General features: G+C 49.4%; 12 protein-coding genes and 2 long non-coding RNA genes across 28 annotated transcripts; 5 read left to right on the top strand and 9 right to left on the bottom strand.

The window, feature by feature from the left end:
• Positions 1–37,560: 37,560 nt before the first annotated feature.
• Positions 37,561–45,943, top strand: SP7 (Sp7 transcription factor). Of its 2 annotated transcripts, XM_027543004.1 has the most exons (3): positions 37,561–37,809; positions 38,247–38,314; positions 43,017–45,943. In XM_027543004.1, exons 2-3 carry the CDS (start codon positions 38,294–38,296, stop codon positions 44,289–44,291), a joined length of 1,296 nt encoding a protein of 431 aa, XP_027398805.1. In that variant the 5' UTR covers positions 37,561–37,809; positions 38,247–38,293; the 3' UTR covers positions 44,292–45,943. The 2 variants fall into 2 exon arrangements, with proteins under 2 accessions (XP_027398805.1, XP_027398807.1); XM_027543006.1 differs by lacking the exon at positions 37,561–37,809 and having other exon boundaries at positions 38,232–38,314.
• Positions 45,944–52,085: 6,142 nt separating this feature from the next.
• AAAS (aladin WD repeat nucleoporin) lies at positions 52,086–68,181 on the top strand. Its single transcript, XM_027543002.1, has 16 exons — positions 52,086–52,356; positions 52,988–53,115; positions 60,169–60,224; positions 60,536–60,627; positions 60,814–60,860; positions 61,115–61,213; positions 61,536–61,679; positions 65,896–66,016; positions 66,322–66,446; positions 66,629–66,689; positions 66,832–66,922; positions 67,134–67,227; positions 67,320–67,387; positions 67,536–67,617; positions 67,717–67,801; positions 67,924–68,181. The coding sequence occupies exons 1-16, from the start codon at positions 52,234–52,236 to the stop codon at positions 68,149–68,151; spliced, it is 1,644 nt and encodes a 547-aa protein (XP_027398803.1). The 5' UTR covers positions 52,086–52,233; the 3' UTR covers positions 68,152–68,181.
• Positions 68,182–68,254: 73 nt separating this feature from the next.
• Positions 68,255–75,943, bottom strand: C5H12orf10 (chromosome 5 C12orf10 homolog). The gene is made up of 7 exons (XM_027543003.1): positions 75,696–75,943; positions 75,403–75,515; positions 72,722–72,881; positions 69,372–69,524; positions 69,127–69,249; positions 68,828–69,009; positions 68,255–68,676 (listed from the first exon to the last, which is right to left on the bottom strand). Exons 1-7 carry the CDS (start codon positions 75,909–75,911, stop codon positions 68,478–68,480), a joined length of 1,146 nt encoding a protein of 381 aa, XP_027398804.1. The 5' UTR covers positions 75,912–75,943; the 3' UTR covers positions 68,255–68,477.
• Positions 75,944–76,547: 604 nt separating this feature from the next.
• Positions 76,548–80,343, bottom strand: PFDN5 (prefoldin subunit 5). Its single transcript, XM_027543001.1, has 6 exons — positions 80,232–80,343; positions 79,923–80,025; positions 79,595–79,626; positions 78,406–78,480; positions 78,212–78,317; positions 76,548–76,752 (listed from the first exon to the last, which is right to left on the bottom strand). Exons 1-6 carry the CDS (start codon positions 80,301–80,303, stop codon positions 76,676–76,678), a joined length of 465 nt encoding a protein of 154 aa, XP_027398802.1. The 5' UTR covers positions 80,304–80,343; the 3' UTR covers positions 76,548–76,675.
• Positions 80,344–81,822: 1,479 nt separating this feature from the next.
• ESPL1 (extra spindle pole bodies like 1, separase) lies at positions 81,823–103,628 on the bottom strand. Its single transcript, XM_027543000.1, has 31 exons — positions 103,532–103,628; positions 103,047–103,139; positions 101,828–102,871; positions 101,443–101,547; positions 101,163–101,283; positions 98,676–98,812; positions 97,484–97,677; positions 96,963–97,202; positions 96,597–96,741; positions 96,136–96,274; positions 95,799–95,938; positions 94,431–94,565; positions 93,136–93,255; positions 92,463–92,634; positions 91,965–92,093; positions 91,678–91,834; positions 90,954–91,063; positions 88,937–89,934; positions 88,160–88,484; positions 87,808–87,963; positions 87,212–87,425; positions 86,920–87,110; positions 86,205–86,332; positions 85,959–86,081; positions 83,949–84,104; positions 83,668–83,838; positions 83,438–83,542; positions 83,151–83,266; positions 82,791–82,874; positions 82,458–82,622; positions 81,823–82,186 (listed from the first exon to the last, which is right to left on the bottom strand). Exons 1-31 carry the CDS (start codon positions 103,544–103,546, stop codon positions 81,985–81,987), a joined length of 6,330 nt encoding a protein of 2,109 aa, XP_027398801.1. The 5' UTR covers positions 103,547–103,628; the 3' UTR covers positions 81,823–81,984.
• A 2,524-nt stretch (positions 103,629–106,152) lies between these two features.
• On the bottom strand, positions 106,153–111,911 carry MFSD5 (major facilitator superfamily domain containing 5). Its single transcript, XM_027542999.1, has 2 exons — positions 111,732–111,911; positions 106,153–111,158 (listed from the first exon to the last, which is right to left on the bottom strand). Exon 2 carries the CDS (start codon positions 111,138–111,140, stop codon positions 109,788–109,790), a length of 1,353 nt encoding a protein of 450 aa, XP_027398800.1. The 5' UTR covers positions 111,141–111,158; positions 111,732–111,911; the 3' UTR covers positions 106,153–109,787.
• A 2,769-nt stretch (positions 111,912–114,680) lies between these two features.
• Positions 114,681–117,604, bottom strand: LOC113893201. Its single transcript, XR_003511244.1, has 3 exons — positions 117,315–117,604; positions 117,134–117,233; positions 114,681–115,534 (listed from the first exon to the last, which is right to left on the bottom strand). It is a non-coding gene; the product is annotated as an uncharacterized LOC113893201 (long non-coding RNA).
• Positions 117,605–125,835: 8,231 nt separating this feature from the next.
• Positions 125,836–146,472, top strand: RARG (retinoic acid receptor gamma). Of its 3 annotated transcripts, XM_027542995.1 has the most exons (10): positions 125,836–126,058; positions 126,823–126,889; positions 130,046–130,377; positions 141,497–141,645; positions 141,856–141,997; positions 142,639–142,799; positions 142,990–143,166; positions 143,552–143,756; positions 144,376–144,534; positions 145,187–145,890. In XM_027542995.1, exons 3-10 carry the CDS (start codon positions 130,194–130,196, stop codon positions 145,384–145,386), a joined length of 1,377 nt encoding a protein of 458 aa, XP_027398796.1. In that variant the 5' UTR covers positions 125,836–126,058; positions 126,823–126,889; positions 130,046–130,193; the 3' UTR covers positions 145,387–145,890. The 3 variants fall into 3 exon arrangements, with proteins under 3 accessions (XP_027398796.1, XP_027398794.1, XP_027398797.1); XM_027542993.1 differs by lacking the exon at positions 126,823–126,889 and having other exon boundaries at positions 145,187–146,472; XM_027542996.1 differs by lacking the exons at positions 125,836–126,058; positions 126,823–126,889; positions 130,046–130,377 and adding an exon at positions 136,881–137,153 and having other exon boundaries at positions 145,187–146,471.
• LOC113893202 lies at positions 146,218–148,395 on the bottom strand. Its single transcript, XR_003511245.1, has 2 exons — positions 147,196–148,395; positions 146,218–146,825 (listed from the first exon to the last, which is right to left on the bottom strand). It is a non-coding gene; the product is annotated as an uncharacterized LOC113893202 (long non-coding RNA).
• Positions 148,396–148,485: 90 nt separating this feature from the next.
• ITGB7 (integrin subunit beta 7) lies at positions 148,486–163,846 on the top strand. Of its 2 annotated transcripts, XM_027542986.1 has the most exons (16): positions 148,516–148,607; positions 148,989–149,112; positions 154,533–154,736; positions 156,481–156,682; positions 156,767–156,937; positions 158,041–158,282; positions 158,648–158,806; positions 159,054–159,149; positions 159,327–159,416; positions 160,413–160,565; positions 160,861–161,054; positions 161,384–161,607; positions 161,850–162,069; positions 162,195–162,403; positions 162,727–162,887; positions 163,163–163,846. In XM_027542986.1, exons 3-16 carry the CDS (start codon positions 154,536–154,538, stop codon positions 163,241–163,243), a joined length of 2,403 nt encoding a protein of 800 aa, XP_027398787.1. In that variant the 5' UTR covers positions 148,516–148,607; positions 148,989–149,112; positions 154,533–154,535; the 3' UTR covers positions 163,244–163,846. The 2 variants fall into 2 exon arrangements, with proteins under 2 accessions (XP_027398786.1, XP_027398787.1); XM_027542985.1 differs by lacking the exon at positions 148,989–149,112 and having other exon boundaries at positions 148,486–148,607.
• A 40-nt stretch (positions 163,847–163,886) lies between these two features.
• Positions 163,887–173,427, bottom strand: ZNF740 (zinc finger protein 740). 2 transcript variants are annotated; one of them, XM_027542997.1, is made up of 7 exons: positions 173,287–173,427; positions 172,152–172,464; positions 169,637–169,786; positions 169,211–169,300; positions 168,503–168,626; positions 168,092–168,210; positions 163,887–167,161 (listed from the first exon to the last, which is right to left on the bottom strand). In XM_027542997.1, exons 2-7 carry the CDS (start codon positions 172,158–172,160, stop codon positions 167,072–167,074), a joined length of 582 nt encoding a protein of 193 aa, XP_027398798.1. In that variant the 5' UTR covers positions 172,161–172,464; positions 173,287–173,427; the 3' UTR covers positions 163,887–167,071. The 2 variants fall into 2 exon arrangements, with proteins under 2 accessions (XP_027398798.1, XP_027398799.1); XM_027542998.1 differs by having other exon boundaries at positions 171,952–172,464; positions 173,287–173,373.
• CSAD (cysteine sulfinic acid decarboxylase) lies at positions 172,602–200,366 on the top strand. 6 transcript variants are annotated; one of them, XM_027542988.1, is made up of 15 exons: positions 172,602–172,903; positions 189,112–189,248; positions 189,536–189,662; positions 189,740–189,830; positions 190,162–190,268; positions 190,699–190,814; positions 191,500–191,579; positions 191,892–191,946; positions 196,651–196,767; positions 196,843–196,907; positions 197,194–197,275; positions 197,674–197,873; positions 198,007–198,058; positions 198,208–198,297; positions 199,380–200,366. In XM_027542988.1, exons 2-15 carry the CDS (start codon positions 189,123–189,125, stop codon positions 199,551–199,553), a joined length of 1,482 nt encoding a protein of 493 aa, XP_027398789.1. In that variant the 5' UTR covers positions 172,602–172,903; positions 189,112–189,122; the 3' UTR covers positions 199,554–200,366. The 6 variants fall into 6 exon arrangements, with proteins under 6 accessions (XP_027398789.1, XP_027398791.1, XP_027398792.1 ...); XM_027542990.1 differs by lacking the exon at positions 172,602–172,903 and adding an exon at positions 172,998–173,055; XM_027542991.1 differs by lacking the exon at positions 172,602–172,903 and adding an exon at positions 173,299–173,392.
• A 19,066-nt stretch (positions 200,367–219,432) lies between these two features.
• On the bottom strand, positions 219,433–229,830 carry SOAT2 (sterol O-acyltransferase 2). 4 transcript variants are annotated; one of them, XR_003511243.1, is made up of 15 exons: positions 229,600–229,830; positions 229,119–229,174; positions 228,177–228,313; positions 227,780–227,839; positions 227,324–227,431; positions 225,343–225,619; positions 224,853–224,922; positions 224,185–224,269; positions 223,631–223,676; positions 223,322–223,420; positions 222,579–222,676; positions 221,391–221,489; positions 220,739–220,874; positions 220,071–220,216; positions 219,433–219,884 (listed from the first exon to the last, which is right to left on the bottom strand). XR_003511243.1 is itself a non-coding variant. In XM_027542980.1 (15 exons), exons 1-15 carry the CDS (start codon positions 229,718–229,720, stop codon positions 219,834–219,836), a joined length of 1,620 nt encoding a protein of 539 aa, XP_027398781.1. In that variant the 5' UTR covers positions 229,721–229,828; the 3' UTR covers positions 219,433–219,833. The 4 variants fall into 4 exon arrangements, 3 of the variants coding, with proteins under 3 accessions (XP_027398781.1, XP_027398782.1, XP_027398783.1); XM_027542980.1 differs by having other exon boundaries at positions 223,291–223,420; positions 229,600–229,828; XM_027542981.1 differs by having other exon boundaries at positions 223,291–223,420; positions 229,612–229,828.
• A 1,142-nt stretch (positions 229,831–230,972) lies between these two features.
• Positions 230,973–235,038, bottom strand: IGFBP6 (insulin like growth factor binding protein 6). Of its 2 annotated transcripts, none has more exons than XM_027542978.1 (4): positions 234,451–235,038; positions 232,336–232,475; positions 232,058–232,251; positions 230,973–231,290 (listed from the first exon to the last, which is right to left on the bottom strand). In XM_027542978.1, exons 1-4 carry the CDS (start codon positions 234,776–234,778, stop codon positions 231,089–231,091), a joined length of 864 nt encoding a protein of 287 aa, XP_027398779.1. In that variant the 5' UTR covers positions 234,779–235,038; the 3' UTR covers positions 230,973–231,088. The 2 variants fall into 2 exon arrangements, with proteins under 2 accessions (XP_027398779.1, XP_027398780.1); XM_027542979.1 differs by having other exon boundaries at positions 232,058–232,177.
• Positions 235,039–240,922: the final 5,884 nt, after the last annotated feature.

Genomic DNA, 240,922 nt, shown 5'->3' with positions numbered 1-240,922 from the left:
TGTCCATGGAATTCTCCTGGCCAGAATACTGGAGAGGGTAGCCTTCCCTTCTCCAAGGGATCTTCCCCACCCAGAGATCAAACCCTGGTCTCCTGCATTGCAGGCGGATTCTTTACCACATGAGCCACCAGGGAAGTCTCTTTCTTACTGATTGGGAAATAAATTTAGGACTTAAGAAGTGTGTCCAACCAAGGTCTCAAGACAGAGTGAGGTGGGACTCCCTGATGCAAATTTTTCTCTAGCATTTCTTTCCCAAAGTGTGGTGGCAGTGAACATTTTTGTATGTTTTCTTTTAATAAATTTTTAGAAATAAATTTAACTACCTATGAAGCCTATCATTTCACAGGTGTTATTGTTTAAGATGAAGAAAAAATAAGTGGTATACTGTGGAACAAGAGTGAAGAAGGCAATGGCAACCCACTCCAGTACTCTTGCCTGGAAAATCCCATGGGTGGAGGAGCCTGGTAGGCTGCAGTCCATGGGGTCTCGAAGAGTCCGACACGACTGAGCGACTTCACCTTCACTTTTCCCTTTCATGCATTGGAGAAGGAAATGGCAACCCAGTCCAGTGTTCTTGCCTGGAGAATCCCAGGGACGGGGGAGCCTGGTGGACTGCCGTCTATGGGGTCACACAGAGTTGGACACAACTGAAGCGACTTAGCAGCAGCAGCGTGGAACAAGGGGAACCTGATCATGGTAAAGATAAGAAGGTGGCATGTGATGGATGGACCTAGAGATTATTACATTAAGTGAAATAAGCCAGACGGAGAAAAACAAATATCATATCACTTGTATGTGGGATCTAAAAATATGGTACAAATGAACATGTTTACAAAACAGAAATAGACTCAAAGACATAGAAAAAAAAAAATTACGGTTACCAGAGGGGATAGTGGTGGGGGCCGGGGTGGGGAAGGATAAATTAGAATTTTGGATTAACATATACTCACTGCTGCTGCTGCTGCTGCTAAGTCAATCCTGTCTGACTGTGCGACCCCAGAGACGGCAGCCCACCAGGCTCCACCGTCCCTGGGATTCTCCAGGCAAGAACACTGGAGTGGGTATATACTCACTACTATATATAAAATAGATGAACAACAAGGACCTGCTATATAGCACAGAGAACTATACTCATCTTGTAATAACCCATAATGGAAAAGAATCTGGAAAAGAATATATGTATATAAAACAGTCATTTTGCTGTACACTTGAAACTAACAAAATACTGTAAATTAACTAGACTTCAATAAAAATTTTTAAAAAAAGAAGAAAGTAGAATGTGAATGTCGACTGGAGAATTACATGGTAACAATCCTGCTCTCACTGTCTTACTGCAGCTGTTTTTAAGAAGGGAGAATGAGGATACTTGAGTGAGGGGCTAGTCCAGATGATCCACAAGGGTTCTTCCAGCCCTGACATTCTAAACTTTAAAATCAGTCAAAACATATTTAAAGCAGAAACTGCACGTTAGAAGATAAGAAAACCTGAGCTAACAGAGGCAGGAATTTTCTGAGCCACACCACCACCGCCGCCGCTGCCACCAAATATTCCAGAGTAGAAGAGGAAGCTTCCTGCTCTCCACAGTGGAGAGTGCAGGACACAGTGAACAGGTCTTGAAATGGTTTATCTCTCCTCAGTCCTGGGGAATTTTGCCTGGTTAGTCTCCTCATTTCTGCAAGGTGCACACAGCAGGGCTGAAAGGAAGAACTGCCAGTGTGGTATCCCTGTCCCAGAGGACTGGGCCAGTCCAGGCTGCCAGCATCAAGCTGATGATCCTGAGTGGCTCATCCCTGACTTCAACCCACACTGTGTTGCTAAGGGCAGCAACCACGGAGACTGCGGTCCAGTGGGAGCTCAGCCTCCAGATCCATAGATGGTTAACTGCCTGTATCCCCTCAGGCTTAGCTTCCCCCCAGCTAGCTTCAAAAACACAGAACCCCAGACCACCAGCCACGAGCTTTATGTGGCCCTGATGTAAGGCAATAAGAAAAACACTGCTTCACCTAACAAATATTCTTCCCTGAATCTAAGGAATTCTTTAGATCTAATTTCCAGTTTGCAGAAAATGTGGGGGCTGGAGGAACAAGGTAAGTGAAAACACAAAGAAACTAATTAGAAAAATTCCAAAGGCAATTTGGGGTGACTGTTTCTTCAACAAGTCAATGGCATGGAAAAGGAGGAAGAGCTGCTCTTACTTAAAAGAGACTTAAGAGGCAAAACAGTCACAAGCAACATGATCTTACTTTGAACAAAACTACAACAGTAAAAAGATCTTTTGGGGATAGTTGGGAAATTTTGAATATGGACTATTAGGTCATATTAGAGAATGATTAATGGGAAAGACTGAAGGCAGGAGGAGAAGGGGACAACAGAGGATGAGATGGTTGGATGGCATCACTGACTGGATGGATATGAGTTTGAGCAAGCTCTGGGAGTTGGTGATGGACAGGGAAGCCTGGCGTGATGCAGTCCATGGGGTCACAAAGAGTTGGACACAACTGAGCAACTGAACTGAACTGAAGGAATGATTGTTAATTTGGGGGGAAACATAAGAGCATTGGGATTATATGAGAACAAGTTTTTATTAGCAATGCATATTAAAATATTTCAGAATTTAACTCAAAATGTCTGTAAATTATATTAAAATACTTAAAATAATAACTGAGGGAATTCACTAGTAGTTTAGTGGTTATGACTTTGAGTTTCCACTATAGGGGCCAGGATTTGATCCCTGGTCAAGGGAACTAGGATCCCTCAAGCTGCATGGTGAGGCCACACACAAAAATAATAAGTAAATAAATACTAACTGACCTAAATGTGGCAAATATTAACATAATTACTTTTTTGACCCCACTTCCTGAATAGTAATCATTGTTAAGTCCAGATGATAGTTATATCAAATTCATTTTCTTCACCATTCTGATTTAAATGCTTTTTTAGCAATACAAATAGTTTTTAAACTAATTAAATAATAATAAAATTCCCAATTTTAAATGTTTATTTTTATTATTTGGTTGTGTCAGATATTAGTTGTGGCACACAGGATCTTTTAGTTTCAGTATGTGGGATCTGGTTCCCTGATTAGTGATTGAACCTGGGCCCCCTGCTATGGTTTTTCAAGTAGTCACATATGGATGTGAGAGTTGGACCATAAAGTAGGCTGAGCGCTGAAGAATTGATGCTTTTGAACTGTGGTTGTTGGAGAAGACTCTTGGGAGTCCCTTGGACTGCAAGGAGAGCAAACCAGTCAATCCTAAAGGAAATCAACCCCAAATATTAATTGGAAGGACTGATGCTGAAGCTCCAATACTTTGGCCACCTGATGCAAAGAGCCGATTCATTGGAAAAGCCCCTGATGCTGGGAAAGATAGAAGGCAGGAGGAACAGGAGACGACAGAGGACAAGATAGTTGGATGGCATCAGCAACTTGATGGACATGAATTTGAGGAAGCTCTGGGAGATGGTGAAGGATAGGGAGGCCTGGCGTGCTGCAGTCCATGGGGTTGCAAAGAGTCGGACATACTGAGCGACTGAACAACAACAACCCCTGCATTGGGAGCATATACACTGACCACCAGGGAAATCCTCACTTCTCCTTTTATGGCTGAAGTCTCAGGCCCATGATCTCCTTTCCTTACTGCAGGAGTTCACACTTCTTTGGTTATTCTCTTTTGCCCCTGCTTTATCAGCCTATGGCATAGTACCAAAGATGTGCCACCTCTGGCCATGTCTCTCTTGTATTTGTTGACTTAGAAGAAGGGAGTAGAAATCTGAGGCTCCTCCCGTGGCACCTTTTTAGAATCCTTTTCTGGGTGGTGGTAGTAGAATTTGAGGAAGATACTCTTCCCTGCACAGCAGCCACCCATGTGTGAGCCAGTCAGCATCACAGCATCTATCACACACTGTGGCTAACCCAGAAAAGTAAAGGACTCAGGGGAAAAAATGGAGTGATTTCCCGAGGGGCAGGCTTCTGACCAAGGCTGAAGAGGGAGGCACTAAGCTGAAGAACTTCCTGCCTCCCAGTTTGTGTGATTATCCCCCACCAAGGAATTTCTTGGTGGTCCACTGGTTAAGATGTATCTGTTTTCACTGCCAGGGTCCCAGGTTTGATCCTTGGTCTGGGAACTGAGATCTCACAAGCCACACAGCCAAAAATAAAAAATAATTGTATCCCCCACCATTCCTTGCTCCCCAAACGAACGCTAGTCTCTCTGCTGTGCACTTTTATTCAGAGTTGAACGTTTCTATACAAGATAGAGCTGTAGACACTGGGGAAGATGAAACAAAGGAGACATGGTCCTCCCTTAAGGAAATCATGGCTTAGTAGAGGAGGCTGACTCATACTCAGCTAATTATAACATCCTGTCTCAAAGGCGTGCTTGCGTGCATGAATGCTTAGTCCCTCAGTCATGTCTGACTCTTTGAGACCCCATGAACTGTAGTCCTCCAGGCTCCCCTGTCCATGGAGTTCTCCAGGCAAGAATACTGGAGTGAGTTGCCATTTCCTCCTCCAGGGGATTATATCCTATCTTACAGGCAATGAAAAAGATATGTACACAAAGGATCCTTTTTTGGGGGCCTACCTGTGCAACTTGTGGGATCTTAGTTCCCCTACCGGTGATTGAACCTGGGCCCTCTGCAGTTAGAGTAAGTGAAGTCACTCAGTCGTGTCTGACTCTTTGCAACCCCATGGACTGTAGCCTACCAGACTTCTCTGTCCATGAGATTCTCCAGGCAAGAATCCTGAAGTGCTTTGCCATTTCCTGCTCCAGGTGATATTCCCGGCCCAGGGATCGAACCCGGGTCTCCCGCATTGCGGGCAGACACTTTAACCTCTGAGCCACCAAGGAAGCTCTCTGCAGTTAGAGTGCAGAGTCCTAACCATTGGACCACCAGGGAATTCAGAAAAGGATTCCATTTTGAGGCACCTTGTGCTCAGTTTTCTCCCCAACAAACTTGTACTCTCTTCAGACCTCTACCATCCTCAGTCATTGAGTCTCATCTTCTGTCATCAGTCACTGAGTCCCATCAATCTTATTCCACAAATATCTCAATTTCATCCCTTCCTCCCTCTCCATATCCTTAGCCACTATCTTAGGTGAACCCAACATTGTTTACTTGTTACTACAGACAATGGATTCCTTATCTCCAAGTTGACCCTCTTCAAGATAAGCCCCAGGGAGTCTTATATTGATAAGAAATAGCTCATCATCAGTTCAGTTCAGTTCAGTCACTTAGTCTTGTCCCACTCTTTGTGACCTCATGGACTGTAGCACGCCAGGCTTCCCTGTTCATCACTAACTCCCAGAGTTTACTCAAACTCATGTCCTTCAAGTCAGGGATACAATCCAACTTTCTCATCCTCTGTTGTCCCCTTCTCCTCCTGCCTTCAGTCTTTCTCAGCATCAGGGTCTTTTCCAATTAATTGGCTCTTCACATCAGGTGGCCAAAGTATTGGAGCTTCAGCTTCAGCATCAGTCCTTCCAGTGAATATTCAGGACTGATTTCCTTCAGGATTGACTGGTTTGATCTCCTTGGAGTCCAAGGGACTCTCAAAGGTCTTCTCCAACACAACAGTTCAAAAGCATCAATTATTCAGCACTCAACCTTCTTTATGGTTCAACTCTGACATCCATACACGACTACTGAAAAACCATGGCTTTGACTAGACGGACCTTTGTCAGCAAAGTAATCTCTCTGCTTTTTAATATGCTCTCTAGTAGGTTGGTCATAGCTTTTCTTCCAAGGGGCAAGCTGCAGTCACCATCTGCAGTGATTTTGGAGCCCAAAAAAATAAAGTCTGTCACTGTTTCCATTTTTTCCCCATCTATTTGCCAGGAAGTGATGGGACCGGATGTCATGATCTTATTTTTTTGAATGTTGGGTTTTAAGCCAGCTTTTTCACTCTCCTCTTTCACTTTCATCAAGAGGCCCTTTAGTTCCTCTTCTCTTTCTACCATGAGGGTGGCGTCATCTGCATGTCTGAAGTTATTGATATTTCTTCCGGCAATCTTCCAGCTTGTGCTTCATTATCAGTACAAGTCAATCAAATCTTTTCAGGATTAACCTTTCACCTAGAGAGCAAAGCTCTCCCACTCAACTATCATTCATAAAATATGTCAAATGGTTTGCTCCATGCCATCGTATTTACACACATACAGATGTGTGCCTGGAGTGGCCTTCCTTGTACTAGTAGTTCAAGAACTCAATTTCTGGGAATTCTCTGGTGGTCCAGTGGTTAAGACTCTGGACTCTCACTGCCAAAGGCCCAGTGGAGAGAAGTGAATTGGGTCTTGGAGCCACAGATCAAAGTTCATATCCAGGCTTAGAAGGTATGTAACTTGAGGCAAGTAACTTTTTGGAGCCTTAATTGCTCATCTATAAAATGAGAATATTATTACTTATCTGGAAGAGTTGTAGAGAAATTAAGTGGAAATGTAGACAATCTTTTTTGCTTTCGTTGTGGGGTTGGTTTCTTTCTTTCTTTCAATCTGCTTGATTTTTGTTTTTACTACTCAAGTAATACATGACATCAGGTCTTTGTATAAGATTTGAGACAGTCAGTTTGCTCCCATCATTAACCTACCCTGCCCCCCCCCCCACATAATAGATAGTAAATATCTGGCTTTTTAACTTTTTATTTTATACTGGAGTATAGTTGATTAAGGTAACTCAGATGGTAAAGAATCTTCTGCAATGCAGGAGACCTGATTTCAATTCTTGGTCAGAAAGATCCCCTGGAGAAGGGCTAGGCTACCCATTCCAGTATTCCTGGGCTTCCCTGGTGGCTCAGTTGGTAAAGAATCTGCCTCCAAAGCAGGTTTCTATCTGGGTTTGATCCCTGGGTTGGGAAAATCCCCTTGAGGAAGAAATGGCAACCCACTTCAGTATTCTTGCTTGGAGAAACCTCATGGACAGAAGAACCGGGCAGGCTACAGATCCCTGGGTTGGGAAAATCCCCTTGAGGAAGAAATGGCAACCCACTTCAGTATTCTTGCTTGGAGAAACCTCATGGACAGAAGAGCCGGGCAGGCTACAGTCCATGGAGTCTCAAAGAGTTGGACACAACTGATCAACTAAGCACAGCACATGGCATTTAGGACAGTGGAGAGCTGTACAGCATAATGGTTCAGAGTACAGATTCTGGAGACGGGTGCGAATCCTGGCTCTGTAGCTATTATGACCTTGGGCAAGTCACTTAACCTCCTTTTCTTCCTTATCTATAAAATGAGGAAACAAGAGTATTTAGTGGGTGGAATGGTTGAAGTATGGTAGGAATCCCAGCACACAGTTAAGTACATGTCAGTATTATCAGTATGAAAGTAAGTGAAAGTGTTGGTAGCTCAGTCTTGTCCCAACTCTTTGCAGCCTCATAGACTGTAGCCTGCCAGGTCCCTCTGTCCATGGAGTTCTCCAGGAAAGAATTGCAGAGTCAAGACATATTTAAAATTTTGATACACTGCCAAATTATCTAACAAAAATATTTCCAGTTGCACTCATATCAACACTGTGAAAGTGATAATTTCCCTGAATGCTCAAACAATTTTTAAAATTGCTGTTGGGACTTCCCTGGAGGTTCAGTGGTTAAGACTCTGCACTTCCACTGCAGAGGCCAGGGGTTCCATCCCTGGTTGGGGAATTAAGATCCCTAATGCCTTTAGGCTAAAACATTACAAACAAAAAAAAAAAGAAAACTGTCAATCTAACAATTCCATTATTGAAATTTGTTTTTTCCTGATTAATTGAGATTTACAAGAACAGGTGTCTTCTGTTATTGTGCATTTGTATTTTGTCCTCTGTGAGTTGTCCTTTATGTACCTTGTCCATTTTTCTATTGAATCCTTTGACTTAAGCTCTTATGTATATGCCATATTCTTTGTTAACAATATGTCAAATATTTTCTCCCTGTCAGTTGTCATGTTTTTGTTTGCTTGCTTTTGAGATAGAAGACAATCAACTTCAGTGAGGTATAATTTTTATACAATAAAATGCATTCATTTTAAATGTGCATCTTGATGAGTTTAGACAAAGGTATATATCCATGTAACCATCACAACAATCAAGATACGGAACATTACCCTAAATAGTTTCCCATGCCCCTTCCCTTTGAACAATCCATGCCAACTCCCCTCTCGCCTCAGTCCGTGGGCAGCCACTGACTTGCTTTCTGACTTCTAGAATTGATTCTAGAAAAAATTATATTTATCTTGTCTAGGGTTTCCCCAGAATATAATTGTACACTATGTACTTTCTTTTTTGCCCTAGCTTCTTTCTTCAACATAATGGTTTCAAAATTCTTCTACATTGTTGGGTGTATCAGTAGCTTATTTGCTATTATTACTTAGTAGTATTATGGTGGAGAAGGCAATGGCAGCCAACTCCAGTACTCTTGCCTGGAAAATCCCATGGATAGAGGAGCCTGTTAGGCTGCAGTCCATGGGTCGTGAAGAGTTAGACATGACTGAGCGACTTCACTTTCACTTTTCACTTTCATGCATTGGAGAAGGACATGGCAACCCACTCCAGTGTTCTTGCCTGGAGAATCCCAGGGACGGGGGAGCCTGATGGGCTGCCATCTCTGGGGTCACACAGAGTCGGACACGACTGAATCGACTTAGCAGCAGCAGCAACAGTATTATGGTAAAGATATGTTTGACTTTATAGATCAGATCAGTCGCTCAGTCATGTCCAACTCTTTGCAACCCCATGAATCGAAGCACACCAGGCCTCCCTGTCCATCACCAACTCCCGGAGTTCACTCAGATTCATGTCCATCGAGTCAGTGATGCCATCCAGCCATCTCATCCTCTGTCGGCCCCTTCTCCTCCTGCCCCCAATCCCTCCCAGCATCAGAGTCTTTTCCAATGAGTCAACTCTTCGCATGAGGTGGCCGAAGTACTGGAGTTTCAGCTTTAGCATCATTCCTTCCAAAGAAATCCCAGGGCTGATCTCCTTCAGAATGGACTGGTTGGACCTCCTTGCAGTCCAAGGGACTCTCAAGAGTCTTCTCAAGCACCACAATTCAAAAGCATCCATTTCGGTGCTCAGCCTTCACAGTCCAACTCTCACATCCATACATGACCACAGGAAAAACCATAGCCTTGACTAGACAAACCTTTGTTGGCAAACTAATGTCTCTGCTTTTGAATAAGCTATCTAGGTTGGTCATAACTTTCCTTCCAAGGAGTAAGCGTCTTTTAATTTCATGGCTGCAGTCACCATCTGTAGTGATTTTGGAGCCCAAAAAAATAAAGTCTGACACTGTTTCCACTGTTTCCCCATCTATTTCCCATGAAGTGGTGGGACCGGATGCCATGATCTTCGTTTTCTGAATGTTGAGCTTTAAGCCAACTTTTTCACTCTCCTCTTTCACTTTCATCAAGATGCTTTTGAGTTCCTCTTCACTTTCTGCCATAAGGGTGGTGTCATCTACATATCTGAGGTTATTGATATTTCTCCCAGAAATCTTGATTCCAGTTTGTGTTTCTTCCAGCCCAGCGTTTCTCATGATGTACTCTGCATATAAGTTAAATAAGCAGGGTGACAATATACAGCCTTGACGAACTCCTTTTCCTATTTGGAACCAGTCTGTTGTTCCATGTCCAGTTCTAACTGTTGCTTCCTGACCTGCGTACAGATTTCTCAAGAGGCAGGTCAGGTGGTCTGGTATTCCCATCTCTTTCAGAATTTTCCACAGTTTATTGTGATCCACACAGTCAAAGGCTTTGGCATAGTCAATAAAGCAGAAATAGATGTTTTTCTGGAACTCTCTTGCTTTTTCCATGACCAGCAGATGTTGGCAATTTGATCTCTGGTTCCTCTGCCTTTTCTAAAACCAGCTTGAACATCAGGAAGTTCATGGTTCACATATTGCTGAAGCCTGGCTTGGAGAATTTTGAGCATTACTTTACTAGCATGTGAGATGAGTGCAATTGTGTGGTAGTTTGAACATTCTTTGGCATTGCCTTTCTTTGGGATTGGAATGAAAACTGACCTTTTCCAGTCCTGTGGCCACTGCTAAGTTTTCCAAATTTGCTGGCATATTGAGTGCAACACTTTCACAGCATCATCTTTCAGGATTTGGAATAGCTCAACTGGAATTCCATCACCTCCACTAGCTTTGTTTGTAGTGATGCTTTCTAAGCCCCACTTGACTTCACATTCCAGGATGTCTGGCTCTAGGTCAGTGATCACACCATCGTGATTATCTGGGTCATGAAGATCTTTTTTGTACAGTTCTTCTGTGTATTCTTGCCATCTCTTCTTAATATCTTCTGCTTCTGTTAGGTCCATACCATTTCTGTCCTTTATCGAGCTCATCTTTGCATGAAATGTTCCTTTGGTATCTCTGATTTTCTTGAAGAGATCTCTAGTCTTTCCCATTCTGTTGTTTTCCTCTATTTCTTTGCATTGATCGCTGAGGAAGGCTTTCTTATCTCTATTTGCTATTCTTTGGAAATCTGCATTCAGATGTTTATATCTTTCCTTTTCTCCTTTGCTTTTCGCTTCTTTTCTTTTCACAGCTATTTGTAAGGCCTCCCCAGACAGCCATTTTGCTTTTTTGCATTTCTTTTCTATGAGAATGGTCTTGATCCCTGTCTCCTGTACAATGTCATGAACCTCATTCCGTAGTTCATCAGGCACTCTATCTATCAGATCTAGGCCCTTAAATCTCTTTCTCACTTCCACTGTATAATCATAAGGGATTTGATTTAAGTCATACCTGAATGGTCTAGTGGTTTTCCCTACTTTCTTCAATTTAAGTCTGAATTTGGCAATAAGGAGTTCATGGTCTGAGCCACAGTCAGCTCCTGGTCTTGTTTTTGCTGACTCTATAGAGCTTCTCCATCTTTGGCTGCAAAGAATATAATCAATCTGATTTCGGTGTTGACTTTATAAGAAACTGCCAAATTGTTTTCTAAAATTGCTGTCTTTTATTTTGTTTTAATTTTATTTATTTATTTATATTTATTTTTGGCTACAATGGGTCCGCGTTGCTACACTGGGGCTTTTTCTGGTTCCTGTGAGTGGCGGCTACTCTCTAGTTGCAGTGCGTGGGTTTTCTTTGCTGTGGCTTCTGTTGTTGTAGAGCACAGGTTCTAGAGCATGGGATTCAGTGGTTGTGGTACACAGGCTTAGTATGCCCCTTGGCATGTGGAATCTTCCTAGACCAGGGATCGAACTCATGTCCCCTGCATTGGCAGGTGGATTCTTAATCACTGGACCACTGGGGAAGTTCTATTTTACATTTTTAAACATACATAAATACTAGATACTAACCCTTTTAAAAAAGTATTAGACATATTTTCTTCTATCAGTTGCCTTTTAATTTTGTTATTGTTTTTTTTTTAATTTTGTTATTGTTATCTAGGCAATAGGACCTATTTTTTAACAGATCAAATCCATCTTTCTTTTTGTACTTTGTGTGTGTGTATTCAATCACTCAGTCATGTCCAGCTCTTTTCTACCTTATGAACTATAGCCCGCCAGGCTCCTCTGTCCATGGGATTTTACAGGCAAAATAGTGGAGTGGGTTGCCATTTCCTACACCAGGGGATGTTCCCAATCCAAGAATAGAACCCACATCTCTTATGTGTCCTGCATTGACAGGTGAATTCTAAAGGTCCATCTAGTCAAAGCTATGGTTTTTACAGTGGTCATGTATGGATGTGAGAGTTGGACCATAAAGAAAGCTGAGCACTGAAGAATTGATGCTTTTGAACTGTGGTGTTGGAGAAGACTCTTGAGAATCCCATGGACAGAAAGGAGATCAAACCAGTCCATCCTAAAGGAAATCAGCCCTGATTATTCATTGGAAGGACTGATGCTGAAGCTGAAACTCCAATATTTTGGCCACCTGATGTGAAGAACTGACTCATTTGGAAAGACCCTGATGCTGGGAAAGATTGAGGGCAGGAGAAGGGGACGACAGAGGATGAGATGGTTGGATGGCATCACCAACTCAATGGGCATAAGTTTGAGTAAACTCCAGGAGTTGGTGTTGGACAGGGAGGCCTGGCATGCTGTAGTCCATGGGGTCACAAAGAGTCAGACACAACTGAGCAACTGAACTGAACCTGGGAAATCTTTGGGTCGTATTTACCAAGTATCAGCAGCACTTGGACGTGCTGGCACAAAATAGACTCTCAGTTAGTGTTTACTGGATGACCCAACAACAGTGAGTAGTTACACTGCCATTCTGCAGGAGTTAGTAAATACAGTTCAATTCCAATCCTTTAGCTAAAGCAAACTAGTCACAGAGGATGGATTTAACCATCAGTAAAAGACTCCAAGAGGAAGATCCCCTGAAGTAGGGAAGGGCAACCCACTCCAGTGTTCTTGCCTGGAAAATTCCATGGACAGAGCAGCCTGGTGGGCTACAGTCCATGGGGTGGAAAAGAGTCCAACAGGACTGAGCACACAAGACCTTGCCAGTTGTTGCCCTGCTGCAGATCATCAGTGTGAAAAGACTCCAGGATATCATCTGCAAAGGAGAGGCTGATAAGATTTGGGAACACCCAAATCTAATCTTGGCTCCACTGTATATCCACTTAGAGTATTTTTTTAAAAGTTTATCTGATTATACTACACTCCCCTGCTTAAACCTTTTCTAGGCTTTCCGGCACCCTTGGGATAAAGTCTCCCAACTTTAACTTGTCTAAGTTGGGAGACTCTAAGTCTGTGAGTCAACTAGGCTTCAAGTTTGGTCTCCATTTCCCTCTTCCCGTCCATACATGTTTTCAGTTCTTCCCACATACCATGATCTTCCCCCAGCCATTGTCCTACTTCCGCTACTCCTTCTGCCTGGAGCACTCCTCTCTCCCTCCGCCCCCAACTAACTTCTAGTGTTCTTTCTGCACTCAGTTTAACTCTTAACTCCAGGGGAAACCTTCCTTCTCCAACTCCTGAAACAGGAGTTTCTATAACCCTGTAATTATTTGTTCAACTTTTGTCTTCCTCCCAAATTGTAAGCTCCACCAGAGAGAAGATTGTGCTGCTCTTACTTGCTTCTTTGTCTCCACTGTCTTCTAGAGTGCCGGACTCATAATAGACACTTGATGAAGGTTGAATGGATAAATGCATTAAAGGTGAGCTGGGAGTAGGAGGAATTGTAGGATTCATTAAGAAGTCTGGATTTTATCTTGGGGGTAATGGAAGTCATTAAAAGATTTGAAGCAGAAGAGTAAAACATAAAAGGCTCAATCAGTCCCACTAGGCTGAGATGAAATATTCAGATAACTGAACAATAGAAATTGCACAGTGATAGAGTAAACACATAGAAAATGTTAGTCACTCAGTGTTAAAGTGTTAGTCCAATTCTTTATGACCCCATGGACTATAGCCTGCCAGACTCCTCTGTCCATGGACTTCTTCAAGCAAGAATACTTGAGTGGATAGCCATTCCTTTCTCCAGGGGATCTTCCTGACCCAAGGATCTAACTCAGGTTCCCTGTAGTGCAGGCAGATTGTTTACTGAACCACTTTTCACTTTCTTTTTCTTTTCTTTCAGATAATTGGACAATAGAAATTTCACAGAGATTAACACATAAGGGGACCCTAATCTAGCCTGGATACCCTGAACTGAGTTGGAGTTCATGATTCTTAACTTACCTGTGGATCTTTTAAAAACCACTCATACATGACCCCACTCCATTCCAATAAAATCAATTGGAATGATTGATTGGGGTTGGTTGAGGCTGAGATATCTATACCTTTTTTTTCAAAGTTATTATAAAATATTGATTATATTCCCTGTGCTGTGTGTTACAATCCTGTGACTTATTTCTTTTATAACTGAATTTGTACCTCTAGGTATCCTTCGCCTCTGCTAACCACTAGTTTTTCCTCTGTACCTGTGAGCCTCTTTCTGTTTTATTTACTTGTTTTGTTTTTTTAGATTCCACGTATAAGTGAAAACATACAGTATTGGTCTTTCTCTGTGTCTATACATTTTTAAGGCTTGTAAAGTCATTTCAATGTGAAGCCAGAGTTGGAAACCAGTTATAAGGATATTTCAGACAGAGCAAAGGCAAAATAGCTAAGTAACACTTAAGTTCTAGACATAGACTTGGACTTTATCTTCTAGATTATGGAGAATTTTGAAGTATTTTAAATGGGAAAATGAGAGTCCAGAACCTATAATTATTAATTTTGTCAATCTAGGTGCAAAGAGTCAATAAGTTAATCATATTTTTTGGTTCATAGTGAAATAGGAGGGAAGACGATAGGGCACAATCTTTAAAAGAATGATATATTATGGCTATGAGGTTAGAGATATGTTGTAGGAAGGGGGACCCCTTCCAGGGCCCCAAGAGTGGGCTCTTGCCTAATACTCGGAAAAGAATTGTCCAAGGAGACATGCTTGCTGACAAAGCAAGAGACTTTATTGGAAAGGGCCCCCTGGGTGGAGAGCAGTAGGGTAAGGGAGCCCAGGAGAACTGCTCTGCCTCGTGGCTCGCAGTCTCGGGTTTTATGGCTTTGGGATTGGTTTCTGGATTGTCTTTGGCCAATCATTCTGACGCAGAGTCCTTCCAGGTCGTGCAGTCATTGCTCAGCCAAGATGGATGTCTGCGAGAAGGATCGCAGGAGGTGATCCGACACGTGATGTCTTCTTTTGACCTTTCCCCAATTCTCCCGATTGGTGGTGGCTTGTCAGTTCCATGTTCCTTACCAGGACCACCTGTCATAAAATAACTCACACAAATGGTTACTATGGTGCCTGGCCAGGTTTGGCGGTTTCAGTGTGCTTTCCCTAACAGCTAGATGGGCCCCTGGCTGGCCAGCTGATGTTTGTTAAGTGAAGTAAAATTGAAGCTTTGTTCTCACCCAGACACTTCAAGGACAAAGCTAGTGGCAGAAGCTGAGCTCTGCTGGAATGAATAGATAAGATGAGCACTCCTGAGATCAAGGAAAACTTCCCTGTCTACACATACTCAGGAAGGCTCCTTGAGGGATCAGAAAGGGAGGCAGTGCAACCCCATAATAAGTGTGGACATACCCACAGGGCTCTGCAGTGGGATCCATTTTAACAAAAAGTTGCAAATGTATACTGGGGAGAAATCCTAGAACAGATTAGGTGTGAAAAAAGAAAGAAGATAATTGACCAAAGGTAAACAAATACCTGGAAAGACGATCTTATATAAATGACTTTTTAAAATATTTTTATTTATTTATTTGACTGCATCAGGTCTGTTTCAGCAGGCCAGATCCTTTAGCGGTGGCATGTGGAACCCTGTTCCCTGACCAGCGACTGAACACGGGAACACTTCATTGGGAGTGCAGAGTCCTAGCCATTGGACCACTCAGGTAAGTCCCTATAAAAGAGATTTAAATCACCTCTTGAGCTTTCCTGATGGTCCAGTGGCTAAGACTCTGCACTCCCAACGCAGGGGGCCCATATTCAATCCCTGGTCAGGGAACTAGGTCTGGCATACCACAACTAAGTTTCCACACGCCGCAACTGAAGATGGAAGATCTCACGTGCCGTAACTAAGACTCAGTGCAGCCAAATAAATAACAAATTTTTAAAAATAAATCACCTCTGTATTACTGCACTCCACCTCATCAGAGAGGATGCCCATACATTTCTCTCTGGATATGTATTTCTGCCTTGCTTTTTACTTAAATAAAACAATCTTCTCAATGTGTTCTCACACTTGTAATGTGTCTCTGATGATGAAGGTTTTACAATTTCTGCCTCCTTGAAACATTTTTGCTTTCAAACAGGAGAAAGAGCCAGGGCCACTTTGCTTCTAGCCTCTAGCCCTTGGTGGTTTAGTAGCTAGGATTCCTGATTTCCACTGAGGCTACCCTTAGTTCCTGGGCAGGGAACTAAGATCTCTCTTCAGGACTGCTCACTGTAGTTTCTTTAAGATCAGTTAGAACCAAAGAGGTTCAAGATAACAGAAGATTTAACATCCAGTAGACCTTAGGCCTCATTATATGCTCATTGTAATACATTTGCTGTTGTCGTCGTTCAGTCGTGTTGGACTCTTTGCAGTCCCATGAACTGCAGCATGCCAGGCTTCCTGGTCCTTCACTATCTCCTGGAGTTTGCTCAGACTCATGTCCATTGAGTCAGTGATACCATCCAACCATCTCACCTTCTGTTGCCCCCTTCTCCTCCTGCCCTCAATTTTTGCCAGCATCAGGGGTTTTTCCATATGCAATACCTTTTTGCATATGCTAAATAACACACCCACCAGTGGCATGACAGCTCTGAGGCCAACCATAAAAGGCCAAAAGTGGGTGGTGGCCCAGTTCCTAGAAATCTCCGCCCCTTCTCTGAACTAACTGGAATAATCCTCCCACTCAGCCTGTGTTCTGGCTGGGTTTGAGTTCTGGCCCCTGGGTTCAAGTCCCATTTGAGGTGCATGGTTTTTCAGTAGTACACTATCATGACAGTTAATAAAGAGAAACCTCATTCAAAATGGAGTCTGGAAGTGAGAAGAGGGAGCTCTCACACCCTATCACTTACTATTACCAGCAGGAGGAAGAGTTTCTCCTTGCCCAGCAACAGCTCAGCCAATGACAAGCCACAGCACTCAACTCCCAGGGTCCCTCAATAGACTCTTTGTAACAGGCGCTCTATATAAAGTAGGGGTCCTCTCCTTCTCTGTGCTTACCTGTGGGTCACCATAGATTGCAGGCCACCGTAGACTGCTTGTCCTGAATTGCAATTCTTTGCTGTTTCAGAACAAACCTATTTTGATGGTAAAATAACTATTTTATTGTTTTAGGTTAACACTGTCATCATTTGAGTTCATACAAGACCCCTCTCCATTTTATTTTTTTCCTGTCTTCATTCCTAAGCCCTCTCCCTCCTCCTTATAAGCATCATTCTAATGTATTTCTTTGTCCCTGAATATATATACATGTTTGTTTTGTGGATTTGTTTAATTTGCACGTAGAATTTAATTGTGCTATAATGTTTTATCACACAACACTTTAAGATTTATCCATGTTACAATAGATATGTCTAGTTCATCACTTCTGTTGAACAGGCTTCTCTTAGGGATAGAGAAAACAGCTTCCCAATACCAAAAGGTTTTCATGAATATCCTCACACATGTTCCCTTTTGTTCCTGGCAATATTTTCTCATGGTGATAGTTTTAAAATAAAAATGTGGTTGAAACTTCCATGGAGGTCCAGTGGTTAAGATTCTGCACATCCACGGCCCGAGGCACAGTTCAATACCTGTTAAGAGAACTAAGATCCTTGATTGTGGTGTCACAGAAAAAGGAGAAAGGTATGTATGGGGAGGGAAGAAACAGAACAATACTTACCTAATTGATAAGGTATTTGTAAATATCAAATGAGTTGCTGCAGGGGAAGTGCCACTACAGCTTGGAAAGAACTGTGAAAACAATTTTATTGATAGACTGTCTTTTAAGGTTTTTTTTTTTTTTCTCCTCACAGCAAGCGTTACATTTATTTTAGCTAGACTTGAGAAAGTGAAAGTGAAGTCACTCAGTAGTGTCAGACTCCTTGTGACCCCATGGACTGTAGCCTGCCAGGCTCCTCCATCCATAGGATTCTCCAGGCAAGAATACTGGAGTGGGTTGCCATTTCCTTCTCCAGGGGATCTTCCCAGCACAGGGATCAGGGATCGAACCAGGGTCTCTCACACTGCAGGGAGACTGTTTACTGCCTGAGACTTGAGAGGAGTGGTGTAAAAATGTGGGTGTTAGGGACTTCCCCAACGGCCCAGTGGTTAAGACTCCATACTTCCACTGCAGGGAGTGCAGGTTCCCTCCCTGGTGGGCGAACTAACATCCCACATGCCTCATGGTATGGGAAGCAAAAAAAAAATGTGTGCAGTAAGGAGCGGGCAGTCCACCACAGATGGACTTGGTGTTGATTGGATATCCTGAATGAGAAGGCCAGAGGTAAGGAGGGTCAGACTAGCAAGGTTTAGAGCAGGAAGTATGGGGCCCTGCCCTTTTATCTTCTCAACCTCTGTAGGCTTCATGAGATAAGAGGTCAGGCCTTTATTTATTTATTTTTCATTTATCTTTGTTATCTCTTACAGTGCTTGAAATGTTTGGGGACAACAGAGGATGAGATGGTTGGATGGCATCACCATCTCAATGGACATGAGTTTGAGCAAACTCTGGGAATTGGTGGACAGGGAAGCCTGGCGTGCTGCCATCCATGGGGTCGCAAAGAGTTGGACACAACTGAGCGACTGAACTGAACTGAGCTGAACAATGTTTGAAAGAAGCTCAGAGTTCAGTTCAGTTCAGTTCATTTCAGTCGCTCAGTCGTGTCTGACTCTTTTCGACCCCATGAATCACAGCACGCCAGGCCTCCCTGTCCATCACCAACTCCCAGAGTTCACTCAGACTCACGTCCATTGAGTCAGTGATGCCATCCAGCCATCTCATCCTCTGTCATCCCCTTCACCTCCTGCCCGTAATCCCTCCCAGCATCAGAGTCTTTTCCAATGAGTCAACTCTTCGCAGGAGGTGGCCAAAGTACTGGAGTTTCAGCTTTAGCATCATTCCTTCCAAAGACCTCCCAGGACTGATCTCCTTCAGAATGGAATGGTTGGATCTCCTTGCAGTCCAAGGGACTCTCAAGAGTAGGTACTCACTAAATGCATGTTGATTCCTGGAGATAATCCAGATTACATCAGCCTGAACTCCAGACAGTAACCCTTTTCCATGTCCCAGTTGCTGGTAAACTAGAGTGTGCATTCATCCTCCCAATTTGTCCATCTACTCCTTCTCTGGGAATCTCCCTCTAGCACCACCCAATGTTACCTCTTCTCCCCCCTTACTCTCTAAATCTTCCACTTATCTGCTGGATCAAAGAAAAAGCAAGAGAGTTCCAGAAAAACATCTATTTCTGCTTTATTGACTATGCCAAAGCCTTTGACTGTGTGGATCACAATAAACTGTGGAAAATTCTGAATGAGATGGGAATACCAGACCACCTTATCTGCCTCTTGAGAAATTTGTATGCAGGTCAGGAAGCAACAGTTAGAACTGGACATGGAACAACAGACTGGTTCCAAATAGGAAAAGGAGTTCGTCAAGGCTGTATATTGTCACCTTGCTTTTTTAACTTATATGCAGAGTACATCATGAGAAACGCTGGGCTGGAAGAAACACAAGCTGGAATCAAGATTTCCGGGAGAAATATCAATAACCTCAGATATGCAGATGACACCACCCTTATGGCAGAAAGTGAAGAGGAACTCAAAAGCCTCTTGATGAAAGTGAAAGAGGAGAGTGAAAAAGTTGGCTTAAAGCTCAACATTCAGAAAACGAAGATCATGGCATCCGGTCCCACCACTTCATGGGAAATGGATGGGGAAACAGTGGAAACAGTGTCAGACTTTATTTTGGGGGGCTCCAAAATCACTGCAGATGGTGACTGCAGCCACGAAATTAAAAGACGCTTACTCCTTGGAAGGAAAGTTATGACCAACCTAGATAGCATATTCAAAAGCAGAGACATTACTTTGCCAACAAAGGTTCGTCTAGTCAAGGCTATGGTTTTTCCTGTGGTCATGTATGGATGTGAGAGTTGGACTGTGAAGAAAGCTGAGCACCGAAGAATTGATGCTTTTGAACTGTGGTGTTGGAGAAGACTCTTGAGAGTCCCTTGGCCTGCAAGGAGATCCAACCAGTCCATTCTAAAGGAGATCAGCCCTGGGATTTCTTTGGAAGGAATGATGCTAAAGCTGAAACTCCAGTACTTTGGCCACCTCATGCGAAGAGTTGACTCATTGGCAAAGACTCTGATGCTGGGAGGGATTGGGGGCAGGAGGAGAAGGGGCCGACAGAGGATGAGATGGCTGGATGGCATCACTGACTTGATGGATGTGAGTCTGAGTGAACTCCGGGAGTTGGTGATGGACAGGGAGGCCTGGCGTGCTGTGATTCATGGGGTCTCAAAGAGTCGGACATGACTGAGCGACTGATCTGATCTGATCTGATCCTTCAACTTTCTACCTAGAGGTCACCTTCTCTGGGTGGTGACCTCTGGGTAGAAAGTCTCCTCAAGAGTAAGCTGGGTACTGTTTCCCTAGTGTTTAGCACTGATAATAACAGTTATGTGAGTAGTGAGTGCTTAGTCATGTCCGATTCTTTGTGACCCCGTGGACTGTAGCCCACCAGGCTCCTCTGGTCCATGGGATTTCCCAGGCAAGAATGCTGGAGTGGGTTGCCATTTCCTTCTCAAGGGGATCTGCCCGACCCAGGGATCGAACCCATGTCTCTTGGGTCTCCTGTCTTGGCAGCCAGATTCTTTACCACTAGCCCCACTGGGAAAGCCCCATCAGCTATGTGGCAGACAGTGAATTTTATTTCTTTTATTTAAAAAAATTTAGGCGGTGAATTTTCATGTAACATCTTTTGGGTCTTCTATGAGAGTCATTTACTCCCATTTTACAGACAGGCAGACTGAGGCTCACAGAATTTGCACAGCTACCAAGTGGTGGAACTTGAATTCACACCTAAGTCTGTCTGACTTTTAAGACGGCCACTTTTACTACCCCGGACTGCCGCCGTATCGTAGGAGCATGGATGTTTACCAGGTTTCCTTCTATAGATTGCACATTTCCTGTAAAATGCTATTGTGGACACTTCTAGCACGTGTCTGGCACATAGTAGATGCTCAGGGAATGTCTGTGAAAGGCTGGTAGGCTGGTGGGTAGGGCAAAAAATAGACCCCTGCTTGCTGAATTGTGGCCTAGGAATCTGGACACTTTTAAACCTTTGACAAGAGTCTTGCCTTCTCTGAGTCAAGACTGGGGGGAGAAGATGCACAACCAGTACCATAACCCTCTGAGGACTCTTCTCACCCCAGCCCTTCCTTACCTTGGCACTGGCGACTCTGCTGTTGTCACCTGCAAAAAGTGCCAATGCTCTGGCGGTGTGAACAAGCCCTGGAGAGTGGGGCTAGATCGAGTCATTGGGCAGCTCACTCCTGCCACCTGGTGGTACTGAGCAAACTTGATCCCTCTTCTTTTAGACCTTAGGATCTAGAAGTCTTGTCTGAAAAAGTCTAGAAGCTATTTCCACACTGCCCTTACCACCAAAGGTCTTTCTTTCTCTGGAATCCCTTCCCATTTGCAGAACACGCTGAGCTGAGTTGGACGGAGTTAAGACTTTAATTACGGTACAGTGTACATCTCTAGCAAAATGGCTTCAAGATACAAGAAAATACTAAGTACAAGTAAGGATGTGACACAAAATTCTGACTTCTCTTTTGATGACTACCTTAATGCTTTTATTTTATTTATTTTTTTTTAAAGGCTTAAAATGTATTTTAATAAGTTCATGTTGCATTATTCATTTCTCAGAAAACTTCAAAGGTATTAGGGACAAATCAAACATGGTACACCAATAAAAAATGCACAGCATAACTACCTAAGATAGGCAAAGCTAAGAGCTACCGTCTGACATTCAGCATACAGCAACCCTGTTCTCAAGATTGTACTAGGCCTATCAAGAAAGCTGTGAATGGCAACATCACAGACACAAAAGGCCCATTTCTGGGTTGTCCTTACCCAAGAAAAAGATGGAGGCAAGTTTAACACAAGATTTTTTTAAAGATACACTAAATGAAAATCTCTAAGAGAAAATGTCTTCCTTGGGACATGAAAGGGTAATATATGGGACATAACAGAACCGTATGTATGTTGTCTGTGACCTCTGTGGACATGTGCCTGAATTCCCACCTGGGAGTGATTGGAACAGTGGGGCCAAGGTCATTGGGGGATGTTTGGTTTTTGTGGTATATGTGGCAGGATCTCTGGGGTGAGACAGTGCACTAAGTCGTGTCCGACTCTTGCGACCCCATGGACTGTAGCCTGCCAGGCTCCTCTGTCTATGGGATTCTCCAGGTAAGAATACTGGAGTGGGTTGCCATTTCCTTCTCCATAATGCTTTTATTTTAAAAATGACAAATTATCTCAAATTTTCCATTTATTTTAGTGTCCCTGCTTTGCTGCCCTGTGTACTAAGCACTACTGGGTACTGCTAGGTACTAAGGTAGCACACCACAGACCCTGCTTCAGAAAAGAGAATCTTCCTAAAAGGTAGCACACCATGGACTCCTCTTTGGAAAAGAGAATCTTCCTAATTTAAGCCTGTGAGCTACTCGAGGGTGAGGGGTTTTGTATTTTATACATATTTGTCTTTCCTGGGACCCCACAGTCCCTGGGAGGTGATAAGTCTGTGCGCTCAGTTGCTCAGTCATGTCTGACTCTTTGTGACCCCATGAACTGTATGTAGCCCACCAGGATCCTCTGTCCATGGAATTTTCCTGGCAAGAATATTGGAGCAGGTTCCCATTTCCTAGTCTGAGGAGTCTTCTGGACCCAGGGATCGAACCCGAATCTCTTGTGTCTCCTACACTGGCAGGCAGATTCTCTACCACGCCACCCGGGAAGCCCCAGGATATAATAAAAGATACTAACTAATGATTTTTTTTGTTATCTTTAACTGAAATGCAACCTTGGCTGGCCTGTTGTCAGGACACTTGGGAGACCATCTCTACTTGGTCACAGTCTGTCTGGGTGTTTAATACCTACCTGCCTATCTCTCTGCATCTTTAGTTTTTCTCTTTGCAAGTCAGAACCCTCCCTCCCCACTTCCAAGAAACCTAATCTCAGTTCCAAGAAAGGATTTCAAAACCCTAGAACTTTAGAGCTAGAAGGACCCAAGATATTAATAATCCCCACCATTTGTTGAATACGATTTTTTTCAAGTGGATTTTATTAAGAACAGTCATTTTTCAGGGACTTCCCTGGTGGTCCAGTGGTTAAGAATCCACCTTGCAATGCAGGGGACACTGGTTCGATCCCTGGCCTGGGAAGACTCCATGTGCCAATGCACAACTAAGCCTGGGTACCTCAACTACTGACCCGGAGCGTTCCGGAGGCAGTGTGCCACAACCAGAGAGTCTAAGGGCTGCAGCTCACACCCAGTGCAGCCAGATAAAGTTTTTTTTAGAAAAAGAATAGGCATGGGGTGAGGACAGAAAAAAAAAGAAAGAATAGTCATTTGGGGGGACTTTTCCTGGTGGTTCAGTGGTTCCGGCTCCGAATTTTCCAGTGCAAGGGGTGCAGGTTTGATCCCTGGTCAGGGACCTAAGATCCCACATTCTGCACAGTGCGGCCAAAAAGTTTTTTTTTTAACTGTCATTTTGCTTTTTAAAAAAAAATTGGGGAGAGAAATTTTATTTTTTCTTAAAAAAATGTTTTTAACAATAGCCATTTTTAATTTTGTCAAATGTCTTCTTTAGTTCAGTTCAGTTCAGTTCAGTTCAGTCGTTCAGTCGTGTCCGACTCTTTGCGACCCCATGAATCGCAGCACACCAGGCCTCCCTGTCCATCACCAACTCCCGGAGTTCACCCAGACACATGTGCTTCGAGTCGGTGATGCCATCCAGCCATCTTATCCTCTGTCAGCCCCTTCTCCTCCTGCCCCCAATTCCTCCCAGCATCAGTCTTTTCCAATGAGTCAACTCTTCGCATGAGGTGGCCAAAGTATTGGAGTTTCAGCCTCAGCATCAGTCCTTCCAATGAACACCCAGGACTGGTCTCCTTTAGGATGGACTGGTTGGATCTCCTTGCAGTCCAAGGGACTCCCAAGAGTCTTCTCCAGCACCACAGTTCAAAAGCATCAATTCTCCGGCACTCAGCTTTCTTTATAGTCCAACTCTCACATCCATACATGACCACTGGAAAAATCATAGCCTTGACTAGATGGACTTTTGTTAGCAAAGTAATGTCTCTGCTTTTGAACATGCTATCTAGGTTGGTCATAACTTTCCTTCCAAGGAGTAAGCATCTTTTAATTTCATGGCTACAATCACCATCTGCAGTGATTTTGGAGCCCAAAAAAATAAAGTCTGACACTGTTTCCACTGTTTCCCCATCCATTTCCCATGAAGTGGTGGGACCAGATGCCATGATCTTAGTTTTCTGAATGTTGAGCTTTAAGCCAACTTCTTCACTCTCATCTTTCACTTTCATCAAGAGGCTTTTGAGTTCCTCTTCACTTTCTGCCATAAAGGTGGTGTCATCTGCATATCTGAGGTTATTGATATTTCTCCCAGCAATCTTGATTCCAGCTTGCGGAGAAGGGAATGGCAAACCACTTCAGTATTCTTTCCTTGAGAACCCCATGAACAGTATGAAAAGGCAAAATGATAGCATACTGAAAGAGGAACTCCCCAGGTTGGTAGGTGCCCAATATGCTACAGGAGATCAGTGGAAAAATAACTCCAGAAAGAATGAAGGGACAGAGCCAAAGCAAAAGCAATACCCAGTTGTGGATGTGACTGGTGATAGAAGCAAGGTCCAATGCTGTAAAGAGCAATATTGCATAGGAACCTGGAATGTTAGGTTCATTGAATCAAGGCAAATTGGAAGTGGTCAAACAGGAGATGGGAAGAGTGAACGTCAACATTCTAGGAATCAGCAAACTAAAATGGACTGGAATGGGTGAATTTAACTCAGATGACCATTATATCTACTACTGTGGGCAGGAATCCCTTAGAAGAAATGGAGTAGCCATCATGGTCAACAGAAGAGTCTGAAATGCAGTACTTGGATGCAATCTCAAATACAACAGAATGTTCTCTGTTCGTTTCTAAGGCAAACCATTCAATATCATGGTGATCCAAGCCTATGTCCCAACCAGTAACGCTGAAGAAGCTGAAGTTGAATGGTTCTATGAAGACCTCCAAGACCTTATAGAACTAGCACCCAAAAAAGATGTCCTTTTCATTATAGGGTACTGGAATGCAAAAGTGGGAAGTCAAGAAACACCTGGAGTAACAGGCACATTTGGCCCTGGAATATGGAATGAATCAGGGCAAAGGCTAATAGAGTTTTGCGAAGGGAACACACTGGTCATAGCAAACACCCTCTTCCAACAACACAAGAGAAGGCTCTACACATGGACATCACCAGATGGTCAACACCGAAATCAGATTGATTATATTTTTTGCAGCCAAAGATGGAGAAGTTCTATACAGTCAGCAGAAACAAGACTGGGAGCTGACTGTGGCTCAGATCATGAACTCCTTATTGCCAAATTCAGACTTAAATTGAAGAAAGTAGGGAAAACCACTAGACCATTCAGGTATGACTTAAATCAAATCCCTTATGATTATACAGTGGATGTGAGAAATAGATTTAAGGGAGTAGATCTGATAGAGTACCTAATGAACTATGGACGGAGGTTCGTGACATTGTACAGGAGACAGGGATCAAGACCATCCCCATGGAAAAGAAATGCAAGAAGCAAAATGGCTGTCTGAGGAGGCCTTACAAATAGCTGTGAAAAGAAAAGAAGCGAAAAGCAAAGGAGAAAAGGAAAGATATAAACATCTGAATGCAGATTTCCAAAGAATAGCAAGGAGAGATAAGAAAGCCTTCTTCAGCGATCAATGCAAAGAAATAGAGGAAAACAACAGAATGGGAAAGACTAGAGATCTCTTCAAGAAAATTAGAGATACCAAGGGAACATTTCATGTAGAGATGGGCTCGATAAAGGACAGAAACTGGTATGGCCCTAACAGAAGCAGAGGATATTAAGAAGAGATGGCAAGAATACACAGAAGAACTGTACAAAAAAGATCTTCACGACCCAGACAATCACAATGGTGTGATCACTGACCTAGAGCCAGACATCCTGGAATGTGAAGTCAAGTGGGCCTTAGAAAGCATCACTACGAACAAAGCTAGTGGAGGTGACGGAATTCCAGTGAAGCTATTTTAAATCCTAAAAGATGATGCTGTGAAAGTGCTGCACTCAATATGCCAGCAAATTTGGAAAACTCAGCAGTGGCCACAGGACTGGAAAAGGTCAGTTTTCATTCCAATCCCAAAGAAAGGCAATGCCAAAGAATGCTCAAACAACCGCACAATTGCACTCATCCCACACTTTACATTACTTTACTTTGAGTAAAGTAATGCTCAAAATTCTCCAAGCCAGGCTTCAGCAATACATGAACCGTGAACTTCCTGATGTTCAAGCTGGTTTTAGAAAAGGCAGAGGAACCAGAGATCAAATTGCCAACATCCGCTGGATCGTGGAAAAAGCAAGAGAGTTCCAGAAAAACATCTATTTCTGCTTTATTGACCATGCCAAAGCCTTTGACTGTGTGGATCACAATAAACTGTGGAAAATTCTGAAAGAAATGGGAATACCAGACCACCTGGCCTGCCTCTTGAGAAATCTGTATGCAGATCAGGAAGCAACAGTTAGAACTGGACATGGAACAACAGACTGGTTCCAAATAGGAAAAGGAGTTCGTCAAGGCTGTATATTGTCACCCTGCTTATTTAACTTACATGCAGAGTACATCATGAGAAATGCTGGGCTGGAAGAAACACAAACTGGAATCAAGATTGCCGGGAAAAATATTGATGTCTTCTTAGCATCTATTAAATTGATGATATGACTTTTCTTAGTCAACATATTAACATGCTTTTTATTAATGACTTTTAAAATTTTTATTTATTTATTTGAATTGGAGGATAATTAGTTTACAATATTGTGATGGCTTTTTGCCGTACATCAACATAAATTGGCCATAGGTATACATGTGTCCCCCCCATCCTGAACTCCCCTCTCTATTAATGCCTTGTATTATTAAAGGCCTTTTCTAACAGTTCCGAGATGAATCAGAAAGGAAACTTAGTGCTCACTGAAGTCAAATTTGTTTGTTTTCAAATGAGGAAAATGAGGAAAGTGGGTCATCTATGCTTTCAAACATGGTCCCATGTTTTTTTCACCTTTTTTTCATTTTTTTCTTCTTTTGCCCTACCTCGGTTGTTAAGATCCTAAAGTGCAAGCACTAAGGGTTCTATGTAGCACTTTCTCTATAATATTTCACCCAAGGGTCCACTCAATAAATCCTACTGACTACTAAATTGATTAGTAGGCTTTTATTGCTGGAGCTAGAGCAAGAGGATGGAATGGTTCGATAGTGTCACTGACTCAATGAACATGAATTCGATCAAACTCTGGGAGACAGTGAAAGACAGAGGGGCCTGGTGTGTTGCGGTCCATGGGGTCACAAAGAATTGGACACAACTTAGCCACTGAACCTGAACCAAGAAGTTGCAGGTTAAATAGGTAGATGGAAGATAGTAGCTATACCAAATAGAGGCCTTTAGATAGTCTAGAGGTAAACCATTAAACAAGTGGATAAAGATGGCTTGAAGCATACCCTCCTCAGGTGAGCCTGCGGATATGCCTTCTAACTAGGCCACAAGACTGAGGAAAGAACTTAATGAGTTTTGGCCAGGCTGATGAGCTTTGATTCTTCCTACAATTATCACATTCCCTCATCTTCTTCCATGGTACTCTAGAGTTTCTGGAATTTTGTAGCTTCAGATATTTTCCTTAAACCAATGAGATGTTCCAGAAACAGCAGACAATGTATCTCCATCCTCAACTTTTCCAATGCTCTGTCCAATATTGTATCCATGCCCAAATCTGTACCCTTCTTAGCAAATGACAAACACAGAGGATATAACAATTAGGCTCTTGAACCTGAAAGGCAGTCGTTAGAAGAGGGAAAGGCTAAAGAATGGGCTGAGTTGAATATAACAAAAAGAAACAGACTTACAGATACAGAGAACAAACTAGTGGATACCAGTGGGGAGGCGGAAGCAGGGAGTGGTGATACAGGGGTAGGGGATTAAGAAGTACAAACTAGTATGTAGTTTGTGCCTGTGTGCTAAGTTGCTTCAGATGTGTCGACTCTGTGCAATCCTATGGACTGCAGCCCGCCAGGCTCCTTTGTCCATGGGATTCTCCAGGAAAGAATAATGAAGTGGGTTGCCGTGCCCTCCTCCAGGGGATCTTCCCAACCCAGGGATCGAACCCATGTCCCTTATGTCTAATCTGCATTGGCAGGCGGGTTCTTTACCACTAGCACCACCTGGGAAGTCCATTAGATAGTTTACTTACTTACGAAGTAAGCTACAAGGATATATTGGGAATATAGCCAATATGTTATAATGAGTGTAGTATAACCGTTAAAAACTGTGAATCACTATACTGTACGCACAATCAGTTAGCACATTTGGCTATTAACTGAAAGACTGGCGGTTTGTGCCCATGCAGGGATGCATCTCAACCTGGGGCTTCCCTGGTGGCTCAGATGGTAAAGAATCTGCCTGCAATGCAAGATCCCTGGGTGGGGAAGGTCCCCTGGAGAAGGGAATGGCTCCCCTTCTCCAGCCACAGGTGCCCAGGTCCCCAGGCTCCTGAAGCTCCTGGAGCTGCACCTTCTCGCCCTCTCTTTATCTCTTGGCTGCCATGACTGAGTCCACTGGATATCATATGCTTCTTCTGCAAGGATTTGGAAGTACCTAGAAGATGCTTGGCGGAGAAGGCAATGGCACCCCACTCTAGTACTCTTGCCTGGAAAATCCCATGGACAGAGGAGCCTGGTGGGCTGCAGTCCATGGGGTCACTAGAGTCCGACACGACAGTGACTTCACTTTCCCTTTTCACTTTCATGCATTGGAGAAGGAAATGGCAACCCACTCCAGTGTTCTTGCCTGAAGAATCCCAGGGACGGGGCAGCCTGGTGGGCTGCCGTCTATGGAGTCGCACAGAGTCGGACAAGACTGAAGTGACTTAGCATAGCATAGCATAGAAGATGCTTGGAGGGTAGCACTGAGGGGGAGCATTGCAGTCTTCCTCTACCCCAGTTCTCGAGACCCTGGGAAGAGGGGTCAAACCTGAGAACCATCCAGAAATGGAATGAGGTGGTGGGTGCTGTCTAGTAGGGTTGGATGTCTCAGTTTGTGCCCTAACCTCTGTTAAGTAAGGCCTGCCTGCTCTCCTATCCAGTATTCTTGGATTCCTAAGTTCTCTTAGATGGCAGGGAAGGCCCAGGGCCAAGGAGACTTCAGAGGAGTAAGGGAGTGGAAGGAGAGAGGGAGTGTGTGTGATCATCCATGTGTGTGTTGAATGTACTTATTTGACTTCTATGTACGTCTCCTTCTAAGACCTGGCCCTTGTGGTTGTCAATGTTGCCGTGAATGCCCATGGGTGTGTGATGGTGGCATGCGGTGTGTGCCTTTGTGTGTCGGGGCAAGGGCTCCCTGTGGTGTGCATGTACGTTGGGAGGGGGTGATGGTGAGAGCCTGGCTCCCTCTCCTCCTCCCCCATCCTTGCTCCCATCTGGCCTTGATCAGTGGGTCCCTGGGGAGGGAGCCGCGGTTTCGGATACAGGAAAATGTTCCAGGAAGCGGCCACTGTGCTGGGCCCTGCTCGGCTCCCCCAGCGGAAATTGTTCCAGGAGGGAGGGGGAGAGTGTTGAGATAGGATTAAGGGAGGAGGGGGTGGCTCTTGGCTTCCCTCTCCATTGGGTAAAGCAGGATAAATTGATGGGAAACTCGGGTCAGCCAGGAACCTGGATGCTGCCACCTAAATGTGTAAGAAAACTGAGAGTCCGCGAGAAGGTTCCTTTCTCTCTTTATAGTGAAGTTTAAGGATTGAGATCTGGTTGGTGCCTGGAAGATGGAGACCCCTTTTCGGGCCCTGCTAGCCTGTACCCAAAGCTGGGGACCAGAACACCTGGGTCTTGTCTGAAAGTGGTGTAGCTTGATGGGATGGGGGTCGGGGGGGCGTAAGCTTTAGCCCCTTCTCCTCACTGAAGGGGCTTTGAAGCTTGGATCCAGGACTGGGAGGGCTGCCTAATTGGGATAATGGAGGTTAATGGGGCGCCTGGAGGGGGTGGCCACGCTCCTAGATCAAAGAGGCCAGCTCTTCCCAACCACCACAGCTGGAGGTCACAGCTGGAGGGGGAGGGGCAGGGGCTTCGGGCCAGCCAGCAGGGGGTGCTCTGGCCCCTGAATGTGGGTCCTTTCGAGTCTCTGACCCATTCTTCTCTTGAAACTACTTTTGCCTAGAGAGTGCTTGTGGGAAGCCGGGAAGGGTTGGGGCGGGGGTGGGGGGGCGAGGTTGTAGAAGTCTTGAGATTCAGACTCCTCTTTGTGTGGGTGGATGGGGAAGAGAAAGGGCACGAGAGGCTGGCAGCCTGGGGTCAACGGGATGTTAGCGCCTTCAGGATCTCGGCCCTGCAGGGTCCACAGGAGGACGCCTGGGTTGGGAAGGCAGGACTCCGGTCCCAGGTTCAGGCCACGGAGAGAGGTCTGGGCGGGGCAGCTGGGGGCGCTGGCTGGGGCGGAGGGGAAAGGGGCACACAGAGCTCCCCGCCGCCGCCTCCTCCCCCATTCCCCCGGGTTGGCGCTCCCTCTCGGGCTCTAATCGGCGCGGCGGCCGCAGCGGGCAGAGTCAGCGCCGCCAGTCTCCGGGACGCGACTCCCAGCAATTGTGGTCGGGACCGCAGATATGCAGCTGCCTCCTGCCCGGGCGCCCGGCCCGGCCGGCCCCGCCCGCGCCCCGCCCCTCGCCCCCCGGCGGGCCCGCCCCTCCGTCTCCCAGCCGCGCGCGAGGACACTGAGGCACGGCCCGGAGGCCTCAGGCCTCGCGATCTGCCGGTCCACCCATCCGCGCAACAGCTGGAGATGGGGCTGAGACCACCAGACTTGCCTCGGCTATACCGCTCGCCCGTCTTCAAACCTCCCCGCCGAGAAAGTCAAGCGGTGCTTGCCTGGGGATCCAGCGGGGGGCGTCCGACTGAGGGTGCATGGGGAGGAATGCCTGAGCCTCAAGGACTCTCATTAACCCGGGCAGTGGAGAAACGAAGGATGGAGAAGGGTGGCCTGTGCAGACTCTAAACTTACAGAGAGTTCCTTCGTAGGAGAGGAGAAGGGCGGTGGGTGCGGGTTGGGGGGCCGCCGGGGACAGGGATGGGTGAAAAGGAAAATAAAGAGAGGCTAGGGCTAAGTGTGTGTTGGGGACCCTCCTGGGAGGCTGGAAGCAGGTCCTCTGATGCAGCATGGCCCTTCACTCTGTGGACCAGGCACAGCGGCTGGCTATCAAGGGCCACCCTCAGAATTGAATAGGTACCTGTCACATGCTCACATGTCCTGTGTGCACGTGCCCACACCAACACACTTAGCAAGAGAAGTCATCCTCGACTGCTTGGTCTCGATCTCGTTCTCATAGCTGATCATTCACCTTGTTCTCTCTATACCAGCTCCTTAAATATCACCTTTCCATTGACTTTTCCTCATTCCCTCTGCCCGTGCGGGCCACACCTTCTCCCCTCTTGCCTGGACTGCTGTGGTCAACTGGTCTTGCCTCTGATTTTGCTCTTCTCCAAACTCTGACAATACTATTAGGCCCCATTTATGGAACAGCTACTAAGTGCCAAGCCCTGTGGTAAGAGTTCCACACGTATTATTCCTAATCCTTATAACAACCCTGGGAGGTTGCTGTATTAAGTTTCCCCATTCTAAAGAAGAAGAATCCAAGGCATCAAAGGTTAAACAGTGTGCCCAACCTTACACCATAGTAAGCGGTTGATCTGCCCAGAACTGCCTGGCTCTAAGTCCCTATTCCATTCTCTCCTCTGCAGCCAGGATCATCTTTTGAAAATAGAAATATTCCCATATGTTGCCCTGAGCATCTGGTTCAGATCCCTTGCACAGTTGATGAGACCTTTTCCATCAGCCCCTACTCTTCATACTCTAGTTGCACTCAACTTTCAGCTCCTCAAAATGTCATTAATCCCTCAGACTTCTGGGCCTTTGCATACACTCTTCCCCTTGCATATAACACTTTTCCTCTCTTCACTTGATTGACTCCTTTTCACCCTTCAGTTTCTTCTTTTTTCCTTTAGTTTCTTTACCTGTGCATCCCTGCTTCCAGGAAACCTTCCTTGATTCTCCCAATACTGGCTTAGATTCCTTTTTTTTTTTGTTCTCCAATAACATCCAGTCCTTACTCTCTTAAGATTCTTCCCACTCTTTAGCTTGGTTGTAGGTTTGTGTGGCAAAAGACTGGGTCTGTCTGATTTGTGATTGCAAGCCTAAGTCTAGTCCTGCTATGCCTGGCACAAAGTAGGTGCTTGCTGAGCATTTGTTGAATGAACAAATGTTTCTGGATCTAGTCTGTATTAAAAAAAAAAACTGTTCTCCCAAGAAGAATTTAAGCAGGTCAGAGAAGTAAGGGGGAGTGGGGTGGAGTATGTCTAAGATTTTGAAGAACCGTTGCCTTGAGTTGTTCAGCTTCATCACTAAGGATAGAAAATGTGATTAGGACTCTATAACCTCAAGTTCTCTTTGTTTAAAGACAGTAATATATGGGACTTCCCTGGTGGTCCAGTGGCTAAGACTTGGTGCTCCCAATTCAGGGGGCCTGGGTTCGATCCCTGGTCAGGGAACTAGATCCCACATGCCTCAACTATGATTTTGCACGCCACAACTAAAGATATCTTGCATGCCACAACGGAGATCAAAGATTCCATGTGCACCAACTGAGGCCTGGCACAGCCAAATAAATATTTTTTTAAAAGACAGTAATATACTTTGTGTATCAGATTCCCGGGTATCATTCTTACACAGAAGCACTTGCTGGTGATAACCAGAGTCTTCTTAAATTTTTAAAAATATTTATTTGACTGCATCAGATCTTTGCTGCGGCCTGCGGAGTCTTTCATTGCAGCATGCAGGATCTTAATTTCCTAACCAAGGATCGAACTCATGTACCCTGCATTGGAAAGCAGATTCTTAACCACTGGACCACCAAGGACGTCCCTAGCCAGCCTCTTAATTTCACCCTGAGCCTTTCAAAATGCCTACCTAGTGCAGGTTCCTCTATTTCCGGATCAGGCCTCTCGGTGTTACCCTTCCCTCTTTGTCTCCTCTCATCCTTGCTCCTTCCTAGCCTTACCAGCGCATTTCTTCTGATTCTAGATCTGCCTCCCCTGGAACTGCTGTATTATCTCCTATCCTGGGGCTCAAATGTCAACTAAAGAGATTGAGGCTCAGAGCAGAGAGGAACCAGAGCCAGCAAGAGGAGTCCTGCCTTGTAACCCAGGCACTGGAAGAGGGATCCAGTGGAGAGGGAGGGAACTGAGATAACACAGATGTGTAAATATGCTTATGTGAACCTTAGGGTGGGGAGCTCCTTTTTCAAGCAACCTTCTATAGAGAGGTTGGGGATTCCCAGGTGGTTCAGTGGCAAAGAATCCACCTGCCAATGGAGGAGCCCCAGAAGATGTGGGTTCAATCCCTGGGTTGGGAAGATGCCCTGGAGGAGGGCATGGCAACCCACTAGTATTCTTGCCTGGAAAATCCCATGGACAGAGGAGCCTGGCAGGCTGTGGTCCATGGGGTCATAAAGAGCCAGACACAACTGAGCAGCTGAGCACTCACGCACACACATACAGAGGTTGCTGGCTTCCTAAGAGTTTCCCTTCTTCCTTGTATCCTCAGCTTTGCCTCCCACAATGGGATTCTCTTGTCCAAGCTTCCTGAGCCTAAGCTCAGAATGTCAAGGCACTGGGCAGTGTCCACATCCCAAAGTCATGAGTGGACATTCCCCCCACCCAAGGAGCACATTTCCTGGGTCATCAGCCCTGTTACTTTTGGAGGACCCTCTCAGATTAGCAGCTGTCATCCTTCAAGGTCTCTGATCTGTATCCATACCATCTCTGTTCTTCCTCTTTGCCTTGGTCTTTCTGTTTTCCTGACTCTGGGTGCCTTCTTTCCTGTCCCTTCTGTGTTCTCTGTCACTAGTATATTCACTGGAGACAAGGGTTGGGCCTGGGTGCACGGGGGTGGGTAGTGGCCAGACTAGGGGCCCGGGACGTGAGCGCAACTTTCCAAGCTTGTCTTCCAGGCCCCTGTGGTTGGGGAGCTCCAGAGAGGGAGAGATGAGTCAGCGGGCCGCAGAGCAGGGGGGGGTCTGGGTGGGGGTGGGGATGCCGGGGTTCCCCAGGGCCAGGGAGTTTACCGGGACCATGTGGGTCTCTGACTTCTGGTGGATATGGAGGATAAAGGATCAGCAAGTCCCCAAAGTTACCCGCGAGTTTCCTACACTAGTCGGAATTGCAGGCAACAATTTGTAGGACTGGCAGAGCCTGCCACATCACCCTTATGTCCAGATTCTTACACGAAGAAGAGTTCCTAAGTCCCCTAGATTTCTAGAGCTGCAAAGTTGTGATGATAGACCTGTGTGTGTACATATATGTGATATTTGCCACATATGTAAAAACGTGTGTTGAGAGTCTGTGTGAGTCTCTGTAGGTGACTGTGGGTCTATAGGCATGTATAGGTGCTAGTGTGTGCATTTTTGTGATTGGAAGTTAGGGCCAGTGTCATGGTGTGACCATCATCTGTACAATGTATGTATATATATATCAGTGTGTGTCAGTGAGGATGCCTGCAGACTGTATGTATGTTCATAATTCATCACGTGTGCAACAGCATATCTGAAAGTGATACAGACTCATTAAGTCTGTATCAGAAAACATGTTCATCTGCATCTCAGGACTTTGTTCCCTATTTGCTGGTGACTCTCTCTAGGGTAGCCAAACCCATGACAACAACAAAGGAAGAATTAGGAGTCCCTTTGGATTGGGGCTCTCAGAGGAAGCCCAGGGTGGGCAGAAAGTAGTGGGGTGGGAGGAAGCACTTCCCTGAGAAGGGAGATATAAGTCTCCCACTGTCCCAAGGGTTCACTCTCCCCACCCCCACCGACCTTTCCAAAAAAGAGCTAAAGAAAACTGAGGCAGGTTCCAGATTCAACCCCTCTAACCTAGAAATCCCACCCTGCTTCTTCTAGGGAAGGGAGGCAGGGAGGGAAGGGAGCGTCCCTGTGGTTCAGCTCGATCCTGGGGTTGAAAGATCAGAAAGGCACCATCCCACCCCTTCCTTCAGGGGCGTCCATCTCTGGAGCTCAGTGTCTGGGTGGCCATGGGCGGAGGCTGAGGGGCCCCCAGGGTGGTGGGGGGTGGTGGATAGAAACCAGATGCCTAGGGGGTTTATACTGGAAGGACCAGAGCCGCAGCCTCTACCCGCCCCTGCCACATGGCGCCTCTGCCTGGGCTGCCCCACCCCCTGGGAGGCCGGGCTGAGGGAGGCCTGAGAGAGTGGAGGCAGGTCCTTGGTCAGGGCTCCCAGTTGCTGACCCCAGCCCCTGGGGGAGCTGGGAAGGGCGTGTGTGTCTGCGCCCAGGAATAGCAGGGTCTGGACTGCAGGACTATCTTAAACAGGGTGTGGAAGAAGTCAGAGCCCAGGGTCCTGAGGGAGGGAGCTGGGAGCTTCAGGCAGCCCCTCTGCACTGGTTTCAGCACAGACGTTTGGGAGGGGGCTCTGTGTCCAGGCACTGTCCTACTGGGGTTGACATGTCAGGGGCCCTGGCTCACATCTTCCAGGGATCCTGCTCCTTGCCCTTCCCTAGCACTCCTGCTCCCCACCTCCCCCATAGGATTAGGGATCCAGATCCCTAAAGAAGTGGAGACGGCTGGCCATACCTGTCTCCCCTTACCCTCCTCAACCCCACACCTCCTCTCCTCCTGCCTCCGTTTCCTTTTCCGTTGCCTCCTTTCCTCCCCAATCTAGTTGGAGCTCCAACCCCTTACTCACCTACCATCTCTTCTCTGGAGTCTAGACTTTGCTCCTCTGCCTCAGTTGCCTGCCTGGTCTAAAAGTGGGATGGCTTTCTGCTGGTGATGCAGTAACTTGCCCAAAGCTTCCCCTTTTCCTCACCAACTTCTGAGCTGGGTTTGGGGAGGGGGGCCCAGAAATCCATCTGGCACCTCAGGCTCAGAAACACCCCCCCACCAGGGGGAGACTTCGAGGTCATGGGACACCCCACCACGGGCACTTCCTCTTGGGCAGACGGGTGGGGTGGCCCATGTAATCATCGGACACAATTATGGACTATTTATACTTCATCCCCGCCCCCCACCTGCCTGGCCGCTTTAACCCTCTGCCTCCGCTGGACCTGGCCAAACCTCCTGCAGTTCTCCCTGTCCTGTTCTTCTGAAGCCATTGACTCCTCATCTTTGTTTCTCTGGGCCTATTTCTTTTCCTTTTTTCTGCTGTGTGTGTGTGTGTTTTAAGCCACATGCTGGTCTTGTGTTTTCCTCTGTTCTCTCCCTATTATTTCGCTAGTTTCTCTTCTGATCTTATTGGATTGTTTCATTTGCTCTGTATGCCTCTCAGTCTTTCTGTGTTTCTTCTTTTGCTTCTTTTCCTTTGTCTGCCAGTCACCTTGCTTCCCTAACCCTCTCCTCAAAAGTTGAGTCTACAGGGTTCTGTTAGAGAAGTCAAATCCTGGGGCTGGAAACCCTAACTCCCCCACCATCCATCCCTGAACATTGACCCTGCCTGCTGGTTAAACTGCAGGTAACTCTCCCAGGATTTCCAGCTGCTCCTGCCCCCTCCTCAACTTTGCCTTGAGAAGCTGAGCTGGGAGAGTATGAGGAGCCTCAAGGTGGGCACCCAGGAAGAGCAAGTGAGGGGACTGACTGGGGAATAAGGAGAGCGGGGAAGGACCAGGCTCCATTCCTCTGATGGGCAGGGCTGGCCCGGGGAGAGGGGTGTGTTGGGGAATAACTTGCAAAACAACCTCGGCTGGCTGGGCCCCTCAGTGGGAGATGCTGGTTCTTCCACTTGGCTCCCCAGTCCTCTCTCTCCTATAAACTTACCTCAGGGTCCAGGTTTCAATTCATAGACTTTTTTGCATTCCCCTCTTCCAACTGGGTGAGTTTCTTTTCTTCCCCATTTTGATGAGAAGTCAAAGTTTGGAAGTCCTGCCTAAGCTCTAACTTCAATTCTTCCTGCTGCAGGGGGAATGAATGCACGACAGTGAGAAAGGGAACCAGACCCACTCCCAGGAGAGCATGAGCGCTCATGAGAACGATCCATCAGAGGTTGGAGACTGGATGTGTGTGTGGCCAAGAAGGGCCTAGGGCTGGTAACTGGCAAGAAATGATGGCATCTGGGGTCTGTATTAGGGGGAAAGGAAGTTGATCCAAAGAGGCCAGGCTCGGGCATGGATGTGACCCAGTGACTTCCTACCCCCTACCCTCACTCCTGCCTGCCTTAAATTTCCTCAGATATGCAAGATCTAGCTTCTGCCCCACTAAGGGAGGTAGGCCTAGGTTTCACTTCTCAAGACTGAAACTGAGGTACTGGGAGGAAGACTGGGGAGCCCCAAGCCTGTGCCAAGCCCTCCCCACCCTGTCCCTCCCTCCAGGCCTTGCTCTGGAACCTACCTCCGTGACCCTCAAATGCTTGGGCAGCAGAAAGCCTCAACCCCAGAACACACACTCCCTCCTGACTTTCACAACACACGGTCCACACGGCTCTCCTGCTCTCGAGGTGGGTGACTGGGGAAGCAGGCATCTCTGTGGTCAGCTCGGATGTGTGTGTGGGGCGTGTGCGCCTCCAGCCATGTCACTGCGATCATCTGTGTGTGAGTTTGTCTCTGTTCATTCATGACAGTGGCCGTGCCCCAGTGGGGAGGCTGCGCGCGTGGACGTGCACATGTATCGTCCTGTGTTTGTCCATGAGTGTGTATGTCAGTGTGTTCCAGTCTCTCTGTGTGAGTGTCGTCCCCAATCCCCCATCCCCCCCCTGGATCTCTAATTAGTGGTTTGGGGTTTGTTCCTTTTCCCTCCTGTTCCTTCCCTCAGCGGCAGCAGCGGCGGCGGCAGGAGCAGCAGCAACAGCAGCAGCAGGAGCAGCAGCCGCCGCCGCCACCCGCGGACCCACAGCCAGGACTCCGGAGTCAGAGTAGGATTCTAGGATCAGAGCCTGAGTGGGAACAGGAGTGCAGCTGGCCTAGGAGAGGAGCGGAGCCCTCCTCGGACCCTCAGGCGACCCCTTGCCAGCACTCCCAGTGCCAGACCTCCAGAGAGCAGAGACTCAAGACACCCAGCCCCTTATCCCCCAGGTACAGGACACTCGGGAGCTCTGTCTGGGAGGGGTTCCCATAGCCGCCTATGGGATGGCTGGGGGCAGGGTGTGGGGCACCTGGGCCCACCCTGCATCCGCCCAGACCCTCAGCGCCCCCGGCATGCCCTGACAACTTGCCCTGTCCCTACCCCCTCCTGCTTCCCTGGGAGCCCCGTTTCTCCTCTCCCGCCCAGATCCCTTCTTTGGGGGAGCTCAGCAAATGGAGCAGGAAATTTGGACCCTCTGCCTCCCTCTCTCGCCCTGCTCATTGGATCCGGAGCCTTCTCCGCTGGGAAAGCTGTAATTAGAGGGTGGATCCCTACAGACAGAGAGCAGCCCCCCCCACCCCCACCCCCTAGTCCCTTCTAACTTTAGATCTCTTCTCTCCCATTCTCCCATTCTCCCTCCCTCTCCCTCTCCCTCTCTCCGGCTCAGCTCTCTCCATCTGCCTGGCTCCCTGGGACCCGTTCCCCAGCCTCAGGATGGCGTCCTCCCTGCTTGAGGTAACTGCCCCCTCCTTCCCCCAGGACACCAGCCTCGATCTTAATGGTCCTAATCCCTGTCCACTCCCACCTTCTAACTCACACAGACTGTTGCTCTGGTGCTTGTCACTTCCAGGGGTCAGAGGAGGGGTGGGGGGCAGGAGAAAGGGGAGGAGAGAGAGCAGGGCAAGGGGTCACGGAGCAGTCAGATCAGGACTGAGGGGATTAGGTTAGAAGAAGGCATGGACCCCTGAGGTCCGCCAAGCACACCAGCTCTGAGGAGTGGAAGAGGGATTGAGGGATCGAGAAAGGAAGGGGAGGGGAGTGAAGAGAGAGGAGTGGGAGAGAGATAAACTGGTAGGGGACAGGGGGAGAGAAATAGGCTAGAGGGCTGGCTGAGTGGGCACTGGGCAACAGTGAGTACATGGTTCTTTGGGGGTCCTGGCTCTGGGGACTCACCCTAAGCAGTGTCTTGTCTGGTTTGTAGGTGGGGAGGGGGCTGGGCTTCTGGGCTGGTAGCAGAGGAGGTGGGCAATGAGAGAAAGGAGAGGGCAGTCCATGTATGTGGGGGGGCTGACCAGAGGAACTGGGCCCAGGTCTGAGAGGCAACCAAGGAGGAGGGCCAGGGTCTGAGGCCGCCTGCCCGGCTCACAAATATTTAGCTTTCAGCCAAAGACAAACTCAGCTCTATTTTGGGAGTGGGAGGCTCCAGGGCGGACCGGGCCACTTCCCCTCCAGGCTGGGACCCCAGCATCCCTTGCCTCTGGCACTGAGAATGGAGGGAACCAGGGTACCACGGGGGTCAGGGCTTGGGGGCTTGAGAAACTGCTGACTCTGCCAGGGCTTCTGAGGGACTCATGGCACATCACAGTTGGAAAGGCGGACTCACAGTCACTCAGAGGCTGTCTGAATGTCCCGAGTTCTCCTTGCTTCTGGATCTCTGACTCTGTGTCTCTGTTACCACTTCTGCTTTCTGGCTCCCTCCATAGGAATTTGGGACCAGAGAGCCCTTCCCAAAGATCAACTCCCATCAGTGGCCTTGACCTTCTGTATTCTTGGGCCCCTCTGAAGGCCCCACATCTGCTCCCAGTACACTAGCTCATGTCCAAGCTGACTCATTCAGCCCTACAGGAGAGGTGTGTGTGAGATGGACCAGGAGTCTCTTAACACCTGTGTTCACTGGCCTGCATGTGAGTGTCAGAATGTAGAGCAGCACACCTGCACGTGTGGCTGGTTTTGTGGGAGCACAGGTGTGTGTGCAGGCTGGGTCACCCAAGTATCTGTTAGTCCAAGTGGGGAATGGTGTGTGTAAGGCTGGTGGATAGGGAACCTGTGACTGAGTTTGAGGGAATGGCATGTGAGGCAGTGGGGCGGACACCATGACCTAGTTGGGGGTCCTCAGGGGCTTTGTCTACCCTCTACTGCAAGGAGGCAGATTGCTCACCCCAGCATCTCCCCAAGAGACTCTTGATTGAGCCATCATTGAAATGCTGTGCTTGGTCTTGAGGAAGCTGGAGGACTAAGGTGCATGGAAATCCTGGGTCCACCCAAGGCAGGGGCCGTGTCAATGGGCGTGGGCTTCATGCCAGAGTTGCCAGCGTGGCACTGGTGCCGGCGGGAGTGGCTGGGCCAGAGGTCTGCTGGAAAGACATGGGATTGGGGTAGCATTTGGCAAGAGGAGCGTGTCCTGGAAACTGGACTTTCTTATCCCTCATTCCCTGTAATCTGGAGATGCCCCTGATACCAAGGCTTCCAGCCTCTGTCTCTTTCATCTATTTTGAGGGGCACCTGGGCCCTCAAGCTTCTTCTTATACCCCCATCAGGAAGTCCTCTTGGACAGTGGGAAGAACTTGGGGGTTCAGAGAGGGAAGCGTGACAGGAGGCTCACCTGGGCTGAGTGAGATGCAGAGGATCAGGGAGGAGGGAGAAATGGGGATGGGGGCTAATGGGGATGGAGACTTGGGAGCTGGAAGAACTAAATAATTTGGGAGGAGGCTGAAAGTGGAGAACTGGAAACTGGGACCTCAGGTGGCCAGTCAGCACTCAAATGTCCAAGTGAGCCTTCCAGTGAGAGGTCAGGGGAAAGAGGGCGGGGTCCCCTCCCCATGTGAGAGTGAGAGCTGGGACAGCTCCTTATCTTGTTCCTTCTCCAGAGATTCCCCCTTCAGTACTTAAAAGCCTGTTTTGGTGTGGTTGGCATTGTTTTCAATGGATGTGGGTGGAAGCAGGAGGAAAAACAACTCGAAGGTGGGCTCCAGCCCCCGGGTCCCCCATATGGGGACACAGGCACACATATTTAGAATCCTTAACCAGGACCCTCTCCCTAGTTCTCGGGAGAGCCCAAGCAGCAGGACAAGGAAACTGAGGCTGCGATGAACCTTAGCCAAGTACCCAGCTCTTGGCCTCCAGAACCTTCTGAGCTGTCCGGTGCCCGGCTCCCCCTTCTCTGTCCCCCGGGCCCTGGGGCCCTCTGTTCCCCAGGGCGGGGGTCTCCTGTTGGCCTGGGGCTGCTTGCCTTCTCTCACCCCTCCTTCCCGCCCCATGGCTGGGTGGGGTCCTTGGGCTTGGCTGAGGCCCCTGTGGCCACAGTGTGAGGGCCGGGCGGGGGGGACGGCGTCGGCGTTTTTAAAAATAAACCGACCGCAGGGAAACCAACGGAGCCGGGCCAGGCAGGCAGAGGGGGAGGGGGTGGTCAGGGGGAGAGGGAGGGAGGAGTGGCCTGGTCTGGGGGTTTTCTGAAGCCCAGCACCGGTGGGGTTTTCTCTTAGGTAGGAAATTGGCCCTCCCACCTCCCCCCTTTCTTCCTTCCCCCTCCTTTCTTTGCTCTGCTTTCCTGTGCCTTCCTTGCCCAATCTCTTTCCATCACCTCTCTTTGTTTATTCTGCGTTCCTCTCTCTCCCTCCTTTTGTCGCTTTTTCCTTCTCTTCTCTTTTGCGTCCCTGCCCATTTCTGCCCCTGTGGGCCAGCTCCCACTGTTTTCACTCCCCCCCCACCCCCTACCACCAGGGACTTTAAGGTCAGGTTCTCACCCTGCGGGCTCCTCTGCTCTGTGGGTCTATGGGTTCTGCTCTATGGTTCTATGGGTCTCTGCCCCTCTCCTTTGCACAATATATTTTGACCTTTCCTTTCCACTAGGATTTGCCTCCTGCCCCAGCAGCTGCCCTGCCTTACCCACCTCCGCTTGGGAGGTGAGAGGCTCCAGGGACACCCTGGCTGGGAAGGATGCAGGGCTTCTGCCATGGCCAGATTTGAGGATGCTTTTGATGGTTCAAATTTGGGAGTCCATGGTGTCATCAGGACCTCAGAAAGAGGTCACTGGGCAGGGGGAACAGCAGGTTTCCCTTTGGGAGCAGGGCAAGGCAGGCGATTGCACACGCAGCCCTCACTGCAAGCCTTTAAACTTCAGATTTACCCCTAGGATTGGTGTCACAGGTGCAGACTACGTGCTCGGAGATAGCAGGCTGGCCTGGGAACCCTGGATTTTTGGGTTCTTTTTCAGTTTTACTGAGAAGGTACAAGGTACATTTTTGCTGCTGTCGTTGAGGGCCCCTGTCAAGGGACTATACAGGGTCAGCTTCTGACTTGTTTTTGGTGGGATTCTCAGTAATGGATGCCTATGCGTGCCAGCCAGAGATCCAGGAGGGCACCATTTCCTTATGGGATGTCCCAGAGCTGACTCAGGGAGGGGTACCGTGAGGGATGGTGATCTCAGGGAGCCTTGGCCTGGTAGCAACAGCACAATGGGCATTTGGTATTCCTAAAAGATCCCTGTGCCTTGCATCTACACACATTTCCCTCATTCACTGTGCTGGAGGGGTCTCTACGTGTTAGGGGACACTGAGGCATGGAGGGAGGGGTGTGGCTGTGAGCCACTATCATAGCCAATCCAATTCCCTGCCCTGGAGGGGTGTGAGGATTTCAGCTCTCCAGGCCCTCCCAAAGGGGTACCAGCTGGCTCCACAAAGCAGGAGGTGCCTAATGCCCGCTTGAAAGACATTCTTGCCTCAGCCACAGCCCTGGCTTGGCGGCAACCCTGTTCCCTCTCAATGTCCCAGTGTCTCCGCCGTCGCTTCCTCTTGCTCCCTGGCCCAGGGTCCCTGCCAAGAGAAAGAGATTCCTTACCAGGGACATGAGGACACTGCTTTAGGGTGACTAGGCCACTGCCTTAGTCAGGAGATGAAGTAGAGACAGGAAGTGAATAAGGGGTCAAGCTGGGAAAACCTGGAACGGGGGCAACTACGGTCCCCTAAGACTTTGGCTTTTCCCCACGCTGCTCTTTCAGCCTCGTCTTTCCTTTCCAAGTCCCCCACCATGGCCTCTGCTCCCAACCCACTTCCAGGGGTCAGGATCCCTAATACTCACCGCATCCGGGTGCTGCCTTGATCCCTGGCTCTTCTTTCTCATGGCTTTTTAAGAAGCATCTCCTGTTCCTCGGAGGCCCTTGCACATCCCCAGCATCACAGGGAGCTCTGCTTCCTGCCTGCTAGGTTGGGTGTCACCGTCCCTGTCTTGGTCCTCTGCTCTTTTTCCAGACTCTATCTGAGCTCTTCCCTGGGTCCCAGTCCTCACTGCCCATCCCTCTCCCTGACCTTACCTCTGAATCCCCATCCTCTTCACCTCTTCCTCACCACCTTTGTTCTTCTGTTCTCCAGGTCTCCAGGCTGTGCAGTCCTTCTGCACATCTCCTTTTCTCCACCTAACCAATGCTTCTCTCTCCCCACAGGAGGAAGCTCACTATGGCTCCAGCCCCCTGGCCATGCTGACAGCGGCGTGCAGTAAATTTGGCAGCTCCAGCCCTCTGCGGGACTCCACGACACTGGGCAAAGCAGGCACAAAGAAGCCATACTCTGTGACCAGTGACCTTTCGGCCTCCAAAACCATGGGGGATGCTTACCCAGCCCCCTTCTCCAGCACCAATGGGCTCCTCTCCCCACCAGGAAGCCCTCCAGCACCCACCTCGGGCTATGCCAATGACTACCCTCCCTTTTCCCACTCGTTCCCAGGGCCCACGGGCACCCAGGACCCTGGGCTCCTAGTGCCCAAGGGGCACAGCTCTTCTGACTGCCTGCCCAGCGTCTACACCTCTCTGGACATGGCACATCCCTATGGCTCCTGGTACAAGGCAGGCATCCATGCAGGCATCTCACCGGGCCCAGGCAATGCTCCTACCCCTTGGTGGGACATGCATCCTGGGGGCAACTGGCTCGGTGGCGGGCAGGGCCAGGGTGATGGGCTGCAAGGGACACTGCCTGCAGGCCCTGCTCAGCCTCCACTGAACCCTCAGCTGCCCACCTACCCGTCCGACTTTGCCCCCCTTAATCCAGCCCCCTATCCAGCTCCCCATCTCCTGCAGCCAGGGCCCCAGCATGTCTTGCCCCAGGATGTCTATAAACCCAAGGCGGTGGGCAACAGTGGGCAGCTGGAGGGGAGCGGTGGAGCCAAACCCCCCCGGGGTGCAGGCACAGGGGGCAGTGCTGGCTACGGGAGCAGTGGAGCAGGGCGCTCCTCCTGCGACTGCCCCAACTGCCAGGAGCTGGAGCGCCTGGGTGCTGCCGCAGCCGGGCTGCGAAAGAAGCCGATCCACAGTTGCCACATCCCGGGCTGTGGCAAGGTGTACGGCAAGGCCTCCCATCTGAAGGCCCACTTGCGCTGGCACACGGGCGAGAGGCCTTTCGTCTGCAACTGGCTCTTCTGCGGCAAGAGGTTCACCCGTTCGGACGAGCTGGAGCGCCACGTGCGCACTCACACCCGGGAGAAGAAGTTCACCTGCCTACTCTGCTCCAAGCGCTTTACCCGAAGCGACCACCTGAGCAAACATCAACGCACCCACGGTGAGCCAGGTCCAGGACCCCCACCCAGCGGCCCCAAGGAGCTGGGGGAGGGCCGCAGCACTGGCGAAGAGGAGGCCAGTCAGACGCCCAGACCTTCTGCCTCACCGGCACCCCCAGAAAAAGCCCCTGAAGGCAGCCCGGAGCAGAGCAACCTGCTGGAGATCTGAGCCGGGTGGAGGTCTCTAGCCCCCTGAGTCTGCCTTTCCAGCCTCTCCTGGCTCTGTGGACCACTGCTTGCCCCTCACCCCCTTTGACCCATGCATGTTGCCCTTTGCAACTCTATCCATCTTTCCCTCTTCCCACCCATTCTGGGCCTGGGTATCACCCTGCATGCTTCCTCAGCTTACTTCCTCCCCTTGCCATGAGACCCTTCTGCAAACTCTCATCTCAGGCCGTCACCTGGTGCCTGATCTCTGCACTCAGGGCTTCAGAAGCTCTTTCCTCGCTACTGCTCAGTTTCTCTCTCTGCTCTTACCAAACCAACTCACTTCCCCTCCATCTGGGCTCCCAACACTTCATTTCTCCATCTCACCGACTCCTTTATGTGCATCTTTTCTGCCTCCCAAGCTTATTTACCACTATTCCTTAGCTTTCAGGCTCCAATCTTCTCAACTTTGTAGTCCACTGCCTTCTATGCTCCAGAGCGTTTTTTTTACAAACACAGTCATGATGATGATAATGATAATTTATTGCCCCCTGGTGGCCTCTTCATTAGGGACCAGAGTTCAGGGGATTGGGGTAAGTGACCTGGCAGGGAGCAGGGTGCCAAGAGGGGGCAGACTGGTGGGGATCTGATCCCAAAGATGGGGTGACCCCAGGGTCAGGGAGGCTGCCCCCAGGCATGTATATTTAACCCCTATGTTCCAAGAGAAATGAATAGTAATAATAATAATTCTATTTATCTAAGTTATGATGACAGGTCAGGTAGAGTGAGCTGGGGAGGGAAGGGGGTCCATTTCTGCTATGGAAATTTTAGCCAAATGCATCTCTGTCTAGAAAAAGTGATAGTGGAGATCTTGTTAATAGAACTTCTATCATCAGGGTCTCAGTTAATGGTGTTTCTCTTAACAGAATCTCTGCTAATAGAGTGAATTAGCTAGATCTCTGTTAATGAGTTGATGGGGTATCTCACAACTAGGGGATCCCTAATATTTCCAGCCCTAGCCAGAAGCTGTGAAAACTCAAGCCCTATGGAGGGGAGAACTGGAATGTACTCCAGATTCCTTGACCCCAGAGCAGGTTCTTCCACTGCCCCTCCTGACACCATGACCCCATTAGGCTAATCCCTTGTTGCCACCTTTAACAGAGCTTGCAGCTGCCATCTTAGACATGCTCTTTGGGGAAGCCCATCTAACCCAAGGAGGACATTAGTTTGGAGGTGTCTCTCCTGGAAAAAAGGCGGGGAAGGCTTCCTCTGGGATCAGATCAAGAAAATCGAGTATTTATTGAGTGCCTACTCTGTGCAAGGCACTGTGATAGGCTGGTGCCCAGAAGTCATGAGAAAGAAGAATTTATAGACCTAGGAGGACAGAGGTCCCCAAGCTGCCTTGGGGTTGCATCCACAGGCCGGCAACCTGGGACTTCCGATGCTCCCAACTCCACCTCCAGTGACTTTTAAAGCCGCTTCGTGCCTTTGAATGCCTTTCCTGTGACTTTGGATCCTCCTTTTCTATTTCTTGCTCCCTCAAGGCCCCAAGTTAAAGGGTTAAAGCCGCCGGAGCTTGGGGAGAGGGTAATATTGTGGAAGGGAAGGGATCAAGCCCTCATGGAGTCTTTTTTTTTTTTTTTTTAATTTAATAAATAAAAGTTTGATTTTAAATTTTGTCATGCTGAGAAAAGAGGAAGAAGAGGGCAAATAGGCGAGCCACAGGATTTCTCCTTGGCAACCCGGGGAGTCACCAGGGGCATTGTGTCCTGCCTGTTTGCACGTTACGCCCAGGGTAGAATACTTCGGCTGTCCCGCCTTGCGGTGGAGGTGTTTTTAACGGCCCAGAGCTCTCTGCGGAGTTGGGAAGGCAAAGAGGTTTCTTCCCCGGCTCTTCCTCGGGCTCGGCACCAGCGGACCTGGCCCGGCATTAGCCGGGACGCGCGCCGGCCCCGTGAGGAGTACCGCGGGGCCAGAGCCCGGCGCGGTGCGGCTCCCGCGGGCGGACCCGCCTGGCACGTAACCCGCCCCCGGCCCGGGGCCTGCAATCAGTCGTGCCCGCCACGGAGTTAGAGGCGGAACAAAAGGCACTCTGTGGCGGCCAGCCCCCAGCCACAATAGGGCTTTGTGCGGCCCCCGCCCCCTAGGGCTCCCCCGCCAGGCAGAGGGGCTCACCCGCAGCTCCCCCGGCTTGGGCCCGACTGCGGGCGGCGCCCCAGTCTGCCGGTACCGCTCGGGGCATCGGGAGAGGCCCGCCGCGCTGCAGCGGGGAGGGGTCGGCGGGTCCCAGGCGGCGATCCGGCCGAACTCGAGCTACCGGCCCCCTTCCCACCCCGCCCCCGTCCAGGTGCGAAATCTCCTGCCCTCGGGCGGGGAGCGAAGCTTCAAAGGCTCTTTGAAGAGGATCGGAGTTCCGAGGACTCTCCCGCGGGCCGGGGGCCGCGGCGGAAGAGAGACTGAAAAGGGGCGGGAGACGCCCAGGCTCGCGGCGGCAGCCCGAAGTGGACCCCCGGGCTCGGCTCCTCGGGACCCCCCAGGGCCTGGCTTTCTCGCCTGCCGGTCTCCGCCTGTCCGGTGCCAGCTCCCGCCCGCCGCAGCCTCGCGGTCGTCCCCTCCCCGGCCCCTCGGCCCCTTTCATCTTCCCTAGACTCCGCTTGGGGTTTTGCTGGTTTCTGGGAGATAAAAACCGCCTCAAATAGCGGCGGCGCGCTGCCAGGACAAACAGGGCCGGGCGGGCCATGTGCGCCTGGTTACCGGCCCCGGGCCGGGGCGCCGGGCTTCGGCGGGCCCGGGGAAGGGGCGGCGGGACGAGGTCCAGGCACCCAGGCTCCCGTGATGCCTCCCGCCTCTCAAAGTAGGGGGCCCATTTTAGAAGTTTCGGGCAGCGGCAGGGGCGCTGCCTCGGTTTCCCGCCCAGGTCGTAGGGAGTGGCCGGGGTGGAGAGACCGCCTGCTGAGAGCTCTGCGCCCCCGGGACTGTGGGTCTCAGTCACTGTGACGCCGGGGCCACCGCGCCCCCTGGTGAATTTAGTGGAGAGTGCGCTAGGCCCGGACTACTCTCCCAAGACTCTGCAAATTGTGAAAAATCATTCAACAAACATTAAATAAGCTGTATGGGCTTCCGGTAAAGAATCCGCCTGTAATGCGGGAGACCTGGGTTCGACCCCTGGATTGGGAAAGGTCCCCTCCAGTATTCTTGCCAGGAGAATCCCCGTGGACAGAGGAGCCTGCGGGCTACAGTCTATGGGGTCACAAAGAGTCGGACACGACTGAACAACTAAGCACACACATGGGAGATGGTGACTGTGTGTGAATACACAGAGCACCGTTTCCTTCTCTCCAGGTCACATTACTGGTAAGAGGCAGGTACCTAACTGATAATTATAACGCAATCTGTTGGGGAAAATCAGGCTTCATTGAAGGGAGGGTGGAAGTTGCAGGCCCAGGCTGTAGTGAGTTGTGGGGGTTGGATGGTGCCAAGGTTAAGATACAATGAAACTGTTTGGGGGTGGGACCTCCCTGGTGGTCCAGTGGTTAAGAATCACCTGCCAGTGCAGGGGACACTGTTCCATCCCTGGTGCAGGAAGATGCCACATGAGGTAGAGCAACTACAGCACAACTCTAGGCCAGTGCTCTAGAGCCTGTGTTCCCCAACAGGAGAAGCAATGGCAATGAGAGTCCCAAACACAAGGAGAGAGATAAAGCCCTCACACAGCAAGAAAGACCTGGTGCAGGCGAAAATAAATACATTAATTAAAAAAAAAGTTTGTGAGTGGCATTTCACTGCTCTCCACAGGTCTGTCAGTCACAGACTCCCACTTTTCCTTCAATCCTATGTTGCTTTCCTGTCTCAGGAAGTGCTTTCTCAGCCAATTTCTCCAAACTTGCCGGTTTGTATATTCTGCTCTTTTACGCCTTCTGTGACTTCCCAGACAACAGTCAGCTAAGGGCCAGACGGGGTACTCATGGTGTTGTCCACGCTGTACCACCTGGGGACTTTTTGGAGCTACAGCTTCAGAGCTCCATCCCAGAATTTGTATTTTAACAAGATTTTCAGATGAGTCCTATGTTTATTAACCTTCTGGAACCCCTGGTTTTCTGACTCGGGGTATAATGCTCGAGGGGAACTTTTCATGTAGAAAGAAGGGGCAGACACAGACAAAAATATTAAAGCAGAATGTCTCTCCATTGAGGCTGGTTGCTCTTGGGAGTGGGGACTATGCTTTATACAGTTCTGTGTGCCCAGAGCCTGATCCTTGGAATTGCTGAGTGTGTGTGTGTGTGTGTGTGTGTGTGTGTGCACGCGTGCACGCATGCGTGTTCAGTCGTGTTCAACTCTTTTCAACACCATTGGCTGTAGCCCACCAGGCTCCCCTGTCCATGGAATTTTCTAGGCAATAATACTGGAGTAGGGTGCCATTTTCTTTTTCAGGTGATCTTTGCCACCCAGGGATAAAACTCTTATCTCCTGCATCTCCTGCAGGGGGTTCTTTATCACTGTGCCACCTGGGAAGCCCTGGAATTGCTTATTAATATTTGTTAAATGAATGAACCAATGTCCAGGGTCACCTAGTTTGTGGCAGAGTTAGAGCTGTTTATCTCCTGAATCTGCTTAGTGCTTTACAATTTCTTAAATGGCTTTGTTTCCATTTTTATGTATGGGAAACAACCATGCGTTACTACCCTCTGCAAATGAGGGAGATCAGATCAGATCAGATCAGTCGCTCAGTCGTGTCCACTCTTTGCGACCCCATGAATCGCAGCACGCCAGGCCTCTCTGTCCATCACCAACTCCCGGAGTTCACTCAGACTCACATCCATCGAGTCAGTGATGCCATCCAGCCATCTCATCCTCTGTCGGCCCCTTCTCCTCCTGCCCCCAATCCCTCCCAGCATCAGAGTCTTTTCCAATGAGTCAACTCTTCGCATGAGGTGGCCAAAGTACTGGAGTTTCAGCTTTAGCATCATTCCTTCCAAAGAAATCCCAGGGCTGATCTCCTTCAGAATGGACTGGTTGGATCTCCTTGCAGTCCAAGGGACTCTCAAGAGTCTTCTCCAGCACCACAATTCAAAAGCATCAATTCTTCGGTGCTCAGCTTTCTTCACAGTCCAACTCTCACATCCACACATGACCACAGGAAAAACCATAGCCTTGACTAGACGAACCTTGGTTGGCAAAGGAATGTTTCTGCTTTTGAATATGCTATCTAGGTTGGTCATAACTTTCCTTCCAAGGAGTAAGCATCTTTTAATTTCATGGCTGCAGTCACCATCTGTAGTGATTTTGGAGCCCAGAAAAATAAAGTCTGACACTGTTTCCACTGTTTCCCCATCTATTTCCCATGAAGTGATGGGACCGGATGCCATGATCTTCGTTTTCTGAATGTTGAGCTTTAAGCCAACTTTTTCACTCTCCACTTTCACTTTCATCAAGAGGCTTTTGAGTTCCTCTTCACTTTCTGCCATAAGGGTGGTGTCATCTGCATATCTGAGGTTATTGATATTTCTCCCGGAAATCTTGATTCCAGCTTGTGTTTTTTCCAGTCCAGCGTTTCTCATGATGTACTCTGCATATAAGTTAAATAAACAGGGTGACAATATACAGCCTTGACGTATTCCTTTTCCTATTTGGAACCAGTCTATTGTTCCATGTCCAGTTCTAACTGTTGCTTCTTGACCTGCATACAAATTTCTCAAGAGGCAGGTCAGGTGGTCTGGTATTCCCATCTCTTGAAGAATTTTCCACAGTTTATTGTGATCCACACAGTCAAAGGCTTTGGCATAGTCAATAAAGCAGAAATAGATGTTTTTTTCTGGAACTCTCTTGCTTTTTCCATGATCCAGCGGATGTTGGCAATTTGATCTCTGGTTCCTCTGCCTTTTCGAAAACCAGCTTGAACATCAGGAAGTTCACGGTTCATGTATTGCTGAAGCCTGGCTTGGAGAATTTTGAGCATTACTTTACTAGCGTGTGAGATGAGTGCAATTGTGCGGTAGTTTGAGCATTCTTTGGCATTGCCTTTCTTTGGGATTGGAATGAAAACTGACCTTTTCCAGTCCTGTGGCCACTGCTGAGTTTTCCAAATTTGCTGGCATATTGAGTGCAACACTTTCACAGCATCATCTTTCAGGATTTGGAATAGCTCAACTGGAATTCCATCACCTCCACTAGCTTTGTTCGTAGTGATGCTTTCTAAGGCCCTGACTTCACATTCCAGGATGTCTGGCTCTAGGTCAGTGATCACACCATCGTGATTATTTGGGTCGTGAAGATCTTTTTTGTACAGTTCTTCTGTGTATTCTTGCCATCTCTTCTTAATATCTTCTGCTTCTGTTAGGTCCATACCATTTCTGTTCTTTATCGAGCTCATCTTTGCATGAAATGTTCCTTTGGTATCTCTGATTTTTCTTGAAGAGATCTCTAGTCTTTCCCATTCTGTTATTTTCCTCTATTTCTTTGCATTGATCGCTGAAGAAGGCTTTCTTATCTCTTCTCCCTATTCTTTGGAACTCTGCATTCAGATGTTTATATCTTTCCTTTGGGAACTGAAGCTCAAAGAGTTCAGTGATTTTCCAAAGTTACACAGCTGTAAGAAGAGGAGCCTGCAATTGCATTAGACTCCAATTCTATTAATAACTCCATTGTTATGAATTAGAGTAAGATAAATATCGCTTAAAAATTGCAGCATAGTTGATATACAACATTGTATCAGTTTTAAGTGTACAATTTAGTGATTTGATACTTTTATAGATTATACTCCATACAGAGTTATTATAAAGTATTGACTACTTTCCCTGTGCTATATTGGCTACAATGTTTCAAGTGTACAACACAATGATTTGTTATTTCTTTAGATTATACTCCACACAAAATTATTATAAAACATTGGCTATATTCCTTGAGTACTGCTGTTGTTGTTCAGTTGCTAAGTCGTGTCCCGACTCTTTGCGACCCGACGGACTGTAGCCCTCCAGGCTCCTGTCCATGGGATTTCCCAGGCAAGAATACTGGAATGGGTTGCCATTTCCCTCTCAAGGGGATCTTCCCTGACCAAGGACTGAACCACAGGTTCTTGCTTCTCCTGCTTGGCAGTCGGATTCTTCACCTGGGGAAGCCCGTGTTGACATTACATCCTTGTATTTTTTACTTTGTAGCTTGTACCTCTTAATCCCCTTCACCTATTTTTGCCCCTCTCCTCTCCATCTCACTTTTATTCTGAAGGCAGAATTCCCGGTTTTGGTATTTTTAAGGTCCGATCTCCCTCGTGCCTCACTTTCCTTTTGGTAGTATAACAGTACCCATCTCATGGAGTTGTAAAGATTAGTCAAGCACTTATCATAATAAATGCTCAGGAAATATCAGTTTCCCAACTGTTCCCACTTTTCCTTCCAGGAAGCCTAACCCTGTGGCCTTTAGGTTCTGGCGGGCGCAGTACTCTCCCTCCCAAGGTCTCCCGCCTGACTTTCCTCCTCCGGGTGAGCGTCCCTCAACTTTCCAGCCAGCTGCCCGTGATAAGAGTCGGTATTTTCCTCTGGGCGATTCACAGTTCTGGAAGGGTTTAATTAGGTACTTCCCTGAACGTGGCTTATTTTGAGCTTTTCGAGTGCTGAGAGTGAGTGGGAGACTATGCTGGGGAATTCGGAACTGGGAAAACAGCAGTCTCACAGGAAACAAAACAAAAAAAAACCCGCTGTGACTCTTAACTAGGGGTCAGCGCTGCGGACGTGTCGGCGCCGCTCTTTCTCCCGCCGCTAGGCGGCGCGCCAGGACGCCGGAAGTCGATCCCAGAACTGCGCATGCGTCCTTCTTCTGCGTTGCTCTTCCGTTTACTTTCTTTGAGCTTTGTATTGCCGTTTGTCCCATGCGGCAACCCGTAGGCATCCGAATCTAGCCCGGGAACTAAGAGTCAGAGGAGCGGGGCTCTGGGAGTCTGCTGATTCCGGGACGTCCTCGGGACCGGCAAGATGTGCTCCCTGGGGTTGTTCCCTCCTCCGCCGCCTAGAGGACAAATCACCTTATACGAGCACAATAACGAACTGGTGACAGGCAGTAGCTGTGAGAGTCCGCCTCCCGACTTCCGGGGCCAGGTGGTCAGGGCGAGGAGGGAGGGACCTTTAGGCATGGGGGGCGGTGTTGGAGGGTATGTGGAAGCAGAGGCAGCGTGGCGGGGGTCGGGGGGGGGGTGGGGCGCGTCGCGGTCCCCAGACTGGAGGATTGGAAACAATCTCTCCCAGGTGGAGAAGAATAGAAGAGATGGAATGTGTTTTAGAGCTGGGATTGGAGGATGAGTGATGCTGAGGAGCTGTGGGGCGGGCCTAGCGGGGATGGAGAGAGTGGGGGCGAATCTAGGGGATGTGACTATGCAGGAGGACTTCTGATAAGTTGGAGACAGTATCTGGGACAACTGGGAAGGCCCAACCTGGGGAGTTGGTTCCCCCGAGGTTTTCCTGGCAAGGAAAAGGAAGAGAAATGGACGTTTATTGAACGTTTGTGTGGAAGAAAGAGGCTCTGAGTCAGGTGTTCTCCACAAATGTTTTAAAAATGTGATTTAATAATCACAGCACTCCTATGAAATATTATTCTGGTTTTACCGATAAGGGAGATAAGATTTGTTTCCCCAGTTCCACAAGTGTTTCTTTTGTGGAAATGGGAAACGGGGGTTCAGTAGGGATCTGGAAAGAACTCACTCACTGTCATACCTCTCATTTCTGGCTATAGTGGATTAATCTTCCTGTCCTAAACCTGACTAAGGATCCCTTGAAGACCCCTGGAAGGCTGGACCATGGCACAAGAACTGCCTTCATTCACCACCGGGAGCAAGTGTGGAAGAGATGCATCAACATTTGGTGAGACGTGGCAAAGGGTCTCCTGGGCCATTGGTCTACAGATCCTGGATGCAGTGGGGTCACCATCTCTCTACCCTGGGCTTCCTGGCGCTCTCTAGCTCAGAGCTGTCTGTCATTCAACACATCAAATTATCAGTCCTTTCTGTGGAACTCAAGGCTGTGCAATGGTAGTTCAGTTTCATCTCCAATGACTTGGTTTCCTTTCTGGTTTAATTATGTACAGGGTTCTAGTGATGATTAAATCAGAGAAGGCAATGGCACCCCACTCCAGTACTCTTGCCTGGAAAATCCCATGGATAGAGGAGCCTGGTAGGCTGCAGTCCATGGGGTCGCTTAGAGTTGGACATGACTGAGCGACTTCACTTTCACTTTTCACTTTCATGCATTGGAGAAGGAAATGGCAACCCACTCCAGTGTTCTTGCCTGGAGAATCCCAGGGACGGGGGAGCCTGGTGGGCTGCTGTCTATGCGGTCGCACAGAGTTGGACACAACTGAAGCAACTTAGCAGCAGTGATGATTAAATGAGTAAGTTCAGTTCAGTCACTCAGTCGTGTCCGACTCTTTTCGACCCCATGAATCGCAGCACACCAGGCCTCCCTGTCCATCACCAACTCCCGGAGTTCATCCAGACTCACGTCCATCAAGTCAGCGATGCCATCCAGCCATCTCATCCTCTGTCATCCCCTTCTCCTCCTACCCCCAATCCCTCCCAGCATCAGAGTCTTTTCCAATGAGTCAACTCTTTGCGTGAGGTGGCCAAAGTACTGGAGTTTCAGCTTTAGCATCATTCCTTCCAAAGAAATCCCAGGACTGATCTCCTTCAGAATGGACTGATTGGATCTCCTTGCAGTCCAAGGGACTCTCAAGAGTCTTCTCCAACACCACAGTACAAAAGCCTCAATTCTTCGGCACTCAGCCTTCTTCACAGTCCAACTCTCACATCCATACATGACCACAGGAAAAACCATAGCCTTGACTAGACGAACCTTTGTTGGCAAAGGAATGTCTCTGCTTTTGAATATGCTATCTAGGTTGGTCATAACTTTCCTTCCAAGGAGTAAGCATCTTTTAATTTCATGGCTGCAGTCACCATCTGTAGTGATTTTGGAGCCCAGAAAAATAAAATCTGACACTGTTTCCACTGTTTCCCCATCTATTTCCCATGAAGTGATGGGACCGGATGCCATGATCTTCATTTTCTGAATGTTGAGCTTTAAGCCAACTTTTTCACTCTCCACTTTCACTTTCATCAAGAGGCTTTTGAGTTCCTCTTCACTTTCTGCCATAAGGGTGGTGTCATCTGCATATCTGAGGTTATTGATATTTCTCCCGGAAATCTTGATTCCAGCTTGTGTTTTTTCCAGTCCAGCGTTTCTCATGATGTACTCTGCATATAAGTTAAATAAACAGGGTGACAATATACAGCCTTGACGTATTCCTTTTCCTATTTGGAACCAGTCTATTGTTCCATGTCCAGTTCTAACTGTTGCTTCTTGACCTGCATACAAATTTCTCAAGAGGCAGGTCAGGTGGTCTGGTATTCCCATCTCTTGAAAAATTTTCCACAGTTTATTGTGATCCACACAGTCAAAGGCTTTGGCATAGTCAATAAAGCAGAAATAGATGTTTTTTCTGGAACTCTCTTGCTTTTTCCATGATCCAGCAGATGTTGGCAATTTGATCTCTGGTTCCTCTGCCTTTTCGAAAACCAGCTTGAACATCAGGAAGTTCACGGTTCATGTATTGCTGAAGCCTGGCTTGGAGAATTTTGAGCATTACTTTACTAGCGTGTGAGATGAGTGCAATTGTGCGGTAGTTTGAGCATTCTTTGGCATTGCCTTTCTTTGGGATTGGAATGAAAACTGACCTTTTCCAGTCCTGTGGCCACTGCTGAGTTTTCCAAATTTGCTGGCATATTGAGTGCACCACTTTCACAGCATCATCTTTTAGGATTTGAAATAGCTCCACTGGAATTCCATCACCTCCACTAGCTTTATTCGTAGTGATGCTTTCTAAGGCCCACTTGACTTCGCATTCCAGGATGTCTGGCTCTAGGTCAGTGATCACACCATCGTGATTATTTGGGTCGTGAAGATCTTTTTTGTACAGTTCTTCTGTGTATTCTTACCACCTCTTCTTAATATCTTCTGCTTCTGTTAGGTCCATACCATTTCTGTCCTTTATCGAGCCCATCTTTGCATGAAATGTTCTGTTGGTATCTCTAATTTTCTTGAAGAGATCTCTAGTCTTTCCCGTTCTGTTGTTTTCCTCTATTTCTTTGCATTGATCGCTGAGGAAGGCTTTCTTATCTCTTCTTGCTATTCTTTGAAACTCTGGATTCAGATGCTTATATCTTTCCTTTTCTCCTTTGCTTTTTGCTTCTCTTCTTTTCACAGCTATTTGTAAGGCCTCCCTAGACAGCCATTTTGCTTTTTTGCATTTCTTTTCCATGGGGATGGTCTTGATCCCTGTCTCCTGTACAATGTCATGAACCTCATTCCATAGTTCATCAGGCACTGTATCAGATCTAGGCCCTTAAATGAGTAAAACCCATGTTAATTCAAGAGTTAGTCATGATTAGTATTATCCTCATCATTGTATGTAGGGGTTCAAAGGGCATGTTCATTTGTAGTTTCATGGGCTGCTGCCATACAGGGCTCTAAGTTGTACATATTTATAGACCCACCAGCAGTGAGATAACTATGCTCCAATAAAAACCTAAAAATGAAACAAAGCCAAAAAAAAAAAAGAAACAAAGCCAAAAAAGTGTATGAGAGTGCCTGTTTTCTGACACTTGTCTTTTCAAACTTTGATATTTGATTTTGCATAACCGTTTCATTTGCATGTCTCCTTGAGTGAAGCTAAACTTCAGGTTGTGGTCTGAAAACCCATTCAGTCTTGGATTCTTTCTCTATTTCTGCCTCCATCGAGCTGCTGCTTCTCTTCTGCTGTCTTTTTTTTTAAATAATTATTTGGCTGCTCTGGGTTCTAGTTGTGCAGGATCTTACATCTTCGTTGTGGCATTCGAGATCCTTAGTTGTGCTGCAGGATCTAGTTTCCTGACCAGGGACTGAACTCCGGCCCCCTGCATTGGGAGTATGGGGTCTTAGCCGCTGGATCACCAGGGAAGTTGCTTCCTGCTGTCTTTTATATGCATAGCTTTTTTTTTTTTTAAAGTTCTGTTTATATATTTTATTTTTGGCTGCGCTGAGTCTTCAGCTGCTGTGCGGGAGCTACCTCTAGTTGTGGTAGGCAGGGGTTACTTTTTGTTGTGGGGTGCTAGGGCTTCTCACTGCAGTGGTTTCTCTTTTTGCAGAGCATTGGGCCAGGCATTCAGACTTCAGTAGTTGTGGTGCATGGGCTTAGTTGCTCTGCGGCATGTGGGGTCTTCCCAGTGCAGGGGTCAGACCTGTGCCCCCGCATTGGCAGGTGGATTCTTAACACTAGACCACGAGGGAAGTAATGTCTGTGCTTTTCAATATGCTTTGTAAGTTTGTCATAGCTTTTCTTCCAAGGAGCAAGCGTCTTTTAATTTCATAGCTTCAGTCACCACCTGCAGTGATTTTTGGAGCCCAAAAAAATAAAGTCTGTTACTGTTTCCATTGTTTCCCCATCTATTTGCCATGGGGTGATGGGACTGGATGCCCTGATCTTAGTTTTTTAAATGTTGAGTTTTAAGCCAGCTTTTTCACTCTCCTCTTTCACTTTCATCAAGAGGCTCTTTAGTTCTTCGCTTTCTGCCATAAGGGTGGTGTCATCTGCATATCTGAGGTTATTGATATTTTTCCCGGCAGTCTTGATTCCAGCTTGTGCTTCATCCAGCCCTGCATTTCGCGTGATGTATTCTGCATATAAGTTAAATAAACAGGGTGACAATATACACCCTTATCATACTCCTTTCCCAATTTGGAACTAGTCTGTTGTTCCATATCCGGTTCTAACTGCTGCTTCTTGTCCTGCATACAGATTTCTCAGGAGGCAGGTAAGGTGGTCTGGCATTCCCATCTCTTGAAGAATTTTCCACAGTTTGTAATGATCCACACAATCAAAGGTTTTGGCATAATCATTAAAGCAGAAGTAGATGTTTTTCTGGAACTCTTGCTTTTTCTATGATCCAATGGATGTTGGCAATTTGATCTCTGGTTTTCTCTGCCTTTTCTAAATCCAGCTTGAACATCTGGAAGTTCATGGTTGACATACTGTTGAAGCCTGACTTGGAGAAGTTTGAGTATCACTTTGCTAGCGTGTGAGATGAATGCGATTGTGTGGTAGTTTGAGCATTCTTTGGCATTGCCTTTCTTTGGGATTGGAATGAAAACTGACCTTTTCCAGTCCTGTGGCCACTGCTGAGTTTTCCAAATTTGCTGACATTTTGAGTGCAGCACTTTCACAGCATCATCTTTTAGAATTTGAAATAGCTTAGCTGGAATTTTGTCACCTCCACTAGCTTTATTCGTAGTGATGCTTCCTAAGGCTCACTTGAGTTCACATTCTAGGATGTCTGGCTTTGGTGAGTAATTACACCATCGTGGTTATTTGGGTCATGAAGATCTTTTTTGTACAGTTCTTCTATGTATTCTTGCCATCTCTTCTTAATATCTTCTGCTTCTGTTAGGTCCATACCGTTTCTGTCCTTTATTGAGCCCATCTTTGCATGAAATGTTGCCTTGGTATCTCTAATTTTCTTGAAGAAGAGATCTCTAGTCTTTCCCATTCTATGTTTTCCTCTATTTCTTTGCCTTGATCACTGAGGAAGGCTTTCTTATCTCTCCTTGCTGTTCTTTGGAACTCTGCATTCAGATGGTATATCTTTCCTTTTCTCCTTTGCCTTTAGCTTCTCTTCTTTTCTCAGCTATTTGTAAGGCCTCCTCAGACAACCATTTTGCCTTTTTGCATTTCTATTTTTGGGGGATGGTCTTGACCACTGCCTCCTGTACAGTGTCACAAGCCTCCATCCACAGTTCTTCAGGCACTCTGTCTATCAGATCTAATGCCTTGAATTTGTTTCTCACTTCCACTGTATAATCGTAAGGGATTTGATTTAGGTCATTCCTGAATGGTCTAGTGGTTTTCCCTACTTTCTTCAATTTAAGTCTGAATTTGGCAATAAGGGGTTCACCACCTGAGCCACAGTCAGCTCCCGGTCTTGTTTTTGCTGACTGTATAGAGCTTCTCCATCTTTGGTAGCAAAGAATATAATCAGTCTGATTTCGGTGTTGACCATCTTGTGATGTACATGTGTAGAGTCTTCTCTTGTGTTGTTGGAAGAGGGTGTTTGCTATGACCAGTGTGTTCTCTTGGCAAAACTCTATTAGTCTTTGCCCTGCTTCATTCCGTATTCCAAGACCAAATTTGCCTGTTACTCCAGGTATCATTTGACTTCCTACTTTTGCATTCCAGTCCCCTATAATGAAAAGGACATCTTTTTTGGGTGCTAGTTCTAAAAGGTCTTGTAGGTCTTCATAGAACCGTTCCACTTCAGCTTCTTCAGTGTTACTGGTTGGGGCATAGACTTGGATTACTGTGATACTGAATGGTTTGCCTTGGAAACGAACAGAGATCATTCTGTCGTTTTTGAGATTGCATCCAAGTACTGCATTTCGGACTCTTTTGTTGACTATGAGGCTACTCCATTTTTTCTAAGTGATTCTTGCCCACAGTAGCAGATATAATGGTCATCTGAATTAAATTTGCCCGTTCCAGTCCAGTTTAGTTCACTGATTCCTAAAATGTCAACGTTCACTTTTGCCATCTCCTGTTTGACCACTTCCAATTTACCCTGATTCACCGACCATCCAGGTTCCTATGCAATATTGTTCTTTACAGCATCGGACTTTACTTCCACCACCAGTCACACCCACGACGCGGCGTTGTTCTCGCTTTGACAGCAGGGAGGCCCTCTGCTGTCTCTCAGATGCTGACGTCCTGAACTGGACTTGCACCGCACCTTGGTGTTCACGTGCCTGTTCAGCACCCTCAGTCAGATACTCTACAGGCTCCACACACTCAGCATGTTCAGAATCAGTCTCTGTTTTCTTCTCTATGTCAGCATCTTCCTTGTGTTTTTCGTCTCAAGTAATGCCCTTCCTAGTCATATAAGTGGTTTGAATGTAGGCTTTGGGACAGACAGACAGACTGAATCCTGAGTCTGCTTTTTCCTACCTAGTTCACCTTTGATAATCAACCTTTCACACTCCCTGTTCTCTCATCTAAAAATGCAGTTGATAACAATCCCTGTTGTGTAGGGTTGTGATAATAGCTAAGTTAGATGTTGCGTGTGAAGCTGCAGCCCAGCCCTGGCACAGTGTAATCAGTGTTGGATGCTATAATTATCATCTAGGTGTTTCCCTTGATATTATCCTTTACCTTACTAATGTTGAATTAATCCTCCTGTCCGTTCTACTTCCTCAAGCTCTCAGACTTGCCCTCTTTTCTCAACCCCCAGTGGTTCAGGCCACTTTGGCCTTTCTCTAGATTCCTGAAGTAGCTTCTTAACCTGTTTCTTTCTCTCCATTCTTGTCTCCCTCTAATCTGCAGCCAGATTGATCTTTCTAAAATGCCTGGGTGATCAGTTTATTCCTTAACTGAAACTCCCTTCAGTGGCTTTCCATTCATTGTCTTCGGGCAAGTCCTGACTCCTTGATCTTCACACAAAGCCCTGACAGACCTCTGAGCCTTAGTTGTCTCATTGAGGAAATGGGTAGAATGAAAGGACGGTATAAAGTGTTTGACGTATAGTTGCCACTCATTAAATGGAAATGCTCTTACCTATTTTTTAAATATTTATTTATATATTACTCACTTGGCTGCACCAGGTCTTCATTGCAGCATGCAGGATCTTATAGCTGCAACATGTGGGATCTAGTTCCCTGACCAGGGATGGAACCTGGGTCCTCTGCATTGGGAGTGTGGAGTCTTAGCCACTGAGCCACCAGGGAAGTCCCTGATCTTACTCTGAGTACATGTTTATTGAATGAATGAATGAATGGAGGAACTTAGAGGGGAGACTGAAGGGATCAAAGCTATCTAACTCAGTTCCCTCTCCTCTTCAGGCGTGATGTAGGCCTTTTCGGGGTGCTGAATGAAATTGCAAATTCAGAGGAAGAGGGTAAGTGTGTTTACCTGCAGCCTTCTCTGGTTCTGTGGTTGCCATCTCCCCTCCATATTCTCCGTAATTCATCCCAATACCTGTTGGCCCAGCGCCTTTCCCTTTATCCCTGTATTCCTGGCCCAGTTGTCTCCCCTGGTGCTATCTTCTCTCACCTCTACCTACCCCTCATGCCGCAGATTGGGTGTCCAGATCACTTGTTGGGTGGAAGGGCCTGGAGAGTGCTTGCCCTTGCTCAGTCCTTACCTAGGAAGGTGCCCAGTGAGAGCCCTGTGAACGGTTTAATCACGGCTGCTTCCTCAACCCCACAGTGTTTGAGTGGGTGAAGACGGCATCCAGCTGGGCCCTGGCACTCTGTCGATGGGCCTCCTCCCTCCACGGGTCCCTGTTTCCCCATCTGTCTGTAAGTTTGGCTTCTGCCACTGGCCCTCCCTGCTGCTACTCTCTGCTCCTACCATTTTCTGTGCCTTAGGGTCAGGCTGTGATGGGAAGACGGCAGAGGGTGGGAATGGTCCAGCTCCCCGTGGGAGCTTTGAGGGGATAAGCTCCCTTTGTCCCAGTGCATCCTCTGTCTGCTTTGTCATTACAGCTTAGGAGCGAAGATCTGATTGCTGAATTTGCTCAAGTCACAAACTGGTGAGTGTACCAGCTCTGGGGCTTTTGTTAGAAGGAAGTCCTGAATCTTGAAACTTCTGGGGAGATGGAAAAACAAGGCAGAGACTCCTCCCACCCCTTCCCTGACTGTTCCCCATGTTCTCGCTCCTTCTACCTCCCAATAAAGAAAGAAACAGCAAAAAATGGTAAACGGTCTCATGTGGAAGGCAGCCTGAGCTCTGGGCCCAGGTGTGGCGAGGTGCAGTTCGGACTCTTGACTCTCACTCCTGCCCCAGGTCCAGCTGCTGCTTGCGGGTCTTTGCATGGCACCCCCACACCAACAAGTTTGCTGTGGCTCTGCTGGATGACTCAGTCCGGGTGTATAATGCCAACAGGTATGTGTGGCGCACTGGGTGGGCTCTGACTCTTTTAAGTCTCCATCTCTCAGTCCCCACTTCCTTCTCCAGCTCTGGTGCCCCAGGAGTCCTGCAGTTCCTGAGCCCAGTCCGATGGCTCTTTTCAGAACTGGGGTCAGGGAGGCCCCACAGCTGGATGCATCCTCTTTCCAAACCCAGCCTTTATCCTGTCCTCTGTCCCACCCTACCCCCAGGCACTGGATGGTCTGCTTTCTTCTCTGGGTGTCTGTCCTCAATTACACTCAGGTCCCCTCCCCTTAGTGTCCCTGCTTTGACTCTGTCCCCTCCCATTTCACCCCAGCACTATCGTCCCCTCCCTGAAGCACCGGCTGCAGCGCAATGTGGCAGCCCTGGCCTGGAAGCCCCTCAGTGCCTCTGTCTTGGCTGTGGCCTGCCAGAGCTGCATTCTCATCTGGACTCTGGATCCCACGTCCTTGTCTACCCGGTGAGTTCCAGCAGTCTCTTACCTTGACTCGAGGCCATGGGTTGGTGAGGTCTGGGAGGAAAAGTTCTTTATCCTCACAGCACTTCCCATGGCTACAGAAGCAGACCTAAGGCCAAGGTGGAGGTTCTGCGAAGCGGTAATCTAGAGAAAGGGACAGAACTAGGGGCTTCTGGGATTGTGGGGAGTGTGCACCTGTGGATCATGAAGTGGAAAGAAAGTCTCTTTGGGAGGACTGCCAGATGCAAGTTTAACAGGAGGGAGAAAGGCAATTAATGTAGATATGGAATTAATATGGATTTGAGCTGAAACCAGTGAAAATGGAAAAAGAATCCCCATAAGAACTAAATATAAAACCAGAAACTGGTTCTTTAAATTTTGAATAAAGATTTTGGCTCGCTTTATTAAGGCAAAAGAGAAAATCAAAGTATACTATTTTCAGAATGGGAAAAGAGAGAGAACCACGGATATGGAAGAAAATAGAATTATTAGAGAATATTTTATACATTTAGACCAGCACATTTGAAAATCTAAGGAAATGTTTGATTTTCTACCAAATACGTGTTACCAAAGTGGATGAGTTGTGCCACTAGAAAAGATGACAGACTGAGGTGATTTTATGATAATTGCCTAATTGTCAGAGAAAAGATAATCTCCATGTTATTGGAACTAATCCAGATTATAGAAAAATTTGGAAAGCCTCCTGATTTGTTTCTTCCTTTTAATAAACTTTATATGGACGTAATTTTAGATTTTTGGAAAAGCTGCAAAGATAGTACAGAGGGTTTGGCTATACCGTCACACCATTTCCCCCATTGTTAATATCTGATATTACCATGTTACATCTATCAAAACTAAGAAACTGACATTCGAATGTTGTTATTAACTAAACTATAGACTTTGTTTACATTTCACCAGTTTTCCCATTAATGTCCTCTATCTGTCCCATCCTGATTTGTTTTTTATAAAGTTAATGTGACCCTAAAACTGAAACCTGACAATAGGTAGTATAAGAAAGAAACTATTTGAATACTGATTTTAAAATCCTAAATAAAAGACTACCAAATAGAATCCAAAAGCATATTAAAAAAAAATTTTTTTTTAACCTAGTGGAATTTTCCAGAAATTAGAAACTATTTACCATTAGGACATATATTAAAATGATTTATTACACTGGCAAATTAAGGGAGAAAAATGTTTGTATTAATAAATGCCCTTGAATAAGCAGACATCCTGCTGAATGCATAAAGTAAATAGGAATACACAGAGATGACCTAAACATAAAGAAGTATATACTCAAAATCAGTGGCTGCCATATTAAACCGTGAAATAGGAAATAGTAAAAGTTTTTCCAGTAATGTCAGGATAAAGACAGAGGTATTGTTGCCACCATATTAATCAGCAGTAGTTTTGGATGTTCTTGTGAGTGCAGTAAAACAAGAAAAAGGAATGTGGTAAAGTCTTGAGAAAGAAGATAAAATTAATTTTTTTGGAGATATGATTTTACACCTAGATAAAACAAGAGATTCAACTAAAAGAAACTTTAATCTGGTAAGAAATGTAAGTAGTACCATAATTGGATCCAGGAAACTGAAAAGGTCATAGCTTTCCTTTGTACCAGTAAGAATCAGCTGAGAAACTGTGATGAAAAATATGTTCTATTACAACAGGTCCAATAATTACTATAGGTTACTGGGAATAAATTTTAAATTTATTTAATGTTAGACATCTGAAGAAAGTGGTTGAAAAATATTAAAGGAAGAAGAAAGTGAAGTCACTCAGTCATGTCCAACTCTTTGCGACCCCATGGACTATCCTACCAGGCTCCTCCAGGCCTCCTTCCAGGCAAGAATACTGGAGTGGATTGCCATTTCCTTCTCCAGGAGATCTTCCTGACCCAGGAATTGAACCCAGGTCTCCCACATTGTCGGCGGACGCTTTACCGTCTGAGCCACCAGGGAAGTCAATGTTAAAACAAGAATATTAAACAAAAGCTTAATTAATGGCGGGACATGCTCCTGTATTCCTGGATAGGAAAATTTAATCATAAAGATGTCAAGTTAAGTATATTTCCGATTAGCATTCTACTGAATTGTTTTTGTGAACTGGAAAAAATGCTATTTAGAGTTTTTATGAAAGAATAAATGTGGAAGGCTGGCCACGAATGTTTGCAAAGGAAGCGCATGGACAGGAGACTTGCCTCTAGGCATTGAAATGTTTCATGAAGTCACAGTAACACAAAGATACTGCCATGAGGTCAGACAAGCACATCAGTGTGTCAGAACAACATTCAGGGACAGACCTAGGAATTCATGGAAATTTAATATATGATGAATTTGGCCTGCATTGCAATAGACAAGTTCAGATTTCTTTTTTTTTTTAGTGGTTTTGACATAATTGGCTATCCATTTAGAAAATGATAAAGTTCGGCCTTGCTTCACATTTTATATACAAATAAATTCCAAGCTGATAAAAAAACTAAGTATAAAAATACATAATTAAAAGGACTAGAAAAATATATAGGATTTTTTTTTTTTGCCCATTCAGAATGACAGTATTATTAAAACTGGAATGTTTGATAACATCCATGATTAGCGAGAGTAGGAAACATGGCATAGTGTGGTACAAACTTTTTTTTTTTTAATTATTTTATTTTGGCTGCACCTGGTCTTTGTTGCTGCGTGTGGGCTTTCTCTAGTTGCAGTGAGCAGGGGCTTTCTCTGGTTGCAGTGTGCGAGCTTCTCATTGCAATGGCTTCTCTTGTTGAGACCACAGGCTCTAGGGAACACAGGCTTCAGTGGTTGCGGCTCCCAGGGTCTAGAGCTCTGGCTCAGCAGTTACGGTGCACTGGCCTGTGGAATCTTCCTGCACCAGGGATCGAACTGGTGTCCCCTGCATTGTGAGGCAGATTCTTAACCACTGGGCCACTAGGGAAGCCCCACAAACTTTTCAGAAAATAATTTGTTGGCATATTTATCTTTTGAAAGGTGCAAGTCTTTTACCCACAATTCCATTTTAATACTGTATTCTATACAAATAATGACATGAGTACATAAAGATATAAAGAATACTTTGCAGTACTATATGTAATAAAAAAATCACCAACAACTGAAGTGTCTGTGGAAGCACGACTGAATAAATAATAGTTCATCTATTCAGTGGAATACAGTGAGGCCACTGAAAAGAATGAGATGGATCTCTGTAAACTGATGTATTGTAAAATTAAGAGTAACTTGTAGACTGGTGACCTCATTAGAGCTAAAGGTGGGTGTACAGTTGGGAGGAAAAAGGACAGAGTGGCATTAATTGATAGTAGCCTGCACTTTTTGGGCCAAGTATGTCGCTCTGGAGATTCAGAGCTGACTGACACAGCTGGTGGCCTCAGTTAGTTCCCAGCCTAGTCGGGGAGGTTGCCACACGCGCCATCTTTGATGAGCAGAAAACGAGGCAGAGCACCGAGGAGGGAAGCTAACTGTGACAAGGAAACACAGAGAGGTTTGGGAGCACAGGTTGAATTCTGAGGAGTGGCAGATAACTAGAAAGATAAGAGATTGGAACTGTGAGGTGATGTCATGGGGTATCCTGGCCTCCAGCCAGGATGGGCCTGTGGAGAGATGGTTCTCATCCAGAGCAGAGCATGCATCTCCCCAGCCCAGCACCATAGAACTTTACTTGTCACAAGTTTTGTCTCTTTCGGACTTCCCTGGTGGCTCAGTGGTAAAGAATGTGCCTGTCGATGCAGCAGACACAGGTTCAATACCTGATCCAGGAAGATTCCCACATTCTTCAGAGCAACTAAGCTTGGGAACCTGTGCTCTATTGAGCCTGTGCTCTAGAGCCCAGAAACCACAACTACTGAGCTCCCGTGCCCTAAAGCCCATGCTCTGCAACCAGAGAAGCCATTGCAACAAGAAGCTCCTCTAATGCAACTAGAGAAAAAACCCACGTGGCCACAAGGATCCAGCACAGCCAATAAATAAATGAGTAACAGGAGTAATAAAGTTCTTGTCTGTCTCAGGTTTACCCGCTTTCACCCTTTCTGGGCCTCCTGGTAGCGACTGCCCTTGCTTCCTTCTTGTTTTCCTTTAACTTCCATTATTCTTACTCCTGCATTCAGAGGGCCCACAGGGATGGGGCAGTGTTAGCAGGCGGAGGCAAGGGAGCAGAGTCACAGGGCTTTCTTCTTGTCTTCTGACCCCACGCCGTCTCCCTTCTGCAGACCCTCTTCTGGCTGTGCCCAGGTGCTCTCTCACCCTGGGCACACACCCGTTACCAGCTTGGCTTGGGCCCCTAGTGGGGGGCGGCTGCTCTCAGCTTCCCCTGTGGACGCTGCCATCCTGGTGAGTTGATCCCCATACCTCTTGGGGTCACTTCAGCCACACCCCTCAGACTTGAGGGAACAGCTGCCTTTGCCTGGTGGTGGGAAGTACACTGCGGGAGGCGAGGAACAGTTATCCATTCAGTCTTAAATTTATCCAAGGTGCAGGAGCACCCTGCTCCTCACATGTAAAATTCTGCTCGCTGTTTCCTCCTGTTTCAACCCTCTCCACTTCCTCTCCTCTCTGGTTCTTTGTACCTCAGGGAAGGGGGTCTGTGGGGTGTTGGGGATACTGTCTCCCTGTCTCACTGTCCCCCCGTCTCCTAGGTATGGGATGTCTCAACAGAGACCTGTGTTCCCCTTCCCTGGTTTCGGGGAGGTGGGGTTACGAACCTGCTCTGGTCCCCAGATGGCAGCAAAGTCTTGGCTACCACTCCTTCAGCTGTCTTTCGGTGAGTGTGGGGAGAGCGGAAGTGGGCAGGAAGGATGTGGAGAAAGGCCCTAGGCTTCTGGAACTTCCAGCTGCACAGCCTTCTGTCCCCATTCCCATTCCCCTCAACCTGGGACTGACAGGCAGGGAGGTCTGAGCTGTGAGACCTGCAACTCTAAGCTGTGGCCTGCTTCTCTGGCACAGAGTCTGGGAGGCCCAGATGTGGACTTGCGAGCGGTGGCCTACCCTCTCGGGGCGATGCCAGGTAGGAGGGAGTGTGCGGTGCAGGAGCTGGGGAGGAGGTTGGCTGTACTTGCCCCCCACCTCCTCTACTTCTCTTGCTCCTGTGCGTCCTTCCTGAATTCTCATAGACTACCCTTTTCCTGCCCTTTGCTTCCTGACCTCAGACTGGCTGCTGGAGCCCCAGTGGAAACCGCCTGCTGTTCACCGTGTTGGGGGAACCGCTTATTTACTCCTTGTCATTCCCAGAACGTTGTGGTGAGTCAGGGGCAATACTTCCGGATGCACAATAGCTGGGGTAGTCAGAGGGAGGAAAGAGCCATCTGGAATATGCTGCCTTGAAGGAAAAAGGGAAGTAAAGAAGCTCGGAAGACTTGAGAGGCATTGATGCCTGTGATGGGGAGGAGACAGGGAACCGGGGGAGAGGGGCCCTTTTCCTACACTTAAGAGCACCTGCTCTGATCCACAGGTGAGGGAAAGGGGTATGTTGGAGGCGCCAAGTCCGCTACGATAGTGGCAGATCTGTCTGAGACCACCATACAGACGCCAGATGGCGAGGAGAGGTAAGCTGGGTGGGTGAGGGAAGGACGGAGACAAGGCTGGGAAGGACCACGCAGAGCCCGGCAACCTGGCAACCTGCTGTTCTCACTCATAGACTTGGGGGAGAGGCTCACTCCATGGTCTGGGACCCAAGCGGGGAGCGGCTAGCTGTGCTCATGAAAGGTAAGAGGTGGTGAGGAAGGCCTCTGCTGAGGCTGCACCATCTTCCCATCAATCAAGTGTATCTGTGTCCTGGCAGCAGTTCTGCTGTGCCCCTGCCCTGGGATTTGGCCTCCAGAGTTCCTTCCTATCCCTCGTCCATCTCTTATAGGCAATCCTCGGGTCCAGAATGGGAAACCAGTCATCCTCCTTTTTCGCACTCGAAACAGCCCTGTGTTTGAGCTACTTCCTTGGTAAGTGCTGGGTTCCTCACTGGCCCTCCCATACCAAACCCACATCCCACTATACCTGCCTTCTGCCTCCAGCTGCCTGCTCACCTTCTCTTCGTCTAGTGGCATTATCCAGGGGGAGCTAGGAGCCCAGGCCCAGCTCATCACTTTCCATCCTTCCTTCAACAAAGGAGCTCTGCTCAGCGTGGTGAGTAGGCCAGCTGCTGGGCTGCAGGAGTGGGGAGGAGCTGAGGGCCATGGCTACTGGGTGGCTCTGCCGGAATAGCCCTTCTCTGGGCCCAGGCTGACTTTGCTCCCCTCTCTCTGCAGTGCTGGTCCACAGGCCGGGTCACCCACATCCCTCTGTACTTTGTCAATGCCCGGTTTCCACGCTTTAGCCCAGTGCTTGGCCGAGCCCAGGAGCCCCCCGCTGGGGGTGGAGGCTCTATTCACGATCTACCTCTGTTTACTGAGACATCCCCAACCTCTGCCCCTTGGGACCCTCTCCCAGGGCCACCCCCTGCTCGGCCCCACTCCCCTCACTCCCACTTTCAGTAATAAAAGTGTCCTTTCTTGCTTTCCACTTAATTATGAGACTTTGTCTTTTCCAGTGAGTTGCACTGGGGTACACTGAAGGAAAAAAAAAGGCATGGACTTAGGGTTTAAATCTTGGCTTTCACTTTTTAGTCACTCCTTGTGAATCTGGTCATTATTTACCCTTAAGAACTGGATAGTTTTCAAATGATTTGAAAGCAAAACTGAGAAAATACGTAGCACCAGCTCTGGCACATAATAGATGTTACACTTTCCCCAAATTTAAGCAAGCTCCCAGAATAGTGCAGGGGAGTAATAGAACATTATTTGGTCAGCATGAGATGGGAGTTTTATTGGACCATGGGATTTGGGGCAGGTGTAGGTGCTGGGCGCTGGGCCAAGGTGGCACGGGCCATGCTCAGGGCACCCTCTCGGGTACGGTGCCCACCAATGAAGCCGCTGGCATGGACAAAGATGCAGCCAGGAATTCCACTGATCTGGTCCAGGGCCTCATCCCGAAGACCCCTCCATGGCTCTAGCAGGGGCAACCTACGAGTGAGCAGAAAAGGGAGTTGGTGGGGGCAAATGGAGGTCGTGAGGAACTGGGAGAGGGGGAGCAGAGGCCTAGGTTAGTGGCTGCCTCCTCTGATGGGGCTGAAACATGCCTGAAGGGCTGCAGGGTGGACCCCTAGGCCCTCACCTGCTCTGGAACGAATGGGGCTCCTTAGGCACACACTGCACCCGCCACTGTCCAGCCTGGTCTGTGTAGATAACAAAGGCGATGGTCCCTGCAGGGGACAGCCCCAACTCCAGCTGATAGAGGTGCTCCTTCCAGGGGCAGCCACCCTTTTCCAGTTCTATTATCTCCCCGCTTGGGTCCACCTGCAAAGGAAGTGGAGCTGGCACAGACGGCTCAGGGTAGGAGCATGAGCCCCAACAGGCCAGCAGCCTGCCAGCACAAACTCTCTAGGGCCGCAGTGCCTCTTCCCAGGTCCATACCTGGAACCTCTTGGCCAGGGCCTCTTCCACCAGGGTCCGCGCTGGCAGCCAGCTGTTCTGGTAGAAATCTAGTCTCTGCAGGAACTCCTCTCGAACCAGGTCCATTGCACGCTTGAACCCAGCCTGGGAATGAGAACCATGGTGCTGGCCCGAACTAACTCTGCTAGGGCTCAAGAGGCCAAGCCCGCTTACTTCCTCCCCTGATTTTCACACACCTCAGTCTCTTTTCCCCAGGCCCTCCTTACCTCAGTGTCTTGGTTGGGCTGGTTCCAGGTGGGATTAAGCCGAGCAACCCTGGCGCTCAGCGTGGTGGTCAGCAGGTACCGAGGCTCTCCCTCCTCCCACTGGGAAATCCCATTATCCACCGCATCTACTTCCTCCACGAAGTTTTCATACATCTAAGGCAGCAGTAGGAGAAAGGCTCTGGAGGGCACTATTTGCATAAAGCTTTATAGATCTCAGAATGTATGCATATACAGTCTTTCATCTTCACAAGGATCCTGCAAGAATCTCCCAACATTACTTGGACGATGAGAGGGATAATTGCAGAGTTCAGCAACTTCCTGAAAGGCAGAGAGCATACAGCGCTAGGGCTGAATTCAGATCACCTGATTTCTGATCCAATGCTTACTCTGCTGCTGCTGCTGCTAAGTCGATTCAGTCGTGTCCGATTCTGTTTGACCCCATAGACGGCAGCCCACCAGGCTCCCCCGTCCTTGGGATTCTGCAGGCAAGAACACTGGAGTGGGTTGCCATTTCCTTCTCCAATGCATGAAAGTGAAAAGTGAAAGTGAAGTTGCTCAGTCGTGTCTGACTCATAGCGACCCTATGGACTGCAGCCTACCAGGCTCCTCCGTCCATGGGATTTTCCAGGCAAGAGTACTGGAGTGGGGTGCCATTGCCTTCTCCAGTGCTCACTCTACTACAGCTCAAAGCCCGAGCCAAGGCCAGCATGTGTGGGGAGGGGGCTGCTGTGTTCTGAACAAGGAAAGTCTTGAGTTCCATGATGGGCTCTGTGGGGTGGATCCTCATGGCTGAGGGCAGGTAAATCTCCAGCTGATCCACTTAATGAGCTACAGGAGGGTCTGATCAAGCACACCCATCAAGTGGGAGAAGATAAGTACTAGACATCAAGGGCTGGAATGTGGTCCCAGGGCAGCCCATGATGTACCACATGGCATCTCCTGAGCCTAAAGAAATGGTAGGATGCCTCAAGAATCTGGGGGCAGAAAAGGACATGGGATATCAGTATTTAATGCAAAACTGCCTTACAAAATAGGTCTACATTTAAACACATCTGTGGTATACAGAAAAAGTGCTACTCAGGGAGAGGTGGAAAAGAAACTCCTCTCTGCCCAGCACCAACTGGTCTGAACCCCCAACCCGAGGCTCCGTTAAAACTTGGGTGCAATTTTAATATCCAAAACATACAAACAGTCCACCAGGACTTCCCTGGTGGTCCAATGACTAAGATTCTGTACTTACAATACAAAGGGCCCAGGTTCAATCCCTGGTCAGGGAACTAAGATCCCATGTGCCACAGCCAAATAAATAAATAATGAATATTTTTAAAAAAAAAACAGCTCATATAACCTAACATCAAAACCAAACAACCCAACTGAAAAATAGGCAGAACTGGATATTTTCCCAGAGAAGATCTACAGATGGCCAAAAGGCCATCAACATTACTGATTATCAGAGAAATGCAAATTAAACCACAACTGAGATATTACATCACACTTGTCAGAATGGCTATCATCAAAAATACCACAAGGAACACATGTTGCTGAGGATGTGGAGAAAAGGGAGCCCTTGTACACTGTTGGTGGGAATGGAGATTGGTGCAGCCACTGTGGGAAACAGTATGGAAGTTCCTCAAGAAGTTAAAAATAGAACTATCATATGACCCAGCAATTCTGGGTATTTATCTGAAACAAACAAAAATCCTAATTCTAAAAGAGATATGCACCTCAATGTTCACAGCAGCATCATGTGCAACAGTCAAGGTGTGAAAGCAACCTAAGTGTCCATCAACAGATGAGTGGAGTGTACAACAGGATATGACTTAGCCATAAAATGAAAAAAATAATGAAAATTTGCCATTTCCAACAACATGGATGGACTATAACAAACTCACAGACCTAACAAATGAGTGGCTACCAAAGGGAAGAGGGAAGAGAGGAGGAGCAAGATGGGGTTGGGTTAAGAGGTACAAGCTGCTGCTGCTGCTAAGTCGCTTCAGTCGTGTCTGACTGTGTGTGACCCCATAGACAGCCCACCAGGCTCCCCCGTCCCTGGGATTTTCCAGGCAAGAACTCTGGAGTGGGTTGCCATTTCCTTCTCTGATGCATGAAAGTGAAAAGTGAAAGTGAAGTCACTCAGTCGTCTCCGACTCTTAGCGACCCCATGGACTGCAGCCCACCAGGCTCCTCCGTCCATGGGATTTTCCAGGCAAGAGTACTGCAGTGGGGTGGAGGTACAAACTACTATATGTAAAATAAATCATCGTATCCCTGGTGATCCAGTGGCTAAGACTCCAAGCTCCCAATGCAGGGGGTCTGGGTTTGATCCCTGGTTGGGGAACTAGATCCCACATGCTACAGTTAAGACCCAGCATAGCCAAAAAAATTAAATAAACGTTAAAAAAGAGAACATGCTTAAAATAAACAAGCTACAAGAAAATACTTTATAGCACATGGAATATAGCCAATATTCTATCATAACTCTAAGCAGAGTATAATCTTCAAAAATTGTGAATCACTATGTAGTACACCAGAAACATAATAAAACCTTGAGTATAATTTAGTTCAGTTGCTTAGAAACCCCTCAGCAGTAGAAGGGAAAATTGACCCAGGCAGTCTAAAACCTATTCCAGAAGCTCCAATTTAAACACTCACATTTATTCAACTCTTTTGGATCACACTAATGCTGTGTCATAGAGGAGACAGACAAGCCGAGACAGAGAACTGAACTCGACAGCCCATCTGCAAAAAATAGAGTTGACTGCATCTGAAGTTTGTCTTGTGAACTTCACAGGAGCAGGGTCAAGTAGCTGACCTCAGAATCATGGATCCAAGTGCATGCCAGGGCCACTAGCCCTTGTTGCTTCCCCAACCACAGCCACCTGAACTGCCTGCAGGGGGCGCTGGTGGAACCTGAAGAGGTTTTCATAATCAAACCCTTCCCAGTTTCCCAACTCACTGTGCCTTTGAAAACAGCAGTGCCTGAGATATAATGCCCTCCACCTTCAGGGCAGCCAGCACCTTAGTCACATGCTGCCAAACGTAAGCAGCCTGGTCTACTTCCAAGTTGTTGAACAATTGTTTTTTATGTGTGTCAGGGCATGCTTTACAGTTTTCAAAGCCCTTCCCCATACATTACCTCATCCATGTCTCACAACCACCCGAGAATGGAGGCAGGAGAGATTACCCATCCCCCTGTGAGGAGATGGGCTTGACTAAGCCAGAGGGCGGTGGGCCAGCACAGGTCAGAAACCCTGACCTGAGCGTGGTCGTGAGTGTCGCTCTAGCCCACGGGGTGGAGATGCACGTGGGGGAGATGCACGTGGGGGGCATCTCTGTCCTTGGGTCCCCACCTTGTCATACAGGGTGCCCACCATGCCGTCCTCTTCGCTAGTGCCCAGCAACTGGGCCAGCAGCTTGTGCCCGAAGTGCAGATAGATGAGTCCCGCACTGCTCAGCTTGGTCTGCCATGGCTTCCCAGGGGACAGGGAGCTCATGGTCTCTGTGAAAGACCTGAGGAGCACAGGGAGGTGGGGCTAACGCCAACCGCCCCGGCTCAGCCACTGCATGCGCACGTGCAGGCACAGCGCGGTGGGGAGGCTGGGGAACACCGAGGGAACTGGGAGAAAGCCTGGCTGGGGAGGCTTTGGCTTGTCCTCAGGGGTTAACACAGACTTGAGTCTGGAGTCCCCATGCATCCGTTGGGCTTCCCTGGTGGCTCAGATGTCATCTGACAAGGATTAACTCGGTGCTTACAACATGCCCAGACTTTGTTGTAAACATTAGAGATGAAAAAAACTAAGATTCTGTCCCTGCCTTCAAGTTTATCTTCCTAAGGCAGATGTACAGGGACACGTGGACACACCTGGCCACACACCGCCCCCCGTGCACACTCACATGAGCAACCAAAGGAATGCTCCAGCCGGTTATAAACAAGGAAAGGGCTCAGGAGAAGAACCTTCAGGTCATTCTTGGAAGATGAATTAGTGGGTGTGTGGCAGACACATAAAGGGGGAAGGAGAAAAGGCATTCCAAGTAGAGGGAACATGTATAATGCCTAAGAGAAAGGTATCCATGGAACCGCAAGAAAGCAGCTTGGGATGGGGAATAAGAGGCAGAAGATAAAGCAGGAGCTGGACCAGGGCAGGCCTTGAATGCTACACTTCAGAGTCTGAAGTTTATCTGTAGGTAAAGAGGAGCCACTGAGAGACTTTAAGCCAGAGCACGTCAGAAAGAGCACTGTGCCAGCCAGCATGGGGAAGCGATCCAAGATCACCTGCAATGATCCGGGTGAGTGAGGAAGGCAGGGGCTTGAACAGCCTTGGGACAGAGGGTACGGAAATGGTATGATAGTTCTTAGAACAGTAGAAACCACAGTAAATACCAGTCCATCAGAATCACAAAGGAAGCTCATTTTTTCATTCTAATGATTTTTATTATTAAATATTAAGTAAACACAAAAATACCTATAAAATACTCATAAGGTATAAAGACTAATAACAATAATGTCCCAGAAAAGATTCAGGAAGAAGCAAAACTAAATAAATAGTTGATGCAAACAGATAAGACGTATGTGCTAAACTGTACCCAAGAGCATGCAAGGCCATGATGAGCACAAAATTCAGGATGCTGCTTACTCCTGGGGAGGCGGGGATGGGATGCGGAAGAGGCACAGGTACAGGTGCTAAGATCATGGTAATGGTCTACTTCTTTGGCTGGGAGATCGGTTCATGGGTGTTCATTCTATGTTTTATATACCAGAAATATTAAATATATTGTTTTACATGTCAAATATGGCACACTTTTTTAAAAAGTATATAAAATCATCAGAAAAAAAGAAGCACTCAATTATGTCAAGTGCCACAAAGAAGTCAGTTAAGTGAGAGGGTTAAGGTGACAGGTCAGTCAGTTAACCCTCAACCGGCAACCTGAGCCTGGCATTGAGGTCACTGGTGCCCTTTCCACCAGCATTTCCGGTAGAGGGACTGGAAAAGACCTGGCTGAATGAATGATAGGATGGATAAAAGGAATGAACTCAAAGAAATGTGGAGCCAGGGTCAGCTCTTCTTTTCAAGAATGCCTGAGAAGTGAGGGTGAGATTAGGTCGTACACACCGGGAGCATTCCCTCTCCACATCACTAATGAAAAGTAATATGTATACTTACATAAAAAAGACAAAGATAGGGAGGAAAGGAGAGAGAGAGAAAGAGAAAAACAGACTTAAAACCTCCTCATGATACCCCAGAGAATAACCACTTTAAACAGCGTGGTGTATGTGAGGGAGTGGGTCATGGGTTTTTTTTCAGTCCCTTGTTTTCAAGATGGGAGATGTGTAAACAGAGTTTCTTTCTTCAGGTAAGAAGTAGAAACACCAATATACAGATTCCCAGAGCAGGAAGTGATACATTGGAAAACAGAAGGGTTTCCTGAATTGGAAAGAGGGAGTTGATTCAGGAGTGAGAAACTGAGGAAGTACACGCAGGAAAAGCTCAATTTCTTTTGAAAGAAAAGAGACAGGATCACTCACAGAGAAAGTTTGATGAGGTAGGGGCTTGAGGAGAGGGAAAAAGATTGGAGAGGTACTTGGGATTCTGGCCTATCCGTGGACAAGAACGATTTCCCAGGGGTAGAGTGTCAGTGACATAGAAGACAACACACAGCTGAACTATCACCACCTACCACAATCACGTGGGTCAGCAGTCTGAGGTAGGGTAGCAAGGGCACAAGAACGGATTAATCCCTGCTGGGGTATTCAGTGAGGTAAGGATAAGGCTGGTGGGAGAAAAGCCTGACTGAGCCAAAGAAGGAAGTGAGTCGGTAAGGGCCCCGGGGTGACCAAGGGAGGCCACGGCAGATGCGAGGGCTCAGGGAAGCACAAAGCCAACTAGATGGGTGCAGAGTAGGTGGCGCACTGGAAGCATGGGAGACAGTAGTCCCATGGGACTCAAGGACGAGGCGGTTCCCTTCGCTGACAAGAACCACGGCAGTGGCCTGGGGCACTGAGAAAATTAAAGAAATGGTAGTGAGTACTCACCTCTGGTGATGGTCATATCGGTGTCTCTGAGGGTCGTATTCGCCACCCACGTCTACCACGATGTCACAAGCAGCCAGTTTCTCGGGGTCTCGGGTCCGCACAATCTCTGCCTCCTGCAGGGGACACAGGAGGTGAGGGGGTTGCCTGGGTCACACAGGTAGGGGATTAAGGTTGGGCTTCCAAGGAGCAGAGGAGGGGAGAGGGGTGCTCGGACGGGACACCCTTAGGAGGACGCGGTCCACCCCGGAGATTTGGCGGCAGCCTCCGGGTCAGTTTGCGCGGCCTGTACCTACCCGGTACTCCGGTAGGAGGCGCAGCAAAGCGCACGCCAGCGCCTCATCGCAGTGGAAGGTGCCATTGTGCGTCCCGATTCGGGGCGGGGCCATGAGGTGGCTGCGGGGTCGTTTGGAAGGTGCAACGGGCTCCAGGCTGAGCTTGAGATGCGGGCTCCGGAGAGGTAGCGGCGGCAACAGGACACGCAGGAAACCGCGCAGGAAGCGGTGGCCCATACAGCTTTCTCCACGGGAAGTCAGTAAGGGAGCCGACCCGGAAGGGGAAACGCCTGCGCAGCCCCACTTCCGGTTGCCAGTTGTTCCTATGGCAACGGGCCGCGCAGAGAGGGCTTGCCGCCCAGTATTGAATTTTTTTATTATTGCTTTTATTTTACCCAGGGCTGGACCACTGCTTTGCCACCTGGTGCCCAAAGTTGCATTAAAAACAATGCTGAGAGGTCATACCTTGAAGCTTTATGATGGCATTTTCCGTCTTCTCAAATTTCTATACCACAGTTTTTAATTTTTAATATAAATTTATTTTAATTGGAGGCTAATTACTTTACAATATTGTATTGGTTTTGCCACACATCAACATGAATCCGCCACGGGTGTACACGTATTCCCCATCCTGAATCCCCCTCCCACCTCCCTCTCCCCTCCCCATACCATCCCTTTGGGTCATCCCAGTGCACCAGTCCGGAGCATCCTGTATCACCAGCATTGAATTTTGACTCCAGTTTCTCGCAGATTCCCAAGTGGAGCCCCCAAGATGAGCACTGCATCACTCCTGCTTATCAGGTTCCAGGCAGGGGCACACCCTCTCACCACCACCCTCCCACCTCCTCACCTAATGCAAGAAAAGACCACCACTCTGCCCAGCTGGCTCATTTATTAGCATTAAACACAGACCCTCTTCTTTCCCCATTCCAGGAAACCACGTCCACAAAGTCCCAGGCCCCAGAAGCAGGCACCCTCTGCCCCATTTCTGAAACAAGCTCTCAGGCCTTGGCGGTAGCCTGAGCTGCTCCCAGGGTTGTGAGCTGCTGAATCTTCTGGCTCATCATCTCCATGACAGCTGTGGAATAAAAGAAGAGTCAGACCCTGGGCAGGAGCTAAAGGGGAGAGCCCAGAGTTAAGGAAAATTGACAGGCAGACTACTACAGTTAATTAACTTTCAACACAGAGATTCACTGTAGAGGGCAAACACAACACCAATTTAGAATCTCAATTGTCAATAATATGAGATGTGAAAGTCGATCAGTCGTGTCTGACTCTTGGCGACCCCATGGACGGAGGATCGGCTCCTCTGTCCACGGGGATTTTCCAGGCAAGAATATTGGAGTAGGTTGCCATTTCCTTCCCCAAGGGCTCTTTCCAACCCAGGGATCGAACCCAGGTCTCCCGTATTGCAGGTGGATTCTTTACTGTCTGAGCCACCAGGAAAGCTCATATGAGAACCACTGGGATATAAAAAGGAACAAAATACAGTGTCAAATGAGTCACATATACCCAGAATATAATAATGTGGAAAAGATGTTTGCTTTTAGAACAGTGGTTCTTAATCCTGACTGTATATCACACAGGGAGCTTTAAAAACAAACAAACAAACACTGTTCTCTGGAATCTCACCCTACTGATTCACAGTTGATCCTTGAACAATACCTGTTTGAACTGTGTGGGTCCACTTACATGTTTTTTTCCCCCAATACTAAATACTATAGTACGACATGATCTACAATTGGTTGAATCTGCAAACTTGAAACCGAAGATACAGAGGGGTAGACTATAAATTATATGCAGATTTTCTTCCACTTCACCAAGGTTTGGTACTCCTAACTCCCACATTGTTCAAGGGTCAACTGTAGTTGGTTTGGAGTCGCCCAGGTTTTCAAAAAACTATCTGCGTGATTCTAATACGCAGCCAGGGCTATAACTGCTAGTAGTTGGCTGCTGCTGCTGCTGCTGCTAAGTCGCTTCAGTTGTGTCCGACTCTGTGCGACCCCATAGACAGCAGCCTATTAGGCTCCTCTGTCCCTGGGATTCTCCAGGCAAGAATACTGGAGTGGGTTGCCATTTCCTTCTCCAATGCATGAAAGTAAATAGTGAAAGTGAAGTCACTCAGTCATGTCTGACTCTTAGCGACCCCATGGACTGCAGCCTACCAGGCTCCGTCCATGGATTTTCCAGGCGAGAGTACTGGAGTGGGGTGCCATTGCCTTCTCTGAGTAGTTGGCTAGTTATGGCTATATTTCTTTGCTGTGTTCATTTACATGCACCTGCTCCCTCATTCCATCCCCAATAAATAGGAACTCAAACACAAAAACACATGATTTCCTTTCTCTAAATTTCTCAAGCACCAAAGGCAGTGGGTATGTTAGACACAGAATCTAAGGAGTAATGCATCAAGATACCAAACAAAAAACCACGGTTTTAATCCAGCAAAGGGGATACTCCCTCCCATGGTTCACACTGCAATCCATGTCTGTTATTATGGAGGCAGAAAGGGTCTGAAGAGGTGTCCAAGGCAAGCTTACCCTGTTTCATGGCGTGCTTCTCCTGCAGAGCTGGCTGGATTTTTTCCATTTGCTTGGTAAGGAAGTCTATCTTCCTCTTGAAGAAGTCCTTGGCATCCTCAGCTGTCTGCAAGGTCAGAGTGAATGAGAGGTAACCCATTCTGTACGCCAGCTCTCCCCCTCAGAGATGCATTCTTATGTTCCCTTCCACTCACCTTCTCTACGTAGTAGCCAGTTCCCACATCGATAAGCACATGTTCCACATCATGTAGCTTCCCGGGGACATACATCTGAGAGGCAAGGATTAAGGGAAAACTAGCCCAGTATGAGTCATGATTCCCTGTCAGCTAGTTCAGCTTGACCTACCAACACCCTCCTTTTCTAAAAAGGAGGCAGGAATTCCCTGGAGGTCCAGTCACTAGGAGTTACTGCTTTCACTGTTGGGGCTTGGGTTCAATCCCTGGTAGGGGAACTAAGATCCCACAAGCCATGGGATGGAGTCAAAAAAAATAAACAAACAAACAAAAATTTAAAAGGAATAAGCTACAAGGCACATCTGAAGGCCTACAAACTCCACATGAGGAGAGACAGGGAAGCTGGTTCTTTATGGAGAAAAATCACATGTGCTGATCTTGTTCTGATCCCATCTGCCATCCTGCAAGCAGTTCTTACAATTCTTACCATTATTCCTTCCAGAAAGACTAGATATTAGAGCAATTAGAATGATAGATCATTAGAATGACAGAACAGGATAATTTTTTCCTGCTGCTGTTAAGTAACAGAGTGAAAAGCCAGCCTCACTTTCTCTTTAACACTCCCAGACATGAATTAGCTAATTCCTGATGGATTTAATGTTGATTATTTAAGTAATCCCTGCTACACTGCTATTCCTGTGTTTCCTTTTCAGCCTGTCCACTCTCAGGTAGTTTATGGGTGCCCTATTGCCATAACTTGCTCACTCAAGTAAAACATTCAACAGCTAAGACATAATCCAGGTTTCTTAGTAACAATAGTTAGGAATAACAGCCATAATTAAACTGAAATTGAGGATTAATAAACAGAACCAACCCCTTTGTTTCCAAATCCTCTATTCTTCTATTGCTTATGTTTTCTAAGTTACAGTAAAAACGTAAACCACCAGTTCTACCCCCCTACTAGGTTATATCCTCAGAGCAAAGGGAAATAATCACACCTCAATTCTAAATACATACATCTGGGTGCTCACCAAGCATTAATTAGTTCCTGGCCTTAGGTTAGACAGCAGAGCTAAGCTTGTGTTAATAGCGGTCTCAGAACCATCTAGGCACTCTGGAATAATCAATATCTCCCGCCCTTTTTTTGAAGGTTGTTAGGTGTCAGGGAGAAAACGAGAGGGCAGGGAAGAGGCTCCTGCGGAAAGGATACAGAACTCGTCAGTGGGACAAGTAATTCTTTCCCTGTGAAAGCAATTAAGACAAACATGTGGGGAAGGTTGGCAGCTCCAACTTTAAAAGGGAGTTTCAAAACGGCACGGCGCCCGAAAACTATACGAAAAGGACGAACAGGGGCAACAGGAGCAGAAAAATATCCTGGACATTTCAACTCTAGATAAGCAACATGCAAAGGGCTCCTGCAGCGACAATACGTAATGGACTGCTCTCTCGTCTCAGGTAAGAAAACTGGATTAGGAGGCGGGAAGAGAGAAGCCGGCTCGCCGCATCTCCCAGGTTCCCTTCGCACGCCTACCCCGTACCCTCGTTGTTTTTCTTCAGCACGTTCAGACAGTCCTTGGCTTCCACATACTTGGTCTGAACCACCTTGAGCTGGGCAATGGACGTGGACAAGAACTCCACTTCCTACAGAGAACAGGAATGAGGGTCAGGGTTGGGGCTCGCGGGAGAAGCGGGCACCGCCAGACAAGGGGCGGGTCCTGGGACGGGGTGGGGATTTCGCCTGGGAAGGGAATTCTCCCCAAGAGGGGAGGAATGGGGGGCAAGGAAGTGCGGGCTGCGGGGGGAGGAAAGTGAGACGGGAAAGGGGTGCTTTCGGAGCCTGTTCCCACCTGGTCCAGTTGGTTCTTGAGCATTTCTAGCTGCGGCAGATTCAGCTCGGTGATGTTAACTGACTGCGCCATGTTGGGAAGGAGGGCTTATGAAGCGGAAACCCTCCGGGAGAGCAACGCTCTAGCCGTCTTCTGCGTATCTCGATGGCTACGCCTGGAGGCCTCGCAGCGCTAGACATCTCTATGGTCCTTCAACCCGGAAGAGAGGGAAACTCGCGGCGGGGCGTGGGGTGCGGAATCTTCGGCGTGACTCCCCTTGGAATAGAAAGGGCTGCGGCGTTTTCTTTTCACAAAATGTCCCAAACCTCGCATAATCAAGTTCTAACAAACAGGATCCTTATGCTCAAGAAACTTCATCTTACTCAGGCCTTGGGACTTCCCTGGTGGTCCAGTGGTTAAGAATCCGCCTGCCAATGCAAGGGAAACGGTTCCATCCCTGGTGCGGAAAGATCCTACATGCCAAGGATCAACAAAGCCCCTTGTGCAGCAATTGCAGAGCACCGCCCCCGCAAGGGGCAGCTACTGAAGCTTGGGCGCCTAGAGCCTGTGCTCGGCAACAGAGAAGCCACCGAAATAAGCTCCCACTCCCTGCCACTAGAGAAAACCCGCACATCAACGAAGACCCAGCACAGACGCACAGATACACTATAACCACAGCCGGTGGTATAAGCCTGGTGACAACAGGCAGGGAAGAAGCCTGGGAAGTTCAAGGAGCAAGGGACAGGGGGGACAGTAGTGTTATGAAAGGGATGTTTCGCGCAGATGAAGCAGAGTCTGGCGGTTGAGAGAACAGGAAGGAGGCACATTATCACTCGGAGTACAGCAGTAGCTTTATTAATCAACACAGTGTTTTACCATGTGCTAGAAGTGAAGGATACATGAGTGTAAGATATATAGTTCTGAGCTTAACAATCTAGTTGGGGAGAGGAAAACCATACGTAAGTTGCAAAACTTCCCAATGTGTATGTGAGTGTGTACGTGTGTGTGTGTTGTTCAGTCGCGTCCAACTCTTTGTGATCCCATGGACTGTAGCCGCTAGACTCCTCCAGGCAAGAATACTGGAGTGGGTTGCCATTTCCTTCTCTGGGGGAATCTTACAGACCCAGGGATTGAATCCAGGTCTCCTGCATTGCAGGCAGATTCTTTACCATCTGAGCTACAAAAACTCTCCAGAACCTGCCGCTAAAGTGTCATGGCACTGACAAGTGTTAATAGCTGAATGTGGGGGAAGGACAATATCCACTTTGGACGGGGCAGGGCAACCGAGGCAGTAAAGCTAATGTCATTCCGAGGATACCAGAGGCAGTAAGTCAAGATAGCTATGAGTGTACCTGGCCAAGACATTCTCAATGGATCTATATCTATGTTTCCTCGGGGCTTTGTCCCCACTTAGATCATTTTGATGCCCTGCTGTCCTTTAGCTTTGTCTGCTGGGGCCAAGCCAGGTCCATCTTTTTCCTGTGGTTTGCCTTTCTTCCCAATGCTCTCAGAGTTGGACTGTTGCAAGTTTTCTTATCTATAGTACCACATAGTGGGAAGTGGGCAAGAGTCTTATCTTCAAATGTTCTCAGAGAAACTACACAAAACAGGATTTCAAGTAATGTATCTTTATTATATTAAAATTAAATCAAAAGGAAATCTTTCATGTAAAACACCGGAAAATTACTTAAAATATTTATCTTCAGGGCCAAACCTAAGTTTGGAGGTAGAATAGTCACATAGCTTCTACCGGCAACAGGAGAGCTCCAAGGGGTCACCGCAGGGAGACAGGCAAGCCATAGGCTACAGGTGCAGCCCCAATAAGGTATTTGAGTCGGGGAGCCTGGCGGGCCTGGCTGACATAGTACAGAAGGGGGGCTCCTGAACCTGCTCTAAGCCAGCCCTGCAACAGAGCCTCTGTGTAGCGGTCAATGTCACGGTCAGTCACGTCCCAGAGGTTACCTAGGAACAGGGGGCTGGGAAAAGAGAAGGAAGAAATACAAAGTAAGGGCTCAAAAACTTCTGATTCATGGTGGTGAATGAGTTGAGAGGGATTAAACCAATGAGAAAGCCCCTTGGCCCATCGTTCCAGGAGGAGGATAGATGATGACAAAGGGGTAAAGGCCCAAGCATGCCAGGGAACTAGGATGGGAGGAAAATGGGGCACAAAAGAGCAAGGATTTAGGGTTCAGACCTGAGAAAGCACTTGGGGTCGGGACCTTGCATAGACTGCCCCTCAAGACTTACCAGCCAGCCATGATATACTTGAGCACAATGCCAGCCCCCTCCAGGTTTCCATGCACAGCCAGGGCTGCGCTGCTGCAGCCGAACAGCAGGGCCACTGCCCGGCAGCTCAGCCGCAGGACAGCCTGCCCGTCCAGGAAGCGGGCGCCGGCGCCATGCCCTGCATAGCTGAGGCAGAAGGAGGTGAGATGAAACTGACCTCGCAGGGCCAGGCCTCGGCACTGCCTCCAGAGTTGTCCAGAGTCAGCCAGGGGCTCCAAAGCCCCAGAGCAGACCATGATGATACCCACCCTCTGGGACTGTCCCTCTCCCCATCTCCCTGCCCTGAGCACTCACATGTACAAGTCACGCTCCGTCAAGGCCGTTTGCACCTGTTCCGGGCTCGGCACCTCCCCAACCACCCCTTTCCAGCCAGCTTCACTGCAGGGAAAAAGCAGTGAGAAGGGACTTAGCTGGAGGTGCAGTAGTTAAGACTGCACGCCCAGTGCAGGGGGCGGGGCATTGATCCCTTGTCGGGGAGCTAAGATCCCACACGCTGTGTGGTGCAGCCAGAGTTAGATGGGTCATGTGGCAAAAAGGGCAGAAGGGACACTAGGAAGGAGGTGGGCTGCAACATTTGATTCCAGAGAAAAGGACATTTACCCCTGTGTTGCGTCTACCCTTCCCTACCACTCTTCTTACTCTTCTCCCCCTGACCTGCTAAAATGGGCTCGGAATTGCTCCTCTGTGCTTGACAGGTTATTGTGAGGGTTCAGGACGTAGAAGGTTCTGCGAGGATCCACTCCTTGGCTCAGCACTGATGAGGCCCCAGACTGATGGAGAGACACCAGTGATCAGCATCCCAGTTTGGTCGGAGCACTCAAGCTCCAACCAACCCAAGTCCCCGTCCATTCTTAAGACCGCCTTCCTCTCTTGCCACGTCTCTCTGCCTTTTCTTGTTCAATTACCCATCATCCCCACTTTCCATTCCCTGAACCCCACACCTCTTTGATGATGGAGTAGCTGAGTAGGAATCGGAAGGAGGGCAGTCGAGTGACAGGCAGGGCCCGGAGGCTGGGTATGCTCTCCCACGGCAGCTTCTGTAGGTCCTGGGCAAAAAGCACTCAGACGTTACTGTCCTGAGGCAGGGGTATGCAGGAGGCAGAAGGGGTATGGTTGAGAGGAGGTGCCCACTGCCCACCAGGTGCTACCCATATGGCTACTGGCTCTTTACCTTGTCCAGCACTAACACGAGATGCCTACTGCTTGTTGATGTCTGACCTTGGAGACGCCCTACTGCCTCACCTAGGAGCTCTTGGGCTCGGGCTGGTCGGCCTGGGCACAGCCCGTAAGCCAGGGCCTGCACGTCCTGCGGCGTGAGGGTACTGGCACCGCTGAGCATGATCTGCAGGGGACCAGTGGTCAGTGAGTACAAGAGCTCCCCTTTCCACCCGCAGTGGCAGGTGGGAAAGAGGTAAGGCGCACTTCATCCTCTTCCCTGATTTCTCAACTCACTCTCAGCAGAGTGGGGTCAGGATATTTCCAGCCACATTCCTGTAGTGAGTCTTGTAGATGGGAGGCCTCCCGGACAAGGTCGGGGTCCTCGCAGGATGGCAGCAACAGCCCCCGCCAGCAGCCCAGCACGTACTTCTCTAGGGAAGTGGCGAGAACCTGGATGCACAACAGAACCATCAGTGAGAGAGGAAGCCAAGTTTCTTTCCCCACAGGCACCATCTTGGAGGCAAGGAAATGCGTCTTCCAATGAGTGGATGTGTCTTATGTATCTTACGACCAACATAAAAGGCAAGAGAGCAACAGTTTTCATTTGCTGAGACTCTGAGAGAGTATTGATAAGGTAAGATTTGTAATAAATCACTACATTTGGATAAATACAAACACGTGGGCAAAAGCTAAGTCAGGAAATGAAATGAAAATTATGGCTGGGAGTCTGATGTGCTGCTGTGCTTAGTTGCTCAGATGTGTCCAACTCCTTGAGACCCCATGGACTGCAGCCTGCCAGGCTCCTCTGTCCATGGGGATTCTCCAGGCAAGAATACTGGAGTGGGTTGCCATGCCCTCCTCTGGGGAATCTTCCCAAACCAGGGATCGAATCCAGGTCTCCTGCATTGCAGGTGGATTCTTTACCAGCTGAGCTACCTGGGAAGCCCTAGGAGGCTGGTATTTGGCCTTAAATTCTTATTTTGTACTTATCTTTAAACATTTCATTGCCATAACCCCTTCAAGTCTTGGGCTCTGGTTTATTTGGTTTTTGTTTTATTGTTTTTTTTTTCCTGCCGCACCACATGTATGTGGGATCTTAGTTCCCAGACCAGGGATTGAACCGGTACCCCTTGCAGGGGAAGCATGGAACTTTAACTGCTGGACAGCCAGGGAAGTCCCCTTGTGCTCTTGTTTAAAGTGCTTCCCAAGTAACACAATGTTTATTTAGGCCTACACTTCCAGAAACAACAGTTAGAACTGGACAAGGAACAATGGACTGATTCAAAATTGGGAAAGGAGTACGACAAGGCTGTTACTGTCACCTTGCTTATTTAACTTATATGCCGAGTACATCATGCGAAATGCCAGGCTGGATGAATCACAAGCTGGGATCAAGATTGCTGGGAAAAATATGAACAACCTGAGAAATGCAGATGATACCACTCTAATGGCAGAAATGGAAGAGGAACTAAAGAACCTCTTGATTGAGGGTGAAAGAAGAAAGTAAAAAAGCTGGCCTCAAATTCAACATGAAAAAAATTAAGATCATGGCATCCAGTCTCATCGTTTCACGGCAAACAGAAGGAGAAAAAGTGGAACCAGTGAAGATTCTCTTCTTGGGCTCCAAAATCACTGCAGACGGTGACCGCAGCTATGAAATTAAAAGACGCTTGCTCCTTGGAAGGAAAGCTACGACAAACCTAGACTGCGTATTAAAAAGCAGCGATATCACTTTGCTGACAAAGGTGCATACAGTCAACGCTAAGCTTTTTCCAGTAGTCATATATGGATGTGAGAGTTGGACCATAAAGAAGGCTGAGTGAGAAGAATTGATGCTTTCGAATTGTGGTTCTGGAGAAGACTCTTGAGAGTCCTTTGGACTGCAAGGAGATCAAACCAGTCAATCCTAAAGGAAATCAACCCTGAATATTCATTGGAAGGACTGATACTGAAGTTGAAGCTCCAATACTTTGGCCACCTGATGTGAAGAGCCAATTCACTGGAAAAGACCCTGATGCTGGAAAAGACTGAAGACAGAAGGAGAAGCAGGTGGCACAGGATGAGATGGTTAGATAGCATCACTGACTCAATGCACGTGAATCTGAGCAAACGCCAGGAGACAGTAGAGGACAGAAGAGCCTGGCATGCCATAGTCCATGGGGTGGCAAAGAGTCTGACACAACTGAAAAACAGCAACACCTCCAGAAAGGACTTGAGGTAGTTCAGCACAGACCTGGGACGGACCCCTGAGAGAGGAGATATTCTAGGGCAGGCCCAACCCCATCCCACACTGGGAACACACACCTCCATCCTGCGATCCAGCTCTAGCCGGCCAGTCCACCATTCTCGCTTGTCAGTACAGCTGCTGTTCTCTTTCTGCTCCTTCTGGATGGCGTCAAACTCTTTCAAGGCCAAACTCACAGAAAGCTTTGGAGATGGGTTGTCTAAGTTCTGCTTGTCCGTGTGACCAACATCTCTCCATCCCCCAGCCACAGGTAGACCAGAAGCCTGCCCCAGCCCAACTCTGCTCCCTGACCCCAGGAAACCTACCTTGCTCTGGGAAGTGGGGATCTGTACAGTGACCGGGGGTTTGTCTTTTTCCAGCCGGGTCAGCAGGAGGGTGTTGCCCACAGTTCCAGGCTGGAGGGTGGCCAGGGCCAACACACACACGGTCACCCCTGGCACACAGGACATGTCCCGAGTTATTTCAGCTGTTACATGGAATTCCTTTCACTATCTTCTGCACTCAGTCCCTGTCCGTCACTCAAGACAACTCCTAGAAGTCTTCCCTGATCACTGGAGTTCAAAGTGCTCTCCCTTGCTCTAACAAGTCCATGTAGATAGACCATGTTTTGCGTTTCTTTGTGTCCCTACAGAAACTAACAAAATTGCCTCCTCTGACCTGCTCCCTTCCCCACTTCCCACTCACAGTGAGGCACTCAAATCATCAGTGAACATGTTTCATGTTAGCATAGGAAAACTCCAGACACCTGAACTTAGCTCTAAAGAAAGAAAGACATTGAATCTGCAGGTAACTCAAACTTGAGATTAAAAAAAAAAAATAAGACTTCTAGATTTAAGGTTATATCTATTTGGTGAGAGTAACAAAATGACTAATCAGTGGCAAAGTATGACATGCCCTTCTACTATAAGGATCATACATCTGTGTGTGAACTAACTAATGCCTGAAGATCCTTCACCCAACTCTTTCCTAAGAAGAAGATGCATCAAACAACAGCAGAGCCAACGATGCCTGCCACCATACCACTGGGAATCAGAGCAAGACGCTCCCGGAAGCTGTCCTTCTCAGGCTGGGGGAAGTGGCCAGATCCCAAAGGCCTGAAGGCAAAGAGGCGCTGGATTCGTGCCAGAGGGATGTCTCCAGGCTTCTCCTGGAGGTGCAGCCCCTGCAACTGGTCTGCTATGTCTGGCGACCCTCGGTGCTTCTGGGCCTTGCTGTAGGCGACACGAGTGGAGGTGAGGTCTCCCTCCTTCAAAGTCTGGAGCCTCCCCTCTAGTCTGTCCCAGCACAAGCCTGAGGGATGGGGGGCACTCACCTGAGCTGCCTGTGGAGGTGGGTAAGCAGCTGGTGGCGACAGGTGACGGAGACAGACTCGGTGACAAGGCAGGCAGTGGCATAGGGATCCCGGTGGCCCAGGCACAAGGCCAGGAGGCGGCAGAGGTGGGCATAGAGCCCACTAGGAGGGCAGTGACTGATGCCACGGAAAGCACCACTTAGTGAGTCACAGATGGAATCCAGGGTAGACAGATCTAAAGGAAGGACAAGACATAGATGAATCCCTGGCTTCCTGAGAAAAATCTTTCCAAGAACCAGTGCCCATCTCCCCTCCCACGTGGAAAACAGCAGCTACCATTTCTGAAGGGCAGTATGCCAAGCGCGGTGCTGTGCAATTTACACGCAGCCACTCTCTCCACACTGCCCCAATTCCATTTGACCAATTCCATTTGACAGTTAAGTAATTTGAAGCTCAGAGAGGCGGAGTGACCAGCATTCAGCTAGTAGAGAGTGTGCTGGGATTCAGACCCACGTTCAAGACTACTGGATCCAGATGGGGATCCAAAACCAGAACCAAGGACAGAATGGAAAGGTACTGGGATCAAGTGATCAGATCTCGGTGGTCAACATACTTACCGATGGCTACAGGGGCCGAGGGGAGTCTGTGCCGGGGACCCAGATCCATGTCTCTCTCCTTGTCTGGGCCAGGGCCAGGCAGCTCCTCTTTGCTGGCATCCCGTCTCAACACCTCACATTCTCCTACGGCTGAATCAGGCCCTGGTGTCTTCCCACCTAGGCAGACGACACAACTTTTCTATAGAATTCCCTCTTCCTGCCATCCCCTTGCTCTCCCTTCTAGGGTCCCGTCCCAGAGCCAGCAAAAGCACTTTCTTTCTGTTCCATCTTTGGCTCCAGTTATTTCTTGTGTTTTGACCCCAGGGCAACCTCAAAAAAAATGGACTTCTGCCTTCCACCCTTGCCCTCACACCTGAGGCTGAGTCTTCCCCATCAGAGCCCCTGAGGATCTCAAAGCTCATTTCCATCTGGTTGTCAGTCAGTTCCTCAGGGATGGTCCTCATCATCTCAGGGCCCGGCTCCTCACAATGTCCTGATGCCACCTTCTTGACCCTCCGGCTTCTGCCACTGAGGCCGGGGGCACTGCCTGACGTGGCCACTGAGTTAGTCTTCACACTCGGGCCCTTCCTGGCCCGGCCCCGGCCCCGGGAAGTAGTGCCCTGTCTCTTGGACCCCTCTGCAAGCTGTGCTTCAACTGAGACAAGGTCTTCCAAGTCACTGTCATCACTGAAGTTCACCTAGAATGGTGGGAAAAGGAAAAGGGCCAGGGGGCCGTCAGTGACAAGACATGGTCTGCCAGGAGGTGGCGCTATGGAGGCGCCATCACCGAGGCCCTTGAAAAAGATTTAAGAATTAACCTCCTGCATAATCGGCCATACTCAATCAGGGGCAGTAACTCTGATGTGGAAGGAGGCAGAGGGAGAAGGACCAGAAGATCCAGAGGAAGGATGCAAAGGGAAAGGAACAGGCTAGAACTAAGAAAAGTCTCTTCCGTCTGAAACAAATGAGGTCTTGAACTAGGTCTCGTTATGGAAGATATAAGGGGTCCTATGATACGTAACAGGAGAGCTACAGACAGTTCCCACCCGGCCCTGGGAAGCTATTCTGTAGAAACACCTGCCCTGCAGAACTTTTCTCCAGGACCACCCTCACCCAACACCAGTACCACCTAGCTGTAGTCCCACCTCACCTTGAGGCGTGTCTGGATCCTCCGTTGTACCCTGGGGGCCTTGGGAACCTCAGGCTTGGTCTTTGTAAGGAAGACTTCCTCAAATACGGTGAAGGGTACCCCAGGGCCGGCCTGCCTGACCCGGCCTGGGGGCTTAGGTGTACAGGGTGGTCCTTCACCTTCCAGACCTTTCAGAGAGGTATGTGAGAGGGACAGGGTAGCAGAGCCCACTTGCTGGCGTCCTCGTCTGGACTGTCCTGACTGTTTTTGGTTCCGAGGCTTAGAGGGTTCTGAGCCTGTGGGGTTCTTTATTGATGGCGGCTGCCAGCCCCAGGAGCTTGCAAAAAGTTGGGCAGTGCAGCAGCTGAGGCTGGTCAGCTTTGCAAGGGCCCGGACCAAGAGCAGGCTGGCTCGCCAGGGCTCCAGGTGGGGTATCCGCGCCACCACAAACTTTAACCCTGACTCCAGGACCTTTCCCAGGCTCTTGTTTGATGGCTGGCTCAGCCCCTCCAGTGCCAGCTGTGTATATGCCTGAGCCAAGATCTCATCAAAGAGGCTTGGGACAGGGGAGGGGGGCGCTGTGTGATTCAGGGAAGCCTGCAGAGCTTGGGCGAGGCGACCACTGGCTGCAGGGCAACCCTTCAGCACCACCTGCAGCAGATCCAGCCCCTGGGCCTCATGGCCCATGGCCAGTCTCAGCCCCGCTGTGACCAACGCCCAGCGTAGACAGACCACCGAGAGGACAGGGCTGGCACAGAGCGAGCAGTCACAGGTGGGCAAGTGGGTCAGGAAGCTGGGGCTGGGCTGGGGCTTGGTTTTCAGGATCGGAGAGGAGTTAGCAGAAGGTGCTACAGGGCCAGGTTCCTTGGCCACGGTGGCCACCAGCTCCAGGGCAGGGCCTTTTAGAATGAGCTCTTCGTCCGGGAGCTCTGGAGGATGGGGCACCCGAGCCTGCTGCTTCCTCTTCTGCAGGTGGACCTTCTTCACAGAGTCCGGGTGCTGCGCTAGTCCGAGAAACTCTGAGCAGAGAGTGGAACAAGCATTACAAAACTAAGAGAAATGACACCAGTGTGTCTACCCCAGCGGCTGATGCCCTCATCTGCATTATTTTAATACTTACTAATGGCTCATATATATTACCGTACTAGCACACTAGATATTGGCATAGCTTACTGTTTTTTAAAATATTTACTTATTTGTTCATCTGTGCCAGGTTTTAGTCATGGGGGGATCTTATTTGCAGCATGTGGCATCTTAGTTGTGGCACGTAAACTCTTAGCTGTGGCAGGCAGGCTCTAGTTCCCCTGACCAGGGATGGAATCTGGGCTCCTTGCATTGGGAGAGTGGAGTCTTAGCCACTGGACCACCAGGGAAGTCCCATAGCTTAATGGTTTTCCCTTGAACAATGGATCAGCACAACCCACAGAGTCTCCATCTCTGCAGCTCAGAAGGCTGCATGGTTCAGGCTGGCAGGCAAGCACCCAGAAGCCCAAGTCTTAATCCTGGCTCCTGCCCCTGACTAGCCCCATGATCCTAGCCCTAAACACTGAATTTCTCAACTTTTCTGAATTTATAAATGGAAAAACTTGACATTCCCATTTGACTTCCCAGGGTTTTGTATGGGTCCAGTGAAATACTACAGGTAAAAGTAGTTGATAAGAAAAAAAAGCACCATAAGTACAATATTTTATTAGCCCTAATCCCTTCTGAGGATGCTACAGTTGTGCTGCCCAATATAGTAACCACACACGTGGCTGTTGAACATGTGAAGTGTGGTGAGTACCCAAGGTACTGAATAGTCAGTTTTATTTAAATTAAAATATCTTAGCGCTGCAAAATTAAGAAGCAGGTAGGGTTAGTCCTAGACAGGCCATCTGAAGGAGAACACCAATGGTCTGACAAGTGAAGGGAGTTTTGCCCTGGGACCAGAAGTCAGTCCATGATTTAGAAGGGAACCAAACCTTGACATGTAAAGCTGCATTACGGTGTGTGCGTCACCCTCACCACCACCCACGGGCATGTGGGCCTGGCTACTCACCTGTGCAAGACTCAAGCAAGAACAGAACTTGATGCAGGTCCGACTGACAGAGGTCCATGTCATTGCGTGCCAGCTCCAGCTCCCCCTTCAGCACCAGGAAGAGGGCACACCTGGTTGGGAGAAGTGATGACAGACCCATCAGTGGAATTCCTTGTTTCCCTGGGGAGTCTCTTTCTGCCCTTTCCCGGGCGGAGCCATCATAGTCTTTTCCAGCCTCCAGAAAGCCTTTACTTCCTAAAGCTGCCTTTAGGCACTCCCTGGGGAAATCCTCTGTGCTCATCTCTCAAACCAGCCCATCCTGGTGCCTAAGGAGAGGATTTCCCAAATCAGATTCCTCACTGAAAAGATCCTCTTCAGGCAAAGAGATTTAGGGAATCACTGTACACTGGATCTCCCTTCTGGAGATTTACAATGTGTATTAGCATACTGGAGGATATGATAAGTTCTATAGGAAACCCCATGGACAGAGGACCCTGGGGGCTACAGTCCACGGGGTCGCAGAAGAGCCAGACATGACTTAGCAACTCAACAACAATCACAATAGGAAATAAAAACATCTAATCTTGATTAACTCAGCATTTCCCACTTATTTGCCATGGAATGCATTCTTCCATCAACCCCTCCAAACATAACATGTTAATCTGTGGACCAGTTTGGGAACCCACGGTCAAGGTCGTAGGCACTGAGGTTTGGGAATCACCAGGCTCTTGGGCCCTGTACTCACTGGTGTGGTATCTGCAGCTTTGTTGTAAGTTTCAGGGCCTCCAAGCAAAAGGCTTTGGCTTCGCTCACACTACCAAGGCGGCCCAGGCGGGAGACCAGCTTCTCCGAGCAGCTCAGCACCTCAGAAAGAACCTGCCATTTTTGTACCAGATTTTCACCTGCAGCAAAGGAGATAAGACCATCATCACGTGGAACCAGGATCCACAGCCTGAATCCTCTGGAGACAAAACCACCAGCCCTACCAACTAGTCTGCTCATTCCCACACTGGCTCTCCTCCTGGGGCTTACCGTAGTCCAGAAATGGCGTCTCCACAGCTGTTTTCTGAATTGAGAGCACATCGCTGCCCATGAGCAGGAGGATGATGCTTCGGAGAAGCTTATGGGAGTCGATGAGTGCTATCTCAGGTGTCTGCCAGCCTGGGCAAGTGTGAGGGGAAGGTAGGAGGGACAAGAAGGGAGATGATGTGGCCAGAGCTTCCATCACCTTCAAATACTAAGATAGCAAATGCAAAGCAGGCTCTCACCCTCTCCATCCGTGCTTAAGGCAGACAGAGATAATCAGTCACAGAACTCCTTCCCCCTAAGACCAGTCTCAGAATCCTTGTCAGTTCAGGGTAGTCACTGAGCAATCGATTAGAGTCAGCAAGTGAACTGAAACTCATTTGCTATCCCAAGCCTACTCTGGGCAGCTTCTAGGCAGGCTTGTCCATGCAGCTGGACAGCAGATGGGACAGCGGACAAACCACACACACCCAGCAAGGAGGCCCAGCTGCCCGCCTCTTTCACCTTGGGCACACAGTTGCTCCCACAGCGGGGCCAGCAGGCTGTCTGGCGAGAGACTCAGGTAGGCCGCCACCAGCTGCAGGGCCTGGACACGCAGCAAGTACCAGGCCTTGGATGCCCTCTGGAGGGCAGGGTCCTGAAGCACAGACAGCAGCAGAGCAGCACCCTCAGCCACCTGGGGATAGAGGGTAGGGTTGCAGAGGAGAGCAGTGAGTGAGGTCGGATCAGCAATTTAGAGCTTGGGATACCCCTAGAGATCACGTGGCCCAAGCCCCTGCTGCTTTTCAGATGTTAAAAGCTGGACAGAAAACTAGAGTCACAAAGGGCACAAGATACCCAGTCACATAGCTCGTGTGTGAGAAATCCCAGCCTTTTAGATCCCTCAACTGGATCCCAGTTGAGGGTGTCAGCGTCATCCCAATTTCTAGTCACCGGACAGACTTTGCCCCTTGTCCTCGAGAGAGCTAGAAAAGGATGAAAATGGTGGAATGGCTCCTAGAGAAGTACTGGTGAATGATCCTTGGGAGAAGGTGAAGTGAGGAGATGGCTCTGCTTCTCAGGGCCAGGAACGTTCTCCCCAGTTCCAGAGAAACCTCAGGAGCCAGACAGATGTCTGGAGAATCCTAAAATCCTTCCAAACCCCAGGACCTTCGGAGATCAAGAAAGTGAGAAGCACCTTCTGGCGAGCGCAGCAGAGTCGACTTCGTAGGAGGTCACAGGTCAGGGAGAGGAGCAGGTATGTGTCTGTGGTGCGATCCAGAAGCTTCAGACTCGACTCTGCTTCTTCCAGGTGCACCTGAGGAAGCAATCAGGGTTTCTGTGAGCATGCTGGTGACCAGGCAGCCAGACTGTTCCAATTAAAGTGGATTAAAGTATTCGCAAGCAAAATGTTGAATACATCCAGTTAAATATTAAATTATCTCAAATGTTATAATCCATGGAAAAGAGAAGCCTGGTGAGCTACAGTCTCTGGGGTTGCAAAGAGTTGGACACAACTGAGCAACTAACACAAACATACGTAGGAATTATTCTCTTACTAAAGTGCTCATTTAGTAGCTTTCAGTTAACCACTAAGCTAGAGAGATAAAGCTGGATAAGCAGTAAGCAGGCCCTTCTATCCAACAGCTTGCAGTGCAGTGAGGCGGGGCAGGGGGTAAGGGCAGGGCATATCTATCTCATCATGATACAATGCCATCAGTGCTGTGGGGACACAGGAAAAGTGGCTGATTTTGCCCGTGAGGAAGAGGACATTTAAAATGCTTTACGAAGGAGGAGACCATTTAGCTAGGCCTTGAAAACAAAGTATGTGTTTGCTGAACAAAAAAAAAGAAAAAAATGGTAGAAAAGCAACTATACCCCAATTAAAAAAAAAATGGGGGTAAGGGTGTATTTAGGGTGGAGGGATTAACACAGCCAAAGGCAGCAAGGCCCATACAAGAAATATAGTGGTACAGATGGGGTTCATGGTAGGGAGCGGCCAGAAAAGAGTGAACCAGTGTGCAGAAGGCGTGCAATTCAGAATAAAGGATCTGGACCATATCCCTCAGGTAATGGAAAAGTCCACAAAATCCTTTAAGCAGGAAAGAGGTAATAAGATCAGATCTGTGCCTGAAACCATCATGCTAGAACATGGAGTGGAAAAGGAAGGAACTGGAGGCCAGGAGACTGGTTAGGACACATTGTAACAGCTCTCAGTGAACAAGCTAGGGCACCAGAAACCATTGGGAAATACAGGATTAGTAAACGGCCTTCTGCCGTTCTGTCTTACTGGGCTATGTAACAGTAAACAACTGGGAGATGGAGGGAGATGCCTCCTCTTCCCACAGCCGCCTCCCAACCACCCTTTACGATCCTTCAGCCAAATGTGATGCAGAAGGCAGAAAAGCTGCCCCTTTAGTGTCCCATCTTCTCAGAGAAGAGAAGCCAGTCCCCGAAGCCAGGTCTGCAAGCTGGGGTGGCTGGCACTTGTACCTGGGCGTAGCTGGGACAGCCGAGGGTCAGGAGGAGCTGGGTGACTTGGCAGGAAGAGCCGGCTGCCTTCGCATGGTCCTTCAGTCTCTGTGAGACCATCTGGACGAGCAGGAGGACCTCCAGAGCCTGCAGGGGCTGGTAGGCCGGGAGCAACGCGTTTACCCAGCTTGTACTCAAGCCTTCATTTCCACCCCCTTCTCTCCAGCCCTGTGGTCTAACCTGAGGGCCTGGCTGGAATGCGGCCACCCAGACAGAGTAACCATTGGCCATCCCTAAGGAGCCGGAAAGGAGGGCAGCCGGGGGGTGTGCAAGCCATCCTGCCCCCTCCCTTCTATTCTAAAGCCTGCATGCCAGCCATCATCAATAGCCAGGATTTACTGAGCACTTACTATGTGCCAGCCACTATACTAGCTCACTTTATCTTCATAACAATTCTAATCCTAATTTTACACAAGAGGAAACTGAAACTTAGGTAGGATTAAGCTGCTTGTCTAAGCCCACATAACAGGTATGTGATAGAGGTAAGATTCAAATCTAGGGCTCAGGCAGCCTCCCCAGTCTCCTCCTGCTAGGAAAGTGGCCTAACACCCATAGTACAAAGATCCTTTTCATTTTTTCATAGGTTCCTAATGTGGGGTCCAGAGAAGAACTTCAGGAAGTCCTTGACACCTCCCAGCACTGCATGTAAAAATGTAAAATTGTGTCTACAGGTGTTTGTGTATTTTTTCCTGATTATACACATCTCAAATTCTCTGATAATTAGGACTTCCCCGATGGTCCAGTGGCTAAGATTCTGTGCTCCCAATGCAGGGAGCCCATGTTCGATCCCTGGCCAAAGAACTATATCCACGTGCCACAACTAAGAGTTCACATGCCGCAGCTAAAGACTTGGGCAGCCAAATAAAAATAAATATTAAAAAAATTATCTGATAATTACTAATAATTATGGCTATCATTTGAGTATTCCATTTATACACACCATCTTCCATGCATTATGTTATTGAATGCTAACAAGGCTGAGTTAATATTATTATTACCCTCATTTTATCTTATTTTTATTTTTTTGGCTGTACCGTGTTACATGTAGGATGTTAATTAATTCCATGACCAGAGATCCAACCCACATTCCCCTGCAATGGAAGAGTGGAATCAGCCACTGGACCACCAGGGAAGTCCCATTACTCTCCTTTTAGAAATAAGGAAATGAGGGCTTGGAAGATTAAGCAACTTGCCTAAGGCCTTGGGTTTAGACTTGGGGAAGCTGGTGACAGAGTGTACACTGGGTGACATGAGTTCCCGGCTGGGACACAGGCCAAAGAAGGTGAAGGAGCTGAGTCTCTGGTCTGTGTCAACACACTGTCCCGTTACCTTTGCCACCAGCTGATAGAGGGCCGCTAGGATCTGCAGGGAGGCTGCTGTTTGCTGGAGACACCGTACAGCAGGGACCTGCCCCTTAGTAAGCACCTCCTTCCACAGGGCCAGGGCTTGGTCCAGGCATTTGGACTGTGCTATAAATCAGAAGAAAGGGACCAGTCATTCTCTCACTCTGGGCCATCTGGGGAAATGTGGTCATCTTTCCCATAATAGCCTCTGCCTTGTGCCCACCTCCCACTCATGGGGAGCCTCTCCCACAGCTGGGGGACCCATCCTGTTAGGAGGCCATCGAGGAGGCCGCATCCAACCTCGCTAAGTTCACAGCCCTCACCAGCATCCGCAGCCAGGTTGCAGGCAATGTTACTGTATAGGAAGCGATCTTCCTGGAGTTTATCTTCATAATTCAGGTCATTGACTTCAAACTCCTCCAGGTTACAAGGGGCCTGGGCTCTCCGATCCCGCTCAATACCCTGGATGGGGTGGTCAGGGTGAAAAGCAGGGTTGGTACTAGCTTACTGGGCTTCCCAGGTGGCTCAGTGGTAAAGAATCCACCTGTGATTCAGGAGAGGGGGGTTAATCCCTGGGTTGGGAACATCCCCCAGAGAAGGAATTGGCAATTCCCAGTATTCTTGCCCAGGAAATCTCATGGACAGAGGAGCCTGGTGTGCTACAGTCCATTGGGTCACAAAGAGTCGGATATGACTTAGTGACTGAACAACAGCTAGCTTGCTGGGGTCCAGGGAAAATAATCCCTGAACCCAGTCCTGCTCAGCCCAGAGCAACCGCGCTCACCTCCTGCATTTTGGCCTCCAGGGTACAGATGTAGAGCCACAGCAGGGCCTGGGCTTTATCATCCAAAAGCCGATCTTTGTCCTGGGCCTCAGGCTTCACAGACTCCAGAAGCTGCAGAGCTTCCCGGATGGCATCGAGGGCAGTGCTGTCAGGAGAAGATGCACTTAAGCCCGGCTTAACCATGAGATCTGGCCGCAGTGTCCCAGGAAGGGCCTTCTGCAGCACGTTGGCCTCACCCTTCAAGAGTCCCCATGACCACAAACTACAAGGGGCGCTCAGGGACGTGGAGAGGGAAACAGACTCGGAAAAGGGCAAGAGCACCCAGGGCCAGAAGCAGGAGTGGCCTCCCCTGCCCTTCCTCCTCACCAGTCAGTCTGCTGGGCAAAGTTGTGATAGCAGAGCACCTGAGCCAGTTCCACCAGGTGGGTGGCTCGGGCCCAGGCCCCAGCTGGCGTCTCCTCGGGGCTCAGCTCCAGCAGGTCACAGATGACATTGAACCGTTCCTGCCCTGTGTTGGCCCGCACTGCCTTGTAGGCCTGCAGCTCCTCCCTGAGCAAGCGGGCCAGGCTCTCTGGGTCCCAGCCACTCAGGCTGTCTCGCAGCGTCCTGAGAGAGGGAAGGCTCAGCACTCGGAAGACTTGGCCCCACGCCAAGGAGTCCCCGCCTTGGTTTGCTGAGCTCAGTTTCCAGGGGTGAAAGCAAGAACACTGCCTGTCACTGCTGTCCCTCCCAGAACCCAGCCCCGTGCCTGCTCACACTTGGCACTCAATCAATCACAGTGAACGGAGGGAACAGTGCCTTTCTCAGCCACGAGAATGAACGTGACCTTGAGTGCCAAAAGCAGCTGTGGCCAGGAGACTGGGTCATCCCCTTCCCCACCAACTCACTTCAGCTGTAGCTCCTTGTCTCCAGCTCTGGCAGCATCCATCTTGACCCGAACCCAGAAGGTGACTGGCTCAGTCATGTGTTCGGGGCCACAGGGCTGCAGGGCTGCCAGCCACAAAGTCACCATTTTGCAGCCCTGGGCCTGTTTACCCAGTTTCTTTAAACTCTCTATGTGTAGCCGGAAGCACCTGTGCAACTGACCAGAGGAAGAAAACAGACCAAACTGAAGAGGGGTGCAAGGAGTACGTACCATGGGAGAGTATGTGCATGCATGCCCACGGTCCTCCTGCCCCCCAGACTCGCCCCACAGCAGGAGACACCTAAGAACTAAATATCCTGAGTGCTCTCAGCTTGATGCTTCAACCCATCCCACCCACATATCCATTGCCTACACCCTTGAAAACCTGCTCCTCCTCCTGACCCTCACCCTCCTCAGCAAATCGCCACCTTCTCCTGAATTGGAAAGCAAGACCATCCTGGACTCCTCCTTCCCCTTCTCACACAGCCAGTCACTCTCCGGTTAGCCCTTGACTTCTTGCGCCCACCCACTTCTGTCCATCCCCCAGGAAGCTGCCTCAGTTCAGACGCTTGCCCTTTTCTGCCTGATCTGCTGGAGCCACCTGGGTGCCCAGTGTTGTCCCTGCCCTCCAATCATTCACTACAGCGATGCTGAGAAACCCAAGATGCCACATCTTGGGTTGTGGCCTTGAGAAACCCAAGGCCTCCACATCAGTCCTTGAGAGGCTCATCAGATGAAACCCAAGGCCCTCTGTGACCCATCTCGCCTGTTAATCCAGCCAGCCCATCATTTCATGGGTATATTCTTGCTTTATGATAGTGGTTCTCACTCTGGTTGGCCAAAGGAACTCCTTAAAAAATCCAGATGCCTGGGCTCCAGTGCCAGAGAGTCTGAGGCAATTAGCTTGGGACAGGCTTCAGAATTTTTTTTTTCAGTTCACCCGATTCTAATATCTAGCCAGGATGAAAAGCACTGGCTGGGGATCAGGCTAAATATAAAAAGTGAGTCAATCAAAAAAGTAAATAACAGTACAGGTGAGGTCTGGGAAACACCGCCCCAGGTACCGGTGCCAACATGCAGCTCCTGACTCTCTACTCCAAGGTCCTGGCCAGGCCCTTGCATGCCACTCGAGTCCCCTCCTCCCTCTCAACACCACCTCCCTCCTACCCGCGTACCTTCTCAGGGGGCACCTCAGGATAGGTGCCTGGCTTCACTGAGCCCAGGTGCTGACAGAGGGGCTCGGAGATGGCACAGGCTTCGGCATAGAGCTTGTGACTGTAGAAGCTGTAGGCCAGGTTACTGGTGTAAGAGACTGCATGGGAAAGAGAGGACAGAGGACCGCAGGAATGGCTCCATGCCCTCTGCTATTGGAGGGGCAGTAGAGAGATGCTCAACCTGTGTGGTCAGCTCAGCAGCCCCCAGATTAGACAGCAACGCCCATTGCTAGGGAGTGAGAATGGAGCCATTCTCCCCTCCCGGGTTTCAAGTCAGCCTGAGCCCTCCATTCCGGAAGGCAACCTCACATCACCCAGCCCCTCTGTACCTTTTTTTAAAAGAAATATTTGTTTATTTGGCTGTGTCAGGTCTTAGTTGCCAGCTGTGGGATCTTCATTGCATCATGTGGGATCTTTAGTTGCAGTTCAGACTCTCTAGTTGTGGTGTGAGGCCCACTAGTTGCAGTGCACAGATCTCGTTGATCTGTGGTGCACAGCTCTCGTTGCTCTGGGATCCTAGTTCTCTGACCAGGGATTGAACCCAGATCACCAGCATTGTGAGGCGAATTCTTTACCACTGGACGACCGGGGAAGTCCAACCTCTGCCCTTGTTTTACGAGCCAAGCCCTCATTCCCATACAGGGCCCATCCGTCCTCACACACTGATCTGTCTTCACCTTGCTTCAAATGTCAGCATTTTGGGGGAAACACTCTGGCCTGTCCCTCACTTCCCTCTTCTTCCCTCAGTCCACTGAAGCCTCACTAGCCTCCCCGCTGGTCCTTAAACACACACCACCTCTATCCTGCCACAGGGCCCTGGCACTGGCTGCTCCCACCGCCAGGGATGTGCTCTCCCAGGTGCCTACTTGGCCAACTCCCTCCCACACTCCAAGTTGTTCTCACGTCACCCTCTTCATGAGGCCAACCCTGACCACCTATTTAAATGGTAACTTGCCCCTCATCTACCCTGAGCTCCTAATTCCCTTTCTTCTCCTGTTCCACTTTTCCTTTCTCTCCATATTTCTGATCATTTTCTAACAAGTTCTACTTCAGTGATCCTACTGTTTATGATCTTTCTCCCCCAACCAGAATGTGGCTCCATGACAGCAGAGCTCTTTGTTTTGTTTACTGACATACCTAAGAACTCGAAACAGTGCTTAGCAGCACATAGTAGGTACTCAATAAATATTCACTGCATGAATTAATACACTCTTCCTAAATTCTAGTTTAGGCAGCTTCCTGGCTATTGACATAGATGGCTGGAAGAAAATAAAGTAGGACTTCAATATTCTGTGGAAAGAATTTTCATACTGTTAATTTTTGTGACTTATATTTTTTTGCTTCTGTGGCTAGATTCAACCTGAAAATATGAATATGAAAAATTTCCAAAACCTTCTAGTGACTGAACTCTTTAGGTTTACATAATTTAAACTAAAGGGCCATGCTTTTTGTAAATTAAGGGGGAAATTTATTATGAAATACAAAAAACAGGCAAAACTAACTGATGCTGTTAAGATAGTGGTTACTATTGGGGTGCGTGGACCAGAAGGAGGAACAGAGGGGTCTTCAGGGGGTTTAAGTCATACTCTTTGAGTTGACCTAGATGCTAATTACAAAGTATGCTTCCTTTGCAGAAGTTCATCCGACTGTTTGCTTATGACTTTAGTATTTTTCCCTATGTTTATTTCAATTAAAAAGGGCGGGGAGAAAAAAAAAAAGTGGGGAAGTATATACACCTGTTGGCTAATATATACGTATTACCTAGTGTATACACATATAGTATATATACATAGTGTGTCTCTAACAGGATGCATAAGAAATTGACCATATTAGCTGCATCTGCAAAGTGGGATTGGGTTACTAGGATTATGAGGAGCAAAGGGACTTTTCACTGTCTGCCCTTTTGTGCAATCTGAATTTTGAATGATGTGAATGTTTTGTCTGGTTTTAAAAAATTTAAGTTATGACCATTCTACATGGGCTTCCCTAGTGGCTCGGTGGGTAAAGAATCTGCCTGCATTGCAGGAAACATGGGTTCAATCCTCAGGTTGGGAAGATCCCCTGGAGAAGGAAATGGCAACCCACTCCAGTATTCTTGCTTGGAGAATTCCATGGACAGAGGAGCGGGACAGGCTGCAGTCCATGGAATGGCAAAGAGTCAGACATGACTGTGTGACTAACTTTCACTTTCACATATTCATGAAACACATGCCAAGTCATTTCAACGTCAATGAGAAAAAAAAATTATATCTGCTCTGGTAAATTAGTCTCATCACTTCTCTACTGATATTAAATACAGAGTAATGGATACTTATAAATATCTTTTCACTGCCTCCAAAAGCCACAGGGAATCCCAAAGAGGTCAGAACTATCCAGCAAGTGCTACTTGCCTGCCTAACAAGTGATGACTCTCCCAAGAACCCTGCATCTGACACCCATGGTACTAACCAGTCATCCCCAGGTAGTCAGTCAGCTCTCGGCCAGACAGGCCCTGTAAGGCCTCCAGCATCCAGGTAACAGTAGATCTGCAACTGTCCACTAGCCGGGCCAGGTCAGCCAAATTAGCTTCCTGAAGGGACAAGAAAGGTGAGAAGAGACAGGAGACATAAGAGGTCCAAGATGATGTCCACCCAACTCTATGCCCAAAGCAACTTCAAAGCTCTACCAAGGACAGTCAAGCAACCCCAGATCCTAGGACCTGTCCAGGTTTTTTGATTCCAGATGGTACCTGACAGCCTTGGGCAAAGTCATAAACCACCGCAGTGTAGAGGTGAAGTCCCTGAAAGTGTATCTGAACCAAAGCCTGCAGCTGCTTGGAGGAGTCCCCACAGACCTGAGGAAGGAAGGGAAAGGCCGGTTGGAGGGGCAGAGAGCTCCAAGCTGAAGCCTGGCCCAGAGCCCTGGAGAACTGACACCGCCTGGGGAGTAGGAAGAAGGACATCAGAATGGACCCCCGCCAGCATATACTAGGCTGCTTGCTGGCTGGCCAGGCACGGTCCAGAGAGCAGCTTACCAAGGCAGAACCCAGGGTCTCCAGATCTTACCAAAGACCCTAGCCCGATAGAGAGGCCACAGAACCACATTCCCACCCGACCTCTGGGTCCTGAACTCACACCATCCTGCAGCTGCTGGATGAGGGAACAGTGGCTGCCAAGAAAAGCAAAGAGGCTCAGAATGGCATCAAGTCCATAGCACCTCTTGGTGCCTCGCTCCAGGACTGAGAGGAAGAACTGGCAGCTGTCACACAATGCCCGTAGTGGGGGTGATGGTGCCTCCAAGCTGTTCTTCAGGACAGCTGTTGCCTTGATCAGAAGCTTGGCCACTGCCTGGGGTCCTCCTTCCCCAGCCAGCAACTGTTCAACTGCCAGCTGGCACAGCTGGAGGCTGGGGGCCAGACTGGTGTTCCTTAGGTAATCGTGGGCCTTCTCCACTGTACTTGTGGCCCTGGTGTGGTGGTGGTTCCAGCAGAGGCGACGACAGTGTTCCAGGGTGAGCTCCAAGAGACAGAGGGCCCTCTGTGGGGAAAGAGGACCAGGAGAGGCTCCTTCACCCACCAAAGCTGTGATCACATGCCTGGAGAGCAGGTCATCTAGGAAATCAGCATCTGCTTCATTTAGACCATGCCCACTGGCTTCAAATAGCTGATGGGCAGCTACCACTCGACAGGCTGTTGGAGAAGCAAAGTGGGGAATCTCACAAGGGATACTTTCATCCTCCAAGAGTACTAGAAAGCTCAAGGCCTTTAACCGAGCTGAGAATGCAGCTCGCCGCTCCATCAGGCCTTCTGCCCCCTTCCAAAGCAGAGAAAAGCTGCCCCGAGCCACAGCCTCGTAGTCCTGAGGAGCAGCTTGGCGAGGACATTGCACCAAGCAGGCATGGAGGGGCTGAGCGAGTCGGAGAGTGGCTTCTGGGTCTCCCTGTGCAGCAACATTCCGCAGAAAGATGAAGAGAATTCGTTCCAGGTAGAGGGGTGGGCGCTGGGGTGTAGACATCAAGTAGCCCTCGCAAGCCAGCTCCGCCAGCTCCAGCAGGCTTCCCAGGTGCCTAGGGCAAGCCAGCTTGACAGCCAGCTGCTGGTTACAAGCCCTCAGAATGGCATCACAAGTTTGTCTCCTCTCGGAATCAGACCGGCAGCTGGGAAGCTTGGTCAGGAACTCCTAGGAGAGGAAGATATGAATGAGGCTAACGAAGAAGAAAGAGATGTGGAAAGGAAATAGAAACAGGACTGCCCAAGAAAGGATCTCCTACTCATCTGTCTCTTCAAATAAGTTAAAAAACAAAACAGCTCAGCTTGGTAAGCCAGGTGTGTCCACAGTCGAACAGCGCGCCCACCTTCAAGTCAGGCAGCAGCTCTTCAGTCTCCTTTGGACTGCTTAGCAGGGTCCCAAAGTTGACTCCTCTGAAGCTCCTCATGGTGCCGGAGGGCTGGGGGAAAGGAGACGGATTAGGGAAGGCAGAGAAGATCTGTAAAGGAGCTAAATGAAGGGCGGGAGAAGGGCTTGAAGGTGCGGAAGATGGCGGGCAAAGAAAGCCATCAGAAATCCTGTCGGAAAAAAAGCCCATGCCAGGACGCCGGGCTCCCATTATAAACCGACGCTTCTGCTATGCCTTCCTCCCAGCCTATACCCGGCCTCACTACCCATCCTACCAACCAACGCCCCACAACAGAGGCCTCCATCGAGCTCTCCGGCGCCCACCAGGATGCTCCGAGGACTCCCGACTTTTTTAGTGGAACCGCCTGGCCTATCCCTTAAGTCAGCGCTGGGGCTCCATTCACCTCGGCGCATACACCGTTCACGAGTACCTCCAGGCCTTACCGTCCTAGAGATCATTCTTCTTTCCAGGGCCAGGAGTTATCACCAGACTGAGTACATCGCAAGGATCCAAAATGTAACCTTCCTTTTCCGCGCCAGCCCTTCCTTTCAAATATCCCCAGCGACCAATCAGCGAGAGTTGCGTAAACGCCGGCCGGTCGCGAGGCTTTCTGGGAGTTGTAGTTTACCCGCCGCTCTGGGTCGTCACGTGATGCCTGCGAACGGGATCCCGCTGCTCTGGACTTTACGACCTCTTGGGGGCGCGGATTTTCCCACCTTTTCCAGTTGGGGCAGACCTCCTCAGTTTCCTGCGGCTTATCTGCGGTCGTGAAGGCCAGCCCACTGCCTTTGTCACCTCCCCTTTATCGTCAGAGCTCGGAAAGAGTTTAAATTTCCAGAGAAGAGAAGTAGACTAGACAACAAGAAGAACTTACTTGGAAACTATCGATTTGGGTTACTAGCAAAAAAAGGGCGTAGCCTTTCAAGGAATTCTTTAAAACTGTAGTTTTCTGAGGGGCACTGACACAAGTACTGTAGCGAGTTCCAGCTCTCTCTGCCTTCCAGCCTTGCTCCCTCCATCAGTGGGATTGTTTGAGAAAGAATTTTCTTGATGGGGGTGGAGGGTAGATGGGTAGGGTAGGGGCTGTGAGTGAAGAACTACGAAAATTCATTCAGTGGAATATTTCACAGTTTTTAATGGCTTGTGTTCGGTGAGTACAAACTACGTCCCCAAACATGCGCATTCACTTGACTGCTTCTCTTCCCTTCCTCCTCTAAATAATTCAGTTCAGAACTCTGTGTTCAGTTTACTCTATTGGATAACTCATCCTTCTCTGTTACTGGTTTTCTTCATCACTGTCAACCGCTTTTAAGAGCTGAGAATCTAGCCGGGAAGACTATTTAAAACAAACAAACCAACAAAAGAATGACTCGAGAATCTCAGCGTTGAAATGGTAATATTACTGCAGGGGTTCAATGTGCGTTGCAGAAGTTACCTATCTCTCATAGAGTGAGGGAACCAGCAGAGAGGAGAAGTCCATAAATGATTAATGATACATCAGTTCTCTCAATATTTATTTCCTCTTGCTTACACCTTAACAGGCAGTGCCCTGACAATGTTCTAGAATTTTTTCCCTCTTCAAGGGAAGAAAACATCCTTTCTTATGCATCTTCTACTTTTAACAATAAGAAGGAAGTTCTTTAGAGATCAAAAAGTGTTGACCAATGTCAATTTGAGTCACATAATTCAAACACTCAACAGAATCCCTGATGTTTATAAAGAGACAGTAATGGGATGGTGGAAAGAGCTTTCAAGTTGAGCCTGGACAGAGGAGCCAGGTTCTAGTCCCAGCTCAATTTATTATTAATCTGTGAAATAGGGTAGTAACATCAAGCCTCACTCTCTCTCAGGGGTTTTGCCAGCCTCAAACAGAAAAGCCTTGAAATGCTTTCCAAAGGCCCAACAAGGCTTAGCAGCCACATGTTTTATGTATATATTGATATATAAAGATGTCATAGATATATGAATGATTGTTACAGTCTTCTTGTGGATTTCAGTTATTTATTTATTTTAAAATATTTTATTATTTATTTGACTGCATCCAGTAAGATGAGACGGAGAAGGCAATGGCAACCCACTCCAGTACTCTTGCCTGGAAAATCCCATGGATGGAGGAGCCTGTTAGGCTGCAGTCCATGGAGTTGCTAAGAGCGGGACATGACTGAGCGACTTCACTTTCACTTTTCACTTTCATGCATTGGAGAAGGAAATGGCAACCCACTCCAGTGTTCTTGCCTGGAGAATCCCAGGGACAGGGGAGCCTGATGGGCTGCCGTCTATGGGGTCGCACAGAGTCGGACACGACTGAAGCGACTTAGCAGCAGCAGCAGTAGCAGTAAAATGAGATGGTTGGATGGCATCACCAGCTCGATGGACATGAGTTTGAGTAAGCTCCAGGAGCTGGTGATAGACAGGGAAGCCTGGCGTGCCGCAGTCCCTGGGGTCACAAAGAGTTGGACACAACTGGGTGACTGAACTGAACTGAGTCTTAGTTGCAGAACAGGGGACCTTTCATTGCTTGGGCTTAGTTGCTCCTCAGCATGTGGAATCTTAGTTCCCCAACCAAGACCAGTGATTGAACTTGAGTCCCCTGCATTGCAAGGTGGATTCTTAACCACTGGGCCACCAGGGAAGTCCCTCAATTGTTTTTGAATAAATTTATTTTTAATTGGAGGATAATTGCTTTACAATATTATGTCAGTTTCTGCCATACATCAATATAAATCAGTATCCCTTCCCTCTTGAACCTCCCTCCCACCTCCCACCCCATCCCACCCCTATAGGTTATCACAGAGCACCTGGTTTGAGCTTCCTGTCTCAGATAGCAAGTTCCCACTGGTTATCTATTTCACATGGTAATGTATGTTTTAATGTTACTTTCAATTCGCCCCCCTCTCCTTACCCCACTCTGTGGGCAAGTCTGTTCTCTGCGTCTGCCCTGCAGATAGGTTCCTCAGTACCATCCCCTCAAGTATTGTTTTTTTTTTTCCCCTCAAGTGTTTTTAAAAAGAGAAAAATAAGGTATACTTTAATAAATAAAAAACAAGTTGGAGAACAGCATGAATGGTGTGATTCATTTTTATTTTAAAAAAAATTAAATATATGCCCTAGACTACAAACATTTGACACTGGTATGAAGGTGGGCTTAAGGGAGCCTATAATTTTTTATATTTTATATGTCTATATGTATATTTGTAATATATTTATATATCAATAAATGTATTTTAACACATGGACATGCATTTACATTCACATAGTTACATTAAATATATCTGTATTTGCCTTTGACTCTTTTACAATTAGCCCATATTTGTTGTTAAAAAAATCATTTAAAGTGAATGTGACATATTTTGATAACATTAGGTCTGATCCCAAGCATGACATGTCTTATAATTAAAACTTTCACATGTCTTATAATTCTATTCTGTGGTTCTGTGGAGAAGTGGTGGCAAAAAATAATAAACAGGGAGAACCACAGGATTGGGGTTAGGGGAAGAGTGTATTGGGAAGTGGAACCCAGACCCAGTGGAAGGACCATGGCCATCAGCTGGGAGCAGCCCTCTCCCCTCCCTGAGCAGGGGCTGTATTTCCAGGAAGAGGTCACTCTCCAGCCTCAGAACTCAGTACTGTCTTCATGCCCCAGTCCTCCTGCCTTCTTGTTCATTGGCTCCTGGTTCCTTGGGCTGTTTCTGTTCTCCTCAGGATCACTTAAAAGCTCCAAATAAAATAATTATATATCCAGCTGGATGGAAAGGCAGAAAATCAGGAAACTCTCTTAGGGAAAAATGGTGGTGTATATCAAATCTGACACCAAGCTGACCTTCCCACTTGAGGAAGAGGAAATGAGTTCAAGTGGAACACACTGACACCCTCCTCAGCTACTCGCACACCCCAAAGCAGAAGGCCTCTCAGATAGCCTGATCCTGCTCTCTGGGCCAGGACCAAGGATAAACACTGCTGGGAATCACCCAACCACACGGATGTGTTGGAAAGTTGTTCACCCCGTTACAGCCCAGTCCACTCATTCTCACACCCAAATCTGGGTAGGGCTCAGCTGGACTGAAAAAGTTAAAAATAAGATATGAAAGCAAGCACTTAGTAGCACTTACACTGGAGGCCAACTGCTGTTTCAAGCGCTTAATTTAACCCTCACAAGCACCCTCAGGGCAGCCACTATACCATCACCCCCATTTTATAGATGAGGAAACTGAGGCGCAAATGTGAACCCAGGCAGTTGGGCCCTGGCTCCATGCTCTTCACCAGTTCCCTGCACTGCCTCTCAGCAAGGCATCATGAGCACTGCTTTGCAGGTGAATCAATCCCTCATTCACCTCATATGGGCAAATATCCAGAGGTGGGCCAGGTAGCCATGGCTAAGTGCTCCCACTCTCATCCCCTTCTCCAGGGACAAGGCTTGGAAGAAAGGAGCAGGGATAGAGGGGGCAAGTCAAGTAGATGAAGGCCCAGGGGAGAGAGTCAGTACATGCCATAGAAGGGGCACTGGGTGGGCAGCAGGAGGCAAGGTTTAGCCTTGGCTTTGCTATATGCCCTTTAAGTGGATTTTCCTCTCAGATAAACTTTCACCAGCACCTAGTAATACAACGCATGGTATATAGTAGGTACTCAATAAAATGTTTACAGCTAAATGGACAATCTTAAAGATACCTGCCAGCTTGTCACACCCAATGAGTCTGCCAGGAAGAACCCTCCCCACTCTATCATCTACCAGCTTCTTTGAAGAGAACTCAGTGGGGAAAAAGCTGAAGGAATTTCACTAGTCTGTCTCTACCTCCCTATTTCCTTTTCACTTAGGAACATGCTGCCCCCCTCAAGCTTCCATCAGTAAATAATCTCATTCAAAAAACAAATCATTAACTAGCCTCTGGATTCCAGTCTAATAGAGTTCCCAAACGGGCTACTCTTGAAAAGCCTGGAGTGAGTTAGCCTGTCTCCTCTCCATTTACTGAGCACAGCCATGGGCCAAGCCCCCACTTGTGTGTATATATGGGGGAGACAAGGGCATATAAGACACAATTTCTTCCTGTCCTCAAGGACGGAGAGTCTACAAATAACTATAAAATATAGGCAGAAAGGGGAAGTGGAGTTATTGTAACAGACTCTGTTTTAGCCTTAAGATGGGGGAAGGAAAAGATATCTGCTTTTTTCATACTTAACCTCAGCATCTATTCCCTGCAGCTAGGTGGGGGAACGTGTTTTTTTTCCTTCTCTGAGCAGAGACCTGAGACCACTACTCTTCCCTCCCCTTGGCCTCACCCTGCAGGCACCCATCCATCAGCATTCCTCCCCCAATGGGTGATGCTATCTCCCCACACAGGTTTGGACTTGCAGGTCCTGGAAAGTTTTGCTTCTTCGTGTCTGGGAATTCGTCTGGGACCCAAGGAAAGGTCATCAACCTCTTTTCTAGGACAGGTAGGTCCCTCATGCCCACCTCAAGCACATTCCAGGACACACCCTGAGCCGACCCTCCTTCCATTCCCCACCCTGCTTAACTGCTGGCTCTGCTTCCTCTGAGAAGCCCAGGTTTGGGTGGGAGGAGGAAAGGCAGATACAATCAGAGGTGAGGCAGGGAGGGGCTCAAAGAACTTGAGTTCCTGGTACTGGTACTATTTCCTGCCCTGATGGCTCCCTCACCCTCACTCAGGGTGGGGAACAATCAGGTACAGACAAGATCACGGTCTGTCAGCCATTCACTGCTGTGTCCTCTGCAGCCCTTCACTTGGGTTTCATGCAAGCATACAGGCCCTAATGGGCCCAGGTGATTCGGACAAGGGGTGCATTTGTGGCCAGAGAGGCAGAAGGCAAGCGGCACGCATGTGCTGAGCTGCAAGCCTATTCATGCAGCAAGCCTCTGGATTTGCCACAAGAGGTGGTCACAGAAGCAGCTCGAGCCCCTGGAATCTTTGCTCAGTGGCTTGGACATCCACTCCATAGGCTCCAGAGATTGTCTCACTCCGGATGTGGAGTAAGGTTTTTGCTTGGCAAATGGGGAGGGTGCCTGTCCCCAGGGTAACAAGATATGGAGGACCTCAGAGCCTCAGGCTTTTCCCACCCATTTCTGTTGAAAGGCAATTCCACAGTTCTCAGTTTAAGGTGGAGGCAGTCTTAGAGAGGGCTTCCCTGGTGGCTCAGTGGTAAAGAATCCGCTTGCCAATGCAGGAGACGTGGGTTCAATCGCTGGGTCAGGAAGATCCCATGGAAAGGGCAGTGGCAACCCACTTCAGTATTCTTGCCTGGGAAATCCCATGGACAAAGGAGCCTGGCAGGCTACAGTCCATGGGGTCACAAAGAGTCAGACACAACTTAGCAACTAAACAAGTCTTACTGAAGCTAGAAAGACAAACGTTCCACTGGTAACCCCACCTCTCACCTCACAACCTCCAGCTGCCCCCTCATAAGAACTACTGAGGTGGGTACAGGTGAGGATGAGTAAATAAGATCAATGATCAATTAAAATTGTTTATTTTAAAGTGGAAAGGGGGAAGGGAGTGACACAGAGGCAACTTTTGGCATCTTCTTTCCAGGCCATCACCCCATGTGCTTCCCAACCCAAAGCACTGACAGGAGGAGCCCCCGGACAGGCTGAGGGGCTAAAGAGCCGCAAGGTCACAGAGAGATCTGTTCAGCCCTGGAGAGGTGGGGTTCAAGGGTCCATCCCAGCTCCCTGGTCCTAGAACAGGGTCAGAGCTCAGGAGTGTAGGGCTCCCCAGTGGGTGAGGGCACCCGCAGCTCAGCATCATGCCTGACCACGGTGAAGAGTCCCACCACTGCCAGCAGAGCCATCACCATGACGGCGGAGCAGATGCTGAACATATTCCGAGTGCCCGTTTTGCGATCGCTGTCATGGAGGACCAGGAGCCCCAGGCAGGCCAGTAAGTGCAGGGGCACCCGGAACCAGTTGAGGACACCAGCTTGCTCGGTCTCAGGGATCACCTTTCTCCGCAGGAAGCTCATGCTGGGAAAGTACAGTCCACAGGCCAGTTCAATGAGGAGGAAGGCTATGAAAGATTCCACTGGACTCTCCTGGCCTGGGCTGGTAGAGAAAGTCAACATGAAGAGGGAGAAGACGACAATGAGGACGGCGAGGGAGAGTAGATGCATGGGCTGAAGGTGGTACCTCTTGGAGGTAGCGATGCGGTACAGGGAAGAGCCGAGTAGGCTGGCTGCCATGAAGCTGGAGAAGATGATGCCCAGTGGAGCCCCATGTGGGTCCAGCACAGGTGTCCAGAGGAAGACAAAGATGAAAATGACACTCTCAAACAGGGCCTGGATGGTGCCTAGCAGCAGCACACGACGGTCCGACAGAAGGCAGCGCAGGCCCCCAGCACAGGTCCTAGAGAAGGCACGCTGCCGATCATAGTTCTCTCCCCAGTTATGAAGGGCCAAGGCCCCAGCCAGAGCCAAGAGAGGGATGGCGGCCACAAAGGGGGCTACAGGCCCCAGGCCCATCCAGCAGGCCACAGCCTCAGCGGCCACACCTGCCGCTACAGCCAGCACATGGTTCCAGAAGGCAGCTCGGGCAAAGGTAGCTGGGATCCATTCGGTGGGGAAGTCATGCCGTTCCAGGTGCTCATGGATATACCAGGCCTCAAAGGCTGAGAAGAGCAGGGCTGTAGATAGCCCACCTAGTGCTCGGCCCACCAGCAGCACAAAGTAGTCCCGGGAGAGTTTGGTTAAGCAGCAGAGAGAGTAAGTGAGGGAGAAGAGGACACAAGATTTCTTGCGACCCAGCCAATCCACCAGGGAGGAAGCCACCAGTCCAAAGAGGACGGTGGAGGCAAGGCCGCAGACGTAGAGGATGGCAATTTGTGCCTCCAGGAAGTGGTAATGCTGGTAGAGTTTGTAGAGGTAGGGGGCCTGCAGCCAGTCAGCTGCCAGGGCCAGGAAGTAGACCTGATAGAAGTCCAGTTGAAACCGAAGGAAAGAGGGATTGCTGCAGGCCCTTCCAGAGGGCTTAGCCCGGCATCTTGACAGCTCCAACCCCAGGCAGGAGGCCAGGAGGACCACAAAAGCAAGGTAAGCAGTCACCAGCATGGCCGGCCCCCGGACGACCTGGGAAGAGAAGGGGGCTTCAGAGTCACATCCATTGCCCGGGTATTGCTGTCAAGGGGCTGCCTGTCTAAGCAGAAAGCGGATCCACCCAACCCCCCTGCCAACAGAACTCCCCCACCCCTCTATTCCACTCCCCCAGAGCTCAGACCGGAGGGACCAGTTGGGTGGGTGGGAGGAGTGGCCCGCCAGAGCGGGACACTCTGGGGCAGGGAGGGGTGTGAGAGGAGAGAAGATTGAGCATTCGCCCCACCCTTTCCTGGCATAGCAAAGAGGGAGTACCTAATCCCAGCCCCGCAAGTTAAGGGGCTGCTGCCCTTCCCCGTAACAGCGTTTACAAACTGTACTTCCTTCTGTTACCTCCCATCCTCTTTGAGGAGCCTGTTTTTGCCCTCGAGGTCTCGTCATCTGTCCCAGGCATCCCTACCACCCGCGCAGGCCTCTAGAGTTGCTTCAGGTCACGCGCGTGCATCTCAGATTTCCCCCTCCTTTGGGTCAGGGCACCCCCACCTGCGCCCCCTAGCCCCGCTGGCCGCCGCCACACACGCTCGCGCCTTGCCCAGACCCTGGTCTCACCTGCTGCCCCGGTCTGCGGGGACGCTCCGGACACGTCCGGCTCCAGGCCGCCCGGCCGCCCTTCCCGCTCTACCTCCTGCTCTGGCTCCGGCTCGGGTTCCACCAGCGCGCCCGCCCCTCACAGCCTGCTTCCGGGAGCCGGGGAGGCCTCTGGCCGCCGCCATGATGGCCCCATCACGTGACGGGGGCGCGGCGTTCAAACCCCGCCCCTGCTCCGCCCTCTAGCCGGGACTCGACGACAACCTCCGGACGCCCGGCGGGGCCAAGACTGGAGGCGGTGGTGGTCGTGGTTTCTGCTCCTGGTTCACTCCTATCCGTGGCCTTCCCATGACACTCGCTTCTTCGACTCCCGGATACCTACCGAACCCCCTGGAAATAAAGACCCATTTTCAATCTCTTCCTCCGTGTCGTGGGTTACGGAGCGCTGCTGTGCCTAAGACAATGCCAGCAGTTCCGCAGAGTCGGGGTTTGATCTTCTTAAGGAACATCGTCACCCTAAGCCGAGACGGGCTTCTCGATTTTCTCTTCTCCCACAATAGTGACTTCCTGGCCAGAAGTCAGTATGGCTCACACACCTGAGGGAGGCAGTGTGGTGTAAAGGACTTGGACTTGGCTTGCAGACCGCTAAGGCTCAAATCCCACCCCTATCTCTTACCAGCTGTGTCGCCTCTGGCAAGCCATATGACTTCTCAGTGTCCCAGTTAATTAGTCTGCATCATAGGAGAGCAGCGCCCAACTGAAGAAGGCTCAAAGTTCAGTGGCAGTCAAGAGTTAAGAACTTCAGCCTTGGAGTTGGACGCCCACACTCTGCTACAGCTGTGGTACCTGGGAAAGGTTATTTAACCTCTTTCCAGCTTTAGTATTATCTCCTCAAAACCCTCCAATGGGGAACTTCCCTGGTGGTCCAGTGGCTAAAACTCCTTCTTCCAATGCAAGGGGCCTGGGTTCCATCCCTGGTCAGGGAACTAGATCCCACGTGCTGAAAGGAAGATCCCACCTACCATAATTAAGACTCGAGGAAGCCAAATAAGTAAATAAATAATTTAAGACAAAAAAACAAAACACCCTCCAATGCCTTCTTATCTCACTAAGCGAAAAAGCCAAAATCATAATAGCCTACAAAATCCTTTGTCCTCTTTTCTGCTGCCACTTCTCTGACCTCATCTCTTACCATTTTCCCTCCTGCGCCTTCTATTCCATCTACACTGGCTATCACTAGGGCCTTTGCACACTGTGCCCTGTGAAGCTCTGGTTCTCCCAGATATCCACATGGTTCCCTCCTGCAGCTCCTACAATTCTCTGTTCAAGTGTCAGAGAGGCCTTCCTTGCTCATACTGTTGAAAAGGCAGCGCCACCTCTGCCACAGTAACCTACCTGCTTCCCTTCCAACGCTCTATTCTCCTTTGCTGCCTTTTCTTCATAGCACTTAATATTATCTGGCACACTTAACTGCTTACTGCTTCTTCTCCCTACAAATTTCTGCTTTGTTCACTTATATTTCCAGTACTTGAAACATTTAATGAGACATAAAAGGCATTCCATAAATACCAGATGAATAAATAAGATAATACATGTAAATTATTCTAAAAAGTGCTGGTCTTTATTAGCTGGTAACACTTATCAAACTTTTTTTAAATATTATTTCTTTATTTTTGGCTGGACTGAATCTTTATTGTTGCATGGGCTTTCTCTAGTTGCCGCCAGTGGGAACTACTCTAGTTGCCGTGTGAGGGTTTCTCTTTTTGCAGAGCATGGGCTCTAGGGCATGTGGGGTTCAGTAGTTGTGGCATGTGGGCTTGTTTGCCCCGTGGCATATGGAATCTTCCTGGACCAGGGATTGAACTTGTGTACCCTGCATTGACCAGTAGATTCTTTAACCACTGGCCCACCACGGAAGTGCATCAGTTATTATGTATTACACCTAAGCTCTGTTTTAGGAAGTCCTGGGTCAACTGCTATAGATGAAGTGTTTAACTGTCTCAACAACTTGTTAGGTAGGTACTTCAGAATTGGAAAGGTTAGTAACACGACAGGACTCACATGGTAAGAGGTAGAGTCAGAACTGGGACCCAGATCTTCCCAATTCCACACTTGTGATTTCTGGGAAGATTAAATGTGTTCACCCTCTTGCACAGGTGATTAGTGTCTGTTTTCTTTATACTGAAGAAGGGTGGGAGAGTCTGGAATTATATCGTAAGAAATACTTTCTTATGATAAACAGCTGAGATTTATATTCCACAACTTCCAAAGTGCCTTTATCCCTAACTGGCAAACTTCTAGAGGATAGAAAAGGGTATCGGTTCCCATGCTTCGTCTAGAAGCACAAAGCTCAAAAATCATGATTTCCCAAGGTCACTCAGTGAGTGAGGGCATGGGGGAATCCAAATGCCCTCCATCCTGGTCCTGGACTGAAAACCCTTGATCTCCTGACACCTTGTCTCTCAGTTCCTGGTGATCTTTTCTTTGAGGGAGGAGGTCACCCTGCATGATAGCAGGGAGTGGGACAGGATGGCCTTACATGCCTTGTCTTCTGTTTTCCAGGATGGAGGCCAGTGTTCTCCATTACTGAGTTGCAGTTTTCTCAGAAGCACCCAAGAAAGACTTTAGGGAAGGTTACATTATTTTGGATTATTTTTATCATAGGACCTATTCAAAAAATGTTTACTCTTTAAGGTTCCCCTGGCCCCTCAGAGCTGTGAAGCACAGCTGAGAAAGATACTTTACATGGGATATGTGCCAGCAGAGCTGCAGAGGACTGGAAGGGATAGAGAATATCCTGAGAGGGCAAATCCATCTCTAGGACCCACTTCTAGTAGAGGGCAAGGAGGACCAGGGTCTGTATGTGGGGAGTTACAGGGAAAGTCTGGCTTTCAGAGCGGGCAGGGAGGATGCTCTGGGAATTACTAGGAACCATGCCTACAAGAGGAGCATCATTTAAAACTTTTATTATGAAAATGTTCAAATAAAGGTAGAGGTTCTATGAAACCCTAAATACTTAATTCAACAATATTGATTTTTATCCTTTTGTTCCTTTTCCTCCTTTCTTTTATTTGCCAAAATACTTAAATACGTCACTTCATTCCATGCTTCAGTATGCATCTCTAGGAAATAAGGACCTTTTCTTACATAACCTCAAGGCCATTTTCACATTTAACAAAATCAACACTGATTCCTTGGCATTGTAAGTACTCAGTTCATAATTAAATTAAATGTTTAATTAAATGTTAAATAAATAATTAAATGTTTTCAACAGTCTAAAAATGTCTTTTTACAATTGGGAGGTCCCCATCAGGAATCAAACAAGGTCCACTTATCCTGTGTAATAGCTGTCTTTGTACACCACGCTCTCATTGACTGTCCTGTTCAGCCATTGACTAGTTGAAGAAATCAGGTCAGATTTCCATTAAAATGTCCCACATTCTGGATATTTTGTTTTACTTCCTTGTTGTGCCATTTAATTTGTTCTCCACCCCCCATATTTCCTATTAAATGGAGGTTAGCGGTAGGGTTTGAGTAGAATCATGCTCAGTTTTTTTTGTTTGTTTCTTTGTTTGGCAAGAGTCCTTCACAGGTGGTGCTGAGTGCTTCAGATTGCATCATATCAGGAGGTACAGGCCATGTGGTTGTGCCCTTTTTAGTGATGCTAAGATTCATCAGTGGGGTCAGGTAGTTACGTTCTCCATCAACCACCATCCTTAGTTTCATCCATTGAAGAGTCTTGCTTTGATCAGTTATTTCATTAGGGGTTGCAAAAACGGTGATTTTCCTAATTCCATATGTCTTCTACATCAGCTGGAGTTCTTCTGTAAAAAAGAAATTTTCTTCACCACTTAGAGCTATTTGACCACCCTGAAATATAGTTTACACAGGACAGGTAGCATAAATGCATAATTCTTTTTCTTTTTAGTTGCCAATTTTCAGAATATGAAGTTGGGAGAAAAAAAGGTTTGGACTTAGAGCTCAGTAAGGATAAGATGGCCTGGACAGTGGGTAGGGGACAAAGGGACTGTTTGGTAGCTATGTCCAGCCCTTGCTCACTCCAGGACATGGGCTGTTTGGGGGGCAATGGAAGACTTGGTGTCCTGGCCCTTGGACAGCAATGAGATGGGTATGACGTAGGCCTGTATGCAGGAAGCTGCAGGACCCAGAGAGATGAGGAGAGACAGACAGAAAGCCGGATACTGGGGAGGCAGAAAGAGAGACAGGAATTGGAAAACAGAAGAACAGAATTGGGAAACAGAATTGGACCCAGAAAGACAGGAACAAAGACAGAGAGACAAAGAAGGGAAATAGAAATCAAAAAGATCTAGAGTGCCTTTCTCCCAGAAGCAGAATAGGACAGAAGAGGAGAGAAATAGGAGGTGAGTCAAAAGACCAAGGAAAAGATCTTAATTTATCTACTTAAAAAATAATTGTAACATATAGTGGAGCTATATGTAACTTTGTCCTGTTTAAAAAAAAAAAAAAAGACCAAGGAAGAAAACAAACATGAAAATACAAAATGAGACAGGGAAAGGGGAAGAAAAAGACATGTATGTTAAGCAGATTTTAAATTAGATGGGGAAAAGAAGGGACAGAGTGGGATAAACAGATGTAAAGACACAAGTTAGGTGGAGGTAGAGTGTCCAGGTGGCAGAAAAAAAGGAAACAGAAATGGAGAGAGTGATGTAGAAAGCTAGCAGGAAGGATAAGCAGAAGGATATACAGAGATAGAAAGGAAAGAACAAAGGGTCCCAGAGAAGGAGGCAGAGAAAGAAGACTGAAGCAGATCAGTGTCAGATAACTTGGAGAATATGATGGGATGCTTAGGGGCTCCCAGCTTAAGATCCAATCCCAGGCAGATACAAGCATCTATCAGCTCCATCTTCCTCTTTGTGGCTTCTCCAACTCCCCAGCCCCACTCCCAGGGACAGGGAACTATGACTAGCTGCATGTGGATGGAATCATTGGAAACCTGAGTCAAGGGCTCCCAGCTTCCATCACCCCTTGCCAGATGAGCGTGAATGTAACAGATAGGATTATTGCTGGAAGATTGGGGTCATGAGGCTGGGCAAGCCCTCAGAGATTTGAAAGATAAGACATCTAGGTGGAGAGCACCGGGTTCCTAGAAGTAAAGGACCATAAAGGATGTCATGATATCCAAGGGGAGGGAGGAACCAAGAATCCTCTGTTCGGCCTCTTCTTCCGGTCCAAGAGCCACTGCCCTTCCTTCAGGCTCATGATGAGAGGTAAAGGGTTCAGAGACTCTTGGGTTATTCAGGGATATGGGTGAAGGTCCATGGGGCAGAAAAAGTGGTCCCTGGATGAAGGAGCCATCTTATCCATGCAAACTACAGAAAAGATGAGCCAAGAAGGGTCTCCCAGGGAGGTCAACTAGAGGGGGAAATGATCAACTTGCTCACCTTCAGGGACCACAGGAGAGGCCCTGAGAAGAACATTTTCCATTGCAGAAGTTGCAGAAGAGGAGGTTCTGGAACCAGTGAGAGCGTGTCCAGAAACTAGCTTCAAAACAGAGGCCTGGCTCTCACTCCCAGGACTGAGGAGGAGGCCAGGGGGCTCTGAGCAGCCTGCCCCCCTCCCTACCTGGGAGAGGGTCCAGCTGATCTTCTGCCTGCAGAAGTGCTCCAGGAGATGGGCACTCTCCCAAGGTGCAACCGCCCCCTAGACAATCAGACAGTGCCGAGAGGTGCGCTGTCCCCTAAAGCAGCAGCTGCAGTGGCCAGTGGAGCTTGGGGGTCCCCAGGCAGCCCCTCGACCACAGCCACAGCTGTCACTGCAGCCCCAGCAGGAGCTGGAACAGGTGGCTCGACCCCTGGAGCAAGGGTACATGGGGCAAGGAGATGGGCGGCAGCAGGTCAAGTGCTGGCCAGAGCACTGGCTGCAGGCACTGTGGGGATAAGTCAAGGGAGGACAGGCGGGGCAGGGAGGGCAGGAGCAGGTACAGGGTGGGCCCGGGAGGCCAGGACAGGAGGGGCAGGGAGCTGCGTAGGAAGGATAGGCGGTGCAGGAGCAGGTGGGAGGGGGACAGGCTGGGCAGGGGCAGGCACAGGCAGAGGGGGGGCAGGACGGACAAGGGGAGGCAGCTGGTGGGCAGTGTCCAGAGGGCGCAGGTGGCTGTTGATGGCTGGCTTTCTTGTTCCGAGGCCCCAGACGTAGGCCCAGAGAGAAGTCCATTCAGTGGCGGGGAGCGGCCAGGCTGGGGGTTGGGTGAAAGGGAGGGTACCTACGGGTGGGGTCAGAGGGGGAACTGTGGGGAGCGGGGGTGGGGGCAGGATTAAACCTAAGACACTGCTGAGCCTCTCTGAGCTGGCAGGAGCTCAGACCTCCCCAGCTAGCCCTCCCCTTCCCTGCTTGCCGGCTACCCTCCCCTCCACAGAGCACCTTCCACGGGCACCAGATCAGACCAAGTCCTCTAACTATGATGTGCGCTTTTCACACCTCCGTCCTTTGTTCACTCTTCCTTCTGCTCGCAGTGCCCTTTCTCTTTTCTCCACCTGGCAAGATCCTTTTCATCTCTGAAGACTTCCCCTTTATTCAATCAAAAAGTATTTCTTGAGCTGTGGGCACCTGACACCTGCCCATCACTCTCCAGCCCTGATGACCAGAATGAGTGCTTCAGACTTCCAAACAGTCCCCAGAGGAGACTCAGGGCAGTAGCAGCAGCACAGCAGATGCTCTGAGACTCTGCCTGGGATATTGGTGGGAGCTGGTGGAGCAGGGGAGACCTAGGTCCTGGGAGTTTCCAGATAGGGCAAGTCCCAGGTGTTGGGGGGAGGAGGAGGGCCTGGCTGTCTCTGGGAGCCTGACAACTAGCCTGGACAATTATTACTGGAGGGCCTGTCATGCAGCAGGTACTGGTCATGTTACAGAGCAAGACAGTGAGGTTTCCTCTTATGGAGTGCCATTTAAAGTGAGGGGTGGGGCTGGGTGGGGACAAAAAGCAAACAGGTAAACAAATAAATACATTAGCTTGTCTAGGAGCATGGAATGGCTGTGAAAAAAACCCCAGAGTGATGTGATACAAAGTGACTCAGAGAGGTGGATCCTTTAGAAGGAGCAGCTAGACTGCCACCACACAGTCAGCTCCAAGGGCCCTTAAGGGTTTAAAGAGAAGTGAAGTCGCTCAGTTGTGTCCGACTCTTTTCGACCCCATGGACTATAGCCGACCAGGTTCCTCTGTCCCTGGGATTTTCCAGGCAAGAATACTGGAGTGGGTTGCCACTTAAGGGTTTGGGAGGAGATAAAAGTCCTGGCAGATCACAGGAAAGCAGCCTGAGGCTGACTAGAACCCAGATGGCTGGACTGGGAGGAAAACAAAAGCTGAGAGGAGGGTAAGGAGGTCTGGAAAAATTTGTAATAGAAAATTCAGTGGCCAGGGCTTCCCTGGTGGTCCAGTGGCTAAGACTCCCCACTCCCAATGCAGGGGGCCGGGTTCGATCTCTGGTCAGGAAACTAGATGCCACATCTCAGCTAAGAGTTTGCATGCCTCAAGTAAGAATGCACAGGCCACAACTAAGACCTGGAGCAGCCAAATAAATAAACAACTATTTAAAGAAAATTCAGTGGTCAGGGACAGTGCCACTGAGAAGTGACATTTTAGCAAGGGCATTTTAGAAGAAAGCGAGGGAGACAGCCATGGAGATGGCTCGTGGAAGAACATTCAGAGAGGGGGGACAGCAAGTACAAAAAACAGAGAGGAGAGTCATATGGCATAGGTAGAGAGCCAGGTAGAGGCCCTGGGAGCCACGGCAGTGACTTGGATCTTATTCCAAGGGAAAGAGAAAACCACTGAGAGTTTTAGGCAAGAAAGGAGTATGAGTCTTGATTTTACACCTGCTCCTGATTAGAATGTTCTACTTCCTGTGTAACTGGTACAACCATTTTGGAACACAGTTTGGGATTATCTGATAAAAATTGAGATTGCCTGAACATACACTTTGACTCTTAGCTTTATAGCTTAGAAAAACTCTTACATGTATATATTGGGAAATATATACAATAATGTTTTTAGTAGCATTATGATAGCCCAAACTGGAAACAACTCAAACTTTCACTAAGAGTAGAATAAAAAAAAATTGTGGTATATTCATGCAACTGAATACTCTGCAGCAGCAGCAGCATGCAACTGAATACTCTGCCACAATGAAAAAGGCAGTTATGTGCAACAATTTGTGTCTCTCTCACAAACAAGCTGAACAAAATAAGTCAGACAGGAAAGGGCAATACAGTGTCATTCCGTTTATATAAACCTCAAAAACAGGCAAAATTAAATAATATTATAAAGGGATGCATACGTAGGTGCTAATACTATAAACAAAAAGAAGGACATAATTATCCCAAAAGTCAGGATGGTGGTTACTTCTTCAGAGAGGAAGAGGATGATGGGAGAGTCACACGGGAACCTCTGGAGCAGGAAATACTCTATTTCTTGAGCTGGATGGCAGTCGAGTAGGTATTCACTTTATTCCAATTTATTCTGTACACTGTTCATAATATATTTCTATACTCTTTTATAAAGAGAAAATAGAAATACTATTTCTTTTCTTTTTTTAAAGTTTATGTTTATTTTAATTGGAGGATAGTTGCTGTACAATACTGTGATGCTTGTTGCCATGCATCAGTGTGAATCAGCCATAGGTATGTATGTGTGTCCCTGAACCTCCCTCCCAGCCACCTCCCTCCGCACCCTGTCCTTCCAGGTTGTCACAGAGCACCAGCTTTGTGTGCCCTCCTTCATATATCAAGCTCTCACTGATCATCTGTTTTACATATGGTAATGTATGTTTCAGTGCTGTTCTCTCAAATCATCCCTCCCTCTCCTTCTCCCACTGAGTCTAAAAGTCTGTTCTTTATGTCTGTGTACTACTTCATTCTCTACTCCACACCACCTTGCTCATATCATTCTGCTGAAGTTAGACACTGCCTAGTTCACACACCTATCTCTCCCACCAGACCTTGAGTCAGCAACCTTCCAGATTGCTGGTCTGGCACCTATCAGTGCCTGGCATAGAGCAGATGTTCAATAACTATTTTCTGAATTGGGTTGAATTGAACTGAATTTTCCAAGTCTCATCTCATGGAGAGGTGGGCAGCTGCAGAAGAAGAAGCCTGTGGTGATGAGGAGAGCTCAGGATCACCAAGCCCTAGGTTCCCATGTTAGCTCTGCTACAGCTGTGTGATATTGGGCAAGCTGCTTAACCTCTCTGGTTCTCAGTTCCCTCTGTGAAATGGGATGATAACTGCTCCTTCTCTGGACTGCTGTGTGGATTAAGTGAGTAATATACAAGCCAAGCATAACGCCTGGCATACAGTAGGTGCTCAACAAAGGATAGCTTCCCAACTCCCTCCCCCCAGCCTCACATCTTTTCTTCAAAGGAATCCACTAGAAAGGGCAGCCAGACATCACAGATGTTCCCTGAAGGTGGTCCCACATCTGCGGGGCCCCTTGGGGCTAAGGCAGAGATGTAGTCTGGAGGAGAGCTGGCAGAGGAGGCAGGACACCAGGGTTCTGGGAGTTTCCATCTAGGGGAAATCCCAGATGTGGGTGTGGGGGTGCCAGGTCAGCCCCACCCAACACCCTTGCCCCAGGGGGTGTGGACACAGGGAGGAAAAATGGGTCATCGGAACAGGTCTAGAACTTAACCCCATTTGGTCCCATGACCTCTGTGCCAGCTCTGGAGGAGGAACAGCCACAAAGAAACCTATTCTGTCCTCAAAGGACCCTCCATCCCTTTTCTTCAGAAAGGAAAAAGCTTGGAAACCTTGGTGTCTAAGCTGGAGGAGCTGGAAGCCCCCCAGTGGACAGAGGAGAGATAAAACCCTGTAATCCCAGATGGAGGTTCTGTACCAAATAGACTGCTCCACCCACCCACATGGAGACTGGCAGACACCTGGAGCTCTTAGCTCACACGTTCCAGGCAACCTTGGAGGCAGACCTGCTCCTCGTTCCAGTGAGTGGGACAGGTCAGGGCTGGATCCCAGAGGGGGAGGGTGCACCATCGAACAGTTCAGAGTAGACAGGTTTTCTGTCTGGTGAGGCTACAGCAGGGCAAACTCCGTCCCTCCACCTCAGTGTGGGGCCTTGTTTTCTGTATGGAATCTGGGGCCTAGGCCTGTGGCTTGCTCCTCTCTATCTGTGCCTCTGTTTCCCTTTCTGGAGGAAGAGATGAAGGGATGGATGCAATCTTTCCAGGGCAAGAGCACCAGATGTCCTAGGGTCCTAGAGCGCTTTGGCCATTAGGAGGTGCTCACCGTCCCTCCCTTGTAGTGAATCAAAGTCCATCAAAGGAGCAGGAATGGAGGGCCCCTGTTCTTTCTGGGGGAGTAGGGTGGTTGGGAGCCAGGACCTTGATTCCAGGGCCTTTGCACATACTCTTCTGCTGCCCTCCCTTCTCTCCCTTCTCCTCCTCACTTCCTCCCCTCCCCAAAGTCTTTCCTGATTTGCTTGGATACTTGGGCCCAAGGAGATTCCTACGGATTCCTAGGGCCTAGCACAGTGCTTCGGAGAAGGCAATGGCAACCCACTCCAGTACCCTTGCCTGGAAAATCCCATGGGCAGAGGAGCCTGGTAGGCGGCAGTCCTTGGGGTTGTGAAGAATCAGACATGAGTGAAGAGTCAGACACGACAGAGCGACTTCACTTTCACTTTTCACTTTCATGCATTGGAGAAGGAAATGACAACCCACTCCACTGTTCTTGCCTGGAGAATCCCAGGGACGGGGGAGCCTGGTGGGCTGCCATCTATGGGGTCGCACAGAGTTGGACACGACTGAAGTGACTTAGCTAGCAGCAGCACAGTGCTTGGCATACAGTAGGTGTTTAATAAAGATTTGTTGAATTAATGAATGGCACGTGTTCAGGGAAGAAATTCCTAGAGTTGTTTAGTGTAGTCCTAAAATCCTGTGTCGCAAAGTCAAGGCCTTATTCTGTGGGGATCTGGGTATTTCTGATGCTGGTAAGAACTTCCACACACAAAGTCATTCACTGGGAGAACCAACAAAGTGGCAAGCAGAAAAAAAAAGCATGATACAAGGGGTAGAATTGAGAAGCACTCAGGGCAAGGCTGGCACCATCCTCGGCACAGAGCAGGCCTGGGGAAGGAGGTGAGAGGGGAGGGGAGGACGGGAAAGACACGTGTTGTACAAAACATGTTTGCATCATGCTCTCCCTGGGCGCCCTGGTCTCCAAGCCCCGATGGCACTTTCGTGCTTTAATGATGTCCTTGGGGGTTGTAACAGAGCTTTCCCCTCCCTTTCAAACCCCCTCCCCACCCCCACCCCCACCCCCAGACATCTGCCAGCCACCTCTGAGCGTGGTGTGGGACGTCCACCCAGTAGCAGACTGGGCTTGGGCAGATTACCTATTCAGTGTCCTGATGCTGCTGGGGAGGAGGCAAGGGTGAAAATTAGGGGTGGGCTATATGGCAAACCAGGGCAGGTAGGCTGGAAGTTTGGATCCATTTTCTCTCCTTTTTGTGATATAAGGAGCGAAGGAAGCCTGGTTCTAGGGCCCCCAAGATATCATTTCTTAAGTTGCCAGGGTGATCAAGTGGAGCAACCACAAACAGAGCAAAGCCTAGAACTAGGGATGACCAAAGAGAAGGAGAAATGAGGGGAGCTCTCTCCACCAGTTTCCAGAGTGGGAGGCCCTCTTCTCAAGCTTCCTCCTGGAATCACTGGACAGAGCACAGACTGCAGCGCAAGACGGAGAGAAGAAACTGACCCCCTCACAATACCCCTTTTCTCTGCTCCCCAATCTGCCAGTTTGGTTTGACTTCCAAACCACTGCAGCCCACAGACCCCAGTTACTGGGTGCTGGGGAGGGGTGGGGCGGGGGCGGGGCAAGGCAATCCCTAGGGGAGGGGCCGGCGCAGGGCGGGTCTTCCTGGGCTTCGCCCCCTGACTGCTGTCGTTGGCTGGGGACCATAGAGGCCAGAAGGGCGGAGCCACAGTTTCCAAGACCGATCGATGGACAAACATCCACCAGAGACAAAGACACAGACAGACAGACAGACAAACCAAGACAATGAGGAAGGCAGAGACAGATGGAATTCCAGACCACTCCATCTTTCCAGGCTATCCAAGAGTTTTGTCCCCCACCCCCACCCTCCGCCCCGTTAGCTTCCCTGGCCCCATTTGCTGTCCTGGCTGCCTAGTCTCAGTGCTCTAGCTCTGGGGGACCAGCCCCTGAGCCCCTCTAAGAAGGGTAAGGGGAAGAGTTGGGAAAGGGCTACCCAGCAGGGAGAGAGTTCCGGGGGTGGGTGGCGCCTGATTCTGTGTCAGGATGCCCGGCCAGGGGCCAGGGAGGGAGCGGTGCCCTCGCCCAGTTCATGAGGACAGGAGACTCATTCACTGTAAACCAAGTACAGATGTGCTGGGAGGGGGAGGGGGAATCAGGGCCACATTCACAAACCACAGTTGGGCCCTCCCTCCTCGCCAGCGGCCACCATCACCAGGGCAGGAGGGGTTAACTTCGCAGCCTCCTGGCAGGATCCGTGCCACACAGGCTGAGTGCCATCCCACCCCGGCCTGGACGCCTGGGTCCAACTCCCCAACACCCGCCCCTCCCACACTGCTGAGAGCTGCTCCCAGGGTAACCAAGCAAAGTCAACAGCAGCCAGGCCACCTGGGGACGGGACCCTGGAGTATCTATTCCCAGCTCTTCCCACCCCCAGAATGAAAAGGAGAGACTGTCAGCACCCCATCTGCAGCTCCTGTTCTCCTGAGAGAGCCACCGCAGGCCCCCTTATCCCCCTCCCCTTCATCTGACTCTGGCTACCAAAAGTGGCCTTTCCCTGTCCTGGGAGGGAAGATGCCTGGTCCTCAGGGTAGCAGTATGGACAAGGTAATTCCAGTACGGAAAATGTGACGCAACTGAGTCGGTGTCCCCAGTGCCGGCTACTTGGGACTGTTGCTGGGAAGGTCCTTTGGGTGCATCTCCCCGGCCGGGCCCAGCCCTCCCTCCTGCTGCTGCCCTTCTCCACTCTCTCACTCCCACCCTAGTCCCTGTAGGAGTGTTGGGGCTCTGCACAGAGGTTGGACTTCACATTCCCTCCTCTTCTCTGGCTCTGTCTTCAGTAGGATGGATGCTGACACCCTGGGGGTTCCGACTCTAGGGACTGAGAGTCTGTGGTGGTCACGTTGAAGTTGGAGGAATGTTCCCATCAGACACTGACATTCACACTGGGTGCGTGCGCGCGCACGCGCACACACACACACACACACACCCAGCGTCAACAACATTCGTGGCGCATCCACCAGGCCGGCAGGCAGGCAGGCGCTAGTTAAGGCAGACACACACCCTCTGCTTGGGCTTTCTCTCTCACACCCAGCGCAAGGCTCCTCCCACCCCCGGCTACAGTTCCCTGGCCCTCCTTCCCAGCCTCTCCCCTCCAGACACAAGCCTAAAGGTGGGGATGGCCTTGGCAGCCAGCCGGGGACCCAGGAGACCTAACTCCCACAGCTTACTCAAGGCAGAGAGAGGAGGAGGTCTTTAAGCCCAAGCCTCAGAACCCCTACAACCTCCACTAGTTAAACCAGTTTGCTCCTGGGACTTAAGGACCGGCTGGGGTAGGCATGGGGAAGAAGAGTCTACTTTGACACGCAGGTGAAGGCTAAGCGCAGGGTGAAGATAGTGGCTGCTGCTCTGGCAGATCCCTGCGCGGTCAAGCCACCCCTGGGAGGACGTGGAGACAGCCCTCACTGCCCGTCCTGAGGAGGTACAGAGACTAGCCTCCGGGAACCACAGTCCGGCCAGAGGACTCAACCAGTCCGCAAATGGCAAGAATGGGGAAAGTGCCAGAGAGAAAGGGTGGCATCATGGGCCCAGGACACTGACCTCTTCTGCCAGCCTTGCCCGGCCTCCCGGGGACGGAGCCACGGAAGCCCAGCAAATGGGAGGGGCAAAGACCCAGGCGTCCCGGGCCGCCCCGCCCAGTCCCCCGCCCCCCAGCCCCAGGGCACCGAGGAGGGAGCCGGGCAGGGGCAGGCGGCAGGGTAGGGAGGAGCGAGGGCGGGAGGGGGAGGAGGGAGCCGGGCTGGGAGGGAGGTGGGGGGGTGGGGAGGGAGAAAAAGAAAGAAAATATTTTCCGTGTCCCCGCCTGCAGAGTCAGTGTGCGGTTTGGGAGAAAATGTGTCGGATATTTTGGGGCGGTCACGTGGGCGGGCGGGCTCCGAGAGGCCCCGGGACGGTCCCAGCCTAGAGTCCGTGCCCCCCCAGAACCCCCCATCACCGCGAGCCCCTGCCACTGCGACTCTCCATCCCCGCGACCGCCCGACGCCGGGACCTCGGGGCCCGGCGGCCTCCCTTCCCCCTCCCGCCCCCTCCAGGTGAGTCAGGCGGGGACGCAGGCTCCGCCGCCGCGGACGCCCGGGTCCTCCTCGGGCGAGGTGGGCTGGGGGCGGGGGCGCCGGGAGCCACGCCGGCTCGGTTCCTCCCCGCGCGGGTCTGGCTGTCCGCAGGGGTGGAGGGGGGCTTCCTGGCCCCGACTTGGGGGTCAGCCCTGAGGTGGGAAGGGATTGGGGAAGACAGCTGGGCTGGGCTGGGCTGTATTCACCCTTCATTGTGGTGAGTATTCTGGGAGAGCTTTGGGAGAACATTAGCCAGCGGGCTTCTATCCTTATTTCTGTGCCCGGAGTGTGAGGGGAGATAGGGTCCCCTCCTGCGGGGAAAGTCCACCATCCGCCTCCCCTCAGGCTCTCCTGGGGAATCTGAGGGGAGGATTTTTGGTCCACGCTGATCCAAGTTCCTCCCTCCCTAGTGGAATGGCACCACTTGGACATCAGAAGGGCCAGAGGCAAATGATTCTGTCCCTTTGAGTCCGGAAGTTTGGAGAGACAAGTGGATAGGATAGGGGTCTGTGTAGCTGAACCGCAGTGAATTTGAACTGCCTTGAACCGCAGTGCAGGAGTCCCTCTCTCAAGTCTGCAACCTTGGATGTGAGTCCTGGCTCCCTCCAGCCGAGGTGGGGGGCTCCTCCGGAGTATTCTTGAGGGGAGCCTGAATGGAACAAAGGCAAAGCAGGGAGACTGGGGAAGGGACCCAGGAGTTCCAGTCCCAGAGCCTTACTGGCGCACTGCCTCCCTGTTTCCAGCTCTTACAGCCCAGTTCCCTTGATCTGACCCAGGCTGTAGGAGGGAGTCTCTGCAGGTGGCCAGAGGGTAAGACTATGCTGGGGTGGGGGAGGGGGGCAAGTAGCCTGAGGAGGGGTCTGTGGGGCAAGAAGCTGAGATGGTGGTGCTCCTTCAGGGCCCACATCTAGGGCAGGTGATGGTACCAGTGCCGAAGTCTGAGGTTTGTACCCTTACCATCACTGCTCAGATGCTGACTTAGGGTTGAGGACCACAGGTGGTGTCTCATTTTCTTGAGGTGAGAAAAGAGAGGACAGGGGAGGGGGCAGGAGGCAGTGTGGGAGGGGTCCTGGAGCTTGGGTATCCCAAATAGACACATACTCTCGCACACACATATGCACACACATGCTGTGGCTTGGAGCCTAGTAGGCAGCACAGGGCACACACCCCCATCCCGGCACACCCCCACCCCTGGCTCAGAAAGCCACCCAACTGGCACCTCCAGTTCCCCCCTCTGCCCCACCCTACCCGTGCCCTCTGATGCCCACACACATTCCACTGGCATTGCCTGCCTGCCTCATGGGTACTGCCCCTCCCTGGGGCCAGTGAGGTAGAGGGAGGGCACACGGGGATGGGAGGTGGAGACTCAAGGGTCTGGACTCCCCCGAGGGTGGCAGGAGGCCAGGGAAACCCGGCCTGCCGTTGCCTCCTGGGGAGCAGACTGGGGGCCCAGGCCAGAGCAGAGGATGCCTGGGTCCTCCGCCCAGGCTGGGGATGGGGTCATGGAAAAAGGTGGTCGTGTTTATACAGAGGGGAGGGGGGCAGCGGGTGGAGAGCCGCCGACAAGAGCAGCTTTGTTCCAGGCTCTGGAGCGGGCAAGCCAGCAGAGAGACACCCCCGCCTCCATCCGGCAGCCCCCTTCATCCATGCCCTCCCCTCAACTCCACCTCAACTTGAAAAGAAGCAGCTTTGTAAGGGCCCGCTTTCCCCTGGTCAGCCCTCTCCACCTGAGGTGGCATCTTGGGAGGAAAGAAGTCCGTTCTCCCTTCCTCAGGTCCCCCTGAAGTACCATGGCCTCTGGGTTCCTACTTTAGGATTTCCTTTTACACTGTGTACCACTGTCTTCAATTCCTTGGTCCCTTCCTCTACCGAAGACTTAGGACCCTCCCCTTCTCTTCTCAGCAAGGCAGAGAAACCAAGGTTCAGAACTGGGATGAATCTCTTTCCCCTTCCTCTCTTCACTCAACTCTCAAGTTCCTTCTCTGAGGCAAAATAAGGGGAAGTTCCCGGGAGAGCTGGGCTGTCCTTCACTCACTCACAGCTTCACTCCTCCACAAGGACTAGGAGCCTGAGCATCCTTCTCTGGGACCCTCAAAGTCCTCCTGCTCTGCCCTCAGGGCTCTGTTTCCCACCCACAGGTGAGAAGCAAAGACAGAGAGTTCTGGACCACACAGCCAAGTTATCAGCCTAAGCCAGTTGGGGAGATGGGGGGACCTCTAGTAGCTTCTCACCCTTGGCATTGGAGGGGTTAATCCACCTGGAATGTGGCCCAGCCTGTTAAGCTGTGGCCCAGGGGCCTCAGGGGCCTGGACTCCTGGCTCTACCTTGGCTTAACCTGGGAAGAGGACTGCAGGGAATAGGGTAAGGTGAAGGAGATGAACCCTGGGGACTCAGAGCTCAGGTTTTTTTAGGACTTAGGGAGACCCTGGGTTGAAGAGTCAGGGTGCTGGGGATCTGAGTGGTGGCAAGTGAAGGGCAGCGGCTGCTTTATGCATTGGGACTGAGTGGGCTTGGGGTCTGAGTTCCTTTAACCGCCACGACAATCTACCTTCAGGAACTTGAAAGCCAAAGCAGATGAGAGATAAAAAAGAGAGGGGAAAAATGAAAAAACAGAGGTACAAAGATGGAAAGATATTGATCTTAGAAAGAGATGTGAAATACCCATTATCTACCTCTGGGGCTGCCTACCCCGAGGACTCTGTGTTTCGCTCTCTTCCATCCTCGCTCTCTGACCTTCTTCATCTAGTCCATTACGTTCTGGCTGGTAGAGGAGGCACCTAGGCTGAGATGACTCTCTTTCCCAGTCCCTAACTTCCGAGACAGGTGGGCGGTTCTGGCACTCCTAGGAGAGCCAACAACCTTCCCCTTATCAGAGCATCAGGAGAAGAGCCACCTGCCTAACCTAGGATTCTCACTTCCTCTTCCCACCCCCTCCTCGTCCTCCCCTGGGCTCAGGGGTCAGGCTATATTAGAGGAAGGGGGGATGTAGAGAGGGCTTGCTATATGCAGAGGGCTCGGAGAAGAGAGAGAAGAGATGGAGAAGCAAAGTGAACTGAGGACAGAGAGAGGAGCTTCCTAGCATCATGCCTGGCACAGAGCGGGGCTTCCATCAGCCTCCGTGCGCGTGTGAAGAGAGGTTAGGAAGTGAGGCGTCATTGGAGACATAGACAGACTAGGAGGGAGCACTGAGGAAGATGGAAAGAAAGGAACACAAATTAAAGGAGGTATGGCGGAAGAGAAGGGACAAGGAAAAAGAACATGAGATACACAAAGCCTTTAGTATGTGTCCTATATTATTCTAGACACTTTACATATGGTAAATTATTTAATCCTCATAATAACCTTATGAAGTGGGCCTTATTATTCACAGTTGGCAAAGAAGGGAACTGAGGCCCAGAGAGATTAAGTAACGTTAATACATCAGAGATCCCGCAGCTCGGAAGTGGTAGGGATCAATTCAGATAGTCTGGCTTCAGGATCTGTGTTCCAGAGAGGTGTAACATTTTATGATAAAAGTGTTAAAAAAGATATGGTCACTTTCTCCAGAGTGTAGAGTTTGAATCTTGGCTCTACCATTTACAGCCATGTGACCTTTAATCAGTCCCTTAACCTCAGTTTTCTTATCTGTGAAATGGGAATCATAATTCCTACTTTGCAGGATTGATGTGAGTGTTAAATCAAGAGTTCAGCCCATGATGGTGTTCAGTGGTCTCCTAGCTTAGGAGTCCTTTCTGCTGTGAGTCTAGAGGCTGTCATTCACCTTGTAAACTTAGTTTACCCTTTCTGGGTGAGTTTCTCTGAGCCTGCATCAGCTCCCACCCTATGTCCCCCACTGTGTACAGAGGGCCCTGAGCAGTACAAACTGTGGCAGCAAGGAGAGAAAAGACTAGCTGGGTGAGGGTCATGGGGCTTGAAACCTCAAAGTGATCATTCTCTCATCCCTCCTTTTCCTTTCTTTCTCCTTAGGACTCTTGGAGACCCAGTGAGCAGGCCAGGCAGGGCGGGCACGGAGCCTCCCAGGCCAGGGCAGTGGGCATGGGCGGGGGCTGTGGCTGAAGAAGTCCCCCGCCCACAGCAGACCCCAGGGGACTCAGCCTCCCACACTGCCGCGGCCATGGCCACCAATAAGGAGCGACTCTTTGTGCCTGGTGCCCTGGGTCCTGGCTCTGGCTACCCAGGGGCTGGCTTCCCCTTCGCCTTCCCAGGGGCACTCAGGGGGTCTCCACCTTTCGAGATGCTGAGCCCTAGCTTCCGGGGCTTGGGCCAGCCTGACCTCCCCAAGGAGATGGCCTCTCTGTGTGAGTCTCAGGGATCGTGGGGGATGAGGGCAAGTGGAAACAGGAGGGCATTGGTGGGTGGATGAGAGAACTGGTGTCCCCGTTAGGAAGGCAGGCAGGCTTAGGGCTTTGATCTAAAGGAGTAGCCATGAGGGGGTCTCGATATGGAGCAAATGAACATCTTTACGAATGCGAGTCCTCCTGTACAGCTAGGATGGGAAAGTGGCATGCCTAAAATTTGGGACTCTGAAATTGCCTCCTGAGCGAGTCAACTAGCAGGGAGAACCTCTTTGTATGGGCAGCCAAGGGGGGGTCTGGGGAAGTCTGAGGCTGCTGCCTGCCTGCAGTGGAGGGGTGTGGGGAGCCAGGCTGTGAAGTGGAGGAGCCTGGGAAGACAATCTGCTGACTCTTGGATCGAGAGGTGAAATTGTCCTGAATTAGGGGGAGGCTGCAAAAAAGAGGAACGGAATCTAGTGCCAGGTACCCAGAGATGTCTGGGGTCAGGAAACTTCCCTCTTGCTTCTGGTTAAGTGAAAGTCGCTCAGTGTCCGTGTCCAACTCTTTGTGACCCCATGGAATTCTCCAGGCCAGAATACTGAAGTGGGTAGCCATTCCCTTCTCCCGGGGATCTTCCCAATCCAGGGATTGAACCCTGGTCTCCCACATTGCAGGCGGATTCTTTACCAGCAGAGCCACCAGGGAAGCCCCTTGCTTCTGGGAAGGGTGGAAATAGCCACAGGGAAGGTAGCTCTTGTCTCATAAGTAATCCGGGAAAGTGGAGGGGGGTCCCAGCAGGATCCTCTCCGCCAGCCATGTGGGCTGTAGACTCCTCTCTCTCTCTCTCTCTCTCTCTCTCTCTCTCTGGCCCGGTGCCCACATGCTGTGCAGATCCCTGCTTGTCCCTCAGGCCTGCCCTCTTTGGGTGAAGCTGACAGCAGCAAGCTGAGGCCTCTCTTCTTCCCTCTGGGTCCCCTCTCCTTCCTCTTGGGAGTGGATCCTCCTCGCCGGGGTCATTTCAGGCATGGGTGCCCAGGAGCTGGAGGGCTAGGATGCTGGCCTCCATGGGATAGAGGGTCAGTGTGGGAGCCGGTGCAGAGAAGGTCCCACCTGGAAAGGAGGGGAGGTGATAGACAGAGGGGCAGCTCCAGAGAAACAGAAAGGGAGAAGAAAAGACCAAAAGATAAAGATAACATCCCTTATAGCTCCACAAGCTCAGAGAGAGGTGGAGAGAAGGGGCCTGTGTTCAGGAGCTGGCACTTGGAGGGTTGTGTGTGTGTGTGTGTGTGTGTGTGTGTGTGTGTGTGTGAAGGGGTGATTAAACAGGACTGGGGCTGGCAGCTCTGCTGGAAAGATCAAGCTCACCTAGAGAAGGCATGTGTGTGTGTGTGTGTGTGTGTAAGGCCATGTGCAGTTGTATGCACAGTGTGGCCCTGAGACGCTGCTCACACACAGAATTCCAGGGTTGCAACAAAGAGTCAGTGTGAGGAGTGAGGTGGTATTTCATGGGCTGCTGACGGTGTGTCTGGGGTTTGGTGAGGCCTGCTGGTGCCCTGTCTGTAGTCCAGCAGGGGTTATTTGGGTGGCATGCAGGTGAAGGAGGGAGCACAAAGCCCCCCTTTTTGTAAACCTCAGCTGGGCTTCCCCTACCTCATTTGCACCCCATGAATCTGTCCCAGGGTCTTGGAGGTGGGAGGGAACCACCCTCCCACATGAATGCCCTTCTTGCAAAGAGCAGTACCACTCAGTCCCTTGGGACTTGATTCTCCCATTTCCTCAGGCAACTAAGGGAGTGGGGGTAGAAGGCAGAGGAGAAAGAATGGTGTCAGGGAGAGTGCGGAGAGCCAGGAGCCAGCCCCCAGCGAAGTTCTCCATGTGCCCCTGTGCCCTGGACACGTGGAGAGCAAGGTCAGGGTTCAAAGTGAGGTCAAGGCAGGGGAAGGGGTCAGACTAAGCTGTATCCCCAAAGGCTGCCCTGAAGGAGGGGGGCTGAAAGAAGAAATCCAAGGGAGGAGCCAGAACCTGGGCTTGTAGCTGAGGAGGGTGCGGCTGGCAGCAGGGGACAGGCCTGGGCAGAGAGGTGGCGGTGGGGAGGGGAGGAGGGAAAGGCCTGGGTCCAGACAGCTACCTGGGAGTGGGGCTTGCAGCATCTAGTGGAAGAAAGGGAGGCAGCTGGGAGAGTCTGAGAGACCTCCCATGGGGCAGCAGTGGCTGAAGGGGGAAAGTGTAATCTTACTTGCCTTCCCTTTATGACTGGGCAATCTAATGGAAGGGGACTGGAGGCCTAAGTCAAAGCCATGCTCACCTGGTGGCTGGCTCTCTTTCCTCAGCCTCTGTTGCTGGTCTGTGGGAGGGAGGGTAGACTGTGAAGGATTCTGGAACTTAGCCCCGGGGCTGGCTCCTGGATCCCACCACTGGGTCCCCAGCACCTTGGAGACACTAATGTTGAGAAGGGCAGTCTTGCTTCATCTCTTGGGGTGCCGCGGGGGCCTGAGTGGGTAAGGCATCTCAGAACCGCCTGTTGGAGGAGGGGAGGGGAAGGGAACACGTGCTGCCAAGGCAAGCACAGGCCTGCATGTGTGGAAAACTGGAGGGGGGGGGTGTGTATGTACACATGTGCGAAGGTTTGGGTGTGCTTGCTCACTCATACACATGAAACCCTGGTGTCTGTGTCCCTGTGTATCTCAGTGTTATGACCACTGGTGTGGTCTGTGCTTGTTTTATCAAGACTGCAGGGAACAGAGTGTGATGGAAGGGAAGGGAAGGCCTGCCCTGCCCGCCTCCCCCTCTTTAGAAGATAGCTGGTGTCCTGACGACCTAGCCCTGCTTGTCCTCTGAAATTGGTGACAGTGTCTCTGGGTCACGGAGCCCAGGCTGCACCATACCAAGTCACATGGAGAAACTGAAGACAGGCTGGCACAGGAAGAAAAAGAGTTCTACTTAAAAGAAACTGAAAAAGAGAGACTCAGAGACCTAAACAAGAGAGGGAAATATACAGGCTGGAAGGCACAGACACAGAGAGAACCCAGATTCCGGGAGAGGCCAGGGCCTTGTTAAGCGGGCGGGCCTGGTGGTGAGCAGGCGGCAGCAGCGAGGCCTCCTCCAGGAAAAAACCCCAGCCGCTGCCTCCTTCCCCTCCCCTCCTGGTCTCTCCTGCTCAGGCTCGAGCTCCAGCTCCAGGCCGACACAAACGGGGCTTTGATTGCAACAGGAAACCTCTCTGGCGGGGGGAGCTGGGCAAGCCGCCGCCGCTGGGGCCCAGGCTGCACCCCCCTCTCCTGGCCCCCTACCCGGTCCCAGCCCCCATCCTGCCCAGCGCTCCTCACCGCCCTGCTTTGGGCCCCGGGTTCCTCATTCACACCTCCCTATCCCTCGGCTCCACTGCTGCCCCCACCTCCAGAGACCCCTCCCATTCATTGCCCTTCAGGTGGGACTCCTAAGTTAGGCTTACACTTGGGGTGGGGCCTTCTCTGCTTCGAAATGCCCCCTCTTCAGTTTTTTGAGGGAAGGTTTTGGAAGAAAACGAGAATTTAGTGTGAGGAATTCAGAGCCAGTTATCCTCAAGCCCCTTCCAGAAGGTGGCAGGAGGGGAGCAAAGGAGAGATGCAGAAGGAGCTAGCTGTCCCTCCCCTCCACACAGCCCCTTGATGGCCAAATGCATCCTTTCCAGGGTGGTCGAGGCTCTGAGGGGTGACTATGCCAGGCTCAGTGTGAAAGGCTTCATTAGTGGGGGATGGGGTACACTCTTCCTTGCCTCTGGGACCATGCTTTGTGGGGCTCCAGCTGGGAGGGGTGCACTTTGGTGGCAGGGATCATAGGGAAGGGGGTGAGTCAGGCAGCAGCCCCCCTTATACTCCCACCAGGCTGGTGGAGAACATCTGGTTCCCATGAAATGCTAGAAGGCTAATGGGTCTAATTGCTGCAATAAGGGCTGGGGGGACTTTGGGGAAAAGAGGGGGCACTAGATTCCCCCATCTTTTTACCTTCTCTTCAAGGCTAAGACTGTCTAGAGTGGGGGTTGGGGTTGGGGGTTAGGGTGGGCCTGACATCACATTGCCTAGTCCCTTCTAAGGACCCCTCTCCCTGCAATGCTTGGGAAACACACACAGATGGGCTGATGAGGAGTGGGGTGCATCTGGTGAATAGAAAGGGGGGCTATTGAGGACTCATGACTTCTCCGAGCCCTCCCCCCACACCTCCTGTGCCCCACTCCCAACCCCCCTCCCTGTGGCCTGGCCACTTCTGGTTCTAATTACCAACCAGGCAGGCCTGACTTAATTGGGACCTTTCAGATTTCTGAGGGGGAAGGGTGGGATGGGGTGGGGGAGACTGGCAGCCTGGAGTTGACTAATCAGGGCTTTTCCCCCCTTGTTTTGGGGGTACTCCTCATTTTGCACTTAATTGCTGTTTTTGCCACTGGCCAGGTTCTGAATCAGAAATCTGTCGCCCCTTTTTTCTCTTCGTGGGGAATGGCTGCATCCAGAGATGGTGTATTTGGGGTTGAGGGCAAGAACTGGGAGCTCAGGAAGGCTGAACTGGAAAAGACCAATACATTCCCTCTTCATCCCTGCTTCCAGCCCCCCAGTCGGCCCTGCCACCCCAGACTCCCCCATCCGCCAACCAGGCCCTCCTTCCCAGCCCAGCCCCCTTCAGTCCCCGGCAGCCACCCCGGCCCCTCCTCCGCGCCTGCCTTCCCTTCCCTCGCCTACTCTGGCACCCCTTCCTGCTCTTTATTCTTCCAAACTGGCGCCCCACTCCAGCGGCACCCCAGTGCGCCCCCCACCCGGTACAACAGATTCTTAGAAAAGCGCGCCCCGCCCTGGCCCAGCCACCGCCGCCGGGCGGGGGAATGGGCCGGGCCGGGCGCCGCTCCTGTTCCCCCGGCGCTCCCCGTGTGAGCGGCGCTGACAGAGCCGGCTGGGCCGGCCCGCCGGGCGGCGGGCGGGGCGCGGAGGAGGGGGCGGTTTCCGGGAGTCGCCGCCGCCGGCGCTGTCCCGGGGCCAGGGTCCCCGAGTCGGCCCGGCCCGGCGAGGGCAAACTCTTGACGTGGCCAAACCCCCGCCCCCTCACCCTCTTCTCCGCCGGGCGAGGGCGCTCAGTGCCCGGAAGGGGCCCGCGAAGAACGAGTGGGGCGGCCCTCGGAGATCCGAAGGGCACTAAATGTGGCACCAAAGGGGAGAAGGGGCAGTTTGCCACCGGTGGGGGTATCGAATGGCTTTGAGAACAGCTACCGACCAGACTCGCAGTTATTGCCGAGAGGGGCACTGGGCACTTGGGGGCATTGGCACTCTGGGGGAGGGGAGTTGGCACTCAGGAGGGCAGTGTGGTCTGAGACGCAGTCGGCACGGTGGGAGCAGCCTTGCGCCCTACAAGTGATGTCAGTTTCGAGGAAGGGGCGCTGGGAGAGGCAGTGGAAGCGCTCCGGGAACGTTAGCCCGGGGACGGGCCTTGGGGGCCTCGGAGGGAGGCGGCCCGGGCCGCGGCGGAGGGAGCACCGCTCGGGCTAGGAGGGGTGGACTCCGGCTGCGCAGGAGGGCGGGGGTACTCCACGGCGGCGCTGGCTGAGGCCTGGGCGGGGTGGGGCGGGGCCGGGTCAGGGGGAGGTGAGCGCGCCCGGCCACCCGCCCCGAGGGGGGTTCCCGGAGAGTTCACGGCGGGAGCGCGCTTCGGCCCTCGGACCGGGGTAGGGGGAGGACGGGAAGGAAGGAGCAGGCCGCGCGCGCCCAGCCGCAGGAATGTTCTGTTCGGCCCTGCGGCGCGCGCGCGGAGGGAGAGGGAGGAGCCAGGCCTGGGAATGAGGGGGTGGAGGTAGTGCAGGTCCCTGGGCTCTGGAGAACTGCCGCGCTCAGGGAACCTCCATGTTCCCCTCTCTCTCCCCAGTCCTCCGCGAAACCCCTGCCTGTACAGACTTGTGTAAAAAAAAAAAAAAGGACTGTTGGGGGGAGGGGGAAACTCGAAAGGAAATGCGTGTGCTTGGTTCCTCCACTCCTTCCCCCATCCCCGGTCGGGGCACGCGCCTGAGTGCAAAAGCTTGCAAAGCCTCCCGGCTGTAGAGAGAGAATCCTTGCAAGCATTCTCCCGAGCCAGGTGTGTCTGCAAAAACGTGTGTGTACACCTCTGATTTTATGCGCGTGCAGACATGCATGTGCACTATTGCATATTTGCAAATGCGTGGTGCCTGCCAAGATAAATGCATGCACGGATGTGTGTCTTAAGCAAGCAAGCGCGCGGCGGTGCGAGTGTGTGTGTATGTGTGTGTGTGTATGTGTGTGTATATGTGTGTGTGCGCTCCACTCCCAGCTCTGCTCATCTTGGTGCCCGGCCCCCTTAGCTCTCTAAGCCCCACCCCCCACCCCTCTGGGCTTCGCTTTTACAAAAGGTCTCCCCAGTGCTAGCTGCCGAGGCGCCCAGAGTGAGCTAGACCGCGGCAGGAGCGGCAGCCCCGGCTCTGCGCCCCGCCCAGTCCCTTTCCCCTGCTGGGGATCCCCCTCTTCCCCGCCCACCCCTTACCCCCCATGCAGCCCGGCGCCCTACGCTAGCCCTCCCCCTCCCCCCCCTCCAGGAGCGGGGCGCCGCCGGGGGAGGAGGGGGAATCGGCTGCGGGTTCTCGGTGTTCCCAGCACCCAGCTTCCCTCCAAGCCGGGTCGCGATGTACGACTGCATGGAAACATTTGCCCCGGGTCCGCGACGGCTGTACGGGGCAGGCGGACCCGGGGCTGGCTTGCTGCGCAGAGCCGCCGGCAGCTCCTGTTTCGCCGGACTCGAGTCTTTTGCCTGGCCGCAACCCGCCAGTCTGCAGTGTAGGTACCCGAGCTTGGGGGTGGGGTGTGGGGTGCAGGACAGGCAGCGGCTCTCGCTCTACATGTGTAAAAGGTGGACCTGGGGTGCAAGCGGGCATTCTGACCGTTTCCATGTGAGGGTCGGGTGTGTAGGAAAGAAAAGTACTGGCCCTTTAAAAGTGGGGGCCTCAGCGACTCCTTTGGGTGTGGGCAGTAGTGTTTGGAGTGTGTGTGTGGTTTCGATGGTGGGTATATAGCTAGGACCTGTGGTTGATGCCCCTCCAGGGTTCCCGGAGATAGGGAGAGGCCGAGGTGCGTTGGTAGTTTGTGTAGGCAGGTTCGTGGCCCCGGAGGGCTATGGCACCCAGTACCGTGGGTGGCGTTTGTGAAGTCCATGTGGGAAGTTGCGAGTGTAAAATATATATATTTCGTTTGCGGAGCGTGGGCATCCCTGGAGTGTGCAGCGCCTAGCTTAGGCGGTGCGAGTGTGGGTGCAGGGGTCTCTCCACGCAGCATCACCCTCCGCTTGCGTTGGCAGGTCCGCATGGCCCCGTGTGGAATTGTTTGTGGCGTGAGGCCGGGAGGGCGTGTGCCCTGCGTGGCCGCGGGGGCGGTTTTGGAAAGGGCTGTGTTGGAGCGTGCATCCTCTGGGTGTGCTGTGTGCGGGGTGGAAGGGGTTGTGCACACTAAGGCGGCCAGATTGGGTTCTGGCGCCCCCCTCCCCCACAGAGAAAAGAAATGTTAGGAAATGTGTATAGGGTTGTGTGCACTTTTTCCTATGGTTCCAGCCCACAACTTCAGTAGGAAGGGAAAAGCTTCAAGCAAAGTTTGTGTATGGTGAGGAGGGGAATGGAGGTAGCAGCGGCCGGGGAAGCAGGACTCCTGAGTCCCCAAATACACATCTTTCCCTCTCTGTGAAATGGGAGATGCCAGGCCTGGGGCCCTGGAACCCCTTTCCAGAGCGGTAATAAAAAGCCGGGGACTGAGAGGCAGTAAAAATGAAGTCCAGATGAGAGGCGGCTTTGAAGCCCGGGCCGAAGTGCCTGGCGGGGGTGGGGTGGGGGGGAGGAGCTGGGAGGGGAGCCTGGAACACCCCCGAATTTCCCCGGGGCTGGGACGGCGCTCCAGCCCGGGGATGCGGGACTGGGGGGCACTCTGGGAAGGGGCGGGCGGCGGGCGCTCGGGGAGTGTGCGCGCGGGGTCACTGAGCCCCCGCCAACGCGCCTCGCTCCTTGGCACACGGCAGCGCTGTTTACGAGATCGCTTTTTTTTTTTTTTTTTTTTTTGGGTCTGTTGGTTGCAGGGCAGAGCTGCTCAGATTTAACAACTGGGAGACTGGAAGAGGGAGGTGGCAAATAGGAGACCGAACTGTGGGGTGGGGTGGGGCAAGAAAGAAGACAAGTATAGCATTTAAAGGGTGGGGAAAACATAAACTAGTTACTTGCACCAAACCAAATCCTTGTGAATTCTTAACTTTCCGCTCATGGTCGGATAGGATGGGGATTTGGAGTGTGTTCGGAAATATACTGAGATGGAAAGAATCTCCCAGGAACGGTTTTTGTGGGGACCCGGCAAGGACCTGGTTTTTTTCAGGCCCAGAGAAACCCACGGGACTTGGCTGGCAAGTCAGTTTGGACCAACAGTTTTGGCTTCTAGGGCCTTGCGGGGGGTTCGGGCCTGCCCCACACACTTTCAGAGAAAGTAGTTTAGACCTATGTGTCTTGACCAGGGAAGGAAAGAAGTCCTTTGGTGTGTCTGTGAGTGCTTGGCAGCGCCAGCATTCTGGTGCTGCGTTGGCAGGCCACGGGTGTCTGTCTGGTGGCAGAGCTTCTTGCTTGCAACTGTGAAGCGAATGCTGGATGTTGTGTGTCTGCCTTGTGCATCCACCTCCACAGTGTGGCTGGAGTGCATGAGCCTCTGTGCCTACCTGGGTGTTCTGTGCCAAGTATAGGGGTATATGAGCTGGTTGGTAATGTGCCTGCTTTTGTGCCCTGTGTGTTGTTGGTGTGTGAGAGTGTCTCCAAGGAGATGTGTGTCGTCAGATTGTGAGTCCGGGCTTCTCAGCCCTGGGCCTCGCAGCTGGGAGTGTTTACAGCCGGTTATAAAGAGTTTGTTTGAAGCTCCGCTCAGCCTGGCCAGGAATTTCCTCAATTTCAGCAATTTGGGCTTTAAAAGGAGAAAAACCCAGAGCCCACCCCCCTGCTCCGCAGCAGGGGCCCCTGCTTAGCCCGGCCAGGCATCGTCATGGTGGGGTCTCTGCCCAGGGCTGAGAAAGGAATCTGAGCAGAGCTGACCCACTTAGCCTTCCTGTGCCCTTCGCTCCAGATTGACCAGAGCTGCTGGGCTGCACTTTAGGGTTCAAGGGTGAGGGTGTGTCAGAGGGGTACCGAGAAGGGACCACAGTACCTTGAGTACGAGAAAAGCTGCCCCTGGCCTGTCTCCCTGCCACCCCCACTCTCATGATTGGCTGGCACGGGCCCATGCCAGTCTGACCGCACCCAGGCCCTTTCGCAAGAGAGGAAATGAGGCAGCGCTCTGCGGGCAGGGAGGGCGTCAGTGCGGGTAAGCACCACCCCACGCACTGGCCTGTGGGCAGCACATGTGCCCTCAGACACTGGGGCCATCCTGAAACAAAGGCATCCCAGCCCACTCCCCATCTCCCAGCACCAGCACCGCCCCCCCATTTCCCGCCTGGTTCTGAATAGACTCCAGGCACCCTCCTATCCTCCACTCCTCGCTCTCCTTTTTCATTGGGGAATCTCACTCTAGCTAGATTCTTATGCTAATGGAGTGTCTGTGTGTGTTGGGGGCCGGGAGGGCTTCGGTCCTGTGGGGAGGATGGAGCTAATCCGGAACCCCAGCATCCTGGCATCCCAGGCCTTTCTGTCCTTCTGGCAGCCTGGGTGGACTTCTGACCAGATGGGCTACAGCAGCTTAGAAGGAAGAAGGTGTTCACGAGGTGGGTGCGAGCAAGGGACACTCGTTAGGCTTTAGGGTTTTCTTGCATTAACTTAGGCCTTCCAGGTTTGGGCAACTGGTCCTACAGGTTGAATAATTTACAGATTTTTTTTTTTCCCCACCCTCTGAAGACCCGACCACACACTCAAAAGAGGTTTACTCAGCAGCCTCCTAAACAGAGGGTGTCCTCTCCACAAACTCTCTGCGTGGCATGGGCTGAGATCTTTATTGAGCAGTGTGTAGCTTTTGCAGGGGAGGTTTAGGAGTGAAGACATAGCTCAGAGAGGGTCCAGAGGTACTCCCCTCCCCTATCAACCCCGGATACAACCCACTGTCACCTGACTTCTGGTTTGCTACACCCCAACAACTTCTAGACCTGAGAATCTGAGCAAACACCTGCCTCCCTTTCCTAACTTCTCTCACTCTTGGCCTGGCCAATTAGATCTAGACCTGAGATCTTCTGCTCCCCGCTCCTCCCTACTACCCCCACGCCCTCCCCACCCCCATAACTGGCAATGTGGCACTGGGCTGGCCCCATCCCTCCATAGGCCTCCATGTCTTCAGGTGTAACATAAGGCTTTTGCATGTGCCCTAACCTACTTTCCCAGTCCCTACGTCCCATTTGCTCCACTGTCTCAGCGGTTTCTAGGGAAAAGGACATTGGTGGTTATTTGGGGGATGGTTTGAGGGGGGACTGGAGAAGGAAATGGCAACCCCATTCGGTATTCTTGCCTGGAAAATTCCATGGACAGAGGAGACTGGTGTGCTACAGTCCATGGGGGCACAGAGTCGGACACGACTTGAGAGTGCACATGCACACACACATTGAGGGGGGAAAAGATCCGGGACTGTCTCCCCTGTACTGCTTGAGAGAGGATGAGGTTCTCTTCTACCTTCTGAGTCTCCTGGCAGGTGATTTAGCCAGGTGCTAGCCACAGGTGACCTGGAATTGCCTCTTCACCCCCAGATCTGTGGCCTCTTGAGCAGGAGAAGGGTAGGAGGGAGTCTGCTGACAGGGACCCAATGTGAGGAGTGGCTGGAGAGTTCAGAACCACAGGCCGATACCCCTTTACACACCCACTTTGTAGCTGGGCAAACTGAGGCCCAGAGAATTTAACTTCCGGGATGGCCTGGACCCAGAATTTGGAGAATTGAGCAGTTGTATAGGACATTATTATAGGGGGAGGTGGCCAGGTTGGGAGGTAATAGTAGTCATTTGAGGGTTTCTGGAAGTGTTTACTCTGGGGCTGTATATGGGTTGTTGGGACTTTAAATCAATGTGGTGGCGATGGTGTCATCACCGAGCCAGAGGAAGAAGTGGGAATGTGGGGTGTGTATCTGATGAGGATGCCTAGAGATCTGAGGGGGGCTTCTCCCCTGACCCTCACATCACTGCTTCTCCCCAGCGGTGGAGACACAGAGCACTAGCTCAGAGGAGATGGTGCCAAGCTCGCCCTCGCCCCCTCCACCTCCCCGGGTGTACAAGCCGTGCTTCGTGTGCAATGACAAGTCCTCTGGCTACCACTATGGGGTCAGCTCTTGTGAAGGCTGCAAGGTGTGTACGGGGTGGATGTGGGTGCATTGGGCATCCAGAGTTGACTGGGTGAGATCAGAGACTGTGTGTGGGTGGGTATCCCTCTGGGGTGGGAGGGATGCTACTCTGCACAGACGTGGCTGAGCCTGGGACCACCTGCAAGGCCTGCAAGAGGCTGATACTCCCAGCATCCTGCTTCACTGACCTTCCGCGCCTTACCCCCAACCCCAGGGCTTCTTCCGTCGCAGCATCCAGAAGAACATGGTGTACACATGTCACCGCGACAAAAACTGTATCATCAACAAGGTGACCCGGAATCGTTGCCAGTACTGCCGGCTACAGAAATGCTTTGAAGTTGGCATGTCCAAGGAAGGTAGGCCCTTAAGCCTGCCTGGGCAGGAGCACTCCTGTCCTAGCCTGTGGCTGCCACCCTCTTCCCACTGGCTGCCCCCACTTCCCTGACCTCTGTGATCAGCCTCCAGCCGCCCTGGAGTGCTGCCTCCTCCTCGGCCAGTCCTATTTGATTAGTTCCATTCACCCAGGAGACCCCACCCCTTCCCATTCCCTCTTCTCAGAGCTTAACCCTTCGTCTGAATGAGGGAATGGGGTTTACCATTGCACATTCCTTGTTTCATGGGCAAGTTGGGGGGCTTGCCAGTCCCCTCCCCTGCTCCCAGCACTGAGCCTGAGGTGGATCTGGGGTGCCCCCCCTCCCCTGCGCCATTGTGCTGCCAAGGCTATAAGTGGATATCCTGCCGCCTGCATATCCTGCCCCCCCTCCCCAGCTCCTGCAGGGTGACAGGAAGGGCAGGATGGAGCCGAATGGCCTGGGGAGGGAGCAGGGGCTGCAGGCCCTGGGTGGGGCTGGGGAGAGCCAGCCTGGGAATGGGAGCTAGTGTAGGAGACAGAGAACCTGACCGGGTCCCAGGGAATGGATGCTGTCCAGTGTGAGAGGGGATAGGGAGGGAGATTCTGAGAGTCCTGACCCTTTCCTCATCTGCCTCTACCCTCAAGCCGTACGGAATGATCGCAACAAGAAGAAGAAAGAGGTGAAGGAAGAAGGGTCGCTTGACAGCTATGAGCTGAGCCCCCAGTTAGAAGAGCTCATCACCAAGGTCAGCAAGGCCCATCAGGAGACCTTCCCCTCGCTCTGCCAGCTGGGCAAGTACACCACGGTGAGGAGTGGGCAGGGCCGTGGTGAGGGAAGGGGCCGCTGACTTTGGAGAATGGGTGGGGTGGTGTTGGAGGCCGTGGTCTGGCGCTGACAATGGTCAGGGCATCTGCATGCAGAGGGAGAGCCAGGGGTTTTGGCAAAAGGAAGACAGGATGAGCCTTAGTTTGCTTTCTAACCTGCTGTTGCTGCAGAACTCCAGTGCAGACCACCGGGTGCAGCTGGATCTGGGGCTGTGGGACAAGTTCAGCGAGCTGGCCACCAAGTGCATCATCAAGATCGTGGAGTTTGCCAAGCGGTTACCTGGCTTCACCGGTCTCAGCATTGCTGACCAGATCACTCTGCTCAAGGCCGCCTGCCTGGACATCCTGGTGAGTTAAACCCTGGCTCTGTCTCCCATCATAGCCTGACCCTCAGACGAGACCATGGAGTTGGTCCACACAAAGATTTCATTATTTCTGTTCCCCACTCCAATCTGGGACTCCCCCAGATATCCTTGAAACCCAAGCTCTTTTTTTGTCTTAATCTCTGCCCCTGAGATCTGATCCTAGACTTCTGCATGCCCTACCTTCTGACTTCTCTTCTCTTCCCCCAACTTCAGACCCTCCATCTGTCTGCCTTCCTTCTCCTGCCTGCTTTAGGTGGCCCTCCTTTAGGACCTAACTGCTTCACTTTTTACCTGTACCTCATGCTCTTTTCCCTCCCACCCTATGCGCTCCTTCGCAGAGACAGCACTAACCCTCCCCCCACCTCCAGATGCTGCGGATCTGCACAAGGTACACCCCAGAGCAGGACACTATGACGTTCTCCGATGGGCTGACTCTAAACCGGACTCAGATGCACAACGCCGGCTTCGGGCCCCTCACAGACCTCGTCTTTGCCTTCGCTGGGCAGCTCCTGCCGCTGGAGATGGACGACACAGAGACAGGCCTGCTCAGCGCCATCTGCCTCATCTGCGGAGGTGCGGGGGCGCCCCCTGGCGCTGACTCAGATTATTTTCCCACTGCACCCCACAACCTGGCTGGAGACCTTGGTCCCACCCCAGACTCCTCAGCTCCAGTTACAGACTGCCCAGCAGCCTGGAACAAGCAACGAGAAGAGGGGGAGAGCCGGGACGGGGGGCAGGGAGCTGAGGAGACCCCCGGTACTAGTGCTGACATAGAGATCTGTGCTTAGTCACTCAGTCGTGTCCGACTCTTTGTGACCCTATGGACTGTAGCCCGCCAGGCTCCTCTGTCCATGGGGATTCTCCAGGCAAGAATACTGGAGTGGGTTGCCATGCCCTCCTCCAAGGGGTCTTCCCAACCCAGGGATTAAACCCAAGTCTCCCGCCAGGTCTCCCGCATTGCGGGCAGATTCTTTTATTGACTGAGCCACCAGGGAAGTCCTGGGCAGGCTTTACCAGAGAAAACCACTTGCCAGAGAGGGGATGGTATAGGGATTGGAGCAGGGGAGATGGTCTGAGTGGGGCTCATGGTCAGGGTTTGGGGCCTGGAGGGCCATAGGGCAGGGCACCTTGGGATCAGCCCCTCATCACTGTCTTCCATGTCTCTCTCACTCACCTGTGCTTATCCCCAAAGACCGCATGGACCTGGAGGAGCCTGAGAAAGTGGACAAGCTGCAGGAACCGCTGCTTGAAGCCCTGAGGCTCTATGCCCGGCGCCGGCGGCCCAGTCAGCCCTATATGTTCCCCAGGATGCTCATGAAGATCACTGACCTCCGGGGCATCAGCACTAAGGGTTAGTCGGGAGCAAGCCTCCCCTCTGTCTTCTCGGAGCTGCCGGTCTCCCAGGTCAGGCAGAGACAAGAGCAGAGTGGGGTAGAATCAGGCAGCCTGCACTCGCATCCTCGCTCCGCTGCATGCTAGTGGGAACACTTGGTGCAAAATACCTTTCCTTTTTGTACCTTGTTTTTCTGTTTGTGAGGATGAAACAAGTTAACACACAACAGGCTTACAGCTGTGCTGAGTTATAAAGTTCAGTGCCTCCTGCCCTGGATGGAGCAGATGTTTCCAGCATCACAGGAAGGTTGATTGGACGCCTGGCACGCGGTGTTTGATGAATGTTAGTCCTAGTGATAAATGTTATTAAGAACAGCCATGGGCTTACGGAGGGGGTCCAGGGTGTGTGGCTGGAAGGTGGGCGCTGTGTGATCTTGGAGGAGACAGCCTGAAAGGAAAGGTGGGCAGTGGACTTGGCAGAGAAGACAGGCAGAGTCTCCAGGCAGAGGAGTGGGCCCCAGGAGCTCTACAGTAGAAAGAGGGAGAGAAAGAAGCAGACAGAGGTAACAGGCCTGTGCTGGGAGCCCCAGAGGGCAGTCAAGCAGAGTTAGGGAGGCCGCCGTAGGTGCTGTACCTCAGCCCCCCTGAACCTCCTTGTTCCTCCACTGCAGGAGCAGAAAGGGCCATTACCCTGAAGATGGAGATTCCAGGCCCGATGCCTCCCCTGATCCGAGAAATGCTGGAGAACCCCGAAATGTTTGAGGACGACTCCTCGCAGCCTGGCCCTCACCCCAAGGCCTCCAGCGAGGATGAGGTTCCCGGGGGCCAGGGCAGAGGGGGCCGCAGCCCCCATCCTGACCAGGGTCTCTGACTTCCCCTGCCTTGGGGGTTGGGGCTCCAGGCAGCAGACTGACCATCTCCCAGACACCGCCAGTGACTGGGGGAGGACCTGCTCTGCCCTCTCCCCACCCCTTCCAATGAGCTCCTTGTTTTTGCCAAAGTTTCCAGGGGTGCCTCTGTGTTCATCCCCATCTTGTTCTAACCGGCTCCCTCTCCAGTCCTGGGGGCCTGCCCTGTTCCCTCCAGGAGAGAGGGCAGAGGGGTGAGCCTGGGTTTGGACTCTGAAATCTTAGCACTGCCCCTCAGACACCAGGGTCCAGGCTCCCCAGGGCAGGAGGAAGACCCTTCATTCCACAGCCCCTTCCTCTGCTGGGTGCTTAGGCCTCTGGGAGCAAACAGGAACACTAGAGACCAAAAAGGGGGCCATAGGGGGAGGGCTGAGCCCATCCTCTTGCCCCTGTCCTTGGTGCCTAATGCTGCGTGAGGCACCTGCCGGGTGCATCCTGCCCGCTGTGCCCCATCCTCATGCCAGGTCAGAGTGGGGCAGCCCGGGCCCTGTTGGGGGGCGGGCAGAGGGTGAAAGGGACAGATGTGGATCACTCCGCACCTCTTCACTGGGGCCTCCGTTACAAGCCCCTCCCCCAGCCCTGTCACGTGCCTTGGGCCCCCCTGCCCCTCATCTCAGCCATGGGGCAGGGACCCTCCTACACTACAGAGGGGCCAGGGGGATCCCTCTCCCCCTAGTGCCTTCCCCCTTGACCCCCCAGAGCAGCTTGGCCCAGGGAGAGGTGGGGTGGGCACTGCTTAGCTGATCCTGCCCTGACCCAGAGGAAGCCTCTATTTATTTATTAGCTTTTGTTTACACCCTGGAATTGACCCCTTCCTCCAGGGGACTTGGGAGGGGGAGCCCAGGGCCCCTGTGACCCCTCCCTTCCTCCAATCCCGTTTGTATTTAGCTGCCAAATAAGATTCCCTCTGGCTCCCCTTTTTCTCTGGGGGGTCCGGGTGCTGTCCCCTCCCCTCTGTTTACATTTCTCCTCCACCCCCCGCCCCCCGCCCCGCTGTATCGCATATTGCTGAGTTTTCTATTTTTGCAAAATAAAGTGATGGAAACTCATGTAATGTGGCTCCCTGGGGTGGGGGGGAAGCAACTAGGGGACCTGGACAGGGACTGGATGAGGAGGGTGGGTTGTGCAGGCTCCTCAGGGCAACTGGGAAATAGGATGAGACACGCTGGGTGGGCGTGGTGGGAGAGGGACCCAAAGGGGGTCCACAAGGGCCCATCCTGAGCATCTGGGCCACCCATGTTCACCAGGCGTGGGTGCTTAGATTGGACTTTGTGAACCTCCAGGAAGGTGCTGGGCCTCAGAGGTCTTTAAGCTGTCCCCACCCGCAGTTCTGTAGACGTGCACATCTGCCCTTCTCTGTGGAGGGGGTCGTTGCCGTTTCATTTGGTTCTCAGGAGGGTCCCTGGCCCCAGAAGAAAAGAAGCAGGGTGTACATCTCAGTTACGGTGTGTCTGTTTTACGCCAGCCCCTCACCCCATGAGCCGCGCCACCCCCCGACCCCCATGATCCCAGGATCACCTTCTGAGTCAATCCATCTACCCTTTCTGAGCCCACCCTTCTCTCCATGACCCTGCTTGCCCTCCACGACCCCACTCTTAGCTTCTGTCCGAATTCCTCTCCTTGCCCCTGCATGCCATAGCCCCTGCAGCACCCCAATCTTAGCCCCACTGCCTTTGACCTCTGCCACTGCGCCCCTGGACTCTCCCTGGATCCCTGTGTCTCCCCATCAACACCCACCCCTCCCTTCTTCCCTGGGATAGCGCCTTGCCTACCTGCGCTTGGCTATCTCCCGAGGACCTGTGCACATAGGGAGAGAGGTTGAGGATGTGGGAGCAGGGGAGAAGAGGGGGGAAAAGCAGAAGAAGAAAGTGAAAGAAGCTCTAGAGGAAACCACAGGGCCTGTAGGGAAGGAGGGGTCATTGCTGTGGCAACCCTAGTTGTGGGGGAAGGGCAAGAGGTCTGAGAGCCAGAGGCTGGCTGAAGCCTACCCAGAGGAGGACCCCCTTCTCCCCAGTTGCTCCTCTGGCAGCTACACCCCTCCCCTGACTTGGTGTTCATTGAACACCCTGCCAGGAGATGGGCTCTGTGGTCCCTGCACAGTAGAGGAGACAGACCTGTGAACAGACATCACGTCCAGTTCCTTGTAAAACTCCGTGGTCAACTGCGGGCCTCAACCTCTTCCCGGCAGCCTCATCCTTGCCCGACTCCAGCTGCCATGTGGGTACTCATTTTTGCCCAGTTCACCTCTGCCACCCCCATCCCAGGCTCCACCACTGTTTGACTCCTTGGACTTCCAACCTCATCCTTTGAGCCTGGCCCTGTGCCAATGTCTCCCAGGCTTTCCAGCGTCTGGATCTTGAATTTTTCATTCTCCCATTTCTATTACTTCTCACCCATCAATTCTCACTCTTATCCAGCCAGTGATAAGTGCCACCTTCTCCACTAAACAATTGATACAAATAATCTCATTTCATTCTCAGAACAATCATATGAGTTTCACTTGACAGATGAAGCAGCCACAGGAACGGTAAGTAAATAACTTGGGGCCCCATTACTGGTAAGTGACAGAGCCAGGGATTTGAACTTGGGCAGTTTGGCTCCAGAGTCAATGTAGTTAAGCACCCACTCTAAGACAGTGGGCGCCAGGTTTTCAGAAAGAACAATAGTCATTAACATTCCCCTCCTACAGTACTTACTGCCTCCATATTTCTTCCTTCCCGTCATGTTCCTGTATGAGGAAGTAGAGAAATCATCAATTTGGGAGGCAGGCAGATCTGGATTTAAATCCAGATCAGCTAGTTTGCTAACTATGTGATCTCGGGCAAAATTCTTTACCTTGTACTTCTAAGCCTCTACGTCTGTAAAATTAGGGGGCTGGGGGAAGTTTCACACCTATGTCATGAGGTTCTTGTGAGAATGAATTATAACATTATGATGGTACATCCAGCGCACAATAGGTACTCAGTAGATGAGCTTCCTTCTTCCAGACCCCTGTGTCACCAACTCCCTTGACCTGTTTTCACCCTTATCTGCTCCGTGGTCTCCTAGATCAGTCACCCCCAGCACCCCCAAGTCTCCCCCACCCCGGGGTGTGTCACTTCCTCCTCTGCAGCGTCCCAGATCAGTACACAAAGGCTGCTGCTACTGCCGGAGGAAGGGCTGCTCCGCACGCAAGCACGCACCTGTGAGTACCAGGGCACCAGCCCTTCTGCCTCCTCTCGCTACCCACCCAGGCCCCACCTGGTCCCAGCCTCCTGGGAAGAGGGCTGTGGCCCGAAGACACCCAGGGTTCAGCTGAGTCTTGAGAAGGGCTCTGAAATCTTCTCTGCATTCCCAACATCTCCTGTTCCTTTCCCCTCACCGAGTTTCACAAACCCTCCCTCCCCCCACCCATCTCTCCTGGGTTGGTTTCCCCAGAGTGGGACTGGAGACAGGAAAAGGAGGGCGGGGATGTATGAGCCCATCATTTGCTTTACGGCTATGTGTCAAGGACTAATACAAGGTAAGGTTCTCCCTATATTACTCCCCAGCCGCTACGCCTGCTAATGCCTTGTGCTCCCCTCAGGCCTCCTCCCCTTGGGCAGATCCCACACTCCTTGGAGACAGTGGCTCAGTGGCTCAGTTCTGTCTCCTCCTCGTGACGCTAAGTGGGCAGCAGAGGTTCCTCCTGACTTGGGAATTCTGGATGGGTGAGGAGGATGCTCTCTTTCTCAGCTGCTGGGGGGGCAATAGGGTATTGGAGTCAGAATTAAGTCTGGGAAAATGGACAACCCAGAGGGAGCGAAGGGGGAAGATCAAAGAAGACCCCAAGGAAAGAGAAAGGGGATTAGGTAGAGCCCATGGGGACTGATGCAGAGAAGGTGAAACTTCCCATGAAGATGGGGCCTGGGTTGGAGGGGAGGAAAGCAGCACAAAGTGAGAGACCTGGTCGGTGTCAGCCCCTGCCTCTGCTCAAGTTCGCTGGGGACCCTGGGCAAGTCCCTCACCACTTCTGGGATTCAGGTTTCCATCTGAGAAAAAACGGGGTTGAAATAGATTTCTCCATTCTATGTTTAGGATCAGAGGGGGAACGGAAGTAAAATGAAGAACTGTAAAGAAATGGAGAAGAGAAAAGCAGACTAGAGGTGTAATCAGATTTCTGAATAGGAAGGGGAGAGAAAGGGAAAGACAGATTAAGATACAATTGGTGGCAAGTCCTGCATCCCAAGGAGGGGAGAAGGGGGTTGGGGGGACATGTCTGGGGCCCCATTTAGGGGAGATGAGCAACTCCTGGGGAACCAGTGTGGCCCAGAGCCCCACCTGTGAGAGATGAGTCAAAACTCGGTTCGTGCTGTAGCATCCCCAGCCTGGGCAACCACAGGCGAGCCGAGCCAGCAAGCCTGAGGTTAAGCAGAGGATTAGCCCTGAGCTCGTCTCTCTCGCAGAGGGTGGAGGCTCTGTTAAATATATATCTACTACGCCTGAGGTCACAGGTGGTGGGGAGCAGGACGGGAGCGGTCAGCGGCTTGACACCCCACCCCTTCCCAAACCCCTCGTCGAGTGTCTGGTACTGAGTCTCAGCCCAGGCTGAGAAGGATGTTGATGCTTCCTGAAAGAGTGAGCTGGCATTTCAAATGCACTGCTGATGGTTGTGGGAACTGTTGCAGCCCTTCAGGAGGTCATGTCGGTTATGCCCGCACTGCTCACCAGTATTACAAATGATTCCTATTTATTAACCCTACAAATCCTCTTCCAGGGTGTATCCTATTAATACAACATGCACACCTGTGAAATGATAAATCCAGGTATTTTTACTGCAGTATTGTTTATAATAGTGAACAATTAGAAACAACATAAATTCTCATCACAAAGACTGAATACAACATGACATATCCGTGCAATGGAAATCTATACAGAACAAGGGATTTCTTTATTTCTTGGGCAGTAGGAACTCCAAGAAAAGTAGTGAAACTGAGGAAGATGCAAAACTGGGTGCCAAGTATTCTAGCATCTGTGGAATTCCATCACTGGATTCTAGCACTTGAAGACTATACGTATGTTCATGTTAGTTTGTATATACACTAAAAATCTCTTGAAAGATGACAAGCAACAAAAAATACTAATAAATGATGGTTATTTGCTTGGTGTAAGTGTGGAAACGGGTGGATTGGGAATGGGAGAAGGCATTTCTCACGATCTTAACTTTTTGATTTTTAACATTGTGCTAAAATACACATCAAATTGATCATTTAAACCATTTTAAGTGTATAATTCAGTGGCATTAGGTACATTCACAATGCTATGTAACCATCACTGTTATCTAGTTCCAGAACTTTCTCTTCACTTCACAAGGAAACTGCCCATTAAGCAGTCACTTCTCATCCTCCCCTTCTCCCCAACTGTTAGCAATCACTAAGCTACTTTCTGTCTCCATGGAGTTGTCTAGTTGGGCTGCTGCTGCTGCTAAGTCGCTTCAGTTGTGTCCGACCCTGTGCGACCCCATAGATGGCAGCCCACCAGGCTCCCCTGTCCCTGGGATTCTCCAGGCAAGAGCACTGGAGTGGGTTGCCATTTCCTTCTCCAATGCATGAAAGTGAAAAGTGAAAGGGAAGTCGCTCAGTCGTGTTTGACTCTTAGCAACCCCGTTGCTAAGTTGCCATGGGATTTTCCAGGCAAGAGTACTGGAGTGGGGTGCCATTGCTTTCTCCCTAGTTGGGCTAGTTCATATAAATGGAGGTGTATAATATGTGCTTGTCCGTGACTAATTTTTTTCATTGAACATCGTGTTTTCAAGGTTCATCCATGTTGTAGCATGTATCAATACTTCATTCTTCTTTATGGCCAAATAATATTTCGTTGTATGGCTATGCCATATTTTATCCATTCATCAGGTAGGCATTTCTGGTGGGCACTCATCAGGTGGGTTGTTTCTGCCTTTCAGCTATTGTACATGGTACTGCGATGAAGAGTCCTGCACAAGTCTGTGTTTGCTTAAACATCCGTTTTCAGTTCTTTTAGGGATATCCTTAGGGGTAGAATTGTCAAGTACCAGGGTGATTCTGTGCTTTAACTTCATAAAGAATCACCAAACTGTTTTCCACAGTTGCTGTACCATTTTACATTCCCACCAGCAATGTATGAAGGTTCCATCTTCTCTGCATCCTCATCTACACTTATTTTCTGTGTGTTTTTTTTTTTTTAAGTCTAGCCATCTTAGTGGGTGTGAAGTGGTATCTCACTGTGGTTTTGATTTGCATTTCCCTGAAGGCTAATCATGTTTAGCATTTTTTACTCAGTTGTTCCTCACTTATCAATCCTCTTTAAAGAAACATCTAAGTCCCTTGCTTATTTTAAAAGTAGGTTGTTTTTCTCTTTCTTGTTGAGGTGTAAGAGTTCTTTATATATTCTGGATACTTGACAGATATGTGATTTGCAAATATTTTCTCCCATCCTGTGGTCTGTCTCTTCACTTTCTTGATAATGGCCTTTAAAGCACAAAAGTTTAAAACGTTGAAGTTCAGTTTATCTAGCTCCTTTTGTTGCTTGTGCTTTTGATGTCATAGCTAAGAATCCATTGTCAAGTCCAAAATTATGAAGATTTACCCCTATATTTTTTTCTAGGAGTTTATAGTTTATGAACTTATACTTAGGTCTTTGGTCCATTTTCAGTTAATTTTTGTGTATGTTGTGAGGTAGAAGTCCAACTTTATTCTTTTAAATGTGGATATCCAGTCATTCTAGCACCTTTTGCTGAAGACTTCTTTCTGTATTGAATGGTTTGGCAGCTTTGTTGAAAATCAATTGGCCATACAGGGATGGACTTGTATATTTCTTTCTTTTATTTATTTAATGCTTTTGGCTGGGCTGGGTCTTCCTTGCTTTGCAAGGGCTCTCTCTAGTTGCTTCGAGCAGGGGCTACTGTTGCAGTGCGTGGCCTTCTTATTGGGGTGGCTTCTCTTGTTGCAGGCACAGGCTTTAGGTACATGGGCTTCAGGAGTTGCAGCACACTGGCTTGGTGGTTGCAGCTTGCGGGCTCTAGAGCTCAAGCACAATAGTTGTGGCACACAGGCTTAGTTGTCCCGTGGCATGTGGAATCTTCCTGGATCAGGGATCGAACTTGTGTCCCCAGCCAGATTCTTAACCAGTGCATCACCAGGCAAGTCTAGATTTGTATATTTCTGAACTCTCAATTCTATTCCATTGATCTCTTTGCTTGTCCCTGGTGTTGGAGAAGACTCTTGAGAGTCCCTTGGACTGCAAGGAGATCCAACCAGTCCATTCTAAAGGAGATCAGCCCTGGGTGTTCTTTGGAAGGATTGATGCTAAAGCTGAAACTGCAGTACTTTGGCCACCTCATGCGAAGAGTTGACTCATTAGAAAAAACTCTGATGCTGGGAGGGATTGGGGGCAGGAGGAGAAGGGGACGACAGAGGATGAGATGGCTGGATGGCATCACCGACTCGATGGACGTGAGTCTGCGTGAACTCGGTAGATGGTGATGGACAGGGAGGCCTGGTGTGCTGCGATTCATGGGGTCGCAAAGAGTTGGACACAACTGAGCGACTGAACTGAACTGAACTGATGCTGATACTATCGGCTTCTCAGGTGGTTCAGTGAGTAAAGAATATGCCTGCAGTGCAGGAGATACAGGAGATGTGGGTTTGATCCTGTGTTGGAAGATCCCCTGGAGAAGGGCATGACAACATACTCCAGTATTCTTGCCTAGAGAATCCCATGGACAGAGGAGCCTGGCGGGCTATAGTCCATAGGGTCACAAAGAGTTGGACATGATGAAGCTACTGAGCATGCATGCCAATACCACACTATCTTGAATACAGCAGCTTTGTAGTAAGTTTTGAAAGTAAGAAGTGTGAGTCTTCCAATTTTGTTCTTCTTTTTCAAGATTGTTTTGGCTATTCGTGCAATGCTATATGAATGTTAGGATCACCTTTTGCATTTCTATAAAAATGGCCATTGGGATTAACTTTTTGATTTTTGAAATGTGATATTGAATTGCCTATTCAAATTTTAATTAGTAAGTTTCCATTTTGTTTCGTGGCGGTGCTAGGTTGCGGTGTGCAGGCTCTTCTTTGTTGCGGCAAGTAGGTGTTTCTCTACTTGAGATGCACAGAGGCCTCTCTAGTTGCAGCATGTGGGTTTAGTGACCTTGTGGCGTGTGGGATCTTAGTTTTCCAATCAGGGATCAAACTTGCATCCCCTGCATTGGAAGGCGGATTCTTAACCACTGGACTACCTGGGAAGTCCCAATTAATAAGTTTTTAAAATTCTCAAATTTGCCTGGTCTTCCATACAGGTCATTCCAGGAATTACCCTGACTTCAAGCTCTATCTCCAAAACTCTAGATCCCCTTTGTGCAATGTACAGTAAAGAGAAAAATTTACCAACTCTGGCCTTCCTTTCTTCATTATCTCAGACTTTTAGACAGCTCTTCTTAAGGTCTAATTGTTATTCCTCTTGCTGTCATTTTGGTCAATTACAGCTGATTTCCCTGCCTTTTTCACATACTCCCTCATCTGCTCCAGCATTCTTTCCTCTCATTCCTAATCCCTGACTTCCCACCCCCCCCCCCTTATTTAGAGCCCCTGGCCCTCTTCCTTTAGAATCCATGGTTATGAAAGCTAAAAGGACTGTCAGATTATTTTTTTCAGCTCACTTACTTTAAGTTATGGAAACTAAGGCTCAGAGAGAAAGTCTGACTTGACACCAGCCAGTGAGTGACTGAGACTGGACCAGACCTGGTCCATTTCCTCTCTGTTTTGTTCTCTTTCCACTATAGCTTGGAATTGGTGAAGAGCCCTGTGTGCAGACCTTCCTGCATCCATGTCCCCTCTCCAGATTCTTGCTTAGGCCATTTTGCCCACTCTGGCCTCATAAAGTCTGCACACGGGAGGGACAGGTCTTTTCCAAGGCTCCTACCCCAGCCTGAGACGTGCCTTTTCCTGCCATTTTGAAGAAGCTGCTGAATCCACAGGGGGAAGTGAAACTATGGGGGGAGATAAAGAGTTGGGGTAGAGTTTTCAGAGGGACAACCACAGGCTAAGTTTAGAGGACCAAGAGTTTGGGGGCCCTTCCTGAGGACCCACGTGACCCCCTTTATATCCTATTACAGACCATGGTGGCTTTGTCAATGGTCCTTGTTTTCCTGCTGGCCCTGAGCAGAGGTGAAAGTGAGTTGGACGCCAAGAGCTCATCCCCACAGGAGGCCACAGAGTGGAGGGATCCCAATCTGTCCCTGCCAGGGTCCTGCCAGCCAGCTCCCTCCTGCCAAAAGTGCATCCTCTCACACCCGAGCTGTGCATGGTGCAAGCAACTGGTAAAGATGGGCCTGTGACCTCTGAACCGTGTGTGTGTGTGAATGTGTGCAACCTGGATATACAAGTATGATTGTGTGGGTACATGTGTGACGTTCTGGGTACGCTCTGTAGTCCTGTATATGACTGAGTTTGTGCACATATGACTTCTGTCTGTGATTGCATGTGTGTGGGCACACACATGCATGCAAGAGTCCTCTGCATACATGTTTGTCTGCATCTGTGTATCTGTGTATATATGGAGAAGACTTGTGACCTTAAACTTGGAGGAAGCATGTTCTTACTGAACTCTTGTTTGTGTATAGCGAGAGGGATCTTTTGTGGGTATATCCATGAGAAAGTGTATTTGTCAGCTTGGGGCTGTCAAAATACCATAGACTGGGGTGGGGGGGGGCTTAAGTGACAGGAATTTATTTTACAAACAAATTGTTTGAGGATGTGAAATCCCAGATCAAGGTGGTAGCTGATTCAGTTCCTAGTGAGAGCTCTCTTCCTGGCTTGCTAATGGGCTGCAGACAAGCTCTCTGGTGTTTCTTCTTACAGGGATCTAATCAACAGATCATGAGGGCTCTACTCACATGACCTCATCTAACCTTAATTTATTCTCTAAGGCCCCAACTCCACATACTATCATGTTGGGGGTCAGTCCACTGCAAAAGTGTGTGATTGGGTTTCTGGATCTGGGTTGGGGGTGGAGGTGTGTTCCTGGGTATGCAGCAGCCTATGACTGGGAGGGTAGGCTGGAAGGAGCTGGAAGCCTATGGGCTTTGGGGCAAAGGCTTGAACTACCTAAGTGGCAAGAAGGATGTGGGGGGTGGGGGAGAGGGTGTCTTCCTGGCTGGTCAAACAAAGCTGTTCTTTGTTCATGCCTTAAAGAGACAGGGCTCTGGTGTAGCAGAGCAAAAGGGGTGCCTGAGCTGGGGGGATGGGGCAGAACCGTCTCACAGGAAATGGGGAGTTAGATGAGATAAGAAAGGCGGGCACACTCATGGGGGGAAGACAGAGCTCCAGAGCTGAGTGGATCCAGGAGAAAGGCACGTAGTGAATCTGGGAGGCCTGGAAGGGGAAGACACAGTCAGTGGGAGGCAGAGAGCAGAGGTGCCAGGCCAGAGGAGCCAGGCAGGGACTCTTGGGCCAGCTGGATGCGAGTCAGTCTCCTCCAGTCCCCAGACCAGAGCCTGGCTGGCACCTGGGCCAGCTGAGAAGCTGCTCTAACCATTTCCTTCCCCTGTGGCTCCCCAGCCAGTCCCAGGGTACCAGACACACTGAGGAGAAGGGGGTATTCTCTTCTGTCCCTATCGTTTCCCTTCCCAGAAACTGTCTTAATCTGACCCCCTTCCTTTTTTGGCCTGAGTTTGCAGCAGGGAAGGGCGGGGCGGGGCGAGGGTGGACTAGGAGGACAGGTTCTTCCTTTTTTAATGGTAGTGAGGTCCCTAAGATCTCAGCAGGAACTCTGTCCTGCTGTGGGAGGTGAGAGGTAGGTATCTGGCGGAAAGGGGGTGTCGAGATGAGGGTAGGAGAAGGGAGATGCTGTAGGAAGTGGGCTCTGGACAAGGAAGTAAGTACGAGGTTCGAGGGTAGCTGTGGAAGGAAGGGAGGGGAGGGAATTGGGGGTGGGTGCGGGGCTCAGGGAGTTGCCTAACAGGGGAGGGCTTGGAAGTGGCCAGGACGGCAGGGTGGTTCTGGGAGCCGGGCTGAGGGTTTCGGGGGATCAGGGTTCCCCACGCGCCTCCCCTTGCCGCGCAGAACTTCACAGCGTCCGGGGAGGCGGAGGCGCGGCGCTGTGCTCGGCGAGAAGAGCTGCTGGCCCGGGGCTGCCTCCCGGGGGAGCTGGAGGAGCCCCGCGGCCGGCAGGAGGTGCTGCAGGATGACCCGCTCAGCCAGGGCACCCGCGGCGAGGGGGCCACCCAGCTGGCGCCGCAGCGGGTCCGGGTCACGCTGCGGCCGGGTGAGTTAAGGGGTGATGGGCAGTGAGGCCGGGGGTTGGGATTCCACCGCGCCCCGCTGACCTCCCCATCACCTCTACCCGCAGGGGAGCCCCAGCAGCTCCGGGTCCGCTTCCTTCGAGCTGAGGGATACCCCGTGGACCTGTACTACCTTATGGACCTGAGCTACTCCATGAAGGACGACCTGGAGCGCGTGCGACAGCTCGGGCACGCGCTGCTGGTGCGGTTGCAGGAGGTCACTGACTCCGTGCGCATTGGTAAGCCCCGCGGAGCCCTGCCCGCTCCTGCCTGCCCTCTGCCTCTAACCAGCCGCACCCCACCCTCTGCCAATGCCTAGGACACACAAGGGCCTCACCTGCCCTCTCCTGCCCACCCCCCACACTCCAAGAAAATAATCGAAAAGATTCCCTGGAGAAGGGATAGGCTACCTACTCCAGTAGTCCTGGGCTTCCATGGGGGCTCAGACAAAAAGAATCCACCTGCAATGAGGAAGACCTGGGTTCCTGGAGGTGGGCATGGCGACCCACTTATTATTCTTGCCTGGAGAATCCCATGGACGGAGGAGCCTGGCGGGCTCCAATCTATAGGGTCCCAAAGAGTCGGACACCACTGAGTGACTAAACACAGGATAAGAAAGTAAAGCGAGGGTTTATTTAAGTGAAACTGTGCTCTCAAGGGGAGAGAGAGCAGGCAGACTCAGGTGAGAGGCTGCCCTGAGGTTTTTTTCCTGCAAGCCGGTTACCTGGGGCGTAGAAATGAAGGGGCGAAACACTTGTGCCCTCTCCTGGTTTCTAACAGACCTGGCCAGGCCACGGGTTCCTGATATCTATCCCCAGAGACATCTTCTAGGTCAGAGCTAGGGGTCCTGTAGTACCCCTAATTTTACTGGAAGGGTAACTGAGGCCCCGAATCTGGAGAGCCTGTTCAGACAGCTCCCAGCATCGGAGATGCCCTAGACGTGCCACCTGGACACTCCCCTGATGCCTCGTCTCCTGGCCAAGGTCTAAGTGCACCATCCCTGCCGCACCTGCTTGCATCCCTCTGTCCACCATCCCTGCTTCATCTTCTGCTGCTGCTGCCATTACTACACTGCACACTCGAGGCTTCTTTAGCTTCCACCAAACCCCTGCCTGCCACCATCATGTCCTCCTCCTCATATCCATTCCCCACTTCCCTGAGCCTGTGCACTCGCTCCTTTGCCCCTGCTGGGTCCTGGGTCCCTGGCCCTTTAGGACCACCCTCTCCCATTAGCTCCTCTGTGACTGTCCCCCACCCCAGTTTTTGGGGACTCTCTTCCTGAGTCCTTAGCAGTGGCCCCCCACCCAGTGACATCTGGCACTACCTTCATGACTCCTCCCAGGCTTTGGCTCCTTCGTGGACAAAACGGTGCTGCCCTTCGTGAGCACAGTGCCCTCCAAGCTTCGTCACCCCTGCCCCTCCCGGCTGGAGAGCTGCCAGCCACCCTTCAGTTTTCACCATGTGCTGTCCCTCACTGGGGATGCAGAGGCCTTCGAGCGGGAGGTGGGACGCCAGAACGTGTCCGGCAACCTGGACTTGCCCGAAGGTGGCTTTGATGCCATTCTGCAGGCTGCCCTCTGCCAGGTGAGGGGGCGGGGAGGGTCTTTGAGTTGGATGAGCTGGTTGGAGCCAAGATGGGCAGCTGTGGTTAGTCAGTGCACAGTTCTAGGGGTGCCCTTTGTGTTATAGTCCCTGTAGTTTGCACATTTATTTTGACAGTTTCCTGGTGGTTTGGAGTGAAATGTCTAGAGGAAGAGGCATACTTTTCTAATTTACAAGGCCTCTACTAGCAGCAACCCTATTTGGGGAGAAGCAAGCAGCTGGAGACAGGGGGATGGACAAACTGAGTCAGAATGAGGCCGGCCACATCTTTGGCTAGTAGAGCTGGTGGGGGTAGCTCAAGGGCCCTCTGTGCTCAGGTGCACAGCCTCCCATCCACCCCACTCCAGAAGCAGATTGGCTGGAGAAATGTGTCCCGCCTGCTGGTGTTCACGTCAGATGACACATTCCACACAGCTGGGGACGGCAAGCTGGGCGGCATCTTCATGCCCAGCGACGGGCACTGCCACTTGGACAGCAATGGCCTCTACAGTCGCAGCCCAGAGTTTGTGAGTCGCCACCCTTCCCCACCCTCCCCGTGGGAGCCACACCTCTTCTCCCAGGACCTCTCCCTGTAGCCTCACTGTCCTTATGGTGGCCACCCTGCCATCCTCCTCAGCAGCTCCTCCTCTCCATGTCCCTCCACTTCCCAGCCCCTCCCCTCCTTCTAGCTGGTGGAACCCTGGATTTTCAGGGCACCTTGCATTCTGTGAGGGGGGCCTGGGGTACTCACCTTGTCCCCACTCCTTGCTCCAGGACTACCCTTCTGTGGGTCAAGTAGCCCAGGCCCTGTCTGCGGCAAACATTCAGCCCATCTTTGCTGTCACCAGTGCCACACTACCTGTCTACCGGGTAAGAGCTGTGTGAATGCCAAACCCTCCCATGCCCAGCCTTTCTCAGCTCCCTCAAAGGCCCATTTTCCTCTCCCGATATGCCCTCCTTCCAGAGTCCCACCCCGCCCCCCGCCCACGGCAAGCTTATTTCCTGAGAGTTGTGACCCACCATTTCCCTCAACTCCCCCCATCGCAGGAGCTGAGTAACCTGATTCCCAAGTCTGCAGTGGGGGAGCTGAGTGAGGACTCCAGCAATGTGGTGCAGCTCATCATGGATGCTTATAACGTGAGGGGCTGGGGGGGAGGGGCACTGGGGAAAGTGGAAAGGGACCCCCAGGTAGGATGGCAGAACCAAGAGGAAAATCGCCTGTTGGTATCACACCCCACAGCTCCTGCCCACAGTCTGTGTGTGTGGTTGTCATTAACAGCTCACTCAGTCTTGCACTCATTCATAAATCTTAAGTGCCTGATTTCTACAGAGCATGAAGCACTGCTCTGGGCAAGAAAGGGAATTAACATTGATTGAGTTTTTATTTCATGCCAAGCACCATCCCAAGTACACACTGTTTGCTGTCTCATTTACTCCACTAAACCCCCTCCCTGCTTGGAAACTATTATTCTAATTTTATCCATGGGGAGGAGGCTAAGTGACTTGCCTAAGATCACACAGATAACAGATGCAAGGGCTGGCACTTGTCTATACACAAAGAATGTCATATCTGGAGATTGCCTTCACTATAAGCTTATCAATAATTCAGAGATATTCTTCACAGGAACCATGGAATTTTACAGGTAGACAGAACCATAAAAATTCATGTTTCTTGGAGTTAGGTCTTATCTCTGCAACTTGACTGTAGGCTTCTTGATAACAGAGACTGTGTTCTAAACCCATGGTGAGAAAATGTGAGACAATATCAAATTTCCCAGGACAAACTCAATGGAAAGAATCTGTTCTTTAGACCTTGTATGCTCACAGATGACATGTCCAGACATGAGGTTTGAAAAACCTAGCTACTGCATGTGTACAGCGCTGGCTAGCCCCTGAGCCCCACCAGGTCTTTGCCGCAGCGGCACTGAGATGCCGTGTTGGAAACCTCTGGACCCTGTGTTCTCGCTCAAGGCCATCCCAGGTCCTTCCTGCAGAAACTCCTCCTGACTGGGCAGAGCAGAAGGAGCCCCCAGGTGGGCTGAGGGTGGGGTTCCGGCAGAATGTGGAACAGCTGGAGAGGGTGTGAGTTGTAACTGGCCTTCACATGGTCACTCTCTCTCGCTCTTTCCCCAGAGACTGTCATCCACTGTGACCCTCGAACACGAACACTCTCTTCTCCCTCCGGGGGTCCGCATCTCTTATGAATCTCAATGTGGGGATTCTGAGAAGAGACTGAGTGAAGCTGGCGACTGGGTACAGTGCAACCAAGTTGGAATCAACCAGACGGTGAGAAGGAAGGGTGTGGGGATGGGAGCGGGAAATTGAGCAGGCAGGAGGGGATGGGGGGTACAGGCCTGGGAAACAATGTAAAAAGCCTGGGGTGTCCTCCACCTGTCCTTTCTCAGACACTTTAATGAGCAGCTTCCTCAAATGTTTCTAGGAGATGGGTGTTAGCATGACCCTGCCCCTTCATTTGCTAAGTAGTGTTCTGGATGACCAATGGCTTTGCGATGTGTGTATGTGCACAGGAGTGTGTGTGCTCATGGGCTCTTAGTATGATTCCCCCCTGCCCTGTCCTCAGGTGAATTTTTGGGTTACTTTCCAAGCTACCCACTGCCTCCCAGAGCCTCATCTGCTGAGGTTCCGAGCCCGTGGCTTCTCTGAGGAGCTGACTGTGGAGTTGCACACAGTGTGTGACTGTAACTGCAGCGACGCCCAGCTCCAGGCTCCTCACTGCAGTGATGGCCAGGGGCACCTCCAGTGTGGGGTGTGCAGGTGAGGGCCTACTTCCCTTCACCCATATGGCTCCCCCGTACTCCCACCTCGTCCTCCATCCCTCCACCTGCGACTCTGTCTCTAGGTATCTTTTTCGTAGACCTTCCAAGACTCGACCCTGACTTTCACCTCCTGAAGCTTCTTCCCTCTGCTGCAACTCTCCCTGCTCTTCTACTCCTCGGAACTCCATTATAGTCCATGCTCCTCTCAGCTTCGCTCTCTCTCCAGCTATCTTGAGATCTTAGGTTTAGAGGGTTTGGGGAAAGGCAGGTCAAGACATGGTCAAATTCTCTGATCCCCCCTTTCCCTCTCTTCCCTTCCCCTCCCAGCTGTGTCCCCGGCCGCCTGGGTCGACTCTGTGAGTGTTCGGAGGCTGAGCTATCCTCCCCAGATCTGGAGTCTGGGTGCCGGGTCCCCAACGGCACAGGGCCCCTGTGCAGCGGGAGGGGACAATGCCAGTGTGGACGCTGCACCTGCAGTGGACAGAGCTCTGGACGCCTGTGCGAGTGTGACGATGCCAGCTGTGAGCGACATGAAGGCATCCTCTGTGGAGGTACCTGGAGACTTGAGGAGAAGGGTGGGGTCAGAGTGGCCCCCCAAGGGCGTTGAGGCTCTGGGAACTTCTTGATACCAAGGGCAGGAATCAGGCTGTGATATAGGGGTTGGAAGTTGTCTGACACACTCGAGAGGGAAATGGATGCACAGGAGCAGATCAGCTCTAGGCAGCCCGTGATGGCATGTGGTGCCCAGTGGCTGTGGAGGATGGTTGTCACCCTCTGTGTGGCCCTACCTCAGGCTTTGGCCGTTGCCAATGTGGAGTGTGTCACTGTCACGCCAACCGCACGGGCAGAGCATGTGAATGCAGTGGCGACACGGACAACTGTGTCAGTCCTGACGGAGGGTTCTGCAATGGGCACGGACACTGCAATTGCGACCGCTGCCAGTGCGACGACGGCTACTATGGTGCCCTTTGTGATCAATGCTCAGGCTGCAAGACACCATGCGAGACACACAGGTGAGCCCTCAGGCCTTGCACCTCGGGAACAGGGCTCACTGAGCCCCTCCTGCCCACCTGCTCTTTCTGTGGGTCATCTGGGTGACAACTGCCCAGCTGGTAACTTACTGGTACCCACTGGACAGGGACTGTGCAGAGTGCAAAGCCTTTGGGACTGGTCCCCTGGCCAGGAACTGCAGCACAGCGTGTGCCCACGCCAACATGACTCTGGTTTTGACCCCTACCCTGGATGACAGCTGGTGTAAAGAGAGAACCCAGGACAACCAGCTCTTCTTCTTTCTGGCAGAGGATGAAGCTGGAGGCAGAGTTGTGCTCACAGTGAGACCTCCAGAGGGTAAGTGGGCAGGGATACTGTGGACATGCCACATGAAGTCCTGCAAGTTTAATGGGTAGGGGGCCAGAACTCTGGAGGTGAAAACGCCAGGCAATCAGGCTGGGGACTGAAGCAGAGCTGTGAAGCAAGCAGAGTGCAGATGCTGGATCAAGTGGACCTGGCTGAGGCCCTGAGTGCTGGGATAACCCTGATCCTGTGGAAGTTCCTTTTGTTTTCAATGACAGGCAAGACTAGGGAGGCTGATGGGGCTGGACACGTTGTGGGTGACGGGTGATCAATTCCTAGGCCCTGGCCCCCAGAAGTCCATTGTTTCTTCCCCATAGAGGGAGCAGACCACACCCGAATCATTGTGCTGGGCTGTGTGGGGGGCATCGTGGCGGTGGGACTGGGATTGGTCCTCGCTTATCGGCTCTCGGTGGAGATCTATGACCGCCGAGAATTCCATCGTTTTGAAAAGGAGCGGCAGCATCTCAACTGGAAGCAGGTGAGGAGCCTGCCTCCTCCCCCACTGGGTGGGGTTTTCCATGCTTCCCCTGGCTACAGGGGTTTTGCTTTCTGCTTCACCATCCCCAACTCCACCCCATTCCTTCTACACACCCCACACCCCAGGCCTGTGCCTCCTCTGCAGGCTTACCCTGGTTCCTCTGCTCATTTCATCAGTTCCTGGGGTTCCTGCTCAAGTTCTAGGCTGGCCTCTTAGAACTAGATAAAAGAGGAGTCCTGGGACTTTTCCTCATCACTGGCAACTTCTTTCCGCAGGACCACAATCCTCTCTACCAAAGCGCCATCACGACCACTGTCAACCCCCGCTTTCAAGAGGCAGACAGCCCCGTTCTCTGAAGTGGGGAGAGAAAATCACTGCAGGGCTCTTCTCTGGGACCAAAGGAGTTGAGGCGTGGGGTGGATCGGGCTACAGCCGGGCAGGGGGCACTGAAAGGGCTGCCTGCTGCTGCGACCTTGCTTCCCTACCTCACGAGGAGTGGGGGCTCTCCCAGCCAGGTCTACAATAAAGTCTTACCTGAGAGCACACCGGTCAGTTTGTTTTGCCCCAGGCCAGGACATGTGGAGCCTGGGCCTCAGGAGGCTCACATGCAGTCCTCCCCCTACCACCTGAGGGCGAGTTTCTCAAGGTAACAGTGTGCAAGGATGACCTGGGCTGCGTGGGGAGCAGCGGCAGCACCGGGCTGGGTGGGCGAGTGAATCCTCAGCTGAGCTGACGAAGGAGCGCAAAAGACCACACTTGGAGAAACGCTGCCTTGGCTGGTATCTAGCCTTGTTCTATCCTGCTACATTTCTTTTCTTTCCTTATTCAGAACTGATAGCCTGTTTTTACTTTTGCTTGTTGTGCCTCTGTGAAGGGGAGCTCATAGGTGCTGGAAGTTGTGGGGTGGTTGGTTACATTTGGTGGGAAAAAATAAAACTACTTTGGCCCCAGTGAAAAAACTTCTCCCAAGGATGTTCTTCCCAAAGAGGAGATAGTATGTACAAAAGCCCTGTTTTTTATTTAAATATCCTAAATATGTCACGAAGGAACATACACTGCACTTTAATGGTAAAAAGATACAAGTTTATAACATCTTATAAAAACTACCATTTAAAAGTGATCTTGTTCATTTGATATTCCCCTCCCCTAATAGCAAAATAAGTATATTAAAAAAAAAAAAAAGGTGGAGAGGAAGGGTGGGGTGGGAGGGATTAAGATAAAAGCCCCAGGGCCACACAGAGGCCGAGAACATCTGGGGAGAGGGTTAAAAGTTGTGGCGGGACCCCACACCTCATTTAACCCTCTGATATCAAGCCATGGGGCACAATCAGTAGCTAAGTGATGACAAGAGGTTGTTGGAGGCGGGGTGGACGGAAAAGACTTGAGGTGCTGGGAAGGGCAGGGCTGGTGGGGCCTGGTCCAGCAGCCCACCCAGGAACTGGCGCTACTCTTTCCCAGGTCCCTGAATCCCATGTCCTGGTCTCAAGAGCTGGCCCCACCGCCGTTCCCTTCACTCCAGACACACCTGAGGCATCTTTCCAGTGCTAGACCCCACCCAGCAGAGGGGTGGAATGTTGGGCCCAGGAGCCTTTGCAGCGGTTGGTGATCTCCCTGGGGTGTAAGTGGGACTCTTGGGCGCTGTCACTCCTCCTGCCTCTCAGTTCCCCTCTCCTCACAAATCCATGGCCTCATGAACATCAGCACCTGGGCAACTGAGCTAACCACCTGCTCCTGAGTTTCCACTCACCCAGTCCTCGGCAGGGGTGGTTCTGGTATGGCTCTCTGCACATATGCTTAGAAGTTCCCTCTCCCCCACACACCCAAGCAGGAAGCCGAGGCCTGCAGGGGGCCAGGACACATTCGGACCTAAACACACATTCGCACATGCAGGGGCACACCTCACTAATGTGATTCTCTCCACACACAACCCCAATCCTAAGCTGACTAGCTACAGGTGGCAGGGAGCGACATCTTCCACTTGCAAAAGCACCGTCTGGAAGGACAGTTTTCTCAATGTGTCTGAGACAAACCCCAGCCCCCAGCGGGGCTCTCTGAGAGGGGCTGGCTCACATGCAGAAAGAGGCCCTACTTGCAGGGACCAAGAAGGGCTGGTTTCAGGACTCGCCGTCTAGTTTCTGGACCATGTCAAACGTGCCAACACAAAACTAGGCGAGAACAGGCTGCAGGCACGTTCCCCAGCGTTTCCCCATAGGATCTCAGATGCTGTCAGGGAAGAGCTCAAGGGTGCCACGCTTCCTTTCTTTTCCCCAAATCCTCACACCTCAGAGGTATGGAGACCCGCCCCCGCCTCGTCCCCACTCCCATCTCCTTCAGAACAGGTAACAGGAGTGTGCTGCTGCCTACCTTTTCTGAGAAAGGAAATCACTTTCTGCAGACTGCCATCTCAGACCCCCCACTGACAGCCTGGTCAGGTTCAGCAAATCTCCATGATTCTTCTGTAATTACTCAGCACACCCCCGTAGGTCAGGAGAGCCCACAACCTGGGAGTCAACCAAACCCCCAGAACCTCCCATAAGGATCCTTTCCTTAGCAGGAAGAAAGAGGGTTTTTATTTCACTTTAGAAAATTCATATTCACAAGCCCTGGCTTGGGTTAGCAACATCCTAACCAGCAGTCTGTTGAATCAATCTTAAAAAAACCCTCCAAAACGAAGCCCTCCAGTCCCCTCAAGCTGAGTTCCTCAGCTCCTCTTGAACCTAAAGGTTCAGGCCTTCAGGTTTTGGGGGAGGGGCAGTCAGGAGAAGCTGTTTCATGCTCATCCTCCCAAGCTGGGGCTAGAGAAGGGTTTGGCTCAATAATATGCCATCTCCAAGCATACAAACACGAACACTCACATACCACACACACACTCACTCACACACCCCTGATCACTTCTGGGGAGGGTGTAGATAAGGTGGTGGTGTCGGAGCAGAGAAGAGCAAAAAATATAGTTAAGAGTAAAACCTACATCAGGTTTCTCCTTCGGTGTTTTCTCCGCAGCCCCCTCCCCACCCCCCCACAGTTCTTTTTGTGTAGGGACGGCCATCAAGAAGGAAGCCAAGATCTTTTCCTTTGGGACCAAAAGCTAGACCCCTATCTCCTCTACCTGAACACAGTGATAGGACGTGAGCGCGGAGAACAGCACAACACTGCTCAACAGTCACGTCAGGGGACACCAAATTTCTGTGTCTTCAACAGCTGTCACCGAACTTGGGGCTAGTCTTGGGTGGTTCCTAAGAGGGCACAAGGAGAAAGAACCCACTGTATCATCTGCGACTCCTTGCTCGACACCTCTGTCTGGCTTAGGAGTCAGTCAGTATCAGCGAGGTAGCCAAAAACTATCTCCAAGATCAACTACCCAAGGAGAGAAAGGGAAGGGGCTTCAAGGGCCACTCTCACCCAAGTTTCCTCCAAAAGGCACTTGAGCTGACCCCATTAGGTACCAGTGTGGCACCGGCCACTGCAATAGCCCAGGCCACAGCTCCTGCTCTTCCCTGAAGGAAATGAGAGGTACCTGCCCACTCTTCCTGGATCCAGCCCTTGTCTGCTCCCCCCACTGCTCTTCCTTTTGTCCCTACAGTGTATAAGGAGGCCAAAGCAAGCACAGCCGCCACCCTGATCCTATTCTCCTTCAAACAGGAGGTGAGGTACAGGGCTGTGGAACATCAAGGATCAACTGCAACTAAAAACTCAATTTGGGGGAGGGCTGGACCAGCCATAGTCCCTGCTTTAACCAGGACTCTATACCTCCATATTACCTATTTCCACAGTGTGCCTGTTGAAACTGCTTTTGGATAAACAAAAACAAGAACAGAACAAACAAACCCCTCTCCCCAGTCTCCTCCATTTCAGCTGCCAGCGGGAGTCCAGGGTTGTGGGAGCCACGCTTCAGTCTTGGTCCTGCACCTTGAGTCCCCACCTGTGACCTCAGCCGAGGGTCTGGGGACTAGCTTCCCTACCCAGGAATGCTGAAGGAACTTCCCCGAGATACTCAGAGTCTCAGATTATTTACAGAGCTGAAGCTCTGGGGCCTGCCGTCCCCTGATGCACTCTTCCGGTCTCCTGGGTCCACTCCTCCAGGAGGGAGACAGGTACAGACGGGGCGGCGGTGGGACCATCAGACCAGAGGGGGTGCATCTTCGGTGGATTCTTCTGATTACTCCCACCACCCGGGGCCCCTGCGCCTAGAGAGAAAACTGCCCGTCGGAAGTCTTGGACTGGCACCCTTGGCACATCCGTTTGTGTCTGAGTAATCGATCTGTCCGAGAAAAACACTGAGAAGAAACGGAGGGTTAAGTGCCTGAGAGAAGAAACTTGGTTACCTATTGGCTCGAGCTGTCCTTCCCAAATGGGAGAGGCGCACGTCCCATTCTACATTCCCTTGGCATGTACACAGACAGTATGAGTGCACAGTGGTTAGGAACACAACGCTGAAGTCTCAATCCTGGCCTAGCACGCAGTAGCCACGCAACCCTGGGCAAGCTATCTCAGCCCTGAATGTGTCCACTCATCTGTAAAATGGGGCTAAAGGTACCTACTCACAGAGCGGCTGCTTCATTTATCATGTATTTATTCAGTATCTCAAGGCAGGTACAGTTCCTGGGGCTGAGGACAGAGTGGAGAACCAGCGGGACAAAGTCTCTGCCCCACAGAGCTTTCATACTAGTGTTCTGCAGATACAGCCTGAGAGCGTGGAGCAAAGCTTGAGACCCAGCAAGGCATCCAGAAAGTGCTCACTGTTATCATTTCTCATCTCTTGTTTGTGTCTCGTTTTGGTCCTGGATTTTATACTCACAACACATCAGATATTGACCGCTCCCTCAGGGCAGGAATTTTTCTCTCTTCCTCCTAAGTGCACCTGTCCTGAAGTTCCATTCAATGTGTCTCTAATCCCTGATCTGCTGTGTCCTTGGGAAACTCAACCTCTCTAAACCTCAATTTCCCCATGGGCAAAATGAAGGCCACACAGCTACCTCATGGAGTTAATGTGAAGGTAACGTCACACATGGTCTCACTGTGCCTGGTACAGGCAGAGAAAGATATACCTATATAAGGCCAGAAAGATATACCTCGCCCCGATGTACTAACACCATCATGGCCAGGACTGCGAGATGGCCCCTTGTTAAGCAGGGAGTAGGGGCGAGCCCTGGCTATTGGGGAAGAAAGTTTGTGTGTGGGTGTGAATGCATGACACGTGAGCTTACCTGGTGACACCGTTCACACTGGTAGGGCTTTTCCCCACTGTGTACACGCTTGTGACGCTCCAGGTGGTACTTCTGGATGAAACGCATATCACATATGTCACACTCAAATGGCTTCTCACCTGGCCCAATCAGAGAGAAGGGAGCATCAGGAGGTATACATGGCAGGGACCTCACTCCAGGTATTTTCCAAGAAATCTTTATCTTTTACTAACGTGTCAACAGCTAATGGGGAAAGGTCCCCAAAGCTGCTGGTCTCAGCAACACCAGATACATACAATCTCTTCTGCCTCATTCACTTACCTTCTTCCCCTACTTCTAATACTCCTTAAAATAAACCCAACAGGAGCTACATACAAATGTAACACAAACTATGGACTATGCTCCCCCTCTGAATGTGAGCAAGAGACTTACCGGTATGAATAAGGATGTGCCTCTTGAGGTGATAACTGCTCCTAAAGGCTCCAAAGCAGTGTTCACAAACAAAATTTTTGGGAATCTTTACTTGAAAAGAACCATTTTGTTCCACTACCACCACCTGGGGGCAAGAGTCAGGCGCATCATGAGGCTACCCTATCCCTCTGCCCCTTCTTGCCTCCATTCTGCCCTGGCCCTATTTTCAACTGCTGGACAAAGTAACTTCTCTGATGCTGTCATCTCCCACATCCCTCAGAGTTGAGAGACCCTTGGAGGAAGGAGGCAGGGTGAGCAAGCTGTCTGCTTGGTCAAACCTCACACTCTGAACTGACCTTAGAGGGAGACTGCCTGCCCCTCTGCCACAGGACCTCATGCTCCCCCGACCCCCCCCCTTACCAAGGATGTTTCACAGAGAGCAGAGATCAACTGCCAAAGTGGTCTCTGGATGGAGCCAGGGTGACTCACTCACCAGCTGTGAGGAGAGCTCAGGGCTGAGCCAGAGAGGGAAGAAAGAAGAGGGCTGCCTTATTCCCAAACTGAATCAGTTTGGGCGTTTCCCCATTACCTGCCTTTTTCTTCTTTTTTTGGCCACTCTGCGTGGCTTGTGGGATCTCAGTTCCCTGACCAGGGGATGAACCCAAGCACTCAACAATGAAAGCGTGGAGTCCTAATCATTGGACTGCCAAGGAATTCCCCATTACCTGCCTTTTTAACAGTCTTTTTTGAATGAGAGGCCTCAGCCAAGCTGTCATCGTCTTTGCGGCTCCGGGATTTATCACTGTCTTTTCGGTGGCCCTTTAAATACAAATCAAATCTAAATGCACAGTCAATCTGAGAACACAAGACAGGAAGCCAAAAAGGTGCTTTGAGACAACTTGTGAATCACCTGCCCCAGAGGTTTAGAGAAAGTACGCATCCATCTCCTCTCCAAGCACCTTGGTTTTAACGAGCTGTTGTACAGGAAAGACCTTCCTTTCCTGTACCCTCTAAAATACCCATACTCATGGCCCAGCTGTATCCCCTTTCCCACTTCCCTAAACAAAAGCACTGAGGACTCAGAGCTGGGCACCTCCTGGCAGAGAGCTTGGGCCACCCGACCCCCAGGTGCCGCAATGGGCTCAAGTGCTGTACCTGACTCGAGCACCTCAGCACATCAGGGCTACCTGCCCGCTCTCCATTCTCGGCCTGCTTGCTGGCAATCTGGCTCAGCATCATCTTCTTGCTGGCTGCAGTGGGAACCAAACTCACACCTGCTAGGCCTTCACAAGCCAGGAGACTTGCCTAAGTTGAAAGGAGATGAGGTGTCAGGTCACCTGGCAGGGCAGGGCAAAAACAGACTGCCAATTTCCAAAGAACTACCTTAAACACCCAGCTACTAACATGCGGCTTCTCTCCAAGGAGCGTTCCTCCTCACCACAAAACCCTGCTTCCTTCGAGAGTCCTCCCTAACTCATCTCACCAGGACTAGTTATTCATTTTGTCAGCTGTCAGCATTCAGACACAGACTAAGTGAATAATCAGATGCTACTGACGCTTTTGTCATTAGCACTGTGCTGGGTAAAGTGTCTATCTATACATTACTTTGAAGCTACACGAGGCTTAGAAATACCAAGAGTCCGTCCTGTTGACCCACTGACATGGGAGATTTCTGAGGGAACTTCCTTCTTTCTCTCTTGATGACACTTAGCTACACAGAACCCGCTTCTGACTGGCAGATCTCACTGGTGCCAAATGTACAGTCTATCAAGCTCTACAAACGTGTACCAGTAAAATTAGGTCATTTCTCCCTTTAGATTTAAAATTCTCTAAGTGCTGTCAAATATAAAAATTTTATATTTTATAACAAAGATGACAATTAAACCACTTGGGAAGATTTTGGAGTTGAATATACAATTTCTCTTCCTCCTCCCCGTCCTCACCATTCATGTGTGCATATTCACATTTCTCACAGTCCTTGCTCTACATAGTTTAAAAATTACTTAAGTAAGGGATATTTAGGAAAATTGCTACATTCTTCAAACTGACTTTATTTAGCCAACACTAGACAATATCCTTTTCTTACTGAAGAAACACTTTTAAGAAACAGTTGGTCAGCAAACTTCCATGAGTAATTTAAAAAGAAATTCCTTTCAGGTGATCAGTACATCCCAGGAACTCCCCCTCTCATCTTCAAGGACTTCGGAGGGAAAGGTCTGGAGGCAAGACTTAACTCTGCTGTTTGCGTTGTACAATCTCAGGCAGATTACTCCACCTCTTTAAGCCTCAGTTTCCTTAAATGCAAAATGTTCACCATGGTATCTACCCTCACAGGGTTGATGAGTTAACATACAAAAGCAGCACCCCAGTACAAAGTTAGCAGTTAGGGAAAAGCAGTCTTCTCAGAGCTAGAGTGAACAGGATGCTGTGAAGTGGGTTGCCAACAAAGGAAGAAGAAACTGCACGGCTCCTCCTCTGCATGGAAAAGAAGGAAGCTATGCATGCAGCTGGAAGAAAGCCAGTGATTTCTTCCTGGTGAGGCTGGTAGGGGAGGGTCCCTGGAAGGAAGCTGGCAAAAGCTCCAGGGATGCTACAGACAGCTTTTCTCCCCAGATAACTACAATAACCTGTTGAGCCATCCTGTCTCTCCAATCCATCTTGTATCCCCACAAGGGGGATTTGGAAGGACAAGTACCTTCCAAATACACTGATCTGACGTCACTCTCCTGCTTAACACTCTTCAGAGAGTCCCCATTCCTTATGGAATACAGTTTAATTCCCCAGTAAGGGATAAAAACCCTTCAGTCACACTCAGCTTACTTCTCCAGGAAACAACTCCCTCACCCTAACGTGGCCGTCTATCACTATCTCCTGTCTTTAGCCATCCACCCCGCACCCCAATCCTTTCCTCCGTAACTAGCAAACTGCCCGCAGTACTCCCCAGCTCACCACATCCTCCCAGGGCTCTAAGTCTCTGCCCAGGCAGTTGTCCTTGTCTGAACGCCCTGTTCTACTTGTTTATTTAGCAAAATCCTATGCATCCTTCCAGCTTCAACTTCTTTTTTCATCCAGGCAAAAGGCTCATTCCCTCCTCTACGGTGTACATACCTCTATTATTGCATATTCCTTCAATCAACAGACTCATTGAGTCTGTACTATTAGCCAGCCACCACGCAGTGTTGTGTATATAAAGATAAATAACAGATTGTCTCTTCATCTCCCCCAACCCCAACCCAACTAGCCTGGAAGCCTGCTGGGGTCAGGGTCAATTTTATTCATCTTTGTATCCCCAGCACAATGCCTTGCATGTAACAGGAGCTCAATAAATTCCTGTTGGAAAAAAAACAAATGAAGCATTCACCAGACTGTTTACTCCCTCATGCCCCTCAAAAGTTACTGTACCAAGTGTAAACTGAGTACATGTTGCTTTGTAAATGTCCCATCAAGGCCTGTGATGCAGTATAGCCTACCTCCTTCATTTGACTGGAAGCTCCCTGAAGGCAGGGGCTGTGGCCTGTCTCCTTTCCTTCCTCTAGATCTCCCCCTGGTGTTTAATACAGAGCTTGGCTCACTGGGTTGGTCAATATGTTGACTAAGGCAGCATTCAAGAGTGAAACTGCAAACACGCTTCCCAGTGATCTTGAAGGAGGAGGACTCTAGAGCTTTTTACCTGAGCCATGCTGATTTCTCACTTAATGCAACTCAAAAGTTCGAGTTTCTTGCTCCACCTTTCCTTAAGACACTGTTGTTTGAAGAACTGTCACCAAATCACTGTAACAACTCTTTCGTGTCCCTTCAGTCCTGCTGCCATACTGAAATGCCTTTGTCTTCAAACAGAATTTAGTGTCCTCCAAAGTAAAGATAGATGTTCCAAGAATCCCTGGTCTCTGCTCGGCTCCTGCCTATTGTCTGAAGAAAAAGGCTGCCAGTCTCAGTTTTCCAGCTGAATTCTCTGAATGAAATTCACGATTTGTTTCAGAAACCTGAAACCAGAAAGGGAAATGGAGCTGTTAGGTGCAACATTCTCAGGCCATACAACCTTCAGTGGGCTGAACTATTTTGCCAGGTGCTCTCTGTGCAACTCTAAACGAAGACATCAGAGTTCTCTTTCTAGGTCATGAGAAGAAACTGGTCTCCAGGCCCTCGACAGGAGTAAAAGTAACTTCGGCCTCTAGTGGAGGCACTGCAGCAGGCCAACTGCTAGGATTTGCCAACTTAGGACTGGAAGGAGGCGGAGGCTCTCTAGGGCTTTTGTGTCCAGTGGGCTGGCCCACGAAGCTCGCACTCTATCAAGGCGACCCGAAGTGGGGTAGAGAAAAGCTCAGGGGTTAACGCTGGGCGCTTCAGCAGCAGGCAGAAACCGGACCAGCAGTACAAGCCCAGGCCGGCCCACACGTGTGCATTCTCCGAGACCGCCCCAAGGTACGTAAACTCGCTGCGGAGGTGGAAGACCAGGAGGCGAAGCCCGACGCTGCGCGTTCCCTCCCATCTTCCCTCCCTCCCTCCCTCCAACCAGCCAGCCAGCCAGCCGCTGCGCCCGCCGCACGCACCCGGAGAGCCCAGGAGCGCGCAAGGTGCGTGCTCGCGCCCGCGTCCCTTCCGAGCAAGCCCCCTCAGTCCGGCCGGTGACGCGACCGCACGGTGGTGTGCACGCAGCCCCTACCTCTCCTCGGGAGCGCCCCCCTTCGCCCCGGGCCCCTCCTTCCCGCCCCTCCCCCTTCCCGCGCGGTGCCCCACGGCCTGCGAGCTGCTGGAGCGCTGCCGCCTGCCTCCACAACGCTGCGCTCCCTGGGGCGTGCTCTTACCTGCCAGGCGCGGCCTCCCGCTGTCTCCCCCGCTGCGCGGCGCCTCCTCCAGGCCGCAGCACTCCGTGCCAGCCCCGTGGCCGCCGCTGCCCCCACCGGGACCGAGGCAAGTTTACAAACACCAACCAGGGGCCCCTTTCCCCGGAAGCACTTCCCCTCCCCCTCCGTCCTCTCCTCTGTGCAGCACTATCCACTTCCGGGCGGGGGCAGACAGAAAGGGGGTGAGGCTGAGGGCGCACCGAGGGAGTGCAGCTGGTGAGTGGGCAGTGCCGACGGCGCGCAGAAGGACGGGAAAAGGGCCGACCGGCGGTACGGCGCGTGCGCCGTGTTGCGGACGCGCCCCTGCGGCCATCTTTATTCAGGGCAGGAAAGAAGGCCCTGAAATGTTGGTATGCCGAGTGTTTGTTGAGGGTTTTGCTAGGTGAGTTTGTTAGGATTCCTTGAAGAAGCGTCATCACTTTCCCTTTCTCGCAGATGTTCTCCCTGTCGCTTATGAGTCTGGAGCCCCAAATAGTGCCAGAATAGTTAGTACCAGGCCTTTCACGTAGCTCTGTCGAGATCATCTTTACCCGAGCCTTTCCATCAGGCGCAGATCTGCAGATTCCGAGGGCCCCCCGTCAGCTGGGAGGGAAGTTTTTTGCACTATCTTGCTGAGTACACTCAACTCCAGTCTGAGAAAGGATTCCCTGGCATATTAATCGCACTCCGAAGTCTTTGATTTCCTCATACCACTTCCGCCTTTATTTCTAGACCGTCCAGTATGTAATATTGGCTTCCTCACTTCCGAAAACGCATAGGACTCTCCGGTTGTTGTTCAGTAGCTCAGTCGTGTCCGACTCTTTGGGACCCCATGGACTTAAACCACGCCAGGCTTCCTGTCCTTCACTGTCTCGCAGAGCTTGCTCAGACTCATGTCTGTTGAGTCCGTGATACCGTCCAACCATCTCATCTTCTGTCGTCCCTTTCTGCCTTCAGTCTTTCCCAGCATCAGTGTCTTTTCTAGAGTCGGCTCTTCGCCTCAGATATACTGGAGCTTCAGCATCAGTCCCTGCAATGAATATTCAGGCTTGATATCCTTTAGAGTTGACTGGTTGGATCCCCTTGCAGTCCAAGGGACTCTCAAGAGTCTTCTCCAACATTACAGTTCAAAAGCATCAATTCTAAAGCGCTCAGCCTTCTTTATGGTTCAGCTCTTACAGCTGTACATGACTACTGGAAAAACCATAGCTTTGACTAGACGGATCTTTGTTGGCAAAGTAATGTCTCTGCTTTTTAATACCAGATTGGTTATAGCTTTTCTTCCAGGAAGCAAACGTCTTTTAATTTCATGGCTCTAGTCACCATCTGCAGTGATTTTGGAGCCCAAGAAAATAAAGTCTGTCACTATTTCCATTGTTTCCCCATCTGTTGGCCATGAAGTAATGGGACCGGATGCCATGATCTTAGTTTTTTGAATGTTGAGTTTTTTATTTCTTCATAGTGCTTCCGCCTTTATTTCTAGACCATCCAGCATCTAACTTTGGCTTTCTCCCCGAAAAGGCATAGGGCTCTCCTCAGTAGGAAACTGTGGTCTCATTGGAGATTTGGCAATGCAGGGTGGCCTGTTGGCCCAGCTACATTAGGAAAACTCCAGCCTTTCTTTAAATTCTGTTCCCAACTTGCCTGCTAAAGATGGGCTTCCCCAGTGACTCAGAGGGTAAAAAAATTCTGCCTGCAATGCAGAAGACCTGGGTTCGGTCCCTGGGTTGGGAAGATCGCCTGAAGAAGGAAATGGGAACCCACTCCATTATTCTTACCTGGATAGTTCCACGGATGGAGGAGCCTGGCTGGCCACAGACCATGGGATTGCAGAGAGTTGGATGCGACTGCGGGACTAACACTTTCACTTTCTGCTAGAGATGGACTATGCATTAATGCACTTGATGGAAGGAAATGTCCATTTTATTTAGGTGCTGTCAGGTTGTGAGTGTAGGGGAATTAACGGAGATGCCTAAATAAATAAAAAAAATCTTTGTTTATGAATGAAGACAATTTCCAGCCACTTTATGTACATAGATTTCGTTTCTGTGAGCACTTCATTTTTTTTACCAATTGACAGCAAATCTTTGTGGTCTTAAGATCATCATAGAACAGATAAAATTGAGTGAGATTATCAGAAATAAATCTTTAATTAAGAAAAAAAATAGCTCAGGGACTTCTTTGGTGGTCCACTGATTAAGAATCCCCGTTATAATGGGGAGGGGGTAGGATGGGCGTTCCATGCTTGGTGGAGGAACTAAGATTCCACATGCCATTGGGCAGTTAAGCCCGTGTGCTGCAACTCCCTAGAGGGCTGCTGCAACTAACACCTGATTCAGCCAATAAATACTTTAAAAAAATAGCTCATGCTTATTTTAATAAGTCCACACAGCACAAAAAAATTAAAAGGCAAAAAAAATGTTGCCATCTGAAGGTAGTCACTTTTATCAGTTTGTTGTATATACAACCAGGCTTCTTCCTATGTTCATAAAAACTTTTTTTTTTTCATCCAGAATTTGTTTTTGAGCACCACAGTGGACCAGACAAAAGTGTTTTACACATCTTCTAAGTAGTTTCACATTTTAAAAATTGTTTCAGTATTCCAGAAATTTGTATTTTAGTTTGTCTAGGCCCATCCTCAATGAACATTCAGGTTAGTTTCAGTTTTTTTGTTTTATAAACCATGCTGTATGAACATCCTTATAGTGATCCTTTTGTTTTTATAGATTTATAGGTAGGAAATGGGCATTTAAAATTTTAATAGGTCCTGTGAAATTGAATTTCAGGGGTTTGTAACAGTTTACACATTCAGAGCCATGTGTAAAAGTCCCCAGTTCCTGCAATCTTGGCAATACTGGATGCTATGATTTTTTTATACAGTTGCCAACTTGACAGGTAAAAAATAGTAATTTTATTATTTTAATTTGCATATCATTAATAGTGAAGTTGAGCATCTCTTGTTGCTTTTTAACCATTTAATTGTTTTTGTAAACTGCCTATTCACATCTCTTGCCTGTTAAGGAAAAAGTAGATCGTTTGTCTACTTTGTATTGATTGGTAGAAATCTCCATGTTACACTAACTTTTCATTTGTCATATGCTTTTAAAATTTTTTTCTCTTATTTTTCATTTATCTTTGAACTTTTTTTTAGAGTGGAAGTTGTGTTTTGTGGGAAAATATTTGAAACATTTCTATGAAAATAGTTACAAGAAAAGAGTGTTTACAATCAACACTAATATTCTATTAGAGATCCTGGCCATCCAAAAGTCATTATTAGTATTTATTTATTTTTGGCTTCGCTGGGTCTTCGTTTCTGCAAGTGGGCTTTCTTTAGTTGCAGTGCCTGGGTTTCTCATTGCGACAGCTTCTCATTTCAGAGTGTGGACTCTAGGGCGTGTGGGCTTCAGTAGTTGCAGTGTACGGGCTTCGTTGCCCCACAGCATGTGGAGTCTTCCTGGAGCAGGGATAGGACTCCTGCCCCCTGCATTGGCAGGCGATTCTTAACCACTGGACCACCAGGAAACTCCAATTTTCATATTTTTATATTCAGTATTTTCACATGATCTATCCATTCACAAAGAGAATCAAATTGACAAAATACTAAAGCCAGTGAGTTCAGCTGCATCGCCACATGTATGATTAACAAACAACTTATATAAATAAAATATGAGAACAATAATCAACCATAAAAATATCGTAGAAAGATATCATTCACAATAAAAAAGTTTACATTTGTAGACATAAATTTAACAGGAAATTGGCAAGTTATGTGTTAAAATCAGATTATTTTAGTGGAAGACAAAAAGGGCTTGATTATTATGATTTTTGACTGTGCCTCATGGCTTGTGGGATCTTAGTTACCTGACCCGGGCTTGAACCTGGACCAGGGCAAAGCACTCACTAGTCCACCAGGAACTTCCCCAAATGCTTGATTAGGTGGAGTTTTATCATGTCTGTGAATAGGAAGACTTAATATTATAGAGACAAAGTTTTTGCTTTAGATTAAGTTAAATTATTATTAAAACAGGACTTTGCATGGAACTTAAAGTGACTTTTAAATTTGTAAGGAAAGGAATAATTGGAAGAGAGCAAAGACCATTTTGGAAAACAGTGAGTAGGTAAAACGATGATGGGGCAGGGGAAGTAAAGGCATGAATCATCTTTAACCACTTTAATGTGTCTTTCTTTAAACCGAATTTTTAAAGTTTTATGTAGTTAAATCTGCCTGTGGTTTTGGGGTTTTTGTGAAATGCTACCTCAATATTATAAAAATATTTCCCTGTATTTCCTTCTGGTATTCTTAGAGTTGTATATTTTCTGTTTTACGCCTTTACCTCAGCTGCAGTTTATTTTTGTGTGTGGTGAGAAGTCGTGAGAAATGCCAGATTTAAAAGGGACTGGTGATGTAGCAGGAAAGGTCCTCGCCTAGATGTCACCTTTGTCATCTTGGACAAATTAATTTCACTCTGTCTGGTGCAAGAGTCCTTGACTTGAAGATGAGAGTCAGGCTAATTCTAGCGCTCCTGTGAAGCCCATAGGTGAAAAGTCTTTAAGAAGAAAGAAAAAACCCTTTGCATATCTTCTGAAGTATCATTAATACTGATTTTTGGTTTATACACATCATATGTAAGTGAAGTGAAACATTTTTCAGAACCTGGAAACAGTTTATTCAAGTTTGTGCAAGAGACATCTGTTCTGCTGTCTACCTGTTACCTTGCCGACTCAACACCCACATTAGTGATGGCTCCAGGTCTTGTGTGTAGTGTTTTCTCCCCTTCTAGATTGTAAATTCCTGGGTGAGGGGAGAGAGGTCTAAGTCTTATCCTTAAGTAAAGCACCAAATAGAAAATAGGCATTCAGGAAAAGTATTAATTTTCATCTTTCCCACTACTACTACTTGGCAGAAGGAAGAGAAGAGTGGGAAAGATGAAGACAGATATTTTCCTGAATGCTTATTTTGTATTTGGTGCTTTATTTAAAGGGCTTCCCAGGTGGCGCAGTGGTAAAGAATTTGCCTGCCAATGCAAGAGATGCAAGAGATACAGGTTTGATCCCTGAGTTGGGAAGATCCCCTGGAGAAGGAAATGGCAACCCCCTCCAATATTCTTGCCTGGAGAACTACCATGGACAGAGGAGCCTGGTGGGCTACAGTCCTTGGGGTTGCAGAGTTGGACACGACTAAGCATACATGCACGCATGGTTTACGTAAGGAAGCATAAGACTTAGACCTCTCCCCGCCCAGGAATTTACAGTCTTTCAGAAGGGCAGAAGACACTGTACACACAAGAACTGGAACCACTATTAACGTGGGGGTGGAGTCAGTGGAGTAATAGGTAGACAGAGGTCAGTGTTTTCACCTTCTAACAATAAATAAACCTGACTGAAAGTGCTTTAAGAAGCACGTGCCCTAATCCCTTTGCCCTCATGCAGGCTTCCTCCTGGGCAGCCTTCCTCAGCTTCCTTGGTACACCCTACCTTCAGGCCCACCCCATCACTTTTTCAAGTTGTGTTTTAATGATTACCGATTAGATTGGTCTTTTCAGATTAGTCTTTTCCTGCTCCAGCTCTCTATCACCTTAAGGAGGGTCGGAGTGTTTTCTCTTTGAAGGCTGCCCTGGGCCAATTGAGTGGAGTTAACCAGCCTTCCCTTTCTCTAGGGAGCGAGCGTGCCTTAATTTTACGCACTGGCCTCCCTCGTGACTTGTTAGCTGAAGTGAGCAAAGCAGACACACAGCATCTGGGGCAGTGCCAGGCAGCAGATACTCAGTCGCTGTTGAACTAGCTGAACCCGTTCCTCTCTCAGAGCCAGTTGGGCTGCATAGTAGAAATGAGCGGTATTGGCTACGCTGGTCACCTGGTAGACCTTTTAGATGGGAGTGAATTTTAGGAGTTAGGAAACCACACGATGTAATGGGGTCATTGCTTGAGCCTGGTATACAGTTTGGAATTTTTGTTGCCCCTTCATTCCTTTTTTTATGTTGCTTAAAAATAATCTTTAATTATGTAAGTCAATGGAATTATCACAGAAAATTATAAAAATATAGAAGTACATAAATAAGAAAATGAAAAATTGTCTATAATCCCAATACCTAGAAATAACCACAGTTAATATTTTAAAGACTTCTCCAGTTTTTTAAAAAAATGCATGGGGAGTGACTGCTAATAGATAGGGGGTTTCTTTTGGGGATGATGACAATGTTCTTGATAGTGTGATCCATGCACAACTTTGTGACTATACTAAAAAGTACTGAATTGTACATTTGAAAAGGGTGAACTTTGTGGTATGTGAATCATATCTCAATAAAGCTCTTATATTTAAAAAAACACTTGTAGGTGTGTACACATAGTATTGTTTTATAAACTGAGAGAAAGTGCATATACTATGCTCCTTTGCTGCTAAATGTTTCAGCATATGTTTCCAAAGAATAAGAACATTCTCTTCCATAACTGCAATGCAGAGATCAAGCCATTCACAGATTCCACCAGTTCTTCCAGTGACTTTCTTTACAGCAGTTTCTTTTTCTTCCTTGTCCAGGAACCCATTTAAGATCATGTGTTCCTTTTGGTTGTAATGTCTCTGCTGCTGCTGCTGCTAAGTCGCTTCAGTCATGTCCAACTCTGTGGGACCCCATAGACGGCAGCCCACCAGGCTGTGCTGTCCCTGGGATTCTCCAGGCAAGAACACTGGAGTGGGGTGCCATTTCCTTCTCCAGTGCATGAAAGTGAAAAGTGAAAGTGAAGTCGCTCAGTCACATCCGACTTGTAGCGACCCCATGGACTGCAGCCCACCAGGCTCCTCCATCCATGGGATTTTTCTAGGCAAGAGTACTGGAGTGGCTTGCCATTGCCTTCTCCGTGTAATGTCTCTAGTTTCCTTCAATCTGGAACAGCTCCTTAGTTTTTCTTTGATTTTCATGATACTGACATTTTTGAAGATTACAGGCTACGTTGTTTTGTAGAATGATCCTCAATTTAGATATGTTTCCTCATAGTTAAATTCAGATGGTGCATTTTTGGCAGCAGTGATGCTGAGAGCTTTTCCATCCCTCATGTCAGGAGACCCACGATGACTGTCTGCCCCACAATTGGTGATGTTATCCTCAATTACTTGGGTAAGGTGGTATTCATCAGGTTTCTCTGCTGTAAAGTTACCACTTCTTTTTAAAGTGCTTTTAAGGAAAAGAATTTTACAACATTACCCAGAAGAAAAAGCTTTATCCAGGTTTTAGTGTTGTGCTGATGTTTTGAATGAGAGAGAAAGACAAAGTAACCTTTGAAGATTTTTAAATATAAAGGAAAAAAATCAAGGAGGAGGAGGAGGGAGGCGCTCAGTTGGAGTTTAGGTTTCAGAAGATGATACCATTCGTGTAACCAGGGAACTCGAGGACAAGAGAAGATTTGAGAAGGCCGATATCGAGTCCACTTTTGGACCATTTGAGTGTGAAGTCCTGTGAGACTTCCACATTAGGCAGGTGGCATCGTGGGTCTGGGCTGGTGAGAGAGCTCGTGGATGGAGGAGTCACCAGCCTGTAGCCCTGGGAGTGGATGAGTGTCCAGGGAGAGGTGCAGAACACAAATGAAAGAGGTCCTGGAGTAGAACCCTGAGCGGCTCTCAAGGGAGGGCCAGAGGAAGGTGAAGGGGCAAAGAGAACTAAGGGAATGCTCAGGAGTAGTCACATGCAAGCCAGTGAAAGAAAATATTTCAAGATGGAATGCAAACGGTATCTAATGGCCCCAGAGGGGTCATGTAGGATAAAGATGATATGTATCTATTAGATTTGGATGCAGGGACATTCTCGGTGGCCTTGAAGGTGGAAGCTGCATGGTAGTGGGCTCAGGAAAGTGTGAGAGGAAAGAAATGGAGTGGAGCTAACTGTTTTAAGAAGGTTGGTTGAGAAGAGGAGGTAGCTGGAGTTGGGAACACGTGAGAGGTTTAGACAATTTAAAATGCTGTGATAAAGAGGTAGTGGGAAGGAGAGTTGAAGAAATGGGAGGGGGTAATCAAGAGGGTATCCATGAAGGAAGAGGAGAGAAAGTCTTTAGATCAGTGGTTCCAACTCAGACGTCTACAGGGCCAGGTTGGTAAAGCAGATGAGTGAGGTGGGCTATCTGGGCTAAGGGGAAACAATGCAAAATCCTAAGGGCCTGGGGCTAGTTGTGAGGATTGTCAACCATCGCCCCGCGCTTTGCAGTGCCTACTTCTGGGAGGATTACACATCCTTACCCCACTCACCCCGGGGCTTGTTTTGGTCAACTGGATTTGACCAGATGTGCCACGTGCCAGGTCTGAGCTGAAGTTTTGGGAGTTGATGCATGGTGTTCTCTGCCTTTTGCTTTTTTCCTTTCTGCAGTGAGAATGTTGTGTCCCCAGTAGGGGCTGTTCCTTCAGCCTGGGTGTTGGAATAAAGGTACATGAATCAGAGCTATAGCTAATCCAGTGTAAGCCATGAAAGAGAAATAAATCTCTGTGGTAAAGCAGTGTTTGTTTGTTCTTTTTGCTGTGCCATGAGGCCTGGGGGATTTTAGTTCCCCAACCAGGGCACGCCTGCAGTGGGAGCACCAAGTCTTAACCCCTGGACTGCCAAGGAGGTCTCAAGGCAGTGGAGTTCTGAATCCATTATTGACCACAGCGAAACTAATACAGGAGTTCCACTAAAACTATATTAAGGTAATTTTTACTTCTACAGTTTAAAAAATTCAGAAGTTTGACAGCACACTCTTAACTGAGGCTGAGAACACAGGCTGTTTCATACATTTGGTATCACTTCATGGATGTTGGCAATGCTTACTGAGGTTACAAATGCAGGTGGCTGTAGTCAAAAAGCGGAGAAGGCAATGGCACCCCACTCCAGTACTCTTGCCTGGAAAATCCCATGGACGGAGGAGCCTGGTAGGCTGCAGTCCATGGGGTCGCTAAGAGTCGGACATGACTGAGCGACTTCACTTTTACTTTTCACTTTCATGCATTGAAGAAGGAAATGGCACCCCACTCCAGTGTTCTTGCCTGGAGAATCCCAGGGACGGGGGAGCCTGGTGGGCTGCCGTCTATGGGGTCGCACAGAGTCGGACACGACTGAAGTGACTTAGCAGTAGTCAAAAAGACAGACAATAACAAGTCTGGCAAGTTTGCGGAGAAATGCAAACCCTCGTGGCAATATAAAATAGTGTAGCTACTTTAGAAAACATGTCAGCAGTTCCTCAAAAAGTTAAATGTAAAGTGTGTGTGTGTGCGTGTGTGCGTGTTCAGTCGCTCAGTCACGTCTGACTCTGTGTGACCCTATGGACCTCAGCCTGCCAGGTTCCGCTGTCCATGGGATTTTCCCAGGCAAGCATACTGCAGTGAGTTGCCGTTTCCTTCTCCAGGGGATCTTTCCGACCCAGGGATCAAACCCATATCTCCTGCGGCTCCTGCATTAGCAGGGGGATTCTTTACTGCTGAGCCACCAGGGAAGCCTGGAATGTATATACCAGACACTGAATAAATACTAGAGAAAGGAAGGGCTCCAGAGTGCAGGTGACAGAAAGAGTGAGTTTGAATGGCTTTTTATTTGCTATGAGAAATTTGAAGTGAGAGGGAAACGGAGAAGATTGATGGGTCAGTCATTTGAGAGGTGTGGAAAATTTTGAAATAATAGCTCCAGAGACTGGAGGTAGAGCTGTCAATAGCAGAATAGTAATGTTCCAGGCAGTGCTGTGTGTTCAGTCAAGTAGAGTCACTGCTGCTTTTTGCCTCTGAAGATGGTCACTACCCTCGTTACAGTCCTGGGAATTCCCTTCACCTCTCTCCTGTGTTGGGCAAAATTTGACGTGGTCTGATTCTCTGTCCTTTGTCCATGACCTGCTTTGGTGTGTTTGTTTAGTCTTGTCTCTGGAAGTCTTTGGATCCTCCGTTGTTCTGAAACAGTATTATAATCTGTCTTTCTGTTGGTCATTCAGTGGATCTTTTTGGTCTATCCTTCGGTTCTATAAAGTTTTTCTTTTTTAAAATTTTTATTGTTTTCCTCCTTTTTCCCCCCGCCCCTTCTCTTTCTGTAACTTCTGTTAGTTGACTCTTGAGACTTTTGGAGTGATCTTTTCTAAAGTTCTTTTCTCTTTTACTGCCCATCTTTTTATATTTTATCTGCTGTGTGATTTTCTTGACCTTGTCATTTCAGTTGTCATAGTTTTAAAACTCTAGAGCTTCTGCTTCTGTGTGTAGCAATCTATTTTTCTTAGTGGATTCAGTATCTTCTGTTTCCTTCTGCTTCCTGTGTTTCTCCTCTTCTACCAAATGCCAGTTTCTCTGTTTTTGCTTCTGTGGTTCACATTAGGGGCTTTCCTCAAATGTCCTGTGGTCCCGGACTGTCTGCTTTCATTTAAGAGTGAGGCACTAAGGCATACTGAAGGCCCAAGTGCATGTAGGACGTATTTATTGGGTTGTGAGCATCATGGACTAGGTGATTGGTCAAGGACTGAAGAGTCTCATTGAGGTCAGTGTCTCCAGAGAGGGAACGCTGTGTAGTCTCCTGGAAGCTTTACCTCTGGCCGCTGACTCTGATCATTGGTTGGGAGAAAGGAGTTGACTCCATAGGTTATTTCCTCCTAATCTTTTCCTTACAGTGCTTCGTCCTCACCTCCTGCTGTGCTTGACATCCTTAAGTCCCAGACTTTCAGTTTCTCTACTTCCAGCTTCTTTGGAATCTGGTGGAGGAGAGAGGAGTCACTTGGCTGAATGGGCAGGGGAGGAGAGTGAGGGTCTAAATGTTCCTTTTAGAAATTTTCATCTAATTTTCATGTTTTTAGTTGTGCTTCTCCGTCCTGTCTTCCAGGATACCTAGCGTTGTAAATTCCTAAGCCTTTCTGGGCCTTTGCCCTAATAATCAGTTTATATCCCTCTGGCATAGCCCCCTACAGATAGACTGACTTTGACTTTCTGTTATTCGCTGAACCAGTTACCACTTCTCATCTGCTTTCTCTCCTCTACAGTTATTGACATGTCTCACCTCCTGTCTCTGTTTTATTCTTCAGGATTTAAAATTCCACTGATGTAATTTTAGTGGGGTTTCAGGAAGGAGTAGTGGTAAACATATGTGTTTAATCTGCCATGTTTAATTGGAATGAGCACAGAGACCATGAATTTATAGCAAAACCAATTTGAATGTTTAGGTGGTTTTTCACTAGCAGAATCCACAGTCCGGGTGGATTTGGTAAGAGAAGGACTGGCCAGCTGGAGTGGGATCCTGCCAGGTGAGTTCGGTGGAAGGACATTAGGGCTAGGGAGTTGAGGATTTTGGACAAAGGGTGGTTGAAGCAGCGGACTGTGCACCCCGGGCTGTGTAAATAAAGGAAAGAAAGATACAAACGAGTCGATGGTTGGAGGAATTTATGAACTGGAGATCCTGTGAAGTCAGAAAAACTTGTCAGTTTCCAAATGAACCCTACTTGGCCCTTGCAGCATCTTCTCAGCCAGGGGTGAAAGCGCCCTCCCTAAGTGTATTCTTGTTTCTTGGCTTTGTTATTCTATTTTAGGGGTTAATGTCCCTCTTGCTTCACCACTTCTTCCCACCATTGCTTTTTAAAAAGAAGACTGTGTGTGGGCAAGGGCTGTTCCCTTCCTCACGTCCCCAGGACAGGATTCTGTACGGAGTGTGAGGGCACGGATGCCTCATCTCCCCATTACCCCTGGAGGAAACTGGGCGTTCAGAGCCCTCACCTTTTGTTTCTTTCTTACAAGCTATTTTTTAAATTTATTTTTTATTTTTGACCGTGCTGGGTCTTCATTGTGGTGCAGGCTTTTGTCTAGTTGCAGCAAGCGAGGGCTGCTCTCTTGTTGCAGCGCTTGGGCTTCTCATTGCAGTGGCTTCGCTTGTTGCAGAGCACAGGCTCTAGCGCACGCGGCTTCCTCAGTTGCAGTTCCTGGGCTCTGAAGCCCAGGCTCAGTGGTTGTGGCACATGGGCTTCGTTGCTCTGAGGCATGTGGAATCTTCCTGGATCAGGGATCAAACCAGTGTCTCCTGCATTGGCAGGCAGATTCTTTACCACTGAATCACCAGGGAAGCCCCCACCTTTCATTTCTGAGCAGTAACTTTGGTCAGATGGATACAGAAGGGCCCGGGTGGACAGCCACGTCTTCCATGCAGACCTCTCTTCAGAGCTTTGGAAAGAGCCCCCGTCCAGGCTGGGGTCTCCCTTTCTTCACCAGTCGTTCCCTCCTTGCAGCCTGTTTTTTGCCCTACTGGCCTGCTTGCCATATCCAATGGCTTGAGCTGATCAACACCAGCAGATGTCTTGGTGGTTCTCTCTTTGAAGCCCTTATTTCATAGCAACAGGCCCTGAGGTGTCCTCACTCCTGGCCCAGAGGTGTTTGCACCACAGCAAGCTCTGGCTGAGGGAGCCCTGTGTGAGGCTGTGGAGCATGGCAAATTAGGATGGGGGCTTCAAAGTCCAGAGCCAACTCAAGACACATGCTGGCTGTGTGACCTGGACAGGTTATATCCATACTGTCTCTGAAATCTGTTACCTCATTTTTTAATAAAATTTTTTTATTGGAGTGTAGTTTGTTTATAATGTTGTGTTAGTTTCGGATGTTCGGTTCATTCAGTCATGTCCGACTCTTTGCGACCCCATGGACTGCAGCACACCAGGTTTCCATGTCTGTCACCAGCTCCCGGAGCTTGCTCAAGCTCATGTCCATCGATGATGCCATCCAATCATCTCATCCTCTGTCGTCCCCTTCTCCTCCTGCCTTCAGTCTTTCCCAGAATCAGGGTCTTTTCCAGTAAGTCAATTCTTCCCATCAGATGGCCAGAGTACTGGAGCTTCAGCTTCAGCATCAGTCCTTCCAATGAATATTCAGGACTGATCTCCTTTAGGATGGACTGGTTGGATCTCCTTGCAGTCCAAGGGACTCTGAAGAGTCTTCTCCAACACCACAGTTAAAAAGCATCAATTTTTCAGCACTCAGCTTTCTTTATGGTCCAGTTCTCACATCCATACTTGACTCCTGGAAAAATCATAGCTTTAACTAGATGGAACTTTGCTGATAAAGTAATATCTTTGCTTTTTAATATGCTCTCTAGGTTTGTCATAGCTTTTCTTCCAGTTCTCCAGGCAAGAATACTGGAGTGGGTTGCCATTCCCTTCTCCAAGGGATATTCCCCACCCAGGAATCGAACCCAGGTCTCCTGCATCGCAGGCAGATTCTTTACCATCTGAGCCACCAGGGAAGCCCTAGTTTCAGGTGTGAATCTTATATATGTGTATAAGATTCAGAAGTGAATCTTATACACATAAATATATATTCACTCTTTTTTTAAAAAATAGGATTCTTTTTCCCATGTAGGCCGTTAGAGAGTATGAATAGAGTTCTCTGTGCTATGCAGAAGGTTATTGTTGGTTATCTATTTTGTATATAGTAGTATGTATATGTCAGTCCCAACCTCACAATTTATCCCTCCCCTGCCGCATTTCCTCATCTTTAAATGTGGGTCATAAGCTTACCCTCGATGACTGTGAAGGTTAGACTGATGCATGTTAAGTTCAGAGTGAGGCATGTGGTGAATACTTCTATGGGGCCTATTTTTACCAGCCTCTGCACCTGAAATGCCCCATCAGGGGAGCCAGAGTGAGCGCTGATGAGGGATCGAGTCTCGTTCTCAAGGCTGGCCTGCTCCTCTGGTTTCCCCAAACCCAATCTACTGGGGAGAAGTCTAAGCTGGTTCCTTGGGGTCCAGTGGCTTCTGACAATGGATTGTGTCAGATCAGTCCACTTTGAGGTTGATTCCTCCTTTCCATGTTTTCTGGATCTTCTTGCCTCCTCATTTGGGGGTTCCCTAGGCCTTGGTTTTGCCCCTCTCTCCCTGGCCATGTCTCTGAGCATTCTCTCCCCTGGGGGAATGGAGCCTATCACCAGGCTTCGGTTATACCCCAGCTCCCAAGGGTGCTTTTCTCTCACATGCCATCAGAGCACTGGACCTGACTTCCTCCCAAATGAGTGTTTGTAGCCCCAGTCTCCTCCACTTGGTTGGGTATTTCCAAGAAATAACAATTTTGCTTTCCATCTAGCTTCCGCTTTGCGCATCCCTGTTTTTCTTAGGGGCACTGTTCTTTTTCCTGGGGCTTAAAGCCCCAGGGTCATCTTTGACCCTTCCCTCCCCTCCAATGTAGATTCCGTAAGTGTTGAACTGAGCGTAAACCGGCAAGTGGTTAAGCCTGCATGCTCCTCTGCCTGTCCTTTCCTACCCACATCTCCCTTGTTCACACATGGGTCACCTCTTTCCTGGCTCACACCAATGGCCTGTTCATTCTTCCTCGTCCGGCTGCCATATGCTGGTCTTCTGAGCGCATCATTTTCATCATGTTAACTCACCACGAAATCTTTCAACGGCTTTCCATTTTCTGCAGATAAAATCTAGATTCCTGGCCTGGCTGGTACTCAAGGCTGTCCATAACTCTTGCAGCCCTGCCCCCCTCGCCTTTCTCTCCATCATGTCCTTGCAGATCTTTCCAGTGGCCAGGTGCCTTCACGGACCCGAGAATCAACCACACTCACCCCCAGTGTCAGCTCGTGGCCTTCCTCCCCTGGCCCTGCATGCCTCCTATTCCTTCAAGACACAGCCCCAGTTCCCCTGCAGATCTTCCCCTGTCTTCAGCCTTCATCCCTCTCCTCTTCTCCTGAGTGGCGCTGGGGGTCAGCATCTAGATGGTGCCGCCTCCACCCGCACCCTGGTGTGAGCACAGTTGGTGCTTACTTTAGACAGCCACTCCCTGTTTCTTGAGCGGCTCAGCCTGCAAGGCACAGGACTCTACTTGTTTATCGCACTGCTACCCTCAGTGTGACCGTCTTTCTTCCTCCTCTTCAAAGGAGAGGGCTTTAGAAATCAGGACAGTTCTGAGAAGACTCCAGGGGTTGGGATGCAAAGAGATTGGTCTCTGAAAGTGAAAGTTGCTCAGTTGTGTCCAACTCTTTGCGACCCCATGGACTGTAGAGTCCATGGAATTCTTCAGGCCAAAATATTGGAGTGGTTAGGCATTCCCTTCTCCAAGGGGTCTTCCCAACCCAGGGATTGAACCCAGGTCTTCAGCACTGCAGGCGGATTCTTTACCCGTTGAGCCACCTCTGAGGCCTGCCTAAACCATTTTACCTCCCTAGTCTTGTTCAGGTCGCTCCCCACCTCAGCCTCTAGGGTCAGCTGCTGCAGTTTCCTGCCTCTGCCCCACTCCCCGCTCTTATCTCTTAGCCGAGCAGCCCTCTCTCATCCCCTGTCCAGGCCCTTGGGTTCCGGTGGGAAGTCCGATGTCCTGCTGGGTCTCCTCTCTGCTCCCCTCCAGCCTGAAGTGGAGGTGGCACTTGTTTCTGCCTTATATCTTCTCTCCTCACTTCATCGTGTCAGCTAACGATTATTCAGGAAACTTATCTCAACCTGCTGGCCCTGTCCCAAATCTTTAGGGCAAGGGTCATGAGAGTGATGTCACGGTCATGTGATTGCTGCCTATACCTTGCCCCCTCTGCTTCCCTGGTCCTAACACTCTAAAAAGCCAACTGTGTCCCCTGCCTCCAGTTTATCTGGACAGAGACCAGAGCAGAAAGGTAAGCTTCTCACCTTTGCCTTCGGTGAACAGGGGCCACTGGATTCTACCTGCTTAGCACTAATCTCCTTTTTCTTTCCCGCCCATCTCTGCCGACTCTCTCCCTGGACGCTCTCACTTGCCCTTACCTGTACAGTGAAGGCTGGGCCTTAGGCCCATTCTGGAGTTGAGGAATGCATTAGATTAGGTCTGGGTGGGGTCCACAGGCTGAGTAGGGAATAACTCCTGCTCTGCTCACAGATTTTCTCCTGATGGCTGACTCTCAAGCTCTCCTCTCCCTTGATGGGGACCCTGTGGCTGCAGAAGCCTTGCTCCAGGACGTGTTTGGGATTGTGGTGGATGAGGTCATTCGAAAAGGGACCAGTGCCTCCGAGAAGGTGGGTCTTTGCTCCCTCTTCCTCCTCCTGTCCGTCAAACCTGACTCAGACATTTCCCCCTCTGTCCAGGCTTCTCCCCAGAACCCATCACCGCCTCACTGTGTGCCTCAGGGATTGCATGCTGGATCAGACTGTGTTTATTTATCCTTGTTCATGTGCTGCGTGGAAAACATTCCAAACTGGTGTTGAGTGCCAGTTTGTGGTGTCTATTGTCTGTTGAGATGTGGTTTGAGCAGCCAGTTGGTTGCGTGCCTCGGTGCCCCCGGAGTCTCCTGCTGCTCTCCTAGGTCTGTGAGTGGAAGGAGCCCGAGGAGCTGAAGCAACTGCTGGACTTGGAGCTGCGGCACGAGGGCGAGTCACAGGAGCAGATCCTGGAGCACTGCCGGGCCGTGATCCGCTACAGCGTGAAGACCTGTGCGTGTGGGGCTTGGGGGAGGCATGTCTGGAATTTGTGCCCAGATCCACTCTGAGCCTGCGTCCCCCTTCTCCAGGTCACCCTCGTTTCTTCAACCAGCTCTTCTCAGGGTTGGATCCCCATGCCCTGGCCGGGCGCATTGTCACAGAGAGCCTCAACACCAGCCAGTGAGCCATCCCAGGACCCCCGCCCTCCACCCCACAAAGGATTTGGGTTTGCGGGAGACAGACCCCAGGAGCAGGATAGGAGAATGGTGTCTGCCCCCGTCTCTTTTCGGGGAATCTCTGCTGGCAGAGTCTTTCCCCTCCTACCCATTCGGGTTTCCTTTCCCAAACTTTCTCTTGTATCCCGGCTCCAGTGTTTTCTCATTCTTTCTTTCCTGGTTCTTTGTCACCAGCCCAGCTGTCTCTTCAGCCCTTCCTTTCACTCACACTCTCCACCTCCTCTGAGAGTCCCTCCCAGTCTCTTTCCCACTCTCATCATTCCCTCTCCTGGCAGGTACACGTACGAAATCGCCCCTGTGTTTGTCCTCATGGAGGAGGAGGTGCTGAAGAAACTCCGGGCCCTGGTGGGCTGGAGCTCTGGGGATGGGGTCTTCTGCCCTGGTATGTGAAGAGGAGGGGGCCTTTTCGAGAGTTCCTCCTCCCCCGCCATCCTCTTTCTCTGGGTTGGCTGGGAGGGGTGATTCTCCTTTGTTTCTTCTCCAACTGGGTTTGGGCCAAAGCAGAGAGAAGCTGCCCAGTCCCCTGTATCCTCGTGTTTGCCAAACAGTCCATGGGATTGGTGCCTGCCGTCCTGGTGGGGGGTGGGAGTGGCTCCTGGATCGGCCCAGGGTGAGGAGCAGGGGTGATCAGGAGATCTGCAGATCCTGCCATTCTGGGTCACCAGCATGCCATTTGTCAAGTCCTCGGAACCCGTGGCCCGGTAGCCAGTCACTTGTGCTTCTGGGTGGAGAGATCAGGAGAGCCAAGCTCCAGTTTGCCAAGCTCCCACTGCCACTCCCTCTCGCCACCACCCCTTCCTTCCCTGTGACAGGTGGCTCCATCTCCAACATGTATGCAGTGAACCTGGCCCGCTATCAGCGATACCCAGACTGCAAACAGAGGGGCCTCCGGGCACTGCCGCCCCTGGCCCTCTTCACATCGAAAGAGGTGGGAAGAGGCACAGGCCTACCCTGGGCTCCCGATTCTAATGTCCAGCCAGCTGGGTCCGGGACCCGTGACTCAGCCTGCCCAGACCCTTCTCTGAGGCTGGCCTGCCCCATAGGTGGATGTGCTTCCTTCCACCAGAGGGGCTGTGTAAGGGCCCTTGTCACCTTGCCTGCTGTCTGGGGTAGCGGAGGGGCATCCAGCGCAGTGTGCACGGTCCACACCCTTTCTCCTGAGAGTGTGGTCCATGGGCCAGTGGCATCACTATCACTTCTTGTTTCTTGTTGTTTAGTCACTAAGTTGTGTCCGACTCTTTGCAATCCTGTGGACTGTAGCCCGCCAGGCTCCTCTGGCCGTGGGATTTTTTAGGCAAGAATACTGGAATGGGTTGCCATTTCCTTCTCCAGGGGATCTTTCCCACGCAGGGATCAAACCCGTGTCTCCTGCAATGCAGGCATATTCTTTACCACGGAGCCACCAGGGAAGATCAGTATCACTTGGGAGCTTGTTAGAAATGCAGAATCTTTGGCCCCCGTGCAGACCTACTGAATAGGAATCTGCATCTTTACCAGACACACTGGTGATTTGTAGGCATGTGAATGTTTGAGAAGCCCTGGTCTACAGGGTCTCAACCATTTAACCAGTCTCTTTCCTCCCCACCCTCCCTGCCCTCTTCCTTCCCCCGCAGTGTCATTACTCCATCAAGAAAGGAGCCGCTTTTCTGGGACTTGGCACTGACAGTGTCCGAGTGGTCAAGGCAGATGAGAGGTGAAGGTCCTTCTGTCTGCGTGGCTCAGACCCAGCCTGGCACAACATGTCTTCCCCTTGCCAGAAGCTCTGGCCTTGGGCCCACACCCTGGCGGACTTCTCTCCCCGCTCTCTTCCCTCCGAGCTGCCTCTTCTGTCTGCCAGTGCCTGCTGGAGTCTCCGCCCTGTCCCCTGAGATCTGTTTACCCCTCTTAGGGAAAATCAACATTGTGGCCTCCGCATTGCTAACCACATGTTACCCTGCTCTTGAAAGTTCTGCCGCCTAGCCTAGAGAATCTATTACTTCTCTACCCACTCAGTTTTCTCTTCTAGAGGGAAAATGATCCCTGAGGATCTGGAGAGGCAGATCAGCTTGGCTAAGGCCGAGGTGAGTGAGTGAAAGGCGCTGGGGCAGTGGAGCGGGGCCCCTCTGCTCCTTTCTTGGAGGGTCTTTGACTGGCCCTGCTCAAGGCTCCCCTCCTCCCTCCCCCTGCACTCTGTGCCTGTCTTCCCTGGCGGGCTGAAGTGATCCCTCCCTCCCGAGTGATCCCAGTCCTGCTGAGACCCACAAGCAGGATCAGACCCTGGGACAAGGGCAGAACTGAGTCTCTGAGTAGAGTCCCAAGGAGCACTGCAGGGAGGATGTTGGGGACCTGGAGGGTAGCACAGAAGGTTTCTGTGAGTTGGGAGGGTCTGTGCAGGGCGAGCAGCGTGGACTTGGAGTGATGGGAGGTGTGGAGGCCCCTTCACCTGGGGGACACAGAGATACTGCAGCCATCTTAGAGGGCATTTCAGCACTGTCTGTACCATTTTTAAATGTATCTGTCATGGGAAATAGATGGGGAAACAGTGGAAACAGTGTCAGACTTTATTTTTCTGGGCTCCAGAATCACTACAGATGGTGACTGCAGCCATGAAATTAAAAAACGCTTACTCCTTGGAAGGAAAGTTATGACCAACCTAGATAACATATTCAAAAGCAGAGACATTACTTTGCCAACAAAGGTTCGTCTAGTCAAGGCTATGGTTTTTCCTGTGGTCATGTATGGATGTGAGAGTTGGACTGTGAAGAAGGCTGAGTGCCGAAGAATTGAGGCTTTTGAACTGTGGTGTTGGAGAAGACTCTTGAGAGTCCCTTGGACTGCAAGGAGATCCAATCAGTCCATTCTGAAGGAGATCAGCCCTGGGATTTCTTTGGAAGGAATGATGCTGAAGCTGAAACTCCAGTACTTTGGCCACCTCCTGCAAAGAGTTGACTTATTGGAAAAGACTCTGATGCTGGGAGGGATTGAGGGCAGGAGGAGAAGGGGACGACAGAAGATGAGATGGCTGGATGGCATCACTGACTCGATGGACGTGAGTCTGAGTGAACTCCGGGAGTTGGTGATGGACAGGGAGGCCTGGTGTGCTGCGATTCATGGGGTCGCAAAGAGTCGGACCCGACTGAGCGACTGATCTGATCTGATCTGATCCACTGACTCAGAGTCCTACTACTAGGATTAGCCTATAAATGTTCATTACAAAGTGCTTAGAATTGTGTGCACTGGGGCAAAGTATAAAATTTTAAAAAACATTTTAGTATTCATCAGTAGATAAATTACAGTGTATCTGTGTCAGTTTCTTCCTTTGCAACATGAGCATGATATAGAACTAATCAGAGTTGTTACAAGGCTGAAATTAATGGTATGTAAAGCACATGAAAATGCCTCAACTATGTACTTTAAGTATAAATTTTAAAAATATGTTTATATCGCCACATGCAAATAGTTGCAGCACCATTTTTTTTAAACTTTATTTTGTATTGGCATATAGCCAGTTAACAATGCTGTGATCAGATCAGATGAGATCAGTCGCTCAGTCGGGTCCGACTCTTTGCGACCCCATGAATCGCAGCACGCCAGGCCTCCCTGTCCATCACCAACTCCCAGAGTTCACTCAGACTCACATCCATCGAGTCAGTGATACCATCCAGCCATCTCATCCTCTGTCATCCCCTTCTCCTCTTGCCCCCAATCCCTCCTAGCATCAGAGTCTTTTCCAATGAGTCAACTCTTTGCAGGAGGTGGCCAAAGTACTGGAGTTTCAGCTTCAGCATCATTCCTTCCAAAGAAATCCCAGGGCTGATCTCCTTCAGAATGGACTGATTGGATCTCCTTGCAGTCCAAGGGACTCTCAAGAGTCTTCTCCAACACCACAGTTCAAAAGCATCAATTCTTCGGCACTCAGCCTTCTTCACAGTCCAACTCTCACATCCATACATGACCACAGGAAAAGCCATAGCCTTGACTAGACGAACCTTTGGAATGCTGTGATAGTTTCACGTAAATAGCAAAGGGATTTAGCCATACAGATACATGTATCCATTCTCCCCCAAACTCCTTTCCTGTCCATGCTGTCACTTAGCATTGAGCAGAGTTCAGTCAGTCCTTGTTGGTTATCCATTGTAAATATAGCTGTGTGCACATGTCCATCCCAAACTCTGTCATCCTCCTTCCCCCATCCCCAGCAACCATAAGTTTGTTCTCTAAGTCTATGCGTCTCTTTCTGTTTTGTAAGTTTATTTGCATCATCTCTTTTTAGATTCCTCGTATAAGGGATGTCATGGGGTATTTCTTTTTCTCTGTCTGACTTACTTCATTCAGTATGACGATCTCTGGGTCCATCCATGTTGTTGCAAGTGGCATCATTTCATCCTTTTAATGGCTGAGTAATATTCCATTGTATACATGTACCACATCTTCTTTATCCATTCCTCTGTCGATGGACATTTAGGTTGCTTCCATGTCTTGGCTATTGTAAACAATGTGCAGCACCAGTTTTTGAAAATGTCTGTTTTTCCCCAGCGAATTGTCTTGGCATCCTTGTTAAAACCCAAAGAGTGTTTAAGTGTGAGGATTTATTTCTAGACTCTCAGTCTATTCCATTGATCTGCATGGCTATCCTATTGACCACACTGTCTTAGTGTAGCTTTGTAGTAAATTTTAAAATCAGTGTTTGTGAGTCCTCCAACTTTGTTCTTTGTCAGGATGGTTTTGGCTTTCTAGGTCCCTTAAATTTCCACTTGAATTTTAGGCTCAGCTTGTCAATTTCTGCTAAGAAACCAGTTGGGATTTTGATAGGGATGTGTTCAATTTGTGGATCCATGAACATGGAATGCCTCTGTTTATTTAGGTCTTCTTTTATTTCTTTTCAACAATGCCTTGTAGTTTTCACAGTATCTGTTTTGCATTTCTTTTGTTGAATTAATTCCTAAGTATTTTGTTATTTTCAGTGTTCTTATAAATGAAATTTTCTTGTTCCCATTTTTGATTGTTTGTTTCTAATGTGTAAAAATACAACTGATTTTTGAATATTGATCTTGTACTCTGCAAATTTGTTAAACTCATTTATTAATTCTCAGTCTTTTTAATGGGTTCCTTAGGATTTTCTAGATATAATATGTTATCTGTAAATACAGATAATTTGCTTTTTTCCTTTTTAATATGGATGCCTCTTATTAAAAAAAAAACTTAATTTTCTCTTTAATCACAAACTAGACAAGATTGGCATTAACGCTGTTTCATTTATTTGGCTGTGTCAGATCTCTGTTGTGGTTCGAGGTTCCTCTCTAGCTGTGGCACAGGAGCTGTAGAGCATGTGGGCTCAGCGGGCTCAGTAGTCACAGTGCGCTGACTTCATTGCCTGTGGCATCTGGGATCTTCGTTCCTGGGCCAGGGATTGAACCCATGTCCCCTGTATTGGCAGGCGGATTCTTAACCACTGGAATACCAGGAAAGTCCCTGGATGCCTTTTATTTTTTATTTTAATTTTTTTTAACCTAATTGCCCTGCTAGAACCTCAGCACCGAGTTGAATAGATATGAGGAGAGGAGAGTGAACATCCTTATCTTGTTCCTGGTCTTAGGGGGAAGGCTTTCAGTCTTTCACCATTGAGTGTGATGTTAGCTGTGAGTTTTTTGGTAGTTGCCCTTTATCAGGTTAAGAACATTCCCTTCAAATCCTCTTTTTTTTTTTTTCCTGAATGTTTTTATTGTGAGGATTTTGTCAAATGTTTTTGTATGTCCACTGAGATGATCACTATACCACATTGAGATGTGGGGTTTTTTTCCCTTTATTTTATTGATAGGATATATTATATTAATTGATTTTTGGATGTTAAACCAAACTTGCAGTCTTGGGAAAAATCCCACTTTGTCATGGTATATGATTCTTTTCCTGTGTTGCTGATTTGGGCTTGCTAGTGTTTTGTACTCTTTCCTGGAAAATCCCATGGATGGAGGAGCCTGGTAGGCTGCAGTCCATGGGGTCGCTAAGAGTCGGAGACAACTGAGCAACTTCACTTTCACTTTTCACTTTCATGCATTGGAGAAGGAAATGGCAACCCACTCCAGTGTCCTTGCCTGGAGAATCCCAGGGACGGGGGAGCCTGGTGGGCTGCCGTCTCTGGGGTCACACAGAGTCGGACACGACTGAAGCGACTTAGCAGCAGCAGCAGCAGCAGCAGCAGTGTTTTGTAGATTTTTATGTCTTTATTTAGAAGAGATATATTCTATATTTTTCTTGTGATATTTTGTCAGTTTTGGTATCTGGGTAAAACTCATTTCATAGGATGAATTCAGAAGTGTTCCTTCCTCTTCTGTTTGTTTTGTAAGTTAATGAAGAGCTGGTATCAGTTCTTAAATGTTTTGTAGAACTCATCAGTGAAGCCATCTGGGCCTGCACTTTTCTTTGTAGTAGTTTTTTTAATACTAATTCAATTTCTGCGTAAATTTTATACTATTAGAATATTTAAAATAGTATTTTGATCTTCAGTAAGACATTCAACTTTTTTGAAAGAGTATAAGCTTTGGAGATAGACTATTAGACAGACCTAGGTTTAAATTCTATCTCTGGAGTTGCAGCTCGGGGCCAAGTTTCTTAACACCTCTGAACCGTAGTGTCCTCACTTGCAAATTGAAAGGGGCAGTAACACATAGTAAGGTTGCCAGGGCCCAGGTCAGGCCTGTGAAGAGTTTCTAGAGCTCAGCGCCAGGCTCTGGATAGCTCTCCAGATGAGTTCTCAGCCTTGGGCTCCCTCTTCATTCTTGCCACAGGGTGCCGTGCCATTCCTGGTCAGTGCCACCTCTGGTACTACAGTGCTGGGGGCCTTTGACCCCCTGGAGGCAATCGCAGATGTGTGCCAGCATCACGGGCTGTGGCTGCATGTGGACGTGAGTTGGGACGGGCCTAAGAATGGGGTGGGCTGGGCCAAGGCCAAGGCCCATATTGCTCCTTCCGCTCCACAGGCTGCCTGGGGTGGAAGCGTCCTGCTGTCACAGACACATAGACATCTCCTGGCTGGGATCCAGAGGTGCGTATGGCCCCCACACCCTGACCTGCACCCTTCAAATCCTTGATCCAGAGAACACTCTTGGGCCAGGGAGCTCAGATGGGAATAGGGGAAGGAGGCTGGTGGGAGGGAAGTGGGAGAGATGATTGATTGGGGCTGGGATATTAGACATCAGATTTGGGAATTCTCCTCTGGGCTGAGGTGAGACCAAAGCCCCTTTTACTGGAGATCTGGAAAGGGTGGGGAGGCTCTAATTGGGCAGCTTGACTGGGAGCTGGCTGACCCTACTTTGCTCTGCCCACCCCAGGGCTGACTCCGTGGCCTGGAATCCCCACAAGCTCCTCTCCACAGGCCTGCAGTGCTCAGCTCTTCTTCTCCGGGACACCTCGGTAGGTCTGCTCCTGCCCTGAACCTCTGTTTTCTCTTCTGTCTCACCTGGGGGGAGCTTCAGGCCTTAACCATAGTTTCCTTACCATCCCATCTGAAGCTGATTATCTGTGACCACCCTAATCCCCGGTAGTGGGCTCTCTCACTCCCCCTGTCTTCAGGCAAAGGAAAAACTTCCCAACAAAAGTATAATCAGAGGGATCCTGGGTCATTTGGGAACTCTTGAGTGTTGGAAGAAAACCCAGAGAAAGGGTTTCAGTAAGCCGGCAGCCATCCCATCAGTGCTGCCTGATTCCAGGGAAAGAAACATGTGGACTGAGCTAAGAAGTCACCCAGCGCAGCCCTGGGGGGAAGCTCGTGGGGTAGGGGGGGAGTCTGACTGTCCCCCCACCCTCCGCAGAACCTGCTCAAGCGCTGTCACGGGTCCCAGGCCAGCTACCTCTTCCAGCAGGACAAGTTCTACGATGTGGCTCTGGACACGGGAGACAAGGTGGTGCAGTGTGGCCGGCGTGTGGACTGTCTGAAGCTGTGGCTCATGTGGAAGGCACAGGGCGAGCAGGGGCTGCAGCGCCGTGTGGACCAGGCCTTTGCCCTTGCCCGGTAGGAGTGGGCACTACAGCCCTGCGCCCCTTGCCTGCTCTCAGTGTCCTCTTGGTTCACCCTCTCTGTCGCTTCTGTTTCTGTATTTCTGCCTTTTCTCCTCCACCCATGATTTCTCACTCTCTGATCACAGGTACCTGGTGGAGGAGCTGAAGAAGCGGGAGGGATTTGAGTTGGTCATGGAGGTATGACCCACCCTGTGCTCTTCTGCATCCTCCGGCCCCCTGCCCCCAGCCTGTGTCTCACGCCAAACCCTGATGGGAGAAGAGGGGCGGTGAGAGGGGAACGGCCCCTCTTCCTCTGCTTACACCTTCCCCCTGTTTATTCCTCCCAGCCTGAATTTGTCAACGTGTGTTTCTGGTTCGTGCCCCCCAGTCTGCGCGGGAAGAAGGGGAGTCCAGATTACAGTGAAAGGCTGTCTAAGGTAGGCTTTCTCCCTGCTCTGGTTAACCAGTGCAGCTGGTGCGTTTCCGCCCCCTGCTGGCTGTAAGCGGCATGGCAGCCACCTTTGCTAGTCTCTTACTCTGATGTGGGGACAGTGAACCAGAAGATGACACCCGCTTGTCCCCACTTCTGTGAGCCTGGGGGATGGAGGATAAGGTATGCTTCTATAAAGGAAGAAGAAGACAGAGAGGGACATTACAGAAGTCACCAGTGTGCAGTACATAGACTGGCTGTGTGGGGCGTTCTGGGAGCTGAGTGAGGCAGAAAAGTCTCAGTTTTACTCACTGATACCGGGTACAGAACAACCCTGTCAGGCCAGGAGATATGTCCTGGCCCCTAAGGTTAGATCGGTACTAGGGGCAGCAGATGATCCAAAAGGACAAGAATATTCTCACCCTTAAAGTAAAGTAGCTCAGTCGTGTCTGACTCTCTACGACCCTATGGACTGTAGCCTTGCAGGCTCCTCCGTCCATGGGATTTTCCAGGCAAGAATACTGGAGTGGGTTGCTGTTTTCCTCTCCAGGGGATCTTCCTGACCCAGGGATTGAACTCAGGCCTCCCGCATTGTGGGCAGACTTTTTACCATCTGAGCCACCAGGGAATCTCACTCTTAAGGAGTCACTCATTTAGAAAACAAGCATTACCTATTTGAAACCAGTGTGGTTCAAGGCAATCTTGGAAATTATATATTGGATCACAGGGTGCAGATAAAAAATGTTATAGGAATTCAGAGAGGGGAGAAGAAGGTGTCAAGGATGATGAAGGCTTGAAGTTAGACTGAAAAAGCAGTGGTTGAGATTCAGCGAAAAGTCAGGATTTAGCAGAAAATGGCCCATGTGACAACTTGGAGAATGATGAGATGGAGAAGAATGCAGGAGGTAGAGAAGGTCCAGTGGGCCAGGTGTGGTGGCAAAGGTAAATAAACTGGGGCCACGGTCAGAATCCAGGCAGTGAGTTGCTGTCTCTGGAAGGCAGCTAGGTGGAGAGAGATGCAAGTGGGGGAACCCATCCCTTCCCCTGACCCCAGGCTGCAGCTAAAGGGTCCCTCCTCTCCTCCCGCAGGTAGCCCCAATCCTCAAGGAGCGCATGGTGAGGAAGGGTTCCATGATGATTGGCTACCAGCCCCATGGTACCCGGAGCAACTTCTTTCGCATGGTTGTGGCCAACCCTGCACTGACACGGGCTGATATGGACTTCCTGCTGAACGAGCTGGAACGGCTGGGCCAGGATCTCTGAGTCGCTCCACCTTGCTGCTGGCCTGGGCCCCTCCCCCCAGCCTCGCCATCTCCCTGAATCTCCTCCCTACCTTCTCAAGAAGAAACTCACTAGGAAACAAAGCTGCCTTCATTTTTATGTGCTTTGACCCGCTAGCTCTCCTGTAAATTTTGGGCTGGCCAAAAAGTTGGTTCTGGTTTTTCCTCATAACATCTTATGGAAACACCCAAATGAACTTTTTGGCCAACCCAATATTTTATATTAAGAGGATGTTTAAATAAATGGTATGATATCTATATGGTAGAATATTACTCTGCCATTTAAATTGTATTTACAAAGAGGACTTTTATAGATAGGAGAAAAATAATTTTAATACAATGTTATGTTGAGAAAGCTGGATATGACTGTATATATGGTAATATCTGACCTGTATTCAAAAATACATAGGAAAAGACTGATGAGATGGAATATGCCAAAATATTAATAGTTTTACCTGGGGTGGGATTATAAGCAGTTTGAAAATGAACTTCTTTATGCTTTTTGTGCTCCCTGCTTTTATGATATAATGAATATCTATTATGTTTATAATAGGAAAATAATTAAAAAATTTTCAGCCATATTATTTAGATATATTGTAAAGTTTGTTACCTTTCAACAAAATAGTGGGGAATGCAAATTCATTAAAAAGGTATACTAGAGGCTAAAAATAGGGGAAAAGTTTCCCAGAAATCTTGAGTGGGAGGAGAAAGCCCAAAAGTGGAGTTGCTCTGAAGTTAATTGTACTTTAATGACACTAAAAATAAAATGGGCACCGATTGTCTCTTGAGACCAGAACCTTGTCCACTAATCACTCTTAAAAAAATCTTCACATACACCAAAAAGGTAAGAATCTTCCCTTTCTAATTTAAACAACAGAAACCAAGCTGGGAAAAAAAAAAAAAAAAAAACAACCCAGTGACGAAACCAGCCACTGTTATGTCTTCTATTATTGCTATTTTCTTACATAAAAACATCCATTTAACACTTAAAATCCTAGGCTGGTGTTGCTTCTCAGCCACTTTTTTGGAAAGCGGCATTTAGCTACACAAGTTATTCAGGACAAGTGGCAAGTCTTCCAGAACTTTCTGTTATTTCCAATTCCTAAAAATACCATTTATGAAAACAATAACGTGGTCATGTAAAAGTCATCCAAAATTATTTGAAGAGGCAAATACAGACTGTACAAACCATAGTAAAAGAACATCCAAATCTCCAACCCAATTCTTTTGACCATTTGGGGGAAAAAAGACTTTCTATTCATAAATTACTAATAATTTCCCTATAAACTTGTTATTTTTGTTATAAATGATATCTAATTTCTTCCAAATAATAAATTTGTTTTAAGAGTACTAGTAATCTGAGCTCCAAGCCCTAATCTTAAAGAGTTATTTATCTGAAAAATGTCTTAAACACTGTAAAAGCAAACTAAAAATCCCTGTTTTTCAACTCAAAACCAGAAAGCAAAAAAAAAAAATCTTCAAATTTCTTGACTCACCTCCATCAGCAAAGTATCTTTTAAGGCTAGAAAGATAGGACATAAAATCAATCACGTATTTTTCTCCAGCTTTATGAAACTGATTCTTATTTCCTCCATTCCCAAAATTCAGCCTCAAAATCTGGATACAATATGGTGACCTCTTTCTTTCTTCTTCTCCCATCCACAGTTACTGAGCTCCCGCTGTGTGGTAATTCCTTTCCCTGCCTTCCAAGAGCTACCTACTAAGATTGAAGCAGTCATTCCTCAACTGAGGCCTGTCCCTGCTCCAGGGCCTTGGCACTGCTGTCCCCTTTGGCCTCAGTGTTCACCCGTCGACGTGGTTCTCGCTCCCTCATTGCTTTTAGATTTTTGTTCAGATGTTATATCCTTAGTGAAGCCTTCCTTGAATTCTTTATTTGAAATTACATTTTCACCCTCTATTCTTTTATCTCCCCTGTTTTTCTCTATAGCATGTATAAGCATCTGGCATACACTAACTAATTAATTAACTTATTTACTTACTTCCCCTGACCCAGCAACACCTCCGTCCCTGTGGGTCTCACCCAACTGGAATGTCAGCTCTGGGAGCAGAGATTTTGTATCACTGCCTCCCAAACTGGAGTCTAGTACTTCCCAGGTGGGTAATGTTGAGTGAGTGTTTAATGAACTCCAGGTACTCGTTGACTTGCTCTCAGTTACATAACTGTTTTAAAAAATTTATTTGACTGTGTGGGGTATTAGTTGTGGCACGTGGGATCTAGTTCCCTGACCAGGGATTGAACCCAGGCCCCCTACATTGGGAGCTCGGACCTTACCTACTGGACCACCAGAGAAGTCCCCAGTCACGTAACTTTTAAGTGCTGGGTCAAAGCTAAATTCAGACCATCTTCCTCCGGGTCTGAACCGTGGGTCTAGTCTGCTTCCGATGACAGGTTGATGTAATTCATAGGTGTGTGCATGTCGGGGCTGTTTTTTGAACCCTGTGCCATGGATCTGCTTGTGGGGAAGGATGAAGGCATGCGCGGGTTTGGTCCCTCACCTTGCCCTTGGCCTCAAGAAGTATTTCTGTCAAACAGGAAATAAACTTTTTGGGAACACCTGGGTGAATTACAATATTGGAATGGGTATTGTTTTGTTTTTGTTTAAAGGGGTCAAGTATTAAAGAGGCTAGCCTCCCCATGGCTCGAGAAGGAAGATGGTGACTTTACGGGGTGGCAGGCCAAGATCTGGGGAACTAAAAGCTGGGTGGGCACATTGGATGTGGCACTCTTGAGAGTGGGGTGAGAGGCTTTTTAGGAGAGTGGATGAAAGGGAGCAGACTATAGTAAATTAGTATTTGGATACTTGGAACTGTTCTAATGCATCCTAGGTCCTCAGTTGGCTATTTCTCTTCTGTTTATATACTTTAAAAAAATCTTTGTATTTTGAAATAATTTCAAACTGCAAGTACTTCAGTGTACTCTTTACCTGAATGTATAATATTCACAAATTTTCTGTGTCACTATATATGTACTATAACCTATTTTTTTCAGAACCATTGGAGAGTCATAAACAATACAACTCTTTATCTCTTAATATTATAGTGTATATTTCCCAAGAACGTTGTTTTAACCATGATACAATGACCAAATTCAGGAAATTTAACATGACCCTATACTTTCGTCTGAAGGCTCTATTCTGAAGTTGTGGATTGTCCCAACAATGCGTTTCCCCTTCCAGTGTGAGAGTCTAGTCCCAGATCATGTATTACGTTTTGTTGTCGTGTCTTTTTGTCTCCTTTGTTCTAAGCTAACTCCAAGACTTCCCTGCTGGTCCAGTAGTTAAGACTCTGAGCTTCTAACGCGGAAGTTTGATTCCTGGCTGGAGAACTAAGATCCCACATGCCGTGTGGCATGGCCAAAGACTAAATTAATTAATTAATTAAAATAGTTCCTCAGCCTTTCTTTATCATTAGCTTTGACATTAAAAAAAAGTACAGGCCAGTTGTATTATAGAACGTTCATCAGCTTGTTTTTTCCTGCTGCTTCCTCAGCTGGATTCAGGTTATGCATTCTAAGCTGTAATATGATTTGCCATGTGTGTCCTTTCAGAGAAGCACATCCCAAGGTCTATAATGTCCATCTGCTCCTTACTGGTGATGTAACTTGCATCAAGGTCAAAAGTGGTCAAGGTGGTATCTGGTTTCTCCATGGCATAGTTACAATTATTCCCTTTGCATCTAATAATCTGAGGAGACATTCTGAGATTTTGCAAATATCCTGTTCCTCTTCATATTTTCCCCACCTAGACTTAGCATCCTCTCATATATCTTGCCAAGCCACCTTTTAGTATAATGGTTGCCAAATGGTAGTTTTGTAACTCCAACACTCCCTCCACTTTTACAATTTGGGATTTGTATGGGACTATAACGAAGAGCCCTCCCTTCTCCTTACTAATTTAGTCGTCTATATTTTTTCAACATGGACACTTGTTTTATTCAGTAATTTTTAATCCATTTATATCTTTACTTATTTTTTAATGCTCAAATTGTCCCAGTTTGACCACAGAGAGCTCCTTTTATCTGGCTCCCATGTCCTTTGCTGCTACTGCTGCTGCTAAGTCGCTTCAGTCGTGTCCGACTCTGTGCAACCCCATAGACGGCAGCTCACCAGGCTCTCCCGTGCCTGGGATTCTCCAGGCAAGAACACTGGAGTGCGTTTCCATTTCCTTCTCCAATGCATGCACACATGCTCACTCACTTCAGTCGTGTCCAACTCTGTACGACCCTATGGATTGCAACTCACCAGGCTCTTCTGTCCATGGGATTTTCCAGGCAAGAGTACTGGAGTGGGGTGCCATTGCCTTCTCTGCCCATGTCCTTTAGACATGTCTTAAAACAAAAACACACAGCTTTTGTTTCTGGCACAGCAAAAACCTTGTCCCTTCTCTGCCCAGTCTTGCAATCTGCAAGGAACCCTGATTCCTTTTAGTGAAGAGCGGCATTTAGAAACCACAACCTAGGCACAGGTGTGTTCATTGACGCTGGATGTATTCATGTACTCTTAAAATGTATACTAACATCCTTGGGAGCTCCTAACCCATCTTAACTGTGCTGAGGGAAACCAAGGACCAGAGCTTTAAAGGGGGAAATGATGTACCCCTGGGAGCTGGCACGGGAATAGCAGATAGAATGGACTGATAACAGAGGATGGTAGTGGAGGAGGTGAGGTACAGAGTTGGGGTGCTTAGTTTATTCATCTCTTTTTTTCTTTTTGCATTTTAAAAAATACATTTATCTATTTATTTGGCTACACCAGGTCTTATTTGCAGCATTCAGGATCTTTAGTTGTGGCATATGGGATCTAGTTCCCCAACCAAGGATTGAACCTAGGCCCCCTGCATTGGGAGCATGGCGTCTTAGCCACCAGACCACCAGGGAAGACCCTTGCATTTTTTAAATCTTTAAAAAAATTTTTCAAAAATTAGAGTATAATTGCTTTACAATGTTGTGTTGTGTTAGTTTTGCTGTACAACGATGTGAATCAGCTATATGTATACATATATCCCCTCTCTCTTGAGCCTCCCTCCCATTCCCCGCATCTCACCATGATTCATCTCTTTTTTTAGAGAGGTTTTTTTGTTTTTTTTTTTTTAATGTTAAGTGAAGAACCTTGCCGATTGGGTTTTTTATAAAGTGGCATTTCTCTTATAGACCCTGGTTTAGCATTAGCATTCCAAGTGTCATATAATTTTCCATCTTAGACTTGAGAGGCCAGCACAGGAACTTGTCTGGTATAACTTCGGTCTGTAGGTAGATTTTTAAAACCTTTATTTTACAAATAAGGCAGCCGTGGCTGGGCAAAGTTCAGATTCTTAACAAGGTCATGAAAGTGTCTCTTAAGCAGAGGATGTATTTAGTTTTAAAGAGGAATATCATTTGTTTGTATAAGCCACCATCTCTTTAATTTTATCCCCCCAATGCAATAGTTCTGTGCTTTCTTTTCTATGCTGATACTCTTAGTTCTTGAGATCCAGTTTCCGCCTGTTAGAAAAATCCGGTAGTCTGATGGCCTAGTTTTGAAAATTTCCTGAAGTACATTTTTAGCAAGTTCTCTGGTGCCAACATAATGAGCTTGCACATTTCCTTAGTTTGTAGCATGTTATTTTTAGCTCTTTCTTATTACCATATACATTTTAAAGTTGGCTCAGAGGTTTAAGTGTTTTTACTGTCAACTGGAGGTGTGTGGTGCTGTTCCCTTCTGCTACATACTGTCACACATTAGTGCTGAGACAGGGCCATGTCCTGAACGGAACTTCAATTACAATGGAAGCTTTGATTACTACAAAGCTCCAGTAATCAAGACAGTGCGGGCTACAGGATAGACATGCAGGTCAATGGAATAGACTGAGACTCTAGAAATAAACCCTCACATTTGCACTTAATTGATTTTCAACGACGATGCCAAGACAATTCATTAGGGGAAAGAATAGTCTTTTTCAATAAATGATGCTGGGACAACTGGATATCCACGTGCAGAGTTTAACCCCTTTGTCACATTATACACAAAAGTTAACTCAGATTATAGGACTAAATGTAAGAGCTGTGCCGTGCTTAGTTGTGTTTGACTTTTTGTGACCCCATAGACTGTAGCCCGCCAGGCTCCTCCGTCCCTGGGGATTCTCCAGGCAAGAATACTGGAGCCGTGCCCTCCTCCAGGACATCTTCCCAGTCCTGGGATCGAACCCACGTCTCCCGCATTGCAGGCAGATTCTTTTACTGTCTGAGCCACCACAGAAGCCAAAGAATACTGGAGTGGGTAGCCTATCCCTTCTCCAGGGGATCTTCCCCACCTAGAAATCAAACCTAGGTTTCCTGCATTTAGGGCGGATTCTTTACCACCTGAGCTACGAAATGTAAGAGCTAAAACTATGAAACTCTGGGAAGAAAATAGAGGAGTAAATCTTTGTGAGCTTGGGGTAGGAAAAGACTTCTTACGTATGACACCAAAGCACAAGCAACCAAAGAAAAAATAGATAATTTTTCTTTTTCTTAGCAAAATTTAAAAATTTTGTACTTCAAAGTTTGTGCATCAAGGAGGTGAAAAGATAGCCTAAAGAATGAAAGAAGACATTTGCAGTCATATATCTGAGAGGGACTTATGTCTAGAGTAGACGAAAAAATCTTACAACTCAGTAATAAAAGACAAATAACTCACTTTAAAAATGGGCAAGAATTGGGACTTCCCTAGTGGTCCAGTGGCTAAGATTTTGCGTTCCCAATGCAAAGAGCCTGGGTTAGATCCCTGGTCAGAGAACTAGATCCCACATGCTGCAACTGAAGATCCTTCGTGCCACAACCAAGACTGAAGATTCTGCTTGCTGCAACTAAGCCATGGTGCAGCCAAAAAAGAAAAAAGGGGTCTGAACAGACATTTCTCCAGAGAAGATACACAAATGGCTAATAAGCTCATGACGAAATGCTCAACATCATCAGTTATCAGGGAGCAAGATAACACTTCATACCCACTAAGATGGCTGTAATTAAAAAGAGAAATAGCAAGTGTTGGTGAGGATGTGGAGAAACTGGAGCCTCCTACACTTCTGGTGGGATTATAACCTGAATCCACTTTGTTAGAATCCAGTTGTTAGAAAACAACTGCCCAAAAAGGGAATGGGTACAAGATTTTTTGAGACAGTGATGAAAATGTACTAAAATGAATGAATTCTGGTGATGGTGCACAAATCTGTGAATGTACTAAAATTATTCATTTCTACCCTTTTAAAGTAGATAAACTAAATGGTATGTAAATTATATTTGAATAAAGATGATGAAAACTTCATCTACACATATCCTTTCTCTAAATCAGGGGCAAGGCAAAGATGTCCACATTCACTCATTCTATTTAAAGTTGTGCTAAAGGTTCTACCCAGGCGATTAGGCGAGAAAAATAGAGGACATAGCAATTGGAAAGGAAAAAGAAAAATTGTCTTTATTTTCAGGTGATAGAATCATCTATGTAGAACATTCTGATGAAGCTGCAAAATGCTAGTATTAGCAGACCTAGTTTAGAAAGATTACAAGGCACAAGATACAAAATTCAGAAATTAATTTTCTATATACTAGCAACAGACTATTAGAAGTTGAAATGAAAAGATTATCATTTACAATATCACCAAAAATGAAATACTTAGGGACAACTCTGACAAAAGATGTGGAAATTCTGTACACCGAAAACTAGAAACATTGCTAAGAGAAATGAAGCAAGATTAAATGGAGAGGCATACCATGTTTATGGATTGAAAGACAGTATTGCTGAGGTATCAGTTCTCCTCAGACTGATCTAGAAAGTCAGTGTAACCTCAATCAAAATCCTAGCATAATTTTTGTGGAAATTAACAGTTGATTCAAAAATTCATGTGGAGGGACTTGCCTGGTGGCCCCGTGGTTAAGAATCTGCCGGCCAATGCAGAGGACATGGGTTTGATCCAGGAAGATCCCACATGCTTCGGAGCAGCTAAGCCTGTGCACCGCAACTAGTGAGCCCATGTGCCACACCTACTGAAGCCTGCATGCCTAGAGCTCGTGTTCTGCAACAAGAGGAGCCGCTGCAACTAGAGAGTAACCCCTGCTGGCTGCAACTAGAGAAAGCCAGAAAGACAGTGTGGTATTAGCATAATAATAGATCAATGGGACAGAAATCAGAGTCCAGAAATAGATCCATACATATAGGATGAGTTGGTTTTTGACAAAGTTACAAAGGCAATACAGCGGAGAAATTAGTCTTCTTCAACAAATGGAACAACTGGCTATTTATATACAAAGTTAAGTTAAATATCTCCTGCTCTTAATATGTGAGAAAATCTCATGCATTGATGGTAAACATGTAAATGACTCCAAGTCTAGCTATCCTGGAGAGCTTCTGGCTGCTCTTAGTAAATTTAGTAAAATTAAATATGTCTTAAGAACCAGTTCCTAGGAAATCCGAAAGAGAACCCCAGTCTCCTCAGGCCCATACTAAATGTCACTGCAGGGACTTCCCTGGTGGTCCAGTGGTTGACTTTGCCTTCCACTGCAAGGGTTGTAGGTTTGATCCCTGCTCGGGGAGCTAAGATCCCATGTGCCTTGCAGCTGGAAAACCAAATCATAGAGCAGAAGCAATATTGTAACAAACTTAATAAAGACTTTAAAATGATCCACATTCCAAAGTAAATGTCCGCTACTAAGTGTCCAAGGAGGGCTTCCCTGGTGGCTCAGACAGTAAAGCATCTGTCTGCAGTGCGGGAGACCCGGGTTTGATCCCTGGATTGGGAAGATCCCCTGGAGAAGGAAATGGCAGCCCACTCCAGTACTCTTGCCTGGAAAATCCTATGGATGGAGGAGCCTGGTAGGCTACAGTCCATGGGGTCACAAAGAGTAGGACACGACTGAGCGACTTCATTTCACTTCAAATGTCCAAGAGACATATAAAATACGGTACATAAGTATGATGGAAGGAACTGTTAGCAGAAATTAACTAAATTTACTTGTAACCTTGGTGGAGGAGGTGGCCTGGATAGAGCCCAGCTGTGTACAAGTGTCGGTATTAAGAACAAATGGGAGAACCCAATGTAAGATGAGGCGATGATACCTCCCTGGAACTGGATTACTTTCCGTGCCCCCCAAAACAGTATCATTTTGAAGAAGATGAAGGAGGAGGACTTGGACTGTTATATTCTAACACAGTGGTTTTCACATTGTGGTTCCTGGATCAGCAGCAATAGCGTTCTCTGGGAACTGGTTAGTAATGCAAATTCTTAAGCACCACCCCAGACCACATGAATCAGAAGTTCCTGGGATAAGATTCAACCATCCATATTTACAAGCCCTGGAGATGATTCTAATGCATGCTCGAATTTGAGAACCACTGTTCTAAGGGAATTTTTTACTCCCATCTCTGAACACTTTTCTCTCTTTAGCCAAATTGCTGCTGGGCCAGTGGGCAGAGTATGCAAGTGTAGGCTTGGACTTGGCATTAGTCTGGGGAAGGCCTGGTGTGGAGACAGGTGAGGAGTTTCCTCATTTTCACCACACAGGAGCCTGGAGAGCAGCTCTGGAGAGCCCTGGGGCAGAGGTCAGGACGGTGGGCATATTGTAAGAGCATGACTCAGAAGGCCTTGGCCCTACAGGAATGAGATCATTACAGCTGGTCTTGCCCGCCAGACAGCGCAGGAACCACTGAAGAGGTATGTGACAACTCAAGGAAACTTTAGGAGCAGCTAAAAAGATTCAAGGAGTGTACTAAAAATTTACTTTCTGAAACTAAAACTATTATTTTCAACAACAACAACAAGAATCAGCATATTTATTGAAAGAAAGAAGTCTGTTCACCGCCGGGACTCCGATTAGTGGCTTGGCAGAACAAGTGGAAAAATATTTCAAAGCACAGAGCAGTAATACAAAGAAATGGAAATAATGAGGAAAATATGAGACTTGGAGAATAGACTCAGTAATCCTAACATTCAAATATATTAGTTCCAAAAAAAAAAAAAACAGGCATAAAAGAAGGAGAGGCAATAATTTAAAAATAGGATATTTTGCTGACCCGAAGAAAGTTCTGCCTTGCGACTGAAAGGGCACACAGGAAGATACAAAAAGAGAAGGGAGACATCTATGCTTGGAACTCCTGAATTCCAAGATTAAAGAAAGACATTTTCAAGTATCTAGACAGAAAGAACAAGTTATCTACAAAGCAAAAAGAATCAGATTGACACAGAACTCTTCATCTGCAGCGCTGAAATCTAACAGTTGCACATATATTGAGAGAAAAGGATGGCTACCCCGGAATCTCATACCCAGCTGAGGAAGCGTTCAACTGTTAGTGCAAAAGAAAGATACATGGAGATATAAAGGATTCAGAGGGTATATCAATTCCATTTCTCACCTGGGGAAAATACTCAAGAAAATTTTGGTTAGAGAACAGAGAAGTAAAGACAAGGGAAGATGAAAAGGAGAAAGAACAAATCTGGTAAAATATTATACTATTAAATGTTTATAGAGATTGATAGGCATCTAATTATATCTAGAACCATAAATATACTATTTCAGCAAAACCTAGGAATCAGAAGCAGAGTGAAAGAGGTAAGTAAAAGAATTCTAAAAGTCTCTTTTATTGAAGTGAAAGTGACAGGAAATAAAACACATTAATGAAAGAAATAATTAGTATATTTTCAAATAATGGTAAAGAAATACATATTTGATTATCAATGCTGGAAAGGAAGATTACTATCAAAGGAATGGAGAAGTATAGTATTAATAGAACTTTCAAAATAGCAAGGAAGGAGAGGAAATACAATGAATAACGACTTGCTCAAAACAGCAAAAGCATAGAAAGATTGAAGAACAATAAAATAGAATAAAATCTGGGACTTCCCTGGTGGTCCAGTGGCCAGAACTTCATGCTTGCAATGCAGGGGGTGCAGGTTCGATTACTGGTAGAAGAATGAAGACCCTGAATGAGGCCAGTGTAGCCAAAAAAAGAAAAAAGAGATGAAATCAAATGTGCCATTCATTCCACTTGTGGAATCATAATTAATTCAGAAGAACACAGAGAAGAGGCAAAAGGGAACAAAGAACAGATGGGACAGATAGAAAACAATAGTAAGATGGTAGATTTAAACCACATCAATAATCATATTAAGTGTAAATTGTTTAAGGACTTCCCTGAGGGTACAGTAGGTAGGAATTAGCCTGCCAATGCAGGGACCATAGGTTCAGGGCCTAGTCTGGGAAGATTCCACATGCCATGAAGCAAGTAAAGCCTGTATGCCACAACGACTAAGCTCATGCTCGCCAGAGCCTGTGCTCTGCAGCAAGAGAAACCACGGCAGTGAGAGGCCTGTGCACCGCAACTGCAGAAAGCCCACAGGCAGCAGCGAAGACCCAGTGCAACCATAAATAAGTAGATAATAATAAAATGAGTGTAAATGGTTTAAGCATTGCAATTTAAAGGCAAATATTATTACATGTGATTAAAAAAGCAAGCCCAACTATATTCTACTTACAAGAAACCCGTTTTAAAGAAACAAATACATTAAAAATAGAATGATGGAAAAAATAGAATGATGGAAGAAGATATAGCATGCTAACACTAATTGGAAGAAAGGCATGTGATTATAATAATATTAGATGAGATAGATTTCAAAGCCAAGTATTTCACAAGGGACAAAAACGGCTGTTTTATAATGATAAAGAGGTCAGTTCATTAAAAGGGCGTAACCTAATGTTTATGCAGTTTCAAAAAGAGCTTCTCAGACTCACAGATACAACAGTTAATAGCGGTTACCAGTGAAGGTGGAAGGTCAGGCTAGGGGTGGGGGAGCGGGAGGCACAGACTCTCGGGTGTAAGGTATGCTCAAGGATGGATTGTACAACGTGAGGAATACAGCCAATGTTTTGTAATAACTGTAAATGGAAACTAACCTTTAAAAATTGTGTAACAATTTAAAAATTACTTTTAAAAGAGCTTCAAAAATATGTGAAACTAAAACCAAATATAAAAATCCACAATTATTATCTCTCTTTCAGTAATTGATAGAACATTTGAAAAGTCAGTAAGGACATAAAAAATTGAACAATACCAATAAATAATTTGACCTAATTGATATTTATAGATACTCCACCCAACAACATATTGTTTCCAAGTGCCCACTAGACATTTACAAGATAGACCACATTCTGGACAGTAAAACAAGTCTCAGTTCAGTTCAGTTCAGTCGCTCAGTCGTGTCCAACTCTTTGAGACCCCATGAATTGCAGCACGCCAGGCCTCCCTGTCCATCACCAACTCCCGGAGTTCACTCAGACTCACGTCCATTGAGTCAGTGATGCCATCCAGCCATCTCATCCTCTGTCGTCCCCTTCTCCTCCTGCCCCTAATCCCTCCCAGCATCAGAGTCTTTTCCAATGAGTCAACTCTTTGCGTGAGGTGGCCAAAGTACTGCAGTTTCAGCTTTAGCATCATTCCTTCCAAAGAAATCCCAGGGCTGATCTCCTTCAGAATGGACTGGTTGGATCTTCTTGCAGTCCAAGGGACTCTCAAGAATCTTCTCCAACACCACAGTTCAAAAGCATCAATTCTTCAGCACTCAGCCTTCTTCACAGTCCAACTCTCACATCCATACATGACCACTGGAAAAACCATAGCCTTGACTAGACGGACCTTTGTTGGCAAAGTAATGTCTCTGCTTTTGAATATGCTATCTAGGTTGGTCATAACTTTCCTTCCAAGGAGTAAGCGTCTTTTAATTTCATGGCTGCAGTCACCATCTGCAGTGATTTTGGAGCCCAGAAAAATAAAGTCAGCCATTGCTTCCACTGTTTCCCCATCTATTTCCCATGAAGTGATGGGACCAGATGCCATGATCTTCGTTTTCTGAATGTTGAGCTTTAAGCCAACTTTTTCACTCTCCACTTTCACTTTCATCAAGAGGCTTTTTAGTTCTTCTTCACTTTCTGCCATAAGGGTGGTGTCATCTGCATATCTGAGGTTATTGGCATTTCTCCCGGCAATCTTGATTCCAGCTTGTGTTTCTTCCAGTCCAGCGTTTCTCATGATATACTCTGCATATAAGTTAAATAAGCAGGGTGACAATATACAGCCTTGACGTACTCCTTTTCCTATTTGGAACCAGTCTGTTGTTCCATGTCCAGTTCTAACTGTTGCTTCCTGACCTGCATACAGATTTCTCAAGAGGCAGATCAGGTGGTCTGGTATTCCCATCTCTTTCAGAATTTTCCACAGTTTATTGTGATCCACACAGTCAAAAGCTTTGGCATATTCAATAAAGCAGAAATAGATGTTTTTCTGGAACTCTCTTGCTTTTTCCCTGATCCAGCGGATGTTGGCAATTTGATCTCTGGTTCCTCTGCCTTTTCGAAAACCAGCTTGAACATCGGGAAGTTCACGGTTCACGTATTGCTGAAGCCTGGCTTGGAGAATTTTGAGCATTAGTTTGCTAGCATCAGTAAGTTTAAAACAATGCCGATCAAACAAAGCATGTTCTCTGATAAAAATGATTTAAATTCGAAATATAAAACAGAGGGACTCCCCTGGTGGTACAGTGGTTAAGAATCTGCCTTGCAATGTGGGGGAAATGGGTTTGATCCCTGGTCCGGGAAGATCCCACATGCCACGGAATGACTAAGCCCGTACACCAGAGCTCCTGAGCCCATGTGGCACGACTGCCGAAGCCTGCACACCCTGGAGCCTGTGCCCCGCAGCAAGAGAAGCCGGTGCAAAGAGAAGCCCTTGCGCCACAGCTAGACAGCCTGCATGCAGCAACAAAGACCAGCACAGCCAAAATAAATAAACATTAAGATATATTTTTAAAAAATAAAGCAGATATCTGGAAAGTCCCCTAAATATTAGGAAATGAAGGCACATACTTCAAAACCACCCACAGACCAAAGATGAAAAGTGAAAATATGAAGCATTAATATTTTGAACTGAATGAAACATATCCAGATTTTTGGGAGGCACGTAAAGCACTGCTTGGAGACAAATTTACACACCAAACACCTATATTATAAAGAAGAAAAGATTTTGAAGACCTCAGCTTTTGCCTTAAGATATTGGAAAGGAGAGAAAATTAAGCCCAAAGTAAGAAACAAGGGAGTTAAAAAGATCATAGCAGAAATCAGTGAAGTTGGAAACAGAAAAACAATAGAGAAACTCAATGCACCCAAAAAATGTTTTTTTGTGTGAAGATGAATAAAATTGATAAACCGAAGTCATACATTATCAAGGAAAAAAAAAAGAGAGAACACCCCATTACCAATATCAGAAATGAAAGAACTTCCCTGGTGGTCCAGTGGTTAAGGCTCCATGCTCCCAATGCAGGGGGCATCGGTTTGATCCCTGGTGGAGAGATCCCACATGCCTGCATGCCCCTTGGCATGGCCAAAAAAAAAAAAACCACAATAAATGCGAGAATGGACGTAACCACAAATGTTACAGACATGGAAAAGAATGAAGGGATATTATAAATAAAATTTTGCTCATAAATTAAAAAAAGATCCTTATGTATTTGGCTGCATCAGGTCTCAGTCGCAGCACTGGGGGCCACCCTTGTGGCCCACAGGCTCTCTAGCTGTGGTGGGCGGGCTTGCAGCACCCAGGCCCAGCAGTTTCTGCGTACTGGCTTAGTTGCCCTACAGCACCTGGGATCCTTGTTTCCTGACCGAGGATCAAACCGGTGTCCTCTAAATTGCATGGCAGATTCTTAACCACTGCACCACCAGGAAAGTCCTGAATCTTGCCCATAAATTTGACAATACAGATGAAATGGACAATTTCCTTGGAAGTCACAAACTACTAGAGCTCAGGTAAGAGGAAATAGGTAGCCTGAAAAACCCTAAGTATATTTAAGAACTTGAACTTTGAAAACCTTTTTCCAAAGAAAACTCTGGTCTCAGGTGACTTTACTGCTGAACTCTACCATACATTTAATTTTTTTAAATGGCACTTCTACACAAACTCAGAAAATCAGTGAAGGGAGTATTTCCCAACTAATTCTGAGGCCAGAATTGCACTAAAATCAAAATAAAGGAGTTACAAGAAAATTACAGATCAATAGCTATGAATAAAGCTAGTGGAGGTGATGGAATTCCAGCTGAGCTATTTCAAATCCTGAAAGATGATGCTGTGAAAGTGGTACACTCAATATGCCAGCAGATTTGGAGGACTCAGCAGTGGCCACAGGACTGGAAAAAGTCAGTTTTCATTCCAATCCCAAAGAAAGGCAATGCCAAAGAGTGCTCAAAATACCGCACAATTGCACTCATCTCACACGCTAGTAAAGTAATGCTCCAAATTCTCCAAGCCAGGCTTCAGCAATACATGAACCATGAACTTCCAGATGTTCAAGCTGGTTTTCGAAAAGGCAGAGGAACCAGAGATCAAATTGCCAACATCCGCTGGATCATGGAAAAAGCAAGAGAGTTCCAGAAAAACATCTATTTCTGCTTTATTGAATATGCCAAAGCCTTTGACTGTGTGGATCACAATAAACTGTGGAAAATTCTGAAAGAGATGGGAATACCAGACCACCTGACCTGCCTCTTGAGAAATCTGTATGCAGGTCAGGAAGCAACAGTTAGAACTGGACATGGAACAACAGACTGGTTCCAAATAGGAAAAGGAGTATGTCAAGGCTGTATATTGTCACCCTGCTTATTTAACTTATATGCAGAGTATATCATGAGAAACGCTGGACTGGAAGAAACACAAGCTGGAATCAAGATTGCCGGGAGAAATGTCAATAACCTCAGATATGCAGATGACACTACCTTTATGGCAGAAAGTGAAGAGGAACTCAAAAGCCTCTTGATGAAAGTGAAAGTGGAGAGTGAAAAAGTTGGCTTAAAGCTCAACATTCAGAAAACAAAGATCATGGCATCCGGTCCCATCACTTCATGGGAAATAGATGGGGAAACAGTGGAAACAGTGTCAGACTTTATTTTTCTGGGCTCCAAAATAACTGCAGATGGTGATTCAGTTCAGTTCAGTTCATTTCAATTGCTCAGTCATGTCTGACTCTTTGCGACCCCATGAATCGCAGCATGCCAGGCCTCCCTGTCCATCACCAACTCCCGGAGTTCATTCAGACTCACGTCCATTGAGTCAGTGATGCCATCCAGCCATCTCATCCTCTGTCGTCCCCTTCTCCTCCTGCCCCCAATCCCTTCCAGCACCAGAGTCTTTTCCAATGAGTCAACTCTTCGCAGAAGGTGGCCAAAGTACTGGAGTTTCAGCTTTAGCATCAGTCCTTCCAATGAACACCCAGGACTGATCTCCTTTAGGATGGACTGGTTGGATCTCCTTGCAGTCCAAGGGACTCTCAAGAGTCTTCTCCAACACCACAGTTCAAAAGCATCAATTCTTGCAGCCATGAAATTAAAAGACACTTACTCCTTGGAAGGAAAGTTATGACCAACCTAGACAGCATATTCGAAAGCAGAGACATTACTTTGCCAACAAAGGTCCATCTAGTCAAGGCTATGGTTTTTCCAGTGGTCATGTATGGATGTGAGAGTTGGACTATGAAGAAAGCTGAGTGCTGAAGAATTGATGCTTTTGAACTGTGGTGTTGGAGAAGATTCTTGAGAGTCCCTTGGACTGCAAGGAGATCCAACCAGTCCATCCTAAAGGAGATCAGTCCTGGGTGTTCTTTGGAAGGAATGATGCTAAAGCTGAAACTCCAGTACTTTGGCCACCTCCTGCGAAGAGTTGACTCATTGGAAAAGACTCTGATGCTGGGAGGGATTGGGGGCAGGAGGAGAAGGGGACAACAGAGGATGAGATGGCTGGATGGCATCACTGACTCAATGGACGTGAGTCTGAGTGAACTCCGGGAGTTGGTGATGGACAGGGAGGCCTGGCGTGCTTCGATTCATGGGGTTGCAAAGAGTTGGACACGACTGAGCGACTGAACTGAACTGAGCGACTGAACTGAACTGAATTGAGCCTCTGAGAACAGAGATGCAGAATTATTTTTAAAATTTAGTAAATAGAAACAAATGATACATTTTAAAATGTGACATCACTATGTAGGATTTATTCCAGAATGTTAACTCAATGTAATTTACATACTGAAAGTTTAAAAAAGGAAAAAATATATAATCATCTCAGTAGATGCAGAAAAAGCATTTGACAAAATTAAGCATCCATTTATTTTTATTTTATATTTTGGCCATGATACATGGCTTGCAGAATCCTGGTTCCCTGACCAGGAGGGATTGAACCCGAGGCCACAGCAGTGAAAGCACTGAGTCCTAACTACTGGACTTCCAGGGAATTTCCTAAACATCCATTTCTGGTAAGAAAAAAAGAAAGAAAAATTTTTAGCAAACTAGAAACAGAAAGAAACTTTCTAAACTTCATAAAGGGCATCCATGAAAAACCTACAGCTAACATTAATGTGAAAATCTGAATGCTTGTCCCTGAGATCAAGGCAAAGATGTCTACTATGATTACTTCTCTCCAACGCTGGAGGGTCTAGGTAGTGCAATAAGGCGAGAAAAAGAAATACAAGGCATTAACATTGGAAAGGAAGGAATACAATTATCTTTATTTGCTGGTGACATGACCATCTCTGTAGAAAATCCTCTGGAGTCTTCAAAAGTAAGCAACTCCTAAAAATAATTAGTACATTCAACAAGGTTTAAAGATACAAGGATAATACACAAAAATCAGTTGATTGGGACTTCCCTGGTGGTCCACCGGTTAAGAATCCACCTGCCAAGGCAGGGGACACAGATTTGATCTCTAGTCGGGGAGTTTAGATTCCCACAGCTGGGTGGGGGGGCAACTGAGGCCCTGTGCCATGACTACTGAGCCTGTGTGCCGCAGAGCCTCTGCTCCACAGCAAGGGAAGCCCGTGCACCATGAGAGAGCACCCCTGCTCACTGCGACTAGAGAAAGCCCATCCTCTGCAATGAAGACCCAGGGCAGCCGGAAAAAGAGCTGACTTCACTGTACTAGCAATTAACAATCAGAAACTGTAATTAAAAATATCATTAAAACATGAAATACTTAGGGGAGATTCTTACAAAATGTGCAAATCCTGTGCACTAAAAACTACAAAATGTTACTGCCATAAACTAGAGAAGACCTCAATAAATGGAGAGATATAGTATATCAACAGATGGGAAAACTTAGTTTTGTTAAATGTCAATTTTATCCAAATTGGTCTACAGCTATAATGTGTAATTCTAATCAAAATCCCAGCAGACTTTTCTTTCTTTTTTTGAAAGAAACTTATAAGCTGATTCTAAAGTTTATAACGAAAATTCAAAGGACTTCAAATAGGCAAAATGACTGAAAAAGAAGAAGGTTGAATGACTTACACCACCTGTTTTCAAGACATTATGAAGCTACAGTAATCATGAAAGTGTGGTGCTGGTATAAAGAAAGACCAAATAAATAAATGGAACACAATAGAAAGTTCAGAAATTGAACTACAATTGCAAAGTCAAATGCAATGAAAATCACAGCAGTGAAAGCATCAAACCCTAACCATTAGACTACCAAGGAACTCCCTAAATGTCCATTTTATAGTTGTGGAAGCTGAAGCTCGTGAAGTTAAAAGATTTGGCTAAGGTCTGTATAGGAGGTTCTTCTCCTGGGTCCTCTGAAGGAAAGGAGGCCAGCTATGTGCTCTCTGAAAACGTGCTGGAGGTTGCCGGGATTAGAAGGATTAAAGGGTTGTGGAAATGTGATCTGAAGGAGTAGAGGTAGAAGAAGGAGTGACTTGAGTTTGGGGCGGATTGGGGTGGCAGAGAAAAGATAAGGGAGGATGTCACTCAGCCCCTCAGCCCCTCCCATCACAAAGTCCTGCCTTGCAGGCACGCTCTTCAATCATGCCTGTCAAAAGTGGGTCGTCAACATGTTGTTCAGTTGCTAAGTCATGTGTGACTCTTTCTGACCCCACGGACTGCAGCGCTCCAGGCTTCCCTGTCCTTCACTATCTCCTGGAGTTTGCTCAAACTCATGTCCATTGAGTTGGTGATGCCATCCAATCATCTCATCCTCTGTTACCTCCGTCTTCTGCCCTCAATTTTTCCCAGCATCAGGGTCTTTTCCAGTGAGTTGGCTCTTCACATCAGGTGACCAAAGTATTGGAGCTTCAGCTTTAGCATCAGTCCATCCAATGAATATTCAGGGTTGATTTCCTTTAGAATTGACTGGTTTGGGCACCATGTACACAATGCTATATTTAAGATGGATAATCAACAAGGACCTATTACAGAGAACTCTGCTCAATGCCATACAGCAACCTTAGATGGGAGGGGAGTTGGATACATGCACATGTATAGCTGAGCTGCTCTGTTGTCCACCTGAAACTATCACAATAGGCTATACTCCAGTATAAAATAAAAGTTTTTTTAAAAAATGGGTCATCACATAGAGAACAGCCTTGTGATTGCCCAGGAGGTGGATGGATTGGGGAGGGATGGACTGGGAGTTGGAGATATGAACTATTATATATAGAATGAATAAACAACAGGTACTGCTATATTATATATAGAATGAATAAACAACAGGGAACTATACTCAATGTCCTGGGATAAACCCCAATGGAAAAGAATATAATTTGAGTTTTGGGCGTGCACACACACACACACACACACATATAAAAAGAAATCACTTTGTTGTACAGCAAAAATTAACACAACATTGTAAATCAACTTATACTTCAATTGTAAAAAGTTTTTAAAAGTGGATCTTCAAGGGACTTCCTCGGTGGTCCAGTGGTTAAGACTCTGTGCTTCCAATGCAAGGAGTGTGGGTTGGATCCCTGGTCAGGGAACTAAGAACCCACATGCTGTGTGGCGTGGCCAAAAAAAATGGGTCTTCAACAAGTGAATGAATGAATAAAAAGTGATACATACAGTTTATTATTGTATTGGAAAGAGTACAAAGAAACAAATCCTTCTCAGACCTTGATACCTCAGCTTGCTTTAAGTCAAGCCACATTCACCAAATCTGTAAGATCCTTCATGTCTCTGCCAGTCTGAACAGCCATGGAGTGAGAGGGGGCCCTCTGCCCAGTCCACAGGGATGGGGGCTCAAGAGTCATCACCATTCTGAGTCTATGCTCACAGGTCCACAGATCTCAGTCCCTGGAGTTCCCTGGTGGGGTCAGGCATGGCAGGCCCCCTTGACTCAGAGCTCGGTCTGAGAATACAGAGAGGAGCCTTGGTCTCAGACTTTGCAGGCAGAGAAGAACTTGGTGGTGTTATCTGCGCAGTGACAGTACCCTGGCATTTAGGTATGGCAGGACCAAGATCGAGGTGTCACCAGCCCCCAGAAGGTTGTCTGTGCCAGAGAAAAGTGAGTTATGAATAAGATCCCTTCCAGGGCTTACCCTATGCATCTAAGACACGGGCCCCTGACCATGGCTGTTGAACTGGGCAGCAATAGGGGGCTGGCTGTTGGGGAGAGGAGGCGTGTCCTCCTGGGTGAGGAGCTGAGTGGGCAGGGTGGGGGGTCATGGCCGCTTACCTGGGGCAGGGGGCAGTGGCGCCGTGCATACCACTCCTGGCAGTACAGGCTGACTTGGATGCCCTGGCCCAGGAAGAGCAAGGTCCACATGAGCACGTTCCACGCTGGGCCCGTGCGCCGGTCGTGCATTGTGAAGTTCAGTGGCCCTGATGCAGGAGGAAGGGTGGTCAGCTCAGCTCCAGATACCTGTAATTTATCTTCCTGGCTGCCTTCTTATCTCAGGGCACAGGGAAGAGTTGGAACAGGAAGACTCAGGAAGATCTTGAGCCCAACTCCAGGCACACAAGGAGGTCTCAGGCATTCCTCAGGATTCCTCAGTTACATACACTTCACTATCCTGGCTCCCTTACTGAACCTCCCAACCCACACCAGTTTTCTCCCCTTTGTCTCCCTCTATGTGTGCCCTGCGCAGATGCTCCTCTCCAGCCAGAAGTGTTTTCTTACTGTACTCCCCTCCAGGATACCCCTGTGCTGCCTCCCAATGCTACCTCCTTCCAGCTTCCAAGTCCCCTGCCCCCCTGCAACTCTCACAGACAGCACTATGCCTTCCCCCAAGAGGCATGCACACCCCCTTCGGTCTTGGGTACGTGGCCTCTCCCATCAGTCTGGAATCTCCAAGACTCTTCCCTCGGGATGTCTCTACAAGGGCATACAGAGGCCAAGCTCACCTCCAAAGACAAGGAAGAGCAGCAGCATGACGGGGTAGAAGAATCCCAGGACGAAGCAGAAGATGTACTCATGGACCACTGCTGAGACCAGAAACACGCCCAGCATGGCCGCGCCTCGGGCCCGGCCACCAAGGAGCTGGCAGGGGTCGGGGGAGGAGGGTACAGTGAGTCTCCCTAAGCCCTCTCTGCAAAGAACCCCTCCTTAAGGAAGCCAGAGGGTATGCAGTATGGTGGAAAGAATATGGGCTTTGGGATCAGAAAGGCTGACATATCTTTCTTAAAAGCATTATATTTAGTCTACTGGGCCTTAGAGGCCACTTTCAAAAGGGGGATATAATAATACTTACTTCTCAGGCTTACATTTCAGATTATACAGTATGGGAAAATTCTTGGTAACTGAAAATTGCTATATGCATGTTCCTTAGAAGGCTAAGGAGGGGAGACATGCCCTGTGGAGGAAGTGTAGTTGAGGACAAGGAAGGAAGGAAGTCAGATCATAAGAAGGACTTTCTTTCTGCCTACTGGGTTGGGTAGAATGAGGGAGGTGAAAGTCAAAGGGGCCCTTAGGTCTAGAAAAAATGGAATGTGCATAGAAAGGGAAAGAGCGGCTGTCCCAGAGAGGTTCTGTTAACTGTGGGAGCTGAGCCCGTACCCAAAGCCCATCTTGATACACGTAGCTGTACAGCCAGTCATGGACCACCACGTTCCATGTGCGGTAGTAGTTGGAGAAGGATGTTGAGTTCCACCAGTCCTGGGGGTGGGGTGGGATGGGGTCAGGGCAGGGGAGGAGGTGATCATCAGGGCCCCGTCTCTGCCCAGCTCCCAGCTGCCCCTCCTTGCTCCCCACTCCCTGGCTGTGTTCTCTGCAAGGGCTGGCTCCCCGCAGGAGAGAGACAGCAAGCATCCGCCTAACTCCCTCCTCAGGCCCTGGGGCCCTTACGCTCCCTGTCTACTCTCAGGAGAAGATTCCAAAGTACCATCCCCACAAAAGCAGTGAGCCCTGGCTGGTCAGGAGGTGGACGGGTGACATTATAAGCATACCCAGAGGAGCACATTTCTCACTGTGGGAGACGGACAGCACAGCTGAGGTTGAAATCGTGCCCCTTGGGGTTAACAGAAACTGGTGACTAACAGAAATTCTTGAGCTTGTCTTACAGAATAGCAGGTAAGGGAACAGTTTGTTAAAAATTCTTCTGCTGTAACCTGCCTTCACTGACAAAGCCTTATTTTATTCTTTTTTTTGACTCCTTACCCATCCCCATACAGATAACACCACTGATGTATGGGTCACTATAGCAACAGGAGGCATACATTTTCCAGGAACTTGAAGTTGGCTCCTGTCTAGTTCAAGTGGGCTAAGACTGGCTAGGACCACTGACCCTAAAACTGGGCCTGTAAAGCTGTTGGATGAATGACTTTTTGATATCAGAGAGCCAAACACTCCACCCTCAGATCATGCCAAGTGTCTCCATTCTTAACATGCATCCCATGAAGAAGCATGTAACTCAGATACACCTGTGCAGAACACCGATTACCTCACCCTTTCTCTACCTCCAATCACTTTTCCCGAGCCTAAGGTCTCCTTGCTTCTTTATCCTATAAATATCTCAAGCCCTTGGCCTTTGGGGAAGCAAATCTGAGATTGTTCTCACTTCTCCTTACTTGTTGAAGAAACCGTTTCTCTGCTGTAAATCTCAGTGTCTCAGTGTTTGACTTAGAATTGGGCCAATGCACCTGGTTTGGTATCAAGGTGAGAACCAACATAGCCACCATCCTCCCCTACGTCCTTCCCTAGCTCTCCCTGCATCCAGCTCCCAGGTGGCCCCGGTCCAGGCCCCACCCGATAGAACATTCTGTCTCCAAATCGTAGCATCTCCGCGAAGGCGTTGAGCCAACAGTGAAGGAAGGCAAAGAAGATGAGCAGCAGCATAAAAATGCCTGGGGAGTGAAGACAAGGGGCTGCACGTCAGACTGGTCTCCCTGGTCCCCCATGAACCTCCAGGGTCCTCCCAGGAAGCCCTCACCCAGCAACCTACCAATCACTTATTAATCATTCACTAATTTATGCATTCATTCATTCAGTCCATTTGCTTATGAAGCCTATGCCTGATGTTGGAACACAGAGATGAATGTTAAAACCTCTGCCTGTTGGGAGAGGCTGGGGAGAGGACAGCAATCTGAAGTGCTGCCACTGTTTAGTCGCTAAGTTGTGTTCAACTCTTTGCGACCACATGGACTGTAGTCCGCCAGGCTCCTCTGTCCATGGAATTCTCCAGGCAAGAATACCGGAGTAAGTTGCTATGTCCTTCTCCAGGGGATCTTTTCGACCCAGGGATCGAACCTGTGTCTGCTGCACTGGCAGGCAGATTCTTTACCGCTGAGCCACCAGGGAAGCCCCAGTCTGAAGTGAGACTCTGACAGTGAGCACCCACAGGAGCGGGCAGATGTCAGAGGGAGAAGGTGTTGAAACTAAGAGTGAGAGGAGAGAGGAGCCCCCTGCTAAGCCTTCTCCAGGGTGCAGCCTTCCGCAGCTCTGCCTCCAGTGGGGATACCTGGCAAGGTGGCATGCATGATGGACAGTACCAGGGCACGGGTGCTGAAGGGCTCCTGGCTCATGTTGGCAAAGACAGGAACACAGAGGCGGCCCAGGATGAAACAGGCGTAGAGCACGCAGCCCAGGGCCTGGAGAGGGGCAGAGGACACATAACTTTGAGAGAAGACACTGGCAACTGCCCCCTTCCTCTGGAACTGGACTCTGGCCCAGCATCTGCCTTCCCTTCTCTTTGCACAACCCTTTGACCTCTTCCCAGGCCTCCCCTACTTTGCTCCCAGAAATGCCCCCTCAGCCACCATGAGTCACAGGTACTCCACGCTTCGACTCTGTCTGCTGACCTGGGCAAAGTTCTTGGCCACATAATTCCACCTGACGTTGGGTGTCCTGTTGCAGCAATGGAATGGAGACAGTATGTTTCTCATCATTTTGTCTTGTTCCTGCCCTGCAGGCATAGCATCCGGGGCCCTCTATCCACAGCTCCCTCAATTGCTGAGGCCTGGGAGGATTACCTGTGGAGGTGGGGATCTAGAACACTTTGGATCTTCCTTAACAAAGATGACAAGTGGAATTTTAGCTTAAGCGCCCACTAAGTTTGCTCCAGACTGGGGGGTTTCCCAGGACATAGGAATTTCAGTGCTAAAACTGGAGCAATGCTGGGCAAACTGGGGCAGTCCTGGGCAAACCAGGACAGTCAGTCACCCTTGCATCACCATGGGCTGGGGCAAGAAGAAGGGGTAACATATCTGTCCCTTATTCCCATCTTTACTGTGAGGTGCTTCCTGAGAAAGTGGCCAGTGTCTGGGTTGAGACTAAACACCTCAGGGAGAGGAGAATAGAAGGGCTGGGTCCCTGGTGGGCCTGGGCACGTGGGGAAGGGGGTGCAGGCTCTTACCTGGGGTAAGTTTCCCTATAGATGAGTGTGGGGCAGAAGAGGAAATAGAGGTAGCTGGAGAAACTGGGGGCCCGGATCCCCTCACCTGAGGAGGAGTAAGAGGGGGCTGTCAGTGAAGAGGGAAGGGAGAGAGGACACAGGTGGGCGGGGTGCCAGGGAAGGGCAGTGCGACTGGTGAATAGAGCTGGAGAGGATAGAGGTGTAGGGTGGGTCAGCACCTGGATAGGGGATCTGAAGGTGGGGGGAGGAGGTGAAGCTGGGCAGGAGTTGAACCTGCCTTTCAACAGCCTCCTTTTGCTTCTGTTCCAGGTATCCCCCTCCTTTTCTGGCACAAGACCTACTGTGGCCAGAGCTTCATTTGGCACCCACAAGTCCCACCACCCGATTCTTTCTCCTTCTGGTTTGACTTTCTCATATAAGGCTCTCATACCCTGGGTCTAAATAAGGATGAGCCAGAAGTCCTGGGCAGTAGAGCAGCCTCTCAGAAGTGGGACCTAAGAGAACGCCGATTGACTAAGGCCCAGAGAGCCCAGTTGGCGGCTGGAGGTGTGCCCTGTGGGCAAGATGGGCTTAGAAAGTTGGAGCTTTTATGAGGCTCTTGCACCTGCTGGCTTCACTCAACCAACCAAGAGGACTGAGTTCACAGCAGCGCCCGCTGAAGGCCTCACCTCCTCTGGCCCAAAGTGTCCCAGGTCCCGTCTCTCTCAGGAAGGAGTAGCTTTTCATCAGGAGCCTGACCTGAGGCGGAATAGAAAAGAGGTTAAGGTGCTGTGGGACTTTGCACAGATCACTTAACCTCTCTGTGTTCACGTTTACACAGGCAGAGGGGCAGACTGTAAACTTTGTATGGTCAAAGCCCATACTTTGATCTTTTTGTTGGACAGTCTTATAGCCTAACACAGATGGCTGATGGGATGAATCTAGGGTAAAGGAGTACCAGAAAGGGCAGAGCCTGTAGTCGGCCAACTCCCTTCGATTATATGATTATATTTGCATAGCAGTGTCCATTTGTTTACATTTGTTTGGAGACTGCTGGTTGGCTCAAATCTCTCGCAAAGGACTCTGCCCCTGATAATTAGCTCCGCCCCCACCAATACAGTATCCACTGCCCTCTCTCCCAGGGGCCCCACCCCACCATTGGTCCTGCCCACCACCTACCTGCTCAAAGACTAGGACACAGCGGGAGGCTGGCGGGAGCTGATACTCCACTGCCACGTGGACTGGGAGGATGCCAAGCACCACGGTGTGGGCAGCCAGCAGCAAGCAGCCCAGGCCCACCCGCAGGGTCCAGGCCCCTCCAGACTGGGGCCTCTCCCACAGCCGCAGGGCCTGGTAGGGCACCAGCAGAGTGGACAGGAACATGGGGACCCACGTCACCAGAGCCAAGGGCAGCTGTCCGAAGCTGAAGGTCAGTAGATCGAACTCCATCATCAGCCTGCGAGTGGGGAAGGCAACAAAGTAGACAAGCGTGAGGCCCATCCTTGTCCCCTTCCTCTGCAGTCAGAGCTCTTGGAAGACAAACTACTGAGCCCACCTGCTGCAAGTACTGAAGCTCTCGGGCCTTGAGCCCGTGCTCTGCAGCGGGAGAAGCCGCCGCAATGAGAAGCCCTTGCACCAAGCTAGAGTAGCCCCTGCTCCCCACAACTGGATGCAGCAAAGAAGACCCAGCACGGCCAAAACCAAATAAAATTGTCAACATTATATATCGGTGTAAAATTATATATATATTATATTATATATATATATATATATATATAATATATAATATAATATATATATTGTATATAGTTTGGGAAATCCCTGGAGATCCAGTGGTTAGAACTCCGCGCTTTCACTGCGGTGGCTCGGCTTCAATCCCTGGTTGGGGAACTAAGATCCAGTAAGCCATACAGTGTGGCCGAAAAAGGATGCATGGCTTGTAATGGTAAATTAGAAGCGATTTATAAATCCATTAGTAAAGAACTAAATGATCAAAAGCTGGCACTTTCAGACTTTGCAGCCATTAAAATCAATGGAGCAACATGGAAAGATCTCTAAGGTGGGTCTTTAGGGAGTGAAAAGGAAGCAAAAGGTACAGTAAGTATCTTAGTAATGTAAGCCCCTCCCTTCCCCCCTCCAATACATCCCCTTGGTTCTTACATCTGGAAGTGGAGGCATGGAAAATGCCCTGGAGAGAAACTCTTAACAACTGTTAAATATGTTACCTCTGGGGAGTGATCTGGGATAGAGGGGATGGTGGAGGAGTCACTCTGCATATATTTGAAAATTTACTGAGAGTTGATCCTTAATTATAAGGATTGACAACAATTTTATCAAAAGGAAGTGCTGTTGCTGAACCTGCAAATCTTTGGTCCTTTTCCTTTTACTGCTTCCTAAGCTATCTAGCGAAGAGTCGGACACGACTGAGCGACTTCACTTTCACTTTTCACTTTCATGCATTGGACAAGGAAATGGCAAACCACTTCAGTGTTCTTGCCTGGAGAATCCCAGGGATGGGGAAGCCTGGTGGGCTGCCGTCTATGGGGTCGCACAGAGTCGGACACGACTGAAGCAACTTAGCAGCAGCAAGCTATCTGGAGGGTGAGGCGGGATTATGCAAATCCAAACCCCCAAGGGTCCACAGTCCCCTAAGGCTCATCCCAGAGAGGGAAGGGGTTTTGTAGGGAAACCTGGGCTCTTGTGTGCATACATCTGTCTTCCCCACAAGATTGGGAATGCCTCACAGACAGAGGCATGGCCCATCCTCTGGCCCCCAGGGCTGGTACTTCGGGGACTCACTGGAGGTTGCTTGAACTGAAAGCACTGTCTTGGAATGGAGTGTGTGAGAGCAGTGAGGTGGGAACCACACTTACGAGTGCGTGTACACGCATGTCTGCCTCAGGACAAGGGTTCCAGAGGATGTGAGTGGGGGCCTAGTGTCCCCAGGGGACTGATCCTGGGTAAACAGACCAAAGGCCATCCAAGGCTGTGCAGGGAAATCTAAGAGGGCTTTGGGGGTAGGAAGGTGGTTGGAAGCAATGTTGATGTGTGTCTAATAATCAAATGCACTTGCTCTGTGGGGCCCCAGTGGTGGGTGGAGTTCTAGGAGCCCGGGTGCTCTGATCTGGTCTGCGGGCCTATGAGAGGGAGGGGTGCCTACCTGCCCTCATCAATGAGGTCGATGGCCAGGGTGCTGATGATGAAGACACACAGGCCGGCGACAAACATATGGTAGATGGTGCGGAAGTGCGGCACCTCCATCAGCTCGCTGGAAGGACAGGGCCCTGAATGTCAGTGGGAGAGTCCTTGAGGTGGTGCAGACCAGCGCAGGCACTGCACACAGTGGGGATGGGGCCTAGCGACTGGGAACTTGAAGGGACAGGCTGTGGTACGGCTGGGACTTCTGTCCAAAGCCCTTCCAGCCCAGACAACTCTCATCCTGGTGGCCTTTCTTCCACGATTACGCCCAGGGCAAAAGGAGAAACAGAACCTTAGAAACCATCTCCACATCCTCTCCCAAACCACCTAGAGCCTGAGGATGACAAATGAGGTGTCCTGGATCCCCAGACAAAGCTCTTTCTTTTTTCCCCATCCTCTGTCTTCACCCCTGACTTACTCAAGCAGGGACTTGCGGATGATGAAAACTTTTCGTTTCCCCAGGGACGGCTCCCGGGTCCTGAATTGAGACAGTTGTTCTGGGTTAGGAACCAAAGGCAGAAGGCTATAAGCAGAGCGTAGGGCTTTGCAGGAGGTCACTACTTGGGAGCCAAGGGCAGTAGTAGGGGAAGGTCAGGGTTAGGGCCAGCAGGCAGGACGAGGTGAAAAGCTCATGGCCAATGGAGAGCAAAGCCCAGTGGTCAATGTCAGGAAGACAGAGGCGATGAGGGAAGACTGAAGTCCAAGTTACATCCATGCTGGAAAAGGGCCCGGGAGATACCATCTGTGGCTCATAGTCCTTATGATGGAGGAGGCTACACAGCCGCTCCCCAGCCCCCGGCTCCTGAGACTCTTACTTGCGCAAGGAGTCTGGAGGGACGGAGGGCACTGGTCTGTCTTGCAGTGGGTAAGCTTGAACTGCCTCCCACATGGCCTGATCCAGCAGCTCCATCAGCTGGCCCTGCGCTTGCTCCAGCAACTGTGTCTTTACAGCCTGCAGGACAAAGCAGGGCAGGGTGCACAGTCCCTTCATCCAGTCAGCCTTCCTCCCATTCACCAAACACTTCCCGAGCCTTCCTCCATGCCAGGCACACTGCTAAGGGCCCAAGATGGACAGAAGAACAAGCATGGCTCCTGCCCAGAGGTCCCCCTTTCCTGCAATTTAACTCTCTCTGGTTTCCCAGGGCAGCCGTGAGGATGCAGGAAAGAGGATTTCAGTCTCTGGATCTGACCCCCAACCACCTTGTCATCTCTGCTCCTACTCTTTCCTCCCTGACCCCAGCCTTTCCTCTCCTGACCTCCAGTCCTGCTAACAGAAGACTGTTTACCAGCAGACTTTGGGTCCCTCCCCTGATGACCTGTGCTTCAAACTCCTCCGTCTTAACCCTTAGCTCTACCCTAATCTCAGAGAAGGCAATGGCACCCAACTCCAATACTCTTGCTTGGAAAATCCCATGGGCGGAGGAGCCTGTTAGGCTGCAATCCATGGGGTCGCCAAGAGACGGACACGACTGAACGACTTCACTTTCACTTTTCACTTTCATGCATTGGAGAAGGAAATGGCAACCCACTCCAGTGTTCTTGCCTGGAGAATCCCAGGGACGGGGGAGCCTGGTGGGCTGCCGTCTATGGGGTCGCACAGAGTCTGACACGACTGAAGTGACTTAGCAGCAGCAGCAGCAGCTACCCTGATCTGAGAGGTTTGAACCCAAGAACAAATTCTCTTTATCACCAAACCAGTCCTCACCCCTTGCTCCCTCCACTCCCGGACCGTCCGTTTGACCTCCGACATCCCTCACCTGCATATGCTGGGTCCATTGCACCAAATCTGGGCCTCTGTGCACCTCCGCGTTTCCTGGGAAAAGGAGTTAGGGTTTTGCTGTCTAGTGCAGACCCAGAGGCTTTCTCTGTCCAGCAAGTTCGCTTTCTGTGTGCTCAACAGCCTCCCCTCCCCACAACCAGTCAATGTCTAGTACCATGGCCGGGGTAGGGAGGGGGAGAGGGCTGGGGGTAATCAGAAGGAGGGTATTTTTGCAGGGGGTGAGTAGATCATTGGCAACCGGGGAGCCTGATGACATTACTGGAAACAGGGTACCCAGGGAACAAGAAGCTACTTTAATCACCGACTGGAGTGAAAAAGAGTCAGAAAGACAAGGGAAGGCACTGAATAGCCCGTTTCTCCTTATTTCCCCAGCTGGGGAGTTAGGAGGCAGAGGCTGGGGTCTGCAGGAAGGATTGAAGGTAGATAGCAGGAGCCCCCTCTCGCCAGCGTAACCCCACCTCCAACGCCACCTGGACATTCTGCACCCCCAGAGTGGGGTTCCCCTTCTCTGGAGGGCCGGTCCTCCTGCTGTCTTCCTAGCCTTTCTCTTCTCTGCACTTGGGCCGCCCTTGGCTCCATGATGTGAGTCTTGACCCGGCAGTGGCAGCTGATCAGTGTTTTCTCCTTTCCTGCAAGCTTGCCTGGCTGAGCGCTTATCTCGGTACCTCTGACAGCACCAAAGACTAAAGTCCTTTCAGGAGGAGGGGTTATAGGTTATTTGATCCCCTATCCCCATCCAGAAGGCAGAACCATCTCAGCTATAGGCTCTGCTTTGTTGGCTGTCACAAGAGATTCCCCTACCCCACCCCACCCCCACCAACAAACACCCTCGGCCACCATCCAGATGCCCAGCTCTCTCCCACAAAAATGGGGGTTCTGCACCCATACACGTCATGGGGAGGGGGACTTTGCTCCTCTGAGGCTTATCACCTGGTATGGCTGCTTCACCTGCTCAGTAGGCTGAAGGTTGGGGAGGAGTCAGCAACATCTTCAGGTATCAGGGCACTCAGCTCCCTGAGACCATAAGGTGTGTGAAAGAACCTTGTCAACACAGCTTTGTGTGCACGTGATGACTATTCTATGAGGTGGGTACCTGTGACAACTGCGGGGCTGTGGCCCCTCCGGGGAGCTGGGGGCTGGGGGCTCTGGACACCAGCTCTTCCCTACACCTGCTTGGGTTAGCAGGTAAGCAGAAAGGAGACAAAACAAAAACTTATTCAGCACCTGGGGATGCCCAGCACTATCATGTATGGAAGAACCAGATTTCAATCCTTCCACGATCATTTGCTGGCTGTGGAATTTCAGGCAAAGGACCCAAATAGTTTAAGCTGAAGTTTCCTCCTCTGAAAAACAGGTTCAAAAGTCCCTATCTCACAAGGTAAGCACAAAATGAAGTAGTCCAGGTAAAAGCACATGGTCCAGGGCATGGCCCATGGCAAGAACACAATAAATACTAATTCCCTTCCCTTTTTAATATGAAGTAACAGAAGGGTAAGAGTTTTTCTTTGTTGAGCTCCTGGTGGGGATTAACTATTAACGCTTCCTCTCCTTTTATGTCCAAAGATCAATGGTAGAAACAAGGTCAAAACTTCAGACCAAGGCCTGCCAAGGCCTCAACGTCTCCCCACCCCCATCTTCTGCTTCCCACTCCCTGGTGGGCAGTTGGGTGAGGCTTGAGGCTGTGAAACCTCTACCAGTGGCTGTCTCTGTCATTCCGAGTGTGGCAGGAAGGACTGAGGGCAGTCCACAAGAGAGCTTCTATGGGGGTGCTGGGCGGAGGTAGAAAGAAGGGCCAGTGACTCCATAAATGTGAGAGGTGAACACAGAGACATAAACCAGAGATCCCCCAACACAGCTTTATTAACACCCCAAGCCGACACCAACAATCTTTCCACATGTGAGGCCCCAGGGGTGAGGGGGACAGCGGGGCAGGGCCTGAACGTGTAGTTACCCATCACTCAACAAATAACCAAGAGGACGGCCCCATGCTCCTGCCAGTGGCCCTGCAGCCCCCAGCCCAGGCTTAGCCGCTGCTGCCGGTGGGGCAGAGGGAGCTTCCATCGCCGCCTTCTGAAGACCCGGGCAGGGGCTGGCCCATGCGATCCACACACCAGCAAGGACCTCGGCGCTGCCCCTGGGAGGAGCGGCACTGGGGAGAGAGGCACAGGGATCAGAGGTGCCTCGAGGCTCCAGCAGGAGAGATGGGAGGGGCCCCGGGGTTGGGAACGGGCTGTGGATTCTTGAGTCTGAGTCTGTGGAGACATCTGAGTGTTCTCAGGATAGTGAGCCCCACTGGCTTCCTTTCCGTGGCTTCTCTTCTCCACCCACCAGAGCATGCCCGTTCTTCTAGGCTAGAGCCATGGTTCTCAAAGTGTGGTTTCTGAACCAACAGGATCACTAGGGGCCACATTAGAATGCAAATTCTCAGGCTCTGCGGGCGGGGGTCTGCCACTGATGTTCATGGCAGGGTGATTTTGATGCTTATGTGAACCTCTCTCAGAGTTAGATGTTCCTTAGATAATCTAAGAGCTTCCCTGGTGGCTCAGATGGTAAAGAACCCGCCTGCAGCGCAGAAGACCTGGGTTCGATCCCTGGGTTGGGAAGATCCCTAGGAGAAGGGAACGGCTACCCACTCCAGTATTCTGGCATGGAGAATCCCATGGACAGAGGAGCCTAGCAGGCTATACAGTCCATGGGGGTCACAAAGGGTCAGACAGGACTGAGCGACTTTCAGTTTCACTTAGATAATCTAACCCCTCCCACAGCTGCGGTCGGCTATTCTCTATGTGTGGCCCTAAAGCTAGGAGAGCCCTAAAGGAAGGGCAGCGTCTCATTTATACAACTCTGTAAATCCCCAACTCTGTAAAACCCAATCATCTTGTACTATGGGCCAAGGGAGGGGAGGAATGGCCTCACCTGCCGCTTCCGGTAGAAGCCCCTATGGTCACAATTAGGCACGTAGAGGGTGTGAGCCCCGCGGAAGACCTCGGTCTGGAGTTGCTGCAGCACGGAGTCCAGATGTTTGCGGCAGGGACCCTTGGGGGGAGGGACAGCTCCGCTGCAGAGCCTGCTGGGCCCACCAGCCAGGCTCCCAGGACTGGGATGGGAGACTTTGGCAAGCCCAAGGGAGTGGTCTCAGAGGAGAATCTCCAGGGCTCCCCACCCCTTCTGCACCCTGCCAGCCCCAAACTCACCATCTCAGTGTCTTGTACGCCCCCAGAATTGGACCGGGAAGGAGTGGTAGAGGTCCCCGAGTTCCTCTGTTGGTCTCTGCGGTTCACGTCCTGCGAGCGAGCGGTCCCTGCTTGGGGCTTACTCTCCTTGGGATTCTCTCCTACAGCCGCAAGAGGAATGGTGGAAGAAGAGCCCGGAAATCAACCAGATGTCAAACAGAGTCAAGTGGAAAGGAGCGGGGTTTTCAGAGCAGTGATGGGGCTTAGAGTCTGGCTCCACTGTTACCTTCTCAAGGCCTAGGTTTCCTTCTCTGAACAATGGTGATATTACCTTTCATGATAATATCCCCAGGCTAGTTTTAAGGCTTATAAAAGACAAGTGCTTTGGAAAGCGAAAATCAATACCGTACAAGCATTGACAGAGAGCCTTGGGGCTTTGGGTAAAAAGGCCTGGTTGTTCCACAGGAGGCCAGCAGGGGGCGCACCAAGCCAGGGAGATGGGGCAGAAGAGAAACGACGATGCGAGCGGGTCAGCAGGGACCCAAGTGGAATGTGTGTCCTCCCTGTGACCCTAATGTGACTCAGCCTAGCCCTCCCAGGCCGGAGACACAGTTAATTTAGGGGCACTGCAATGGGGGCCTTTTGGTCCCCTGAGGCTCAGCCAAGCTCAACTCCCGCGGTCCCAGGAACCTGTGCAATTCAGCCCTTAACCAGGAGGTGGAAGGAGAGCAGACTGTAAAGGTGCAGAAATGAAAGGTTCCAACCTGCGGGCTGCTCCCTTCTCTGAAAAAAGTTTCACGCACGGTACTGGGGGGCTTGGGGAGAGCTCAGGATGAGAAGGGAAAGTCAGAGTGTCGGGGTGAAAAAAAGACACGGAGGAGAGTTGGCGCTGCTTGGAATTTGCCCCAGCTAGAAATGAAATATTATGAGCCCTGAAGTGACGTCTCTCCCTCTCCACGCACAAAGACAAGCTCTGCTCAGCCCCCAGACCTCAAGCCTAGACAGTTGCTCCCATCTCAAAACCCAAGAACCATTTCTTCTGCAACCCCAAATCTGATCTTTCTTCCTCCACACTTCTTAGATCTTGCCTCTCATTCTCTCTATTCAGTATCCTACCATGACCATGCTGCCAGCTGCCTCCTCTGACCCACCCAGACCACCACTTTCCAGGAGAACCCCAAGCAGCTTGGACCCAGGCATTTGGGACTGAAAGAAACTGAAAGTTGATTTCCCATCCCTTCCCATGGAAGCGCTCAGATGCCCTTGGGGTGGGGGCCGTTTTACATTTCCTGCTCTCCGCATCTCCCTGCTGCCCCCCATCTTTCAGGTTCTGACTCACTTCTGTCCCACCCACTCAATGACTCAGCCTTCTATTCTCCTCTCTGGCTTAGGGTGCGGTGAGGTGGGTGGAGGGTTCTGAAAAGCTTTAAATCATAACCCTGATTTGGCAGATTCCTTCTTTTCCCACCTCTAACCCTCCCCCTGGGGGCGGGGGAGAGGGCCAGCGCCAACCCTCTGACCCTAGTCTAGTCTAAAACAGCTCTGGATTTGAGCCATCTTCTATTTTTCACTCTACGTTCAGGTGCTTTGGTCACCCTGATATTAAAAGGAGATATTTCTCAGTGTGTTCAGGGTTTGAGAGTCTGGAGTTCTCTTCCCTCTTTTTCTAAGTGGAAGCTGGGAACAATGTCTGGGTGCTTTCTCCAGCTTGGGCGTCTAGGGCTGAAGGAGCTGGGCTTCTGTGGCATACAGCAAGTCCCTAAACCCTTCCAACTCTCCCTTTCCCCTCAAGAGAAAATAGGCTGAGGGGGCAAAAAAGGTTGCCGGGTCAGACATCTCCCTGCTTCGCCCCTAGGGCCGGCAGCCTCACTCCAGCCTTGTAGGAGCTCCCCGCACTTGCCCTTTCACCCCCCAACATATACCCCCCTCCCACCCCCCTCCCGGAGCTCAGGATGGGAAAGGAAAGTCAGGGTGTCAGGGCGAAGAAAAGACAAGGAGGGGAGCAGGCACTGCTTGGAATCTGCCAGAGATAGGGAGAAGGAAGCGTCCATCTGGCCGAGCTCATCCCTCGGGACCCAGTCTGCAGAATTGCGGGGCTCCCGTGGGCGGGGCAGGGGCGGGGCGCGGCGGACTCACCCGAGGGCGTGCGCGCCCGGCCGCAGCGGCCCCGGCCCTGCAGCAGAGCCCGCAAAGGCAAATCCTCTTTCTCCGGCGGCTGGCACTGCAGTCCTGGGGCGCAGTTGGGAGTGTAGACCCCGCACTGCTGCCCCTCCCTCCTGAGACAGCCCCCAGCTTCCGCACAGCCTTCTGCCGCCGGCCCCCCATCCTCCTCCTCCGCGCAGCCCCCTGGACAACCCGCCGACACCCCCTGCCCGCAACCTGGGCACCTTGCCAAGGCGCCTCCTGGGCGGGCAGCGAGCAGCAAAGTTAGCAGCAGTGGCGGCAGCAGCCTGTGGGGGGTCATGGTCAGGATTTTCGCCCCGTCCAGTCCTCCCAGAGCAGTCGTAGCGAAGCTGCTGCCCGCCGCCGCCCCTCTGCCTTAAGTAGCCGCCGGCAGGGGCCGGGCCCTTTAAGAGCCAGGTGAAGGGGGGGCGTGTGGAGAAGGCAGGGGCATTCCCTAAACTGGGTGGGACTGGAGAGGCCCCCCCTCCACCTGGGTCCTCCCCACTCTTCTCTACCTCCTCCCTTCCCAGTTTCTGTTTTCTTCCCAAATTACTCTGATTTTTCTTGCTTTGTTCCCGGGAATCTCGCCCGGAATTTGGGAGCTGGACAGCTGGCTGGAGGCCCTGGAGGGTGGGAAGTGGTGGAAGCAGGAGAGGACCGGAGTTGGGATGAGGGGGAAATCTGAAAGCCAGTTCGGGGGTGTGTGTGGCGGGTGAAGGAGACCCAGGGATTCCGGTGGGGAGGGAGAAGATGGCGGACTTAAGTGGACGAAGAAGGGGTGGTGTGGAGGTCGGGAGGGGGATGCGGGCGAAGAAAAGAGAGAAAAGGCGGAGACGACGGAGAAGTCGGGTTTTGGGAGAACCGACTGCTGATGGGGGAGAGTAAACCGAGGGCGAGGAGAGGAAGAGCAAAGCTGAGGGAGGAACAAGAGAAAGTTTCCCTGAAACGGGACTGAGGGGAAGGCAGGAGATGGGGCCAGCCTTGAGTAGGATGTTGGAAAAGCGGGGGAGCACGCCTTGGATGAACTGTCAGAAATCCGAGGACTATACTGGGGCCATAAGAGCCTGGAAGGATTGTGGGGCGTGGTGGGGGAGGCAGCGAGGCGGCAGTGTGGCAATAGGAGAGCTGGCTGAACACCTGGGAGGTAGGGATGGGTGACTGACCAGCTGAAATTATGGGGGGTTGGGGTGGGGAGGTAGAGGAACCCACACTCTGGCTGCTCTAAGGGACGGTGGCCAAAGAGCAGACCTCAACCAACCTCTGTCCTTCATCCAAGTCAGCCCACCCCTCCATTCCTCTCCTTTCCCAGAATCTGGCCCCCACTCCATCCCCACCCAGTATCATCCATTGGGTTTTCTGGATTATTCAAGCTGTTCTATGCCAAGGAGGGTTGGACAGTGATGGGGCTGAGTGTTTCGGGTCAGCCTGCTCTCTGGGGCTTTCACTCCATTGGTCTGTCCACTCCACCTCCCCCACCCGTGGCCTCCCTTCCCCAGGCAGTGCCCTGCCCATCCCCAGAACTCCTAGCTGAGCCTTCCTTCCTAGAGGGAGGAAGAAGGACCGTTTCCTTCTGCAACCCCCACCCACACAGCTCTGGGTTATGCAACACTGGCCATCTCATTCTTTCCTAAAACAAGGGCTCTGGGCAGTGACTAAGTTTAAATTCTGGGCCCCCAAGCAAGAATGTCAGCAAGAGCTTCCTGAACTTTTCGGTAAATGAAAAAAAAAAAAGTTACTCCCAGCCCCCTCCCTGCAGGGCTACCCCAGGACCCTAGGACATTTAGGAAGCAGTGTCTTCCAGTAGCCCAGAGACAGTGACGCAGATTGGGCAGGCAGGGAGGAGGGTGCTGGGGCAGTGGGGAGGGGCAGCTCTCCTCTACTCTAGGAGGCTCTAGGGCCTCCTGCTTCCAGCTCTGACCCCGGGGTAGTGTGCTCCATCCTGTCCCTCTGTCCTTATCACTATTTATTTTGCCCAGCACACGTCTCTGGCTAGGGCTTTTCTCCTGACTCTACTTGTTGCTCTTGAATAAGACGGAAAGTTCTATGGAAAGTTGGGATGGGAAAGAGATGGCCGCGCTCCCTGCAGGATCTCAGTGTGGCTTTTAAATAAAGTTTGGGTAAAGTGATTTTGCAGGTTATATTGCACAGAAGCCCAATACTCTGCCAGCCTCTCACATCCACTGCTCCCTTCCCAAATTCCCCCATGCACCCTCCTACATCACCTCTACAGATTTCCCCTGGTTATACTCCACTGCCAGCTTGGTGCTGCCACGTAGTCTCAGCACAGCCCTGAACAGCCCAGTCCCACCTGCCTCCCCAGCACTGCTCTTCCCTCTTCCCCATGCCTTCAGCCTAGGTGTGCAGAGCTGTGTGCTTCCAAGGCTGAGATCTAACTAGGCTCTTTCTTGCAGACTGAGACTCTCAAACTCCGCTTTCCTCCCTTTGGGATGCCTTTCACCTCAGCACCCAGAGCAGAGGTCTGAAGGTCACAGTAAGTGCTCAGGATGGAGTGTGGGTCAAAACAGACCCCTGGGACCCTGTCTGGCCTCTGTGGAGAGAAAGCTTCGGTTGGGGCTGTGAAAAGGCTAGACAGCTTGGGCTATTACTTAGGCTTTTTAAAATAAACCTTGACAGGACGTCCTCCTCTTGCAGGTTACACTCTGTCCTCTTACTCCTCTCACCCAAACCGGTCCCTCCAAACCCACAGCACCACTGGGTGCTGACTTCCTTTTGAGAACCAGAGGTAAAGGAGGGGGCCTGCCTGGATCCTTTTGAGCATTGAGTCTGCAGAAAGACAAGTGGTAGCACAGTCTACAGATGGAAAGTCCCAAAGAGATGGCTGAATGATCACATCATGACGTGGCCTGAGTCTGGTATGGGTCTGATGGGAACTGTTGTGGTAACCTCAGCTCGTCTCCAGCTCCGATTTCTGCCATCTGTCCCACATGCAGCCTCCCAGTTGGTCTTGCTCCTGTGGCTCTCTCCTCCTCAAGAGTCTTTGGTGGTACTCTGTGCCCCTCTTTCCTGCCCAAGGACCTGTGCTCCCATATGGCAGTCATGGCCCGGTGGACAGTTGGCTCTGGAAGCACACTCTGGTTCAACCAGTTGGTGGGATCACCCTCCCCAGAACCCCTTGGCAGTTTCTCATCTCTGAGTCTGAACTGAGACTAGGGGAAGTGAAGGTGTGATGCTCAGAGGTAATCTGGGTTACAAATCTTCAGCTCATAAGGATGAAACTCCCCCCTGCCATCCCTCTTACCACAGACCAGATTCTGCCACCTCTTCCCCACCTGCTTGGCCAGCGGTCTGCCTTTCTCTGAATTCATCCATATTATTGTGTTGCTGTCTTAAATGTCTGCTCATCTTTTCTCGTGTCTTATTTTTCCAATTAGATTATGAGTGTTTTGAGAACAAGAGCCCCATACCTTCTTCATCTCTGGACCCCCAGCTCCTAGCTCATGTTTGGAACTGATACAAGTAAAGGTTGTTGTTTTGGGTGCGAACAAAGGCAGTCCTGGGGGAGGGCTTCTCAAGGCCCTCTCAAGGTGAGGGGGGTACACTGTAACTCCCTGGAGGCTCCACTGGTGCTTCTATACTTCTGAGCTAGCCCAGGCCACCCAGGGCAGCTCTTGGCTTTCTCAGTCCTCCAGTCCCCCTTCTCACTTTCCCTGTCCCTCCTGTTGTTCTCAGAGTAAAGACCAAAGAGACTGAGAGGCCCAGTGTGGTCAGGGTTCAATAAGAGAGGGAAACCTGGCCCCAGGATAAATCAAAGGGGGTTTCCTGGAGAATAGGTCTTTAAAATAGAATTTAGGAGAAAAGATAGGTTAAGATAGGTTGAAGAGAGGGAAGGATGGAGGCCATCTCAGAAAAGCACATCTTTGTGTAAGAGGTATGAGAGTATAGGGTCATGTAGCAGGTGTGTGCATGACTTGTTCTGCCTAGATTCCCAGTGTCCCAGTTATGCCAGAGAGAGGTAAACCAGAAAGGGAGCAGAGAAGTTTCTGGATGGGGCTGAAGTTAGCCAGATGGTTGGGAACTGGGAATCATTAGTGAAGAAGGAGTAATAACTGCAGATCTGAAGTTTGCTCTTTTTGATAATTACATGAATAAAAATCAACAGATTGATAGAGCATTTATTTATTTGGATGTAACTCTATGACATGGACATACTTAAGGAGGAACTGTATTCACAGGGAGCTTAGAATTAATGTCTGTCCATCCAACACATGCTTAACACCTAAAAAAATCAAACAGGATGGTCGGGTATTCCAGGATAGGATGCAGACTGTAACAGGTAAATCTAACTATATTGGACATGTATGACATAAGGTGACAACTAAGGTGGTGAGGGGAAAAAAGGTGCTACCTAAGTAACTTTGGAAAACAGTGTTTTGACTGGAAACTGTAAGGCTAATGATAAACGGAATGGCATGCTCTATATGCTACATAAAAACTGTACTCTAGTTGATAAATTTGTGTCTCATGGGCTTATGGATTAAAAATTTTGAAACTGCTTAATGTACACTGGGGTTGAGCAAATAAGTAATGGATATTGGGTTTCTCTTTGTCTGAGAGAGAAGTTACAGAGAAGTAGGGAGGAAGGCTAAAATGAGCTCTGTGATACCGGATTAGAGTGGAAGACGTCAGTACAATCCTCGTGGATTGGACTCCATATTGTTAAAATGTCAGTTCTCCCCAAATTGATCAATAGATTCAGTGTAATGCCAATTAAATTCCCAGAGTGCTTTTTTGGTAGAAATTGGCAAACTGATAGTCTCATGTGGAAATGCAAAGGACTTGGAGTAACTCAAACCAACTTTTAAAAAGAACAAAATTTAAAGACTTATCCTACCTGATTTCAAGACTTATTATAAAATTATAATAAAACATAAATCAGATCAGTGGAACAGAGAGTCTAGAAATAGACCCACAAGAATATGGCTAATTGATTTCTTTTTTAAAAACACTTTAAAATTTTTATTTATTTTTGGCCACACCCTGTAGCATATAGGATCTTAATTCCCCAACCAGGGATTGAGTCCACACCCCCTGCATCGGAAGCGTGGAGTCCCAAACACTAGACCACCAAGCAAGTCCCCTGAAGACTTTTTAATAACGGTTGTTCAGTACATGTTTTACAAAGGTGCAAAGGAATTCATAGAGAAAGGACAATATTTCCAACAAATTCTGCTGGAACAATTGGATCTCCATGTGTAAAAAAAGAAAAAAAGAACTTTCATCTATACCTTGTAACATATACAAAAATTACTCATAGATCTGAATACAGTTGTTAACATACAACCTCAATCTAATAATGAGTAAAATGATAGTCGGATAAATGAAACAGAGGGACATTATACAAAATCACTGGCATCTACTTTTCAGGAAAGACTGAATGACTGTCCCAGATTAAGGAGCCTAAGGAAACATGACAAGTAAAGGTTAGTCAGAGATCTGGGGTTCTAATTCAGATTTCCTAATTTCCAGTCTACATCTATTTCTGACACCTCTTTCCATTATGCCAAGTGGCCACTGTTTATAAGAGAGCATGGCTTCCATTTCATTCAACATCTGTAGAGCACCTCTTTATGATAAGAATCGGATGGCTCCCACGGGTCAGAAGGACCTCACACTCCAGCAGAGAGAGATCTACACACAGAGATCACTTTAATAGTAAAAGTAAGACTGTAATAAAGTGCTCTAAATGAGGTGCAAAGAAAATGATATAAGAATACAGAGGAGGGGGGATGTCCCCTGGTGGTCCAGTAGTCAAGACCACATCCAGTGCAGAACCTGCGGGTTCATCCTGGGAAGAGGAGCTAAGATCCCACATGCCTCATGGCCAAAACACCGAAACATAGAAGCCATATTGTAACAGATTCAATAAAGACTTTAAAAAAAAAAAAAAAAGAAGAAGAAGAAATACAGAGGAGGGGAGAAAATCTTCCTACCCGGAGAAGAGAAATTTGGTAATGGAGGAAATGGGGAACGTCCTCCCCAGAAGGGCAATAACCACCCTCCAGTAGGTGTGCGATAAAGGTCAGTACCATATCCATCTTCCCTCCTCATTATGGCCCCAGCGTAACTTTCCTTAAGTCACACCAATCCCTCTGCTTTTTACATTCGAAGTTTTCTCCTGGTAGGAATGCCTTGCCCAGAATGAAGGCAAGGTGACATGAAATGGAGCTCGGGGGAATATAAAGCACACGGTAATGGTATAACTCTGGAGAATACAAAACATACAGTAACAGGTACACGCGTTATGGAGACCAGTCTCAGGCTCTGCACACGCAAACAGGATTTAATAATAAGACTCATTTCATAAGGTTGTTGAGTGGATTAAAAGGACATTCCTACAGAGCTCTTAGCATCACGTCTGACACGGAACTGGCGCTGAGGGAATAGTCACAGTATTTGTGGGTACGCAGCGACCTTACCCGCCCGC

This window comes from Bos indicus x Bos taurus, chromosome 5 (genome assembly GCF_003369695.1).
Source record: "Bos indicus x Bos taurus breed Angus x Brahman F1 hybrid chromosome 5, Bos_hybrid_MaternalHap_v2.0, whole genome shotgun sequence".
Lineage (NCBI taxonomy): Eukaryota > Metazoa > Chordata > Mammalia > Artiodactyla > Bovidae > Bos > Bos indicus x Bos taurus.
This window is presented reverse-complemented; position numbering and strand designations above follow the sequence as displayed.

Excerpts from the sequence above, each read along its gene's own strand:
- SP7 (XM_027543004.1), top strand. The coding sequence starts at position 38,294 with ATGGCGTCCTCCCTGCTTGAG. Across the intron at positions 38,315-43,016 it reads TGGCGTCCTCCCTGCTTGAG|GAGGAAGCTCACTATGGCTC; the intron begins GTAACTGCCCCC and ends CTCTCCCCACAG.
- AAAS (XM_027543002.1), top strand. The coding sequence starts at position 52,234 with ATGTGCTCCCTGGGGTTGTTCCCTCCTCCGCCGCCTAGAGGACAAATC. Across the intron at positions 66,447-66,628 it reads ACTCCTTCAGCTGTCTTTCG|AGTCTGGGAGGCCCAGATGT; the intron begins GTGAGTGTGGGG and ends TCTCTGGCACAG. Across the intron at positions 67,618-67,716 it reads GTGTTTGAGCTACTTCCTTG|TGGCATTATCCAGGGGGAGC; the intron begins GTAAGTGCTGGG and ends CTCTTCGTCTAG.
- C5H12orf10 (XM_027543003.1), bottom strand. The coding sequence starts at position 75,911 with ATGGGCCACCGCTTCCTGCGCGGTTTCCTGCGTGTCCTGTTGCCGCCG. Across the intron at positions 69,250-69,371 it reads AGCCCAACCAAGACACTGAG|GCTGGGTTCAAGCGTGCAAT; the intron begins GTAAGGAGGGCC and ends TCTCATTCCCAG. Across the intron at positions 69,010-69,126 it reads CCCTGGCCAAGAGGTTCCAG|GTGGACCCAAGCGGGGAGAT; the intron begins GTATGGACCTGG and ends CTTCCTTTGCAG.
- PFDN5 (XM_027543001.1), bottom strand. The coding sequence starts at position 80,303 with ATGGCGCAGTCAGTTAACATCACCGAGCTGAATCTGCCGCAGCTAGAA. Across the intron at positions 78,318-78,405 it reads CTGGCTACTACGTAGAGAAG|ACAGCTGAGGATGCCAAGGA; the intron begins GTGAGTGGAAGG and ends CTGACCTTGCAG. Across the intron at positions 76,753-78,211 it reads GAAGCACGCCATGAAACAGG|CTGTCATGGAGATGATGAGC; the intron begins GTAAGCTTGCCT and ends TTTATTCCACAG.
- ESPL1 (XM_027543000.1), bottom strand. Across the intron at positions 91,064-91,677 it reads AAGCTGCAGATACCACACCA|GTGTGCCCTCTTCCTGGTGC; the intron begins GTGAGTACAGGG and ends TCTCCCAACCAG. Across the intron at positions 82,875-83,150 it reads TTCCGAGCCCATTTTAGCAG|TGAAGCTGGCTGGAAAGGGG; the intron begins GTCAGGGGGAGA and ends TTTTCCCTGCAG.
- MFSD5 (XM_027542999.1), bottom strand. The coding sequence starts at position 111,140 with ATGCTGGTGACTGCTTACCTTGCTTTTGTGGTCCTCCTGGCCTCCTGC.
- RARG (XM_027542993.1), top strand. The coding sequence starts at position 130,194 with ATGGCCACCAATAAGGAGCGACTCTTTGTGCCTGGTGCCCTGGGTCCT. Across the intron at positions 141,646-141,855 it reads GCTCTTGTGAAGGCTGCAAG|GGCTTCTTCCGTCGCAGCAT; the intron begins GTGTGTACGGGG and ends CCCCAACCCCAG. Across the intron at positions 143,167-143,551 it reads CCGCCTGCCTGGACATCCTG|ATGCTGCGGATCTGCACAAG; the intron begins GTGAGTTAAACC and ends CCCCACCTCCAG.
- ITGB7 (XM_027542985.1), top strand. The coding sequence starts at position 154,536 with ATGGTGGCTTTGTCAATGGTCCTTGTTTTCCTGCTGGCCCTGAGCAGA. Across the intron at positions 159,150-159,326 it reads CCACACTACCTGTCTACCGG|GAGCTGAGTAACCTGATTCC; the intron begins GTAAGAGCTGTG and ends CCCCCATCGCAG. Across the intron at positions 160,566-160,860 it reads AAGTTGGAATCAACCAGACG|GTGAATTTTTGGGTTACTTT; the intron begins GTGAGAAGGAAG and ends CCCTGTCCTCAG.
- ZNF740 (XM_027542997.1), bottom strand. Across the intron at positions 168,211-168,502 it reads GCACATCCTTATTCATACCG|GTGAGAAGCCATTTGAGTGT; the intron begins GTAAGTCTCTTG and ends TGATTGGGCCAG. Across the intron at positions 167,162-168,091 it reads AGTGTGAACGGTGTCACCAG|TGTTTTTCTCGGACAGATCG; the intron begins GTAAGCTCACGT and ends GTTTCTTCTCAG.
- CSAD (XM_027542988.1), top strand. The coding sequence starts at position 189,123 with ATGGCTGACTCTCAAGCTCTCCTCTCCCTTGATGGGGACCCTGTGGCT. Across the intron at positions 189,249-189,535 it reads GGACCAGTGCCTCCGAGAAG|GTCTGTGAGTGGAAGGAGCC; the intron begins GTGGGTCTTTGC and ends CTGCTCTCCTAG. Across the intron at positions 197,276-197,673 it reads TTCTTCTCCGGGACACCTCG|AACCTGCTCAAGCGCTGTCA; the intron begins GTAGGTCTGCTC and ends CACCCTCCGCAG.
- SOAT2 (XM_027542980.1), bottom strand. The coding sequence starts at position 229,720 with ATGGAGCCAAGGGCGGCCCAAGTGCAGAGAAGAGAAAGGCTAGGAAGA. Across the intron at positions 223,421-223,630 it reads TGGCCAAGAACTTTGCCCAG|GCCCTGGGCTGCGTGCTCTA; the intron begins GTCAGCAGACAG and ends GCCCCTCTCCAG. Across the intron at positions 219,885-220,070 it reads GCCACTGCCCCCTGCCCCAG|ACAACCTTCTGGGGGCTGGT; the intron begins GTAAGCGGCCAT and ends TCTCTGGCACAG.
- IGFBP6 (XM_027542978.1), bottom strand. The coding sequence starts at position 234,778 with ATGACCCCCCACAGGCTGCTGCCGCCACTGCTGCTAACTTTGCTGCTC. Across the intron at positions 232,252-232,335 it reads GCGTACAAGACACTGAGATG|TCTCCCATCCCAGTCCTGGG; the intron begins GTGAGTTTGGGG and ends GGCTTGCCAAAG. Across the intron at positions 231,291-232,057 it reads GCTTCTACCGGAAGCGGCAG|TGCCGCTCCTCCCAGGGGCA; the intron begins GTGAGGCCATTC and ends CTCTCTCCCCAG.